Here is a 286,470-nt window from a genome sequence, read left to right as displayed (position 1 = left end):
TTTCCCTCAAAGCCCCAGTAGATAGTTATATGTCATAGTTGCACATCCTTCTAGTTGCTGTATGTGGGACAAGACCTCAGCATGGCTGAAGAAGTGCTGCGTTGGTGAGCGCCAGGGATCCGAACCCGGGCTGCCAGTAGCGGAGCGCACACACTTAACCGCTAAGCTACCGGACCTGCCCTGGTATTTTTTTTTTTTAAGGTGTGATTTTTCTTTGCATTTTTTTTCAGTTAATTGAGGTTTCCAAGCTGAGTGTAGTTTCATCAGATGGTTAAGCTTCTGGACACTTGTTGCGTTATTTGGGAAACAAAAGCTGGTCCATTATCATTCTGCAAGGTGTTAGGCAGACCAAACCTACAGGTGATTTTTTTTAGCAACATGGGAGTGACTTCTGATGTTTTCTCAGTCCTAGTGGGAAAGGCTTTTACCCACCCAGTGAAGGTGTCCACAAACACTAACAAAAACCTGAAATTCCCTGTTGCCCATGCATCTGGGTAAAGTGTATTTGCCAGTCTTTAGTAGGCCAGTTTGCGTTATGCTGAGTGCCCAGATGTGGGGGAGTGGAAGTGGTCTTGGGGTTGTTCTTTGCACAGGTTATTGCAATTTTTAGTCACCTGTTGCATAGTCGTTCAGAGGTGTGGCCCTATGATGTATTTCTGGACCCAATAGACTCTCCCTCTGGTGTCCGGGGCAATGCACGGTAGCTCCCTGGGCAGGCGCATTAACAGCACCAAGCAGTTTTAAGACTTTTAGCGGCATGTCTGATTTCCCTTTTTGCCGCTGTTAAGAGTCCCCTTTCCTTCCTGATTGTCCCATGAACATGAACTACAGCAAACGCATACCAGGAATCTGTGTATGTATTTTTTTCCCTTGAGCTAGATGTAGACCCTGAGTGAGAGCGATGATTTCCGCCTTTTGAGCCAACGTTCCTGGGGGTAGGGTGTTAGCCTCTAAAGTCTCTCGTGAAGTTATGACCTCATACCCATGCATCTCTTACCTTGATCCCTGAAGCTGTGGTCGTCTGTGAAGAGTTCCAAGTCCAGTTCTTCCAGTGGACGGTCCAACAAATCAGGTCGGCTAGAAGACACTGTCTCCATAACTTGTAAGCAGTCATGATCTAAGGCTTCTGATGTCTCATCAGGGAGTAAGGTGGCTGAGTTTAGGGAGGACGATACTTGCATCCATACATTTGGATTTTCCAAAAGGATGGCCTGGTGTTTCTCCATCCCTCCTGAAGTGAGCCAGCATCCCCCTTTTTACTCCAATAATGTGCATAATTCATGTGGCACATATACCATGGTGAGTTGGCCTAGGGTGAATTTTTCAGCTTCCTGCTGGATGTTGCTGGTGGCAGCCACTGCCCTAAGTCACTGGGCTAGTCTTTGATCATCTGATCTAGTTGCTTGGAAAAATAAGCCATTGGCTCAGGCGTCATGCCCAGTTTTTGAGTTAAAACTCCCAAGCTTATTCTCTGCCTTTCATGTACAGATAGGCTGAAGGGCTTGTTCAAGATAGGAAATCCCAAAGCTGGGGCTGACATTAACTTTGCCTTGATTGTATCAAAGTCTACCTGACACACCTTTGTCCATTCAGATGGCTCCCACTCTAGCCCTTTTAGAATATCATAGAGGGGTTTTCAGAAACCAGCCATGCCCAAGAATCCTCGTCGCTGTTGCAGGGTGGTGGGAGGGTCAGGCATGCTCTAGCCCTTTTTTTGGCCTGGCAGCAGTTCCCTCTGGCCTTCTGATAATGTAAACTCTACGTATGTAAATTTTGTTTGCAGATCTGTGCTTTCTTTTGTGAGACCTTGTACCCACATTCAGCTAAATGATTTAAGGTCTTTCTTGTGTTGGCCAGACACTGCTCGTAAGTGGGGCTCACTATCAGCAAGTCATCCACGTTCTGGAATAGCAATTCTTTTTGTGATTCTAAGTGGCTCAAGTCTTTAGTTAGGGCCTCCCCAAATAGCGTAGGGGAGTTTTTGAAGCCCTGGGGGAGCACTGTCCAACAATATTTTTGAGTGGCCTGAGTGTCTGTGTCATGCCATTCAAAGGCAAAGAGTTGTTGTGATTCTTCTTTGAGCCGTATGCAGAAGAAGGCATCCTTCAAGTCCAAAACTGAAAGCCAGACACATTCACTCAGAATGTTGGTAGCAAGGTGTAAGGACTGGGCACCACAGGGTACAGGTCCTGAACCACTTTATTTATGGTGTTAAGGTCCTGAAAAAATGGATATTTCTCTGAATTGTTTTTTTCCCCTGGGGGAATTGGAGTATTATATTGTGACTGGGCAGGTCAGATTAATTTTGCCGCCAGAAATTTCTGCAGCACTGGCTGAATGCCCTTTTAAGCTCCCTGTTTTAGCAGCTATTTTTTCAGGCTATAAGTATTGGCTGGACATTCTTTGCTTTCCCAGGCTTCCCTTTTGCCCACATGTCCTGTCTGACCTCCTTGAGAATCTCTGGTGGGAGTGGGTCTGGCAGTGGTGTTTGAACACTTGGCAGGGCCATCTGGAACTGTAAGGATGATTGTTTTGGGGGCACCTGCACCTCTAGCTTGCCTGGAGCAAAAGTCACTTGAGCATTGAGTTTACACAGAAGGTTTCATCCCAGAAGCAGAACAGGGCATTCGGGCATATACAATTTTTCCTATTAAAAAGATCCGGGGTAGAGAAAGGAGAGCGCATCCAAATGAAGCCAGCCAGTTGCCCTTGTCTATTTATGCCTGTGGGATATTGTTGTAGTGGAAATTGCCCTGCTCTGGAAGTGCCCCCTGACCGAATTGTGTCCCTTGCTGGGTTTGAGAGGGAGAGTCCCTCTCTTAGACGTGGCAATCCTTCATGCATTTTCCGCGAGGCGAGTCGCAGGCCTGGGAAAATGGGGAGGAGGAGGAGAAGGTGGGGCACTCCTCTGTGCATTGTCCCCCCTTCCTTGATCTACATACAGCAGCAAAAAGCCTTAAATATAGGGAATTTTATTTTCCTTTCATTCCTTCTTGTAGAACAATTCTAGCCACAAGATCATATTATAATTGAATGACCTGATTGGGGGCCACTTTTTTCCGGAGCCCAGTGTATACTGGGGCCAGGCCACATTACAGTAAAAGATCGTCCTTTTCTTTGTCATGCACTCATAACTGAAATCAGCCCAAGGGGCCAGCACACATCTTAGTGGGCCCTTTTTTGGAACAGACGGAGTGGTGCCCATGGCGATAAAGTTTGTTCTTGACAATTAATGGACCAGGGAAAGGGTGCAGGGCTTGACTCTGGGTGTCCAGATAACTATGTCCAAGCATATGTCCAATCCCACTCTGTCCAAACATACTGTTCTCACACCAGTGCTAAACAAGCCAAAGAGGCAAGAGGTAAGATCTAATTTCCCAGTGCCGGTGTAGGCGGTCTGGTGCCTGGCTGAAAGTTTCTATTTTGCAGGTAGTCCAAGTCCAGCTTACTCTAAGTCCAAACCTAACTTCCAACAATGACAGCAAAGAAGGTGCCGGATGAGACAGACGAAGAGGGGGAAGTGATGGCCAGGCCATGCTCTCACGGCTTCCACTGAACGGTTAATATACAAACAGCAGTGCCCGCATCGAGGTGTACAATTTTGGCTTGAAACTTGACAGAATAGGTCTCAAACTTCAGGTCCCCACAGATGACGTAAGAAGCAATGGAAGTGTGCCTAGGGATTCTGACACAGAGAGAAACTGGCACACAGACTAGTGGAGCAACACACACCCTCAACAGGAGAACAGACCATACAGGCGTGTGCACCACAGAAAAACCAGAGGCCAGTATTCCAGATAATATACTAGGCAGTCTGTATTTTCCTTTATACCTAAACAACTGTGCCTGAACCAGATGGACCTTGGCCTGCCCAAGGCCCCCAGACAAGAAAAAGGAATACAGTACCCAGGAGGTGCACTCTGGACGACTCAACTAGCTGCAGACACAAGCTTGTCAGCTTATGGTCAGTCAATCGTTTCCCAATCACTGAAGTGGTAGAGGCAGTCAGCAAGTGAGGAAGCCACAAGGGGAATTCCCCGGGCGGAAAAAAAGAAAAAGAAAAAGCCGCCTGGCAGCTGCCAGGAAAAACCGCAAAACAGCTTCCTCCATGTCGACTAGCCACGGGCAGAGGCTATGGTCCCATCTGGGTCACCAGTATTTGATACTGAGCAATGGGCTCGCTCTGCTCGCCGATGTCTCAGCCAGTTAATCACGAGTTACAGATCGAGAAACGAAGTTTAGTCAGATTAGCAGAAAATCAGAAGACGGGTGACTAATGTCTCAAGGACCCATCTTCAAAGATTACAGAATCCTGATGCAGTTATTTAGGGAAAATGGGAACAAGGAGGGGGTCCAAGGATCTTGGTCTCCAGGCATGATGGGCTCCAGGCATCACATTGATCCATTCTTCTGTCAGCTGTGATGGATAACTGGTACGTGTGTTTCCCGCCTGTGGTCAGCCTGTTCCTGGAGAGAAACTCATAGAACAAAGTTTTAATTTATCAAGCTACTGGGGAGTACATACGTAAGTGAAAGCCATAAATCAGGAGAGCATGTGAACTTTTCAGAGTATGTGCAGAGCAGCAAGTAATCACACAGAGGAGGGGCTGGGGACATTTAGTGTAACAAGATGGCCTCACTTATGCTCACTTACAAGGGTATTAACAGTGCCTCAGAGATTGCTGTGATTTGGTGTCCATTCTTGACTGGGGTTCTGGCTGCTGTCATAAATCCTCTCTGTTTCCATAACATACCCACATCGCGTATGACCCCAAAGCCATAGAGGCTGTCACTGTAGATGTTCACCTTCATTCCTTCTGCTCTTATGTGAACTGGAGTGAAAGCGAATTATTCCACCATTTGAGCTCATTTATCATACAGCAGGGCTTAATATTCCAAAGGGTGTGTTGAGTTGTCATGGCACGTCCAGCCTGGAAGGTCCCATCCTCCCTCCAGAGGTAGTGATACTGGCCTGAAGCAAGGTTGACATAAGGTAAGCCGTGTTGCAACTTAGAATAACCTCTGACTAACTCACCCAGGCTGTAGATATTTTACCTTGCACATAGCCTAGGAGATAAGCAGCTACCCTCGGAAATAATCCTAGCTGACACATCTACCTCTGAATACTGCTGGATGATGATTTTGTTCTTTTGAGTTTCTTAGGAACATGGTGACCTCCTCAGAGAAGAGCATCTGTGTTGGCATCCTTCGTCAATGAAAACTCAAAGACCTGGTGTGGCGTCTCCAGTCACCAATGCCAGATGGTCAACATTCTTGAGCCCATCCTTCATATCCCACTAGTCCCTATGTAAGTGCCTCAAGTTTGTGTGCTTGTTGAAGACAGTCTTTGGGATGTGATTCTGCCATCTTCCAATTTTGCTGGTTAATTCAATAAATCCTTTTCTTGACAACTGACTTGTTTGCAGTTGATTGGCTTGAGGGATGTGGTGAGCAGAACGAGCCCTTGTCAGTTACAGCAGGAGCCTTGGACATAAAGAGTAACTGGACACAAAGAGTCTTGGACATCAAGCCTTGGACGTAAAGCCATAAAGCATTCACTTGGGGAAGTCTAGTCTAGGACGAGATGATGGTCTGACACAATCCTGGGGTGTCCCATCAGTAGGTCAGAAGCAGGCAGCAGGGTTAAGGTTTTGTCAGAAGGGTGTGGTGACGTGAGGGGGGACAGTAGTAGAATTTCATGTGAGGTGAGTGGAGATACAGAGAAGTGCTGTGTGTTCTCATGAAGCAGTCGGTTTGTACAGCATCAGAAGCATGTCTATCCAGCGATGACACAACACCAAGGCCGAGGTGGCTTGGAAAAGTTTGGCAGTTGCAGCCATAACTTCCATGTAAGAAGGAGATGCCTGAGTTCCAGGGTGCGGGGTTATCCTAAACACCCTACGTGTCCCTAGTGTTTGGGGGATAGTCTTCCAAGGGCATGACCTTCAGGTTCATGCACAAAGAGAAAGGTAGGAAGGAATTGGGAAGTCTGTGTGTGGGCAGCTAAAGTAGAGAGCCCTGAAGGTTCTGGAAAGCATCTTTGGGTGGGGGATTCCAGACTCCTGGGTCTGTAAATGACTCTCTAGTCCTGGTATAAAGGAATGAAGCAATCCTGGAGACATTAGGTATCCACATCCTACAATACCCCACAGGACCCCGAACCTATCAACTGTCATATTGTCTCCAGGACAGAAAAGTGCTGGATGGTGGTAGGTTGTCTGTGGAGACAGTTTCTCCTGCAGCCAGGTCATCCTTACCCAGATATGGGTCACACAAAAAGAGCGGTTGACCTTTGTCTTTAGCCACCTTGTGGCCCTTTTTGGTGCTGCCTCCAGAATGTCCTGAGTGTCTAGAAGGGAGCTGGCCCAACTGTCAGGACTTCAGAGGGGATGATCCCCAGATTGGATTAAGGTGGAATTTCCAGGGAGTTTTGAGTTTCTCAAACGTGCATTTAGGGTGAGCCAGAAGTGGGCAGGGCCTTCAGTGAATGCTCGGGGCATGAAGTCCAGAGATATTGCTGATTGTCCCAGGTGGAGGCAGACAGGGACTGGGAAAGAGGCCTTACCCTTCTTCAAGATTCCATTTCAAAGGAATGGCTCTCAGGTCCTTGACAGAGATGCTTCTGAGTTGCATACGACACATATTCACCATGACAAGCCCCCTTTCAAAAATGCTCTCAGATAGGAGGTCAGAAGCCCCTCATCAGGTATTGGCTACAACAAAGAGTCAATGATCCCGCCAGCGTGGAGCTTTGTCAGGCAGGCATTTGAATGGAGGAGGGGGGCTGGGGTCATCCAGGGACACAACCTTCTGCTCTAGAAGGCAGGCTAGAGTTTGGTCAAGTCTCCTGGTGGGGTGGGATGGAGTGGTGACGTCCCTGTGTCACTGCTACACTGATACCCTTGCTTCCTGATTGTCAACCACTCCAGAAAGAAGACAGTTGTTTATGTCACTCTTTTCTCCCTTTCACACTGCCTCTCCTGCTCTCAGTGTCTCCCACAACTTCAAATCATCTGTCCACTGTCATGGGTCCTCCCCATGTCACTCTGCCCTCCCCCTGCCTTGGCCTCTCTGATGTCCTCCATCACTGCTCTGCGCCTCTGCCTGAGGCCAAGTTCTTTTCTCCCTTTTCCCAGAGAAGGGGCTACAGGCTGAGCTCTTTATGCGCCCCTCTCTGTGTCAGGCCCTTTCCCTGTTCTCCATCTTTCCTCTGTGTTGCATCTTCCCTCCCACTCTCCAGTCTTTTTTTTTCTTTTTCTTTTTAATTTACTGTGGTAAGAACACATCATATCTTCCCTTCTAACAAATTTTTTTCTTTATTGTGAAATTTTTGCTCTGCATTATTGTTTGTTAGTCACCATATAAATGCATTCCTTCTCCCCTTGTGCCCACCCCGCAGCCCCCTTGCCCCTGGTAACCACCAAACAGTTCTCTTTTCCGTGTGTTGGTTTATCTTCCACATATGAGTGAAATCATGTGGTGTTTGTCTTTCTCTTTCTGGCTTATTTCGCTTAACATAATATCCTCCAAGTCCATCCATATTGTTGCAAATGGGACAATTTCATCTTTTTTATGGCTGAGTAGTATTCCAGTGTGTGTATATATTACATCTTCTTTATCCACTCATCAGTCAAGGGACACTTGGGTTGCTTCCATGTCTTGGCTATAGTGAATAATGCTGCAATGAACAGAGGGGTGCAGAAGCCTCTTTGGATTGTTGAAGTCAGGCTCATTGGGTAGATACCAAGCAATGGGATAGCTGGATCATAAGGTATTTCTATTTTTAATTTTTTGAGGAATCTCCATATCATTTTCCATAGAGGCTGCAACAGTTTGCATTCCCACCAGCAGTGAATTAGGGTTCCTGTTTCTCCAGAGCATCTCCAGCATTTGTTGTTTTTTGTGTTGGTGATTATAGCCATTGTAATGTGTGTAAGATGATATGTTAGTGTGGTTTCCATTTGCATTTCCCTGATGATTAGTGATGTTGAGCATCTTTTCATGTGCCTCTTGGCCATCTGTATATCTTCTTTGGAGAATGGTCTGTTCATTTCCTCTGCCCAATTTTTATTTGTTTGCTTGTTTTCTTGTTGTTCAGTTGTGTGAGTTCTTTATATATTGTGGAGATTAGTCCCTTGTCTGATACATGGTTTGAAAATCTTTTTTCCCAGCTGAGGGGTTGCCTTTTCATTTTGATCCTGGTTTCATTTGCCTTGTAGAAACTCTTTAATCTGATGAAGTCCCACTTGTTCATTTTTTCTTTTGTTTCCCTTGTCTGAGTAGACATGGAATTTGAAAAGATCCCTTGATGACTGATGATGAATAGTGTACTGCCTATATTTTCTTCCAGGAGTTTTATAGTTTCAGGTCTCACCTTAAGGTGTTTGATCCATTTTGAGTTAACTTTTGTGTATAGGGAAAGGAACTAGTCTACTTTCATTCTTTTGCAACTGGCTGTCCAGTTTTCTTAGCACCATTTATTGAAGAGATTTTCCTTTCTCCATTGTATATTCTTAGCTCCTTTGTCAAAGACTGGCTGCCCGCAGATGTGAGGTTTAATCTCTGGGCTTTCAATTCTGTTCCGTTGATCTGTGTGTCTGTTTTTGTACCAGTACCATGCTGTTTTGATTACTGTGGCTTTGTAGTATGTTTTGAAGTCAGGGATTATGATGCCTCCAGCTTTGTCATTTTTTCTCAGGATTGCTTTAGCTATTCAGGGTCTTTTGTTGCCCCATATGAATTTTAGTATTCTTTGTTCTATTTCTGTGAAGAATGTCCTTGGGATTCTGACTGGGATTGCATTGAATCTGCAGATTGCTTTAGGTAGTATGGACATTTTAACTATGTTTATTCTTCCAATCCAACTACGTGGAATATTTTTACATTTCTTTATGTCATCATTGATTTCACTGAATAATGTCTTATAGTTTTCATAGTATAGGTCTTTCACTTCCTTGGTTAAATTTATTCCTAGATATTTTATTCTTTTTGTTGCAATTGTAAATGGAATTGTCTTCTTGAGATCTCTTTCTGTTAGTTCATTGTTGGTATATAGAAATGCAACTCTAAGTTGAGTTTGTACCCTGCAACTTTGCTGTCCTTGCTGATTATTTCTAGTAGTTTTCTAATGAATGTTTTAGGGTTTTCCATATATAATATCATGTCATCTGCAAACAGGGAGAGTTTCACTTCTTTCTTACCTATTTGTATTCCTTTTATTTCTTTTTCTTGCCTAATTGCTCTGGCCAGAACCTCCAGTACTCTGTTGAATAAGAGTGGTGAGAGTGGGCACCCTTGTCTTGTTCCTGTTTTCAGAGGGATGGCTTTCAGTTTTTCCCCATTGAGTATGATGTTGGCTGTGGGTTTGTCATATATGGCCTTTATTATGTTAAGGTACTTTCCTTCTCTACCCATTTTTTGAGAGTTTTTATTATAATTGGATGTTGTATCTTGTCAAATGCCTTCTCTGCATCTACTGAGATGATCATATGGTTTTTATTTCTCATTTTGCTAATATGGTGTATTACATTGATGGATTTGCAGATGTTGAACCATCCCTGTGTCCCTAGTATAAATCCCACTTGATCATGGTGTATGATCTTTTTAATGTGTTGCTGTATTCGATTTGCCAATATTTTATTGAGGATTTTTGCATCTATGTTCATCAGGAATATAGGTCTGTAGTTTTCCTTCTTAGTATTCTCTTTGTGTGGTTTTGGTATCAGGTTGATGTTGGCCTCTCAGAATGTGTTGGGAAGTGTTCCATCTTCCTCTATTTTTTGGAAGAGTTTGAGAAGGATAGGTATTAAATCGTCTTTGAATGTTTGGTAAAATTCTCCAGAGAAGCCATCTCGTCCTGGACTTGTATATTTTGGGAGGTTTTTGATTACTGTTTCAATCTCTTCATTTGTGATTGGTTTATTCAGATTCTCTATTTCTTCTTGATTCTGTTTTGGGAGGTTTTATGAGTCTAAGAATTTATCTATTTCTTCTAGATTGTCCAATTTGTTGGCGTATATTTTTTCATAGTATTTTTTTTGTATTTCTGTGGTATCCATTGTAATTTCTCCTTTTTCATTTCTAATTTTATTTATTTGAGCCTTCTCTCTTTATTTCTTGGTGAGTCTGGCTAAGGGTTTGCCAATTGTGTTTATCTTCTCAAAGAACCAGCTTTTTGTTTCATTGATCCTTTCTACTGAGCTGAGGCTGCAGGGCGGCTGTGCTGAAGCACGGGGTGGGCGGGGGGTGGGGCAGGGGCGCTTACTTTCACCTCCCCCATCCCAGGGGTTCCTCGCTTCACTGACATTCTCTGTTTTCATGAACCGCTCTTCCGCTCGTCGTGGACAGTACCCTCCCGGCAGTTCTGCTTCCTCTGTAGGGGGATTCCCCACAGACTGTGAGTGATCTTGGAGAGCGCTGGTTTTCCCCAAGGAGGCCTGCCCCTCCGCTCTCTATCCAAGAGCCGTGTGGTCTCAGTCTCAAGGTCACAGTCCTTGGAGACGGCTGGGAGGTCCTTTTACCTCCTTCCACTTCCTCTGGGGATTCCAGCACCTCAGCCCTCAGGTGTACCGATGGATGGGTGCCTCAGGCGTCCCTGTGTTGTGTGAATAGCTTCTGTTGGAATATAGATCTCCTTTTTGTTGTGTCTTAGAGGGGGAGACTAATCGAGGGAAGCTCACTCTGCCATGATGCTCCCCTGGTAAAAAATTTTTAAGCTTCCAATACAGTCTTCTTAACTCTAGCTACAGGGCTGTACAGCCGATCTCCAGAAGTTAACACGCTTCTTGATGAACTTTATGTCCCTTGATTAGGAACACCCGATTTCTCCCACCCCTCAGCCCCTGGCCACCACCGTTCCATCCTTTGAGTCCCTCAACTGGACTCTTTTAGATACCTCATCTGGGTGGAATCATCCTGTATTTGTCCTTCTATGATGGGCTGACTTCACTTTGCATAGTGTCCCTGAGGTTCATCGATTTGGTTGCACCATGCAGAATTCCCTCCTTTTTTAAACTGAATAGTATCCCACTGTGTGTCTATATCACATTGTCAGTATCCATTCATCTCTCCATGGACAAATCGGTTGTGTCCAAATCTTCAATCTTGTGAATGGTGTGTAGAGGACCAGAGTGAGGGGCTGTTGTCGTTGTTAACAGGAACGTGTGTGTACGCGGTTGTAGGAAATCGTTTGGACTGTAGGTCTCAACACGTTCAAGTACTTTGAAGTTGTGGAAACAGATGATTTTTTCCACATTTCCTTATGTTCATATTTGTACTTTTGTCCATTCGATGAGTTTTACATGAAAAGTTTTCAATAAACACTTAAAACATTCTCCACAAAATATTGAAAACACTTTGCGTTAGAAGTGTTCTGTCAAATACTGATCAGAGTCTCTATGAGCACTGATTTACAATGTATTGGTTTTCTCCTGCTGTCGTAGGATTACTCCCTTTTTTCGTTGAGTAGGAGATTTTTCCAAATTTTGGCCCACAGAGATTGTTTATTTTCTTTTGTAATCTTATTTAATGTTTTATATTTAATCTTTGTAGTTTTTATTCTTTCACATTCTTTTTATCTGTCGTAGCTGAGGTTTTCCATTATTTCACAAAAGTGAAAGTGCTCTTTGTACATCTAAATAGCATAGAAATTAAGCCAATGAAAAGCAAAGCTCCTCTCCCATCCTTAGCCCTTCTCTGCCTCCCCTCAGCAAATCCACTCTAATGTCTGGTGACCTTCCAGAAGTTTCCGTGTGTATGAAAGCATGTCTGTGTGGACATGATGGAGGCGGGAGGTGCAGGGGAGCAGGCCCTCTGCAGCTGAGGTGCCCGGATGAGACCCTGACCTTGCCACTCACCGTGTGACCTCTGGTGAGGGATGCCCTCCGTGCCTCGGTTTCCTCATTTGTAAAACGGGGACGAAAACCAGACCAGATGAATCTTTATTTTTAAAGGATTGTGAACAACGCCTGAAAATGCTGAACTTTCTGTAAGTACTTGTTACAAAATGAACTTTTGCTGTTTGTTTTTACGTACACATGTAAAGACCTCATTCTTTTCCTGTTTTATAGAAGAATTTGAAATATTTTTGTATGAGGGAGTATTATTGCGGTACCTGGATTTACCAAGATGTATTTAGCCAACATCTTTTTACTCAGAGATTTCAAAGATATTTTAATGACATGAAAAGTGTTCACAATACAATGTTAAGGAAAACAAAGTAGGATACAAAACTGTACACACACCGTGAACCAAGTTTTTAAAAATGGCCACATTCTCATGTTGGTTCAGTTTTTTGTTAAGGCTGCTGAACTGTGACCAGCTCATCTTTCTCCAAGAAACTTGGGTGACAGAGCCATTTAACTCATACATCTGGAGCTGGTTTTTCTTTTTTCATAGCTCAGATTTTTTTTTTTTTGCTGAAGAAGATCGGCCCTGGGCTAACATCCGTGTCCACCTTCCTCTGCTTTATATGGGATGCTGCCACAGCATGGCTTGACAAGCGGTTCATCGTTGCACCTGCGGGATCCCAACCTGCGAACCCCAGGCCACGGAAGAGGAGCGGGGGAACTTAACTGCTATGCCAGTTGCTATGGCCGGCCCGCCACAGCTCAGAATTTTTCATTTTAGTTTTTCTCCCAAACAGCACCCAAAAGGACGCCCAGCTCACAGCAGGTGCTCAATCAATAGTTTCAGAATGATTGAGTGAATATCCCGTCCACCCCCAAGTCAAGTTGCTGTTCCCTCCTAAATATCATACCAGTGAGATCAGTCCTGTCCGTTTCCACTCTCTGCATCCTGGTCCACTCACGATCTCCTCGCACCTGGATGTTGAACCCACGCCCGCCGTCACCTTCTAATGTACAGGCCAAAGCTCAGGTGAAATATGAATCACATATTTCTGTGGCTTCTGAAGACTCTCAGGATGAGTCACAAACTCCTCCCCGTGGTCACCCGCACAGGCTGCTGCCACCCCAGCCTCCCCTCCCTCACTCCTGAGACCCTCTTCCTTTTCCCCAGCCACCTCGCCCTTCTTGCTGCCCTTGAAGATGCTTTGACTACTCCGACCCCAGGGGACTTTGTACACACTGGGTGCTGTTTTAAATAGAGGAACCTGAAGAAATTCACGAACTTTGTACCTTCCCTTGAAGATTACAAAACACTCAGCCAGCCTACAGTAAAAAGACAGGAATTACACATCAGATCCCTTAACGATATTAAGAATCTACTCGTCTATTGTAAATAATGCTGCAATGAACATAAGGGTGCATGTATCTTTATGCATTGGTGTTTTCAAGTTCTTTGGATAAATACCCAGCAGTGGAATAGCTGGATCATATGGTAGTTCTATCCTTGATTTTTTTGAGGAATCCCCATACTGTTTTCCATAGACTTGGAAGCACCCTAAGTGCCCATCAAGGGACGAATGGATAAGGAAGATGTGGTATATATACACAATGGTATACTACTCAGCCATAAGAAACGATGAAATCCAGCCATTTGTGACAACATGGATGGACATTGAGGGTATTATGCAAAGTGAAATAAGTCAGAAGGAGAAGGTCAAACACCATATGATTTCCTTCATTAAGTAGTAGATAATAACAACAATAAACAAACACATAGAGACAGAGATTGGATTGGTGGTTACCAGAGGGGAAGGGGGGAGGGAGGAGGGTGAAAGGGATAATTCGGCACATGTGTGTGGATTGGGTTGTAATTAGTATTTGGGTGGTGAACATGATGTAATCTATGCAGAAATAGAAGTATAATGATGTACACCTGAAATTTATACAATGTTATAAACCAATGTTATTGCAGTAAGCAAAAAATTAAAAAAAAAAAAAAGAATCTACTCGTTAGCCACGTGGGGTGAGGTCTTCCCTTGATAGAATTTTATTTATTCTGTATCTTGTCAGCTTAATGTGGAGATGTGCCCTTGTGAGCATTTCCTGCCACTTCAGTCTGTAATTGTCGTATTGCCTTTAGTCCTGAGACTGTATTACTTGTGTCGTTTTTGGACAGCAGGAAGTTAGGTTTGCTCCCTGTATGTTTTAGGAAGTTGAATTTTTAATGATTTAACTCAAGAGCTCCCTTAAACAAAGCTCTCGATATAATTAATTCAGCCAGTATAAAGAGTCCTCAGATTTTCTTGCCATTAGCAGAAAACACTTGTTTTCTTTGTTGTATTAACAATGATAGAAGTCAGATTAATGGTGATCATAGCGAGGACAAGTTTAAAACACAATGCAGAATGTTGATGTTTTTCCTTGACGTTCCCAAACCTGGAATGCTCACCTCCCTCACTCGCCCCATCCTAACTGTCACTTACTTCAGTGTCACCTTCTCAGAGTGACACCTCATTCTGATATCTCAGACTAGGACAAATCTCACTATTTGCTTTCCCCGCACCATTTCCTCTCCTTCATTGTATTTATCACAACCATGGTTATGAACTTACCAGTGCAATTCTTTGATTAATTTCTGTCTCTCCTACTATACATTGAAGTCTATACATAGGGTCATCATGTTGTTTATTGTCCAAACCACAATCCTTGAGAGTGAAAGACGGGGCTATTGATAATTATGCTGGGTCATTAGGTGTAGAGGGGACTGTCCTAAATATTCCAGGATGTATAATTGCCCTGTTTAAAGATAAAGAAAGGGCTATCGGGCCAAGCCCCGTTGCCGAGTGGTTAAATTTCCACGCGCTCCACTTTGGTGGCCCAGGTTCGCAGGTTTGGATCCCAGGTGGGGACCTACTCCACTCACCAGTCATGCTGTGGAGCTGAACATATGAAAAAATAGAGGAGGATTGGTGACAGATGTTAGCTCAGGGAGAATCTTCCTCAGCAAAAAAAAAAAAACAAAGGGCTATCAGTTTTTCCCTCTTGTTCACCATTATATCGCCTGTATAGCACATAGTTGGTGATAAATACATCTGAATATCACATATTGGGCCACCCTCAGTTTTTCCACCTGTGACATGGACTTAAGGACCATCCTTCCCTCATAGGGCTCTTGTAGGCAGGAGGGCTGCCCCTCATTTGCATCTTCCTGGACAAGAGTACAGACGGAGGCCTAGATACACTATCGCTAAATATTTAAAACTTATACATCAAAGTAAGAGCTTCTAAACAAAATGTGATTTACCCTCTTCGTAAGAACTCCTTCAAAAGACAAAATAGAAAGATGTGTGCAAAGAAACACTCCACACCAATTGACTGTGGAATATGCCATTTCAAGTGGGTTTCCTTTTCTGCAGAGACCATGGTGCACCCTGGGCAGTTGGGGTGTGAGGAGGAGAGAGTGAAGCTTTCTCCCACTTTTGCTGAATCCGTCCCTCTTTCAGTGATTTGGGAAACTCAGGTGATAAATACTCATTTTTCCTTCCTCTTTATTGGGGGAGGGGACTGCTCTCCCACTGCTCCTCCCCCATCCCCCTCCAGAACGTCCTATAGGGGTTTCCTCTCTCACCTGGGTTAACTCAGGCAACCTCCGTTCACAAGATGCTCCCAGCCCCCATCCTGCCACCAAGACCCTCTTAAGTTCCTCAGGGGAACCAGAGGCTGGAAGACCCTGTTGGAATTTAGAATTCTCAGACACCTTGGAATTCTGCCCAGGAACATGCAGGCTTCCGGAGAGCAGGGCCCAGGCTCCCATCTCGCAGCCCACCTCTCTGCTTTTGTAAGTCCCCTTCCCTCATCCCACCACGGGGCCTCCTGTGCACCCCACTTGCTTGGCCCAGCTCTACCTACAGCCTCGGAGACAGGGTCCCCCTCTGGTTTAGGGGTGCACGCCTAACCCCTTGCATCACTGACTCATGGAAGAGGCCCATCAAGGTTCTTGAAGGAGGCTAGGGCTGCCTGATCAGAGAATTCTGGGGTCTTGAAGTCCGGGCGCATGTCCAGAAGTGGGGACACATCTGGCTCCTGGGGATTCCTTGTCCTATGGGGAGAAGCTCCGGCCAGAGTCTAAGGGCAGCTATTTCCATCCCATATAATTTATGGAGCACCTACTCTGTGTCCCACCTACCTGTTGTAGGTGCTGGGGATTCAGCCCCGAACAAAACAGAAGTTCCTGCACCCACATTCTAGTAGGGAAGACAGGCAGAAAATAAAGAAACTAATGACTATTTTAAAAAACAGATATAGTACATGTCACGGGGGTGACGCGATTAGTGTGGTGCCTGGCAGGTACCAGGTGCCCAGGGAGCATCATCGTCGCTCTGACCTTGGGGTTGGTCTTGGCGCTGGGAAAAGATGCGCCACCCTTCTCCGCGGTTCCCTCCGTCCGCCGCCAGAGGGCGCGCCGTCCCCGCTGTCCTCACCACTCTCCGCGGGCTTTTCCCTGAATGTTAGAGTCACGGGGCGGCCTCAGCCTCGCTGGGGTCATGTTCTGTGATTTTCCTGGGGGCCTGCCTCTCCCGGGGAGTGGTTTGCTCCTAATAACGGTAATAGAAACCATAATATGAAGAACGAAGAGCCAAGGGTTCCTGAGTTTATGTCGATGACGAAGATCACACAGCACTTTATCCCTCTGATCTGAGTCAATAGGCACAAGTAGCCAGAGAGACAGAAGCTGTCACTGCAGAGGGACCTGCGCGAGCAAAGGCGTGGAGAAGAGAAGAGGCAGGAGAATGCTGTGGAACTACAACTAAGGTTGACGTTGCTGGGGTGCAAAAAACCAGGGCGTGTGTGGGGCCAGGTCGGCAGACGCAGAGCATGCCGGGACTCGTCAGGCACAGTGAGGGTCTGACTTCACGCTGTGGGCACTGGGGAGCTACAGAAGAGCATAGAAGGATGGGGAGGGCTGTGAGCCACTTTGTATTTTAGAGATCATCCTCAGACCAGAGAGAAAGAGGGAGTAGGAAATAGCCGACACTCCTAGAGGGCGCCTATAACCATGGAAGCTTCTGGAAGCCAGTTTTCAACCATGAGGGAAGCCACAATTAGTGTGGTCAACACTCCAGAAGAGAGAGAAGATGTAGAAAGAAACTTAGTCCGTGGTAACATTGCTGAGCCACTGGAACCAGCCTCGCGGAAGACCAGCCCTCTTACCAAGTTATTCCGCCCTTTGACACTCTGTAAATGAGATTGTTTTTTACTATTTTCCTATTTTGACCTCCCAATTCAGTACGAATGTTCATGTATCTTTGAAAGGCTGTATAATATAATTCTTGTGATTGGTTGAAAAATGGTTGCCCCAAAGATATCCACATCCTAATCCTTGGAACCTGTGCATGTTAGTTCGGATGGCAACACAGCAGCTCCAGAAAGGGGCTTTGCAGATGTGATTACATGAAGGACCTTGAGATGGGGAGATGATCCTGGATCACCCACGTCGGCCCTAAGTACAATCGCATGTATCCTTCTGAGGGAAGCAGAGGGATATTGACTACAGGCAGGAGAGAAGGTGATGTGAAGACAGAGGCAGAGACTGGAGTGAGGCAGCCACAAGCCAAGGACACCAGCAGCCACCAGAAGCTGGAAGAGGCAGGAACAAACTCTCCCCGAGAGCCTCCAGGGAAAGTGTGGTCCTGCCAGAACCTTGATTTTAGACTTCTGGCCTCCAAAACTGTGAGGGAGTAAATTTCTGTTGTTTTAAGTCATTAATTTTGTGGTAATTAAGTTAACTAAGTACTTCAAGCTTAAGACTAAGAATGTCCGACTAGGTTGAGGAGAAAATAAGTCCAACTAGATGTTGTTTACAAGAGACGTAATTTAAATATTAGCACCTGGAAACATCAGAAGTGATGGGATGGAAGAATACATACCACACACACCCTAACCGAATCAAGCCGGTGTAGTTATATTCGTATTAGAGCAGAATTTAAGGCAAAAAGAATGACCCGGAATTAACGGAGATTTTCATTATGGACGAAAGAGTCAATCTGACAGGAAGATGTCACAATCCTAAATCTGTACACCCAACAGCGTAGTTTTAAAATACCTAAAGCAATAAAATGAGAGAATTTGAGGGAGAAACAGATAAATCTACTGTCATAGTGGGAGACTTTCCCTCTCAATAGCCGAGAGAAAAGCCACACTAATTAGAAAGGATATTGAAGATATAAACAACATAATTAAAAAATGACCTCATTGATGTATCTAGAACAGTGCACCACCAGTGACAAAATTCTTTTCAAATACATGTGGAATTCTTACCAAAATCAACCTTACGTTAGGCCAGAAAGAAGTCCTTAAAAGCTTCGAAAGATTAAAGTCACTTATAGTCCTATGTTCTCTGACCATAACAGAATTAAGATATAAATCAATAACAAAAAGAAATCGGGAAAATCCACAATTGCATGGAAATTAAATAATACATTACTAAAGAATCCATAGATCTGAAATCTAGAAAATGTTTTGAACTGAGTGAAAAGGACCATATGACGCATAAAAACATGTGGGATACGCCTAAAGCAGTGCTTAGGGGAAATTTAATAGCTTTAAATGCACGTATTAGAAAGGCAAAAATTGATTATTTATGCTCCCATCTTAAGAAGGTCGAAAAAGAGGACCAAATTAAACCTAAGGGTCTTAGTTATCCATTGCTGGATGACAATTAGAGGCTTAAGACAACACACATTTATTATCTGCAGTTTCCTTGTGCCAGGAATCTGGGTACAAATTCCCGGGGTCCCTGACTCAGAGTCTCTCGCGAGACTGCAGTCGAGGTCCGAGAGAGAAATACCTTCCGTGAGCCCAGCTTGGGATGCGAGTGTTTCTCAGACCTTCCTATGGATGTGCTTGCTTCACACTTCTTGTTCTCTCTTGGGGAGTAATCTTAAGATTGCATGCCTTCTCTGGATCCTGCAAAGCCAGGCTGGGTGCTGGCAGCCCCCCTTCTGCTCCCCAGGGCGGTGCTGTGTGCTGAAGTTCCCGTCTTTTCTCCAGGATCCTGCGGAGCTGGGTTGGCGTTCTGCGCATGCTCACTAGCCTTCTGCAAAGGCTCGCTCTCCCGCCCTTGGGGGCGTGCACAGGGGGCCAGCCTGGGGGTGGGCTTGTGTGTGGGAGGTGCGCGAATGTCGGGGGTGCTGTGGGCCAGTTGGGGCGCCGCAGGTTAGGTGTCCTCAGTGGCTCAAGGGTAGCCTTCTGATGGCGTCTGCAGACGGTCGGTAGGATCCGCCTCCTTTTAATCCATTCTGTGCGGAGCCCTGGCTGCTGTTCTCGCAGCGCCCATCGCCCCCACTTGTGCAGATCCTGACTCCGTAGACTAGATGAGGTGGGAGAGAAACGGGCCTCCTCGGCAGCGTCCCGCTCAGCTGGGGAGCCGGGCGCTCCCCGCACACTCACTTTCCCCGGGAGAGATCACGGGCCTGGAAGGTCTCTCTCGCGCTGAGCTGCGCGCCTTAGGGGAGGGGCGACTCCGTAAAGTGAAATGTTCCTCCTAACCTCGTCAGTGCTTCCAATCTCAGATTTGTTTTTTGCTCCAATGGAGTCCTGGAACTTCTCTGCTTCGACTGGAACTTCGACTCCCACGAAGCCCCCTCATCCACAAGTGATTGTCATGTCAACCTACAAAAACAGAAACTGGTTTGAGAGAGAAAGCATTTATTTCGGACCAAAGAATTGCAATCCAAGAACCACAGATTCAGGGAGAAACCCAAATAGCGTCCCAATTACAGGAGAGGGGTCAGGGTTTTTATGGGAAAAAGAGAGGAAGAGGAGGTGGGTTGTATTAAGGAGGAGTTCGTCGGTGCTGGATGAGGTGAGGCTAGACTTGTCCTTCATTGATTGGGTAGCAATCTGGTCATCAGCAAAATCCTGTTCCACCAGTCCCTACAGACAGGATATTCTTGTCCTCACTGACTTCTTGGAATAATGGCCGTTTGGTCCAGTTTGGAAGATAAAGGAAACAAGAGGTGCAGGCAGTTCCTCTGAAATGGCGGCTCCAGCTCTATTTTAATATGGCTCCACTCATGTCAGCTTTCATAGTCAAAGTCGGTGTCTTTGGGGGTAGACGGTAGAAAATTCTTATGCCGCCATGTTGATAACCTTGTTACTCCTTATCTTTCCCCAAATTTCCCCTTTTCATGAGGATAAGAGTCATATTGGATCACAGCCCACACAAATGACCTCATCTTTTTTTACAAAAACACTTTTACTTAGGTATAATTGATATACAAAACTAATGACCTCATCTTAACTTGATCATTAGCAAAGACCTTGTTTCCAAATAAGGTCACATTCACAGGTATTGGGGGTCAGGACTTCAACATTTTTAGGAAGGACACAATTCAACCCATGACAATGCCTCCCCACTCGTGACACGTTTTCAGGTGACAGTGTTGCTGTTCCAGTCTGATCTGCTGACTTTGCCCACCACATGGTGGCTTTTGAAACTGTTTTCAGTCTGAAAATGAAGCACTTTTGATTGCAAAAATCACTCAACAATGGACTGATAATCAAGCTCGACCTTCAACATTCCCCTTGCTCCACAGGCGTGTGGTATTGTTCAGTGCTGAAACAGCCTTCCAAAATCATGGCTAGAAGATTTCCAACTCACCTCCTCCTATTCTCTACACCTGAGTGAGACAGTTTGGTCACTGAATGCAGCAGTCCCCAGAAAGGGGTCATGTCCCCTTGACCACTTCCTGGACAATGATCAAGATGAAGGTGGAGGGGGATTATGGGCTGTAGAGTTTGGGTGTCTCCAAGACCTCCTCAGGCTGGATAGTTTGCCACAAGGACTCACAGAATTCACTGAAAGCTGTCATACTCATGGTTACAGTTTATTACAGAGAAAGGTAACAGATTAAAATCAGCCAAGGGGAGAGGCATGTGGGGCAGAGTCCAGGAGAGACCAAGCGGGAGCCTCCAGTTGTCTCTCCCTGTGGAGCCGTGGACAGTGCTAATTCTTCCAGCAAGGATGTGTGACAACATTCATGGAGTATTTTCAACCAGCTCACCTGAGCCTTGGTGTCCAGAGTGTTTACTGAGGCCTGGTCACACAGACATGATTGACAGCCTGTGTGGCTGACCTCAGCCTTCAGACCCTCTGGAGGTGGAGCAGATACCACTTGGCCCAGAGCCACCACCTCATCATTGTTCACATAGACTGTCTGTCCTGGCCCAAGGCCCCCAGGTAAACAAAGACACTCTTATCAGGCAGGGCACTCCAAAGGCTTCAAGATTATTACAGAAAAAGAAAAATCACAGACCAATGTCCCTCATGAATATAGATGCAAAAGCTCCTAACAAAGTGTGAACAAATAGACTCCAACAGTGTTACCAGGACCAAATAAGGGTTAACCCAGCAGCACAGGTGTGCTTAACCTTCAAAAATGAAAGAGTGCAGCCAAGTGTCCATGCCTTGCGTCTGAGAACAGCCCGCAGCTCGCAGGGGGAGGAGCAGGTTTTCATTTCCACCATGGCTGTCAGTTCCAGTTGCTTAAAGATCATACCTGCCCAGCAATGAAACCGAGCAGGAAGAGGGTAAAAATCTTCCCTGGGCTAGAAGAAGAGAGCAAAAACTTTGAGATGAGCTTTGCTAACTGCAGCTGCGCGTATTCAGCATAATCAACTCTTGTGTAAAACTAACCTGGTCTTTCTGTCCCTCCCTAGTATACGAGTGAACTGTCTTTCCCAGGAAATCAAGGTCCAGACGTCAAGATTCAGCCTCACAAGGCCAAACGCAGGCTGAAGATGACAACTAACCAGAAAAGTCCAGACAGTCAAGGGAAGAGAAATTCAGTCTTCAAGGCCAAGGCAGGCTGGTGGGAAGGTGCCGACCACCACCGCCACATGCTCTCCCTCCCCTATCTAAAACCCGAGCACATGCTCTCCCTCCAAACCTTTAAAACCCCTTGCCTCTCATCTTTCGAGGAGATGGGACAAATTTCAGAGCTCTTGTCTCCTGGGTGACATCACCCAAAATAAAACCTCTTTCCTTGCCATAAGCCTGGCGTTGCAGATTTATGCGGCCCCTCTTGTGTGGCGGGTAAAGAACGTGGGTGTGTATCCGGTAACAGCAACAGTATCCTCATTCCTAAAGGGATTAATGTGCAGCTCTGACAGAAGATGGAAATTAAGTGGAGATCAAATAACTTGCCAACTACAGTTGATTGTTCATAGTTCCTGAGCAGACAGATGTTGAAGAGTGGACTTCCCTGGACGAAGATGCACCCACAGTGTAGAGATTGAAGGAGGGAATGGCAATGTGGCCACACAATAAAAACATAACAAAATACACAACTGGAACCTGACAATTTTAAGGACATGAGAACAACTAGAAGGAAAACTCAGGAAATCAGTATTGAGAAGTATGAACTACCAAATTTTCACTAGTAAATTGGTAGCCCTGATTTCTCTAGTAAATGAGCAGCTACACAAGATATGCTTTTTATTCATCAGTCTCGAGAATTAGGTGACAGAGATACCTGGCAGGGACCTACAGATGCTGGGGAGAAGGTGTGGCCTGGCAAGCAGAAGTTCTGAAGCAGCAGAAAAGAGCAGACAGAGAACAGAGAGCAGCAGAGAACAAAGGAAGAAAATGGGAAAGGAAGCACATTAGGAAGGAAGAAGGAACAATCAGTATCGACGCGAAACTTGCATAACAAATGTTCTTCCAACGTCATAGCGTCAGTAGGAGAGAGCTGAGCCCCACAACCCAAACATCCGTACGTATTTAAGAGTGTGCTTAGAATGCACAACTTGATTTTAATACATTCATCAGGCCATCCAGGATCCCCCAAAGTACCTTGAACTCTTAGGGATCGAGACTCAGAAGAACAAAAGACAAATGAGACAATATTTCTTCAACATGCTGTAAATATAAGACAATTGTTTGGGGAAGTGAAATTATTATAAGTGTAATATGCCGGTATCTCTTCAAGCTAGTGTTTCCAGCTAAATAAATGGCTTTAAATACTTGTATGGAGGAAAAAAATACTGCCATCTATTATGCTTTCCGCCCATGTGCATAATGAGCAAATAGATCATTTAAAATACTTCTTGTTTCCGTGATTATGGAGGGGGCTAAGGGGCTGCGTGGGACATAGGGAAGGACTGGGATGCGCAGTTGGAATCGGTGGGCGGGGTCTGTGGGGAGATGGGCGGGGCTTGAGGCGGCATCAGGAGCTGGGCCTGGAGATGGGGACCAGAAAGGGGCGGGGCCTGAGGGTCTAGTTGAGCGAGAGGGCGGGGCCGGCAGGTGGGTGATCCGGTTGATGTCAGCTGGCATTTATGGGGGTGGGTGGCGAAAACTTGCCAAGGGTTTCAGGGAGCTGGCGGAGACCTCAGGAAGAAGGGTCCGGGGAAGGGGGTGTGTTAGGATGTGGGGAGGTGACTGACGGGTTCCTTTGGGGGCTCTGTGGGGCTCCGAGAGGGGCGGAGCCTGGGAGAAGGTGTCTGTGAGGTTGGAGCGCCAGGGCGTGAATGTCTGGGAGTTGATGGGGGATGGACCTGAAGGTTCGGGGATGGTTGGATCCGGGAAGAGGCTTGGGATAGGAGCCGTCCTGGCCGGCGGGAAACCGGCAGCGGGTCCTGGGCTCCAGGAGACGGACTCCGCCGGTGGTGTCGCCCGCGGCCCGGGAGGATCGGGCCTCGTCGTCCCGGGAGCGCTCCACGTCGCGTGGCCGCGGCGCCGCCCGCTCCTCCTCCCGGGACAGCGGCCGCGGAGGCCGGGGTCGAGGCCGCGCTGCCCGCCCCTCGCCCTCGCCCACAGGTGTGTGCCGGCCCCCCCGCCCGTGCGAGGAGGGGGCGCGGACTAGGACTGTGGGGGCGTGATCCTGTGACCCCGCCTCCTCCTCTCTCCACCCCCGCCCCGCCCTAGGTGGTCGCGTGCCCGGTTTCGACCCCACAGCCTTTGTGAAAGCGAAGGAGAAGCAGCAGAGAGAGATCAAGATGAAGGGAGCGCCCACTTCCCCTTGTCCTGCCCACATCCCCGCCCCATTACCTGGCCCCCTGACCTGTGCCCTGGTCTATCCCCGTTTCCCACCTGTGTCCATCGCCTGTCACCTGCTCCATCTCTCCCCTTCCCCCTACCTGCTCCCGCTTCTCACCTGACCTTCGCCTCCTCTCCTGACACCCCCCCAGCTTGGTCTGTGACTCCGAATGCTTTTCCCTACTTAGGCCGTGTGACCTCAGGCGGGTCACCGGCCCTGGCTGGGACCCCCAAGGGCGCAGCATCGCCCTTCCCCACATTAGCTGGGCGCACAGGCGGGCGTCTCCCTCCCGCTCCCCAGGCAGCAGCAGCAGCTGAACCGACTGGGCAGCGGAGGAAGCGGGGACGGTCCATCCATCTCCTGGTCTCGCCAGACCCGGCCCCTCGCTGCCGTGACCGGCCGAGGGGACACGGCCAACCGCTGCCGGAACCGCAGCTCCTCGGGTAGCTGGGCTGGAGCGCGGGGGGCGAGTGGGCGAGCTGGCGAGGGCGGGAGGCTCACCCCGTCCCTCTCCCCCTAGTGGACAGTTTCCGCAGCCGCTGCTCGTCAGCCAGCTCCTGCAGCGAGTTGGAGGATGTCTGGGAATCCCTCCCGAGAGGGTAGAGCTTGGGCTGGGGGATAGACCGCCTCCAAACGGGTGTCTGGGGAGACTGGAAACAGTCTTTTGCAGGGAAAGTGGGTTCTGGAGGCTGGAGGCTTGAAACCACGGAGGAGGGCGAGATGGGAAGTGCCCAAGACCCCCACTGGGCCTTGATTCCTCCCTCCCCCAGCGCTGGCCACCGCGGGAAGCCTCCCAGCCCCGCCACCTGGAGCGGGTCCAACAGGGTGAGCGTCCTTCCTCAGGCCTTGGAGGAGGTGGGGCAGCGTAAAACCACCAGAGGCCGCTGTCCCTCTCTCCCATGGGTCCATTCTGGGGGTCAGGGTACAGAGGCGGTGCTGAAATGCCTCTGGACTCAGAGTGTTTGAGATCCTTGGAGGGGAGGGCGTATGATGGTGGCAGGGCCAGAGGACGCTGGGCAGAGCACCTGCTCCCGCCTCTAATTGCCACGTCTTAAAACCTGGCTCCCTTGGGCCGGCCAGTGGCTTAGCGGTTAAGTGCGTGTGCTCCGCTGCTGGTGGCCCGGGTTCGGATCCCGGGCGCGCACCGACGCACCGCTTCTCCGGCCATGCTGAGGCCACGTCCCACATACAGCAACTAGAAGGATGTGCAGCTATGACCTACAACTATCTACTGGGGCTTTGGGGGGAAAAATAAATAAATAAATAAATCTTTAAAAAAAAAAAAAAAACCTGGCTCCCCTTCCTGTCATCTGTGTGACTCAAGGTGGTTACTTAGCCTCTCTGGACCTCGGTTTCTTTATCAGATAAATGGGGATGGTTACAGTAGTCGCCTCAGAGGGTTCTGCTGAAGACGCAAGGAGGATATTTTGCATAGAATAAGTGCCCCTTAGGTGTCAGCCTTTGTTTTTTCTGGGGTCCTTCGGTTCAGAATTTCTGGTAGGATTTAGGGGGCAGGAATAGAGGGAGGGTGCCTGACCCCCTTCCTGCCTCCCCCAGCAGCAGAAGTCCAGCCCCGTGGAACGCGGCCGCAATCAGAGACACCTGGCCAGTTTGGAGGGCTGGGTCCCCATCAAAGGTGAGCCTGGGACTCCTCATCTCCCCCTCACCTGCCCCAGAGCTGGCTGGGATGGCACCCAGCGCAGCTGGTTGGGCCCTTGCGCTCCCCGCGGCTCCAGGCCCCTCCCAGCCCCCCACACCCGTCCTGCTCCCACAAAGGACAGCTCCGACCACCAGGCGGCCGACGTGGCGGAAATAGACGCCCGCCTCAAGGCCCTGCAGGAGTACATGAACCGCCTGGACACGCGGTCGTGACCCCAGAGAGGGAAACCGTCCCTCCGTCCCCCGTCCCCCGGGATTCTGCGTGGGGGGCGGGGCCTGTGCGACCTTTTGTCCCCCGGGATTCTGCGTGGGGGGCGGGGCCGGTGCGTCCTTCCAGCATGTTCCTTACTGGGAGGTTGGGGTCTTGTGGGAGGTGGGGCGAGAGGGGAGGCTGCTGGTAGGACACAGGGTCACAGTGAGCGCACCTTTATTGGAGGGGAGGAAGTGGGGTTTCCGACTGGGTGGGGGAGATGCCCAGGGCCTCAGTCCCTGTACTGTGGCCAAGTCTGGATGATTCTGTAGAGCTGGTCACCTGGAGAGAGCGTCTGTTGCACATCCCGGTGTCCTTTGACCTCGTAGTCGTGCCTCAGGGCTGCCCGGGCCATGCCACAGGCCAGCAGACTCTGGGATGCCCTGAGGGCTCACTGTGGGGGTGCTTGCTCTGGGGGAGGCAGAGGCAGGAGTGAGGCTGGGGCACCCTGGAGGGCAGAGGTCGTGTGGGGCAGGGGTTCCCATGGTGCCCTCCCAGCTGGCCTGCTGGGGCCCAGAACTGGCTCTGCCACTCCCCAGCAGTGACTCCACCTCTCTGTGCCTCAGTTTCCTCACTGTGAAAGGAGAGACTCATGGCACCTGCCCACAGGGCTGTAGGATGATAAAATGAGTTCCTTTCAGCCAACGTCAGCTGTCAAGATTCTCACTGATTCCCTTTCACCTGCCCCCAGCCCTCTTGTTCCTACCTGCTGCCATTTATCCAGCAATTCATAGGTGCCATGGACTCGCTTAAGACCTTGCTACAGAAGAACTAGTCCTCACCAGAACTGTGTGGTTGAAAATGGTTATTGTCCAAAGGAGGAAATGAGGCTCAGAAAAGCAGAGTCACTGCCCGAGGTCACAGAGCTTGTAGGTGGCAGAGCCTCTGAATCACCACACACCACACCCTGCAGTCCCCCAGGCCCCATGTCGCCCCTGTCCCAACAACTGGACACTCACTTACCCGTGTAGTTACCCATGAAGCTGATGCCGATGGAGATGGGGTTCCAGGTGGGACCTGAGTGGGCACCGTGGGTGTTCCAGCCCCGGCCCTCATACACAAGCCCGTCTTCTCCAATCAGGAAGCTGTGGAGGGTGGGGGGTTGATGAGTGAGGGAGGGCTTCCTGGAGGAGGACCTCTCTTCTTCCTCCACTCACCCTGCCTCTGTTCCTGCCACTCACACACAATCCCCCGACACCCTCCCTCTTCTTCCCCGATCTTCCACAATAATAGCAATGACAGTGGCCCCTGCCATGTGCCAAGCACAGCTCTACATGCACATTTTTCCATCTTCACAGCAACCCTGTGAGTCACTACTGCCTCCATTCCGTAAATGATCAGAGAGGAGCAGACACCTGCCCTGGATCACACAGTGGGTCAGAGACAGAGCCAGGATTTTCACCCAGGTCCCTGTGACTCCCACAAACATGGTCTGATTTCTTGTTCTCTCCTGCCTCCCTGGAGGATCTGTCCCACTCTTGATTTGATGGGTCTCCCATGCAGTCCTCTGAGGGAGCACTGTTATCATCTCCGCTTTAAGCTGAGGAAACAGAGACTTAGAAAGAGAGATGATTCGCCCAAGGTCATGCCCCGGGGACCCCTGCCTCTCAGACTCTCCACCAAGAAGCTCTTCTGCCCTCACCCCAGCCTGCTTCCTGCTTCCTGCTCTGTGCTGGGTACCCTGAGTGACAGGATGGGGACTCAAGGGCTGGCACCACAACCAGACCAGGCCCTGGAGCCCCAGCATCTGCCAATCTTGGCAGCAGATACTTAAGACTCCCTCATCAGCACGTCTTATTGAGCGAGTCTGACTTTGCACATTGAATTAACCAGGGGATCAGCTTCTGGAGCTGCAGTGTCTGCCTCCTCAGCCCTCTGGCTCACAGCTCACCAATGACGCACAGAACGTTGGGACTTTCCAACCTTGGGTCCTGAATCTGCCACTTAGGAAGTCAGACGCTCAGAATCTGGCTCTGAAGAGACTAGAAATAGTATAGTGATGCCGGCCCCAGGACTGGGTGGTTATGGCCGGGCCGCAGCCCCAGCCCCTGGAAGGCAAGTGGTGCTCCCTGTGCATTTGTCACACCGAGGCATCTGACTGAAACCTCAGCTACCACCAGGGGGGTACAGTCAGGAGTCCATTGTACAGGGGAAGAAACTGAGGCTCAGAGAGAGAAGGCGCCGCGACAAGGAAGGGGGATTCAGAACGTTTGAATCACACTCTGAATCCTAAAATCTGAGAGGCCAACTTCTCTGCTTCTGTAAGAGGATTCAGGCCAGAGGCTGGGGACCAGTCTCTGGTCTTCTGACTTCATGGAAACTCTTTGATGGAGCACCCAAGCCACCTCTTGGAGACAAAATCTGAAAGTTGGAGCCTTTGAATTGTAAGATCTTGAGCCTGAAGAGCTGGGGACACCCTTGGAGGCATCTAGATTTCTCTCAGTGAGGTCCTCTGATTCCCCGGCCTCCCCCAGCCCCCCTGAAGCAGTCTTTAAGAGAGGGACCTGGGGACCTGCATCTCCAGGAAGGCGATGCTGGTGCTTCCCGAGCTCTGAGAACCTGTGGGGTTCAAACCCTCTCTTGCTGTGGAAACCCGTGTGCTGGAGCCCAGCCTGTTACCATGGGCAGGGCTCTGGTGGGCGTGGGCCCCAGAGGCAGATCTGAGTGTCCCTGTCCCTGTTTCTGCCCTCGCCCCCTCGAGTCTGTCCTCCCCACAGCAGCCAGAGGGAGCTCCTTACACTAAGCAGGCTCCCATCCTTCCCGTGGCTCCCGTCCTCCTCGGAGCAGAGCCACCGTCCTCACCGGGGCCCACAGGCCCTGTGCCCTCCGTCCCCTCCTCCTCATTTCCTCATTCCTCCCAGGCGCCTCCAGCCACCCCGACCTCTGTCCTTCAGGGTGACCCGCTCACTCAGCCTCAGAGCCTTTACCCCGCTCTACCCCCAGCTCACTCACTCTTCCTCAGCTCCCCTGTCCCAGAGCCACCTCAGCCACTCTTCCTTTTTGTTGTGACCTCTGTCACCGTGTGAATTCATCTGGGTGACTTTGCTTGTTTCTCCCTGCTGGTCTTTAAATCCCCCTGGGCTACACTCCGTCAGTTCAAGGCTGTGTCCCTATCCCAGCGTCCGGCACACAGCCTGACACATAGCAGGTGCCTAATGGCCATAGTCCCCGCATTTTGGGGCTCTGACTACGTGCCAGGCAGTGTCCTAAGAGCCTGGCCTGTATTGGCTGGTTAGTGACCAAGTGACCACAATCCCATTGACTATGCAGAGGAGGAAGAAGAGACTGAAGCTGAGAGGGTGAGTGACCTGCCCCGGGTCTCGGCCACCGGGAGCAGAGCTGGGACAGGAGCCCCGCCCCGTGCTTCCCCAGCCTGTGTCTGCCTCCTAACAAAGCACAGACTTTCTGAGGGGACCCCAGGGTTGAGGACACCGTGGTGCGTGTTGGCAAAGTCTGTCCCTTCCCCAGGGCGCAGAGCTTGGACGTCAGCCCTTTCCCCTCGTCCTGACATCTTTGTGCTGCCAGCACAAGTCCAGCCCTCCGTGGTGACCTTGGAGATACCAAGATGCCCAGGGTGTCAGCCAGGCGGCTCAGAACCGGGTCCCACTGCCCCCCAGGCCTGCACACCTTTCCCTCCTCCAGCCCCAGCTCCACCTGTGCCCCCTCCGCACTCACTTGTAGCCCACGTCGCACCAGCCCAGGTTCCGCACGTGGTAACTCTGCACGTTCTGGACCTGCCTCTCGCACGAGGCGGGGGTGTCGCAGGGGCTGCCCGCCGTGTGTGACACCACCACGTAGCGCGCGGGCAGGTTCAGGCGCCGTTTGCACGTGGATGCCAGGGCCCCCCACTCTCTCCGTGGCACGATGGGGCCGCATGAGGTCAAGTCTTCTTGAGCCGCTCCGAGCCCGAGGAGGGTGAGGAGGGTCCAGGCGAGCAGCGTGCAGGGGCGGGACATGGCGGGCATGGGGCACAGGGACGTCTAGGAGCTCGTGGCTGGCTGGGCCGCCTTTATATGCTGGGGCGGAGCGGCTGGGACGGCCTTGCTTCATGAAGGCAGGAGGTCCCGGGCAGCTTACAGGGATCCCGGACTCTGCTTCCTTCCCTGGCAGGGCTGCAACAGGATGCGGTGTGGTGGATCCGGGTGAGGTGGGTGGGGGGAGACCCTGACTAAGCCAGAGGGATGCAGAAGGGCACACAGGCCCCTGGGCGCTTCACCCTGTGGTTCCTGGAAGACCCAGGGCCTGGATCCCTGCCCCGCTTTGTCTCTCAGTGCAGCGTTGGGCAACTCGACAGGAACTTAACACCAGAGAAGCGCCCGGGGCCTCATCTCCCTCCTCCCAGAGGAATGGAGGTAACAAAGACTCTCACTTTTTAAACACTGCTCCCAGGTCCACACGCGATGTCCTTAACCCTTTCAGCAAACTGAAGAGGGGAGTACTGGAAGCCCATCTCACAGTTGAGGTGACTGAGGCCTGGAGAGGGGATGTCACGTTGCTGAGACACAGAAGATAGCAGAGTCTGGTGCTCCAGAGCCCAGATCAGAGCCAGGCTGCCTGAGATTTATTTCTGGCCACACTCTTGTGTTGAGCTCAGGCAGGTGACATACTCTTTCTGTACCTGTTTTCTCCACTGCAAAATGAGGGGGGATGGTAATGCAAAGTCTCTAACTCCTAGGGTGGACGTGGGATTAAATGGGTTGACAAGGGTGGAGCCCTTAGATGTCTGGCTCCTACGGCCCCACAAGCACCCTGGGACTGGAGCTCACATCTGTCCTTGGTAGTAAGCCACGTGTTTACATGGGGCCACTGGCAGCTCCACTGTGCACAGGAGGGAACCTGACCTCCACAGAGGAGCAGCCATTTGCCCAGGGCCACTCAGTGGCTGGGGATCAGCTGTTGGGGAAGAAGGCTTTCCTGGGGCCTCTGCCCTGCCTAGGCCCCCGTTCCCACTCCCTCCCAGAGTGCCTGGTGAGTTCAGGGCCGACTGCCTGGGCTGTTCTTCCTCCTTTCCTTCTACTTTAGTGGATTTAAAAAATTACAGAAGTAACACATGCCAGCTGTTAAGTAGTTGAATTGATAGGAATGTTACTCACCTGTGTCCCTCCAGCTCCGCCCACCCGAGGTCCCCAGTGAGACCAGTGTGAGGTGTTTCTCCCATCATATTCCCCATGCTCAGGTAGACCATGCTTACACTCATGACGTCGTCGAATAGTGCACCAGGCAGCTCTAAGCCCTTTCCATGAATTATCTCGTCACGTGCTCCCAACAGGTTTGTGAGGTGGATGTTATTAATCTCCTTTCATAGTAGAGGAAACTGAGGCCTGGAGGAGTTACCACATTCAGGTAGAAGGTGGTGATGTTGGGGTTTAGCCACAGGCTTCCTGGTTCCAGAGATGAAGTTCTAAACCATATTCTGCTTCCTATAATCATACATAAAGGCATATTTTTTAAAAATAATAAAATGAAATGCATGCACATTAGTTTGCTTTTTGTCACCTAATATTTCATGTGCCTCTCTCCAGGTCAATACATCGAATTCTTATTTATTCTTCATAATAGTTGCATAATATTTCATGGTATAGGTTCACCATTTTGACATAATCTTTTCTTTTTTGAAGGTTTCCAGTCCCCCCCTCAATGCTGCACAAAATATTATCAAACATACAGCTCTACACAGTGGAGAATTTATAAATTATAAATGTGGACTTTTCAGGTCAAAAAGCATACACACTTAATAGATAGTACCAGATTGTTTTCCCCAAAAGGCTGTTAACAATTGACACTTCCGCCAGTAATGTATTGGAGCTTCACTCACCTCCGAAGTGGATGTTCTCACTTCTTAAATGGATGGATATAAAGTGACATCTCTTTGTAACTTTAATTGGCATTTTTATGACCACTCAGGAGATTGAGTATTTTTCTAAGTTTGCTGCAATTTGGATTTGTCTTCTTCATCTCCATTGCCTATTTTTAAAATAAACTGTGTTGTTTGCCTTTTTGTTATCAATTTGCAAAACTAAGAAAAGATTTCCATAACTGGGATTGTCGACGTGTTGGGTATGTAAATTTTGTGTCTAAGTTCTTTTTTAAAGCATGAGAAGAAGAACAGACGTATAGAAACATAGAAATGTACTTTTTATATCGTTAATAGAATAGAATTTGTAGTTAATAGAATTAATACACTGCAGGGCTCTATGAATTTTAACACTGTGAATACACCATGAATCCAGCACCCAGATCAGGAAACAGAGCTAGATTTTAAATTTTAGTAGATATTGCCAAATACTATTCCAGAAAAGTGTTAGTATTTCTTTTCCCCAGCAATGTGATCAGTTTTAAAATGCTTTACCAATCTTAGGAATGGTCCCTCATTATTGTTCTATTAGTATTTCCTTGAACATCAGACCAGTGATTGTCTTTTTACATATTTATGGCTGTTTGCACTCTTCTTCTATGAACAGTCTGTTCATCTATTAATCATTTTCCTGTTGGGTTGTTGTATATGGCGGATATTAACCCTATGTCTGTCAAATGTGCTGCAAATGTTTTCCTCTAGTCCACTAAAATTTTTTTTAATGGTTTCTATGTTTCCTGTCTTGCCTTAAGAAGTCTTTCCACAACATGACTATAAAACTTTTTCTATTAAAAAAATGTTACCTTGTGTTTTACTTTCAGTCCTTTACCTCTGTGGGAATTTATAATAGCTATGGTGTGAGGTAGGGGTATAACTTTGTCTCCAAATGGCTCACCATTTGTCCCAGCCCCATTTACTAAATAGTTAGACCTGGTTTTAAATTGCAGCCCTGCCACTTATTAGCTGGATGACCTTGGGCATTTGGAAAGCATTTGACACAGTTGATCAATTCCTTCTTCTCGAAATGCTCACTTCCTTTAGGTTCTGTTTCATGAGACTGTCTTGATTTTCCTTCTGCTCTTCTGGCTGGTTTTTTGTTTTCCCTTTCAGATCATTCTTCCCTCCTTGACCATTATGCTACACTTTTTCTGCGAGGTGATCTTATCCAGAACATGGCTTCAGCCACCACTGAAATGTGAGTGATTTCCAGATTTTTCTGTCCATCCCAGAGCTCTCAGCTGAATTCTGGATCTGCGTATCCACCTGTCAACCTGAAATCTCCAAATTGATCTCCCACAAGCCCCTCAAATGCAAGATTTCCAAAACGGCTCATGCTTTGCTCCTCCAAAATCCGCCCCCTTCCAGGACCCCTGTGTCAGGGAACGATATGATCGTCTTCCAGTTACAGAAGCCAGACATCTGAGCACCATCCTTGACCCACCCCACTCTCTCCCCAAAATGGCACCAAAACCACGCCCAGCTCATAGCAGGTGCTCAATCTTTACTTAATGATTGAATGAACATCCAACCCACCCCCAAGTCAGGTTGCTGTTCCCATCTAAACATCTTATGACTGAGACCACTCCTCTCTATTTCTGCTCTCTGCACTCTGGTCCAGTCACCATCTCCTCGCACCTGGATGTTGCTCCCACCTCCTCAGTGACCTCTCAGCATGCATCCTGGTCTCTGAGATGCCAAAGCTCAGATCTCATCAGGTCTTTCCTGAAGTTCACCCTACATCGTGAGTCATGATTTTCCACGGCTTCTCAAGACTCTTAGGATGAGTCCAAGCTCCCCACCATGGCCGCCAGCACGGGCTGCCTCCACCTCAGCCTCACCTGGCTCACTCCTGAGACCCTCTTCCTGAGTCCCCAGCCACCCCGCCCCTCTTGCTGCCCTTGAAGACGCTTTGACTTCCGTGACCCCAGGGGACTTTGGATACACTCTGTAAGGTTTTCAGTAGAGGTACATAAAGAATTTCAGAAACTTTGTACCTTCTCTTGAAGATTACAAAACAGTCAGCTAGCCTTTTGCAAAAAGACAGAGATATTTACACATCAGATTCCTCAATGATACTAAGAATATAATCATTAGCCAGGTGTGGTGAGGTCTTCCCTTGTTATAATTTTATTTATTATGTATCTCGCCAGCCTAATATGGAGACGTGCCGTCGTGAGAATTTCCTGCAACTTCAATCTGTAATTGTCATATTGCCTTTAATCCTGAGACTGTATTACTTGTGTACTTTTTGGATAGGAGGAAATTAGATTTACTCCCTGTATGTTTTGGGAAGTTGAATTTTTAACTCCCTTTATTTGCTCTTGTTATAATTAATTCAGCCAGTATTAAAAAAAAAAAAACCCAGATTCTCTTGCAATTAGAAAAAAAACACCTGTTTTCTTTGTTATATCAACAATGATACATGTCAGACTAATGGTGATTGTAGCAAGGACAAGTTTAAAACACAATGCAGAATCTTGATTTTTTTTTCCTTGACGTTCCAAAATCTGGAATGCTCATCCTCCTCACTGACCCCATCCTAATTATCACTTACTATTCCTTCAGTGTCACCTTCTCAGAGTGACATCTCATTCTGATATCTCCGATTAGGACAAATCCCACTATTTTCTTTCCCCACACCATTTCCTCTCCTTCTTCGTATTTATCACAACTGCGATTATGAACTTACCTGTGTTATTCTTTGATGAATTTCTGTCTCTCCTACTATACATTGAGGTCTATAAGTAGGCTCATTGTATAATTTATTGTCCAAGCCATAACCCCTGAGACTGAAACACAGGGCTATTAATAGTTATGTTGGGTCAATAGGCATACGTAGGACTGACCCAAATAATCCAGATTGTATAAGTGCCCTGTTTGAACATAGGGAAGGGGCTATCTTAGCACATAGCTGGTGATAAATCCACGTGACTATCACATATTGACTCACCTTCAGTTTCTCCATCTGTGAAATGGACTTGAGGACAGTCCCTCCCACATCAGGCTGTTGTAAGCATGTAAGGTTACCCCCCCCCCCCCAAATACTGCACTCTTGGAACCAACTCATTATTTGCAGCCCAAATTAGGGGAGTGGGGAGTTATGCTCCTGTTCCTTGAAGGTGCTGTACCTACATAAATTTTTTGGAATTCTTCTGCGTTGGAGATTTGTCTCTTCTTCCCCAATTATTTATTCATACCACTATGGACTCAGGGATACTTATTTTAATCTTTGGCGTATAATCCAATACTACTTTATTTTTGGTCAAGTTGTTCCCCCCTTGGCCACTGGGGGTCTTCTAGTTGGCTCCTGTGTCCCTCTGACATATCGTGATCATGTGGGGTTTGTATTATTATTGTAATGATCATTTTTAGCACGTCCTTATTCTCTGGCACTGTGAGATGCTCCAGGGGCATCCTGTGTATTTACAGGCCCAGACCTAGAAGCTGCCGTTGTTCCAAGGAGCCTGCAGCTTTCTTCTTTTACACCTGTTTTCCTTTTCAATTTATTCTGTGGTGCTAGTTCTCCCTTGGTCTGAAGAAAAGTTAGGTCAAATCTCATGGACTTTTCTGGTCACTTTTACTTAATAAATATCCTTGTGTGGCCAATTTACAATGTTCAGAAAGATGTAAAAGTGAAAACAACAATCTTGATTTAAAGTTACATTTCCATTGTCTTCCCTGAAGACAGGATAAGGGGCGCCGTTATTGGCCCACCCAGCACTTCTGTCTACGCATCTTCCCGAGTCCGCTGACCTCCTGTCTGTGCTTGGCGCACAGAGAGGGAGGACAGAGGGCAGTCGAGTTCTTCTCTGACTCGTAACGTCACAGTGCTCTACCACGGACACCATGCACATTACAAATACTAAAGCTGATTCCCCCAAGGGTGCCTTTGGCTTCTCCAGAGACACAGACGCTGGGGAGCTCTCATTTGAGCGTCTCTTGATGAGGCAGCTGTATCTCAGCTCCCGTCTGGGTATTTACATTCTCATCCTCTATGAAGGGTTCCAGCCAAAGGCCAGCTGCAGCTGAGCAGGCGGGAGGCGCAGCCGCAGCAGACGGGCCGCGGCCGTTCACGGAGGGGCGGGGTCTGCAAAGTGCGCCCCGGGGCCTGGAGACCCCGGGCCTGGCTGGGACCCACGTGTGTGACTTGGGATCTCGGTCTGGCCGAGGGGGTGCACGCTGGCGCCAACCCACGAAGAGAAAGCACCTGAGTGACCTGCCCGGGGGCAAAACCAGGGGCGCTGCGGGGGCGCGACTCTCCGGGCTCCGCTTTCCAGACGCGGGACTTGGAGGCTGGACGCCCGAGGAGGCGGCGGCGGCGACTTGACGTAGCTCCGGGGCCGCCGACAGAAACCATTAGAGGACCCCAGTCCCATGAAAGGGGCCGCCTCAGCAGCGTCCCAAGTGTCCAGGGCGCCCAGTAGTGGCAACAGACACTGAAGAGTGACACCAGCAAAGTGACAGCGATAGAAACTCGGCAGCTCACGCCGCCGCAGCTGTGCGCACGCGCGAGTTCTGCTGGAGGCGCCTGCGGAGTCTGAGCCTCCCTCCAGTCTCTGAGTTGTCGCCTACTGCCACCTAGTGTTGACTTCTGGGAGGTCTACCAAAACCGGGGAGGCTGGTGGAAAACGTTTTGAGAGAAGGTGTAAAAGTGATACAGTGCTACGCTGGGTGCACTCCAAATGCGCCCTGGATACCACAACTAAATGATATTATAACTACTATAATATTACTGTCACACGGCCACTGGGTAGAGCCCAAGTCTATCTCCAGAGTCATTGTGTACAGTCTACACAACATGGCTCATCACCGGAAGAACAAAATGTGGGCTAGATCTGACCTATGATGGTTTGGACCTTTAAGCTTTTATCCGAACGGAGGAGTTCCCACTTGCTTCCTCTTTCAGAAACATAAACTTGGGAAAACTGCAAAGGTGAGGCAAGGAAGGGAAGCAGTGGCCCTTGGGCCTTTCCTTCACTGGCAAATAGACTTAATCTAATTACCGAAGGCACAAGTCTGCCAACACGTGCTAACTCTCACATGTGTGTTTTCTAAATGGTTAGAGGCCTTCCCCTGCCGAAATGCCTCAGCAACCTCAGTTGCCAAGGATTTCCTAGAACAAATCTTCCCCATGTGGGGAATCCCCCCACCACTTCTAGTGATGGAGGATCACATTTCACTGGCCAATTATACAGGGAATCGAAAGGGCAACACGCATTAGTCAAAGACTTCACTGCACTTGCCATCCTCAACCATCAGGCACTGTGGAAAGGGTCAAGGGGATCCTCACGTCCAAGCTGGCTACACTGTCTGAAGAATTGGACTTCCCGTGGCCACAGGTGCTGCCCATCGTTGTATAACTCTGAGATCCTCTCCCCTACCTCCTCATAGACTGTCTACCTTTGAAATCACTACAGGAGGACTTATGAGAATGCCCCACTCATCCTAGCTAACAGAGGATTCCAATTTAACCCAGTGTGACATCCTAAGATACTGTCAGGGATTAATTAAATACACACAGTCCTATAATGGACAAGGCCACCGCTTTTCTTTTCCCCTCCAGTTCCCTGATGAGCCTTTACAGAACTAGCAAGTAGGAGATCAGGTATTTTGGAAACACCATCATTGCAAAATCAACCTCGAACCCAGCTGGAAAGGATCTTGTACTGTTTTGCTCATTGCTAACACTGACGTCAAATTACAGGGTGTTCAACCTTGGGTCCATGTCTCACAGCTAAAAAAGACAAGCACAATTAAGACTGGAAGAACATTCCAATTGGAGATCTCCAACTGAGGTCCCATCAAGAGCCTCCAGGGGCCAGCTCTGTGGCGTAGTGGTTAAGTACGCACGCTCTGCTGCTGGTGGCCTGGGTTCGGATCCCAGGCGCGCACCAAGGCACCGCTTGTCAGGCCACGCTGTGGCGGCATCCCATATAAAGGGGAGGAAGATGGGCACGGATGTTAGCCCAGGGCCAGTCTTCCTCAGCAAAAAAGTGGAGGATTGGCATGGATGTTAGCTCAGGGCTGATCTTCCTCACAAACACACACAAAAGAGCCTTCAGAAGCAGAAAGATCTCAAATAAACAAGCTAACTTTACACCTCAAGGAATCAGAGAAAAGAAACTAACTAAGCCCAACATAAGCAGAAGGAAGAAAATAATAAATGAAACAAATGAAAAAGAGACCAGAAAACAACATAAAAGCTCAAAGTTTCTTAAAAGATAAACAAGATTGGCAAACATCTAGCCAGAAAAACTTAGAAAAAAAGAGATAAAACTCATCAATAAAATCAGAAATGAAAGAGTAGACATTACAACCGATACCACAGAAGTACAAAGGACCATAAGAGACTACCATGAACAATTATACACCAACGAATTGGATAACCTAGAAGAAATGGATAAATTTCTAGAAACATACAACCTACCAAGACTGAATCAGGAAGAAACAGAAATGCTAAACAGACCAATAATGAGTGAGGAGATTGAATTGGTAATCAAAACCTCCCAACAAAGAAAAGCCCAGGACCAGGTGGTTTCACTGGTGAATTCTACAAAACATTTAAAGAATTAACTGGGCATCTACCCAACGAACCTGAAATCAACAATCCAAAGAGGCTTATGCACCTCTATGTTCATCGCGGCATAATTTGCTATAGCCAAGACATGGAAGCAACCCAAGTGTCCCTCGACTGATGAGTGGATAAAGAAGATGTGGTATATACACACAACGGACTACTACTCAGCCATAAAAAAGACAAAACTGATATCAAAGCCAGATGAGGACACTACAAGAAAAGAAAACTACAGACCAATATCTCTGGTGAATATAGATGCAAAAATTCTCCACAAAATACCTAAAAACTGAATTCAACAGCACATTAAAAGTGTCATACTTCATGACCAAGTGGGATTTATCCCTAGGATGCAAGGATGGTTCAAATCCAGCCACACCTGAATCAGATCCCCTCCAGGGAGGGAAATTCTGGGGAGGAACGGCTTGAGTGGGATCAAATCCACTCAATCCACCTCCCCAGCCCTGAACTGAGCCTCCCTCCCCGTGTTTGCCCTTCCCTGGTCCTGCCCAACTGTGTCTGGGTGCAGGGCTCTGTGGTGTCTGCGCATAGTGCACTTTTAAATTCGTGAGAGCAATGAAGACTGTTTTCTCCCAGTTAATTTTATTTTAAACCAATTTCATGTCAAATTTGGAAAGGAAAGTGAGATGTCTCTGGGATCCCTAGAATTGGGTCTTTCTGGACAAGCCTCAGAAAAATGAGCCTCTTCCTCTCCCACATTCTGTTCCAGCTCACTGGAAATGCTGGTGTGCGGGAATGGTGCAAAATGAGCGACCCAAACTGAAATGGTCCTTGCTTGAAGGCTCAACTATCCCCAGTGTTCTTAGGCGCCCCCTTCCCCAGTGCTAACTTCAAGGGGGCCTGGATAGTCATTCCCTTCTTCTGAAGGGGAAGGTCAGAGTCTCATGGATTGACCTCTCTGACATTTTTTCTCCCCTTTGTGGTGCTAAATCCAGAAACAATGCTTTTCTAGAATCCCCTAAGCCTTTCTCTTCTCCTCAAAATCAAATCTCCTTTGGAGACAAATAATCCCTGCATCATGAGAATCCCAAACCCTCCCTTCCACCCCCAAACACCACTATGTATTGGATGGTGGGGCCAAATGGTCTTGAGAGGGGATGGGGCACTCTGAACAGAGTCTCACTTGTTTGGGATCTGGTGTTGTAGAAATGGAGAGAGGCATGTTGCAAGTCTGCTCGGATTGCAGGAGAGGGTGTGGGGAATCAGCAGGGAGCGTGGTCATTGTCGTGAGCCTCGGCACTAGAGGGCTGGGAATAGTCTGTGATAGGCTGACCACAGATACGGTTCTGATTATTCCCTTCCTATTCACAGCAATTGCAATGTGCGTTTTCATCTCCTCCCACCAAGATTTGCTGTCCATCACCCCGCCTCCTTGACTTTTGTGGTCCAGAGAACACACTGGAGTGTCATGTGCCAGTTTCAATTGTAGACTTCACTCAAGGGACCTTGGTGCTTCCATTTTCTCCATCAGGAAACTGAAATAATGTGGACACTCTCTGGCCAGCCTGTTGGAGGGTGAGAGACCACATGGAGTAGAACCTTATTCTCCCAGCTGAGGACATCCCAAAAAAGCCTGTTGCCATGCAACTGAGGATGCTTGAATGAGTTCTTCATAGATGAGCCAGCACCCAGCCCACCCACCAGCCAAGTGCAGACATGTAGGTGACCCCTTCCAAGGGCAACTGAGCCTGGCCCAGATCAGCAGAACCACCCTCATGACCTGTAGACCAGCATTCGTAAAGTGCTTGTTTCATGCTGGTGATAATGGGGGTAGTTAATTCTGCAACACCAGCAAACACACTACATGAGTTTAATGATGGGTAATAGACGTTGAGTCCCTGGCAGAACTCTCTGATTTTGGCCCAATCAGGGCTTATTCAGATTCTCACTCAGACTCTACTCTGACAACCCAGGACATGTTCTTTAGACATTTCCCGGGGGCTCTGTACCTTAGTAGGGAGACTTCTCAGTTGCCTCCATCCTCACACAATGAGATGCCACCTGCCCCAGGATGAACGGGGCTCTGTCCATGGTCCTGACCATGTGTCTCCATCCATGTGCTGGAGACAAGAGACATGTAAGGTCAAGAGACTGTGGAGGTCAGAAGACATGCAAGGAGTGAGGTGCTTCTCACCAGTCAACACTGTCCACTATTGGCTTCCCTTTTAGGTGATCAGTGTTTGGATGACAAAGGTGCTTGTCGATCCATATTGCCAGAGCCATTGTACAAAGGGACTTTCACAGCCTCAGGTTCACACAGGACAGAAATTCAAACTCAGGTCCTGTGTAGACTCTTTGCTGGGTCAGCTGTGATCCTCTGCCTCCAAACTTCAGTCTTAAACTAGGAAGTCGCTCTGCATTCATTCACTTCTTTATTGATTCTCCTTGAGGTCTTGTGAATGCTTAGTTTTCATGACTAAATTCTAAATATAGTTTCACTTTTTTATAGAAAATGGTATATGATTTTTTGAGCTACTTTCTGTTTGATAATAGTGAGATGAAGGAGAGCTACACAAATTCACCACGGAAAGACTGATTCTTATTGACCTATAATTTGTAGTTCTGGGTAGCAGGAGGAAAGATTGTTCTTACATGACTTTTTAGAAGAAAATTGTGACGTTTTAGAGAAAAATTGTGACATCACCTAAAATGGTTTTTAGGTGATTAATAAGATGATGGGTGATTCTGTACTTAGGGGGTGTTTGTTAAAAGAGACTGGGTGCTAGAAATTCTCTGGCCTGGGCTTGAGAAAAGGGGGAAAACTTTGAGGATGCCTGTGGAGGGTTCTGAGGACGTGGACCAGTTGTAAGTCTGGTACCACCTAGATGTCCATGTCAGGGACCTGCCCCACTGTTGTCATGGTGCCAGGCACTGATCACAGAAGAGTGCAGGAGTCAAGTTCTGACTCTGGTCCCACACACATCCTGGGTTCAAATCCCAGCTCTGCCAGGGACTTACAGGGTGATCTGGGTAAATTTGTGCTACTTTACTGTGCATGCCTCAGTTTCCCTAGTTGTCAAGAAGGGATCCTAATAGTCTCAGACTCATGGGATTTTAGAAAAGATGAAATAGATGGATGTATATAAAGTGCTGAGAACAGGGCCAGGCATCAGCAAGTGCTCCAAGGTACTGTTATTATCCTTCCAGGCCCTCAGCCCTGAGAGATTGAGCCCTCTGGCTCCACACATCTGTTGACTCTCCCCACCTCACCCCACTCTCTCAGTGCCTCTCTCTGTCCCACCGTGTGATCATCTGCTCTCTGCCTCTGGGCCTTCGCACCTGCTGTTCCACTTGCCTGAAATTCTCTCCGCACCGTTTCACACCAAGGATGCTTCTGGTGGGCTCTGTATCAATGTCCCCTTCTCCACAGGACCTTCTTGGACACACCATCCACCTACACCCAATGGTCAGTTTTTATATCTGCACTTAAAAAAACCCAAATTTCTAGTACTTTACACAAATATGGATTGATTGTGATGGTTCTATCTCCCAATCCTGATTGCGAAACCCACGATGATAGGAGTCGGGTATGCGTTACTCACAGCTGGGCGGTCGCGTCTCAATATTCTCACCTGTAAAATAGAGTGAACACTGCATCCACCTCCCAAGGTTTTGGAAAGTAAAAGATGACGTATTCAAGTCGTTAGTGCCGCGTCCGGCAAATATCACGCTCTGGAGACATGCTCTTGCTTGTTAATGGTCTTAACGTTTATTACCTGGACCAAGCACTGGCGACTTTTCTGTCCCCAGCGCGGGCGACTCCTCCCTGGTCCACGCTGAGCAGCCCCGCCCCGTCCCGCCCTGCGCCTAATGCCCGCCAGGGGGCGCGCCATCCCCACCTCCTTCCTCTGGGCGGACCCAGGTTGGGCTCAGGCTGAGCGCTGAAGCCCCGCCCTCCCCGCTGTGGTGTGGCTCTCCCTCCCTGTCCTCCACCCTGGCCGATTTGATGGGAGAACTTGAGCCCGCTGATGGTGACGGGATTTTTATTTAGTGAACCCTGAGATCCTGAGTGTTCATCCTGATACTCGTGGCCATGGAACAAGTGGGTGTGTCTTACAGCCTCTGGATGTCAGAGAAGAGGCCCAAATCCACCCTTTATGACTGTTCCCAAACTGCAAGCCCCCATCATTACTGCAAATACGACGTGCAACGTGAAGAGCTGTCCCGTGCTTTCCCTCCCGACTGAGAGAAGGGCCTGAGGAGATGCAGTATCTCAGAGAAGGGTCCACACAGCCAGCCTGGGAATTGCGCCTGCTTGATATTGTTCAGAGGGGTCATCATGAAGGGTCAGGGGCCCAGGGCAGCCCTCATCTGCCTAGAGCCCCTCAGACTGTTCAGAATCAAGGAAAGGGGACCGATCCCCCTACTCAGGGCACATCCTGGCTGAGTGTTCAAGAGGAGACAGAATGAGGAGGGGGACTGAGTCTGTCTCTCCTGTCCCCAAACACCCAGCCCATGTCCAGATCTAGATCAGCCCCAGGTCCCTCTCTCTAGGCTCCTCCGGGATGCAGCTTCCAGCATCATCTGGTCGTCTGATCCTCCATCAGCTGACACTGAAGCAGGAGACACCCAGAGAGAATGGGAAAACAGAGATGGCCAAATGTAGAGGGGAAGACAGCCACATGGGCAGAAAGGGGCCTGGAAACCTCCTGGGATTCTCGAGAGCCTGGGGACGAGGCTGCCAGTTTGGCGCATTTAGCAGCCAGTTTATTTTCCTGAGCCTCCTCAGTTTTTTATATCGCATCCCTTCGTTTTAGCGGTAGAAATTTTGGGGGGTATTAACAGTGCCCTGGAACTTCCTGTAAGATGGTGTCCTTTCTTGACTGGAGTTGAGGCTGCTGTCATAAATCCTCTCTCTTTCCATAACATACCCACGTCTTATACTACCTCACAGGCATAGAGGCTGTCAGTACAGATGTTCACATTCATTCCTTCTGCTCTTATGCAAGCCAGAGTGAGAGGGATTAATTCAACCACCTGAGCCCATTTAACACATGGCAGGGCTTAATATTCCAGAGGTGTGTTGAGCGGTGATGGCGTGTCCATCCTGGAAGATTCCATCCTCCTTCTGGAGATAGGAGCCTTGGATATAAAGAGTAACTTGGACACAAAGAGTCTTGGACACGCATCCTTGGACATAAAGCTATACAGTGTCCGCTTGGGGAAGTCTGATCTAGAATGAGGTGATGATCTGACACCATCCTGAGGTGTCCCATCAGTGGGTCAGTGAATCAGGCAGCAGGGTTAAGATTGTCAGTGGGGTGTGGTGATGTGAGGGGGGAGAGTGGTAGAATTTCCTGTGAGGTGAGTGGAGACACAGAGAGGTGCTGTGTGTTCTCATGAAACAGTCGGTCTGTCCACCATGAGGAGCATGCCTATCCAGCGATGACCCAACACCAAGTCGGGGGCCGGGGGGGAGGAGGGCTAGGAAAAGTTTGGCATTTGCAGCCATGGCTCCCATGTAAGGAGGATATACCTGAGCTCCTGGGTGCAGGGCCAACCTATAACACCCTAGGGGTCTCTGGTGTGTGTTATATTTTGGGGATAATTCATGACCCTCTCGTTCATGCACAAGACCCTCTCGTTCACGCACAAACAAGGAAAAAGTTCGGGAGGAATTCGGAAGTCCACGTGTCGGGGGTAAAAGTAGAGAGGCCTGAAGGTTCTGGAAAGCATCTTTGGAAGGGGGATTCCAGACTCCTGAGTTGGAAATGACTCCCTAGTCATGGTATAAAGGGGTGAAGCAATCCTAGAGAAACTAGGTATCCACAGCCTACAACACCCCACAGGACTCCAAACCTCTCAACTGTCATATTGTTTCCAGGAGAGGAAAGTGCTGGGTGGTGGAAGGTCATCTGTGGACACAGTTTCTACTGCAGCCGGGTCATCATGACCCAGATATAGGTCACACCAAAAGAGTGGTTGACCTTTGTCTTTAGTCACCTTGTGGCCCTTTTTGGTGCTGCCTCCAGAATGTCCTGAGTCTCCAGAAGGGAGCTGGCCTGTCAGAACTTCAGGGGTTATGAGCCCCAGATTGGATTAGGGTGGAATTTCCTGTTTCTCATATTTTCATTTAGGTTGAGCCAGAAGTGGGCAGGGCCCTCAGTGAATCCTTGGAGCATGAAGTCCAGGGATATTGCTGATTTTCCCGGGAGAAGGCAGACTGGGACTGAGAAAGAGGCCTTACCCTTCTTCATGATTCCATTTCAAAGGAATGGTTCTCAGGTCCTTGACAGAGATGCTTCTGAGTTGCAGACGACACATATTCACCATGACAAGCCCTTTTCAGAAATGCTCTCAGGAGGGAGGTCAGAAGCCCCTCATCACGTATTGGCTACAACAAAGAGTCAATGGTCCTGGCAAAGTGGAGCTTTGTCAGGCAGGCATTTGAATGGAGGAGGGGGGTTGGGGTCATCCTAGGACACAGCCTTCTGCTCTAGAAGCCGGGCTAGAGTTTGGTCTAGTCTCCTGGTGCAGGGGGTGGGTTGGAGCGGTGATGTCCTTGTGTCACTGCTGCACTGATATCCTTGGTTCCTGATTGTCAACCACTCCAGAAAGAAGACAGTTGTTTATGTCACCCTATTTCTCCCTTTCACACTCCCTGTCCTCCTCTCAGTGTCTCCCACAACTTCAAACCATCTGTCCTCTGTCATGGGGCCTCCCCATGTCACTCTGCCCTCCCCCTGCCCTGGCCTCTCTCTGATGTCCTCCATCACTGCTCTGCGCCTCTGCCTGAGGCCAGGTTCTTCTCTCCCTTTTCCCAGGGAAGGGGCTACAGGCTGAGCTCTTTATGTGCCCCTCTCTGTGTCAGTCCCTTTCCCTGTTCTCTATCTTTCTCTCTGTGTTGCATCTTCCCTCCCACTCTCCAGTCTGTTTTTTTTTTCAATTTTAATTTATTGTGGTAAGAACACTTATCATGAGATCTTCACATGTAACAAATTTGTTTTCTTTATTGTGAAATTTTTGTTGTACATTATTGTTTGACAGTCACCATATAAATGCATCCTTTCTCCCTTTGTGCCCACCCCCCAAGCCCCCTTGCCCCTGGTAAAAACCAAACAGTTCTCTTTTCTGTGTGTTTGTTTGTCTTCCACTTATGAGTGAAATCATGTGGTGTTTGTCTTTCTCTTTCTGGCTTATTTCGCTAAACATATTACCATCCATGTCCATCCATGTTGTTGCAAATGGGACCATTTTGTCATTTTTTATGGCTGAGTAGTATTCCACTGTGTGTATATACCACATCTTCTTTATCCACTCATCAGTCAAGGGACACTTGGGTTGCTTCCATGTCTTGTCTATAGTGAATAATGCTACGATGAACACAGGGGTGCAGAAGCCTCTCTGGATTGTTGATTTCAGGTTCGTTGGGTAGATACCCAGTAGAGGGAAAGCTGGATCATAAGGTACTTCTATTTTTAATTTTTTGAGGAATCTCTATACTGTTTTCCGTAGAGGCTGTGCCCTTTTGCATTCCCACCAACAGTGGATTAGGGTTCCCATTTCTCCACAGCCTCTCCAGCATTTGTTGTTTTTGTCTTGGTTATTATAACCACTCTAACTGGTGTAAGATGATACCTTAGCATTGTTTTGATTTGCATTTCCCTGATGATTAGTGATATTGAACATCTTCATGTGCCTATTGGCCATCTGTATATCTTCTTTGGAGAAGTGTCTGTTCATTTGCTCTGCCCATTTTTTGATCGGGTTGTTGGTTTTCTTGTTGTTCAGTTGTGTAAATTCTTTATATATTGTGGAGATTAGTCCCCTGTCAGATATATGCTTTGAAAATATTTTCTCCCAGCTGATGGGTTGTCTTTTCATTCTGATTCTGGTTTCATTTGCCTTGTAGAAGCTCTTTAATCTGATGAAGGCCCACTTGTTCATTCTTTCTTTTGTTTCCCTGATCTCAGTAGACATGGAATTCGAAAAGATCCCTTTATGACTGATGATGAATAGTGTACTGCCTATATTTTCTTGCAGCAGTTTTATAGTTTCAGGTCTCACCTTCAGGTCTTTGATCCATTTTGAGTTAATTTTTGCATATGGTGAAAGGAACTGGTCTAGTTTTATTCTTTTGCATGTGGCTGTCCAGTTTTCCCAGCACGATTTATTGAAGAGACTTTCCTTTCTCCATTGTATGTTCTTAGCTCCTTAGTCCAAGATTAGCTGCCTGTAGATGTGAGGTTTTATCTCTAGGCTTTCAATTCTGTTCCATTGATCTGTGTGTCTGTTTTTGTACCAGTACCATGCTGTTTTGATTACTATTGCTTTATAGTATATTTTGAAGTCAGGCATTATGATGCCTCCAGATTTGTTCTTTTTTCTCAGGATTGCTTATCTATTTGGGGTCTTTTGTTGCACCATATGAATGTCAGTATTTTTTGTTCTATTTCTGTGAAGAATGTCCTTGGGATTCTGATTGGGATTGCATTGAATCTGTAGATTGCTTTAGATAGTATGGACATTTAACTATGTTTATTCTTCCACTGCAGGTGCAGGGAATATTATTTCCATTTCTTTATGTCATCATTGATTTCACTGAATAATGTCTTATAGTTTTCATTGTATAGGTCTTTCACTTCCTTGGTTAAATTTATTCCTAGATATTTTATTCTTTTTGTTGCAATTGTAAATGGGATTGTCTTCTTTTTTTTTTCTGAGGAAGATCAGCCCTATGCTAATATCTGCCAATCGTCCTCTTTTTTTGCTGAGGAAGACTGGCCCTGGGCTAACATCCGTGCTCATCTTCCTCCACTTTATATGGGACACCGCCACAGCATGGCTTACCAAGCGGTGTGTCGGTGTGCGCCTGGGATCCGAACTGGCGAACCCCGGGCCGCCACAGCGGAGAGCATGCACTTAACCGCTTGCGCCACCGGGCTGGCCCGGGATTGTCTTCTTGAGATCTCTTTTTGTTAGTTCGTTGTTGGTATATAGAAATGCAACTGATTTCCTTAAGTTGATTTTGTGCCCTGCAACTTGGTTGTAATTGTTGATTATTTCTAATAGTTTTCCAATGGATTCTTTAGGGTTTTCTATATATAATATCATGTCATCTGCAAACAGGGAGAGTTTCACTTCTTCGTTGCCTATTTGTATTCCTTTTATTCATTTTTCTTGCCTAATTGCTCTGGCCCAGTGCTATATTGAATAAGAGTCGTGAGAGTGGGCACCTTTGTCTTGTTCCTGTTCTCAGAAGGATGGCTTTCAGTTTTTACCCATTGAGTATGATGTTGGCTGTGGGTTTGTCATATATGGCCTTTATTATGTTGAAATACTTTCCTTCTCTACCCAGTTTTTTGAGAGTTTTTATTATAATTGGATGTTGGATCTTGTCAAATGCCTTCTCTGCATCTATTGAGATGATCATGTGGTTTTTATTCCTCATTTTGCTAATATGGTGTATCACATTGATGGATTTGCAGATGTTGAACCATCCCTGTGTCCCTGGTATAAATCCCACTTGATCACGGTATATGATATTTTTAATGTGTTGCTGTATTCGATTTGCCAATATTTTGTTGTGGATTTTTGCATTTATGTTCATCAGGGATATTGGTCTGTAGTTTTCCTTCTTAGTATTGTCTTTGTCTGTTTTTGGTATCAGGGTGATGTTGGCCTCATAGACTGTGTTGGGAAGTGTTCCATCTTCCTCCAATTTTTTAGAAGAATTTGAGAAGGATAGATATTAAATCATCTTTGAATGTTTAGTAAAATTCTCCAGAGAAGCCATCTGGTCCTGGACTTTTATTTTATTTTATTTTATTTTTTGTGAGGAAGATCAGCCCTGAGGTAACATCCATGCCAATCCTCCTCTTTTTGCTGAGGAAGACTGGCCCTGAGCTAACATCTTTTGCCAATTATCCTCCTTTTCTTCACCCTTTTTCTCCCCAAAGCCTCAGTAGATTGTTGTATGTCATAGTTGCACATCCTTCTAGTTGCTGTATGTGGGATGCCGCCTCAGCGTGGCTGGACAAGCGCTGTGTTGGTGCGCGCCGGGGATCCGAACCTGGGCCACCAGTAGCCGAGAGCGTGCAGTTAACCGTTAAGCCATGGGCCGGCACCTCTGGTCTTTTATTTTTGGGGAGGTTTTTGATTACCATTTTAATCTCTTTACCTGTGATGGGTCCATTCAGGTTCTCTATTTCTTCTTGATTCAGTTTTGGGAGGTTGTATGAGTCTAAGAATTTATCTATTTCTTCTAGGTTGTCCAATTTGTGGGCATATTGTTTTTCATAGTATTTCTTTTGTATTTCTGTGTTATCCGCTGTAATTTCTCCTTTTTCATTTCTAATTTTATTTATTTGAACCTTCTCTCTTTATTCCTTGGTGAGTCTGGCTAAGGGTTTGTCAATTTTGTTTATCTTCTCAAAGAACCAGCTCTTTGTTTCATTGATCCTTTCTATTGAGCTGAGGCTGCAGGGCCTCTGTGCTGAAGCACGGGGTGGGCGGGGGTGGGGGAAGGGCTCTTGCTTTCGCCTCGCCTCCCTCATCCCAGGGGTTTCTCGCTTTGCTGACACTCTGCTCTCATGATGGGCTAGCTCCTGGAAAGTACACCAGTAGCAGTTCCCCTTCCTCTGTGGGGGGATTCCCTCTGGCTGTGCGTTATCTGGGAAAGGGTTGGTTTTACCGGCAGAGGGCCGCACCTCCCCCCTACCCAAAAGCCGCGTGGTCTCAGTCTCAGGGTCACAGTCCTTGGGGAGAGGAGAGGAGGGGAGGGAGCTCCTCTTACCTCCTTCCACTGTCTCTGGGCATTCCAGCACCTCAGCCCTCAGGTGTACGGCTGCCTGGTTGCCTCAGACGTCCCCTGTGTTGTGTGAATAGCTTCTGTTGGAATATGGATCTCCTTTTTGTTTGTCTTAGAGGGGGAGACTAATTGAGGGAAGCTCAGTCTGCCATGATGCTCCCCTGGTAACAAATTTTTAAGCTTCCGATACAGTCTTGTTACCTCTAGCTCCAGGGTTGTGCAGCAGATCTCCAGAAGTTAGCACGCTTCTTGATAAACTAAAACTTTATGCCCCTTGATTAGGAACACCCGATTTCTCCTGCCCCTCAGCCCCTGGCCACCACCGTTCCATCCTTTGATTCTCTGAAGTGGACTCTTTTAGATACCTCATCTGGGTGGAATCATGTTGTATTTGTCCTTCTGTGATGGGCTGATTTCACTCAGCGCAGTGTCCCCGAGGTTCATCCATTTGGTTGCACCATGCAGAATTCCCTTCTTTTTTAAACTGAATAATATTCCACTGTCTGTCTATATCACATTGTCGGCTTTCGTCAGGCGTTCCCGTATCGCATCATCTGCAGTAGTCCAAGGATAAGGCAGGTCTTCCAGCCAGAGAAGGCAACTTGCCAGACAGTGTGGCTCCTGGCGACTACGCCAAAACTGTCAGAGGAAGAGGGAGAATCTCCCTCTGCCCTTTTCCTTAAGGTTCTTCTGGCTGGCCAAATAATCAACAAGACAGGTTAGCAGGAGAAAATAATACCAAGTTTAATAACATGTATACATGGGAGAAAGCAGGGACACTGCGTTTCTCAACACAATAGCAGAAATTCTCGTCTTAAATACCACGTTCAACCAAAGACAAGGAGGATGTTGGGGGTGGGGGGAGTCAGTTATAGGAGATTATCACTAAAGCACTGTAAACAAGAGTAAGGTTATTATGCAGATTTAAGGCCTCACCTTCCACATTGATAAGCCTCTAGGAATGAGGCCATCCCCCCCTCTTCCCAAAACAGAGAGGGAGATACCTTTACAAATGGAGAGTTCCCTTATAAATGTAAATGTTTGTCAGACAACTCCTTGCAGGGCCATCCAGAGCATGTGGCCAGAGAGACAGAACTTCCAATAAGATGGGCTTGTTGGTGCCTTTCCTGTTGTAACATTTATCCTACATTATCTTTACAGCCATCATGATAGATGATCTGTTCCAGGAAGGAGCCACCATGTCAAATTCTTTAGGCAGTTAGTGGGGGAGGTCAAATGTCCCTCAGAGAAAACAATCAAGGTAAAGAGATATATTTTAGGATGGCCAAATCTTGATCTCCCACAGCACCAACAAGCCCATCTTATCGGAAGTTCTGTCTCTCTGGCCACATGTTCTGGATGGCCCTGCAAGGAGTTACCAGACAATCATTTACAAGGGAAGTCTCCATTTGTAAAGGTATCTCCCTCTCTGTATTGGGAAGAGGGGGGATGACCTCATTTCTAGAGACTTATCAATGTGGAAAGTGAGGCCTTAAAACTGCATAATAAACCTTACTCTTGTTTACAGTGCTTTAGTGATAATCTCCTGTAACTGACACCCCCACCCCCAACATCCTCTTTGTCTTTGGTTGAACATGGCATTTAAGACGAGAATTCTGCTACTGTGTTGAGAAACGCAGTGTACCTCCTTTCTCCCATGTATACATGTTATTAAACTTAGTATTGTTTTCTCCTGCTAATCTGTCTTGTTAATTATTTGGCCAGCCATAAGAACCTTAAGGGAAGGGCAGAGGGAGATTCTCCCTCCCCCCCCACACACACTTCCCTGGAGGAAAAGCCTCAGCCCTGTTTGTTGATCTCTTGAGGGGGCTGAGACCCTCCCACTTCCTTTCCTTAGGGAAGAAAGGGGAGGAGGCGGGGCTTAGTCGGAGGGGAGGGGTGGAGGGGTAGGGAGATTCAAGTTCCACAACTCAGCTTGTGGTGAAGGGACTTCTGAGCTCCACACACAGCAGACCCCACCCTGTTGTGGGATGGGGTCTCTCCTCAGCAGGGACAGACAGCTGGGCAGACACAGGGCTGGACTCACACGGGCCGGTGGGGAGGACAGCGACCCCGAACACCCGGGACCAGACACACCATTCACAAGATTGAAGATTTGGACACAACTGATTTGTCCATGGAGAGATGAATGGATACTGACAATGTGATGTAGACAGACAGTGGAATACTATTCAGTTTAAAAAAGGAGGGAATTCCGCATGATGCAACCAAATGGATGAACCTCGGGGACACTATGCAAAGTGAAATCAGCCCGTCACAGAAGGACAAATATGGCATGATTCCACCCAGATGAGGTATCTAAAAGAGTCCAGTTCAGAGAATCAAAGGATGGAACGGTGGTGGCCAGGGGCTGAGGGGTGGGAGAAATCGGGAGTTCCTAATCAAGGGGTATAAAGTTCATCAAGAAGCGTGCTAACTTCTGGAAATCTGCTGTACAGCCCTGTAGCTAGAGGTAACAAGACTGCATTGGAAGCTTAAAAATTTGTTACCAGGGGAGATCATGGCAGACTGAGCTTCCCTCAATTACTCTCCCTCTCTAAGACACAAGCAAAAGGAGATCCATATTCCAACGGAAGCTATTCACACAACACGAGGGACGTCTGAGGCACCCACTCAGCCGTACACCCGAGGGCTGGGGTGCTGGAATCCCCAGAGGAAGTGGAAGGAGGTAAGAGGAGCTCCCTCCCCTCCCCGAGGACTGCTACCCTGAGACTGACACCACGTGGCTCTTGGATAGAGAGCAGAGGGGCAGGCCTCGGTGGGGAAAACCAGCGCCCTCCAAGATCACTCACAGTCCATGGGGAATCCCCCTACAGAGGGAGCAGAACTGCCTGGAGGGTACTTTCCACCACGAGCTGAAGAGCCATTCATGAGAACAGAGAATGTCAGTGAAGCAAGGAACCCCTGGGATGGGGGAGGTGAAAGTAAGCGCCCCTGTCCCCCCCCCCCCACCCACCCCGTGCTTCAGCACAGCGGCCCTGCAGCCTCAGCTCAGTAGAAAGGATCAATGAAACAAAAAGCTGGTTCTTTGAGAAGATAAACAAAATGGGCAAACCCTTAGCCAGACTCACCAAGAAATAAAGAGAGAAGGCTCAAATAAATAAAATTAGAAATGAAAAAGGAGAAATTACAATGGATATCACAGAAATACAAAAGAAATACTATGAAAAAATATATGCCCACAAATTGGACAATCTAGAAGAAATAGATAAATTCTTAGAGTCATAAAACCTCCCAAAACAGAATCAAGAAGAAATAGAGAATCTGAATAAACCAATCACAAATGAAGAGATTGAAACAGTAATCAAAAACCTCCCAAAATATACAAGTCCAGGACCAGATGGCTTCTCTGGAGAATTTTACCAAACATTCAAAGACGATTTAATACCTATCCTTCTCAAACACTTCCGAAAAATAGAGGAAGATGGAAAACTTCCCAACACATTCTGAGAGGCCAAGATCACCCTGATACCAAAACCACACAAAGAGAACACTAAGAAGGAAAACTACAGACCTGTATCCCTGATGAACATAGATGCAAAAATCCTCAACAAAATGTTGGCAAATCGAATACAGCAACACATTAAAAAGATCATACACCATGATCAAGTCGGATTTATACCAGGGACACAGGGATGGTTCAACATCTGCAAACCCATCAATGTGATACACCATATTAACAAAATGAGAAGTAAAAACCATATGATCATCTCAATAGATGCAGAAAAGGCATTTGACAAGATCCAACATCCAATTATAATAAAAACTCTCAAAAAATGGGTAGAGAAGGAAAGTACCTTGACATAATAAAGGCCATATATGACAAACCCACAGCCAACATCACACTCAATGGGGAAAAACTGAAAGCCACTCCTCTGAAAACAGGAACAAGACAAGGGTGCCCACTCTCAGCACTCTTATTCAACACAGTACTGGAGGTTCTGACCAGAGCAATTAGGCAAGAAAAACGAATAAAAGGAATACAAATAGCCAACGAAGAAGGGAAACTCTCCCTGTTTGAGGATGACATGATCTTATCTGTAGAAAACCTTTAAGAATCCATTGGAAAACTATTAGAAATAATCAACAACTACAGCAAAGTTGCAGGGCACAAAATCAACTTACAGTTACATTTCCATATGCCAACAATGAACTAACAGAAAGAGATCTCAAGACGACAATCCCATTTACAATTGCGACAAAAAGAATAAAATATCTAGGAGTAAATTTAACCAAGGAAGTGAAAGACCTATACTATGAAAGCTATAAGACATTATTCAGTGAAATCAATGATGACATAAAGAAATGGAAATAATATTCCCTGCACCTGCAGTGGAAGAATAAACATAGTTAAAATGTCCATACTACCTAAAGCAATCTGCAGATTCAATGCAATCCCAATCAGAATCCCAAGGACATTCTTCACAGAAATAGAACGAAAAATACTAACATTCATATGGGGCAACAAAAGACCCCGAATAGCTAAAGCAATCCTGAGAAAAAAGAACAAAGCTGGAGGCATCATTATCCCTCCAAACATACTTCAAACAAACTTCAAAACATACAACAAAGCAATAGTAATGAAAACAGCCTGATACCGGTACAAGAGACATGCAGATCAATGGAACAGAATTGAAAGCCCAGAGATAAAACCTCACATCTACGGGCAGCTAATCTTTGACAAAGGAGCTAAGAACATACAATGAAGAAAGGAAAGTCTCTTCAATAAATGGTGCTGGGAAAACTGGACAGCCACTTGCAAAAGAATGAAAGTAGACCATCTTATTTCGCCATACACAAAAATTAACTCAAAATGGATCAAAGAGCTGAAGGTGAGACATGAAACTATAAAACTCATGGAAGAAAATATGGGCAATACACTATTCATCATCGGTCATAAAGGGATCTTTTCAAATGCCATGTCTACTCAGACAAGGGAAACAAGCAAACAAAAAAATGAACAAGTAGGACTACTTCAGATTAAGAGCTTCTACAAGGCAAATGAAACCAGGATCAGAATGAACAGGCAACACACCAGCTGGGAGAAAATACTTTCAAAGCATACATCCAACAAGGGACTAATCTCCACAATATATAAAGAACTCACATAACTGAACAACAAGAAAACAACAACCCGATCCAAAAATGGGCAGAGGAAATGAACAGACACTTCTCCAAAGAAGACATACAGATGGCCAATAGGGAAATGCCAATCAAAACCATGCTAAGATATCGTCTTACACCCATTAGAATGGTTATAATAACCAAGACAAAAAACAACAAATGCTGGAGAGGCTGTGGAGAAACAGGTACCCTAAGTCACTACTGGTGAGAATTAAAACTGGCACAGCATCTATGGAAATCAGTACGGAGATTCCTCAAAAAATTAAAAATAGAAATACCTTATGACCCAGCTATCCCACTATTGGGCATCTACCCAATGAACCTGAAATCAACAATCCAAAGAGGCTTCTGCACCCCTATGTTCATCACAGCATTATTCACTATAGCCAAGATATGGAAGCAACCCAAGTGTCCCTCGACTGATGAGTGGATAAAGAAGATGTGGTATATACACACAATGGAATACTACTCAGCCGTAAAAAAAAGACAAAATAGTCCCATTTGAAACAACATGGATGGACCTGGAGGGTATTACATTAAGTGAAATAAGCCAGAAAGAGAAAGACAAACACCACATGATTTCACTCGTAAGTGGAAGATAAACCAACATATGAAAAAGAGAACTGTTTGGTGGTTACCAGGGGCAAGGGGGGTGGGGTGTGGGCACAAGGGGTGGAGAGATGCACTTACATGGTGACTGACAAACAATAATGTACAACAAAAATTTCACAATAAAGAAAAAGAATTGTTAGGAGGGAAGATCTCATGATAAGTGTTCTTACCACAGTAAATTAAAATTGAAAAAGAAAAAAAAAACACTGGAGAGTGGGAGGGAAGATGCAACACAGGGGGAAAGATGGAGAACAGAGAAAGGGATGGACACAGAGAGGGGCACATAAAGAGCTCAGCCTGTAGCCCCTTCCCTGGGAAAAGGGAGAGAAGAACCTGGCCTCAGGCAGAGGCACAGAGCAGTGATGGAGGACATCAGAGAAGCCAAGGCAGGGGGAGGGCAGAGTGACATGGGGAGGCCCCATGACAGAGGACAGATGGTTTGAAGTTGTGGGAGACACTGAGAGGAGGACAGAGAGTGTGAAAGGGAGAAATAGGGTGACATAAACAACTGTCTTCTTTCTGGAGTGGTTGACAATCAGGAACCAAGGGTATCAGTGCAGCAGTGACACAGGGACATGATCACTCCATCCCACCCCCTGCACCAGGAGACTTGACCAAACTCTAGCCTGGCTTCTAGAGCAGAAGGCTGTGTCCCTGGATGACCCCAAGCCCCCTCCTCCATCCAAATGTCTGCCTGACAAAGCTCCATGCTGCCAGGACCATTGACTCTTTGTTGTAGCCCATACCCGATGAGGGGCTTCTGACCTCCCTTCTGAGAGCATTTCTGAAAAGGGCTTGTCATGGTGAATATGTGTCGTCTGCAACTCAGAAGCATCTCTGTCAAGGACCTGAGAGCCATTCCTTTGAAATGGAATCATGAAGAAGCGTAAGGCCTCTTTCTCAGTCCCTGTCTGCCTTGTCCTGGGACAATCAGCAATATCCCTGGACTTCATGCCCTGAGCATTCACTGAGGGCCCTGCCCACTTATGGCTCACCCTAAATGCACATTTGAGAAACTAGAAACTCCCAGGAAATTTCACCTTAATCCAATCTGGGCATCATTCCCTCTGAAGTACTGACAGTTGGGCCAGCTCCCTTCTGGACACTCAGGACATTCTGGAGACAGCACCAAAAAGGGCCACAAGGTGGCTAAAGACCAACCTCAACCACTCTTTTGGTGTGACCCATATCTGGGTCATGATGACCCGGTTGCAGGAAAAACTGTGTCCACAGATGACCTTCCACCATCCAGCACTTTCCTCTCCTGGAAACGGTATGACAATTGAGAGGTATGGGGTCCTGTGGGGTATTGTAGGATGTGGATACCTAGTTTCTCTAGGATTGCTTCACCCCTTTACACCACGACTAGGAAGTAGTTTCCAGAACCAGGAGTCTAGAATCCCCCATCCAAAGATGCTTTCCAGAACTTTCAGGGCTCTCTGCTTTTGCACCCCCACCCACATGGACTTCCCAATTCCTTCCTACCTTTCTCTTTGTTTGTGCATGAACCTGAAGGTCATGCCCTTGGAAGACTATCTCCCAAACACCAGAGACCTGTAGGATGTTGAGGATAACCCTGCACCCTGGAACTCGGGCATGTGCCTTTTACATGGGAGCCGTGGCTGCAACTGCCAGACTTTTCCAAGCCCCCCTGACTTGGTGTTGGGTCATCGCTTGATAGACATGCTCCCCACGCTGGACAGACCGACTGCTTCATGAGAACACACAGCACTTCTCTGTGTCTCCACTCACCTCACAGGAAACTCTACTACTGTCCCCCCTCACGTCACCACACCCTGCTGACAAAACCTTAACCCTGCTGCCTGCTTCACTGACCTGCAGCTGGGACACCCCAGGATGGTGTCAGACCATCATCTCATCCTAGACTAGACTTCCCCAAGTGGATGCTCTATGGCTTTACGTCCAAGCTTGATGTCCAAGACTCTTTGTGTTCAGTTACTCTTTATGTCCAAGGCTCCTGCTGTAACTGACAAGGGCTCATTCTGCTCACCACATCCCTCAAGCCAATCAATTGCAAACAAATTGGTTGTCAAGAAAAGGATTTATTGGATTAGCCAGCAAAATTGGAAGATGGTGGACTCACATCCCAAAGACCAACTTCGACAAGCACAGAATCCTGAGGCAGTTGCATAGGGATTAGTGGGATATGAAGGAGGCGCTCAAGAATGTTAACCATCTGGCATCAGTGCCTGGAAAGGCCACCCCAGGTCTGTCAGTTGTCATTGATGAAGGATGCCAGCATAATGTTCTTCTCTGAGGAGGTCGCCATGTTCCTAAGAAACTCAAAAGAACAAAGTCATCATCCATCACTATTCAGAGGTAGAGGTGTCATCTAGGATTATTTCCCAGAGAGTAGCTTTATCTCCTACGCTACATGCAAGGTAAAATACACAGCCTTGGTGAGTTAGTCAGAGGTTATTCTAAGTTACAACATGGCTTCCCTCATGTCAACATTGCTTCAGGCCAGTATCACTACCTCTGGAGGGAGGATGGGAACTTCCAGGCTGGATGTGCCGTGACTACTCAACACACCCTCTGGAATATTAAGCCCTGCTGTATGATGAATGAGCTTAAATGGTTGAGTAATTTGCTCTCACTTTGGCTTCATAAGAGCAGACAGAATGAAAATGAACATCTACAGTGACAGCCTCTATAGCTTTGGGGTCATACAGGATGTGGGTGTGTTATGGAAACAGAGAGGGTTTATGACCGCAGCCAGAACCCCCATCAAGAATGGACACCAAATAACAGCAATTTCTGAGGCACTGTTAATATCCCTGTAAGTGAGCATAAGTGAGGCCACCTTGTTACCATCAAACTGCCCCAGCCCCTCCTCTGTGTGACTGCTCACTGCTCTGCAAGTACCGCAAAAAATTCACATGCTCTCCTGATTTATGGCCTCCGCTTACCTATGTACTCCCCAATAGCTTGATAAATTAAAAACTTTGTTCTATGAGTTTCTCTCCAGGAACAGGCAGACCACTGGTGGGAAACACCCCTACAAGGTATCCATTACAGCTGACAAAAGAATGGAACAATGTGATCCTGGAGCGCATCACACCTGAAGACCAACATCCCTGGACCCCCTCCTTCCTGCCTATTTTCCTATATAACTGCCTCAAAATTCTGTAATCTTTGAAGATGGGCCTTTCAGACATTAGTCACCTGTCTTCCAATTTGCCAGCTAACCTAATTAAACTTCATTTCACCATCCCAAACTCGTTGTTATTAATTGGCTCAGATCACGGCGAGCAGAGCAAGCCCATTGCTCCATGTCAAATGCTGGCACCCCAGGTAGGATGAGCCTCTGCCCGTGCCTAGTGGACTTGGAGGAAGGTGTTTTGGGATTTTTTTCCCCTGCAGCTACCAGGCGGCCTTTTCTTTTCAATTTTCCTGCCTGGGTAATTCCCTTTGTGGCTTCCTCACTTGCTGACTGCCTCTAAAGCTTCAGTGATCGAGAAATCAAGGACTGGATCGTACGCTGACGATCTTGTGTCTGCAGCTAGGTGAGGCGTCCGGAATGCGCCTCCCAGGTACTGTATTCCTTTTTTCTGTGTCTGGGGGTCTTGGGCAGGCCAAGGTCCATCTGGTTTAGGAGCCATTGTTTAGAGATAAGGGAAAGTACAGACTGCCTAGTATATTATCTGGAATACTGGTCTCTGGTTTTTCTGTGGTGCACATGCCTGTATGGTCTGTTCTCCTGTTGAGGGTGTGTGTTGCTCCACTAGTCTGTGTGCCAGTTTCTCTCTGTGTCAGAATCCCTCAGCACACTTCCAGTGCGTCTTACGTCATCTGTGGGGACGTGAAGTTTGAGACCTTTACTGTCGAGTGTCAAGCCAGAATTACACACCTCAATGTGGGCTCTGCTGTTTGTGTGTTAACACTTGGGTGGAAACCATGAGAGCGTGGCCCCACCATCTTTTCGCCCTCTTTGTCTGTCTTGTCTGGCACCTTCTTTGCTGTCACTGTGGGGAAGTTAGGTTTGGGTTTAAAGTAAGCTGGACTCGGACTTCCTGCAAAATAGAGACTTTCTGCCAGGCACCTGACCTCCCACACTGGTGTTGGGAAATTAGACCTTACCTCTTGCCTCTTTGGCTTGTTTACCTCTGGTATGAGAACTGTATGCTTGGGCAATGTGGGATTTGGATGAGTCCCATAGTTATCTGGACACCCGGAGTCAATCTTTGCACCCTTTTCCTGGTCCATTAATTGTCAGCACAAACTCTATCGCCATGGGCACCACTCCGTCCATTCCAAAAAAAGGGCCCACTAGGGTACATGCTGGCTAATTGGGCTGATTTCAGTTATGAGCCAATGACAAAGAAAAGGATGATCTTTTACTGTAATGTAGCCTGGCCCCAATATACACTGGGCTCAGGAGAAAAATGGCCCCCAATTGGGTCACTCAATTATGATACCATCTTGCAGCTAAAATGATTGTGCAAGGTGAAAAGAAAGACAAAATCCCCTATGTTTAAGCCTTTATGCTGCTATGTCTAGATCAGGGAAGAGGGCACAATGGACTGAGGAGTCCCCCGCTCCTCCTCCTCCTCCCCTTTGCCAGGCCCACGGCTTGTCCAGGGGAAAACGCCTGAAAGATTGCCAGCTCTAAGAGATGGACTCTCCTTCTCCAACCGGCAAGGGACACAATTCAGTCAGGCGGCCCTTCCCGGAGCAGGGAAATTTCCACTGCGAAAATAGCCCATAGGTATAAATGGACAAAGGCAACTTGCTGGCTTCATTTGGATGCACTCTCCTTTCTCTACCTAGGGTCTTTTTAATTGGAAAAGTTTTATATGCCTGAATGCCCTGTTCTCCTCTTGGGACCAAACCTTCTGTGTAAACTCAATGCTCAAGTGACTTTTGCTCCAGGCCAGCTAGAGGTTCAGGTGCCGCCAGAACAATCATCCTTTTGGTTCCAGATGGCCCCGCCAGGTGTTCAAACACCTCCTCCTGGCCTGCTGCCACTGGAAATCTTCAAGGACGTAAGACAGGACCTATGGGCAAAAGGGAAGCCTGAGAAAACAAAGAATGTCCAGCCAATACATATAGCCTGAAACAATATCTGCTAAAACAGGAGGCTTAAAAGGGCATTCAGCCAGTGCTGCAGAAATTCCTGGTGGCAAAATTAATCAGACCTGCTCATTCACCATATAATACTCCTATTCTCCCGCTCAGAAAAAAAAAAAAAAAAAACCAACCAATTCAGCGAAATATCCATTTGTTCAGGACCTTAGTGTCATGAATAAGTTCAGAACCTGCACCCTGTGGTGCCCAGCCCTTACTCCTTGCTAACCAACATTCCAGCTGAATACGGCTGGCTTTCAGTATGGACATAAAGAATGCATTCTTCTGCATACGGCTCAAAGAAGAATCACAAGTATTTGCTTTTGAATGGCGCGACCCAGACACTCAGGCGACTCAAAAATATTGCTGGACAGTGCTCCCCCAGGGCTTCAAAAACTCCCGTACACTATCTGGGGAGGCCCTAGCTAAAGACTTGAGCCACTTACAGTCACAACAAGAATTGCTGTTACAGGACATGGATGACTTGCTGATAGTGAGCCCCACTTACGAGCAGTGTCTGGCCAACACAAGAAAGACCTTATCATTTGGCTGAATGTGGGTACAAGGTCTCACAAAAGAAAGCACAGATATGCAAACAAAATCTAGATTCTTAGGGTTTACGTTATCAGAAGGCCAGAGGGAACTGCTGCCAGACCAATAAAGGGCTAGAGCACGCCTGACCCTCCCACCACCCTGCAACAGCGACGAGGATTCTTGGGCATGGCTGGTGTCTGAAAACCCCTCTATGAGGTTCTAAAGAGGCTGGACTGGGAGCCACCAGAATGGACAAAGGAGTGTCAGGTAGACTTCGATACCATCAAGGCAAAGTTCATTTCAGCCCCAGCTTTGGGACTTCCCAACTTGGACAAGCCCTTCAGCCTCTATGTACATGAAAGGCAGGGAATAAACTTGGGGGCTTTAATTCAAAAGCTGGGCAGGACCTCCCGGCAAATCTCTTATTTTTCCAAACAATTAGATCAGACTGTCAAAGACTAGGTCCCTGCCTCAGGGCAGTGGCTGCTCCCTGTGACATCCAGCAGGAAGCTGAAAATTTCACCCTGGGCCAACTCACCATGGTATATGTGCCACATCAAGTACTCACATTATTGGAGTAAAAAGGGGGATACTGGCTCACTTCGGGAGGGATGGGGAAATACCAGGCCATCCTTTTGGAAAATCCAAATGTACAGATGCAAGTATCGTCCTCCCTAAACCCAGACACCTTACTCCCTGATGAGACATCAGAAGCCTTAGAACATGACTGCTTACAAGTTATGGAGACAGTGTCTTCTGGCCGACCTGATTTGTTGGACTGTCTGTTGGAAGAACTGGACTTGGAACTCTTCACAGACGACAACAGCTTCATGCGTTAAGGTAAGAGATGTGTGGGATACGTGCTCATAACTTTACAAAAGACTTTAGAGGGTAAAGTCCTACCCCCAGGAACATTGGCTCAAAAGGCAGAAATCATCGCCCTCACTTGAGCTCTACATCTAGCTCAAGGGAGAAAAGTAAATGTATACACAGATTCCTGGTGTGCCTTTGCTGTAGTTCATGCTCATGGGACAATCAGGAAGGAAAGGGGACTCTTAACAGCAGAAAAAAAGGAAATCAGACATGGCCCTAAAAGTCTTAAAACTGCTTTTAATGAGCTATTAATGAGCTATTAATTAATGAGCTATTAATGAGCCTGCCCAGGGAGCTACCATGCATTGCCCTGCCCCCCAGAGGGAGAACCTGTTGAATCCAGAAAGACATCATAGGGCCCCACCTCCAAAACACTATAAAACAGGTGACTAAAAATTGCATAACCTGTGCAAAGAGCAACCCCAAGACCACTTCCATTTCCCCACATCTGGGCACTCCGCATAAATCAAATTGGCCTGCTAAAGACTGGCAAATAGACTTTACCCAGATGCCCTGGACAACTGGGAATTTCAAGTTTTTCTTAGTGTTTGTGGACACCTCCACCAGGTGGGTAGAAAGAAGCCTTTCCCACTAGGACTTAGACATCATCAGAAGTCACTCTCATGTTGCTAAAAAAATCACCCCTAGGTTTCTTCTGCCTAATACCTGACAGAATGATAATGGACCAGCTTTTGTCTCCCAAATAACCCAACAAGTGTCCAGAAGCTTAGACATCTGATGAATACTACACTCAGCTTGGAAACCTCAATCAACTGAAAAAAATGGAAAAAACAATCACACCTTCAAAGAAAATAACCGTTAGCAAAATCAATAAGGAAACACAACTAACTTGGGATGAAGTACTGGCCCTTGCTTGACGTGCTAAGAGTTATAGTAGCTCCCCGAAGTGGACTTAAGTTTAGCCCTTTTAAAATGCTCTATGGGAGAGTCCTTCAGGCATCTTCCCCTGGGATTCTATCTCTGGACGCTTTAAGGAACGTTATGATACTAATTATGTTAAATCATTAAGCTCTGTAGTAACTTCTGTCCATGAGTTTGCTCCTCATAGGTCTGCATATCCACCTGATGTCCCTCCACACGCCTTCTGACCTGGTGATCATGCTTTACTGAAAACTTGGAAAGACCAGGGACCCGAAAACCAGTTGTCATCCAAGTGGATGGGCCCCTTTAAGTGGTGAGAAGAAGATTTGGGTGAATTCTTCTCTTCTCTTGAGATTCCCCAAAATATCCTGAGGTTCTTTGCAACTGCCAGGGAAGTGACCCTCTTTATTCACCTGGTAAGGTTGCAGGGAACCCTGTAAACAAGGTACCAGGCCAATATTTCCAAGTGGCTTCATTTCATAAAATCAATCTTTCTCCCTTAGCCATTTGGTCATATCTGAGTCTATGCATGTTTCTCTCAAATGTGACATTCCAGTCTAAGCTTTGGTAATATCACCAATGTTTCCAACTGTATCCTGTTATAAGAACAACAGATTCTTGTTGAACAAAGATAAAATCTGACTCCCGACAAATGCAAAACCAAAAGCAGACTCAAGTATAATGCGTTTCTCCACTCCAAGCAAGCATTTCGCTGAGGGTGCCTGACACCAGCGGGAAGGAGGGAGCAGCAGGGGAAGGCCCCTGGGCAAAGAAGCCCGCACAGCTGCTGGGGACCACTGATCACTCGAACCCTCACCAGGGTCATTCAGGCACGGGCACAAGAATCTGGGCTGGCTCACCAAAACTGATACCAAACCTCTTAATCTTAATTTGTGTGCCTGATGTGCAGTAAGCCAATCACTGAGACATTAGTGTTTGGAGATGGAGAAAGCTTTATTCAAATTGGCCAAAATGAGAAAGTGGGAGGATAGGTTCCCTCAAATCTGCCTTAACAAGAGAAGAAAGCAGCAGGGGGTTTTATGGAGCTAAGGGGCTTGGCAGGAGATCCAGAGAAACAAAGGGGTCACTCCCGATGAATCCCTGAGCAATCTGACTTCTGGACATCAAGGGCAGCTCGGGGGCTGGTTATCTGGTGGTGGTAACTTCCTTGACAGCATTCTCCTTCTTCTGTAAAACAGCTCATAAATCCTTGTGACCCTTGAGTCACCCCTCAGATTAAACAGGAAAACAGCAAATTGACAAGATTCACTTCTTTTCATAACAAGGTGGAAAGCTAATCATATTGAATATTTACAGTAACCCGCAGGTTACTCGGCTTCATATCAATTCCCTCTCCATCTTTTTTGTTTGTGTGTTTCCTGACAGTTTATTTGATGAAGGAACAAGGTGGTATGTCCTGTAGTTTTCCACAAAGACTGTGCCTTTGCCGAAGACCAGTCCACCATGTGGTTGAACTTAGAATGGAGTCTCTGTTTCCAGTAAACTGCCTCCTGTTTCCAGTAATCAACGCAGCGCCATCAGGCGTAGTGCTCTGTGCTTCCACCAGGAAGCGCACAAGATCCTGCTGTCTCCCCAGTGGCCACGTTGGGGGCCCTTGATGGTTACTGCTGAGATCCATTCATTCACTAGACTCACAAAGTGGTAATAATGTAATTCTGCCTTTGCTTTTCTATCTTTATTATTCATACTACTTCTATAAAAAAAAAAAAAAAAAACAGGGCCAGCCCCATGGCTTAGCGGTTAAGTGCACGCACTCCGCTGCTGGTGGCCCGGGTTGGGATCCCGGGCGCGCACCAACGCACCGCTTCTCCGGCCACGCTGGGGCGGCATCCCACATACAGCAACTAGAAGGATGTGCAGCTATGACATACACCTATCTACTGGGGCTTTGGGGGAAAAATAAATAAATAAATAAAAATTTGAAAAAAGAAAAAGAAAAAACACCTCTCTTTCTCAACTAAGTGAATAACCTGAGGTCCAGCTCTTATGTGAATTTGAAAGGCAGGATAAAGGGTTGATTGAGTCTTTACCTTCTGTTTTTCTTTTAAGCCAGTTTTCATATTACACACCTGGTCCCCTCATTCTGTAAGCAAGAAGACGGCTTGTCAGTGGTGTCTGGAGGCATAGCGGTTAAGTTCGCGCACCCCGCTTTGGAGGCTTGGAGTGCGCCGGTTTGGATCCCGGGCACACACCAATGCACTGCTTGTCAAGCCGTGCTGTGGCAGGCATCCCACATAAAGTGCAGGAAGATGGGCACAGATGTTAGCCCAGGGCCAATCTTCCTCAGCAAAAAGAGGAGGATTGGCACAAATGTTGGCTCACAGCTAATCTTCCTCAGCAAAAAAAAAAAAAAGAAGAAGACAGCTTGTCTGTTCTTCTGCTGTTCCTGGAGGAAGGAAATGTTAAACAACAAAATCCAACTGAGTAAATTTTAAGATCTTACTGGCTTCACTCAGTGATTCATGAACTGGGCAGTACCCTGTCTAGCAGACAGAAAAGAGCTCTGAAGAGTTCTCCAAGGCAAGAGATTTTTAGGCAGAAGGGAGCAGGAACAGGGAAGTTATGTTAGATCAAAAGGCAGCTTGGTTATTGCAAGGTCACCTTCCTTTGGGGGATGGCTGGGGTCTATCAGGCAGATGACCTGACTAGTGCTGAGCAGATTCCTGGTTGATGGGTTTAAGATTCCATTTCTGGGAGAGCTGAAACTGTCACTGAGTGAAATCTTGCTTTGGTGATGACGTGGGACTTAGCATAAGGGACTCTGTTTGTGGCCTGTTGCCTTGTTATTAACAGAAGAGAGCGGTCTCCACTCACGACCCAGAGAAGAATCAGATCTGTCCTCCTCTCTGTCCTGTGTGCTTCTCCCCTGGGCTCACACATCCTCTGTGTGCTTCCTCATCTAGGCTTCGACCACCACCAAACACAGCACAGCAGCGACAGTGGACACAGCGAGAGGAGCCGCAGCAGGAGCAGCCGCACAGGAAGCGCTCTGACCTTGAGTTCCTGGAGGTCACCATGAAATGGGGTTCGATTATTCGATTATACCCAGTGGGCCCTTTTTCATACGAGGATCCCACACCAACTCTGCCTCCAGCTCCCTGGACCCCGAGGGCTCCCCTGCTTCCTCACCAGAGACTGCAGGGACCGTGGTGTTCAGCCCGCAGTGTCCCACGTGGCAGGTGAACCTCTGCTCCTCTCCAGGGAGGATCCGAGTGTCCACCCAGGTCTGGTAGGTCCCGTCCCCACTGGGCAGGTTGGTCCCAGGCCCAAAGGTGCCCTGGTGCATGGGCTCCCCATCCCGAAGCCAGGTCAGGATGGCACCCCGGGGATAGAAGCTAAAAGCCCAGCACCTCAGGATGACCTTGCCCAGCAGGTTCTTACTGCGGGTCACAGTCACTGATGGGGGATCTGGGGGGAGACAGAGCAGAGTTCAGTGAGGCCAAGGACGCTCCCTCCTTCCACTGCAGGGAAACCAAGAGCAGGAACCAGCCAGCCCTTAGAAGTGACCCGTGCACATTCGCCCCCAGCCACCCCTCCAGAGTGGCTACGTCCCCAGTGGAGAGAGGACTGTGGGAGGTCCCTACGCTGCTCCAACAGCCCCAGGACCCTCCGAGGGTGTCCGGCCCTCGCCCACCTGGAGAGCCTGAGAGAAGACCAACTCCCTGCTCTCAGAGGCCATCGGATCCACCTGAGGATGCTCAGCACATGGTTCTGAAGAATTTGTAGGCACTGATGGGACAGAGGGACTGCTCTGGTCCACAGGGAGTGAGCATCCGTCCTCAGTGATGTACCTCCTTCCTCCCCAACAGAATCAGCTCCACGTGCTCCAGGGGGCGATGGAGGGACTGTCCACAAGGATGGCCAGCTGGCCCCGCTGCCCGATTCTTTTGTCCTGGGCCTTACATTCCTCTGGGGACCTCTGGCTGATTATAGGGGTTTTCATTGCCCACTCTACCCACCCCCACACCGCACACCAGTATCCACTCTTTCGTTTTATTTTCTGTCACAAGACTTAGACAAGGAGGAAACTTTAAACTGGACTTTTCTAAAAGAAGAAGCAGAACAAAAGTGGCATGAACCTGGTAATGACTCTGGATGATTTGCAGTTGAATATGTGACCCTTGCTCCAGAGCTGGAATATTCTGTTCTATCTTGGCTCCCAGCCAAGTTGGCCCCATCTTAGGGCCAAGGAGTTCAAACCAAGATGTGCCCCCCACTCAAAGTCAACATCACAGAGAATGAGGGTCTTGGAGAGAAAAGGTTTCCCTCTCCTGACTGCCTGGGGCCTGAGGTTTTGAGATCCAGGCCCACATCCTGGGACTTCTCCCGCTGATGGACCAGCAATGGGTCCAGAGAGGATCACTCACCCACCCACATGGGTGTGCCTCTCCGACAATTCAGTCAGAACTCATCACTTAACCTAAGGCCAGGGCAGGACAGCCACTCAGAGGACAGCAGGGAAGTTCTCTTCCTTGTAGGAACCAGGGGCAGACCCAGTGGGTGGACCTTCCCGTCCAGGTCAGTACCTGTATTCTCCAGGAGGCCCCTCCAGGAGGCCAGGTATCTCCAGAGTTGGGCAGGACAAGTCACACGCAGGAAAGTCTTAACCAGATCAGCCCTGGGGCCTTGGGTCTCCCAGAGCTTCTTGATGTGCTGGGCTGAGGGCAGGGCCAAAGTCCAAGTGAGGGTCGGTGAGTCGAAGGTGAGGAAGTCCTGCCCTTTGTAGCCCAAACGCCAGAAGCCTCTGGTGCTGTTTCCCTGGAGCTCACAGCCCAATGTGGCCTGGAGGGAGTGAAGGCCTGGCCCGCCCCAGGCAGTGACCTGTCACCTCACTGTCCCAGAACCTCTACATCCAACAGGACTCCCGCCCAGAGGGGTATGTCGTCTCCTCCACCCAAATGTGAGGAACCTGGTGCAGTCTCAGGGGGGCCTCACGTCTCTGTGCAATTCCAGCCTTGCTGTGCCCTCCCCTCCCCCAGCTGCAGGATAAACAGGGCAGGGACCAGACTCGGACCCACGTGCCCCTGACCCTACCCCCACTCACCCGGGCCCTGGCCCTGCTGGCCCATGGTCTCTGTCAGCAACTGTGTGAGCTGCCGCTCCTTCTTCTTCAGGTCCTCAGTCTCTCTCTCCCAGGTCTCAGCTCCCAGGTCCATCTTGATCCCTAGACTCCGGGGCTCTGCTCTCTGGCTCTCGCCATCATAGCACAAGAAGAGCTCATCATCAAAGTATCCCAGGGCCAGGAACTGGGGCTTCTCAGGCCTGTCCAGGGGCAGCATCATGAGGTCATAGCGGAGAGTGTGGGTTCCTGAGGGAGGAGGACACGTGGGTGATTCGCCCTGCCAAGGTAAAGGTTTCTAACAGCTGCCTCTGTCTTGAGTTATTTAAATCAGGCTATTCTGTCCTGACGCATCCCAGAAGGGAGTGCAAGGAACCAAGCAGAGCATTTTGTGATGGACAGAACGAGAGGAAGAGAGGATCAGGCAAAAACATTAGGGTGGAAAGAGATAAGAGAGGCGTTAAGACGTGGAAGAGAAAGCAGGAGTATATTTGGGCAGAGAGAGAAGCAGACACGACTGAGATCACAACTGCACAGGGCGGGAGACTGGGGCCCTCTAAAAGGCAGAACGGAAATCTCCCACGTTCTTTCGGGACTGAGAAGAGAGGAACTGCCAGGCTCTCGGCTGAAACCTGTGAAGGTCACAGTGCCGATTACGGAATCCTACTAGAACCCTGACCCTGTGCTGACCCAGGTCAATCCTGATTGAACTGAGGTGATAAGGCCCTTGTATTGACTGCTGAACCAAGGAAAAGAATAAACCCTTTCTGGGTGGCAAATAACATCAACTAAAGCCAGGGCGGGCGTATGGTAGGTAGCGGCCAGGATTCAACGTGAATTTGTTGATGTCCATAGAGGCAGGAATAGAAGACTGGTAATCAGGAAATGGAGCAGATCCCAGAGAACTGGAGCCAACATGAAACGATTTCGATGTTGGTATTAGCAGAAAAAAATTGTAATAGTAATGTTCAAGAAAATAGAAAAAAATGGGCAATGGTGGCGCAAGCGGTTAAGTGCGCGTGCTCCGCTGCGGCGGCCTGGGGTTCGCCGGTTCCGACCCCCGCCGTGCACCGAGGCACCACTTGGCAACCATGCTGTGGCAGCGTCCCATATAAAGTGGAGGAAGATAGGCACGGATGTTAGCCCAGGGCCAGTCTTCCTCAGCAAAAAAAGAGGAGGATTGGCAGATGTTAGCACAGGGCTGATCTGCCTCACAGAAAAAAGAAAGAAAAAGAAAGAAAGAAATGGGCAAAATATTTGAAAGGAACGAGGATTTCACCAGAGAACTGAAATGTATAAAAATAAAATGAGAATTCTAGAAATGAAATACTCAATATCTGAAGGTTTGAACTCCCTGGATGGGATCTGCAGCAGATGAGACAGAGAAAAACCGCATTAGTGAGCTGGAGGATGGGAAAATGGAATATACAAAAACAGAAGCTTAGAGAAATATGAATGGAGAAAAAGGAAAGCTAAGCATAAGTGACATGGGCCACCCTCTCGTCTATACACTGGAGTTTAGGTAGAGAAGAGAGAAAATGCAACACTGGCATTATTCGAAGAATTAATAGCCAAGAATAGTCCAGAACAGATGAAAAACATCAACACCAGGTTCAGGAAGCTCTCAGCTTTAAGCAGGACAAACAGAAACAAAGTCCCCTGAGAACATCATGGCCAAAATATTGAACAGCCAAGACAGAGAGAAACATTGCAAATAAAAACACCCAGAGAAAATAAGACATATTACTTTTAGGGAGCATTTTATAAGACCATCAGAGCTGACTTCTCAACAGAAATGATGGAAAGCAGAACACAATGAAATGACATCTTCCAAGTGATGAAATAAAATCATTGCCCCCTTACAAATCTATAGCCAGGAAAAATAGTATACTGGGAGGAAGTCAAAATAAAGATGGTTTAAGAAAAAAAAATGTTCACAGTCACTGCTATCAGGTCTGCACTAAATGAAAAGCCAACGGGAGCTCTTCAGGCAGAGGAGATGTTATCCCAGAATGAAAGAAGCAAACGCAGGCCGGAAGCCCAAAGACCAACTGTGTGAGTAGATCCGAGGAATACTGAAGGAACAGAACCATCATTTTCATGTTCTGTGGAATTTAAAGTACATGTACAACTAAAGTTTATGACAACAATAATGTGAGAGTTTGGGGGGCTGGGAAATGGAGTTTAAAGGTCTAGCAATATCTGGGAATTGTTAAAAGTCATAATTAGTATTTGACAACAATACTAATACAGATTATAATCTCTAAAATGACCGCTGTGAGAAGAGTAAGAGATGTACAATTAACAAATTAATAGAAAAAAGAAACGGAGTATTGAAAATGCTAGATATCCAAAAGAAGGAAGGAAAAGGAGAAAAAAAGGAACAAATAGATTGGCTAAATAGAAGATATAGAGCGAGATGGTAGATATAAACCTAAATATAACAGTAATTACATTAATGTGAGTGGACTAAAAACCCCATGTCAAAGAATAAGGCTATCAGATTAAAAGGTTAAAAGAAAAAATCACAAAATCAAATTATGTAGCTTATGAGAGTCACACAAAGACATCAGAAGACTGAAATGGAAAGGATGGAAAAACGATATAAATGTCATCTCTAACCAGAAGAAGGCTGGCATCGCTCTACTAACATCCGATCAGGTTTTAAGACAAAAAGCTTTATTGGAGTAAAGAGAGGCCCATGCAATGGGAGATTTCACCATATAAATCTGTATGTTACCAGTTACACAGCCTTAGTGTACATAAAGCAAAATTAGCAAAACTAAAAAGACAGATCCAAAACACTTCGAGAGATGTTAACACCTCTCCCACAATAACCAGAGTACAAGCAGATATAAAATCCAGAAGGTACACAGTCTGAACCACAGAATTAACCTGACACAGTTGACCCACATGGAAAAGACAGCATTTCTATGCCCAGAGGGGACGTTTTCCAAAAGCAGCCAGACACTGAGACATGAAGAGTGATTCCACAATTGTCAGAGGATTGAAACATTCAGAATCTGAATGGTAGGGCCAGCCCCGTGGCTTAGCGGTTAAGTGCGCGCACTTCACTGCTGGCGGCCGGGGTTCGATCCGGGGTGCGCACCGACGCACCGCTTCTCCGGCCACGCTGAGGCCGCGTCCCACATACAGCAACTAGAAGGATGTGCAGCTATGACCTACAACTATCCGCTGGGGCTTTGGGGGAAAAAATAAATAAATAAAATTATAAAAAAAAAAAAAAAGAATCTGAATGGTTATCTGACCACTGTGGTAATAAGCTAGAAGTCAATTTTCAAAACACATATCTAGAAAACCCCCAATTGCTTGAAAATTAAACAGCATGCTTGATACAGTCTATGAGTCAAAGAAGAAATCATAAGGGAAAGTACAAAATATTTTGAACTGAATGAGATTGAAAACAACACATATCTCACTTTGGGAGTGCTACTGAAGTAATGACTGGAGGGCAAAACAGCCTTAAATGCAGATATTAGAGAAAAAGAGACTAAATATTGAACTTTCTCAGCTTCGAGATCAAGACATTAGAAAAAGAACATAAAATACATGACAAAAGTCAGACACAATAAAGATAAAAGGAGAAATCAGTGCAATAGAAAACTACATACAATAACAATGGACAAATTTCTCAAAAAAAAATTCATTTTACCAAAGTTGATATAGGAAGAAAAAGTCAATAGTCCCTTATATGTTAAGAAATTAAGGCCATGATTAAATATTTCCCAGCAAGAAAACTTCAGGCCCAGATGGATTCATTGGTTAATGCTAACAAACGTTTAAGATTAAAACAATGTTATACAAACGGTCGCGGAAGATGGAACATGCGACAGCACCCCAGATATGTTTCATAAGGCAAGCACAAATCTGGTGCCCCACAAAACCATCACCTGCCTCCCTGCCGGTCCACCTTCCCAGACCTTTACCACCCCCATCCTGCAGCCCCTCAGACACCCGCCCCCTTCCGAGGACGCCAGATACTCACCACCCCCACCAGTGCTCCCAAATACCAGCTTCCCTGCTGATCTCCTTCCCCCTTCACGAGGACTCCCCCCCACACACACACACTCTCACCATCCCCCTCCGTAGCCGCCCACATGCTCCTTGCTACTTCCCTCGCTCACTGCTGTTTTCAACGTAGCCCCTCCCCACAATTCCCGCCCCCACACTGCCTCTTCCAGACCCTCAGCTGCCTCCCTGCTATCGCCAGAGACCCTCACCGTCCCCCACCACGGGCCCCAGGCACTCACCTGGCTCCCTGCGGACACCCCATCCAGACATCGCCCCCCACGGAGTGCCTGGGACACTCACCGCCCCCCTCTCCAAGTGTCTCCGGGGAACCCTCACCGTCGTCCCTGCCCGCGCCTCCCAGCCCCCCAGACCCTCACCTGCCTCCTGCGGACCCTCCGTCCCAGGAAACACGGCGCCCACACCACCACCCTGAGGACCCGCCAGACGCTCCCCACATCCAGTCTCCCCGCGCCGAGCCCCTCAAACACTCCTGCCCCCTTCGGTCGAGCCCCCTGCAAGCGCGCCCTCCGCAAGTCCTAACGTCCCCTTTCCTCCCGCCAGCCCCACACGAAGCCGGGTCCCCCATCCGCACCCAGACTCCCCCCATCCCCCACCGCCGCCCAGGCGCTCACCAGGGGGCAACCCCCGCGACTCCTCCAGCAGCAGCAACAGGAGCAGCAGGCGGCTCAGGGGTCTGGGGACCCCGGGGGACACTAACCCCATTCCTGTCCAGAGGTCCTGATACCAAACCAAGTGGGCTCGCCTCCTGGTGAGTTAAATAAGACTCTACACCAGTGGAAGTTGTCTACAAAGTAAAGTGTATTTGCAGCAAATAGGAGGCCACGAGGAATCATAGCCTAAAGGAGGCAGGAACTTTTATGGGTTGGGTAATGAATGTTAAAAAGAGAGAGGCGGGTATTCACTTGCGCGGGCTCAGCTGGAAAACGCGCTTCTGCACACAGCGCAGATTCCCCTAACGACAGCTTCATCTCCCCCTGAAGGGATCTTCCTATGAAAATTAAGGCAAGGTCATGGGCGGAGCTCTTGTAGGGAGGCTCGAATAGCTTCAGGGTGGTTGCTGGTTGTGTCTCCTTAACATAAAACAGTTAAAGGCTTCCAAACCCATCCTCGAGTCCCTCAGGGCACAGTGGGTCACAGTCTGCGTGGGCGATTTGAAAGCCTGTGGTTTCCTGCATCCCCTTTCATTGTCCATCTTGTAGCCTAAGGCCCAGCCCACCTTACTCTGCGTGTATGGCGAGCCCCAGAGCCTCCCAAGGACCCACCCTCACCATCAGCTCACCCCAGGACCCCAAGCATGTGCTTCAAGGGTCCCAGATTCCCTCTGGCTGAGGAGGTGGAGGGGCTGACGTCTGTCTGGTCCTGGGTGCTCAAGGTCTCTGTCCCCACAGGCCCGTCTGAGTCCCTGCCCTGTGTCTGCCCAGCTGTGGCTGCCCCTGCTGAGGAGAGACCCCGTCCCACAACAGGGTGGGGTCTGCTGTGTGTGGAGCTCAGAAGCCCCTTCCCCACAAGCTGAGTTGTGGAACTCGAGTCTCCCTACCCCTCCACTCTTCCCCTCAGACTAAGCCTCTCCTCCTCTTTCTTCCCTAGGTAAAGGAAGTGGGAGGGTCCCAGCCCCCTAAGGAGATCAACAAACAGGGCTGAGGCTTTTCCTCCAGGGAAGTGAGCCTGGCAGGCAGAGTGTGAGCAGAGGAGGGACTTGCAGTCTCGCCCAGGACAAGATCCTACTGCTGTGGGGGAGGGTCTCACCATCACCAGGTCCAGCTGGGGGGCCCTGGGAAAGGGTCTTTGGGACAAGATCCTGCTGTGAGGGAGGGTCTGGGGCCTGGTGGAGGCCAGGGGGTCAGGGAGGAGGCTGCAGAGGGAATGTGGCAGAGATGCTGTTGCTTGGTGAGTGTGTTTGTGTGTGGGGGGCCCCAGGGGAGGGGATTCTGGGGGGTCTGAAAGAGCTCCAGTAGGGGGCGCTGTGCAGGTGAGAAGGGAAGGCGTCTGGGGCCTGCAAGCCCAGGGAAGCCGACAGTGAGCCTCGAGGGGCCTCCACAGCCCTCAGGCCTCAAGACCAACGTGACAGGAGCAAGTGGACGCCCCTGAGGGCAGACCCCTCCAGGCCCAGAAACCCCCCAAGTCCCTCAGGGCCACATTCATGGTGATGGGGTGGGGAGGAGAGAGACGCATCTCATGTCAGAAGGGGAGGCTGGGACCCTTCCCCAGCAGGGGGGCCCCACGGGGCACAGCTGTGCAGAAACATCACGTGAGGAGGACACAGGGGTGGGGGAGACAACTGCAAGGGAAAGAGGTTTGCAAAGAACTTCAGGCAGCAATTCTGGGAAGATGCAAACATTCAGTCAGACACACGTGGAAAACAGTGCTTTCATCCATCATCCATCCATCCATCCATCCATCCATCCGTCCATCCGTCCATCTGTTGGATTCCCAAGGGGAAGGGGAGGGAAATCCCAACTCACCAGGTCTCGGGATGACGCGGGCCCACAGACACAGAAGACCGAACTTGATGCAAACGCAAGAGGTTTATTGAGCGGAGCTCCGGGTCGACTCGTGTCCCTCGCAGGAGACAGAGGGGTCGACCCCGAGCCTTAGGGGGCAAGTTCTTTTATAGGATTTGGGAGCATAAAGCGGGAAAAGGTTGGCGCGGTTTTACATGATTGGTTAATTCAAAACATTCAGACAGTTACATTTTATGGCGCGAATTGCTACGGCGCGAAACAGCTATCAAGGTGCACACACATGTCCCCACTTGGCCCCCCTCCACCCCGACCCTCCCAAACTTATCCCTCTGTAGCACTCCCTTGTTCTCAATTTTCTCTGAACAGTTTAGGGTGAGTCTTCCGCGAACAGAGTCAGTTGGGATCGATAGACTCTATTCATAGAAGACTCGCCCCAACTGCCCCTTAAGGTGTTAACATATTAAATTTTTAACATAATTTACATCCTTCACATCCATCCATGCATCCATCCATGCATCCATCCATCCATCCATCCGTCCATCCGTCCATCCATCCATGCATCCATCCATGCATCCGTCCATCCATGCATCCATCCATGCATCCATGCATCCATCCATCCACGTGTCGGAGAAGAGGGAGAATCCCCCTCCCCCTTTCCCTTAAGGTTCTTATGGCTCGCCAAATAATTAAAAGACAGGTTAGCAGGAGAAAATACTACCAAGTTTAATAAGACGTATACGTGGGAGAAACCAGGGAAACTGAGTTTCTCAACAAGTGGTGGAGATTTTCATCTTAAATGCTATCTTCAGCTAAAGGCAAAGGAGGATGTTACCGGTGGGTCGGGGGGGGGGGGATTTCAGAGGAGAAGAAGAGAATTCACATGGAGATGGAAATATAAATGTCTGTCAGACAGTTCTTTGCAGGGCCACCTATAGAGAATGTGGCTGAAGAGACAGAAATTATAGTAATCAAGAGTATGTAGATTTAAGTCCTCTTCTTTCGTACTGATAAGAGTTTCCACAGATAAGGTCATCCCCCCTCTTCCCAGTACACAGAGGGAGATACCTTTACAAATGTAAATATTTGGTAAACAGAACTTTGGTAAGAATGGGCTTAGCAAAGACCCTGCCAGTCTGTCCATCCCCAGAGTTAAATTCCTTTAGGCAGTTAGTGGGGGAGGTCAAACGTCCGTCAGAGAAAATAATCAAGGTAAAGAGACATACTTCAAGGTGGCCAATTTTGATCTCCCACACACGCATCCATCCTTCCATACATCCATTTATTCATTCAGTATTCCCTGAGCATCTGCTTTGTGCTCAGCCCTGAGCTAGATGATGCTGGGGACACATGGTGACTTAGGCCCAGGCCCTGTCTTTCTGAGTCTTACTGTCCAGTGGAGGCCGCCCCAGACGCTGATGACCTAGAGTGAGTGGGGCTGACAGGATACACAGGGGGTCAGGGGTGTTTAGCTGGAGAAGGGGACTTGTGAGATGAGATTTTAAGAAAGGGAGAGAACTGTGACTATTTCAGAGAGGCTGAGCACTGGGAGGGCAGAGGGCGGGCACGGAGAGGGGCAGCAGGGGTGGTTGCCTTGTGGGCCTCCCTGAGGACTGTGGATTTTATCCTCAGTGCACTGGGAGCCCCGGATGGGTCAGAAGCAGGAGATGGAAGTGGTCGGATTTGTGGAACGTCCTCTTGTCTGTCTGCTGTGAGGAGGGTTGACGGGAGGGTGGACACAGGAGACAGGGGACCAGGCAGGAGGCTGCTGTAGCAGAAATAATTGTGCAATTGACAGACTCCTGAATGTCTGAGTTCTCTCCATGGTGAGTGGGGCAGCACACGCCCCGCCCAGCCCCATCTCTCTCTGCTCTTTTAGCCTCCTGTCCCTACAGCTGCAGGTAGAGCAGTGGTTTCCAGACCTCTATTAGGTTGTAAAAAAATTGAATAGTTCATAGCTGTTAGGTTTTCATAATTTGAAAGAAAAATCAGATTAGAAAATAGAAGAGTGTGCACTAGAGAGAAGCTTATCAATTATTGTTTCAGGAAACTTTCTTTTGGACTTGTGTGCCCCACATAATGCTGTGACATCAGTTCTTCCTGGGTGGAGGCCAAACAGTTAGCAAGCAGAGGGATGGAGACGCCTCCAGCCACGGGCTCACCTCCTCCTTTCCCAAAGCCGCTGCCTTAAACTACCCGTGATGTCATCCAGGAAGGGGTCCAGCTGTCATTTCCTGGGTTCCGGTTGTTTACTGGGGAGGCTGCAGGCGGGCCTGGCACCCAGCCTGGTTGTCTGTGCCGTGAAGAGGGTGAGGTGGAGCCTGGCGCCAGGGTGAGAGAGAGGAGCACGTTGCCCAGGGCTGGGCTGGAGTTGGCATCTCTGGGGAAGTAGGAGCCCAGCTGCAGTCTGGAGCCTGGTCTCAGGGTGGCTGAGTCAGGCTCTGAGGCAGGAATGTGGAGGGAGACAGGACAGGGCAGGGGCTCAGAGGCTGTGCTGGAGGGAGGGCAGTGGCTGGTCCTGAGATGTGTGGACACTGAGATCGCTAACTCAACAGCATTAAGGCTTTGGGGCCAGACAAATCCTTTTGGGTTTGCATCCTGCTTCTGCCCCTTCTCAAGATGTCACGAAAGCCTTTGCACACAGTCCCGTCTAATCCCACCACCAGCTCCCTCAGAGACCCCCACCGTGTTGTGTCCACAGGGAGACCTCACTGTCTGGGGACAGCTCTGCCTTCTATGTGAGAGCCTGGATCTGTGAGGCAGGACCTGTCCTGTTCTGGTTGAAGCCATCATTCGGTGTTGGGACTCTGCTTCTCCTGATGGCTAAAGAAGGTTCTGGCTCTCTTGGCAGTCAGTGTAGGATCCCCAACAGCCATTTGTTTTATTCTCTCCTCTTGTTCCCTGGATCCAAGCAGGACACTGACCCAACGTTCTCCTGCGGGTCAGTGACACAGGCTGGAACAGAGCCCAGGACTCCTGAATCCCAGTCCAGGGGCGTCCAAACCCCTGCCCAGCCCCTCCAGGAAGGACAGGCAGGCTCTGCTCTCAGACTCCCCTGCACAAGACCCAGCTCGACGTTCCCACGGCTCCTGGTCGGGACTGGCAGAGCTGGGCTCCTGGATGGGAAACCCCAGAGGACGCTGGCATTTCCTGCTCTTACTAGATTCTCCACTGGCTTCTCCTTTTCCCCAGGAAAAAATTGGCTGAATATCCCTCCTGTCAGCATCTGGGTGTTATTTCCATCTGGCCTCAGGGAGCCCCTCCCAGGGAACAGGCAGGAATGTAGTGGACTTTCAGGTGTACAGAGAGAATGTCAGGTATGCAGGAGGAGGGGCTGGGGCTCCCCAGAGCCAGAAGGTCCTCCTCCGCTAGCTGAGGAGGAGGCACCCTTCTGCTCCAATCACATTATCAGAGTTTCAGGAACTGACCCCTGCTCCCTGTAAAGGGACTTCTGGTGACCAAAGGATGGATGGTCTGGCCTGATCCCAGCTCTGATTGGATCCCCCAAGTAAAACAGTGAGTTTGTTACCCAGCCCACCAACCCCATAAGCCAGTAACCGCAGCCCTGCTCAGAACACGCCTGACATGTTCTTGTTAGTTTACAGGAAAGCACAATGAGAGAAAGGAGGAGATGACTGAGACACATAGTCTAAACCAGTTAACACCAGTTGAAGGCAACATGGCCGTCTGACTTCACCTGACATAGACCCTGCAGGTCATTATATGCTCATTGTAATGCATTACCGTACTACATCACACACCCACCAGCGCAATGACAGTTTACAATTGCCATGGCAATGGCGGAATACGACCAAACAAGGAAATAAAAGAGGTGGCACCCTTGATCCCCAGAAAAGCCTGCCCATTTCTCTGAAACCTATGAATTTTCCTCCCCTTCGTTACCTGGACCCCTTATAACAGCTGCTTACACGCCCCATGAGCTGAGAAGTTGATTTGTGACCCTAGTTGCTACTTCTCCATTCTTTGGCTATTGAATAAAAGCTTGTGCCATTGACCGCTCAGCTTTGATTTCATTTCAAATGCACGACTCTGAACAGAATAGAACCCTAAGGGAGGGGACAGATTGTGGGTATGAGGCCCACCTGTTGGTTCCTTCTTGGAGCTCCTCTGAATGTGCATTGGAGTCCCACCGGAGTGAGGTCAATTTGGCAATAAGTTAAGAGCCAACTTGTCAGAGGAGGCGCTGGAGGAGCAGGCTCTAGACTTGGCCTCCAGGGATGATGCCCAGACAGCACTGCTGTGTGACTCAGGGATCTGAACATCACTTCTGCAACCCAAGCAGCCTCTTGGCACCTCAAAGCTATTGCCTCGACACGTGGTTTCTGCTGGAGAAACACCTGGTGACTCCATGGCTGTGCTGCTCAGAGCTTCAAAGGCCTCCGGAACCCCAGCTGCAAGGCCTTCTGGGAAAGGCCGTCTGACGCTGCCCAGCCTCTACACACAGGGAGGCCCTGAGTGGGTGGGATGGATGCCAAGTGTCCTGTATACCCTTCGTGGCTCCCCATCACCCTCGACTTATTGCAACTCCTTATTACAACCCAAGATGTCTCCCATGGCTCAACCCCCATGTCCCCCAGCTGCAGGCCCACACTCTCCCCACTTTCTGCACCTCAACTTCAGGGTCTGTGGTCCCCCCACAGCCACATGTTCCAGGGTTCATGCATGACGGTTCTTGTCTGACTCTCTCCCCACTCTCTTCACGTGCATTCTATTCACTCTCCAGCTTTCAGTTTAAATGTCACACTCTCTGGAATGTCTCTGACTCCCAAGGCTGAGGTCACTCACCGCTTTTCATCCTGACCACACCTTAGACGTCTTCTGCTGAGCACAAGTGTCAAGAAAGACACTTGAGAATAAGGTTCAGTGTGGTTTTTGATGATCAATGAGAAGGGAACAGGTTTTTTCGGGACTGAATAGATCAAGGGTTTTAGATTTACTTGAACCAGACCAGCCTCCACTCTGCACAAGCAGATGGGAATCAGAATCCCACTATAAAGTGAAGATACTCAGGGAAAGTGTCATTCCGGCAACAGAAGTAATGAAACACACCGAATGGGTCAGCACCAGTGGTGTGGACAGTTCCTTCTGCTCTCTGGACACCATCACCCCCCATTCAGATGTTTTTACTTTTCTTTTATATGTTTGTGGTTAAATACACATAACATAAAATTTATCATTTTAGCCATTGTAAATTGTAAGGTTCAGTGGCGTTTAGTACATTCAAGATGTTGTATAACTATCACGAGAATATTTTCATTACCCCTAAAGAAAACCTCATACTCATTAAGCAATCCCTGCCCATTCCACCCTCCTCCCTGCCCCTGGAAACCACTAATCTGCTTTCTGTCTCAATGTATTCACCAATTTTGGGTATTTCATATGAATAGAATCATGTGATATGTGGTTCTTTGTGTCTGGCTTCTTTCGCTTATCACAATGTTCTCAGTATTCATCTATGTTGTGGCATGTATCTGTACTTCATTTCACTAAGAAATAGTGTTTCATTGTATGGATATACCACATTTAGTTCATCCATGAATCAATGGATGGACTTTTGTGATGTCTCCACCTTTTGAATCTTGAGAATAATGCTACAATAAACGTTTATATACAAGTGATTGAACAACTCTTTCAATTCTTTTGAGAATATACCAGGAGTAGAATTGCTTGTGCACATGGTAATCTTATGTTTCACTTAGTGAGGAAGAGATGAACAGTTTTCCACAGTGGTTGCACCGTTTTACGTTCCACTAGCAAAGTGTGAGGGTTGCAGTTTCCCCCACATCCTCGCCAGCAGTATTTTTTTCCATTAAAAAAAATTATCACCACTCTAGTGGATGTGACGTGGTCATTCTTAGTAGTTTGGATTTGAATTTCCCTTAAAAAATGACTTTGAGCAGCTTTTCATGTGCTCGTTGGACATTTGGATATCTTCTCAGGAGAAATATCTATTCAAATCCTTTGCTTTAAATTGTGTTGTTTGCCTTTTTGTTATTCAGTTGTAAGAATTCTTTACATATCCTGGACACTAGAATCTAGATCATTGTTAGATATATGATTTGCAAATATTTTCTCCCATTCCCAATGGTGGGTTGTATTTTCACTCTCTTGATAGTGTTCTTTGATACACAAAAGTTATAAATTTTGATTAATTCCAATTTATCCTTTATTTCTTCTTTTTTGTCTGTGCTTTTGGTGTCATATCTAAGGAAACATTTTCAAATCCAAGGTCCTAAAGAATTACTCCTATGTTTTCTTCTAAGACTTTTATAGCTTGACCTCCTACATTTAGGCCTTTCATCCACTTGAGTTAGTTTTTGTATATGGTGTGAGGCAGAGGTCCTGCTTCATTCTTCTGCCTGTGGAGATCCATTCGACCCAGTGCCACATGCAGAAAACTTCTTTCCACATTGAATGCTCTTGGCATCCTCATCAAAAAATCAATTGGCTATAAATGTGTGGGCTTATTTCTGGAACCTCAATTTCATCACGTTGATCTATATGTCCATCCTTATGCCAGTACCATACTGTTTTAATTACTGTAGCTTTGTAGTAAGTTTAAAATCAGGAAGTGTGGTGGGCCGGCCTGGTGGCATAGCAGGTAAGGGCATGTGCTCCAATGCTGGTGGCCCAGGATTTAGATCCCAGGTGCACACTGATGCACCACTTGTCAAGCCATGCCATGGTGGCGTCCCATATAAAGTAGAGGAAGATGGGCACGGATGTTAGCCCAGGGCCAATCTTCTGCAGCAAAAAAGAGGAGTATTGGCATCGGATGTTAGCTCAGGGCTGATCTCCCTACACACAAAAACAATAAAATAAAAAAAATAAAATCAGGAAGTGTGAGTCTTCCACCTTTGTCCTTCTTTTTCAAGATTCTTTTCACTATTCAGAGTCCCTTGCAATTCCATATGAATTTGAGACTGAAGTTTTACATTTCTGGAAGAAGAATGAAAAAAAGGCCATTGAGTTTTTTCTAGGGGTTGCATTGAACCTGCAGATTGCTTTGGGAAGTAATCATCTTAACAATGTAAATGGAACTGATCTGGGGATGTGGTTGGGACATTGCTATGGAAGGAGAGGAGGGCGGGAGAGGAAAGGGATGGGATGGAGGCTGAGGTTCCCTTGTGGGTGGGGCTGCAGCTTGACTGGAGATGGGGTTCCGTCCTCCTTTCTCCAGAGGTCACAGCGGCGATCATGTCTCTGGAGTTGGCTTTGGTTCAGTCGATGGGAAAGCAGCAGATTCCGAGGTCTTCTTACCTCTAGAGAGGAGCGGGGGATGTCAGAGGATCTCCAGTCCTCTTCCCTGGTCTCTGGGGAGTTACTTGGTCCTGGAGCTGGGGAGGCATCACACAGAGTATCTGTCACCTTGGAACCTCATGTCAGATCCTTTAAGAGCCAGGAGAGGACGGATGCTCCATCCCCCTTCCTTCCCTCACATGCATCCCACTCATCCTCCAGTAACAAGGCCACTTTCGCAAAAAGGAAGGCATAGGATATACCTTAGAGCCGTCCCCACTGTCTCAAATTGAAACAGCCAATAATATCTGATCCATGTGACCCTACAAGTCTTCTACTTTCCCCATGTTCTTTTCTACATTTCGAGCCCTCCTTAGGGGGCTTGTCAACACCCTGACCTCACACCAGAGCCTAGTACCCACTCACCTAACCAAGGCTGGTGTCATTCAGGTGATAGCGACTGTGATGGGCAGTGACCTTTTATTTATGAAATTGGAAACTCTAATTAGAATAAGTAGGCAAAATGGGAGATTTGCCAGGTTTCTGGGGTCACTCTTGGAAAAAGACAGGAACTCCAACGTCACAAGGACACGTGTCTATTTCTGTTTCTTCTTTATAGTTGTGACTTACTCAAGGACGCACAACTTGCATATCCCAGGCACTGTTGCAGGTTCTGAGAGTCAGTGCTCAGGCTGCTCTGCAAAAGCCACTGTTTTCATTTGGTTCAAGGAGGAAGAGAGGAGAGGAGAGGAGAGGGGAGGAGAGGAGAGGGGAGGAGAGGAGAGGGGAGGGGAGGAGAGGAGGGGAGGGGAGGAGAGGAGGGGAGGGGAGAGGAGAGGGGATTATGAATGAGAGAATGCAGCAGCTGTGCCTGGTGCTGGGTAAACAACTGATGATCTTAGAGGTGATTGATGTGGCCCATGTCATTATGACACTTATTTGTTTCATTGTTGTTCTGGGCGAAAATGTCCGCAACCGTCTTGAGACCCTCAAGTAGACCATGACCCCATCAGAGTTAAGACGACAGGACCATGAAAGGTTTTCACTTGTCTCCTTCACAGGAATTAATCCTCCTTGGGCTTGAATGCGCTCACTCTGAGGGAGAGGGGGCAGTTTCTCCTTTGAGAGAAGCCACTTGGGGTCAGAAGGTGAAGGAGCCGCTCCCCTGAGGGCGGCTGACAGTGCACTTACTGCCTGTTTGTCTTTGCACTTTCTTTTGAGGCTGTGTGTAAGTGCACAGTGATGTAACATCTATGTTTCCCAGTACAGGCAGCCAAGGGATTAGTAAAATCAGGAACAGAGCAGGCTCTGAGCCCTGGCCCAACTTACTCACTCCTGGCAGCGCCCGGATGCTGTTGTAGCCTGGTTTCCAGCCCCCGACACAGGGTTGGGCCTTATGTGTGAGGGGTGGAGAGCAGGGGAGAGGTGGCTAGAAGGAGGTTCTTAGGCCTTCCCCAGGGCATGGCACCCCACAGGGTCCAGCTGAGCAACAGCATGACGGGGAGAATGGGGGGCTGCTGGAGAGGGAGAGGTCTGAACTGAGGCACCAATTCTCAGAAAGTCACTATATCAGGACAGTCATGTTGACTAGATACACCCTGAGCACAGTGCTTTCATTCATTCATCCACCCATGCAGTCATTCATTGACTCCTTTATTCATTCATTCAACATTCCCTGAGCACCCGCTCTGTCACCAATCCTGTGCTAATGGATGCTCGGGACACAATGCTGACTTAGTCCGAGCCTCTGTCCTTCTTGTTCTCATCTCCAGTGAGGGACGCTGACCATCCCAGACAATCATGACTCAGAGTGAGTAGGGCTGGGAAGGAGGGCCAAGGGCCTCAGGGATGGCTTCCTGGAGGAGGGGCATCTGAGCTGTGATTTTAAGAATGAGCAAGAACTGTGAGTATTTCAGCGGAGTTCAGTCCTGGGAGGGCAGAGGGCAGAGGGCAGAGGGCAGGGCAGGGCAGGACCAGTCACCCTGGGGGCCTAGGGGAGGATTCTGGACTCACCTGAGTGCCCTGTGAGCCATGGATGGCTCCTAAGCAGGGGATGGAAGTGGGGAGATGTGAGCCTCTGGAAGATCCCAGCGTCTGTCTGCTGTGAGGTGGACCAGAGGGTTGAGACGGGAGGCGGGACACCAGGAAGGAAGATTCTGGTTCAGAAATAATCATGGGATCACCAGGGTCCTGACTGTCTGCTCTCTCCCAAGGGGGTGGAGGATGCACACTCCCTCCCAGAACCATCCCTCCCCTGCTCCTCAGGCCTCCCCTCTCCTCAGCTGCAGGGTACAGGAATGTTCTCCAAATTCTGGATCAGTACTCTTTAAGGTTGTGAAACCAACAAGTTTGTATAACGGATACTTTAAAATTCAAAGAGAATTGATTGAAAACAGAACAGTGTGCACAACATAGACCCTCCACCATTCCCGGGTAATTAAACTTTGTTTTGGACTGTGTGTAAGCCCCATGATGGTGTCATATCTATTTTTCCTAGTGAGTCACATACAAATGGTTAATAAGAAGGCGACTGGAAAGGCTCCAGGCACAGGCTCCCCTTCTCCTCTCCTAAGAGCCGCTGACTTAGCTGCCCTGTCACGTCCTCCAAAAAACGGGTTCAGCTCTCACATCCTCTGTCCCAGGTGCTTCCTGGAGGCTGAAGGTGGGCTCAGCCCTCAGCCCAGCATCCCTGTCAAAAGGAGGATGAGGTTGGCCTGGACACCAGCTAGTTCCAGAGAAAAGCACATTTCCCCTGGGGGCAGTGTTGGGGTTGGCGTCTCTGAGGAGGGAGGGGCCCAGCCCACCATCCTGGGCCTGGAGCCTGGTCTCTCCAGGGGCTGAGTCAGGACCCAGGTGGAAAGGTGGAGGGAGATCAGGGCAGGGGGTCTCAGAGGCTGCGCTGGTGGGAGGGCATTGAAGGCCAGGCCAGGGCTCCATGGACACTGAGAGCCTCTGACCCGACAATGATGAGGATTTGGGGTCCAACAGCCCTGGGTTCAAATCTTTATACTTTCTCAAAACCCAAATAGGCCATTTACAGGTAACACCATTCACCTCTCTGTATAAGAGGAAGATCTGATTTTTCATGTTTGACTCTGACAGCTTTTAAGCCCCAACTCACTCACTTCCACTGCACATCTGGACAGATTGCACACTCCCTCCCTTGGCAGCAAAAGGAGGTTCAAATCCTCCACCCCAGCCCACATGCAGGAACCTCACCCTGGTCCCAGCTCCTAAACAAAAAAACGATAGCCAAGTCAACGTTCCCACTTCAATCTGTAAGTGAGCATAAGTGATGCCATTGTAGGGGGAAGAGGGAGAATCTCCCTCTGCCCTTTCCCTTAAGGTTCTTCTGGCTGGCCAAATAATCAACAAGACAGGTTAGCAGGAGAAAATAATACCAAGTTTAATAACATGTATACATGGGAGAAACTCAGAAATGAGCAACTTGTCCCTCTGTCTAAGCTGCTTGCTTAAGTATTGCAGCTAAAGGCGATTAGCGTGTTGGGGGTGGGTAGTGGCCTGGGACTTCAGAGGGCAGGAGGGCAATTCTTTTCGGGGTCATCTATAGATAATGTGGTCAGGGAGAGACAGAGTTTTTGATAAAAGGGGCTTGGTGCCCCTCCCATTGTAACATCTATTTTACATTATCTTTACAGCCATCATGATAGAAGATCTGTTCCAGGAAGGAGCCATCATGTCAAATTCTTTAGGCAGTTAGTGGGGGAGGTCAAATGTCCTTCAGAGAAAACAATCAAGGTAAAGAGATACATTTCAGGGTGGCCAAATTTTGATCTCCCACACCATCTTGTTACCCCAAATGGCCCAACCCATCATCTCTGTGATTACTCACTGTTCTGCACATACTCCAGAAAATTTCACATGCTCTCCTGATTTATGGCCTCCGCTTATGTATGTACTCCCCAATAGCTTGATCAATTAAAACTTTGTTCTGTGAGTTTCTATCCAGGAACAGACTGACACAGGCAGGGAACACACCTACGAGGTATCCATCACAGCTGACAGAAGAATGGAACAATGTGATGCCTGGAGCCCAACATCCCCGGACCCCTCCTTCCTGCCCATCTTCCCTATATCACTGCCTCAAGATTGTGGAATCTTTGAAGATGAGTCTTTGTGACATTAGTCACCTGTCTTCCGATTTGCTGGCTAATCTAAGTAAACTTCATTTGTTGATCTCTCACTCGTTGTGATTAATTGGCTCAGATCACAGAGAGCAGAGTGAGCCCATTGCTCAGTATCAATACTTGCTTCACACGGGACTGAACCTGAGCCCTTCTCCTTGGGGGAGTCCTCTTGCTGTTTCCTGGGTGAAAGACAAGCATTAGTTCATATACAGAGGTGTTGAGTGTCATTCTGTGATCCGTCACAATTCCTGGGGGCATCTGCACAGTAGGCAGCAGAGGGCCCTGAAGGCCCATATGAACAGTCCCCAGACAAGCTGCCTCTCCGTCCCCCATCCTGTGCTGACCATTCTGGGTTGTCTCTGTCTGCGGTGAGTCTGGCCTCTCTACTGGACCTAGAGCTCCATGAGGACAGGGGCCAGGGCTGCCTTGGTCACCACCATGTTCCTGGTTGTTCAGGATTCTGTCTCCCACTGCAAAGGATGCTCAGGGTCCGTTGGTAAAAAGAGTGTACTGGGAGCCCCACGGTTGGATTCTGTGTGCCGAGTTCCCTGGATGAAGGAAGACTCTGGCACAGGCCCCTCTGCAGGTCACAGACACAGACTAGACTGGACCCACACTCCCCAGATCCCAGCCAGGGAGCCTCCATCAATCCCAGGCCCAGGCCCTCTGGAAAGGGCTTGTAGGTCCTGATTTCAGGCCCCTGAACAAACCCCAAGTGAGACATTCCCACAGCTTCCAGAGGGGAGGCCTGTGCTTCTGGAACGTGAAGCAGACAAACCCCGCTAGTGTGTAGTGTCGCAGGCTTCCCCTGTGCACCAGCTGCTAAAGAGGCTGAGCCTCCTCCGGGTTCATGGGACGTTACTTCCCTCTGGCCTCAGGGAGCCCCTCCCAGGAAACAGCCAGGAATTTGGTGGAACTCCCCGTTTTCAGGAAGAATGTCAGGTATGTGGCCTGTCCCTGAGGAGGAGGGGCTGGGCCTCTCCAGTGCCAGAGGCCCATCCTCCAATGTCTGAGTGGGTGGGGTGGGCTCTTTGCTCCACCCGTGGATTTCATGCTTGCAGGCTGGTTCCTGCTCCAAGCAACAGGCCAGTGCATGCCAACCCCTGGATGGTCAGGACAAATCCCCTCCTGCTTCAAATGCTCTGCAGCAGCAGCAGCAAGAGCTTCAGAAAAAGGAAAGCATACAAACTACTATAAATAAAAGGAAATTTAGTACAGTGACTGGGGTCTGACCAACTCTGTGCCAGGGCTGCATTGATGAATCCATGCCAGGACCCCTGAAAAGACCCGTAACAATACCTCTGAACTGGAAACTTTAAATTTTTTAGTAAAAAATACAAGTGGAAACTCTCCAGCACACACAATAGAGAAGCAACCCAAACATAAGTGTAATCCCGCCTCCAAATGTGAATGGAGAATTTCCAATCAGATACTAGACTGGGGTAGAGGATCCGCCATGTGTGGGTGCTGGGATGACTGATGTCCCTTTTCTCAGAGACATGGCTCTGCAGTGGCCACATTGTGCACAGGTCCAGATGACCTCCACTCTCACCGTCACCTGGTCTGTGCAAAGAAAGTTTCCAAATCCCTCTCCCAGAGGGACATAGAAATACAACGAGCAGTGAACTGTAGTGCTGAGGAACACAGGCAGATGATGACCTAGAATCTTTCACCAAAAATCCTCTTGAGTCGTTAGGTAATCTTGGCTCTTTGCTAACCTAAGTCCCTCTACTGGAATTTCAGTGCATTCCACTGGCAACCCCAGGGACATAGTATATTTTGTGAGACAGAACACTACTAATACAGAAGCTCAGTAATTTTTAAAGGGCAGACATCTTGGGAAGTTACACCCATGGAGGTGGCCCCTGGCCTGAAAATGACCAGCAGGAACAGTGTGGTCCCTGTCCCCGCAGGAAGGGAGGCTCTGGGGGAAATGAGGATGCAGGAGACGCAGAGCAAGAGAAGCAGAGGCCAGGGCTGGTGGTCAAGAGACTCAGCACCCGCTGAGACACGGCTGACCCGGCAGCCTGGATGCCAATAAACTGGGACTAAACAAACCCATTAGAGGGAGAATTCGTGCAACCTGGGCAAGAAGAGGACAAAGAAGGGCCACGTTTCTAGAACTCGACCTAACAGCTGGATCCAGGATTATCACTGGGAGACAGATGGGGGATCGTGGAGAACTTCATGCCCTTAGAGTGAACATTCAGGTCAAGAAGAGATTGTTGCTCACCAAAGAAAGAATAACACAAATATCTTCGACAAAATATTCATTACTAATTTGTGTCCCCAATGGGTTAGATAACTATACCTTTCTGGCCATAACAGTTAAATAGAAACTTGAATATTTTGTTCTTATAAGACAAAAGACCAACATTGTATGATTCTACTCACTGGTGATTTCCAGAAAAGACAAATCGACAGAGAGGGAGAGTAGATTAGTGCTTGCCAGAGGATTGTCGATGGGGAGAATTTGTAGTGACTGCTAACAGTTATGGGATTTCTTTTTGTGGTGATGGAAATTTTCTGAAATTAGATAGTGGTGATGGTTCCACAACATTCTAAATATGCTAAAAAAAAAAAAAAAACCCAAAGCATTGAGTTGTACATGTTAAAAAGATTTAAGGGGTAGATTGTACGTTATGTGAATGTTATAGCAACAAAAGTAATAATTAAAAAATCTGATCCATGAAAATAAAAATGTTTCTCAGAGTGAGGCAAGCTAGTTACACTTTAATGGTCCCAAAGGAAAACTGAACCAACTTGAGCACACCTGCACATTTTTCAAAACTTGGTTCACAGTGTATATACACTTCTGTATCTAGTTTGTTTTCCTAAATGTTATATTATGAACATTTTTCCTTTCATTAAATTATCTTTGAAATCTATAAAAAAAATAAAAATAAGGACATTGGCTAAATAAATCTTGGTATGTCCAGATCCTGCAATAATACTCTGCCATCAGAAAGTTCGAGATGATTCTATGGGTTTTCACACAAAAATATTTCAAATTATTATGTGAAAAAAAGGAAAAGAATGAGGTATTTATATGTGAATGTTAAAACAAACAGCAAAAAGTTCATTTTGCAGCAAGTACTTACCTAATGTTCAATATATTTCTGGCATTGTTCATAATCTTTTAATAATAAAGATTGACTTGATGTGGTTTTCATCTCCATTTTACAAATGAGGAAACTGAGGCACAGAGGGCATCCCTCACCCACGGTCACGCAGTGAGCGGCAAGGTCAGGGTCTCTACCGGGCACCTCAGCTGCAGACAGCCTGCTCCCCTGCACCTCTGCCTCCATTGTGGCCATGCAGATATGCTTTCACAAACACAGAAAGTTCTGGAAGGTCATTTCAGAGGTTAAAGTGTACTTGCTGAGGGCAGGAAAAGGAAGGCTAAGACTGGGAGAGGAGCTTTGCTTTCCATTGGATTTCTTTCTATGATATTTAGATTTACAAAGAGCACTTTGCAACATATGTAAAACAACAGAAAACCTCAGCTATGCCAAGATAAAAAGAATCTAAGAATAAAAAATACAAAAACTAAATATAAAACATGAAATCAGATTACAAAATAAAAATAAAGACTTTGGATGAAAATATGGAAAAATCCCCAATTTTATGAAAAAAAGGAGTTATCCAATGACAGCAGGCAAAAACTTGACATCACAGAGTCACACAGTTTCCAGTCAGTATTTTTTTTTTTTAAGATTTTATTTATTTATTTTTCCCCCAACGCCCCAGTAGATAGTTGTCTGTCATAGCTGCACATCCTTCTAGTTGCTGTATGTGGGACGCGAAGCGGCGCGTCGTGCGATCCCGGGATCCGAACCCGGGCCGCCAGCAGCGGAGCGCGCGCACTTAACCGCTAAGCCACGGGGCCGGCCTGTCCACTCAGTATTTGATATCACATTTCTAACGTGAAATGTATTCAACGAATGTTTTGTGGAAATTTTTTAAGTGTTTATTGAAAAGTTTTAATGCAAAACTCGTCTAATGGACAAAAGTATGAATGTGAACATGGGACCATGATCCTTGAGGACCTTCAAGGGTCTCAGGCTCCCCTGACTCCCACTGGGGACTGAGACATAAGGGAAAAATTACTGGCAGCCATCCCTTAAGTCTATCCCACAAAAATTAATTGGTCTTATTTTTAAAATTGTAAACAGCAGGGGGATGAAACCGTGGCTAACTACGGCCATGGACGGAGACGACATGGAAGGAGCACTCAGGGCAAGAACTGACTCCCCCAACAGCCTCTGCTTGGCCACAAGTTTTGGAAATGGTTTCAGATCAGAGCTTCATGACCCATTACCAAAAAAATAACATGAACTCGCAAAATACAGACAAGTCTGAGCTCCAGACACGCTCTGACATGATGAAGACAGTATTTCCAATAAATTAGAAAATATACAATGCATGCTTATGGCACTGTGACTAAAACAATGAGAAAACACTGAAAAATTTAATGCACCACAAGCTCCCCACTCCTGGGCTCCTGTGGGTCTGGACATTTGCCCACGTTGTGAGGAGAAAGGGCCCTGGGCCGTGACTGCCCCACCCTCAGAGGAGGGAAGAAACCCAAGCCCCCCCAACCTCAGGGGAAAATCATTGACTCTCCTCCCAGGAAGTGAATGTCCAAGGACCTCAACTGCCCCCAAACTGACAAGGGGACTTAACCCTACAAGGTGAAGGGCACCCACCATGTTTCTTACTAATCATTGGGCAACACTTTCTCCCTGAACACCACCTTGTTTCCTGCACCCTTCCTTGGCATCATCAGATGTTACCAGTGCTGGGTTTTGATCATTTCCCTCATGATTTGCCCCTTTCTCAACTACAGCATGTCTTTCAGTTGTCATTGGTGATGGATGCCAGAATAGATGTTCTTCTCTGAGGAGGTCACTGTATTCCTAAGAAATTCAAAAGAACAAAGTCATCATCTATCACTATTCAGAGGTAGATGTGTCAGCTAAGATTATTTCCCAGAGGGTAGCTATTTATCTCCTAGGCTAAGTGCAAGGTAAAACATACAGCCTGGGTCAGTTAGTCAGAGGTTATTCTAAGTTACAACATGGCTTCCCTCACGTCAACTTGGCTTCAGACCGGTATCACTACCTCTGGAGAGAGGATGGGACCTTCCAGGCTGGACGTGCCATGACTACTCAACACACCCTTTGGAATATTAAGCCCTGCCATATGATAAATGAGGTCAAATGAGTCAAATTGAGTAATTCACTCTCACTCTGGCTTGCGTAAGAGCAGAAGGAATGAAGGTGAACATCTACAGTGACAGCCTCTATGGCTTTGGGGTCGTACACGATGTGGGTATATTATGGAAACAGAGAGGATTTATGACAGCAGCCAGAATCCCAGTGAAGAATGGACACCCAACTGCAGCAATTTCTGAGGCACTGTTAATACCCCTGTAAGTGAGGCCATCTTGTTACACTAAATGGCCCCAGCCCCTCCTCTGTGTGACTACTCACTGTTCTGCACATACTCTAAAGAGTTCACATGCTCTCCTGATTTATGGCATCCACTTCAGCATGTACTCCCCAATAGCTTGATAAATTAAAATTTTGTTCTATGAGTGTCTCTCCAGGAACAGGCTGGCCACTGGTGGGCAACACACCTACAAGGTATCACAGAAGAATGGAACAATGTGATGCCTGGAGCCTGTCGTGCCTGGAGACCAACATCCCTGGACCCCCTCCTTCCTTCCCATTTTCTCTATATAACTGCCTGAAGATTCTGTAATCTTTGAAGATGGGTCTCTGAGACATTAGTCACCTGTCTTCTGATTTGCAGGCTAATCTAATTAAACTTCATTTCTTGATCTCTAACTTGTAATTAATTGGCTCAGATCATGGTGAACAGAGCAGGTCCATTGCTCAGTATCAAATTCTGGCACCCCGGGTGGGACGAGCCTCTGCCCGTGGTTAGTTGATTTGGAGGAAGCTGTTTTGGGATTTTTCCCTGCAGCTGCCAGGCGGCTTTTTTTCCTTTTTTGTTTTCTCACCAGGGGAATTCCCTTTGTGGCTTCCTCACTTGCCGACTGCCTCTAAAGCTTCAGTGATCTGGAAATGAAGGACTGGATCCTAAGCTGACGAACTTGCATCTGCAGCTAGGTGAGTCGTCCAGCGTGCACCTCCTGGGTACTGTCTTCCTTTTTCCGTGTCTGGGGGCCTTCGGCAGGCCAAGGTCCGTCTGGTTTAGGTGTCGTTGTTTAGGAATCAAGGAAGGTACAGACTGCCTAGTATATTATCTGGAATACTGGTCTCTGGTTTATCTGTGGTGCACATGCCTGTATGGTCTGTTCTCCTGTTGAAGGTGCGTGTTGTTCCACTAGTCTGTGTGCCAGTTTCTCTCTGTGTCAGAATCCCTCAGCACACTTCCAGTGCTTCTTACGTCATCTGTGGGGACGTGAATTTTGCACCCTTTTCTGTCAAGTGTCGAGCCAGAATTCCACCCCTCAGTGTAGGCTCTGCTGTTTGTATGTTAACAAAAGCCAAGAGAGCACAGCCTGACCATCTTTTCCCCCTCTTTGTGTGTCTTGTCTGGCACCTTCTTTGCTGTCATTGTGGGGAAGTTAGGTTTGGACTTAGAGTAAGCTGGACTTGGACTTGCTGCAAAATAGAGACTTTCCACCAGGCACCTGATGTCCTACACTGGCGTGGGGAACTTAGACCTTACCTCTTGCCTCTTTGGCTTGTTTACCAGTGGTGTGAGAACTGTACGCTTGGGTGGAATGGGATTTGGATAAGTCCCATAGTTATCTGGACACTCGGAGTCAAGCCCTGCACCCTTCTCTGGGTCCATTAATTGTCTGACACAAACTTTATCGCCATGGGCACCACTCCGTCTGTTCCAAAAAAATGGCCCGTCACAGTGCATGCTGGCTAATTGAGCTGATTTCAGTTATGAGCCCATGACAAAGAAAAGGATGATCTGGGGCCGGCCTCAGGGCGTAACGGTTAAGTGCGCGTGCTCCGATGCTGGCGGCCTGGGTTCAGATCCCAGGCATGCACCAACGCACCACTTGTCAGGCCATGCTGTGGTGGCGCCCCATATAAACTGGAGGAAGATGGGCATGGGTGTTTTCTCAGGGCCAGTCTTCCTCAGCAAAAAGAGGAGGATTGGCGTGGATGCTAGCTCAGGGCTGATCTTCCTCACAAAAAAAAAAAGAAAGAAAAGGATGATCTTTTACTATAATGTAGCCTGGCCCCAGTATACACTGGGCTCAGGAGAAAAGTGGCTCCCAAATGGGTCACTCAATTATGATGCCATCTTGCAGCTAACATTGTTGTGCAAGAAGGAAAGAAAGAAAGACAAAATCTCTTATGTTTAAGCCTTTATGCTGCTATGTCTAGATCAGGGAAGAGGGCACAATGGACCAAGCAGTCCCCAGCCTCCTCCTCCTCCTCCGCTTTGCCAGGCCCTTGGCTTGTCTGGGGGGAAATGCCTGAAGGATTGCCAGGTCTCAGAGACGGAATCTGCTTTTCGAACCCAGCAAGGGACACAATTCAGTCAGGGGGCCCTTCCCGGAGCGGGGCAATTTCCACTGTGACAATATCCCATAGGCATAAATTGATAAGGGCAACTGGCTGGCTTCATTTGGATGCAGTCTCCTTTCTCTACCCTGGTTCTTTTTAACTGGAAAATTTGTATATGCCTGAATGCCCTGTTCTCCTCCTGGGACCAAACCTTCTGTGTAAACTCAATGCTCAAGTGATTTTTGCTCCAGGCCAGCTAGACGTTCAGATGCCCCTGGAACAATCATCCTTATGGTTCCAGATGGCTCTGCCAAGTGTTCAGACACCACTGCCAGACCCGCTGTCACCCGAAAACTTCAAGGAGGTAAGACAGGACCTATGGGCAAAAGGGAAGCCTGGGAGAGCAAAGAATGTCCAGCCAATACATATAGCCTGAAACAATATCTGTTAAAACAGGAGGCTTAAAAGGGCATTCAACCAGTGCTGCAGAAATTCCTGGTGGCAAAATTAATCAGACCTGCCCAGTCACCACATAATACTCCTATTCTCCGGGTCAAAAAAAAAAAAAAAACATTCAGAGAAATATCCATTTGTTTAGGACCTTCGTGTCATAAATAAGGTGGTTCAGGGCCTGCACCCTGTGGCGCCCAGCCCTTACTCCTTGCTAACCAACATTCCAGGTGAATACGGCTGGTTTTCAGTTTTGGATGTAAAGAATGCATTCTTCTGCATACTGCTCAAAGAATCACAACAACTCTTAGCCTTTGAATGGCGTGACCCAGACACTCAGGCCACTCAAAAATATTGTTGGACAGTGCTCCTCCAGGGCTTCAAAACCTCCCCTACGCTATTTGGGGAGGCCCTAGTTAAAGACTAGAGCCACTTACAATCACAAGAAGGATTGCTGGTACAGTACGTGGATGACTTGCTGATAGTGAGCCCCACTTATGAGCAGTGTCTGGACAACACAAGAAAGACCTTCAATCATTTGGATGAATGTGGGTACCAGGTCTCAAAAAAAAAAAAAAAAAGCACAGATCTGCAAACAAAATTTACGTACGCAGGTTTGACATTATCAGAAGGCCAGAGGGAACTGCTTCCAGACCAATAAAGGGCTAGAGCATGCGTGACCCTCCCACCACCCTGCAACAGCGACGAGGATTCTTGGGTATGGCTGGTTTCTGAAAACCCCTCTATAGGGTTCTAAAAAGGCTAGACTGGCAGCCACCAGAATGGACAAAGGAGTCTCAGGTAGACTTTGATACAATCAGGGCAAAGTTAGTTTCAGCCCCAGCTTTGAGACTTCCCAACTTGGACAAGCCCTTCAGTCTATATGTACATGAAAGGCAGGGAATAAACTTGGGGGCTTTAGTTCAAAAACTGGGCAGGACCCCCTGGCCAATGGCTTATTTTTCCAAGTAATTAGATCAGACTGTCAAAGACTAGCCCCCTGCCTCAGGGCAGTGGCTGCCACCTGCAACATAGAGCAGGAAGCTGAAAATTTCACCCTGGGCCAACTCACCACGGTATATGTGCCACATCAAGTACTCACATTATTGGAGTAAAAAGGGGGATGCTGGCTCACTTCAGGAGGGATGGAGAAATACCAGGCCATCCTTTTGGAAAATCCAAATGTATAGATGCAAGTATCATCCTCCCTAAACCCAGCCACCTTACTCCCTGATGAGACATCAGAAGCCTTAGAACATGACTGCTTGCAAGTTATGGGGACAGTGTCCTCTAGGTGACCTGATTTGTTGGACTGTCTGCTGGAGGAACTGGACTTGGAACTCTCCACAGACCACAACAGCCTCACGGATCAAGGTAAGAGATACAGGGGATATGAGGTCATAACTTCACAAGAGCCTTTGGAGGCTAAACCCTACCCCCAGGAAGCTTGGCTCAAAAGGCAGAAATCATCGCCCTCAGTCAAGCTCTACGTCTAGCTCAAGGGAAAAAAGTAAATATATACAAAGTTTCCTGTTATGCCTTTGCTGTAGTGCATGCTCATGGGACACTCTGGAAGGAAAGGGGACTCTTAACAGGAGCAAAAAAGGAAATGAGACACGGCCCTAAAAGTCTTAAAACTGCTTGGTGCTGTTGATGCGCCTGCCCAGGGAGCTACCGTGCATTGCCCCGGACACCAGAGGGAGAGTCTACTGGGTCCAGAAATGCATCATAGGGCCACACCTCTAAACGACTATGCAACAGGTGACTAAAAATTGTGCCACCTGTGCAAAGAACAACCCCAAGACCACTTCCACTCCCCCGCATCTGGGCACTCAGCATAAAGCGAAATGGCCTACTAAAGACTGGCAAATACACTTTACCCAGATGCATGGGCAACACGGAATTTCAGGTTTTTGTTAGTGTTTGTGGACACCTTCACTGGGTGGGTAAAAGCCTTTCCTACTAGGACTGAGAAAACATCAGAAGTCACTACCATGTTGCTAAAAAAAAATCTCCCGTAGGTTTGGTCTGCCTAATACCTTACAGAATGATAGTGGACCAGTGTTTGTCTCCCAAATAACCCAACAAGTGTCCAGAAGCTTAGACATCTGATGAATACTACACTCAGCTTGGGCACTTCAGTCAACTGAAAAAAAAATGCAAAGAAAAATCACACCTTAAAAAAAAATAACCAAAATCGGTCAGGAACACAACTTCCTTGGGGTAAGGTGCTGGCTCTTGCCCTGCTAAGGGTTAGAGTAGCTCCCTGAAGTGGACTTAAGTTGAGTCCTTTTAAAATTCTATATGGGAGACTCCTTCAGGCATGTTCCCTGGGATTGAATCTCTGGACGTTTTAAGGAACGTTATGATTACGAATTATGATAAATCATTAAGCTCTGTATTAACTTCTGTCCATGAGTTTGCTCCTCGTAGGTCTGCATATCCACCTGATGTCCCTCCACATGGCTTCTGATCTGGTGATCATGTTTTACTGAAAACTTGGAAAGACCAGGGACCCGAAAACCAGTTGTCATCCAAGTGTATGGGCCCCTTTAAGTGGTGAGAAGAAGATTTGGGTGAATTCTTCTATTCTTCTGAGATTCCCCAAAATACCCTGAGGTTCTTTGCACTTGTCAGGGAAGTGACCTTCTTTACTCACCTGGCAGGGCTTCTGGGAACCCTGTAAACAAGGTACCAGGCCAATATTTTCAAGGGGCTTTATTTCATTAAGTGAATCTTTCTCCCTTAGTGATCTGGTCATATCTGAGTCTATGCATGTTTCTCTCAAATGTAACATTGCAGTCAAAGCTCTGGTAACATCATCAGTGTTTCCAATTGTGTCCCATTATAAGGAGAACAGATTCTTATTGATCTTATGCAAATAACTATATTGCCATGAGTATAAGAATAGTCACTCACTAAGAGTTCCTAATTTCTGGAGGCATCAGGTAGGGAGAAAAAGATAAATGTTTCAATTCTGCTCACAAAGATGTAATTTGCAAACTGCTATAAGCCATAGTTAGCTTAAGAGAAAAGAGGAAAAGGTTTTCTTAAATCTGAAAAACAAAACATTAAAAAATCAGCAATGTTTTAAATAAAAAAGTCATAAAAATTATAATCCTCCTCATCAGATCATTTAGTCCCATAACTCTTTATCTTTTGTTAGTGCTTTCATGAAGTCATCAGTTTCTCTGTTAGAGTTCTATAATTTCCCACTTAGTTCAGTTTTATGATCCAAAAGTTCATCAGAAATCAGTATTCTAGAGTAAGTGTCAGAGTCATTTCCATGAATCTCTCTGAAAATGAGGACATGCCTATTCCAATCAAACCAACAAACTTAAACAAGCTTTCATTTACCAAAGATCATTTACTTTAAACCAGTTAAATAGAGTTCTTAGTTTAGGCCATACCATCTGGAGGTAGAAAAATATCTCACACTGTATGGGCTCAGGCAACCCTATTGACTTCCTTTAGTACGCTTAATTAACATTATCTGAAGGGCAGATTTATATGCTGTTTTACCCTATCAATACTGGGGGAATGTTTCCCCCGGTGAGACACCATGTCTATCCCCACAATACAATTTCTAACACAATCATGCAAAAGAGCTGTAGTCACTTAATTCCATCAACTCTTCTACATCCAATCATAGCTTTCATTAGCACTTCATCGAAACGTGTTGGGCTTATAATATTGGGTCGGAGGAGCATTCCCACCAGCACATAATGTCCATTTTCATAACACACTCAGGCAAAGTTGATATACTCTCTTTATAAAAAATTAGCTCAAACATTCCAACCTTTATACTCTTATCAACACTTATACTTTTACATTTTTTTCAATTTAATTGTAGCCTGAGTCAGAGTCTTAAGGCTAGTCATTATTTTTTTGTATTTCCTTTTTAGTTTGGTCTTTTCATAGGTACCAATAAAAGAATTATGACGAGAGCTCTCTAAAGATTTTTCCAATTTAGAAGTTTTTCCAATTTAAGGCTCCATCATCTGGCAGTGTTCTCTGGAGTCTAAAGGATATTGTGGCCATGTGATGTTATAAAAGAATATCACCATTTTCCTTTTTCATGGGCTCATAGCTAAAAGTCACCCAATTTTGGAGAATGTAACCCGTGGGGCTAGAGGTGGGGATCGATTTAGTGTTCCCCATAGCTGACTACACACAAGATAAATGCACTCACACAAAGATAGAATCTGACTCTTGACAAACGCAAAACCAAAAGTAGACCCAAGTCCAGTGCGTTTCTCCACTGCAAGCAAGCATATTGCTGAGGGTGCCCGACACCAGCGGGAAGGAGGGAGCAGCAGGGGAAGGCCCCGGGGCAAACAAGCCCGGGAAGTTGCTGGGGGGCTACTGATCACTGAAACCCTAACCAAAGCCATCCAGCCACGGGCACAAGACTCTGGGCCGTCTCACCAAAATTGATACTGAACCTCTTAATCGCCAGTTTGTGTGCCTGGTGTGCAGTAAGCCAATCACTGAGACATCAGTGCTCGGAGATGGACAAAGCTTTATTCGAATTGGCCAAAACAAGAAGGTGGGAGGATAGGTTCTCTCAAATCTGCCTTAACAAGAGAAGAAAGCAGCAGGGGGGTTTAAGGAGCTAAGGAGCTTGGCAGGAGGAGTTTCAGAGAAATGAAGGGGTCACTCCCAATGAACCCCTGGACTATCTAACTTCTGGACATCAAGGGCAGCTGGGGGTTGGGTATCTGGTGGTGGTAACTTCCTTGAAGGTGTTCTCCTTCTCCTGTAAAACAAGCTCATGAATCCTTGTGACCTTTGAGTCACCCCTCAGGTTAAACAAGAAAACAGCAAATTGACAAGATGAACTTCTTTTCATAAGAAGGTGGAAAGGTAAATCATATTGAATATTTACAGTAACCCGCAGGTACCCGGCTTCATATTGATTCCCTCTCCATCTTTATTATTTGTGTGTTTTCTGGCAGTTTATTTGGTGAAGAAACAAAGTGGTGAGGCCTGTAGTTTTCCAGAAAGACTGTGCCTTTGCTGAGGACCTGTCCACCATGTGGTTGAATATGATTCTTTGTTCCCAGTCAATTGCTTTCTCTTTACAGTAAATTGATGATGGAGGGACATCAGGGGTAGTACTCTGTACTTCCACCAGGAGGCGCACTACATCCAGCTGTCTCCCCAGTGGCCATGCAGTGGCCCTTGATGGTTACTGCTGAGATCCATTCATTCATTAGGGTCACAAAGCGGTGATAATGTAATTCTGCCTTTATTTTTCTATCTTTATTATTTGGACTACTTCTGTACAAAAAACACCTCTCTTTCTCAACTAAGTGAATATCATGAGGTCCGGGTCTTATGTGAATTTGAAAGGCAGGATAAATGGTTGAGTCTTTCTGTTTTTTTCTTTTTTTTAGCCAAATTTCATAATACACATCTGGTATGCTCATCCTGCAAACAAGAAGACGGCTTGTCAGTGGCGGCCTGGAGGCGTAGAGGTCAAGTTCGAGTGCCCCAGTTCGGAGGCCTGGAGTTCACAGTTTCAGGTCCCAATGGGGACCTACATACTGCTCATCAAGCCATGCTGTGGCAGGCGTCCCACATGCAAAGTAGAGGAAGATGAGCACGGATGTTAGCCCAGGGCCAATCTTCCTGAGTAAAAAGAGGAGGACTGGCACAGGTGTTAGCTCAGGGCTAATCTTCCTCACACACACACAAATAAAACATTCAGCTTGTCTATTCTTCTCCTGTTCCTGGAGGAAGGAAATGTTAAAGAACAAAATCCAAGTGAGTAAATTTTAAAGATCTTACCGGCTTCATTCAACAACTCATGAACTGGGCAGCAACCAGTCTAGCAGATAGAAAGGAGCTCTGAAGAGCTCTCCAAGGCAAGGGATTTTTAGGCAGAAGGGAGCAGGAACAGGGAAGTTATGTTAGGCAAAAAGGCAGCTTGGTTATTGCAAGGTCACCTTCCTTTGGGGGATGGCAGGGGTCTATCAGGCAGATGACCTGACTAGTGCTGAACAGATTCCTGGTTGAGGGGTTTAAAATCCATTTCTGGGAGAGCTGAAACGGTCACTGAATGAAATTTTGCATTGGTGATGACGTGGGGCTTAGCATAAGGAACTCTGGAGCCTGTTGGCTTTTTTTTTTTTTTAATTTTATTTTATTTTATTTTTCTCCCAAAGCCACAGTAGATAGTTGTATGTTATAGTTGCACATCCTTCTAGTTGCTGTATGTGGGACGCGGCCTCAGCATGGCCAGAGAAGCAGTGCCTCAGTGCACGCCCGGGATCCGAACCCGGGCCACCAGCAGCAAAGTGCGTCAACTTCTCCACTAAGCCATGGGACCGGCCCCAAAATAGTTTGGAAATTTCTTTTTTTTTTTTTTGTGAGGAAGAGCGGCCCTGAGCTAACATCTGCCAATCCTCCTCTTTTTGCTGAGGAAGACTGGCCCTGGGCTAACATCCATGCCCATCTTCCCCCACTTTATATGGGACACCTCCACAGCATGGCTTCACAAGCGGTGCATCGGTGCGTGCCCAGGATCCGAACCTGTGAACCCCGGGCCGCCAAAGCGGAGCACGCGCACTTAACCACTGCGCCACCTGGCCAGCCCGCATTGCCTTGTTTTTAACAGGAGAGATCTGTCTCCACTCACCACCCAGAGAAAAACCAGACCCATTCTCCTCCATTTCCCATGTGTTTCTCACCTGGGCTCTCACATCCTCTGTGTGCTTCCTCATCTAGGCTTCGACCACCACCAAATACAGCACAGCAGCGACAGTGGACACAGCGAGAGGAGCCGCAGCAGGAGCAGCCGCACAGGAAGCCCTCTGACCTTCAGGCCCTGGAGGTCACCATGAAATGGGCTTCGATTATACCCAGTGGGCCTTCTTCATATGATGCTCCTGCACCAACACTGCCTCCAGCTCCCTGGACCCCGAGGGCTCCCCTGGTTCCTCACCAGAGACTGCAGGGACCGTGGTGTTCAGCCCGCAGTGTCCCACGTGGCAGGCAAACCTCTGCTCCTCTCCAGGGGGAATCCAAGTGGCCACCCAGGTCTGGTAGGTCCCGTCCCCACTGGGCAGGTTGGCCCCAAGCCCAAAGCTGCCCTGGTGCATGGGCTCCCCATCCCGAAGCCAGGTCAGGGTGACACCCCGAGGATAGAAGCTAAAAGCCCAGCACCTCAGGAGGACCTGGCCCACCAGGTTCTTACTGTGGGTCACAGTCACCGACGGGGGATCTGGGGGGAGACAAAGCACAGTTCAGTGAGGCCAAGGACGCTCCCTCCTTACACTGCAGGGAAACCAAGAGCAGGAACCAGCCAGCCCTTAGAAATGACCCATGCACATTTGCCCCCAGCCACCACTCCAAGGGGGCTACGTCCCCAGTGGAGAGAGGACTGTGGGAGGACCCCACGCTGCTCCAATAGCCCCAGGACCCTCCAAGGATGTCAGGCCCTCACCCACCTGGAGAGCCTGAAAGGAGACAAACTCCCTGCTCTCAGGGGCCATCGCATCCACCTGAGGATGCTCAGCACATGGTTTGGAAGAATTTTCAGGCGCTGATGGGACAAAGGGGCTGCTCTGCTCTACAGGGAGTGAGAATCAGACCTCAGTGATGTACCTCCTTCCTCCCCAACAGAATCAGCTCCACATGCTCCAGGGGGCGATGGAGGGACTGTCCACAAGGATGGCCAGCTGGCCCTGCAGCCCGATTCTTTCATCCTGGGCCTTACATTCCAGGATGTAAGGAGACCTCTGGATGATTATAGATATTTTCATACCCACCCCACAAAACACAGACACATACCAGTATTTACTCTTTCTTTTCATTTTCTGTCACAGACGTAGATGAGGAGGAAACTGTAAACTAGACTTTTCTGAAAGTAAAAGCCGAATAAAAGTGGGATGACCCTGGTAATATGATTCTGGGTGGTTTGGATGTGAATATGTGACCCTTGCTCCAGAGCTGGAATTTTCTTTTCTATCTTGGCTCCCAGCCAGACTGGCCTCATCTTAGGGCCTCCACCAAGGACTTGAAACCTAGATGTCTCCCCACTCAAAGTTCACATCCCAGAGAATGAGGAGAAAAAAGGAAAGAAAAGGTTTCCTTTTCCTGCCTGCCTGGGGCCTGAGGTCTGAGATCTGGGCCCACATCCTGGGACTCTCCAATTCTCCAGCTGATTGACCAGCAATGCGTCCAGAGGAGACCCCTCACCCACCCACATGGGTTTGCCTCTCAGACAATTTAGTCAGAACTCAGCACCTAACCTAAGGCCAGGGCAGGACAGCCACTCAGAGAACAGCAGGAAAGTTCTCTTCCTTGTAGGAACCAGGGGCAGACTCAGTGCGTTGACCCTCCCAACCAGGTCAGTACCTCTATTCTCCAGGAGGCCCCTCCAGGAGCCCAGGTATCTCCAGAGTTGGGCAGGACAAGTCACACGCAGGAAAGTCTTAACCAGATCAGCCCTGGGGCCTTGGGTCTCCCAGAGCTTCTTGATGCCCAGGGCTGAGGGTGTGGCCACCATCCATGGGAGGGTCTCTGAGTCGAAGGTGAGGAAGTCCTGGTCTTGCCCGTTGTAGCCCAAGCGCCAGAAGCCTCTAACAGTGAGGTCTCCCTGGAGCTCACAGCCCAATGTGGCCTGGAGGGAGTGAAGGCCTGGCCCACCCCAGGCAGTGACCCATCACCTCACTGTCCCAGAACCTCTCCACCCAACAGGACTGCAGCCCAGAGGGGTATGTCGTCTCCTCCACCCACATCTGAGGAACTTGGTGCAGTCTCAGGGGGCCCTCACCTCTCTGTGCAATTCCAGCCTTGCTGTGCCCTCCCCTTCCCCAGCTGCAGGATAAACAGGGCAGGGACCAGACTCGGACCCACGTGCCCCTGGCCCTGCCCTCACTCACCTGGGCCCTGGCCCTGCTGACCTATGATCTCTGTCAGTATCTGTCTGAGCTGCCGCTCCTTCTCCTTCAGGTCCTTGGTCTCTCTCTCCCAGGTCTCAGTTCCCAGGTCCATCTTGATCCCTAGACCCCGGGGCTCTGCCCTCTGGCTCTCGCCATCATAGCGCAGGAAGAGCTCATCATCAAAGTACCCCAGGGCCAGGAACTGGGGCTTCCCAGGCCTGTCCAGGGACAGGGCCATGAGGTCGTAGCGGAGAGTGTGGGTTCCTGAGGGAGGAGGACACATGGGTGATTCGCAGACCAATTCAAGGTTTCTAACAGCTGCCTCTGTCTTGAGTTATTTAAATCAGGCTGCTCTGTCCTGACCCATCCCAGAGGGGAGTGCAAGGAACCAAGCAGAGTGCTTTGTGGTGGACAGGATGAGAGGAAGAGAGGGTCAGGCAAAAAGACTAGGGTGGAAAGAGATTAGAGAGGCGTTAAGGCGTGGAAGAGAAAGCAGAAGTATATTTGGGCAGAGACAGAAGCAGACACGACTGAGCGATCATAGCTGCACAGGGCAGGAAACTCCGAGCCTCCGACAGGCAGAACGGAAATTTCCCACAGTCTTCTACACCCAGAAGAGAAGAATTGCCAGGCTCTCAGCTGAAACCTCTGAAGGCCACAGCGCCAGTTTCGGAATCCTACTAGAACTGTGACCCTGTGCTGACCCAGGTCGATCCTGATTCAATTGAGGGGATAAGGCCCTTGTATATTCTACTGAACCAAGGAAAAGAATAAACTTTTCCTGGGCAGAAAATGACATCAACTGAAGCCAAGACGGGTGTATTGTATGTAACGTCCAGGATTCAACGTGAATTTGTTGACCTCCAAAGATGAGGGGATACAAGACTGGTAATCAAGAAATGGAGAAGATCCCAGAGAATTGGAGCTGACTTTCAAATGATCCCAATGTTGGTATTAGCAGAAAAAATTTTAATATTAATATGTTTAAGAAAATGGGCAAAGTATTTGAAAGGAAAGAGGATTTCACCAGAGAACTGAAATGTATAAAAATAAAATGGGAATTCTAGGAATGAAATACACAATATCTGAAGTTTTGAACTCACTGGATGTGATCTGCAGCAGATTACACAGAGAAAAACAGGATTAGTGAGCTGGAGGACAGGAAACTGGAATATACAAAACAGAAGCTTAGAGAAATACAAATGGAGAAAAAGGGAAAGCTAAGCATAAGTGCCATGTGTGACCCTCTCATCTGTATCACTGGAGTTTCGGGAGAGAAGAGAGAAAATGCAACACTGGCATTATTCAAGGACATAATAGCCAAGAATTGTCCAGAACAGATGAAAGACATCAAAACGAGGTTCAGGAAGCTCTCAGCTTTAAGCATGATAAACAGAAACAAAGCCACCTGAGGACATCATGGCCAAAATATTGAACAGTCCAGACAGAGAGAAACATTGCAAATAAAAACACCCAGAGAAAATAAGACATATTACTTTTAGGGAGCATTTTATAAGGCCGTCAGAGCTGACTTCTCAACAGAAATGATGGAAAGCAGAACACAGTGAAACGACATCTTCCAAGTGCTGAAATAAAATCATTACCAACTTACAAATCTATAGCCAGAAAAAATACTATAGTGGAAGGAAGTCAGAACAAAGATGGTTTAAGAAAAAAAATGTGCACAGTCGCTGCTATCAGGTCTGCACTAAAGGAAAAGCCAATGGGAGCTCTTCAAGCAGAGCAGATGTTATCCCAGAATGAAAGAAGCAAACGCAGGCAGGAAGTCCAAAGGCCAACTGTGTGAGTAGATCCGAGGAATACTGAAGGAACAGAACCATCATTTTCATGTTCTGTGGAATTGAAAGTATATGTACAACTAAAATTTATGAAAACAATAATGTGAGAGTTTAGGGGTTGGGAAATGGAGTTTAAAGGTCTAGCAATATCTGGGAATTGTTAAAAGTCATAATTAGTACTTGACTAAAATACTAATACATATTATAATCTTTAAAACGACCACTGTGAGAAGAGTTAGAGATGTACAATTAACAAATTAATAGAAGAAAGGAATGGAGTATTGAGAAAGCTAGATATCCAAAAGAAGGAAAGAAAAGGAGAAAAAAAGGAACAAGTAGATTGGCTGAAGAGAAGATATAGAGCAGGATGGTAGATATAAACCCAAACATAACAGTAATTACATTAATGTGAGTGTACCAAAAACCCCATGTCAAAGAATAAGGTTATCAGACTAAAAGGTTAAAAGAGAAAATCACAGGGGGCTGGCCTGGTGGCGCAAGTGGTTAAGTGCGCGCACTCCGCTGCGGGTTCGCCAGTTTGGATCCCGGGCATGCACCGACGCACCGCTTGGCAAGCCATGCTGTGGCGGCGTCCCATATAAAGTAGAGGAAGATGGGCATGGATGTTAGCCCAGGGCCAGTCTTCCTCAGCAAAAAGAGGAGGACTGGCAGATGTTAGCTTAGGGCCGATCTTCCTCACACACACAAAAAAATCACAAAATCAAATTATCTTGCTTATAAGAGTCACACAAAGACATCAGAAGACTGAAATGGAAAAGATAGACAAGTGACATAAATGTCAGCTGTAACCAGAAGAAGGCTGGCATTGCTCTACTAACATCAGATCAGGTTTTAAGACAAAAAGCGTTATTGGAGTAAGGAGAGGCCCCTGCAATGGGAGATTTCACCGTCATAAATCTGTATGTTTCCAATTACACAGCTTTAGAGTGCATAAAGCAAAATTAGTGAAACTAAAAAGACAGATCCGAAACACTTCGAGAGACGTTAACACCTCTCCCACAATAACCAGAGTACAAGCAGACATAAAATCCCTACAGTACACAGTCTGAACCACAGAATTAACTTGACACAGTTAACCCACACGGCACAGATGGCATTTCTATGTGCACAAGGAATGTTTGTCAAAATCAGCCACACCCTGAAACATGAAGAAAGATTCAACAAGTGTCAGAGGATTGAAACCATTCAGAATATGCTATCTGACCACTGGGGTAATAAGCTAGAAATCAATTTTAAAAAAAGATATCCAGAAAACCCCCAATTGCTGGGAAATTAAACAGCACACTTGATATAATCCATGGGTCAAAGAAGAAATCACAAGGGAAATTACAAAATATTTTGAACTGAATGAGGATGAAAACAATGCGTATCGCACCTTAGGAGTGCAGCTGAAGTAGTGACTGGAGAGCAAGTAACAGCCTTAAATGCAGATATTAGAGAAAAAGAGACTAAATAGTGAACCTCTCAGCTTCAAGCTCAAGACATCAGAAAAAGAACATAAAACACATAAAAGTCAAAAGACATAATAAAGATAAAAGGAGAAATCAGTGAAATAGAAAATTACACACAATAACAATGGACAAATTTCTCAAAAAAAAAATTCATCTTACCACAGCTGATATAAGAAAAAGTCAATAATCTCTTAAATATTAAGAAATTAAGGCCATGATTAAATATTTCCCAGCAAGAAATCTCTAGGTCCAGATGGCGTCACCGGTTAATTCTAACAAACGTTTAAGATTAAAAGAATAGTCTTATACAAACCGTAGCGGAAGATGGAACATGAGAGAGTGTCACTGACTAGGCGCCTCTAGAAACTCAAAGGTGGGTTTGGGAGCAATTAACTGTTTTTCCAAGTTGTTTCTTTTCCTTTTTTTTTTTTTTTTGTGAGGAAGACTGGCCTTGGGCTAACATCCGTGCCCACCTTCCTCTACTTCACATGGGACGCCTCCACAGGACGGCTTGACAGGCTGTGGGTCAGTCCAGGCCCCTGGATCTGAACCTGCGAACACCGGGCCGCTGAAGTGGAGCTGACGCACTTAAACGCTGGTGGACATGTAACCACCAACCATCCTGAAACTGAGGAATCCTCACCACAGAGCTACATACATGATCTTTGCCTTATTTTTAATGCAAAGATCTCTCCAGGAAGAGCTTATGCCTCATTATGAGGAAGCACGTTTTCCAATTGAGCCTGCACAAGCAAATACCCACCTCTCTCTTTTGAATGTTCATTTCCCAACTGAAATAAAAGTTCCTGCTTTTAGTTTTAAAAAGTTCCTGCTTTTACCCCTTTGTTCAGGGATACCATGACTTTGGAAATGATTCCTCATGGCCTCCTATTTGCTGCAAATACACTGTACTTTGTGAAACAACTTCCACTGGTGTCGAGTCTTATTTAACTCACCAGGAGGTGAGCCCACTTGGTTAGGTAACAAGAGCACCCCAGATATGTTTCATAAAGCCGGCACAAACCTGATGACCCCCAAGACCCTCACCTGCCTCCCTGCTAGCCTGCCTCCCCAGACCGTTACCATCCCCATACTGCAGCCCCTCAGACACCGGCCCCCTTTCAAGGACTCCAGATACTCACCATCCTCGCCCACGGCTTCCAATACCAGCTTCCCTGCTGATCTCCTTCCGCCTTCAAAAGGACCACGCGCGCGCGCACATACACACATACACACACACACACACACACACACAATCGCCATTCCCTTCCTTGGCCGCCCACATGCTCCTGGCTACTTCCCTTACTCACTGCTAGTTTGCTCGCAGCCCCCCTCCCACACTTTCCGCCCCCACGCTGCCTCCTGCAGACCCTCACCTGTCTCCCTGCCATCCCCAGAGACCCTCACCGTCCACCACCACGGCCCTCAGGTAGTCCTCTGCCTGCCTGCGGACACCCCATCCAGACATAGCCCCCCACGGAGTGCCTGGGACACTAGGACCGCCCCCCTCTCCACGTGTCTCCGGGGAACCCTCACCGCCCTCCCTGCCCGCGCCTCCCAGGCCCCCAGACACTCACGTGCCCCCTGCGGACCCTCCGTCCCAGGAAACACTGAGCCCACACCACCACCCTGAGGACACCCACATCCCCCTCTCCCTGCTGCCGTGCCCCTCAAACGCTCCTGCCCACTTGGGTAGAGCCCCCTGCAAGCGCGCCCTCTGCAAGTCCTAACATCCCCTCTCCTCCCGCCAGCCCCACACAATGCATAGTCCCCCATCCGTAGCGCAGACTCGCCCCCGTTCGCCCATAGCCGCTCAGACACTCACCAGTGGCGGACTCCAGGGACTCCTCCTGTAGTAGCAGCAACAGGAGCAGCAGGTGGTTCAGGGCTCTGGGGTCCCCGGGGGACCCTATCCCCATCTCTGTTCAGAGGTCTTGATACCAAACCAAGTGGGCTCGCTCCACTCTACACCAATAGAAGTTGTCTCACAAAGTAAAGTGTATTTGCAACAAGTAGAGGGCAGTGAGGAATCTTTTCCAAAGGAAGCAGGAACTTTTATGTTGGTTGGGAAACGAATATTCAAAAAAGAAAGGCGGGTATTTGCTTGCGCAGGCTCAGTTGGAAAAGGTGCTTCCACATACACTGCAGATCACCCTAATGAGGCTTAATGTCCTCCTGAAGAGATCTTGCTAGGAAAATTAAGGCAAGATCATGGATGGAGCTGGTGTAGGGAGGCTTGGTTAGCTTCAGCGTGTTTGCTGGTTGTGTCTAATTAACATAAAAACAGTTAAATGCTTCCAAACCCACCTTAGAGCCCCTCGGGGCCTGGTCTGTCACAGTCTGGATGCACAATTTGCATGCTTGTCATTTCCAGCGTCTACTTTCATTTTGCGTATTGAAGCCTAAGGCCCAACCCACCTTACTCTGTGGGTCTGGCAGGCCCCAGAGCCTCCCAAGGACCCAAACTCGCCATCAGCTCTGCCCAGGACCCCAAGTATGTTCCTTCCATCCATCCATCCATCCATCCATTCATTTATTCATTCAGTATTCCCTGAGCACCTGCTCTGTGCCTAGCCCTGATCTAGATGATGCTGGGGTCACATGGTGACTTAGGCCCAGAACCTGTCCTTTTGAGTCTTACCGTACAGTGGAGAGCACAGGCCACCACAGACACTGATGACCTAGAGTGAACAGGGCTGCATGGAATGCACAGGGGTCAGGGGTGTCTAGCTGGAGGAGGGGACTTGTGAGATGAGATTTTAAGAATGGGAGAGAACTGTGACTATTTCAGAGAGGTTGAGCACTGGGAGGGCAGAGGGCAGGCAGGGAGAGGGGGCGGTAGGGGTGGTCACCTTGTGGGCCTCCGTGAGGACTGTGGATTTCATCCTCAGTGCACTGGGAGCCACGGATGTATCATAAGCAGGAGATGGAAGTGGTCGGATCTGTGGAACATCCCCGTGTCTGTCTGCTGTGAGGAGGGTGGACAGGGAGTTGAGACAGGAGACAGGAGACCAGGCAGGAGGCTGCTGCAGCGGAAATAACTGTGCAATTGCCAGAGTTCTAAACGTCTGAGTTCTCTCCATGGGGAGTGGGGGCAGCACAGGCCCCGCCCAGCCCCATCTCTCTCTGCTCCTTTAGCCTCCAGTCCCTACAGCTGCAGGTAGAGCAGTGGTTTCCAAACATCTAATGGGTTGTAAAAAAATTGGGTAGTTCATAACTGTCATGTTTTTAAAATTTGAAAGGAAAAAATATTAGAAAATAGAAGAGTGTGCACTACAGAGAATCTTATCAATTATTGTTTCAAGAAACTTTCTTTCGGACTGTGTGCAAGCCACAGAATGCTGTGACATCAGTTCTTCCTGGGGAGTGGAGGCCAAACAATTAGTAAGCAGAGGGACAGAGACGGCTCCAGCCACGGGCTCACCTCCTCCTTTACCAAGAGCCCCTGCCTTGAACTACCCAGCATGTCATCCAGGAAGGGGTCCAGCTGTCATTTCCTGGGTTCCAGGTGTTTCCTGGGGAGGCTGCAGGCGGGCCTGGCACCCAGCCTGGTTGTCTGTGCCGTGAGGAGGGTGAGGTGGAGCCTGGCGCCAGGGCGAGAGAGAGGAGCTGGGTGCCCAGGGCAGGGTTGGGGTTGGTGTCTCTGGGGAGGGAGGAGCCCAGCTGGAGCCTGGAGCCTGGTCTCTCAGGGTGGCTGAGTCAGGCTCTGAGGCAGGAATGTGGAGGGAGAGGGGACAGGGCAGAGGGGTCAGAGGCTGTGCTGGAGGGCAGTGGCTGGTCCTGAGATGTGTGCACACTGAGAGCCACTACTCAACAGCATTGAGGCCTTGGGGTCAGGCAGCCCTGGGTTCGAATCCTGCCTCTACCCCTCCTCAAAGTGTCAAAAACGCCCTTTACAGATAGCTCTGTACAACTCTCTGTAACCAAGAGGGAGGCGCCCTTCTGGATGTTTGTCTCTGACAGCTTTCAAGCCCCAAGCTCTCCCTTCAGCCTCTCTCTCCGGCCAGCTCTGAGAGTGCAGGTTCCCTCCTTTCACCCCTACAGGAAGTTCAAACAATGAAAAACAGGACCTGCCCCACTCCTAGCCAAAAGAAAAACCAAAGCTAATGACCTCGCTTCTCTCCGGATGAAAGCTGAGCCTTCTCCTTGGGGAATCCTACTGCTGTCTCCTGTGTGTGTAATAAACTTTATTTCATGTACATTAGTGCCCCTATGTCATTCCTCCTGATCACCATATACATTCCTGCTCGAGGGGCTGTTCTGCATCCAGCGGGGATTGCTAGGCCCCGCAAACCACCACCACCAGCAGCAAAAATCCTAAAGTCAGCTGCCTCTGCACTGCCCAGTCTCGTTGTCACTGTCTGGGGACCAGTCTGCTGCCTCTAGTGGACTTAAAACTCTGTGACGCCAGGGACTAACCCTGCCATGGCCACAGCCATGTGCCCAGCTGTTGGAGATTCTGTCTCCTCCAGAGACCAGAGGACACTCAGGTTCTCATAGGAAATCAGAGACACAGAAACCCCATTGGTTGAATTCCCTCTGCCCAGTTTCCTCTGTGTAGGGAAGATCCTGGCATGAGGCCCTTCTGCGGGTTCCAGACACAGGACTCAGACACCAAGCACCCAGCCAGGGGCCTCCATCAGTCCTGGAACCAGCCCTCTGGAAAGGGCGAGCAGGCCCTGGTGTCAGGCACCCCAAGTAAGAAATTCCCACAGCTCCTGAGCGGTGCTGGGAGATCTGTGCTTCTGGAATGTGAAAGACAGAAGGAAATTGGTGTTTCCACCCTCACAGGTTTTCCCACAGGCTGCCCCTTTGCCCTGGGAGCTCAATAGGCTGAAATCCCCTCCTGGCAGCACTGGGGTGTTATTTCCATCTTCCTCAGGGAGCCCCTCCAAGGGACAGGCAGGGACATGGAGGAATTTCAGCTGTGCAGGGAGGAGGTCAACTATGCAGGACGGGGACTGCCCGGTGCCACAGGCCCTGTCTCGTGCTTGCTGATGGGGTGAGGGCAGGGTGCTTTTCGCTCCTCCTGTGTTCTTTGGTTTCAGGCCTGATTCGTGTTTCCTGCAACAGGGCTTTCCGTGGCCACCACCTGGACGCTCACACCAGATCCTTCCCTGCTTAACATGCTCAACAACAGCGCTCGCAGCGAACAGACACCACACAACCCAACAGAAGTGGGAGGGGCTGTAGAACAGAGAATGAGAGGCTGAGAAATTCCCGGGTAGGGCCAGACACGCTCCTCGCTGGGACTCCAGACGCGCCCCATACAGCACTGTCGGACCAGAAAACTTTAATATTTGTGATTTAAAAAACTGGAATCTACCCAGCAAAAACACAGAGCAGTTTCCACGTACATGAGTCATCCCACCTTCCTGTGTGAATGGGGCAACCACAATTAGATCCCATATAATGACATGGGGGAGCTGGGGTGACTGGGTGTCCTGTCCTTGGGCACATGTCTTGCAAGGGGCCACATTATGCACATGTTCAGATGACCTCCACCATCTCTACAACCTGAGCTCAGCCCCAGGTCTGTGCAAAGAGAGACTCCAGCTCCCTCCTCCCAGAGGAGCATAAGGAGATACAGTCAGGAGGCAACAGTGATGCAGGAAAACACAGGCAGATGGTGACCCTGGAGATTTCGCCCAAAATCCTCTCAAGCCTGTAGGTAAGCTTGGAACTCACCATCTTAAGTTCCATGAGTGGACTTCCAGCACATTCCCTCGCCATCCAAGGGTGTATTATGTTTATGAAAGAGTATATACTAATGCAGGTTGTTGGCAGGTCTCCAATAATTTTAGAGGGAAAATTTATACCCAAAAAAGTTGCTTCAGTCCAGAAAATGACTGGCAGGAGTAGTGTGGTCCTTGTCCCCTCAGAAGAGGAGGAACCAGCAGGGGGTGGGGAGGCTGGGGAGGGGAGGGCAGGGAGCGCTGTAGACACACCAGACACAGAGCAAGAGAAATGGAGACAAGGGCTGATGGTCAGAAGACTCACCACCAGTGGGATCTATAGGGACTTGACAGCCTGGGAATCAGTAAAGCAAGACTAATGCCAGTAGAGTGAAGTCGTGCCAACTGGACAAGAAAGAGGAGCCAAAGGGCAGTCAAGCATCTGGGACTCAACCTAACAGCTGGATTGCAGGGTTACTCCCTGGGGGAGAGAGGAGGTCATCACAGAGAACTTCCTGCCCTTGGAGTGAAGATCATGAGACTACAGAGCATGTTGAAGACTGAAGTTCAGGCGAGAGGACAGACGTGGACAAGTTAATCATGACTGTTTATATCAGCAATGGATTACATATCAATACTTTCTTGGCCAGAAGAGGAAAATATAAGAGAATATTTTATTTTATTCTTACAGCTTGAAAAGCTATTTGGACAATATCACGTGACTTTTTTTATGAAAGAAAGCTATTCTTCCAGAAAAACTAAATAAATGGGAAGACCTCCACTAGTTATGGATTAGAAAATTTATTATTCTTTAGATGGTGATACTCTCCAAAATGGATCTAAAGATTCAACATAATCCTTTTTGACAGAAATTGACAACCAGAAACTAAAGTTCGAGACAGGCTAGGGGCCGGGAATAGCAAACACAATCTTGACAAAGAAGAAAATACTTGGAGGACTCACACCTCCTGGTTTCCAAACTCATGACTAAGCTACAATAATCAGGAGAGTGTGGTCCTGGCAGAAGGATAGACATATGTTTCAATGGAATATAATTGAGACGTCAAGAACAAGCTCTTACTTTTATGGTCAATTGATAGTCAAAGGTGCCAAGACAATTCAATACAGGAAAGAATAGTGTTTTCTACAACTGGATATCCACATGCAAAACAATGATGTGCTCTTGTATCTCACATCATATTAAAAATTAACTGAAAATAGATCAAAGAAGTAAATGTAAGAGATCAAACGGTAAAACTCATAGAAGAAACACAGGATTACATCTTCATTACCTGGAGATAGGCAATGGTTCCTTAGAAGACACGAAAACCAGAGAGAAATAGATAAATTGGATTTCATTAAAACTGAAAACTTAGTACCTCAAAAAAATCATCAAGAGAGTGCAAAGTCATCAAAGTGAAACAAAATATTTGCAAATCATATACCTAATGAGGCAATTGTGTCCAGAATATAATTAGCACTCTTACTGGTCAACAATGCAAAGCCAAAAAACTAATTAAAAAGTGGACAAAGGATTTAAAGACGTTTCCCAAAACATGACATACACAGAGCCATAAACCCATGACAAGATAATTAACATGTTTAGACGTTAGGGACCTGCATATAAAATCCACAATGAAATACCTCTCCACACCCAATTGTACAGGCATATTCATAGATGAAGTATTCATAATAGCTCCAAATTGGAAATAACCCAAATACCTATCAACTGATGAACGGGTGTTGTGTGGGTCTCAGCCTATTGATAGTGTTGCCGCGGGGCAGGAATGCCGGAGACACTCGTCTTGGTCCATATTGCTTGTGGTGAGTCCCACAGACATTTCCCCAACCAGAGCCAATGCTGTGGCTGGACCGGCCTTTGTGGTTCTTATTACAATCACAGGACGCACCTCAGCAACAATCATCAGAGAATTTTGAAGAACAAGATTTATGACTCACAGATCCTAGAGGGTACCAGTCACCATGAGTGTTAAAGGGCAGTGCCAGGCTGAGAGTTAACGAGGAGAAAGAATGAGAAGGGAGGATTGAGTCTGAGTGTCTCCTGTCCCCAAATACCCACTCCACATCCCAGATCTAAGTCCACACCAGGCCCATCTCCCCAGGCTCCTCCAGGAAGCAGAATCCAGCAGTCATCTGGTCATCGGGGTCCTCTGTCAGCCGACACTGAAGAGAGAGACAGAGAGAGAGAGTGAGCAAGAGAGAGGTGGACAGAGATGGAGGGACGGACAGAACATGGCAGAGGAGTGGAAAAGAGAGACACAGAAGCCCAGCAAAGAGGCGAGAGAAATAAACACAAAGGGAGAGAGAAACCAGGAGAGAAAAGGGAGAGGTAGATGGAGTGGAGCAGGTGACAGGGCCAGGGGGCGGCATTAGGGACAGAACAGGCATCCAGACCCTCCCGTTCCCCTGCAGCCCCCAATCCCATGGAGGAGACAGGACCTCAGCTGCGACAAACCCTGTCATCCGGGGATGGGGCCCAGGAACAACTCTGGCCTTTCAGCTTCACCAGGAAGGACTCCTGGCGTCTGAGTGACCGGGAGCAGCACTGCTCAAAGCAGACCCTGCATGTGCAGTTGCCACACTTCCGGGTCCTGCCCAAGGGCACCACAGCGTCGTCACAGCAACAGTGCTGCAGGGGTCGTGGAACTTGTCCCCACAGGTCATGTGTGGCTGGCACAGCAACAGGTGAGCTCCGTGGGGCACACTGGCAGAGACGGAGCTGGTGTGACCAGGCAGCAGGGCAGGGGGTCCCAGCCTGAGGCCCTCTGGGAGCCACACCCCACCTCTGAGTGTCCCTCCTGGGCTCACCTGGGGCTCCATGTGAGCAGAGGATGCAGAGAGCCGCCCATACAGCTGTGGGAGAGCAGAGGGATGAGGTGGGGCTGACGGGGCAGCCAGGGGTCCACCTCCGGGAGCCCAGCGTGGGGCAGGGGATGGTCTGAGGGGGTGTCTGTCCTGTATGAGGCACTGGAAAAGGCTAGGAGCAGTCCAGGGTGGGATCCAGTCACCTGTGTCCAGGTGTCTTATGATTATGGGCCTGTGAAAGGTGAGGGGAATTGAGGTTGGATCCTTCTTACCCAGGATGCAGCATCGGGGAGCCATGGCTCTGGAGCGGCTGCAGTGGAGTGGAGAGGGGATCAGCAGATCTCAGCAGGTGCTTTTACTCCACCTGAAAAGCTGGTGATGTCATCAGATCCCCTGCCTGGCCTGCAGAGACACACTGGGCCCTGGGCCAGGAGCAGGTGCCCCACCACCAACCTCTCCCGCAAATGCCTCCCTCTCACGCCCAGCACAACGGCCTCATTCCCACTCTCCTGGTATCCTAACCCCTCACATCCTCACGGGGGGCCTGTCAGCTGCCTGACTACACACCCCCAGCCCAGGGCTCACTAAACCACAGCTCACGGCATTGAAGTGAAAGAGATTAGGTTTTTTTGTTTTGTGTGTGTGTGTGTGTGTGTGAGGATGATCAGCCCTGAGCTAACATCCATGCCAATCCTCCTCTTTTTGCTGAGGAAGACCGGCCCTGAGCTAACATCTATTGCAAATCTTCCTCCTTTTTTTCTTTTCCCCCTTTTCCTCCCCAAAGCCCCAGTATATCATTGTTGCACATCCTGCTAGTTGCTGTATGTGGGACACCGCCTCAGCATGGCCGGACAAGCGGTGCATTGGTGCTCGCCCGGGATCCCAACCCAAGCCACCAGTAGCGAAACGCATGCACTTAACTACTAAGCCACAGGGCCGGCCCCGAGACTAGTTTTTACACAATGGAAAATTCCAGGTTGAACGAGATTGGGGAACAGGGGAATGTGTGGGGAGGACGCTGAGGTGGCTCATGAATGAACATGAAAAAGGCCCTGGAGGAGCCCTGGGACCCACAGCCCCCAGGGCGCTCTCCCCACCTCCTTCTCTGTCTCTCCACTAATGGTCATTTCCTCAGGAGCACCTGTCCACTTAGCACCTCGTGTGCCCCAGGCTTTGTTTCAGAGACGAGGGAGGGGTGGGGAGCAGGGCATTCAGAAGTCACAATTTTCACTGAATTCATGAGAGTGAGAGAGAGAATGGTAAGATAATCCATTTGAGTTTGGTTGTTGTGGTCAATATCGTTGTCAATATTACTCGTCTGTGAAGTTCTGTAGGAGAAATTCCATCAGTAGATTCTCAAAGGCTTTGCTCCTTAAGGTGCCTGTTCAGTGGGAGATGGATGGAATGTCCCCTGAGAAGAACCATCTTGAGGTCAGGATGTGAAGATAGCGAGTAAAGCATCCCCTTCCCTGAGGGACACTGTGGGGTCAATACTGTGGGTCCAGATCACCCCCTGCAGTGAGGATGGGGAGGACCGTCCCCCAGCTCCTGCAGGACTCCATCCCTCAGGGGCACAGAGACCACCCCAGCATGGACAAGTTTCTCTCCAGGGCCTGGGAAGGGTGACCTGTCCCTCATGTGGGCAGCCGTGTTTCTCTACCCGCCTCCCTGTGTTTGGAAAGATCTTGCCTTCTGTGTCTCTGCTCCCCTGCGGGAACCTCCACACTCGCTCCCCAGACTCCCCTCCTCCTGGAGCCCAGGCCCAGACTCGGCTTCTCCATGACATGCACCCGTTCCAGACAGAAACCCGGGTGAGGACCCAGTGAAAGAAGAACGGAGTGTGTCCTGCACTGTGAGGGGGAAACCGCATCAGTGTCCAGACCCAGCAGTAGTGGGAAATCCAGGGAAACGTCCAGCTCAGCTCCAGGGATGTGTTCGGTGCAAGCTCTGGAGTCTCCTGGTTGGGGACAGATGTGTTATCACAGCCCAGCTCTGGCGGTGGTGTGGGGGTGGGCACTGGTGCCCACACGCCGGTTCCCAGAGCGAAACTGTGGAGGTGACTTTGCTTCTCTAAGCCTCAGTTTACTTGCCTGTAAAATGGAGACAACCTGGCCCAGCTGACCCATTGTCTTTGGTCTAACAGAGATGACACAAGGAAGGGCCTGGCAATAAATAGTAGCTGAAAATGAGCTGTGTGTCCAGCCCTGTGCCAGGTGACCCCGAGGACACAGTGATGACCCAGTAGGAGCTCCTGTCCCAGTGTTGAGGGTCACAGACTGTCCTCAGACCATGATGGCTCAGAGACGTCAGGTTTGGGTTCAGAAAACCCAGCAATTATCAAGGGGTCCTCATGTTCATGCACTGAATAAGGTTTGGGATGACATATCCAACCTCTAGAAAGATTACTTGTCTTTGCCAACATCTGAGAAATTCTAATAATCCAATTGTCTTTCCAGGCTCGGAAGTCAAAGTCAACAAGGAAGCATAATAGCCAGTTACAGATAGAAAACGAAAACCTCCAAGACAAGTTACAGAAGTAGAATCTAATATCCACAAGTGTGTATTATAGTGTCTACTGAAAAAAATTTGTTTCTCTTTAAAATGACCCTCTTTTTTATTTTTGTTTTTACCAAAGACAGCCAAATTAAGACTAATTGGTTGGCTTGGCCCAATTATTTACATAAGTAGAGCAAGAATAGCAATTGATCATATAGATTCTTTTAAATCTACCTTGCCTGAACTTTTTATAAGGAATCTCAGATCGAACTTTAAAGGCCTCAAGGCCAGGAAAGCCAAGTCAAAGACTTGTTATCAGACTCCCTCTGCAAAACCTATAGATTTGAGTGATTTCCTCTCTTCTCCTGAGATGCCCCAAAATAGCCTGAAGTTCTTTGCACCTGCCAGGGAAGTGACCTTCTTTACTCACTTGGTAAGGTTGCTGGGAACCCTGTAAGTAATGTACCAGGCCAATATTTCCAAGTGGCTTTATTTCATGAGGTGAATATTTCTCCCTTAGCCATCCAGTCATATCAGAGTCTATGCACATTTCTCTCAAATGTCACATTCCAGTCAAAGCTTGGTAATATTACCAATGTTTCCAATTGTGTCCCATTACAAGGAGAACAGATTCTTATTGACCTTATGCAAATAACTATATTGCCATGCGAATAAGAATATTTACTCACTAAGAGTTGCTAAAGTCTGGAGGCATCAGGTGGGGAGAAAAAAATAAAGTTTCAATTCTGCTTACAAAGATATAATTTACAGGGCTGACCCCGTGGCTTAGCGGTTAAGTGCACACGCTCCGCTGCTAGTGGCCTGGGTTCGGATCCCAGGCGCGCACCAACGCACCGCTTCTCCGACCATGCTGAGGTGGCATCCCACATATAGCAACTAGAAAGATATGCAACTATGACATACACTATCTACTGGGGCTTTGGGGACAAAAAAGGAGGAGCATTGGCAATAGATGTTAGCTCAGAGTCGGTCTTCCTCAGCAAAAAGAGGAGGATTAGCATGGATGTTAACTCAGGGCTGATCTTCCTCACACACACACAAAAAGATATAATTTACAAACTGCTACAAGCCAGAGTTAGCTTAAGAGAAAAGAAAAAAATAGTTTTCTTACATCTGAGAAAACAAAACATTAAAAAATCAGCAACGTTTAAAATGAAAAAGTCATAAAAATTATAATCATCCTCATCGTTCATTTAGTTCCATAACTCTTTATCTTTTGTTAGCAGTTTCATGAAGTCACCAGTTTCTCCCTTAGAGTTCTGTAATTTCCCTTCTAGTTCAGTTTTATGATGCAAAAGTTCATCAGAAACTGGTATTCTAGAGTGTCAGAGTCCTTTCCGTGAATCTCTCTGAAAATGAAGACATGCCTATTTCAATCAAACCAACAAACTTAAACAAGTTTTCATTAACCAAAGATCACTTTCTTTAAACCAATTAAATAGAGCTCTTAATTTTGGCCATACCATCTGGAGGTAGAACAATATCTCACACTATTCGGGCTCAGGCAACCCTATTGACTTCCTTGAGTACATTTAATTAACATTGTCTGAAGGGCAGATTTATATACTGTTTGACAGTGTCAATACTGGGGGAATGTTCCCCCCAGTGAGACACAATGTCCATCCCCAGTATACAATTTACTGGGGATAGAGATGTAATGCAAAAGAGCTGTAATCACTTAATTACATCAATTCTGATACCTCCAATCATAGCTTTCATTAGGACTACATCAACAAGCCTCTGTCTGATAATATTAAGCAGGAGAGGCATTCCCACCCAGACATAATGTCCATTTTCATAACACACTCAGGCAAAGTTGATACCACCTCCTTATATAAAATTAGCTCAAACATTCCAACCTTTATAATCTCATCAACACTTATACTTTTACATTTTTTCAATTTAATTGTAGCTTGAGTCAGAGTCTTAAGGCTAGTCACTATTTTTTTTGTATTTTCCTTTTAATTTGGTCTTTTCATAAGTACCAAGAAAACAATTATGACGAGATCTCTCTAAAAATTTTTCCACTTTAGAAGTTTTTCCAATTTAAGGATCCATCGTCTGGCAGTTTTCTCTGGAGTCTAATGAATATTGTGGCCATGTGATGTTATAAGAGAATATCATCGAGGGAGAAGTCAAGATGGCGGTGTAAGCAGACTCGGAACTCACCTCCTCCCATGGACACAGCTAATTTACAACTACTTGTGGAAAAATTACCCCTGAGACAGAACTGAAAACTGGATAAGAGGAACTCCTACAACAAAGGACAATCATAATTGAGGTGGAAGAGGGAGATACTCCCTTCTGAAGAGAAAAAATGCCACCTTCACAAGCCGCCAGCTTCACGGCCGCCCGGAAGCAGCCCACAGGTCCACAGCCCTCCCGGGAGGAGCAGGGCCCTGAGCCGGGGAGCGCCCCCGCTGTGGGCATTTTGTGGACCCAGCACAATCTAGACGAGTGGCATAATATTTGACTTTGCCTGCTACTAAAACATTGGGGAGTACCCCCAGAAAACCTGGGTCACAAAGAAATTAAAACCGGCTCTTAAAGGGCCCACATGCAAACTCACCCGTTTCAGAAAGCAACCTAAAATCACCAGAAAGAAAAGTGCACAGTGCTTTGGTGAAAAAAGAGACTCACCTGATAGGCTCTGAGTGCATCGCAGTGAGAGGTGAGACCTCTCCAGGGACTGGGACATTGGCAGCGGCCGTTGTTGTGGCCTGGTGTGGGTGTGCTGACACAGACACCATCCGAGTTTTCCCTGGGGCCTGCTAGCCCAGGGTCTACCCCACCCACTAGAGCACAAATTTATTCCAGCTCAGCCAGGGCAGGCAGGCTGCCTTAGGGACTGGCCCCACCCAACAACAAGCCCTCAGGCAACTTGTGGGCCTGCATAGATTGGTGACTGGAGTCTCTGCAGCCTGGCAACTGAGCCCACTTCAGTGGGGCAGGGCGTGCACAAGGAGTGGGTGGAGAGTGTGGGGCAGTCGTGGAGTGTGTAGGATTCCCACAGTTTAGAGACTGGGTCCACTTCAGGAGGTCGGGGCACGCACACGGGGCAGGACTGTGTTGACTGTGTGTGTGGACCTGTGGGCGGCAGGGCTTGTCAGATGCAGAAGACTTGTGCTTCTCAAAGACCCACATAGGGGGTTTGCCCAACCTTCCAAAGCCTTAAACAATTGGGTGCTCCCATGCCTGAGGCCAGCCCCACCCAGCTGCAATCCTCAGAGAGCTGACAAGAGACCTAAAGGCTGGAGGCTTATAGCAATTGTAAGGCCCCGAGCCTAACAGCCTGCCATCCTGGGGGCCTACTCACTTAAAAGAAATACTGAAACACAAAGGTGGTATTAGAACTTGCAACCAACTGTGCTGGGGCTGCCCACACCTGATAAAGAGACTGAAGGGCCCACAACAACTACAAGCAGCTGAGCATTATAACAGCTGGCCAGGAGCATAACTCAGCCTCCCTGGGCGCCTACAGGGAGAGCAAACAGGCCACAACACAAGGACACACGTAGCCCACATAGGGGTCACTCCTGGAACACAGAGAACTGAGGGAAGCACACTGCAGACCTCCTAAGGCATCACTTCTATAAGGTCACCTATCCAAGAGCAGGAGACGTAGCTGAGCTACCTAATACATAGACACAGGGAAAGAGGCAAAACGATGAGGCAAAGGAATACATTTGTCTTGACATGAGTACAGCCATGTTTGGCCGCTCCATTGACCTACAGCCACCAGCACAAAAAAGAAATACAAAGCTGCTTTCTGTGTGGTGGAAACTGGCCTTTTCCCAGGAACTGGCCTTTCTCTCACAGAGAGAGTTGCAAGTTGTAACATTTCAAGGCTCTTGGAGCGTCGTAGCACGGGATGGACTGGCCATCTGTGCCGGGCTGAGACGATAACCAAAGAGAACAATGCACGTACACAACTACTGGGCTGGAACGTTAGCCAGGGGGCTCAGTGCACGTACGCCACTGATAACCATTTGTGCATGGGAACACTGGATGCTTGCTCTGCAAACTCTGTAACTGCTTACTCTGAAAATTACTGACGGTATAAAAACTGCTGGAAACTGAGCCCCGGTGAGAGTTCCACCTGTGGAAGGGACGCCTTGCCCAGGACGTGTGATCCTTGCCCAGCCGCGTCTATTGACAGGACTCTCCCAGCAGTGGGGCGTGGATGTTGTGAGTAATTGATTTGATGTGAAGTAATTGATTTGATATGAAGTAATTGATTTGATGTGTTCTCTTTTCGGTCAACCTGGTGTTTCTCTTTCCGGTTGATTTGTGTCATTTCTCTTCAGCCGATGTGGGTGTTTTCCCTTTCCAGTCTGGCTGATGTTTTTTCCCTCTTAATATTTGACCTATTTGGATCTGTTTGCAGACTATCGCCTTTACTATCCTCTATATAATAAAATATATCTTCAGTCCATTTGTTTGGAGTGGAAAGTGTCTTTTACGTCTCCGATCGAATCCCCGAACCTCTCATAACAGTGACCTGCCCCGGGTCTCGGCCACCGTGAGCAGAGCTGGGACAGGAGCCCCGCCCCGTGCTTCACCAGCCTGTGTCCGCCTCCTAACAAAGCACAGACTTTCTGAGGGGACCCCAGGGTTGAGGACGCCGTGGTGCGTGTTGGCAAAGTCTGTCCCTTCCCCAGGGTGCAGAGCTTAGACGTCAGCCCTTTCCCCTCGTCCTGACATCTTTGTGCTGCCAGCACACGCCCAGCCCTCCGTGGTGACATTGGAGATACCAAGATGCCCAGGGTGTCAGCCAGGCGGCTCAGAACCGGGTCCCACTGCCCCCCAGGCCTGCGCACCTTTCCCTCCTCCAGCCCCGGCTCCACATGTGCCCCCTCCGCACTCACTTGTAGCCCACGTCGCACCAGCCCAGGTTCCGCACATGGTAACTCTGCACGTTCTGGACCTGCCTCACGCATGAGGCGGGGGTGTCACAGGGCTGCCCGCCGTGTGTGACACCACCACGTAGCGTGCGGGCAGGTTCAGGCGCCGTTCGCACGTGGATGCCAGGGACCCCCACTCTCTCCGCGGCAGGATGGGGCCGCATGAGGTCAAGTCTTCCTGAGCCGCTCCAAGCCCGAGGAGGGTGAGGATGGTCCAGGTGAGCAGCGCGCAGCAGGGGGACATGGCGGGCATGGGGCACAGGGACGTCTAGAAGCTCATGGCTGGCTGGGCCGCCTTTATATGCTGGGGCAGAACGGCTGGGAAGGCCTTGCTTCATGAAGGCAGGACGTCCCGGGCAGCTTACAGGGATCCCGGACTCTGCTTCCTTCCCTGGCAGGGCCAAAACAGGATGCGCTGTGGTGGATCCGGGTGAGGTGGGTGGGGGGAGCCCCTGACAAAGCCAGAGGGACGCAGAAGGGCACACAGGCCCCTGGGCGCTTCACCCTGTGGCTCCTGGAAGACCCAGGGCCTGGATCCCTGCCCCGCTTTGTCTCTCAGTGCAGTGTTGGGCAACTCAACAGGAACTTAACACCAGAGAAGCTCCCAGGGCCTCATCTCCCTCCTCCCAGAGGAATGGAGGTAACAAAGACTCTCATTTTTTAAACACTGCTCCCAGGTCTACACGCGATGTCCTTAACCCTTTCAGCAAACTGAAGAGGGGAGTACTGGGAAGCCCATCTCACAGTTGAGGTGATTGACGCCTGGAGAGGATGTCACGTTGCTGAGACACAGGAGATAGCAGAGTCTGGTGCTCCAGAGCCCAGATCAGAGCCAGGCTGCCTGAGATTTATTTCTGGCCACACTCTCGTGTTGAGCTCAGGCAGGTGACCTAACCATTCTGTGCCTTTTTTCCTCCACTGCAAAATGGGGCGATAATGTAAAGTCCCTAATTCCTAGGGTGGACGTGGGATAAAATGGGTTGACAAGGGTAGAACCCTTAGATGTCTGGCTCCTACGGCCCCAGAAGCGCCACTGGGACTGGAGCTCACATCTGCCCTTGGTAGTAAGCTGCGTGCTTACGTGGGGCCACTGGCAGCTCCACTGTGCACAGGAAGGAATCTGAGGTCCAGAGAGGAGCAGCCATTTGCCCAGGGCCACCCAGTGGCTGGGGATCAGCTGTTGGGGAAGAAGGCTTTCCTGGGGCCTCTGCCTTGCCCAGGCCCCAGTTCCCACTCCCTCCCAGAGCGCCTGGTGAGTTCAGGGCCGACTGCCTGGGTGGTTGTTCTTCCTCCTTTCCTTCTACTTTAGTGGATTTAAAAAAATTACAGAAGAAACACATGCCAGCTGTAAGTAGTTGAACTGATAGGAATGTCAATCACCTGTGTCCCTCCAGCTCCGCCCACCCGAGGTCCCCAGTGAGACCAGCGTGGGGTGTTTCTCCCACCATATTCCACATGCTCAGGTAGATCATGCTTACACTCATGATGTCATCGAATAGTGCACCAGGCATCTCTAAGCCCTTTCCATTTATTATCTCGTCACCTGCTCCCAACAGGTTTGTGAGGTGGATGTTATTATTAACCTCCTTTCGCAGTCGCAGAAACTGAGGCCCGGAGGTGTTACCACATCCAGGGAGAAGATGGTAATGTCAGAGTTTAGCCACAGGCTTCCTGGCTCCAGAGGTGAAGTTCTAAACCATATTCTGCTTCCTATAATCATACATAAAGGCATATTTTTTAAAAACAATAAAATGAAAACCATGCACATTAGTTTGCTTTTTGTCACCTAATATTTCATGTGCATCTCTCCTGTGCATCTCTCCAGGTCAATACATAGAATTCTAATTTATTCTTCATAATAGTTGCATAATATTTCATGGTATAGGTTCACCATTTTGACAGAATCTTTTCTTTTTTGAAGGTTTCCAGTCCCCCCTCTCAATGCTGCACAAAATTATTATCGAACATACAGCCCTACACACTGGAGCATTTATAAATTATAAATATGGACTTTCCAGGTCAAAGAGCATACACACTTAATAGATAGTACCAGATTGTTTTCCCCAAAAGGCTGTTAACAATTGACACTTCCGCCAGTAATGTATTGGAGCTTCACTCACCCCAGAAGTGGGTGTTCTCACTTCTTAAATGGATGGATATAAAGTGACATCTCTTTGTAATGTTAATTGGCCTTTTTATGACCACTCAGGAGATTGAGTATTTTTCTAAGTTTGCTGCGATTTGGATTTGTCGTCTTCATCTCCATTGCCTATTTTTAAAATAAATTGTGTTGTTTGCCTTTTTGTTATCAATTTGCAAAACTAAGAAAAGATTTCCATAACTGGGAGTGTTGAATTGTTGGGTATGTACATTTTGTGTCTAAGTTCTTTTTTAAAGCATGAGAAGAAGAACAGATGTGTAGAAACATAGAAATGTACTTTTTATATCGTTAATAGAATAGAATTTATAGTTAAGAGAATTAATAGAGTGGAGGGCTCTATGAATTTTAACACTGTGAATACACCATGAATCCAGCACCCAGATCAGGAAACAGAGCTACATTTTAAATTTCAGTAGATATTGCCAAATACCATTCCAGAAAAGTGTTAGTATTTCTTTTCCCCAGCAATGTGATCAGTTTTAAAATGCTTTACCAATCTTAGGAATGGTCCCTCATTATTGTTCTATTAGTATTTCCTTGAACATCAGACCAGTGATCGTCTTTTTACATATTTATGGCTGTTTGCACTCTTCTTCTATGAACAGTCTGTTCATCTTTTAATCATTTTCCCATTGGGTTGTTGTATATGGGAGATATTAACCCTATGTCTGTCAAATGTGCTGCAAATGTTTTCCTCTAGTCCATTAAAATTTTTTTAATGGTTTCTATGTTTCCTGTCTTGCCTTAAGAAGTCTTTCCACAACATGATTATAAAACTTTTTCTATTAAAAAAATGTTAACTTGTGTTTTACTTTCAGTCCTTTACCTCTGTGTGAATTTATAATAGCTATGGTGTTTGGTAGGGGTCTAACTTTGTCTCCAAATGGCTCACCATTTGTCCCAGCCCCATTTACTAAATAGTTAGACCTGGTTTTAAATTGCAGCCCTGCCACTTATTAGCTGGATGACCTTGGGCATTTGGGCAGCGTTTGACACGGTTGATCAATTCCTTCTTCTCGAAATGCTCACTTCCTTTAGGTTCTGTTTCATAAGACTGTCTTGATTTTCCTTCTGCTTCTCTGGCTGGTTTCTTGTTTTCCCTTTCAGATCATTCTTCCCTCCTTGACCATTACGCTACACTTTTTCTGCAAGGTGATCTTATCCAGAACATGGCTTCAGCCACCACTGAAATGTGAGTGATTTCCAGATTTTTCTGTCCATCCCGGAGCTCTCAGCTGAATTCTGGATCTGCGTATCCACCTGTCAACCTGAAATCTCCAAATCGATGTCCCACAAGCCACTCAAATGCAAGATTTCCAAAATGTCTCATGCTTTGCTCCTCCAAAATCCGCCCCCTTCCAGGACCCGAGTCAGCGAACGATATGATCGTCTTCCAGTTACAGAAACCAGACATCCGAGCACCATCTTTGACCCACCCCACTCTCTCCCCAAAATGGCACCAAAACCACGCCCAGCTCATAGCAGGTGCTCAGTCTTTACTTAATGATTGAATGAACATCCAACCCACCCCCAAGTCAGGTTGCTGTTCCCATCTAAACATCTTATGACTGAGACCACTCCTCTCTATTTCTGCTCTCTGCACTCTGGTCCAGTCACCATCTCCTCGCACCTGGATGTTGCTCCCACCTCCTCAGTGACCTCTCAGCATGCATCCTGGCCTCTGAGATGCCAAAGCTCAGATCTCATCAGGTCTTTCCTGAAGTTCACCCTACATCGTGAGTCACGTTTTTCCACGGCTTCTCACGATTCTTAGGATGAGTCCAAGCTCCTCACCATGGCCGCCAGCACGGGCTGCCTCCACCTCAGCCGCACCTGGCTCACTCCTGAGACCCTCTTCCTGAGTCCCCAGCCACCCCGCCCCTCTTGCTGCCCTTGAAGACGCTTTGACTTCCGTGACCCCAGGGGACTTTGGATACACTCTGTAAGGTTTTCAGTAGAGATACATAAAGAAATTCAGAAACTTTGTACCTTCTCTTGAAGATTACAAAACAGTCAGCTAGCCTTTTGTAAAAAGATAGAGATATTTACACATCAGATTCCTCAATGATACTAAGAATATAATCATTAGCCAGGTATGGTGAGGTCTTCCCTTGTTATAATTTTATTTATTATGTATCTTGCCAGCCTAATATGGAGACGTGCCGTTGTGAGAATTTCCTGCAACTTCAATCTGTAATTGTCATATTGCCTTTAATCCTGAGACTGTATTTTTGTACTTTTTTGGTAGGAGGAAATTAGATTTACTCCCTGTATGTTTTGGGAAGTTGAATTTTTAACTCCCTTTATTTGGTCTTGTTATAATTAATTCAGCCAGTATTAAAAAAAAAAAACCAGATTCTCTTGCAATTAGAAAAAAAACACCTGTTTTCTTTGTCATATCAACAATGATACATGTCAGACTAATGGTGATTGTAGCAAGGACAAGTTTAAAACACAATGCAGAATCTTGATTTTTTTTCCTTGACGTTCCCAAATCTGGAATGCTCATCCTCCTCACTGACCCCATCCTAATTGTCACTTACTATTCCTTCAGTGTCACCTTCTCAGAGTGACATCTCATTCTGATATCTCCGATTAGGACAAATCCCACTATTTTCTTTCCCCACACCATTTCCTCTCCTTCTTCGTACTTATCACAACTGCGATTATGAACTTACCTGTGTAATTCTTTGATGAATTTCTGTCTCTCCTACTATACATTGAGGTCTATAAGTAGGCTCATTGTATAATTTATTGTCCAAGCCATAACCCCTGAGACTGAAACACAGGGCTATTAATCGTTATGTTGGGTCAATAGGCATACATAGGACTGACCCAAATAATCCAGATTGTATAAGTGCCCTGTTTGAACATAGGGAAGGGGCTATCTTAGCACATAGCTGGTGATAAATCCACGTGACTATCACATATTGACTCACCTTCAGTTTCTCCATCTGTGAAATCGACTTGAGGACAGTCCCTCCCACATCAGGCTGTTGTAAGCATGTAAGGTTACCCCCCCCCCATACTGCACTCTTGGAACCAACTCATTATTTGCAGCCCAAATTAGGGGAGTGGGGAGTTATGCTCCTGTTCCTTGAAGGTGCTGTACCTACATAAATTTTTTGGAATTCTTCTGCGTTGGAGATTTGTCTCTTCTTCCCCAATTATTTATTCATACCACTATGGACTCAGGGATACTTATTTTAATCTTTGGCGTATAATCCAATACTACTTTATTTTTGGTCAAGTTGTTCCCCCCTTGGCCACTGGGGGTCTTCTAGTTGGCTCCTGTGTCCCTCTGACATATCATGATCATGTGGGGTTTGTATTATTATTGTAATGATCATTTTTAGCACTCCTTATTTTCTGGCACTGTGAGATGCTCCAGGGGCATCCTGTGTATTTACAGGCCCAGACCTAGAATCTGCCGTTTTTCCAAGGAGCCTGCAGCTTTCTTCTTTTACTCCTGTTTTCCTTTTCAATTTATTCTGTGGTGCTAGTTCTCCCTTGGTCTGAAGAAAAGTTAGGTCAAATCTCATGGACTTTTCTGGTCACTTTTACTTAATAAATATCCTTGTGTGGCCAATTTACAATGTTCAGAAAGACGTAAAAGTGAAAACAACAATCTTGATTTAAAGTTACATTTCCATTGTCTTCCCTGAAGACAGGATAAGGGGCGCCGTTATTGGCCCACCCAGCACTTCTGTCTACGCATCTTCCCGAGTCCGCTGACCTCCTGTCTGTGCTTGGCGCACAGGGAGGGAGGACAGAGGGCAGTCGAGTTCTTCTCTGACTCGTAACGTCACAGTGCTCTACCACGGACACCACGCACATTACAAGTACTAAAGCTGATTCCCCCAAGGGTGCCTTTGGCTTCTCCAGAGACACAGACGCTGGGGATCTCTCACTTGAGCGTCTCTTGATGAGGCAGCTGTATCTCAGCTCCCGTCTGGGTATTTACATTCTCATCCTCTATGAAGGGTTCCAGCCAAAGGCCAGCTGCAGCTGAGCAGGCGGGAGGCGCAGGCGCAGCAGACGGGCCGCGGCCGTTCACGGAGGGGCGGGGTCTGCAAAGTGCGCCCCGGGGCCTGGAGACCCCGGGCCTGGCTGGGACCCACGTGTGTGACTTGGGATCTCGGTCTGGCCGAGGGGGTGCACGCTGGCGCCAACCCACGAGGATAAAGCACCTGAGTGACCTGCCCGGGGGCAAAACCAGGGGCGCTGCGGGGGCGCGACTCTCCGGGCTCCGCTTTCCAGACGCGGGACTTGGAGGCTGGACGCCCGAGGAGGCGGCGGCGGCGACTTGACGTAGCTCCGGGGCCGCCGACAGAACCATGAAAGAGGACCCCAGTCCCATGAAAGGGGCCGCCTCAGCAGCGTCCCAAGTGTCCAGGGCGCCCAGTAGTGGCAACAGACACTGAAGAGTGACACCAGCAAGGTGACAGAGATAGAAAAACGGCAGCTTACGCCGCCGCAGCTGTGCGCACGCGCGAGTTCTGCTGGAGGCGCCTGCGCACTGCGAGTCTGAGCCTCCCTCCAGTCTCTGAGTTGTCGCCTCCTGCCACCTAGTGTTGACTTCTGGGATGTCTACCCACACCGGGGAGGCTGGTGGAAAACGTTTTGAGAGAAGGTGTCCAAGTGATACCGTGCTACGCTGGGTGCACTCCAAATGCACCTTTGATACCACGATTAAATGATATTATAATTCTATATTATTATTGTCGCACGGCCACTGGGTAGAGCCCAAGTCTATCTCCAGAGTCATTGTGCACAGTCTACACAACATGGCTCACTATGCGAAGAACAAAATGTGGGATAGATCTGACCAACGATGGTTTGGACCTTTAAGCTTTTATCTGAACGCAGGAGTTCCCACTTGCCTCCTCTTTCAGAAACATAAACTTGGGAAAACTGTAAAGGTGGGACAACGAAGGGAAGCAGTGGCCCTTGGACCTTTCTCTCACCCGCTAATAGACTTCATCTAATCACCAAGGGCACCAGTCTGCCAACACGTGCTCACTCTCACATGCATGATTGCTAAACGATTAGAGGCCTTCCCCTGCTGAAATGCCTCAGCAACCTCAGTTGCCAAGGATTTCCTAGGACAAATCTTCCCCACGTGGGGAATCCGCCCTACCATTTCTAGTGATGGAGGATCACATTTCACTGGCAAAATTATACAGGGAATCGAAATTATACACATTAGTCGAAGACTTCACTGCCCTTGCCATCCTCAACCATCAGGCACTGTGGAAAGAGCCAACGGGATCCTCCAGTCCAAGCTGGCTACACTGTCTGAAGCGTTGGACTTCCCATGGCCACGGGTGTTGCCCATCTCTCTATGACTCTGAAATCCTCTCCCCTACCTCCTCATAGACTGTCTGCCTTTGAAATGACTACAGCAGGACCTATGAGAATGCCCTACTCATCCTGGCTAACAGAGGACTCCAATTTAACACAGTCTGATCCTCAGATATTGTCAGGGGTTAATTAAATACACACAGTCCTATAATCAGCAAGTCCACCGTCTTCCCCCTCCAGCTCCCTGATCAGCCTTTACAGAATTAGCAAGTAGGAGATCAGGTATTTTGGAAACACCGTCCTTTCAAAACTGACCTTGAACCCAGATGGAAAGGACCTTGTACTGTTTTGCTCATTGCTAACACTGTCGTCAAATTATAGGGTGTTCAGTCTTGGGTCCAGATCTCACAGCTGAAACAATGCAAGCACTATTCTGACTAGAAGAACGCTCCAACTGGAGAACTCAAACTGAGGTCCTATGGAGATCCTTCAGAAGCAGAAAGATCTCAAATAAATAAACTAACTTTACATCTCAAGGAAACGTAAAAAGAAGAACAAACTAAGCCCAACATCAGCAGAAGGAAGAAAATAACAAAGATAAGAGCAGAAATAAATGAAATAGAGACCAGAAAACACTAGAAAAGCTCAATGAAACTAATATCTGTTTTTCTTGAAAGATAAACAACTTTGACAAATCTTTAGCTAGACTAACTTAGAAAAAAATGAGAGAAGACTCATAAATGAAATCCGAAATGAAAGAGGAGACATTACAACTGATACCACAAAAATACAGAGGACCATAAGAGACTACCATGAACAATTATACACCAACAAATTGGATAACCTAGAAGAAAGGGATAAATTTCTAGAAACATACAACCTACCAAGACTGAATCAGGACGATATAGAAATACTGAACAGAACAATAACAAGTGAGGAGATTGAATCAGTAATCAAAACCTCCCAACAAAGAAAAGCCCAGGACCAGATGGCTTCACTGGTGAATTCTACCAAACATGTAAAGAAGAATTAATGCCAACCCTTCTCTAACTCTTCCAGAAAATTGAAGAGGAGGGAACACTCCCAAACTCACTTTACAAGGCCAGCATTACCCTGAGAGCAAAGCCACATGAGGACACTACAAGAAAAGAAAACTACAGGCCAATCTCTCTGATGAAGGTTGATGAAAAAATTCTCCACGAAATACCTGCAAACTGAATTCACAGCACGTTGAAAGTGTCATACACCATGATCAAGTGGGATTTATCGCTAGGATGCAAGGATGGTTCAAATCCAGCCAAACCTGATTCAAATCCCCTCTTGGGAGGGAAATTCTGGGGAGGAATGGCTTGAAGTGGGATCCACATCCACCTCCCCAGCCCTGAACTGAGCCTCCCTCCCCCCTGTGTTTGCCCTTCCCTGGTCCTGCCCAACTGTGTCTGGGTGCAGGGCTCTGTGGTTTCTGCACGTAGTGCACTTTCAAAATTGTGAGAGCAATGAAGACTGTTTTCTCCAGTTAATTTTATTTCAAAACTAATTTTATGTCAAATTTGGAAAGGAAAGTGAGATGTCTCTGGGATTCCTAGAATTGGGTCTTTCGGGGCAAGCCTCAGAAAAATGAGCCTTCCCTCTCCCACGTTCTGTTCCAGCTCACTGGAAATGCTGGAGGTGCGGGAATGGTGCAAAATGAGCGACCCAAACTGAAATGGTCCTTGCTTGAAGGCTCAACTATCCCCAATGTGCTTAGGTAACCACTTCTCCCGGAGGTAACTCCAGATGGGCCCTGGAGAGTCACCCCCTTCTTCTGAGGGAAAGTCAGAGTCTCGTGGATTGTCCTCTGACATTTTATCTCTGCTTTGTGGTACTAAATCCAGAAACCATGATTTTCCAGAATCCCCTAAGCCTTATGCCTTTCAGGTCTCCTCAAAGTCAAACTTCCTTTGGAGACAAATAATTCCTGCATCATGAGAGTCCCAAACCCTCCCCTCCACCCCCAACCACCACTATGATTGGATAGTGGGGCCAAGTGGTCTTGAGAGGGAGAAGGAAACTCTGTACCTTAGTGGGGAGACTTCTCAGTTGCCTCCTTCCTCACACAATGAGGTGTCACCTGCCCCAGGATGAACCGGGCTCTGTCCATGGTCCTGACCATGCATCTCTGTCCATGAGCTGGGATGCAGATGAGATTTCATGCAAGGTCAAGAGACTGTGGAGGTCAGAAGGCATGCAAGGAGTGAGGTGCTTTTCACCAGTCAAGACTGTCCACTATTGGCTCCCCTTTTAGGTGGTCAGTGTTTGGATGACAAAAGTGCTTGTCCATCCACATTGCCAGAGCCATCGTACAAAGAGTCTTTCACAGCCTCAGGTTCACACAGGACAGAAATTCAAACTCAGACCCTGTGTAGACTCTTTGCTGGGTCAGCTGTGATCCTCTGCCTCCAAAATTCAGTCTTAACCTAGGAAGTCACTCTGTATTCATTCACTTCTTTATTGATTCTCCTTGAGGTCTTTCGAATGCTTGATTTTTCATGACTAAAGGCTAAATACAGCTTCACTTTGTGTAACAAGTGGTATATGATTCTCTGAGCTACTTTCTATTGGATAATAGCGAGAAGAAGGAGAGCTACACGAATTGTCCTGGAAAGATTGATTCTCACTGACCTAGAGTTTGCAGTTCTGAGAGCAGGAGGAAAGATGGCTCTTCCAGGACTTTTAGAAGAAAACTGTGACATTTGAGGTGATGAATAAGATGACACGTAGCTCTGTACTCAGAGGGTGTTTGTTAGAAGGGACTGGGTGCCAGAAAATCTCTGGCCTGGGCTTGAGGAAAGGGGAAAAGCTTTGAGAATGCCTGTGGAGGGTTCTGAGGATATGGAACAGTTGGAAGTCTTGGTACCACCTAGATGTCCACGCCAGGGACCAGCCCCACTGTTGCCGTGGTGACAGACACTGATCACAGAAGAGTGCAGGAGTCAAGTTCTCACTCTGGCCGCACACACATCCTGGCTTCAAATCCCAGCTCTGCCAGGGACTAACAGGGTTATCTGGGTGAATTTGTGTCACTTCTTTTACTGTGCATTCCTCAGTTTCCCTAGTTGTCAAGAGGGAATCCTAATAGTCTAAGACTCACATGATTTTAGAAAAGATGAAATGGATGGAGGTATATAAAGTGCTGAGAAGAGGGCCAGGCACCAGCACGTGCTCAGAGGTATTGTTATTGTCCTTCCAGGTCCTCAGCCCTGAGTGATTGAGCCCTCTAACTCCACACGTCTCTTGACTCTCGTCACCTCACCCCAGTCTCAGTGCGTCTTTCTGTCCCACTGTGTGATCATCTGCTCTCTGCCCCTAGGCCATGCACCTGCTGTCCACTTGCCTGAAATTCTCTCCCCACTGGGTCACACCAAGGATGCTTCTGTTGGGCTCTGTATCAATGTCCCCTTCTCCAGGGGGCCTTCCTGGACACAGCATCCACCGACATCCAACCGTCAATTTCTATTTCCACACCAAAAAAAAAAAAAAACTTCTAGTACTTTACACAAATGTAGATTGATTGTGATGGTTCTGTCTCCGAATCCGGATTGCGAAACCCGTGAGGCTAGGAGTCGGGTATGTGTAGCTCACAGCTGGGATGCGACGCCTCAATGTTCTCGTGTAAAATAGAGTGAACACTGGGTCCACCTCCCAAGGTTTTGGAAAGTGAAAGATGTATTCAAGTCGTTAGCGCCGCATCTGGCAAACATCACGCTCTGGAGACTTGCTCTTGCTTGTTAATGGTCTTAACGTTTATTACCTGGACCAAGCACTGGCGACTTCTCTGTCCCCAGCGCGGGCGACTCCTCCCTGGTCCACACTGAGCAGCCCCGCCCCGTCCCGCCCTGCGCCTAATGCCCGCCAGGGGGCGCTCCGGCCCCACCTCCTTCCCCTGGGCGGACCCAGGTTGGGCTCAGGCTGAGCGCTGAGGGCTCTCCCTCCCTGTCCTCCATCCTGGCGAATTTGATGGGAGAACTTGAGCCCACTGTTGGTGATAGGATTGTTATTTAGTGAACTCTGAGATCCTGAGTGTTCCTCTTGAAACTCGTGTCTACGGAACAAGTGGGTGTGTCTGGATGACAGAGAAGGGTCCCAAATCCACCCTTTATGACTCTTCCCAAACTCCAAGCTAGGATCATTACAGCAAATGCGACGTGCAACGTGAACAGGTGTTTTGTGCTCTCCCTCCCGACTGAGAGAAGTGCCTGAGGAGATGAAATATCTCAGAGAAGGGTCCACACAGCAAGCCTGGGAATTGTGCCTGCTTGATGTTGGCCAGAGGGGACATCATGAAGGGTCAGGGGCCCAGGGCACCCCTCATCTGTCTAAAGCCCCTCAGATCTGTTCAGAATCATGGAAAGGGGACCGGTCCCCCTACTCAGGGCACATCCTGGCTGAATGTTCAAGAGGACACAGAATGAGGAGGGGGACTGAGTCTGTCTCTCCTGTCCCCAAACACCCACTCCATATACCAGATCTCCATCAGGCCCAGGGCCCTCTCTCCAGGCTCATCCAGGATGCAGTTTCTGGCATCATCAGGTCATCTGATCCTCCGTCAGCTGCCACTGAAGCAGGAGACACCCAGAGAGAATGGGAAATACAGAGACTGACAGATGTAGAGGAGAAGACAGGAACATGGGCAGAAAGGGGCCTGGAAACCTCCTGGGTTTCTCGAGTGGTTGGGGATGAGGCTGGCAGTTTGGCATGTTTATCAGCCAGTTTATTTCCCTGTGCCTCCTCAGTTTTTTATATCACATCCCTCAGTTTTAATAGTAGCAATTTTCTGGGGTATTAACAGTGCCTCAGAAATTCCTGTGACTTGGTGTCCATCCTTGACTGGGGTTCTGGCTGCTGTCATAAACCCTCTGTTTCCATAACACACCCACATCCTGTACGACCCCAAAAACATAGAGGCTGTCAGAGTGCATGTTCACCTTCATTCCTTCTGCTCTTGTGCAAGCCGGAGTGAGAGTGAATTATTCAACCATTTGAGCTCATTTATCATATGGCAGGGCTTCATATTCCAAAGGGTGTGTTGAGTAGTCATGGCACATCCAGCATCATCACCAGAGGTGGTGATACTGGCCTGAAGCGAGGTTGACATGAGGGAAGCCATGTTGTAACTTAGAATAACCTCTGACTAACTCACCCAGGCTGTATATATTTTACCTTGCATATAGCCCGGGAGGTAAATAGCTACCCTGTAGGAAATAATCCTGGTTGACACATCTACCTCTGAATAGTGATAGATGATGACTTTGTTCTTTTGAGTTTCTTAGGAACATGGCGACCTCCTCAGAGATGAACATTATGCTGGCATCCATCAGCAAGGACAACCCAAGGACCTGGTGTGGCCTCTCCAGTCACCAATGCAGGAGGTCAACATTCCTGAGCCCCTTCCTTCACATCCTGCTAGTCCCTATGTAACTGCCTCAAGATTATGTGCTTATTTAAGATGGCCTTTCAGCTGTGAGTCTGCCATCTTCCGATTTTGCTGGCTAATTGAATAAATCCTTTTCTCAATCACTGACTCATTTGCAATTGATTGGCTTCAGGATTGCAGCGAGCAGAATGAGCCTTTGCTCAGTTATGGTAGGAGCCTTGGACATAAAGAGGAACTTGGACAAACAGAGTCTTGAACATCAAGCCTTACACATAAAGCCATAAAGCATCCACTTGGGGAAGTCTAATCTAGAATGAGATGATGATCTGACACCACCCTGAGGTGTCCCAGCTGTGTTTCAGTGAAGCAGACAGCTGGGGTAAGATTGTCAGTGGGGTGTGGTGGCGTGAGGGGGAAAGTGGTAGAATTTCCTGTGAGGTGAGTGGAGACACAGAGAGGTGCTGTATGTTCTCATGAAGCAGTAGGTCTGTCCAGCATGAGGAGCGTGTCTATCCAGTCATGACTCAACACCGAGGCAGGGGTGGTTTGGAAAAGTTTGACAGTTGCAGCCATGTCTCCCATGTAAGGGGGATATGCCTGAGTTCCTGAGTCCAGGGGTCTCTGGTGCGTGTTATATTTTGCGATAACACTCCAAGGGCATGACCCTCTGGTTCATGCACAAACAAGGGAAAAGGTAGGGAGGAATTGGAAAGTCCATGTGTGTGGGGTGAAAGTAGGGATCCCTGAAGGTTCTGGAAAGCATGTTTGGATGGGGGATTCCAGACTCCTGGGTCTGGGAATGACTCCCTAGTTATAGTATAAACGAATGAAGCAATCCTAGAGAAACTAGCTATCTACATCCTACAACACCCCAGAGGCCTTCAAAAACCTGTCAACTGTCACTTTGTTTCCAGGAGAGGAAAGTGCTGGATGGTGGCAGGTGGTCTGTGGAGATAGTTTTTCCTGCAGCCAGGTCATCCTGACCCAGACATGGGTCACCCCAAAAGAGTGGTTGACCTTTGTCTTCAGCCACCTTGTGGCCCTTTTTTGTGATGCCTCCAGAATGTCCTGAGTGTCCAGGAGGGAGCTGGCCCAACTGTCAGGACTTCAAGGGGGATTACCCCCAGATTGGATTAAGGTGGGATTTCCAGTTTCTCAAAGGTACATTGAGGGTGAGCCATAAGTGGGCAGGGCCCTCAGTGAATCCTCAGGGCACGAAGTCCAGAGATATTGCTGATTTTCCCAGCAGAAGGCGCACAGTGACTGGGAATCTGTGTGAAGGGGAATACTAAAACACGCTGGACACAAATCGATGACCTGAACTACTAGGTGTTGGAAGGGATCAGGCGCAGGGCAGGGTTAGTGTTGGCCCCCAGGGGAAAGCTGTGTTTGACAATTTGTGGATAGAGCTCAGACCTTGGACTAGCCGATATCCTTTTCCTTTGGCTTTTTGGTGACCAGAGTAGAAGTGTTGCACAAAGTGGAAGTGAGGATTAGAAGTTTGTTGTCTAATAAACCTTGGGTTACTGGGCAGAGCCCCTCAAGTCCCTCCAGTGTCAAATGATATTGGGGAATCTTGATGAGGGGTATGGAAGGATGCTATTCCACCTGAAGGAGCCCTGTCACCCATATACATCCAACATCTGTGGAGTTTGTTGCCCACAAATGAGGAGGATTATTGTCTAACAGTGTCTTTAAATTCTTAGGCCAACGGGTGCAAGGTTGAAGGGGGCACAGGACCTCAGGGAAGTCAGACAAGGAGCTTAGGGGACATAGATGGGGGTGTAGGAGTGGAGCACTTTTAGAAGGAGTCTCCTGAGGACACAGAGAATTGAGATCCCCCCATTCTTGAGAAGACCCCTTCCTAACAGGTTTACCAGGAGGTAGAACTGAGAGGGAAGTTGTGTTGAGCTTCAAGAGGTCCCACAGGAATGCAAAGAGGTTGAGAGAGGGAAAATTGTGAGGGAAATGATCAACACCCAACACAGGTAACATCTCGTGACGCCAAGGAAGGGGGCAGGAAGCGAGGTGGTGCTGGGGGAGAATGTGTTGTCCCAGGATTGATAAGAAATGTGGTGGGTGCCCTTCACCTTGTAGGGTTAAGTCCCCTTGCCAGTTTGGGGACAGTTGAGGTCCTTGGACATTCATTTCCCTGGAGGGGAGTCAATGATTTTGCACTGGGGTTGGGGGGTCTTGGGTTTCTTCCATCCTCTGAGGCTGGGGCAGTCACCGCCCAGGGCCCTTTCTCCTCACAACGGGGGCAAGTGTCCAGACCCACAGGAGCCCAGGAGTGGGGAGATTGCCGTGCATTAAATTTCTCAGTGTTTTCTCGTTGTTTTAGTCACAGTGCCATAAGCATGCATTGTATATTTTCTAATTTATTGGAAATACTGTCTTCATCATGTCAGAGCATGTCTGGAGCTCAGACTTGTCTGCATTTTGCAAGTTCATGTTATTTTTTTGGTAATGGATCATGAAGCTCTGATCTGAAACCATTTCCAAACTTGTGGCCAAGCAGAGGCTGTTGGGGGAGTCAGTTCTTGTCCTGAGAGCTCCTTCCACATCGTCTCTGTCCATGGCCGTAGTTAGCCACGGTTTCATCTCCCTACTGTTTACAATTTTGAAAATATGACCAATTAATTTTTGTGGGATAGACTTAAGGGATGGCTGCCAGTAATTTTTCTCTTATCTCTCGGTCCCCAATGGGAGTCGGGGGAGCATGAGACCCTTGAAGGTCCTCAAGGATCATAGTCCCATGTTCACATTCGTACTTTTGTCCGTTAGATGAGTTTTACATTAAAACTTTTCAATAAACATTTAAAAAATTTCCAAAAATGTTCGTTGAAAACATTTCACGTTGGAAATGTGATATCAAATACTGACTGGAAACTCTGTGACCTCTGCGATTTCAAATAGATCGGTTTTCGCCCACTGTCATTGGATTACTCTTTCTTTTCGTAAAATAGGGGATTTCTCCATATTTTGATCTAAACTCTGTTTATTTTTCTTTTGTAATCTGATTTCATATTTAATCTTTGAATTTTTAAATTTTAGATTCTTTTTATCTTGGCATAGCTGAGGTTTTCCATTATTTTACATTTGTGAAAAGTGCTCTTTGTAAATCTAAGTAGCATAGAAAGAAATCCAGTGAAAAGCAAGCTCCCCACTTATTCTTAGCCCTTCTCTTCCTCCCTTCAGCGAATCCACTCTAATGTCTGGTATGACCCTCCAGAAGTTTCCGTGTTTATGAAAGCATGTCTGCGTGGACACGATGGAGGCGGGAGGTGCAGGGGAGCAGGCCCTCTGCAGCTGAGGTGCCCGGATGAGACCCTGACCTTGCCACTGACTGTGTGACCTCGGGTGAGGGGAGCCCTCTGTGCCTTGGTTTCCTCATTTGTAAAATGGGATGAAAATCAGACCAAATGAACCCTTATTTACAACAAGTTTTTCAAAACTCACTCTAAAACATTGAGTTGTAAATTTTTTAATGGATTATGAATGACACCTGAAATAAATTGAATATTTTGTAAGTACTTGTTGCAAAATGAACTTTTTGCTGTTTGTTCTAATGTATACATATGAAGACCTCATTCTTTTCCATTTTTTTAATGTAATAATTTGAAATATTTTTCTACGAGAGAGTATTATTGCGGTATCTGGGTGTACCAAGATATATTTAGCCAAAGTCCTTATTTTTTTAATAGATTTCAAAGATATTTTCATGATACGAAAAATGTTCACAACATAAAGTTAAGGAAGACAAACCAGGATACAAGAATGTACACACACCATGAACCAGGTTTTCAAAAATGTGCTTGTGTTTTCATGTTGGTTCAGTTTTCCTTTAGGGCCACTGAGGTGTGACCGGCCTATCTCACTCCACGAAACTTGGGTGACAGCATCATTTAACTCCTACATCTAGGGCTTTGGGTTTTTTTTCATAGCTCAACTTTCTTAATTTTTATTTTTCTATTGCTATAACATTCACAAAGCATACAATCCACACTTTCAATCTTTTTGGCATTTGCAACTCAGTGTTTTAGGGTGGGTCTTTTTTAGCATATTTACAATGCTGTACAATCATCACCACTATCTAATTCCAGAATATTTCCATCGTCCCAAAAAGAAATCCCATGACTGTTAGCAGTCACTACAAATTCTCCCCATCAACGATCCTCTCGCAACCGTGAATCTACTTTCTGTCTCCGTGGATTTGTCTTTTCTGGAAATTACCTGTGACTAGAGTCATACAATATTGGTCTTTTGTTTTATAAGAATAAAATATTCTGGTTTGTATTTAACTGTTATGCTCAGAAAGGTATTGTTATCTAACCCATTGGAGACATAAATTAGTAATGAAAATCTTGTCAAAGATAGTTGAGTCATTCTTTCCTTGGTGATCAACAATCTCTTCTTGACCTGAATATTCACTCTAAGGGTGAGAAGTTCTCCATGATGACCCCATCTGCCTCCAAGTGATAATCCTGGATCCAGCTGTTAGGTCGAGTTCTAGAAACTTGGCATTCTTTGTTTCTCTTCTTGTCCAGGTTGCACGACTTCTCCCTCTAACGGGTTTGTTTATTCCCAGTTTATTGACATCCAGGCTGCCAGGTCAGCTGTGTCTCACCGGGTGCTGAGTCTCTTGACCACCAGCCCTGGCCTGTTTCTCTTGCTCCGCGTCTACTGCATCTTCCTTTGCCCCAGAGCCTCCCCTCCTGCGGGGACAGGGACCACACTGTTCCTGCTGGTCATTTTCAGGCCAAGTGCAACTTCCATGGGTGTAACTTCCTGAATTTTATGCCCTTTAAAAATTACTGAGGTTCTGTATTAGTATTGTTCTGTCTCACAAAACATACTATGTCTGTGGTGTTGTGAGTGGAATGCACTGAAATTCCACTAGTAGGACTTAGGTTAACAAAGAGCCAAGATTACCTCATGACTCAAGAGGATTTTTGGTGCAATCTTCTAGGTCATCGTCTGCCTGTGTTCCTTAACATTACTGTTCACTCCTAATTGTGTTTCTGTGTCCCCAGGGAAGGGACACTCAGTCATCCCAGCACCCACACGTGGTGGATCTTCTACCTGAGTCTAGTATCTGATTGGAAATTCTCCATTCGCATTGGGAATGTTGTCTATGCTGGAGAGTTCCCACTTGTATTTTCTTGTTGTGAGGAAGATCGGCCCTGAGCTAACATCTGCCAATCCTCCTCTTTTTGCTGAGGAAGACTGGCCCTGGGCTAACATGCCTGCCCATCTTCCTCCACTTTATATGGGACGCCGCCACAGCATGGCTTGACAAGTGGTGCGTCGATGTGCGCCCAGGATCCGAACCGGCGAACCCCAGGTCGCCACAGCGGAGTGCATGGACTTAACCGCTTGTGCCACCGGGCTGGCCCCTCCACTTGTATTTTTTACTAAAATACATTTTTAAGTTCCCAGTCCAGAGGTGTTGTTGAAGGACATTTCTGGGGTCCTGGCATGGATTCAGCCATGCAGCACGGCCACGGAGCTGGTCAGACCCCATTCCCTGTATGAAAGCACCTTCTGTTTATGATAGTTTGAGTGCATTCTTTTTTCTGCAGTTCCTGCTGCTGCAGCAGAGCATTTGAAGCAGGAAGGGATTTGTCCTGACCATCCAGGGGTTTGCATGCACTGGTCTGTTGCATGGAGCAGGGACCAGCCTGCAAACTTGAAGTACACAGGTGGAGCAAAGAGCCCTACCCCACCCACTCAGACATTGGAGGAAGGCCCTCTGGCACTGGAGAGGCCCAGCCCTCCTCCTCAGGAATACCCCATATAGCTGACATTCTTCCTGAAAATGGGGAGTTCCACCAAATTCCTGCCTGTTCCCTGGGAGGGGCTCCCTGAGGCCAGAGGGAAGTAACGTCCCATAAACCAGGAGGAGGATCAGCCTCTTTACCACCTGGTGCTAAGGGGAAGAATGTGACGTTACAAACTAGTAGTGCTTGTCTGTTTCTCATTCCGGAAGCACAGATCTCCCAGCACCACCTGGAAGCTGTGAGAATGTCTTACTTGGGGTTTGTTTGGGGGCCTGAAACCAGGGCCTACTTTCCCTTTCCAGAGGGACTGGGCCTGGGATTGATGGAGGTTCCCTGGCTGGGATTTGGGGTGTGTGGGTCCAGTCTAGACTGTCTGTGACCTGCAAAGGGGCCTGTGCCAGGGTCTTCCTTCATGCAGGGAACTGGGTGCAGAGAATCCAACCAGCGGGGCTCCCAGTACACTCTAATTTACCAAGGGACCCTGAGCATCCTTTCAGTGGGAAAAGACAGAGTCCTGAACAACCAGAAACATGGTGGTGACTAAGGCAGCCCTGGTCCCTGTCCTCATGGAGCCCTAAGTCCAGTAGAGATGCCAGACTCACCTCAGATGGAGACAACCCAGAATGGGCAGTGCAGGGATGGGGGACGCAGAGGCAGCTTGTCTGGGGACTGTATATATGGGCTTTCAGGGCCCTCTGCTGCCTACTGTGCAGATGGCCCCAGGAATTGTGACGGGTGACAGAATGACACTCAGGAAGCCCTGTATGTGAACTAATGCTTGTCTTTCAGCCAGGAAACAGCAACAGGACTCTCCCAAAGAAGAGAGCTCAGGTTCAGTGCCGTGTGAATCAAGTATGAAGTGGGAATGTTGACTTGGGCTTTCTTTGTTTGTCTATGTCCTGGGGTCAGGGTGAGGTTCCTGCGTGTGGGCCTGGGTGGAGGATTTGATCTTCATTCTGCTGCCAAGAAAGGGAGCACACAGTCTGCCCAGATGTGCAGTGGAAGTGAGTGAGGTGGGGCTCAAAGGCTGTCAGAGTCAAACACGAAAAATCCAGTCTTCCTCTTATACGGGGAGGTGGATGGACGGTGTTACCTGTAAGCGGCCTATTAGGCCCTTTGAGAAAGAGTGAAGATTTGAACACAGGGCTCTCGGACCCCAAACTCTCATCACTGTCTAGTTAGACGCTCTCAGGGTCCACGGAGCCCTGGCCTGGCCCTCAATGCCTTCCCACCAGCACAGCCTCCTAGAACCCCCTGCCCTGATCTCCCTCCACATTTCCACCCACGTCCTGACTCAGCCCCTGGAGAGACCAGGTTCCAGGCCCAGAGATGCCAACCCCGACCCTGCTCCCCGGGGGAATTTGCTTTTCTGGGGACCTGGCTGGTGTCCAGGCCAATCTCATCCTCCTTTGGCAGGGATGCCAGGCTGTGTGCTAAGCCCACCTTCAGCTTCCTAGAAGCACCTGGGACAGAGGATGTGAGAGCTGAACCCATTTTTTGGAGGACCTGACAGGGCGGCTAAGTCAGTGGCTCTTAGGAGAGGAGAAGGCGAGCCTGTGCCTGGAGCCTTTCCAGTCCCCTGCTTATTAACAATTTGTATGTGGCTCACTAGGAAAAACAGAGATGACACCATCATGGGGATTACACACGGTCCAAAAGAAAGTTTAATTACTCAGGAATGGTGGAGATTCTATGCAGTGCACACAGTTCTGTTTTGAATCAATTCTATTTTAATTTTATTTAATTTTATTTTTTTTGTGAGGAGATCAGCCCTGTGCTAACATCTGCCACTCCTCCTCTTTTTTTTGTTGAGGAAGACTGGCCCTGGGCTAACATCCATGTCCATCTTCCTCCACTTTATATGGGATGCCTCCACAGCATGGTTGCCAAGCAGTGCGTTGGTGTGCGTCCGGTATCCGAACTGGCGAACTCCGGGCCGCTGCAGCAGACCTCGTGCAATTAATCACCTGCCCCACTGGGCAGGCCCCTCTATTTGAATTTTAAAAGTACACATTATGACAAAATCGTTGGTTTTACAACCTGAAACAGTGTCAGATGCACAGTTTTGAGATCTGTACTCCACCCTACAGCTGAGGAGAGGGGAGGCCTGAGGAGCAGGGGAGGGATGGTTCTGGGAGGGAGCGTGCATCCTCCACCTCCTTCGGAGAGAGCAGACAGTCAGGACCCCGGTGATCCCACGGTTATTTCTGCATCAGAGACCTCCTCCCTGGTCTCCTGCCTCCTGTGCAGCTCACAGCAGACAGACGCTGGGGTCTCCCACAGGCTCACATCTCCCCACTTCCATCCCCTGCTTAGGACCCGTCCGTGGCTCCCAGGGCGCTCAGGTGAGTCCAGAATCCTCCCCGAGGCCCCCAGGGTGACTGGCCCTGCCCTGTCCTCTGCCCTCTGCCCTCCCAGAACTGAGCTCCACTGACATACTCACAGTTCTTGTTCATTCTTAAAATCACAGCTCAGATACCCCGCCACCAGGAAGCCATCCCTGACACCCTTGGCCCTCCTTCCCAGCCCTACTCACTCTGAGTCACGATTGTCTGAGGTGGTCTGTGCCCCCAGTGGATGTGAGAACTAGAAGGACAGGGCTGGGACTTCCAGTCAGTGCTGTGTCCCCAGCAACGACCAGCACAGATCTGGGGACAGAGCAGGTGCTCTGGGAATACTGAATGAGTGAATGAATAAAGGAGTCAATGAATGACTGCGTGGTGGATGAATGAATGAAAGCACTGTGCTCAGGGTGTATCTAGTCAACATGACTGTCCTGACATAGTGACTTTCTGAGAATTGTTGTCTGAAGTTCAGACCTCTCCGTCTCCAGGCAGCCCCCCATCCTCCCTGTCATGCTGTTGCTCAGCTGGACCCTGTGGGGTGCCATGCCCTGGGGAAGGCCTAAGAACCTCCTTCTGGCCACCTCTCCCCCGCTCTCCACCCCACACACATAGGACCCAACCCTGTGTCGGGGGCTGGAAACCAGGCTACAACAGCATCCGGGCCCTGCCAGGACTGAGCAAGTTGGCCCAGGGCTCAGAGCCTGCTCTGTTCCTGATTTTACTAATCCCTTTGCTGAGTCTACTAGGAAACATGGATATTACATCATTGTGGACTTACACACAGTCTCAAAAGAAAGTGCAAAGACAAACAGGCAGTAAGTGCTCTGTCGGCCTCCCTCAGGGGAGCGGCTCCTTCTCCTTCTGACCCCAAGTGGCTTCTCTCAGAGGAGAAACTGCCCCCTCTCCCTCAGAGCGAGCGTATTCAAGCCCAAGGAGGATTAACTCCTATGAAGGAGACAGGTGAAAACCTTTCATGGTCCTGTTGTCTTAACTCTGATGGGGTCATGGTCCACTTGAGGGTCTGGTGATGGCTGTGGACTTTTGCCCAGAATGTCAATGAAACAAATGAGTGTGATAAAGACATTGGTCACATCAGTCACCTCTAAGATCATCAATTGTTTACCCAGAGCCAGGCACAGGTGCTGCATTCTCTCATTCGTAATCTTCTCTCCTCACCCCTCTCTTCTCCCCTTCTCTCTCCATGAACCAAATGAAAACAGTGGCTTTTGCAGAGCAGCCACAGCACTGACTCTCAAAGCCTGCAACAGTGCCTGGGATATGCAAGTCGTGAGTCCTTGAGTAAGTGACAACTATAAAGAAGAAACAGAAATAGACCCGTGTCCTTGTGACATTGGAGTTCCTGTCTTGGTTCCATGAGTGACCCCAGAAGCCTGGCAAATCTCCCATTTTGCCTACTTATTATAATTAGAGTTTCCAAATCCGTAAATAAAAGGTCACTGCCCATCACAGTGGCTGCCACCTGAATGACATCAACCTTGGTTCGGTAAGTGGGTACTAGGCTCTGGTGTGAGGTCAGGGTGTTGAGGAGCCCCCTAAGGAGGGCTCGAAATGTAGAAAGAACACGGGGAAAGTAGAAGACTTGTAGGGTCACATGGATCAGACATTACTAGCTGTTTCAATTTGGGACAGTGGGGACAGCTCCAAGGTGTATCCTATGCCTTGATTTTTGCTAAAGTGGCCTTATTACTGGAGGATGAGAGGGATGCATGTGAGGGAAGGAAGGGGGACGGAGCATCCATCCTCTCCTGGCTCTTAAAGGATCTGACGTGAGGTTCCAAGGTGACGGATACCCTGTGTGATGCCTGCCCCAGCTCCAGGACCAAGCAATGCCCCTGAGGCGAGAAGAGGACTGGAGCTCCTCTGACGTCCCCTGCTCCTCTCTACAGACAAAAAGACCTCGGAATCTGCCGCTTTCCCATCCACTGAACCAAAGCCAACCCCAGACACGTGATCCCCAATGCAGCCTCCAGGTAAGGAGAGCAGAACCCCACCTTCTGTCACAGCTGCAGCCCCACCCCCAAGGGAACCTCTGCCTCCATCCCATCTCTTTCCTCTCCCGCCCTCCTCTCCTTCCATAGCAATGTCCCAACCACATCCCCACATCAGTTCCATTTATATTGTTAAGATAATTATTTCCCAAAGCAATCTGCAGATTCAATGCAATCCCTAGCAAAACCCCAATGGTCTTTTTTTATTTCTTCTTCTTCCAGAAATGTCAAAGCTCAGTCTCGATTCATATGGAATTGCAAGGGACTCTGGATACCGAAAAGAGTCTTAAAAAAGGAGACCAAAGGTGGAAGACTCACACTTCCTAATTTTAAACTTGCTATAAGGCTACAGTAATCAAAACAGTATGGTACTGGCATAATGGTAGACATAGAGATCAATGGGATGGAATTGAGGTTCCAGAAATAATCCCATAGATTTATGGCCAATTGAGTTTTTGATGAGGCTGCCGAGAGCATTCAACGTGGAAAGAAGTTTTCAGCATGTGGCACTGAGTCAAATGGATCTCCACAGGCAAAAGAATGAAGCTGGATCTCTACCTCACACCATATACAACATATATAACTCAAAGTGGATGAAAGGCCTAAATGTAGGAGGTGAAGCCATAAAAGTCTTAGAAGAACACATAGGAGTAATTCTTCATGACTTTGGATTTGAAAATGTTTTCTTAGGTATGACAGCAAAAGCACAGACACAAAAGAAGAAATAAAGGATAAACTAGAATTAAGCAAAATTTAAAAGTTTTGTGTGTCAAGGAACACTACCAAGATAGTGAAAATACAACCCACTGTTGGGAATTGGAGAGAATATTTGCAAATGGTATATCTAACAGTGATCTAGATTATAGTATCCAGAATATATAAAGAGTTCTTACAACTGAATAACAAAAAGACAAACAACACAATTTAAAGCAAAGGATTTGAATAGATATTTCTCCAGACAAGATATCCAAATGTCCAACAAGCACATGAAAAGATGCTCAAAGTCATTTTTTAAGGGAAACTCAAATCAAATTACTAAGAATTACCACTTCACACCCACTAGAATTGTGATAATTTTTTAAAATGGAAAAAAATAGTGTTAGCGAGGGTGTGGGGGAAACTGCAACCCTCACTCTTTGCTAGTGGGAAGGTGAAATGGTGCAGCCACTGTGGGAACCTGTTCATCTCTTCCTCACTAAGTGAATCATAAAATTACCATGTGAACAAACAATTCTACTCCTGGTGTAGTCTCAAAAGAATTGAAAGAGTTGTTCAATCACTTGTATATAAAAGTTCATTTTAGAGTTATTCACAAGAGTCAAAAGGTGGAAACATCACAGAAGTCCATCTATTGATTAATGGATAAACTAAATGTGGTATATCCACATAATGAAATACTATTTCTTATGAGAAATGAAGTACAGATACATTACAACACGGATGAATGTTGAAAGCATTGATAAGCGAAAGAAACCAGACACAAAAAAACCATACATTGTATGATTCTATTCATATGAAAAACCCAAAATCGGTAAATACATTGAGACAGAAATCAGATTAGTGGTCTCTAGGGGCTGGGAGGAGGGTGGAATGGGCAGGGATTGCTTAATGAGTATGGGGGTTTCTTTAGGGGTGATGAGAATATTCTGGTGATAGTTACACAACACCTTGAATGTACTAAATGCCACTGAACTGTACAATTTACAACGGTTAAAACGATAAATTTTACTTTATGTGTATTTTACCACACACGTAAAAATGAAGAGTAAAAACATTTGAATGGGGGACAGCACGGGGGGGGGTGGTGTCCGGAGAGCAAAAGGAACTGTTCACACCACTGGTGCTGACCCACTCAGTCTGTTTCATCACTTCTGTTGCTGGAATGAGACTTTCCCTGAGCGTCTTCACTTTATAGTGGGATTCTGACTCCCATCTGCTTGTGCAGAGTGGAGGCTGGTCTGGTTCAAGTAAATCTAAAACCCCTGATCTATTCGGTCCCTGAAATAACTCGTTCCTTTCTCATTGATGATCAAAAAGCACACTGAACTGATTCCCAAGTGTCTTTCTTGACAGCAAAGCCCCAAAGAGCTGTGATAAGTGCTCAACAGAAGATGTCCAAGGTGCTATCTGGATGTAATGGGGTGACTGACCTCAGCCTCAGGGTCCAGAGACATTTCGGGGAGGGTGACATTTACACTGAAAGCTGGAGAGTGAATAGAATGCACGTGAAGAGAGTGGGGAGAGAGTCAGACAAGAACCGTCATGCATGAACCCTGGAACACGTGGATGTGGGGGGACCACAGATCCTGAAGTTGAGGTGCAGACAGTGAGGGGAGTGTGGGCCTGCAGCTGGGGACATGGGGGTTGAGCCATGGGAGACATCTTGGGTTGTAATAAGGAGTTGCAATAAGTCGAGGGTGATGGGGAGCCACGAAGGGTATACTGGACACTTGGCATCCATCCCACCCACTCAGGGCCTCCCTGTCCTCAGAGGCTGGGCAGCTTCAGACGGCCTTTCCCAGAAGGCCTTGCAGCTGGGGTTCTGGATGCGTCTGAAGCTCTGAGCAGCACAGCCATGGAGTCACCAGGTGTTTCCCCAACAGCAACCACATGTCGAGGCAATAGCTTCGAGGTGCCAAGAGGCTGCTGGGGCTGCAGCAGTGATGTTCAGATCCCTGAGTCACACAGCAGTGCTGTCTGGGCATCATTCGTGGAAGCCAAGCCTAGAGCCTGCTCCTCCAGCGCCTCCTCTGACCAGTAGGCTCTTAACTTGTTGCCAAATTGACCTCACTCTGGTGGGACTCCAACCCACATGCAGAGGAGCTCTGAGGAGGAACCCACAGGTGGGCCTCATACCCACAATCCGTCCCTTCCCTGGTGGGTCTATTTTTTTCTGAGTCGCGGATTTGAAACGAAATGGAAACAGCACAAGATTTCATTCAATGGCCAAAGAATGGAGAAGTGGGAACTAGGTTCACAAATTAACTTCTCAGCTCATGGGGCGCATAAGCAGCTGTTATAAGGGGTCCAGGTTATGAAGGGGAGGAAAATTCATAGTTTTCAGAGAAATGGGCAGGCTTTTCTGGGGATCAAGCGTGCCATCTCTTTTCTTTCCTTATTTGGTCCTATCCTGCCATTGCCATGGCAACTCTAAACTGTCATGGCGCTGGTGGGTGTGTGATGTAGCATGGTAATGCATTACAATGAGCATATAATGAGCTGCGGGGTCTATGTTAGGTCAAGGCAGCTGCCATGCTGCCTTCAACGGGTGTTACCTGGTTTCTACTATGTGTCTCAGCCTCCTCCTCCTTCCTCTCATTGTGGTTTCCTGTAAGCTAAAGAGAACATGTCCGGGGTGTTCTGAGCAGGGCTGTGGTTACTGGCTTATGGGTTGGCGGGCTGGGTAACAAACTCACTGTTTTACTTGAAGAATCCAATCAGAGCTGGGATCAGGCCAGACCATCCATTCTTTGGTCACCAGAAGTCCCTTTGCAGGGAGTAGGGATCAGTTCCTGAAATCTTGATAATGTGATTGGAGCAGAAGGGTGACACATCCTCATCCTCAGCTAGCGGAGGAGGACCCTCTGGCTCTGGGGAGCCCCAGTCCCTCCTCCTGCATACCTGACATTCTCTCTGTACAACTGAAAGTCCACTACATTCCTGCCTGTCCCCTGGCAGGGGCTCCCTGAGGCCAGATGGAAATAACATCCAGATACTGACAGGAGGGATATTCAGCCAATTTATTCCCGGGGAAAAGGAGAAGCCAGTGGGGAATCTGGTAAGAGCAGGAAATGCCAGCTCCGGGGTTTCCCATCCAGGAGCCCAGCTCTGCCAGCCCCGACCAGGAGCCGTGGGAACGTCGACCTGGGTCTTGTGCAGGGAAGTCTGAGAGCACAGCCTGCCTGCCCTTCCTGGAGGGGCTGGGCAGGGGGTTGGAGGCCCCGGACTGGGATTCAGGAGTCCTGGGCTCTGTTCCAGCCTGTGTCACTGACCCGCAGGAGGGCCTTGGGTCAGTGTCCTGCTTGGATCCAGAGAATAAAACAAATGGCTGTTGGGGACCTTACACTGACTGCCAAGAGAGCCAGAACCGTCTTTAGCCATCAGGAGAAGCAGAGTCCCAACGCCTAATGACGGCTTCAACCAGAACAGGCCGGGTCCTACCTCACGATCCAGGATCTCACACAGAAGACAGAGCTGTCCTCAGACAGTGGGGTCCCACAGTGTCTCTCAGTGGCTGGACCCTCCACTGGTCAGGACCCAGTGAGTTAGTGGCTCTGTGTCCACACATCTCAGGAGCAGCCACTGCCCTCCCATCAGCACAGAGCCCCCTTCCCTGTCCTGATCTTCCTCTACCTGCCTGCCCTTTGCTCACTCAGTTCCCTTGAGAGACGTGGCTGCAACCCTGCCCTGGGGAATGTGCTTTCTCCCTCACCCTGGCTGGTGTCCAGGCGTCTACTGCCCCACAGATTTTGGCAGAGGCAACCAGGCCTGTGTCCTTGCCTACCTGGAGCCATCCCAGAAAATGAACAGAATCAAGGTCATGAGAGATGATCCCTGAACTGGAAAACATGATGAGGCAGCTAAGTCTGTGGCAGTCAGCAAAGAGGGGACCAGCCCTTCCCTGGAGGGCCCCCATTCATGAGTTTACTGAGCAATGGACAAGTAGTACATCATTACGTGGCTTCCAACATTCTGGAATGGAAGCTTCCATAAGCAACCTTTGACAAGATTCTGCACAGCATACACTAATCCATTTCCTAATCTATATTTTTCAATTAAAAAAATAACATAGTTTATGACCAACTCAATTGACTCTATAACCTGCTAAAATGGTGCAATCCACAGTCTATGAAACACCGCTCTACTGTGAAGCTGCAAGAGAAGGGAAACCAGAACACAGGGGAGACGTGGGGCTGGAAGGGGAGCTGCTGTACCCCTGCCCCATGGGAAAGAGGACATTTGGGACTCCAGCAATTGCACAAGGATTTCTGCTATGGCAGGATCTTCTCTGGTCTGCTACTCCAGGCTCAACCCTCCTCTCCACCCTCCTCACAGCTCACAGATGCAGGGATGTTCACAGACACAAATCTGAACTCTCATCCACTGGTCAGGACCCAACCATGGTGCCCAGTGCACTGAGGATAAAGTCCTGAGTCCTCCCAGAGGCTCACAAGGGACTGACCCTGCCACCCACCTCCAGTCCCCTCTCTCTGCCCTGCCCTCCACTCTGTCTGGGCTCAGTCTTAAAATCTTAGCTCAGACATCCCCTCCTCCAAGAAGCTCTCCCTGATCTCCCAAGATGAGTGATGACCCCTGTCCCAGGCTCCCACAATTCCTGGGTTTTCTGAACCCAAACCTGACCTTTCTGAGCCATCATGGACTTAGGAGAGTCTGTGATCCCCAACGATGGGAAAGGACCTGCTACTGAGTCATCACTGTGTCCTCAGGGTCACCTGGCACAGGGCTGGACACACTGCTCGTCCTCAGCTACTATTTATTGTCAGGCCCTTGCTTGTGTCATCTCTGTTAGACCAAAAGACAACGGATCAGCTGGGCCAGGTTGTCTCCATTTTCCGGGGAAGGAAACTGAGGCTCAGAGAGGCAAAGTCCCTCCCCAGGTTCGTTCTGGGAAACCCGACATGTGGGCACCAATGCCAATCCCACACCACCACCAGAGCTGGGCTGTGACGACATCTCCGTCCCCAACCAGGAGAGACCAGAGCTTGCACCGAGGACACGCGCAGAGCTGACCTGGATGTTTCCCTGAATCCCCCACTTCTGCTGGATCAGGACACTGATGCGGTTCTCCACTCACAGTGAAGGATACGCTCTGTTCCTCTTTCACTGGGTCCTTGCCCTGGTTTCTGTCTGGAACGGGTGCATGTCGTGGAGGAGCTGAGTCTGGGCCTGGGCTCCAGGTGGAGGGGAGTCTATGGAGTGAGTGTGGAGGCTCCCTCAGGGGAGCAGAGATGCAGAAGGCAGGATGTTTCCAAACACAGGGAGGCAGGTAGAGGGACACAGCTGCCCACATGAGGAACAGGTCACCCTTCCCAGGCCCTGGGGAGAAACTTGTCCATGCAGGGGTAGGCTCTGTGTCCCCGAGGGAGGGAGTCCTGCAGGAGCTGGGGGAGGGGCCTCCCCATCCTCACTGTACAAGGTGACCCTGGTCCCACAGAACTGACCCCACAGTGTCCCTCAGGGAAGGGGATCCTTCACCTTCTATCTTCACATCCTGACTCCAAGACTGCTCTTCTCAGGGGACATTCAATCCATCTCCCTCTGAACAGCCATGTTAAGGAGTAAAGACTTCGAGAATCTACTGATGGTGTTGGAATTTCTCCTACAGAACTTCACAGATGAGTAATATTGACAATGACCTTGACCACAGCAACCAAACTCAAATGGATTATCTTACCATTCTCTCTCTCTCTCTCATGAACTCAGTGAAAATTGTGACTTCTGAATGTCCTGCTCCCCACCCCTCCCCCGTGTCTGACACAAAGCCTGGGGCACACGAGGTGCTAAGTGGACAGGTGCTCCTGAGGAAATGACCATTAGTGGAGAGACAGAGAAAGAGGTGGGGAGAGCACCCTGGGGGGCTGTGGGTCCCAGGGGTCCTCCAGGGCCTTTTTCCTGTTCATTCAGGAGCCACCTCAGTGTCCTCCCCACACATTCCCCTGTTCCCCAATCTCGTTCAACCTGGAATTTTCAAATGTGTAAAAACTAGTCTCTCACCTGGAGGCTGTGAGCTGCCATTTATTGAGCCCTGGGCTGGGGATGTGAGGTCAGGGAGCTGACAGGCTCCCCGGGAGGATGTGAAGGGTTAGAATTCCAGGAGAGTGGGAATGAGGCCATCGTGCTGGGCATGAGAGGGAGGCATTTGGGGGAGAGGTTGATGTCGGGGCACCTGCTCCTGCCCCAGGGCCCAGCGTGTCTCTGCAGGCCAGGCAGGGGATCCGATGACATCACCAACTTTACAGTAGGAGTAAAAGCACCTGCTGAGATCAGCTGATCCCCTCTCCACTCCACTGCAGCCGCCCCAGAGCCATAGCTCCCCGATGCTGCATCCTGGGTAAGGAGGATCCAGGCCCAATTCCCCTCACCTTCCACAGGCCCATAATCCCAAGACACCCAAACTCAGGTGACTAGATTCCACCCTGGACTGCTACTAGCCTTTCCCTGTGCCTCATACAGGACAGACACCCCCTCAGACCTTCCCCTGCCCCAAGCTGGGCTCTCCGAGGTGGACCCCTGGCTGCCTGCTCATCCCCACCTCATCCCTCTGCTCTCCCACAGCTGTATGGGCGGCTCTCTGCATCCTCTGTTCACACGGAGCCCCAGGTGAGTCCGGGAGGGACACTCAGAGGTGGGGTGTGTCTCCCAGAGGGCCTCAGGCTGGGAGCCCCTGCCCTGCTGCCTGGTCACACCAGCTCCGTCTCTGCCAGTGTCCCCCACGGGCGCTCACCTGATGCTGTGCCAGCCACACATGACCTGTGGGGACAAGTTCTACCACCCCCTGCAGCACTGTTGCTATGACGACGCTGTGGTGCCCTTGGGCAGGACCCGGAAGTGTGGCAACTGCACCTTCAGGGTCTGCTTCGAGCAGTGCTGCCCCCGGTCACTCAGACCCCAGGAGTCCTTCGTGGTGAAGCTGAAAGGCCGAGTTGTTCCTTGACCCCGCCCCGGATGACAGGGTTTGTCGCAGGTGAGGTCCTGTCCCCTCCATGGGATTGGGGGCTGCAGGGGAGCGGGAGTCTCAGGATGGCTACTCTGTTCCCAATGCCGCCCCCTGGCCCTGCCACCTGCTCCCTTCAATCTACCTCTCCCTTTGTCTCTCCTGGTTTCTCTCTCCCTTTGTGTTTATTTCTCTCAGCCTCTTTGCTGCCCTTCTGTGTCTCTCTTTTCCACTCCTCTGCCATGTTCTGTGCATCCCTCCATCTCTGTCCACCTCTCTCTTGCTCACTCTCTCTCTCTGTCTCTCTCTTCAGTGTCGGCTGACAGAGGACCCGATGACCAGATGACTGCTGGATTCTCCTTCCTGGAGGAGCCTGAGGAGAGGGGCCTGGTGTGGACTTAGATCTGGGACGTGGAGTGGGTATTTGGGGACAGGAGACACTCAGACTCAATCGTCCTGTCTTGTTATTTCTCCTCTTTAACACTCAGCCTGAATCTGCCCTTTAATACTCAGGGTGACTAATACTCAGGTGAGTAATAATTCCTGTTCTTCAAAATTCTCTGATGGTTGCTGCTGAGGTGCATCCTGTGATCATAATAAGAACCACAAGGGCCGGTCCAGCCACAGCACTGGCTCTGGTTGGGGAAATGTCTGTGGACTCACCACAAGTAATACGGACCCAGGCGAGCGTCTGAGGCACTCCTGCCCCGTGGCATCACTATCAATAGTCTGAGACGCACAGAACACCCATTCATCAGTTGATAGACATTGGGTTGTTTCCATTGTGGGGCTATTATGAATAATTATGCTGAATATTCTAGCACAAATGAGTGTGGAGAGGTGTTTCATTGTGGATTTGAGTTGCATTTCCCTAACGTCTAAACATGTTGATTATCTTGTCATGGGTTTATTGGTTCTGTGTATGCCACGTTTGGGGAAATGTCTTTAAATCCTTTGTCCATTTTTTAATTGTATTTTTGGCTTTTTATACTTGACCAGCAAGAGTTTTTATTATATGCTGGACACAATTCCCTCATCAGGTATATGATTTGCAAATATTTTCTTTCACTTTGATGACTTTTCACTCTCTTGATGGTGTTCTTTGAAGTACAAAGTTTTCAATTTTAATGACGTCCAATTTATCTATTGCTCTATCGTTTTGGTGTCTTCTAAGGAACCATTGCCTATCTCCAGTTCGTGAAGACTTAATCCTATGTTTCTTCTATGAGTTTTATAGTTTTAGCTCTTACATTTATTTCTTTGATCCATTTTGAGTTAATTTTTAAAATGATGTGAGGTACAAGTCCACTTCATTGTTTGCATGTGGATATCCACTTGTAGAAAACACTGTTCTTTCCTCTGTTGAATTGTCTTGGCACCCTTGAATCAATTAACCATAAGAGTAAGAGTTTATTTTTGGAGTCTCAATTATATTCCATGGAAATATAGGTACATCCTTCTGCCAGTTCCCCACTGTCCTGATTATTGTAGCTTAGCCTTAAGTTTGGAAACCAGGATGTGTGAGTCCTCCAAGTATTTCCTTCTTTGTCAAGATTGTGTTGGCTATTCCGAGCCCCTAGTCTATCACAAATTTTAGGTTTTGGTTGTCAATTTCTGCAAAAATAGTGTTTGGGTTTTTATAAAGATTATGTGAATCTTTAGATCAATTTGGGAGAGTATTGCCATCTAAAGAATAATACGTTTTCTAATCCATCACCAAGGAAGGTCTTCTCGTTTATTTAGTTCTTCTGGAAGAATATCTTTGGTTCATAAAAAAGTTACTTGACATTGTCCAAATAGTGCTATCTTTGTGCTATCAGGACAAAATAAGATATTCTGTCTTCTATTTTCCTGTTATGGCCAATAAAGTACTGATACGTAACGCATTGGTGATGTAAACAGTCATGATTAACTTGTCCAGGTCTGTCCTCTCGCCTGAACTTCAGTACTCAACATGCTCTGTAGTCTCCTGGTCTTTACTCCAAGGGCAGGAAGTTCTCTGTGATGACCTCCTCTCTTCCCCAGGGAGTAACCCTGCAATCCAGCTGTTAGGCTGTGCACCAGATGCTTGACTGTTCTTTGGTTCCTCTTGCCCAGTTGGCACTACTTCCCTCTAGTGGCATTAGTCCTGGTTTACTGATTCCCAGGTTGTCCAGTCCCTATAGATCCCACTGGTGGTGAGTCTTTTGACCATCAGCCCTTGTCTCCATTTCTCTTGCTCTGTATCTGGTGTGTCTACAGTGTTCCCTGCCCTCCCCTCCCCAGCCTCCCCACCCCCTGCTCGTTCCCCCTCCTCCAAGGGGACAAGGACCACACTACTCCTGCCAGTCATTTCTGGGCTGATGCAATTTTTATAGGTATAAATTTTCTCTCCCTTAATATTATTGGGCACCTGCCAACAAACTGCATTAGTATATATTCTTTCATAAAACATAATATGCCCTTGGATTGTGAGGGAATGTGCTGGAAGTCCACTCATGGCACTTAGGATGGTGAGTCCCAAGCTTACCTACAGGCTCGGGAGGATTTGGGGTGAAATCTCCAAGGTCACCATGTGCTTGTGTTTCCCTGCATCACTGTTGCCTCCTGACTGTATCTCCTTATGCTCCTCTGGGAGGAGGGAGCTGGAGTCTCTCTTTGCACAGACCTGGGGCTGAGCTCAGGTTACAGAGATGGTGGAGATCATCTGAACTTGTGCATAATGTCGCCCCTTCCTAGACATGTGCCCAAGGACGGGACACCCAGTCACCCCAGCGCCCCACGTGGTGCATCCTCCTCTCATATGGGATCTAATTTGGTTGCTCCGTCCACACAGGAAGGTGGGCTGACTCATGTACGTGGAAACTGCTCTGTGTTTTTGCTGGGTAGATTCCAGTTTTTTTGTCACAAATATTAAAGTTTTCCAGTCAGACAGTGTTGTATGGGGCACATCTGGAGTCCCAATGTCGAGCGTGTCAGGCCCTGCCAGGGAATTTATCAGCCTCTCATTCTCTGTTCTAAAGCAGCTCCTACTTCTATTGGGTTGCGTGGTGTCTGTTTGCTGCGAGCGCTGATGCCGAGCATGTTAAGCAGGGAAAGGATCTCGTGTGAACGTCCAGGTGGTGGCCACGGAAAGCCCTGTTGCAGGAAACAGGAATCAGGCCTGAAACCAAAGAACACAGGAGGAGCGAAAAGCAACCTGCCCTCACCCCATCAGCAAGCAGGAGACAGGGCCTGAGGCACCGGGCAGTCCCAGTCCTGCATAGTTGACCTCATCCCTGCACAGCTGAAATTCCTCCATGTCCCTGCCTGTCCCCTGGAGGGGCTCCCTCAGGAAGATGGAAATAATACCCCAGTGCTGCCAGGAGGAGGTTTCAGCCTATTTAGCCCCCAGGGCAAAGGGTCAGCCAATGAGAAAGGCTGTGACTGGAGGAAACACAATTTCCTTCTGTCTTTCACATTCCAGAAGCGCAGATCTCCCAGCACCACCCAGGAGCTGTGGGAACGTCTTTCTTGGGGTTTGATAGGGTGCCTGACACCAGGGCCTGCTTGCCCTTTCCAGAGGGCTGGTTCTAGGACTGATGGAGGCCACTGGCTGGGTGCTTGGTGTCTGAGTCCAGTCCAGACTGTGTCTGTCATCCACAGAGGGGCCTCCTATCAGGATCTTCCCTACACAGAGGAAACTGAGCAGAGGGAATTCAACCAATGAGGTTTCTACATCTCTTATTTCCCATGAGAACGTGAGTGTCCTCTGGTGTCTGGAGGAGACAGAGTCTCCAACACCTGGGCACATGGCTGTGGCCCTGGCAGGGCTAGTCTTTGGTGTCACAGAGTTTTAAGTGCAGTAGAGGCAGCTGACTGGTCCCTCAACAGTGACAACGAGACTGGGCAGAGCAGAGGCAGCTGGCTGTAGGATTTTTGCTGGTGGTGGTGGTGGTTTGTGGTGACTAGTGATCCCTGCTGGATGCAGAACAGCCCCTCAAGCAGGAATGTATATGGTGATCAGGAGGAATGACATAGGAGCACTAATGTACATGAAATAAAGTTTATTACACACACAGAAGACAACAATAGGATTCCCCAAGGAGAAGGCTCAGGTTTCATCCGGAGGAAAGTGGGATCATTAGCTTTGGCTTTTATTTTTGGCTAGGAGTGGGTCAGGTCTTGTTTCTTATGGTTTGAACTTCCTGTAGGGGTGAAGGGAGGGAGCCTGCAGACTTTCAGAGCTGGCCAGGAAGTGAGGCTGAAGGGAGCGCCTGTGGCTTGAAAGCTATCAGAGAGAAACATCCAGAAGGTGTCTCCCTCTTGGTTACAGAAAGTTGAACAAGGCTATCTGTAAGGGCGTCTTCGACACTTTGAGGAGGGGCAGAGGTAGGATTTGAAACCAGGGCTGCCTGACTCCAAGGCCTCAGTGCTGTTGAGTTAGCGATCTCAGTGTCCACACATCTCAGGACCAGCCACTGCCCTCCAGCACGGCCTCTGAGCCCCTTGCCCTGTCCTGTCTCCCTCCACATTCCTGCCTCAGAGCCTGACTCAGCCACCCTGAGACACCAGGCTCCAGCTGGGCTCCTCCTGCCCCAGAGACGCCAACCCCAGCCCTGCCCTGGGCACCGGGCTCCTCTCTCTGACCCTGGCTCCAGGATCAACCTCACTCTCTTCACAGCACAGACAACCAGGCTGGGTTCCAAGCCAGCCTGCAGCCTATTCAGGAAACGCCTAGAACCAAGAAAATGACAGCTGGATCCCTTCCTGGATGACATGATGGGTAGTTTAAGTCAGTGGCTCTTAGGAAAGGAGGTGAGCCCGGGGCTGGAGCCGTCTCCATCCCTCTGCTTACTAACTGTTTGACTTCCACTCCCCAGGAAGAACTGATATCACAGCATCATGCGGCTTGCACACAGTCCAAAAGAAAGTTTCTTTAAACAACAATCGATAAGATTCTCTGTAGTGCACACTCTTGTATTTTCTAATCTGTTTTTTTCTTTCAAATTTTGAAACCATAACAGGTAGGAACTACTCAACTTTTTTTACAACCTAATAGAGGTTTGGAAACCACTGCTCTATCTGCAGCTGTAGAGACAGGAGGCTAAAAGAGCAGGGAGAGATGGGGCTGGGCGGGGCGTGTGCTGCCCCTGCTCCCCATGGAGAGAACTCAGACGTTTAGGACTCTGGCAACTGCACAATTGTTTCTGCTACAGCAGCCTCCTGCCTGGTCTCCTGTCTCCTGTCTCAACTCCGTGTCCACCCTCCTCACAGCAGACAGACATGGGGACGTGCCACAAATCTGACTGTAACTCGACTGGAGAGTCAGGTTGCCCAGGTTCTTGGTCAGCAGCGTAAGACGGGAATTCAGACACCGACACACTGGCAACAGCAAGCAAGCAAAGATTTACTAGAAGAAAGGTCAGATACACTCCAAGTGAGGAGCTGGCACTGCCAGAGAGCGCATCAGCCCCGAGTCTTGGGTTAGTTTTATTTTTATTTGGGCTGTTTAGAAGGGAATTAGCATTATGTGGTTATCTGCCAATAATGGCTTTTCCCCCACCCACACATTGGGAGGGGGAGTTCTTGATGTTCAAGGGCATTCTCAGGAACTGTCATGGCAGTCATCCCCCTCAGAAGGGGAGCTAATGCACGTGGAATTTGTATGTAAATTAAAGTCAGTGTCCTCTAGAGGTGTACAGCAGAAGGCTTTATGTGTGCTGTTTGCGCACCCATTATTTTTATCGTCACAGTTGATGGCCTCAGACTCACTGGTGGTGTCAGGCAGGTCTCAGTTCCCCTTTATCTGCATCTTGTGGGATGCCAGCAAGACGCTTCACTGATGCAGCAAGGTCTCCAGCCACAATCCTCTGCTCATGTCTACCTACCTACCTATCTGACGACCACTTCCATTTCCTGCTTATGACGCATCCGTGGCTCCCGGTGCACTAGGATAAAATCCACAGTCCTCATGGAGCCCCACAAGGTGACCTCCCCTGCTGGCCTCTCTCCCTGCCTGCCCTCTGCCCTCCCAGTGTTCAGCCTCTCTGAAATAGTCACAGTTCTCTCCCATTCTTAAAATCTCATCTCACAAGTCCCCTCCTGCAGCTAGACACCTCTGATCTCCTCCCATCCAGCCTGTGTTCTCCACTGGACGGAAAGACTCAGAAGGACAGGGCCTGGGCCTAAGTCACCATGTGTCCCCAGCATCATCTAGCTCAGGGCTGAGCACAAAGCAGATGCTCATGGAATAGTGAATGAATAAATGGATGGATGGAAGGATGGATGGATGGATGGATGGATGGATGGATGGATGATGGATGGATGGATGGATGGATGGATGATGGATGAAAGCACTGTTTTCCACGTGTGTCTGACTGGATGTTTGCATCTTCACATAGTAACTTTCCAGAATTGCTGCCTGAAGTTCTTTGCAAACCTCTTTCCCTTCCAACTGTCTCCCCCACCCCTGTGTCCTCCTCATGTGAAGTTTCTGCACAGCAGTGCCCCGTGGGGCCCCCCTGCTGGGGAAGGGTCTCAGCCTCCCCTTCTGACATGAGATGCATCTCTCCTCCCCACCCCATCACCATGAATGTGGCCCTGAGGGAGTTGGGTGGTTTCTGGGCCTGGAGGGGTCTGCCCTCAGGGGCGTCCACTTGCTCCTGTCACGTTGGTCTTGAGGCCTGAGGCCTGTGGAGGCCCCTCGAGGCTCACTGTCGGCTTCCCTGGGCTTGCAGGCCCCAGACGCCTTCCCTTCTCACCTGCACAGCGCCCCCTACTGGAGCTCTTTCAGACCCCCCCAGAATCCCCTCCCCTGGGGCCCCCCACACACCAACACACTCACCAAGCAACAGCATCTCTGCCACTTTCCTTCTGCAGCCTCCTCCCTGACCCCCTGGCCTCCACCAGGCCCCAGACCCTCCCTCACAGCAGGATCTTGTCCCAAAGACCCTCTCCCAGGGCCCCCCAGCTGGACCTGGTGATGGTGAGACCCTCCCCACAGCAGTAGGATCTTGTCCTGGGAGAGACTGCAAGTCCCTCCTCTGCTCACAGCCTGCCTGCCAGGCTCACTTCCCTGGAGGAAAAGCCTCAGCCCTGACTGTTGACCTCCTTAGGGGGCTGAGACCCTCCCACTTCCTTTACCTAGGGGAGAAAGGAGAGGAGGAGGGGCTTAGTCTGAGGGGACGGGTCGGGGGTAGGGAGACTTGAGTTCCGTAACTCAGCTTGTGGGGAAGGAGCTTCTGAGCTCCACACACAGCAGACCCCACCCTGTTGTGGGATGCGGTCTGTCCTCGGCAGGGGCAGCCACAGCTGGGCAGACACAGGGCTGGACTCAGACGGGCCGTGGGTGGGGGGCACAGAGACCCTGAACACCCAAGACCAGACAGACTTCAGTCCCTCCGCCTTCAGCCAGAGGTAATCTGGGACCCTTGAGGCACAGACTTGGGGTCCTGGGCAGAGCTGATGTCGAGGTGGGGTCCTGGGGGCCTCTGGGGCTCTCCATACACCCAATCAGAGTAGGGTGGGGTGGGCCGTTAGTCTTTCACAAGATCGAAAACGAAACCGCATGCTGAAAACAATTGCTTTCAAATTATTCACCCAGACCTCTACAGGAATGGGGATGGTTTTCCCCGGGGACCCCAGAGCCCTGAGCCACCTGCTGCTCCTGTTGCTGCTGCTGGAGGAGTCGCGGGGGTTCCCCCCTGGTGAGCGCCTGGGCGGCGGTGGGGGATGGGGGGAGTCTGAGTGCGGATGGGGGACCGGGCTCTGTGTGGGGCTGGCGGGAGGAGAGGGGACGTTAGGACTTGCGGAGGGCGGGCTTGCAGGGGGCTCTACCGAAGGGGGCAGGAGTGTTTGAGGGGCGCGGCGGCGGGGAGAGGGGATGTGGGGAGGGTCTGGCGGGTCCCCAGGGTGGTGGTGTGGGCGCCGTGTGTCCTGGGACTGAGGGTCCGCAGGGGGCACGTGAGTGTCTCTGGGCCTGGGAGGAGGCGGGCAGGGAGGACGGTGAGGGTTCCCCGAGACACGTGGAGAGGGGGGCGGTGAGTCCCCGAGGCACTCCGCGGGGGGGCGATGTCTGGATGGGGTGTCCGCAGGGAGCCAGGTGAGTGCCTGGGGTCCATGGTGGGGGACGGTGAGGGTCTCTGGGGAAGGCAGGGAGGCAGGTGAGGGTCTGGAGGAGGCAGTGTGGAGACAGGAAGTGTGGGGGGTGCTGCGATGAAACTAGAAGTGAGTGAGGGAAGTAGCAAGGAGCAGGTGGGCGACCATGGAGGGGGATGGCACGTGAGTGAGTGTGTGTGTGTGTGTGTGTGTGTGTGTGTGTGTGGTCCTCGTGAAGGGGGAAGGAGATCAGCAGGGAAGCTGGTATTTGGGAGCCATGGGCGACGATGGTGAGTATCTGGGGTCCTCAGAAGGGGGCAGGTGTCTGAGGAGCTGCAGTATGGGGTGGTAAAGGTCTGGGGAGGTGGACAGGCAGGGAGGCAGATGAGGGTCTTGGGAGGCATCAGATTTGTGCTGGCCTTATGAAACATATCTCGGGTGCTCTTGTTGACACTGGCTCAAGACAAGGTTGACATAAGGGAAGCCATTGTAGAAGAGAAACCCTATCGTAGCTTTGAATGACCTCTGACAAACTAACCAAGCTGAATCTGCACCCTCCAGGAGGTCTAACTGGACTGGTTATGACCCCTGCTTGTGCATGCACCTCCCAGCTGTGATAAGATGATAACTTTGTTTTTTTTGAGTTCCTTAGGAATGTGATGACCCCCCAACAGAGAGTGTATGCTGATAGCCATCATCAGTGAAAACTGAAAGATCTGGTGTGGCTCCCAGTCTGTAACACCAGAAGGTCAACATTCCTAACTCCCTCCCCAATAACCCGATGGCCTATATAACTGCTGTAAGATTTTGTGCCCCCTTGAGATGGTTCTTTTGAACATGAGTTGGCCATCTTCCCTCTTGCTAGCAAGCTGTAATAAAAAGTCCATTTTCTCCTACCACCTTGCCTCTTGACTATCGGCCTGTCTTACAGGGAGCAGAGGCCCCATGTTGGGAGGTAACATTGTTACCTAACCAAGTGGGCTCGCCTCCTGGTGAGTTAAATAAGACTCTACACCAGTGGAAGTTGTCTCACAAAGTAAAGTGTGTTTGTAGCAAATGGGAAGCCATGAGGAATCATTTCCTAAGTCATGGCGTCCCTGAACAAAGGGAAGCAGGAACTTTTATTTCTGTTGGGGAATGAACTTTCAAAAGGGAGAGGCAGGTATTCACTTGCACAGGCTCAGCTGGAGAACATCCTTCCACGTAATGAGGCCTAGCTCTTCCTGGAGAGATCTTTGCATTAAAAATAAGGCTAAGGTCATGTGTATAGCTCTGTGGTGAAGCTTCGTCAGTTACAGGATGGTTGGTGGTTACATTGGGGTTGGTGTAGTGGTTAAGTTTGCGCTCCGCTTCAGTGGCCCGGGGTTCACAGGTTCAGATCAGAGCACAGACTGTTGCTCCGCTTGTCAAGCCATGCTGTGGCGGCGTCCCATATAAAGTAGAGGAAGAAGGGCACAGATGTTAGCCCAGGGCCAATCTTCCTCAGCAAAAAGTGGAGGATTGGCAACGGATGTTAGCTCAGGGCTTATCTTCCTTGCAAAAAAAAAAAAAAGACAGAGAGAAGGAAAAGAAACAACTTGGAAAAACAGTTAATTGCTTCCAGACCCACCTTTGAGTTTCTAGAGGGGCCTAGTCAGTGACACTCTCACATGTTCCATGTTCTGCTACAGTTCGTATAAGACTATTGTTTTAATCTTAAACATTTATTAGAATTAACCATGAAGCCATCTGATCTTGCAGTTTTCTTGCCTGGGAAATATTTAATCATAGCCTTAATTTCTTAATGGTTAAGGGACTATTGACTTTTTCTTCTTATATCAGCTTTGGTAAGGTGAATTTTTATCTCAGAAATTTGTCCATTTTTATTGTACGTAATTTTCTACTTCACTAATTTCTCCTTTTATCTTTATTACATCTTTTGACTTTTGTTATGTGTTTTATGTTCTTTTTCTAATTTCTTGAGATTGAAGCTGAGAGGGTTCACTATTTAGTTTTACTTTTTTTCTAATATATGCATTTAAGGCTGTTAATTGTTCTCCAGTCACTACTTTAGCTGCACTCCCAAGGTGCAATATGGATTGTTTTCATTCTCATTCAGTTCAAAATATTTTGTAATTTCCGTTATGATTTCTTCTTTGATCCATCGATAATATCAAGTGTGCTGTTTAATTTCCAAGCAATTGGGAGTTTTCTAGATGTCTTTTTCTAAAATTGATTTCTAGCTTATTACCACAATGGTCAGATAACATATTCTGAATGGTTTCAATCCTCTGACACTTATTGAATCACTCTTCATGTTTCAGGCTGATTTTACCAAATGTTCCATGTGCGCATATAGACTGCCGTCAAACCCGTGTGAGTCAACTGTGTCAGGTTAATTCTGTGGCTCAGATTGTGTACCTTAGGGATTTTATGTCTGCTTGTTCTCTGGTTATTGTAAGGGAGGTGTTAACATCTCTCGAAGTGTTTTGGATCTGTCTCTCCTTTTAGTTTTGCTAATTTTGCTTTATGTATTCTAAAGCTGCATAATTGGAAACATACAGGTTTATGATGGTGAAATCTCCCGTTGCATGGGCCTCTCTTAAATACTGCTTTTTGTCTTAAAACCTGCTCTGATGTTAGTGCAGCGATGCCAGCCTTCTTCTGGGTAGAGCTTACGTTTATATCGTTTTTCCATCCTTTCCATTTCAGTCTTCTGATGTCTTTGTGTGACTCTTATAAGCCACATAATTTGATTTTGTGATTTTTTCTTTTAACCTTTTAATCCGATAACCTTATTCTTTTACGTGGGGTTTTTAGTCCACTCACATTAATGTAATTACTGTTATGTTTGGGTTTATAGCCACCATCTCGCTCTATATCTTCTCTTCAGCCCATCTATTTGTTCCCTTTTTTCTCCTTTTCTTTCCTTCTTTTGGATATCTAGATTTTTCATTACTCCATTTCTTTCTTCTATTAATTGTTAATTGTACATCTCTTACTTTTCTCACAGTGGTCATTTTAGAGATTATAATCTGTATTAGTATTGTAGTCAAGTACTAGTTATGACTTATAACAATTCCCAGATATTGCTAGACCTTTAAACTCCATTTCTCACCCCCCAAATTCTCACATTATTGTTGTCATAAACTTTAGTTGTACATATACTTTAAATTCCACAGAACAGGAAAATGGTGGTTCTGTTCCTTCAATATTCCTCGGATCTACTCACACAGTTGGTCTTTGGGCTTCCTACCTGGATTTGCTTCTTTCATTCTGGGATAACATTTCCTCTGCCTGAAGAGCTCCCATTGGTTTGTCCTTCAGTGCAGACCTGATAGCAGCGACTATGCACATTTTTTTTCTTAAACCACCTTTGTTTTGACTTCCTTCCAGTATAGTATTTTTCCTGGCTTTAGATTTGTAAGTTGGCGATGATTTTATCTCAGCACTTGGAAGATGTCGTTTCTTTGTGTTCTGCTTCCCATCATTTCTGTTGAGAAGTCAGCTCTGATGGTTTTATAAAATGCCCCCTAAAAGTAATGTGTTTTATTTTCTCTGGGCGTTTTTATTTGCAATGTTTCTCTCTGTCTCAGCTGTTCAATATTTTGGCCGTGATGTTCTCAGGTGGCTTTGTTTCTGTTTATCCTGCTTAAAGCTGAGAGCTTCCTGAACCTGGTGTTGATGTCTTTCATCTGTCCTGGACAATTCTTGGCTATTATGTCCTTGAATAATGCCAGTGTTGCATTTTCTCTCTTCTCTCCTGAAACTCCAGTGTATAGATGAGAGGGTCGCACATGTCACTTATGCTTAGCTTTCCCTTTTTCTCCATTCATATTTCTCTAAGCTTCTGTTTTTGTGTATGCCATTTTCCCATCCTCCAGCTCATTAATCCTGTTTTTCTCTGTCTAGTCTGCTGCAGATCCCACCCAGTGAATTCAAAACTTCAGATATTGTGTATTTCATTTCTAGAATCCCCATGTTATTTTTATACCCTTCAGCTCTCTGGTGAAATCCTCTTTCCTTTCAAATATTTTGCCCATTTTCTTCTATTTTCTTAAACATACTAATAGTAAAATTTTTTTCTGCTAATACCAACATCGGGATCGTTTGCAGGTCGGCACCAATTCTCTGGCATCCCCTCAATATCTTGATTACGAGTCTTGTGTTCCTGCCTCTTTGGAGGTCAACAAATTCACGTTGAATCCTGGACTTTACATACAATACACCTTCTTGGCTTCAGTTGATGCTACTTGCTGCCCAGGAAAGGTTTATTCTTTTCCTCGCTTCAGCAGTTAATACAAGGGCCTTATGGCCTCAATTCACTTGGGATCTACCTGGGTCAGCACAAGGTCACAGTTCTAGAAGGATTCCGTAATCGGCACTGTGGCCTTTAGAGGTTTCCCCCGAGAGGCTGACAGTTCTTCTCTTCTGGGTCTAGAAGACCATGGGAAATTTCTGTTCTGCCTCTCGGAGGCTTCCAGTCTCCTGCCCTGTGCAGCTGTGATCTCTCAGTGATTTCTGCTTCTGTCTCTGTCCAAATATAATTTTGCTTTCTCTTTCCTCTCCTAATGCCTCTCTAATCTCTTTCCACCCTAATCTTTTTGCCTGACCCACTCTTCCTCTCGTCCTGTCCATCACAAAACACTCTGCTTGGTTCCTTGCATTCACCTCTGGGATGTGTCAGGACAGAACAGCCTCATTTAAATGACTCAAGACAGAGGCAGCTGTTAGAAACCTTGAACTTGGCAGGGCGAATCACCCACATGTTCTCCTCCCGCAGAAACCCACACTCTCCGCTACGACCTCATGGCCCTGTCCCTGGACAGGCCTGGGAAGCCCCAGTTCCTGGCCCTGGGGTACTTTGATTATGAGCTCTTCCTGCGCTATGATGGCCAGAGCCACAGGGCAGCGCCCCAGGGTCTAGGGATCTAGATGGACCTGGGAACTGAGACCTGGGAGAGAGAAACCAAGGACCTGAAGGAGAAGGAGCAGCATCTCAGACAGTTGCTGACAGAGATCATGGGCCAGCAGGGCCAGGGCTCAGGTGAGTGGGGGCAGAGCCAGGGGCACGTGGGTCTGAGTCTGGTCCCTGCCCTGTTTATCCTGCAGCAGGGGGAGGGGAGGGCACAGCAAGGCTGGAATTGCACAGAGAGGTGAGGTCCCCCTGAGACTGCACCAGGTTCCTCAGATGTGGGTGGAGGAGACGACATACCCCTGTAGGCTGGAGTCCTGTTGGGTGGAGAGGTTCTGCGACAGTGAGGTGACGGGTCACTGCCTGGGGTGTGCCAGGCCTTCACTCCCTCCAGGCCACATTGGGCTGTGAGCTCCAGGGAGACAGCACTAGAGGCTTCTGGCGCTTGGGCTACAAAGGGCAGGACTTCCTCACCTTCAACTCACAGACCCTCACTTGGACGTTGGCCTCGCCCTCAGCCCAGCACATCAAGAAGCTCTGGGAGACCCAAGGTCCCAGGGCTGATCTGGTTAAGGATTTCCTGCGTGTGACTTGTCCTGCCCAACTCTGGAGATACCTGGCCTCCCGGAGGGGCCTCCTGGAGAATACAGGTACTGACCCTGGTGGAAAGGGTCCACCCACTGTGTCTTCCCCTGGTTCCTACAAGGAAGAGAACTTCCCTGCTGTTCTCTGAGTGGCTGTCCTGCCCTGGCCTTAGGTTAAGTGATGAGTTCTGACTGAATTGTCGGAGAGGCACACCCATGTTGGTGGCTGAGGGGTCTCCTCTGGACCCATTGCTGGTCCATCAGATGGAGAAGTGGAGAGTCCCAGGATGTGGGCCTGGATCTCAGACCTCAGGCCCTAGGCAGGCAGGAGAAGGAAACCTTTTCTCTCCAAGACCCTCATTCTCTGTGATGTTGACTTTGAGTGGGGGTGACATCTTGGTTTGAACTCCTTGGTAAAGGCCCTAAGATGGGGTCAACTTGGCTGGGAGCCAAGATAGAACAGAATATTCCAGCTGTGCAGCAAGGGTCACATATTCAAATGCAAATCATCCAGAGTCATTACCAGGTTCATGCCACTTTTGTTCTGCTTCTGCTTTTAGAAAAGTCCAGTTTCAAGTTTCCTCCTTGTCTAAGTCTTGTGACAGAAAATAAAACGAAAGAGTGGATACTGGTGTGCGGGGTGGGGGTGGGTAGAGTGGGCAATGAAAACCCCTATAATCAGCCAGAGGTCCCCAGAGGAATGTAAGGCCCAGGACAAAAGAATCGGGCCGTGGGGCCAGCTGGCCATCCTTGTGGACAGTCCGTCCATCGCCCCCTGGAGCATGTGGAGCTGATTCTGTTGGGGAGGAAGGAGGTGCATCACCGAGGATGGATGCTCACTCCCTGTAGAGCAGAGCAGCGCCTCTGCCCCATCCGTGCCTACAAATTCTTCAAAACCGTGTGCTAAGCATCTTCAGGTGGATCCACTGGCCCCTGAGAGCAGGGAGTTCCTCTCCTCTCAGGCTCTCCATGTGGGCGAGGGCCGGACCCCCTCAGAGGGTCCTGGAGCTGTTGGAGCAGCGTGGGGGCCTCCCACAGTCCTCTCTCCACTGGGGACGTAGCCCCCCTGGAGGGGTGGCTGGGGGTGAATGTGCACGGGTCATTTCTAAGGGCTGGCTGGTTCCTGCTCTTGGTTTCCCTGCAGTGGAAGGAGGGAGCGTCCTTGGCCTCACTGAACTCTGCTTTGTCTCCCCCCAGATCACCCGTCAGTGACTGTGACCCGCAGTAAGAACCTGCTGGGCAAGGTCATCCTGAGGTGCTGGGCTTTTAGCTTCTATCCTCGGGGTGCCACCCTGACCTGGCTTCGGTATGGGGAGCCCACGCACCAGGACACCTTTGGGCCTGCGGTCAGCCTGCCCAGTGGGGACGGGACCTACCAGACCTGGGTGGACACTCGGAGCCTCCCTGGAGAGGAGCAGAGGTTTGCCTGCCACGTGGGACACTGCGGGCTGAACACCACGGTCCCTGCAGTCTCTGGTGAGGAACTGGGGGAGCCCTCGGGGTCCAGGGAGCTAGAGCAGAGTCAGTGTAGGATCCTCGTATGAAGAAGGCCCACTGGGTATAATCGAAGCCCATTTCATGGTGACCTCCAGGAACTCAAGGTCAGAGCGCTTCCTGTGCGGCTGCTCCTGCTGCGGCTCCTCTCGCTGTGTCCACTGTCGCTGCTGTGCTGTGTTTGGTGGTGGTCGAAGCCTAGACGAGGAAGCACACAGAGGATGTGAGAGCCCAGGTGAGAAGCACGTGGGACAGTGAGGAGGATGGATCTGATTCTTCTCTGGGTGGTGTGTGGAGACAGCTCTCTTCTGTTAAAAACAAGGCCACATGCCCCAAACAGAGTCCCTTATGCTAAGTCCCACATCATCACCAAAGCAAGATTTCACTCAGTGACAGTTTCAGCTCTCCCAGAAATGGAATCCTAAACCTATCAACCAGGAATCTGCTCAGCACTAGTCAGGTCATCTGCCTGGTAGGCCCCTCCCATCCTCTAATGGAAGGTGACCTTGCAATAACCAAGCTGCCTTCTTGCCTAACATAACTCCCCTGTTCCTGCTCCCTTCTCCTAAAATCTCTTGCCTTGTACAGCTCTTCAGTGGTCCTTTCTTTCTGCTAGACTGGATTCTTCCCAGTCCATGAATCGTTGAATGAAGCCAGTAAGATCTTTAAAATTTGCTCAGTTGGATTTTATTTTTTAACATTTGTTACCCAGGAACAGGAAAAGAATACACAAACCAGTGTGTATTATGAAATCTGGCTAAAAAAAAAATGATAAAGACTCAACAATTTATCCTTCCTTCAAATTCACATAAGAACTAGACCTCAGGTTATTCACTTAGTTGAGACAGACAGGTGTTTTTTTTGTATAGAAGTAGTCCAAATAATAAAGATAGAAAAACAGAGGACGAATTACATTATTACCGGGGCCGGCCGGGTGGCACAAGCAGTTAAGTGCGCACGCTCCGCTGTGGCGGCCTGGGGTTCGCGGGTTCGGATCCCGGGTGCACACTGATGCACCGCTTGTCAAACCATGCTGTGGTGGCGTCTCATATAAAGTAGAGGAAGATGGGCATGGATGTTAGCCCAGGGCCAGTCTTCCTCAGCAAAAACAGAGGAGGATTGGCAGATGTTAGCTCAGGGACGATCTTCCTCACACAAAAAACCAAAAAAAACCCCAAAAAATCCAGAATTACATTATTACCACTTTTTGAGCCAAATGAATGAATGGATCTCACCCATAACCATCAAGGGCCACCAACATGGCCACTGGGAAGACAGCTGGGCGTTGTGTGCTTCCTGGTGGAAAGACCCTTGATGTCACTCTTTCATCGATTTACTGTAAACAGGAAGCAATTGACTGGAAACAGAGAATCAGGTTCAGCCACATGGTGGACACGTCTTTGGCAAAGGCACAGTCTTTGTGGAATATTACAGGACAAACTACCTTATTCTTTCACCAAATAAACTGTCAGGAAACAAAAAAAAAAGATAGAGAGTACCCGAGGGTTATTGTAAATATTCAATATGATTACCTTTCCACCTTGTTATGAAAAGAAGTTGATCTTGTCAATTTGCTGTTTTCTTGTTTAACCTGAGGAGTGACTCAAGGGTCACAAGGATTTATGAGCTTGTTTTACAGAAGAAGGAGAATGCCTTCCAGGAAGTTACCATCGCCAGATAACCAGCACCCAACTGCCATTGATGTCCAAAAGTCAGATTGCCCAGGGGCTTATCAGGAGTGACCCCTTTGTTTCTCTGAAACTTCACCTCCAGAGCCCCTTAGCTCTATAAAACCCCCTGCTTTCTTCTCTTGTTAAGGCAGATTTGAGAGAACCTATTCTTCCATCTTCTCACTTTGGCCAATTGGAATAAACGATTCTCCACCTCCAAGCACTGATGTCTCAGTGATTGGCCTACTGCACATCAGGCACACAAACTTGAGATTAAGAGGGTCACTATTAATTTTGGGGAACCACCAGGAGTCGCATGCCTGTGGCTGGTTGGCCTCGGTTAGGGGTTGAGTGATCAGTGGCCCCCAGCAGCTGCCTGGGCTTCTTTGCCCAGGGGCCCTGCCCTGCTGCTCCCTCCTTCCCGCTGGTGTCAGGCACCCTCAGAGAAATGCTTGCTTGGAGTGGAGAAACACATTGGACTTGGGTCTACTTTTGGTTTTGCATTTGTCAGGAGTCAGATTCTATCTTTGTGTGGGTGCATTTGTCCTGGGTGCAAGTCAGCTGTGGGGAACACTAAATTGACCCCCCACCTCTAGCCTCCTGTTACATTCTCCAAAATTGGGTAACTTTTAGCTACAAGCCTATGAAAAGGTAAAAGGTGATATTCTTTTACAATATCACATGGCCACAATATTCTTAAGACTGGAGAAAATGGCCCGATGATGGATCCTTAAATTGGAAAAACTTCTAAATTGGAAAAATTTTTAGAGAGCTCTCATCATAATTGTTTTATTGGTACCTATGAAAAGACCAAATTAAAAAGGAAATACAAGAAAATAATGACTAGCCTTCAGACTCTGACTCAGGCTACAATTAAATTGAAAAAAATCTAAAAGTATAAATGTTGATAAGAGTATAAAGGTTGGAATGTTTGAGCTAATTATATATAAAGAGTTTATATCAACTTTGCATGAGTGTGTTGTGAAAATGGACATTATGTCTGGGTGGGAATGCCTCATCTACCCAATATTATAAGACTTGTGGGTGATTTCCTAATGAAAGCTATGCCTGGAGGTCTAAGCATTGATGGAAGTAAGTGACTACAGCTCTTTTGCATGATTGTGTTATAAATTGTATTGTGGGGATAGACATTGTGTCTCACTGGGGGAAACATTCCCCCAGTATTGATATTGTAAAACAGCATATAAATCTGCCCTTCAGACAATATTCGTTAAATGTACTAAAGGAAGTCGATGGGGTTGCCTGAGCCCATACAGTGTGAGATATTTTTCTACCTCCGGATGGTATAGCCAAAATTAAGAGCTCTATTTAACTGTTTAAAGTAAGTGATCTTTGGCAAATGAAAGCTTGTTTAAGTTTGTTGGTGTGATTGAAATAGGCATGTCCTCATTTTCAGAGAGATTCATGGAAAGGACTCTGACACTTACTCTGGAATACAAGTTTCTGATGAACTTTCAGATCATAAAACTGAACTGGATGAGAAATTACAGAACTCTGATGGAGAAACTGATGACTTCATGAAACTGCTAACAAAAGATAAAAGAGTTATGGGACTAACTGAACTGATGAAGATGATTATAATTTTTATGACTTTTTCATTTGAAATATTGCTGATTTTTAATGTTTCGTTTTTTCAGATTTAAGAAAACCATTTTGTCTTTTCTCTTAAGCTAACTATGGCTTATAGCAGTTTGTAAATTATATCTTTGTAAGCAGAATTGAAACATTTATCTTTTTCTCCCTACCTTATCCTTCCCGAATTTAGAAATTCTTAGTGAATGAAAATACTTATTCTCGTGGCAATATAGTTATTTGCATAAGTTCAATAAGAATCTGTTCTCCTTGTAATGGGACACAATTGGAAACACTGGTAATATTACCAAGCTTTGACTGGAATGTCACATTTGAGAGAAACATGCATAGACTCAGATATGACCAAATGGCTGAGGGAGAAAGGTGGACTTTATGAAATAAAGCCACTTGGAAATACTGGCCTGGTATCTTGCTTCCAGGGTTCCCAGCAACCTTACCAGGTGAGTAAAGAAGGTCACTTCCCTGGCAGGTGCAGAGAACTTCAGGATATTTTGGAGAATCTCAAGAGAAGAGAGGAAATCACTCAAATCTATGGGTTTTGCAGAGGGAGTCTGATAACAAGTCTTTGGATTGGCTTTCTTGGCCTTGAGAGGCCTTTAAAGTTCTTTCTGCGAGTCCTTATAAAAAGTTGCAGCAAAGTAGATTCAAAAGAACCTATATGATGAATTGCTATTCTTGCTGTACTTATGTAAATAATTGGGCCAAGCCAACCAATTAGTCTCAATTTGGCTATCTTTGGTAAAAAAATAAAAATAAAAAAGAGGGTGATTTTAAAGAGAAAAATTATGTTTCAGTAGAAACTGTAATACACACTTGTGGATATTCGATTCTAGTTCTGTAAATTGTATTTGAGGTTTTTGTTTTCTATATGTAACTGGCTATTATGCTTTCTCATTGACTTTGACTCCCAAGCCTGGAAAGACAGTTGGATTATTAGAATTTCTCAGATGTTGGCAAAGGCAAGTAATCTTTCTAGAAGTTGGATATGTCATCCCAAACGTTATTCAGTGCATGACCATGAGGACCCCTTGATAATTCTGGTTTATAATGTCTAGACTGGTTTTCAAGACTGTTCTCTTGGATTCCACAAGGGATTAAATGTATTCTTCAGGGACTATTAAAATTTGAGTTGTGTACACTTCTTACCCTTCTGACTGGATATTTGATGATAAAATGTGCTTTTCGATGTTGTACTAAAACTGTTAAACAAGGTGCAAACATTCTAATAATGCAAAATATAATCCAATGCCCAAGTATTTTCAACCTAAGGTTGAAAATTTTTATTCCTCAGTTTCCCATCTTCACCTCCCTTCAGCAGGAAGTAGCCAGAACGATTGACACCCCCCTTCCTACAAGAATGAGGAAAGGAAAAAAGACAGTGGGGATTGAAGCCAGGTACCTGAGGGTTACTGTAAATATTCAGTAAGATTACCTTACCACTTCGTTATGACAAGAAGTTAATCTTGTCAATTTTCTGTTTTCTTATTTAACCTGAGGGGTGACTCAAGGGTCACAAGGATTTATGAGCTTGTTTTACAGAAGAAAGAGAATGCCTTCAAGGAAGTTATGCTCACCGGATAACCAGCCCCCAGATTCCCAGAAGTCGCATTGTCCACGGGCTTATTGGGAGTGAAACATGGATTTCCCCTTTGTTTCTCTGAAACTCCTCCTGCCAAGCCCCTTAGCTCTACAAAAGCCCCTGCTTTCTTTTCTTGTTAAGGTGAATTTGAGAGAACCTGTCCTCCTTGCCTTCTCGTTTTGGCCAATTCGAATGAACCTTTCTCCATCTCCAAGCACCAGTGTCTCAGTGATTGGCTTACTGCACATCGGGCACATGAACATGAGCTTAAGAAGCTTGGTATCAGATACACTAAAAGGTGTTCAATAGACATGTCAACCGATTGACTGTCTGGACTTAATTTAGGTTTTTCGTTTGTTTTTTCTTTTTTTGCTTTTATTGAGACATAATTGACCTACTGCATTGCATAAGTTTAAGGTATACAGCTTAATGATTCTACTTAACATGTGTCATGAAATGATTACCACAATAATCTTGGTTAACGTCCATCATCTCATATAGATACCAAAAAGAGAAAAACATTTTTTTCCTTATGATGAGAACTCTTAGGATCTACTTATTCTCTTACCAACCTTCAGATACCCCATCCAGCATGTTCCCTATAGTCATCCTGTTGTGTGTTACATCCCCAGGACTTATCTATCTTATAACTGGAATTGACCACCTCCATCCAATTCCCTCACCCGCCTGTCTGGACCTAATTTGGATTTCGATTCCACAGAAAACAGTGCCAAGGAGAGAGGCTTTAGGAAAAATCAGCCCTGCTGGTACTCAATTTGGACTTGCAGCCTCCAGAACTGTGAGGAAATAAGTTTCCCTTATTTAAGCCGCCCAGCCTGTGGTATTGTGTTATGGCTGCCCTAGCAAACGAATACAAATGGGAAAATGGAAAAGAGAGAGAGGAACCACGAACAGGGGTGGGGGCAGGAGGCCAGGCCCAGCACCGCGGGCTGAGGGAGAGGACAGTGTCTCATGCACGATGGGGCTGGCTTGAGACTCACCAAAATACCACAGGACATGGAGTCCTTCAGCCCCCAGGAGACCTGTGGGACGCCCCTGAGGGCGGGGTCCTGGGAAGAGCAGGCTCTGCAGAGAGGCCTCTCATCTGGATCCCAGAGGAGTGAGTGACCTCCTCATGCCTCAGTTTCCTCCTCTATAAAACAGGGATCACGGGGCCAGCTCGGTGGCATGATGGTTGAGTTCACACACTCTGCTTCGGTGGCCTGGGGTTCACTGGTTTGGATTCCCCAGTGCAGACCTACACGCCACTCATCAAGCCATGCTGTGGTGGCGTCCCAGATACAAAATAGTCACGTGGTACCTACCTCACAGGGCTGATGTGAGAATTAAAAGATTCAAGGTGAACAGGCTTTGAACGGCACTTGGTACATAATTGCTCCCTAAATGTGTGTGACTCATGTCTCAACTCCCTTGAGAGGGTGGAGGATGACAGGCAGCTCAGGATTTAGGAAGACCACCACCCGAAAACTGACCAGAGACAAGACCCTCCCACAACTGTCAGGCACAAGGGCACTGTCATGGTTGGAAGCCACATTGACAATGACCACAATGGAGCCCCTGGTGTATGCCAGGCCTTGGGGCCAGCCTGGGGAAGGAGCAGTGGGCTGAAGAGACGTTGATAATAACACCTGGAAGGTGTCTCACTTACCTCCTACTGCATAACAATCCACCCCACACTTAGTGCTAACAAACAACCACTTTGTTGTTTCCCAGTGAGTCACAGACAAATGGTTAGTGAACTCGGGAACAGAGAAGGCTTTTGGACAGGGCTCATGGGCTCGTTAGCTAAGAGCCACTGACTTACAGTCAAATCTTCCCAAGAAAATAGTTCAGCTCTTACAACCTCCAACTCAGGCATTTCCTGGGGAGGCTGCAGGTGGGCTGGGCCCCAGGGGTGATTGTCTCTGCCAAAAAGTGGTGTGAGGTCAGGGTGCGAGAGGTAAGCATGTTCCCCAGGGCAGGGTTGGGGTTGGCAGCTCTGAGGTGGGAGGAGCCTGGTCTCTCAGGGCAGCTAAGTCCGGTGCTGGGGCAGGAAAGAGGAGGGAGATCAGGACAGGATGGGCGTCTAGGAGGCTGTGCTGGTGGGAGAGGGGCGGGGGCCAGGCCAGTCTCCATGGGTGATGAGAGCCACGAATCTGATATCAATGAAGCTTTGGAGTCAACAGTCCTGGGTTCGAATCTTGTCCCTGCACGTTCCTTGAGGCTCCAAGAAGCCATTTGCAGGGCCGGCCCCATGGCTTAGCGGTTAAGTGCGCGCGCTCCACTACTGGCGGCCCGGGTTCGGATCCCGGGCACGCACCGACGCACCGCTTGTCCAGCCATGCTGAGGCCGCGTCTCACATACAGCAACTAGAAGGCTGTGCAACTATGATGTACAACTATCTACTGGGGGGCTTTGGGGGAAAAAAAGGAGGAGGATTGGCAATAGATGTTAGCTCAGAGCCGGTCTTGCTCAGCAAAAAGAGGAGGATTAGCACGGATGTTAGCTCAAGGCTGATCTTCATCACAAAAATAATAATAAATAAATAAATAAAAAGTAAAAAAAAAAGAAGCCTTTTGCAGGTACTACCTTCCATCTCCGTGTAATAAAGAGGAAGACTCCATTTTTGATGCTAGACACTGATGGCTTCAGTCCCTCACCTCCCACTTCTGCTCGACATGGGCAGACCTGTAAGAGAGCCCACACGCTCCCTCCCTTAGAAAATTTGTTCTTCTTTAGATGGCAATGCTTTCCCAAATGGATCTAAAGATTCAACATTATCCTTATAACAACCCAACCACTCTTTTGGAAGAAATTGACAAACAGAACCTAAAATTCATGATAGGCTAGGGGCCCGGAACAGCCAACACAATTTTGACAAAGAAGGAAATACTCAGAGGACTCACACCTCCTGGTTTCCAAACTCATGACTAAACTACTGTGGGAGATCAAAACTGGCCACCCTGAAATATGTCTCTTTACCTTGATTATTTTCTCTGATGGACATTTGACCTCCCCCACTAACTGCCTAAAGGAATTTAACTCTGAGCATGGACAGACTGGCAGGGTCCTCACTAAGACCACTATTGTTAAAGTTCTGTTTACCAAACATTTACATTTGTAAAGATATCTCCCACTCTGTACTGGGAAGAGCGGAGATGACCTTATCTCTGGAAACTCTTATCAGTACGGAAGATGAGGCCTTAAATCTGCATACCCTTGATTGCTGTGCTTTCCAGTAATCCCCCCTAGCTGCCTCCCCCCCCCCCGGCCCCGACATCCTCCTTTGTCTTTAGCTGAAGATACTATTTAAGATGAGAATCTCTGCCATTTGTTGAGAAACACAGTTTCCCTGATTTCTCCCATGTATACATGTTATTAAACTTTGTATTATTTTCCTCTGCTAACCTATCTTTTAATCATTTGGCCAGCCATAAGATCCTGAAGGGAAAGGGCGGAGGGGGATTTTCCCTCTTCCCAACACTACAATAATCAGGACAGTGTGGCACTGGCATAAGGATAGACATACATTTCCATGGAATATAATTGAGACTCCAAGAATAAACGCTTACTTTTATGGTTAATTGATTCCAGGGAGCCATGACAATTCAATAGAGGAAAGAATAGTGTTTTCTACAACTGGATATCCACATGCAAAACAACAAGGTGGACTTTTACCTCACATGATGTTAAAAATTAAGCCAAAATGGATCAAAGAAATAAATGTAAGAGCTAAAACTATAAAACTCATAGAAGAACCATGGGATTAAATCTTCATGACCTGGAGATAGGCAATGGTACCTTAGAAGACACCAAAGCCATAGAGCAACAGATAAATTGGACTTCATTAAAATTAAAAAGTTTGTACTTCAAAGAACACCATCAAGAGAGTGAAAAGTCATCAAAGTGAAAGAAAATATTTGCAAATCCTACACTTGATGAAGGAACTGTATCTAGAATATAATAAAAACTCTTACTGGGACCAGCCTCGTGGCCAAGTGGATAAAGTTCTGTGCACTTCACTTCAGTGGCCCAGGTTCGCATGTTCAGATCCCAGACACGGACCTACTCCACTCATCAGCCATGCTGTGGTGGCGTCCCACATATAAAACAGAGGAAGACTGGCACGGATGTTAGCTCAACGTGAATCTTCTTCATCAAAAACAAAACAAAAACTCTTACCAGTCAACGATAAAAAGCCAAATAACCAATTAAAAAATGGATAAGGGATTTAAAGACATTTCTCCAAAGATAATGTACACATAGCCAAAAAACCCATGACAAGATAATCAACATTTAGTCATTAGGGAAATGCAAATCAAATCTATAATGAAAGACCTCTCGACACCCACATGTACAAGAATACTCGTGGCAGAATTATTCATAGTAGCTGCAAATGGGAAACAACCCAAATGCCTATCAACTGATGAATGAGTGTTGTGTGAGTCTCAGCCTATTGATAGTGATGCCACAGGCGGGAGTGCCTGAGAAACTCCCCTGGGTCCATATTACTTGTGGTGAGTCCCACAGACATTTCCCCAACCAAAGCCAATGCTGTGACAGGACCAACCCTTGTGGTTCTTATAATGATCACAGGATGCACTTCAGCAACAACCATCAGGGAACTTTGAGGAACAAGATTTATTATTCAGAGATCCTAGAGGGTACCAGTCACCCTACTTAGGACAGATTCAGGCTGAGTGTAAAAGAGGAGAAAGAATGAGAAGGGAGGATTGAGTCTGAGTGTCTCCTGTCCCCAAATACCCACTCCACGTCCCAGATCTAAGTCCACACCAGGCCCATCTCCCCAGGCTCCTCCAGGAAGCAGAATCCAGCAGTCATCTGGTCATCAGGTCCTCTGTCAGCCGACACTGAAGAGAGAGACAGAGAGAGAGAGTGAGCAAGAGAGAGGTGGACAGAGATGGAGGGATGCACAGAACATGGCAGAGGAGTGGAAAAGAGAGACACAGAAGGGCAGCAAAGAGGCTGAGAGAAATAAACCCAAAGGGAGAGAGAAACCAGGAGAGAAAAGGGAGAGGTAGATGGAGTGGAGCGGGTGACAGGGCCAGGGGGCGGCATTAGGGACAGAACAGGCATCCAGACCCTCCCGCTCCCCTGCAGACCCCAATCCCCTTTGGGGGACAGGACCTCACCTGTGACAAGCCCTGTCATCCGGGGACGGGGCCCAGGAACAACTCTGGCCTTTCAGCTTCACCACGAAGGACTCCTGGGGTCTGAGTGACCGGGGGCAGCACTGCTCGAAGCAGACCCTGAAGGTGCAGTTGCCACACTTATGGGTCCTGCCCAAGGGCACCACAGCGTCGTCACAGCAACAGTGCTGCAGGGGGTCGTGGAACTTGTCCCCACAGGTCACGTGCAGCTGGCACAGCATCAAGTAGCACCCACGGGGGACAATGGAAGGGACGGAGGTGGTGTGACCAGGCAGCAGAGCAGGGGCTCCCAGCCTGGGGGCCTCTGGGAGCCACACCCCACCCCTGATTGTTCCTCCTGGGCTCACCTGGGGCTCCGTGTGAGCAGAGGATGCAGAGATCGGCCGAGACAGCTGTAGGACGGCAGAGGGATGAGGTGGGGCTGCCGGGGCAGCCGGGGGTCCACCTTGGGGAGCCCCGCCTGGCGTAGGGGAAGGTCTGAGGGGGTGTCTGTCCTGTAGGAGGCACAGGGAAAGGCTAGGAGCAGTCCAGGGTGGGATCCAGTCACCTGTGTCCAGGTGTCTTGAGATTATGGGCCTGTGGAAGGTGAGGGGATACAGACAGGACTCTTGGAAGAAAGGGGTTTAGGGTTCTGGAAAGTGTGAATATTTCCTGAGTGGGAGGAGTTCTGAGCAGGAGGCTCAGATACAGTCAGGCCATAGCGGAGCTGAGCTGACACTGGTGTTGTCTTACATATCTGACCGACACTAAAATGTAGAAGATTACGAGGCAACCCTGATGGCCTAGCAGTTAAAGTTCAGCGTGCTCTGCTTCGGTGGCCTGGGTTCAGTTCCTGGGCGCAGAACCACACCACTCCTCTGTCAGTAGCCATGCTGTGGAGGCTGCTCACATAGAAGAGCTAGAAGGACTTACACCTAGAATATACAACTGTGTACTGGGGCTTTGGGGAGGAGAAAAATGAGAGAGAGGGAGATTGACAACAAAGGTTACCTCATGGTGAATCTTTCCCAGCAAGAAAAGAAAACAAGAGAGATTAAAAAGTAATTTAGAAGATTAGATTTGGAGTGGGAATCCAGGACATGTATGGTATTGAGTGTGAGTTTGGAAACTGAATCAGGGATGTGGATGGGGCTGATCTTGGGATATGGAATGGGTATGGCTCTGATGGAGTGATTTGTAGGGCATGGGGCCAGGGAGGAAGATTAGGTTGAGGTAAGGATGGGGTGGTGGCTGAGACTGGAGATGGGCTTGGTGGGAATTGGGGTGGGTCCTCCTTACCCAGGATGCAGCATCGGGGAGCCTTGGCTCTGGGGCGGCTACAGTGGAGTGGAGAGAGGATCAGCAGATCTCAGCAGGTGCTTTTATTCCTACTGAAAAGCTGGTGATGTCATCAGATCCCCTGCCTGGCCTGCAGAGACACTCTGGGCTCTGGGGCAGGAGCAGGTGCCCCACAGACATACTCACCCCCAAATGTCTCCCTCTCATGCCCAGCACGATGGCCTCATTCCCACTCTCCTGGAATCCTAACCCCTCACATCCTCCCCGGGGGCCTGTCAGCTCCCTACCTCACAGCCCCAGCCCAGGGCTCACTAAATGACAGCTCACAGCATTCTGGTGAGAGACTAGGTTTTACACATCTGAAAATTCCAGGTTGAACAAGATTGGGGAACAGGGGAATGTGTGGGGAGGACGCTGAGGTGGCTCCTGAATGAACATGAAAAAGCCCCTGGAGGAACCCCAGGACACACAGCCCCCAGGGCGCTCTCCCCACCTCCTTCTCTGCCTCTCCACTAATGGTCATTTCCTCAGGAGCACCCGTCCACTTAGCACCTCGTGTGCCCCAGGCTTTGTGTCAAACATGGGGGAGCGGTGGGGAGCAGGATACTCAGAAGTCACAATTTTCACAGAGTTCATGAGAAAGAGAGAGAATGGTAAGATAATCCATTAGAGTTTGGTTGTTGTGGTCAATGTCATTGTCAATATTACTTGCCTGTGAAGTTCTGTAGGACAAATTCTACCACCATCAGTAGATTCCAAAGGCTTTACTCCTTATCGTGGGTGTTCAGAGGGAGATGGATGGAATTGCCCCTGAGAAGAGGCGTCTTGGGGTCAGGATGTGAAGACAGAAGGTGAAGGATCCCCTTCCCTGAGGGACACTGTGGGGTCAGTTCTGTGGGTCCGGGTCACCCCGTTCCATCAGGACTGGGAGGCCCCTCGCCCAGCTCCTGCAGGACTTCATCCCTAGGGTCACAGAGACCACCCCAGCATGGACAAGTTTCTCCACAGGGCCTGGAAAGGGCGACCTCTCCCTCATGTCAGCAGCTGTGTCCCTCTACCCCCTCCCTGTTTGGAAAGATCCTGCCTTCTGCATCTCTGCTCCCCTGCGGGAGCCTCTGCACTCGCTCCCCAGACTCCCCTCCACCTGGAGCCCAGGCCCAGACTCAGCTCCTCTGTGACATGCACCCGCTCCAGACAGAAACCAGGGTGAGGACCCAGTGAAAGAGGAACGGAGCGTGTCCTTCACTGTGAGGGGGGAACCGCATCAGTGTCCAGACCCAGCAGAAGTGGGGGATTCAGGGAAACATCCAGGTCAGCTCGGGGGTGTCCTCGGTGCAGGCGCTGGTCTCTCCCAGTTGGGGACAGAGGTGTCATCACATCCCAACTCTTGGCTTATGTTGCGCTTGGCACCGGTGCCCGCATGCTGGGTTTCCCAGAGTGAAACTGGGGAAGTGAGTTTGCCTCTCCAAGCCTCAGTTTCCTTCCCTTTAAAATGGCGACAACGAGGCCCACCTGACCCACGGTCTTTTGGTCTAACAGAGATGACACAGTGAAGGGCCTGGTTGCCTCTTTGCTGACTGCTACAGACTCAGCTGCCTCATCATGTTTTCCAGTTCAGGGCTCATCTCTCATGAACTTGATTCTGTTCATTTTCTGGGATGGCTCCAGGCAGGCCAGGACACAGTCCTAGTTGCCTCTACCAAAATCTGTGGGGCAGTAGATGCCTGGACACCAGCTAGGGTGAGGGAGAAAGCATATGCCCCAGGGCAGGGTTGCAGCCATGTCTCTCAAGGGAGCCGAGTGAGCAAAGGGCAGGCAGGTAGAGCAAGATCAGGACAGGACAAGGGGGTCTGTGCTGATGGGAGGGCAGTGGCTGCTCCTGAGATGTGTGGACACAGAGTCACTAACTCACTGGGTCCTGACCAGTGGAGGGTCTAGCCACTGAGAGACACTGTGAGACCTCAGTCTCTGGGGACAGCTCTGTCTCCTGTGTGAGAGCCTGGATCGTGAGGCAGGACCTGGCCTGTTCTGGTTGAAGCCGTCATTTGGTGTTGGGACTCTGCTTCTCCTTATGGGTAAAGAAGGTTCTGGCTCTCTTGGCAGTAAGTGTAAGATCCCCAACAACCATTTGTTTTATTCTCTCATCCTGTTCCCTGGATCCAATCAAGACATTGATCCAAAGTTCTACTGTCAGTCAGCGACATAGGCTGGAGCAGAGCCCAAGACTCCTGAATCCCAGTCCAGGGGCCTCCGAAGCCCCCTGGTCTAACGCCTCCAGGAAGGACAGCAGGCTGTGCTCTCAGACTCCCCTCGGGGCTAGCAGAGCTGGGCTAGTGTGGTTTTTGATCTTCAAGGAGAAGGGACCGAATAGATCAAGGGTTTTATATTTACTTGAACCAGACCAGCCTCCACTGTGCACAAGCAGATGGGAGTCAGAATCCCACTATAAAGTGAAGACACTCAGGGAAGGTCTCATTCCAGCAACAGAAGTAATGAAACAGCCTGAGTGGGTCAGCACCAGTGGTGTGGACAGTTCCTTCTGCTCTCTGGACAACCCCCCGCCCCCCGCCATTCAAATGTTCAGACTCTTTTTTATGTGTGTGGTAAAATACACATAACGTAAAATTTATCATTTTAACCATTTCAAACGGTACAGTTCAGTGGCATTTATTACATTCAAGATGCTGTCACCATCACCAGAATATTCTCATCACCCCTAAAGAAAACTCCATACTCATTAAGCAATCCCTGCCCATTCCACCCTCCTCCCAGCCACTAGAGACCACTAATCTGCTTTCTGTCTCAATGTATTTACCTATTTTGTATTTTTCATATACATAGAATGATACAATATGTGGTTCTTTGTGTCTGGCTTCTTTCACTTATCACAATATTTTCAAGATTCGTCCATGTTGTAATGTATCTGTACTTCATTTCTTATGAGAAATAGCATTTCATCATATGGCTATATCACGTTTAACTTCTCCCTTCATCGACGGGTGGACATTTCTGGTGGTTCTACTTTTTGACTGTTGTGAATAATGCTCCTATGAACATTTGTGTACAGTGATGGTTTGAACAACTGTTTCAATTACTTTGGGTATCTGCTCAGGAGTAGAATTGCTTGTTCACATGGTAATTTTATGTTTCACTCACTGAGGAACAGACGAACAGTTTTCCCCAGTGGTTGCACCATTTTACACTCCTACTAGCAAACTGTGAGGGTGGCAATTTCTCCACATCCTTGCTAACACATGTTTTTCCATTTTAAAAAATTATCACTATTCTAGTGGCTGTGAAGTGTTAATTTTTTGTAGTTTTGATCTGAATTTCCCTTAAAAAGTGACTTCGAGCAGCCTTTCACATGCTTGCTGGACATACCTTCTTTAGATCAACATCTATTCAACTCCTTTGCTGATGTTTAAATTGTGTTGTTTGTCTTTTTGTTATTAAGTTGGAAGTGTTCTTTATATATTCTGGATACTATATTCTAGATCATTGTTACATACGTGCTTTGCAAATATTTACTCCTGCTCTGTGGGTTGTATTTTCATTTTCTTGATAGTGTTCTTTGATACACAAGAATTTTAATTTTTTATAAAGTCTAATTCATGTTTTTTTTTCTTGTGTCCATACTTTTGGTGTCATATCTAAGAAACCATTTTCTAATGCAAAGTCATGAAGAATTACACTTATGTTTTCTTCTAAGACTTTTTTGTTGTTGTTGTTCTGAGGAAGATCAGCCCTGAGCTAACATCCATGCTAATCCTCCTCTTTTTGCTGAGGAAGACCGGCTCTGAGCTAACATCTATTGCCAATCCCCCTCCTTTCTTTCCCCAAAGCCCCAGTGGATAGTTGTATGTCATAGTTGCACATCCTTCTAGTTGCTGTATGTGGGACGCAGCCTCAGCATGGCCAGACAAGCGGTACGTCGGAGCACACCCGGGATCCGAACCCGGGCTACCAGTAGTGGAGCACGCCCATTTAACTGCTAAGCCATGGGGTCGGCCCCTCTTGTAAAACTTTTATAGCTTTACCTTCTACATTTAGGCCTTTCATCCACTTGAGTTAGTTTTTGTATATGGTGTGGGGCAGAGGTCCCGCTTCATTCTTCTGCCTGTGGATGTCCATTTGACTCAGTGCCACATGCAGAAAACTTCTTTCCACATTGAATGCTCTCGGCATCCTCATCAAAAAATCCGTTGGCCATAAATCTATGGGCTTATTTCAGGAACCTCAATTCCATCCCATTGATCTATATGTCTGTCCTTATGCCAGTACCATACTGCTTTGATTGCTGTAGCTTTATAGTAAGTTTAAAATGGGGACATGTGAGTCTTCCAACTTGGGTCTTCTTTTTCAAGATTCTTTTTGCTATTCAGAGTCCCTTGCAATTCCATATCAATTTGAGAATGAGCTTTTACATTTCTAGAAGAAGAGAAAAGGGCCAGTGGGGTTTCTCTAGGCACTGCATTGAATCTGCAGATTGGTTTGGGAAGTAATCATCTCAACGATATAAATGGAAGTGATTTGGGAATGTGATTGGGACATTGCTATGGAAGGAGATGAGAGCAGGAGAGGAAAGGGACGGGATGGAGGCTGAGGTTCCCTTGGGGATGGGGCTACAGCTATGTTTGGAGATGGGGTTCTGCCCTCCTTACCTGGAGGCCACATCGAGGATCACGTCTCTGGGGTTGGCTTTGGTTTACTCGATGGGAAAGTGGCAGATTGGGCAGGTCCTTTCACCTCTAGAGAGGAGCCGGGGACGTCAGAGGATCTCCAGTCCTCTTCCCTGGCCTCAGGGGCATTCCTTTGTACTGGCGCCTTGGCCGGCATCACGCAGGGTATCTGTCACCTGGGAACCTGGTGTCAGATCCTTGAAAAGCCAGAAGAGAACTGATGCCCCCTTCACCTTCCTTCCCCCAGATGCATCCCTCTCATTCCCCAGTAACAAGGCCACTTTAGCCAAAAGGAAGGCATAGGATACACCTTGGAGCCGTCCCCACTCTCCCAAATTGAAACAGCTAATAATGTCTGATCCATGTGACCCTACAAGTCTCCTACTTTCTGCTGATTCTATTGTACATTTTGAAACCTCCTGAGGGGGCTTGTCAACACCCTGACCTCACACTCTCAGCCCAAGGACCAGAGCCTAGTACCCACTCACCCAACCACAGCTGATGCTATTCAGCTGAAAGCCACTGTGATGGGCAGTGACCTTTTATTTACGGATTTGGAAATTCTTTTTTTTTTTTTTTTGTGAGGAAGATCAGCCCTGAGCTAACGTCTACGCCAATCCTCCTCTTCTTGCTGAGGAAGATTGACCCTGGGCTAACATCTCTGCCCATCTTCCTCCACTTTATATGGGACGCCCCCATAGCATGGTCTGACAAGCGGTGCATTGGTGCGCACCCAGCATCCGAACCAGCGAACCCTCGGGCCACCCAACTGGCACGGGCGCACTTAACCGCTATGCGATGCGGCCGGCCACCGGATTTGAAAATTCTAATTTGAACAAGTTGCTGAAAGGGAAATTCACCAGGTTTCTGGGGTCACTCATGAAACCAAAACAGGAACTCCAGTGTCACAAGGACACGTGTCTGTTTCTGTTTCTTCTTTTTAGTCATCACTTACTCAAGGACACACAACTTGCACATCCCAGGCATGTTGCAGGCTCTGAGAGTCAGTGCTGAGGCTGCCCCGCGAAAGCCACCATTTTCATTAGGCTCATGGACAGGGAAGAGGAGAGATGAGAGGGGAGGTGAGAAGGGGAGGGAAGAGGAGAGGAGAGGAGCTTATGAATGAGAGAATGGGAGAAGCTCTGCTAGGCCCTGGGTAAACAATCGATGAACCTAGAGGTGACTGATGGGACCAACGTCATTATCACACTTATTTGTTTCATTGACGTTCTGGGCGAAAAAGTCCAGAACAATCACCAGATCCTCAAGTGGGTCATGACCCCATCAGAGTTAAGACAACAGGACCATGAAAGGTTTTCACTTGTCTCCTTCACAGGAATTAATCCTCCTTGGGCTTGAATACGCTTGCTCTGAGGGAGAGGGGACAGTTTCTCCTCTGAGAGAAGCCACTTGGGGTCAGAAGGAGAAGGAGCCGCTCCCCTGAGGGAGGCTGACAGTGCACTTACTGCCTGTTTGTCTTTGCACTTTCTTTTGAGGCTGTGTGTAAGTGCACAATGATGTAACATCTATGTTTCCCAGTACAGGCAGCCAAGGGATTAGTAAAATCAGCAACAGAGCAGGCTCTGAGCCTCGGCCCAACTTGCTCACTCCTGGCAGGCCCGGATGCTGTTGTAGCCTGGTTTCCAGCCCCCGACACAGGGTTGGGTCCTATGTGTGTGGGGTGGAGAGCAGCGGGGAGGTGGCTGGAGGGAGGTTCTTAGGCCTTCCCCAAGGTACAGAATCCCACAGGGCCCAGCTGAGCAACAGCATGACAGGGAGGACGGGGGGCGGCCTAGAGAAGGAGAGGTCTGAACTTCAGGCACCAATTTTCAGAAAGTCGATCTGTCAGGACAGTCATGTTGACTAGATATACCCTGAGCACAGTGCTGTCATTCATTCATCCGCCCACACGGTCACCCATTGACTATTTTATTCATTGGCTCATTCAATATTCCCTGAGCACCTGCTCTGTCAGCAGGCCTCTGCTAGTCGATGCTGGGGACACAGTGCTGGCCAGAAGTCCTAGCCCTGTGCTTCTAGTTCTCACATCCATTGGAGGCATAGACCACCCCAGACAGTCATGACTCAGAGTGAGTAGGGCTGGGAAGAAGGGCCAAGGGTGTCAGGGATGGCTTCCTGGAGGAGGAGCATCTGAGCTGTGATTTTAAGAATGAGCAAGAACTGTGATTGTGTCAGTGGAGCTCAGTCCTGGGAGGGCAGAGGGCAGAGGACAGGGCAGGGCCAGTCACCCTAGGGGCCTCGGGGAGGATTATGGACTCACCTGAGTGCCCTGGGAGCCCTGATGGGTCCTAAGCAGGGGATGGAAGTGGGGAGATGTGAGCCTGTGGGAGACCCAAGCGTCTGTCTGCTGTGAGGTGGACAGGAGGGTTGAGAGGAGACAGGAGACCAGGGAGGAGGCTTCTGATGCAGAAATAATCATGAGATTATCAGGGTCCTGACTGTTTACTCTCTCCCGAGGGGGTGGAGGATGCACGCTCCCTCCCAGAACCATGCCTCCCCTGCTCCTCAGGCCTCCCCTCTCCTCAGCTGCAGGGTAGAGGAATGTTCTCCAAACTCTGGATCAGTGCTCTTTCAGGTTGTAAAACCTGAGTTTGTAAAATGGGTACTTTAAAATTCAAATAGAAATGATTGAAAATAGAGCAGTGTGCACAGCATAGACTCTCCACCATTCCTGGGTAATTAAACTTTGTTTTGGACCGTGTGGAAGCCCCATGATGGTGTCATATCTATTTTTCCTAGTAAGTCACATACAAACGGTTAATAAGCAGGGGACTGTAAAGGCTCCAGGCACAGGCTCGCCTTCTCCTCTCCTAAGAGCCACTGACTTAGCCGCCCTGTCACGTCCTCCAAAAAATGGATTCAGGTCTCACATCCTCTGTCCCAGGTGCTTCCAGGAGGCTGAAGGTGGGCTCAGCGCCCAGCCCAGCATCCCTGCCAAAAGGAGGATGAGGTTGGCCTGGACACCAGCCAGTTCCAGAGAAAAGCACATTCCCCCTGGGGGCAGGGTTGGGGTTGGCGTCTCTGAGGAGGGAGGCGCCCAGCCCACCATCCTGGGCCTGGAGCCTGGTCTCTCCAGGGGCTGAGTCAGGACCCGGGTGGAAAGGTGGAGGGAGATCAGGGCAGGGGGTCTCAGAGGCTGCGCTGGTGGGAGGGCATTGAAGGCCAGGCCAAGGCTCCGTGGACACTGAGAGCCTCTGACTAGACAGTGATGAGGGTTTGGGGTCCAACAGCCCTGGGTTCAAAGCTTTATACTTTCTCAAAAAGTCAAATATGCCGTTTACAGGCAACACTGTTTACCTCTCTGCATAAGAGGAAGATTCAATTTTTCATGTTTGACTCTGACAGCTTTTGAGCCCCACCTCACTCACTTCCACTGCACATTTGGGCAGACCTCACACTCCCTCCCTTGGCAGCAGAAGGAAGTTCAAATCCTCCACCCCAGCCCACATGCAGGCACCTCACCCTGGTCCCAGGTCCTAGACAAAAAGAGAAAGCCAAAGTCAGCATTCCCACTTCATACAGTAAGTGAACATAAGTGAGGCCATCTTGTTACACTAAATGGCCCCAGCCCTTCCTCTGTGTGACTACTCACTGTTCTGCACATACTCTAAAAAATTCACATGCTCTCCTGATTTATGGCGTCCACTTCAGCATGTACTCCCCAATAGCTTGATAAATTAAAATTTTGTTCTATGAGTGTCTCTCCAGGAACAGGCTGGCCACTGGCAGGCAACACACCTACAAGGTATCACAGAAGAATGGAACAATGTGATGCCTGGAGCCTGTCGTGCCTGGAGACCAACATCCCTGGACCCCCTCCTTCCTTCCCATTTTCCCTATATAACTGCCTGAAGATTCTGTAATCTTTGAAGATGGGTCTCTGAGACATTAGTCACCTGTCTTCTGATTTGCAGGCTAATCTAATTAAACTTCATTTCTTGATCTCTAACTTGTAATTAATTGGCTCAGATCATGGTGAGCAGAGCAGGCCCATTGCTCAGTATCAAATTCTGGCACCCCGGGTGGGACGAGCCTCTGCCCGTGGCTAGTTGATTTGGAGGAAGCTGTTTTGGGATTTTTCCCTGCAGCTGCCAGGCGGCTTTTTTTCCTTTTCTGTTTTCCCCCCCGGGGAATTCCCTTTGTGGCTTCCTCACTTGCCGACTGCCTCTAAAGCTTCAGTGATCAGGAAATGAAGGACTGGATCCTAAGCTGACGAGCTTGCATCTGCAGCTAGGTGAGTCGTCCAGCGTGCACCTCCGGGGTACTGTCTTCCTTTTTCCGTGTCTGGGGGCCTTCGGCAGGCCAAGGTCCGTCTGGTTTAGGTGTCGTTGTTTAGAGATCAAGGAAGGTACAGACTGCCTAGTATATTATCTGGAATACTGGTCTCTGGTTTTTCTGTGGTGCACATGCCTGTGTGGTCTGTTCTCCTGTTGAGGGTGTGTGTTGTTCCACTAGTCTGTGTGCCAGTTTCTCTCTGTGTCAGAATCCCTCAGCACACTTCCAGTGCTTCTTACGTCATCTGTGGGGACGTGAAGTTTGAGACTTTTTCTGTCAAGTGTCAAGCCAGAATTGCACCCCTCAGTGTAGGCTCTGCTGTTTGTATGTTAACAAAAGCCAAGAGAGCACGGCCTGACCATCTTTTCCCCCTCTTTGTGTGTCTTGTCTGGCACCTTCTTTGCTCTCATTGTGTGGAAGTTAGGTTTGGAATTAGAGTAAGCTGGACTTGGACTTGCTGCAAAATAGAGACTTTCCGACAGACACCTGACCTCCTACACTGGCGTGGGGAAATTAGACCTTACCTCTTGCCTCTTTGGCTTGTTTACCAGTGGTGTGAGAACTGTACGTTTGGGTGGAATGGGATTTGGATAAGTCCCATAGTTATCTGGACACTCGGAGTCAAGCCCTGCACCCTTCTCTGGGTCCATTAATTGTCTGACACAAACTTTATCGCCATGGGCACCACTCCGTCTGTTCCAAAAAAATGGCCCGTCACACTGCATGCTGGCTAATTGAGCTGATTTCAGTTATGAGCCCATGACAAAGAAAAGGATGATCTGGGGCCGGCTTCAGGGCGTAGCGGTTAAGTGCGCGTGCTCCGATGCTAGTGGCCTGGGTTCGGATCCTAGGCATGCACCAACGCACCACTTGTCAGGCCATGCTGTGGTGGCGCCCCACGTAAAGTGGAGGAGGATGGGCATGCGTGTTTTCTCAGGGTCAGTCTTCCTCAGTAAAAAGAGGAGGATTGGCATAGGTGCTAGCTCAGGGCTGATCTTCTTCACAAAAAAAAAAGAAAGAAAGAAAGAAAAGGATGATCTTTTACTGTAATGTAGCCTGGCCCCAGTATACACTGGGCTCAGGAGAAAAGTGGCCCCCAAATGGGTCACTCAATTATGATGCCATCTTGCAGCTAACATTGTTGTGCAAGAAGGAAAGAAAGAAAGACAAAATCTGTTATGTTTAAGCCTTTATGCTGCTATGTCTAGATCAGGGAAGAGGGCACAATGGACCAAGCAGTCCCCAGCCTCCTCCTCCTCCCCCCGCTTTGCCAGGCCCTTGGCTTGTCTGGGGGGAAACGCCTCAAGGATTGCCAGGTCTCAGAGAGGGACTCTGCTTCTCGAACCCAGCAAGGGACGCAATTCGGTCTGGGGCCCCTTCCCGGAGCGGGGCAATTTCCACTGTGACAATATCCCATAGGCATAAATGGACAAGGGCAACTGGCTGGCTTCATTTGGATGCAGTCTCCTTTCTCTACCCTGGTTCTTTTTAATTGGAAACATTGTATATGCCTGAATGCCCTGTTCTCCTCCTGGGACCAAACCTTCTGTGTAAACTCAATGCTCAAGTGATTTTTGCTCCAGGCCAGCTAGAGGTTCAGGTGCCCCTGGAACAATCATCCTTGTGGTTCCAGATGGCCCTGTCAAGTGTTCAGACACCACTGCCAGACCCGCTGTCACCCGAAAACTTCAAGGAGGTAAGACAGGACCTATGGGCAAAAGGGAAGCCTGGGAAAGCAAAGGATGTCCAGCCAATACATATAGCCTGAAACAATATCTGCTAAAACAGGAGGCTTAAAAGGGCATTCAACCAGTGCTGCAGAAATTCCTGGTGGCAAAATTAATCAGACCTGCCCAGTCACCACATAATACTCCTATTCTCTGGGTCAAAAAAAATAAAAACATTCAGAGAAATATCCATTTGTTCAGGACCTTCGTGCCATAAATAAGGTGGTTCAGGGCCTGCACCCTGTGGTGCCCAGCCCTTACACCTTGCTAACCAACATTCCAGGTGAATATGGCTGGTTTTCAGTTTTGGATGTAAAGAATGCATTCTTCTGCATACTGCTCAAAGAATCACAACAACTCTTTGCCTTTGAATGGCGTGACCCAGACACTTGGGCCACTCAAAAATATTGTTGGACAGTGCTCCTCCAGGGCTTCAAAACCTCCCCTACGCTATTTGGGGAGGCCCTAGTTAAAGACTAGAGCCACTTACAATCACAAGAAGGATTGCTGGTACAGTACGTGGATGACTTGCTGATAGTGAGCCCCACTTATGAGCAGTGTCTGGACAACACAAGAAAGACCTTAAATCATTTGGATGAATGTGGGTACAAGGTCTCAAAAAAAAAAAAAAACGCACCGATCTGCAAACAAAATTTACATACGTAGGGTTGACATTCTCAGAAGGCCAGAGGGAACTGCTGCCAGACCAATAAAGGGCTAGAGCATGCATGACCCTCCCACCACCCTGCAACAGCCACGAGGATTCTTGGGCATGGCTGGTGTCTGAAAACCCCTCTATGAGGTTCTAAAAAGGCTGGACTGGGAGCCACCAGAATGGACAAAGGAGTGTCAGATAGACTTTGATACAATCAGGGCAAACTTAGTTTCAGCCCCAGCTTTGAGACTTCCCAACTTGGACAAGCCCTTCAGCCTCTATGTACATGAAACGCAGGGAATAAACTTGGGGGCTTTAGTTCAAAAACTGGGCAGGACCCCCTGGCCAATGGCTTATTTTTCCAAGTAATTAGATCAGACTGTCAAAGACTAGGTCCCTGCCTCAGGGCAGTGGCTGCTCCCTGTGACACCCAGCAGGAAGCTGAAAATTTCACCCTGGGCCAACTCACCACGGTATATGTGCCACATCAAGTACTCACATTATTGGAGCAAAAAGGGGGATGCTGGCTCACTTCAGGAGGGATGGACAAATACCAGGCCATCCTTTTGGAAAATCCAAATGTACAGATGCAAGTATCGTCCTCCCTAAACCCAGCCACCTTACTCCCTGATGAGACATCAGAAGCCTTAGAACATGACTGCTTACAAGTTATGGGGACAGTGTCTTCTAGGTGACCTGATTTGTTGGACTGTCCGCTGGAAGAACTGGACTTGGAACTCTTCACAGATGACAACAGCCTCACGGATCAAGGTAAGAGATACAGGGGATATGAGGTCATAACTTCACAAGAGCCTTTGGAGGCTAACACCCTACCCCCAGGAAGCTTGGCTCAAAAGGCAGAAATCATCACGCTCACTCGAGCTCTACGTCTAGCTCAAGGGAAAAAAGTAAATATATACAAAGTTTCCTGGTATGCCTTTGCTGTAGTTCATGCTCATGGGACAATCTGGAAGGAAAGGGGACTCTTAACAGGAGCAAAAAAGGAAATGAGACACGGCCCTAAAAGTCTTAAAACTGCTTGGTGCTGTTGATGAGCCTGCCCAGGGAGCTACCGTGCATTGCCCCGGACACCAGAGGGAGAATCTATTGGGTCCAGAAATGCATCATAGGGCCCCACCTCTAAACGACTATGCAACAGGTGACTAAAAATTGTGCCACCTGTGCAAAGAACAACCCCAAGACCACTTCCACTCCCCCACATCTGGGCACTCAGCATAAAGCGAAATGGCCTACTAAAGACTGGCAAATACACTTTACCCAGATGCATGGGCAACACGGAATTTCAGGTTTTTGTTAGTGTTTGTGGACACCTTCACTGGGTGGGTAAAAGCCTTTCCCACTAGGACTGAGAAAACATCAGAAGTCACTCCCATGCTGCTAAAAAAATCACCCGTAGGTCTGGTCTGCCTATTACTTTACAGAATGATAGTGGACCAGCGTTTGTCTCCCAAATAACCCAACAAGTGTCCAGAAGCTTAACCATCTGATGAATACTATACTCAGCTTGGAAAGCTCAATTAACTGAAAAAAAATGCAAAGAAAAATCACACCTTAAAAAAAAAAATAACCAAAATCAGTCAGGAACACAACTCCCTTGGGATAAGGTGCTGGCCCTTGCCCTGTTAAGGGTCAGAGAAGCTCCCTGAAGTAGACTAAAGTTGAATTCTTTTAAAATTCTATATGGGAGACTCCTTCAGGCATGTTCCCTGGGATTGAATCTCTGGACGTTTTCAGGAACGTTATGATTACGAATTATGATAAATCATTAAGCTCTGTATTAACTTCTGTCCATGAGTTTGCTCCTCGTAGGTCTGCATATCCACCTGATGTCCCTCCACATGGCTTCTGATCTGGTGATCATGTTTTACTGAAAACTTGGAAAGACCAGGGACCCGAAAAGCAGTTGTCATCCAAGTGGATGGGCCCTTTTAAGTGGTGAGAAGAAGATTTGGGTGAATTCTTCTATTCTCTTGAGATTCCCCAAAATATCCTGAGGTTCTTTGCACTTGTCAGGGAAGTGACCTTCTTTACTCACCTGGCAGGGCTTCTGGGAACCCTGTAAACAAGGTACCAGGCCAATATTTTCAAGGGGCTTTATTTCATAAAGTGAGTCTTTCTCCCTTAGTGATCTGGTCATATCTGAGTCTATGCATGTTTCTCTCAAATGTAACAATGCAGTCAAAGCTCTGGTAACATCACCAGAGTTTCCAATTGTGTCTCATTATAAGGAGAACAGATTCTTATTGATCTTATGCAAATAACTATATTGCCATGAGTATAAGAATAGTCACTCACTAAGAGTTCCTAATTTCTGGAGGCATCAGGTAGAGAGAAAAAGGTAAATGGTTCAATTCTGCTCACAAAGATGTAATTTGCAAACTGCTATAAGCCATAGTTAGCTTAAGAGAAAAGAGGAAAAGGTTTTCTTAAATCTGAAAAACAAAACATTAAAAAATCAGCAATGTTTCAAATAAAAAAGTCATAAAAATTATAATCATCCTCATCAGTTCATTTAGTCCCATAACTCTTTATCTTTTGTTAGTGGTTTCATGAAGTCATCAGTTTCTCTGTTAGAGTTCTATAATTTCCCACTTAGTTCAGTTTTACGATCCAAAAGTTCATCAGAAATCAGTATTCTAGAGTAAGTGTCAGAGTCATTTCCATGAATCTCTCTGAAAATGAGGACATGCCTATTTCAATCAAACCAACAAACTTAAACAAGCTTTCATTTACTAAAGATCATTTACTTTAAACCAGTTAAATAGAGTTCTTAATTTAGGCCATACCATCTGGAGGTAGAAAAATATCTCACACTGTATGGGCTCAGGCAACTCTATTGACTTCCTTTAGTACGCTTAATTAACATTATCTGAAGGGCAGATTTATATGCTGTTTTACCCTATCAATACCGGGGGAATGTTTCCCCCAGTGAGACACCATGTCTATCCCCACAATACAATTTATAATACAATCATGCAAAAGAGCTGTAATCACTTAATTCCACCAACTCTTGTACCTCCAATCATAGCTTTCATTAGGACTTCATCCACAAGTCTTATAATATTAGGTAGGGGAGGCATTCCCATCCAGATACAATGTCAATTTTGAAAGCACACTCAAGCAAAGTTGATATAATCTCTTTATATAAAATTATCTCAAACATTCCAACCTTTATAATCTTATCAATACTTATATGTTTACATTTTTTCAATTTAATTGCAGCCTGAGTCAGAAACTTAAGGCTAGTCATTATTGTTTTTTTGTATTTCCTTTTTAATTTGGTCTTTTCATAGGTACCAATAAAACAATTATGATGAGAGCTCTCTAAAAATTTATCCAATTTAGAGATTTTCCAATTTAAGGATCCATGATCCGGCAGTTTTCTCCAGAGTCTTAAGAACATTGTGGCCATGTGATGTTATAACAGAATATGACCTTTTTCCTTTTCATTGGCTTGTAGCTAAAAGTCTCCAAATTTTGGAAAATGTAACCCAGGGGGGTAGAGGTAGGGGTCAATTTAGTGTTCTTCATAGCTGACTTGCACACAAGATCAATGCACCCACGCAAAGATAAAATCCGACACCTGACAAATGCAAAATCAAAAGTAGACTCAAGTCCAATGCATTTCTCCACTCCACGTAAGCATTTTGCTGAGGCTGGCTGACACCAGCAGGAAGAATGGAGCAGCAGGGGAAGGCCCCTGGGCAAAGAAGCCCGGGCAGCTGCTGGGGGCCACTGATCACTCGAACCTTCACCAGGAGGCCAGCCAGCCACAGGCATGCGACTCCTGGTGGCTCACCAAAATTAATACCGAACCTCTTAATCTCAAGTTTGTGTGCCTGATGTGCAGTAAGCCAATCACTGAGACACTGAGACATCAGTGCTTGGAGGTGGGGAAAGGTTTATTCGAATTGGCCAAAACAAGAAGGTGGGAGAATAAGTTCTCTCAAATCTACCTTAAGAAGAGAAGAGAGCAGGGGGTTTTATGGAGCTAAGGGGCTTGGGAGGTGGAGTTTCAGAGAAACAAAGGGGTCACTCCTGATGAGCCCCTGGGAAATCTGACTTTTGGACAGCAACGGCAGCTGGGGGCTGGTTATCTGGTGATGGTAACTTCCTTGAAGGCATTTTCCTTCTGCAAAACAAGCTCATAAATCCTTGCGACCCTTGAGTCCCCCCTCAGGTTAAACAGGAAAACAGCAAATTGACAAGATTCACTTCTTCTCATAACAAGGTGGAAAGGTAATCATATTAAATACATACAGTAACCCTCAGGTACCCTCTCCATGTTTTTTTTGTTTGTTTGTTTCCTGACAGTTTATTTGGTGAAGGAATAAGGTAGTTTGTACTGTAATTTTCCACAAAGACTGTGCCTTTACCAAGGACCTGTCCACCATGTGGTTGAACTTGATTCTCTGTTTCCAGTCAATTGCCTCCTGTTTCCAGTAAATCGATGATGGAGTGACATCAAGGGTCTTTCCACCAGGAAGTGCACATCAAGCTGTCTCTCAAGTGGCCAGGCTGGCAGCCGTGGATGGTTACGGCTGAGATCCATTCATTCATTAGGCTCACAAAGTGGTAATAATGTCACTCTGCCTTTGCTTTTCTATCTTTATTATTTGGACTACTTCTATACAAAAAACAACCTCCCTTTCTCAACTAAGTGAATCTCTTGAGGTCCAGTTCTTATGTGAATTGGAAAGGCAGGATAAATGGTTGGGTCTTTATCTTTTTTGTCTTTTAGCCAGTTTTCGTAATACACACCTCGTCTCCCTCATCCTGTAAACAGGAAGATGGCTTGTCTATTCTTTTCCTGTTCCTGGGTAAGAAATGTTAAAAAACAAAATCCAACTGAGTAAATTTTAAAGATCTTACAGGCTTCCTTCAAAGATTCATGAACCGGGCAGTATCCTGTCTAGCATATAGAAAGGATCTCCGAAGAGCTGTCCAAGGCAAGAGATTTTTAGGCATAAGGGAGCAGGAACAGGGAAGTTATGTTAGGCAAAAAGGCAGCTTGGTTATTGCAAGCTCCCCTTCCTTTAGGTGATGGCTGGGGTCTATCAGGCAGATGACCTGATTAGTGATGAGCAGATTCCTGGTTGAGGGGTTTAAGATTCCATGTCTGGGAGAGCTGAAACTGTCACTGAGTGAAATCTTGCTTTGGTGATGACATGAGACTTAGCATAAGTGACTCCATTTAGGGCCTGTTGCCTTGTTTTTAGCAGGAAGAGAGCTGTCTCCACTCACCACCCAGAGAAGAATCAGATCCGTCCTCCTCACTGTCCTGTGTGCTTCTCTCCTGGGCTCTCACATCCTCTGTGTGCTTCCTCGTCTAGGCTTCGACCACCACCAAACACAGCACAGCAGCGACAGTGGACACAGCGAGAGGAGCCGCAGCAGGAGCAGCCGCACAGGAAGCGCTCTGACCTTGAGTTCCTGGAGGTCACCATGAAATGAGCTTCGATTATACCCAGTGGGCTCTTCTTCACACGAGGATCCTACACCAACTCTGCCTCCAGCTCCCTGGACCCCGAGGGCTCCCCCAGCTCCTCACCAGAGACTGCAGGGACCGTGGTGTTCAGCCCGCAGTGTCCCACGTGGCAGGCGAACCTCTGCTCCTCTCCACGGAGGACCCGAGTGTCCACCCAGGTCTGGTAGGTCCCATCCCCACTGGGCAAGCTGACCCCAGGCCCAAAGGTGCCTTGGTGCATGGGCTCCCCATCCCGAAGCCAGGTCAGGATGGCACCCCGAGGATAGAAGCTAAAAGCCCAGCACCTCAGGAGGACCTTGCCCAGCATGTTCTTACTGCGGGTCACAGTCACTAACGGGGCATCTGGGGGGAGACAAAGCAGAGTTCAGTGAGGCCAAGGAGGCTCCCTCCTTCCACTGCAGGGAAACCAAGAGCAGGAACCAGCCAACCCTTATAAATGACCCATGCACATTCACCCCAGCCACCCCTCCAGGGGGGTTACGTCCCCAGTGGAGAGAGAACTGTGGGAGGCCCCCACGTTGCTCCAACAGTCCCCGGCCCTCGCCCACCTGGAAAGCCTGAGAGAAGATGAACTCCCTGCTCTCAGGGGCCATCGGATCCACCTGAGGATGCTCAGCACACAGTTTTGAAGAATTTATAGGTACTGATGGGACAAAGGGGCTGCTCTGGTCTACAGGGAGTGAGAATCCTGCCTCGGTGATGTACCTCCTTCCTTCCCAACAGAATCGGTTCCACATGCTCCGGGGGGATGGAGGGACTGTCCACAAGGATGGCCAGCTGGCCCTGCAGCCCGATTTTTTCGTGCTGGGCCTCACTTTCCTCTGGAGACCTCTGGTTGATTATAGGTATTTTCATCCACCACCACCCCCGCCCACACACACACAGTATCTACCCTTTCGTTTTATTTTATGTCATAAGACTTAGATGAAGAGGAAACTTAAAAGTGGACTTTTCTAAAAGTGAAAGTAGAACAGAAGTGGAATGACCCTGGTAATATGATTCTGGATGGTTTGCCTTTGAACATGTGACCCTTGCTCCAGAGCTGGAATATTTTGTTCTATCTTGGCTTCCAACCAGGTTGGCTTCATCCTAGGGCCTCCGCCAAGGAGTTCAAACCTAGATGTCTCTCCCCGTCAAGTCAACATCCCAGAGAATGAGGGTCTTGGAGAGAAAAGGTTTCCCTCTCCTGCCTGCCTGGGGCTTGAGGTCTGAGATGTGGGCTCACATTTGAGGGCACTCCGCTTCTCCAGCTGATTGAGCAGCAATGTGTCCAGAGGAGACCCCTCACCCACCCACATGAGTGTGCTTCTCCGACAATTCAGTCAGAACTCAGCACCTAGTCCAAGGCCAGTGCAGGACAGCCACTCAGAGAACAAGAGGAAAGTTCTCTTCCTTGTAGGAACCAGGGGTAGACTCAGTGGGTGGACCCTCCCGCCCAGGTGAGTACCTGTATTCTCCAGGAGGCCACTCCAGGAGGCCAAATATCTCCAGAGTTGTTCAGGACAAGTCACACGCAGGAAAGTCTCAACCAGATCAGCCCTGGGGCCTTGGGTCTCCCAGAGCTTCTTGATGTGCTGGGCTGAGGGCGTGGCCAACGTCCAAGTGAGGGTCTGTGAGTCGAAGGTGAGGAAGTCCTGCCCTTTGTAGCCCAAGCGCCAGAAGCCTCTAGTGCTGAGGTCTCCTTGTAGCTCACAGCCCAATGTGGCCTGGAGGGAGTGAAGGCCTGGCCCATCCCAGGCAGTGACCTGTCACCTCACTGTCCCAGAACCTCTACACCCAACAGGACTCCCGCCCAGAGGGGTATGTCGTCTCCTCCACCCAAATGTGAGGAACCTGGTATAGTCTCAGGGGGGCCTCACCTCTCTGTGCAATTCCAGCCTTGCTGGGCCCTCCCCTCCCCCAGCTGCAGGATAAACAGGGCAGGGACCAGACTCAGACCCACGTGCCCCTGGCTCTGCCCCCACTCACCCCGGCCCTGCCCCTGCTGGCCCATGACCTCTGTCAGCATCTGCCTGAGTTGCCGCTCCTTCTCCTTCAGGTCCTTGGTCTCTGTCTCCCAGGTCTCAGCTCCCAAGTCCGTTTCGATCCCTAGACCCTGGGGCTCTGCCTTGTGGCTCTCGCCATCATAGCGCAAGAAAAGCTCATCATCAAAGTACCCCAGGGCCAGGAACTGGGGCTTCCCAGGTCTGTCCAGAGACAGGGCCATGAGGTCGTAGCGGAGAGTGTGGGTTCCTGAGGGAGGAGGACACGTGGGTGATTCACATGGCCAAGTTCCATGTTTCTAACACTGCCTCTGTCTTGAGTTACTTAAATCGGGCTATTGTGTCCTGACGCATCCCAGAGGGGAGTGCAAGGAACCAAGCAGAGTGTTTTGTGATGGACAGGATGAGAGGAATAGATGGTCCGGCAAAAAGACTAGGGTGGAAAGAGATTAGAGAGGAGTTAAGACGTGGAAGAGAAAGCCGAAGTATATTTGGGCAGAGAGACGGAAGCAGAAATGACTGAGATCACAGCTGCACAGGGCAGGAGACTGGGAGCCTCAGAAAGGCAGAACGGAAATTTCCCACGGTCTTCTACACCCAGAAAAGAAGAACTGCCAGGCTCTCAGCTGAAACCTCTGAAGACCACAGCGCCAGTTGTGGAATCCTCCTAGAACTGTGACCTTGTGCCGACCCAGGTGGATCCTGATTGAATTGAGGTGATAAGGCCCTTGTATCTGCTGAAGTGAGGGAAAGAATCAACCTTTCCTGGGCGGCAAATAACATCAACTGAAGCCAAGACGGGTGTAATGTAGGTAACGGACAGGATTCAACGTGAATTTGTTGACCTCTAAAGAGTCAGGAATACAAGACTGGTAATCAAGAAATAGAGAAGATCCCAGAGAACTGGAGCTGACCTGCAAATGATTCCAATGTTGGTATTAGCAGAAAAAAATTTTAATATTAACATGTTTAAGAAACTGGAAGAATAGGGCCGGCCCCGTGGCTTAGTGGTTAAGTGAGCGCGCTCCACTGCTGGCGACCCGGGTTCGGATCCCGGGCTCGCACTGACGCGCTGCTTCTCCTGCCATGCTGAGGCCGCGTCCCACATACAGCAACTAGAAGGATGTGCAGCTATGACACACAACTATCTACTGGGGCTTTGGGGGGAAAAATAAATAAATAAAATCTTTAAAAAAAAAAAAGAAACTGGAAGAAAATGGGCAAAATATTTGGAAGTAAAGAGTATTTCAACAGAGAACTGAAATATACAAAAATAAAATGGGAATTCTAGAAATGAAATACACAATATCTGAAGTTGTGAACTCATTGGATGGGACATGCAGCAGATTAGACAGAGAAAAACAGAACTAGTGAGATGGACCATGGGAAAATGGAATATACAAAAACAGAAGAAAAGAGAAATATGAATGGAGAAAAGGGGAAAGCTAAGTATAAGTGACATGTGCGACCCTCTCATCTATACACTGGAGTTTCAGAAGAGAAGAGAGAAAATGCAACACTGCTATTATTCAAAGAGATAATAGCCAAGAATTTCCCAGGACAGATGAAAGGTAAACACCAGGTTCAGGAAGCTCTCAGCTTTAAGCGGGATAAACAGAAACAAAGCCACCGGAGAACATCATGGCCAAAATATTGACCATCCAAGACAGGCAGAAACATTGAAAAGAAAAACACCCAGAGAAAAGAAGACATTACTTTTAGGGAGCAATTTATAAGACCGTCAGAGCTGACTTCTCAACAGAATTTATGGAAAGCAGAACACAATGAAACGACATCTTCCAAGTGCTGAAATAAACTCATCGCCACCTTACAAATCTATAGCCAGGAAAAATACTATACTGGAAGGAAGTCAAAATAAAGATGATTTAAGAAAAAAAATGTGCATAGTCGCTGCTATCAGATCTGCACTAAAGGAAAAGCCAATGGGAGCTCTTCAGGCAGAGGAGATGTTATCCCAGAATGAAAGAAGCAAACGCAGGCAGGAAGTCCAAAGGCCAACTGTGTGAGTAGATCCGAGGAATACTGAAGGAACAGAACAATCATTTTCATGTTCTGTGGAATTGAAAGTATATGTACAACTAAAGTTTATGACAACAATTTTGTGAGAGTTTGGGGCGGCGGGAAATGAGTTTAAAGGTCTAGCAATAGCTAGGAATTGTTAAAAGTCATAATTAGTACTTGACTACAATACTAATACATATTACAATCCCTAGAATGACCACTGTGAGAAGAGTAAGAGATGTACATTTAACAAATTAATAGAAGAAAAACATGGAGTATTGAAAAAGCTAGATACGCAAAAGAAGGAAAGAAAAAGAGATAAAAAGGAACAAATAGATTGGCTAAATAGAAGATATAGAGCGAGACGGTGGATATAAATCCAAACATAACAGTAATTACATTAATGTGAGTGGACTAAAAAACCCAGGCAAAACAATAAGGTTATCATATTAAAAGGTTAAAAGAAAAAGTTACAAAATCAAATTATGTTGCCTATAAGAGTCACACACAGACATCGGAAGACTGGAAGGGAAATAATGGAAAAATGATATAAATGTCAGCTCTAACCAGAAGAAGGCAGGAATCGCTCTACTAACATCAGAGGAGGTTTTAACACAAAAAGCACTATTTGAGTAAAGAGAGGCCCATGCAATGGGAGATTTCACCATCATAAATCTGTATGTTTCCAATTACAAAGCTTTAGAGTACATACAGCAAAATTAGCAAAACTAAAAGGAGACACAGATCCAAACCACTTCGAGAGATGTTAACAACTCTCTCACAATAACCAGAGAACAGGCAGACATAAAATCCGTAAGGTACACAGTCTGAACCACAGAATTAACCTGACACGGTTGACCCACAGGGAACAGACGGTATTTCTATGTGCACAGGGAACATTTGCCAAAATCAGCCACACCCTGAAACATGAAGAAAGATTCACCAAGTGTCAGAGGATTGAGACCATTCGGAATATGTCATCTGACCACTGTGGTAATAAGCTAGAAATCAATTTTTAAAAAAGATATCTAGAAAACCCCCAATTGCTTGGAAATTAAACAGCACACTTGATATAGTCCATGGGTCAAAGAAAAAACCGTAAGGGAAATTACAAAATATTTAGAACTGAATGAGAATGAAAACAATACATATCGCACCTTGGAGTGCAGTTGAAGTAGTGACTGGAGAACAAGTAACAGCCTTAAATGCATATTTTAGAAAAAAAGAAAGACTAAATAGTGAACCCTTTCAGCTTCAATCTCAAGAAATTAGAAAAGGAACATAAAATACATAACAAAAGTCAAAAGATATAATAAAAATAAAAGGAGAAATCAGTGAAGTAGAAAATTATATACAATAAAAATGGACAAATTTCTCAGAAAAAAAAATTCATCTTACCAAAGCTGATATAAGAAGAAAAAGTCAATAGTCCCTTAAATATTAAGAAATTAAGGCCATGATTAAATATTTCCCAGCAAGAAAACTGCAGGCTCAGATGGCTTCATTGGTTAATGCTAACAAACGTGTAAGATTAAAACGGTATTATACAAACTGTACTAGAAGATGGAACACGAGAGAGCACCCCAGAGACGTTTCATAAGGCCAGCACAAATCTGATGCCCCCTGCGGGTCCACCTCCCCAGACCTTTACCACCCCCATACTGCAGCCCCTCAGACACTCGCCCCCTTCCGAGGACCCCAGATACTCACCATCCCCCACCATGGCTCCCAAATACCAGCTTCCCTGCTGATCACCTTCCCCCTTCACGAGGACCACACACACACAGACACACAACACACACACACACACACACACACACACACACACACACTTACCATCCCTCTCAGTAGCCACCTACATGCTCCTTGCTACTTCCCTCACTCACTGCTCCTTTCATCGCAGCCCCCCACCCCACTTCCCGCCACCACACTGCCTCCTTCAGACCCTCACCTGCCTCCCAGCCATCCCCAGAGACCCTCACCGTCCCCCACCTCGGGCCCCAGGCACTCACCTGGCTCCCTGCGGACACCCCATCCAGACATCGCCCCCCCCCCCCCCCGCGGAGTTCCTGGGACACTAGGACCACCCCCCTCTCCACGTGTCTTCGGGAACCCTCACCGTCCTCCCTGCCCGCGCCTCCGGGTCCTACAAACACTCACCGCCTCCTCCCAGGTCCCCACTCACGGGCCCCTGCGGACCCTCAGTCCCAGGAAACACGGCGCCGAGACCACCACCCTGCAGACACCCACCGGACCCTCCCCACATCCCCTCTCTCCGCCGCCGGGCGACTCAAACGCTCCTGCCCCCTTCGGTAGAGCCCCCTGCAAGCGCGCCCTCCACAAGTCCTAACGTCCCCCTCTCCTCCCGCCAGCCCCACACGAAGCCCGGTCCCCCATCCGCACCCAGACTCCCCCCATCCCCCACCGCCACCCAGGCGCTCACCAGGGGGGAACCCCCGCGACTCCTCCAGCAGCAGCAACAGGAGCAGCAGGTGGCTCAGGGCTCTGGGGTCCCCGGGGAAAATCATCCCCATTCCTGTGAGAGTTCTGGGTGAGCAATTTGAAAGCAATTCGTTTTCAGCATCCGCTTTCGTTTTCGATCTTGTTAAAGACTGACAGCCAAGGGGCGGGCCCCGTGGCTTAGCGGTTAAGTGCACGCGCTCTGCTGCTGGAGGCGGATCCCAGGCGCGCACCCACGCCCCGCTTCTCTGGCCATGCTGAGGCCGTGTCCCACATACAGCAACTAGAAGGATGTGCAGCTATGACATACAACTATCTACTGGGGCTTTGGGGGAAAAATAAATAAAATAAAATTATTTAAAAAAAAAAAAAAGAAAAAGACTGACGGCCCAGTCCACCCTACTCTGATTGGGTGTATGGAGAGCCCCAGAGGCCCCCAAGACCCCACCTCGACATCAGCTCTGCCCAGGACCCCAAGTCTGTGCCTCAAGGGTCTCAGATTCCCCCTGGCTGAGGAGGCGGAGGGGCTGAAGTCTGTCTGGTCCCGGGTGTTCGGGGTCTCCGTACCCCCACCCACGGGCCCGTCTGAGTCCCTGCCCTGTGTCTGCCCAGCTGTGGCTGCCCCTGCCGAGGACAGACCGCATCCCACAACAGGGTGGGGTCTGCTGTGTGTGGAGCTCAGAAGCCCCTTCCCCACAGGCTGAGTTATGTAACTCCAGTCTCCCTACCCCTGCACCCCTTCCCTCAGACTAAGCCCCTCCTCCTCTCCTTTCTTCCCTAGGTAAAGGAAGTGGGAGGGTCTCAGCCCCCTAGGGAGGTCACCAGTCAGGGCTGAGGCTTTTCCTCCATGTAAGTGAGCCTGGCAGGCAGACTGTGAGCAGAGGGACTTGCAGTCTCGCCCAGGACAAGATCCTACTGCTGTGGGGAGGGTCTCACCATCACCAGGTCCAGCTGGGGGGCCCTGGGAAAGGGTCTTTGGGACAAGATCCTGCTGTGAGGGAGGGTCTGGGGCCTGGTGGAGGCCAGGGTGTCAGGGAGGAGGCTGCAGAAGGAACGTGGCAGAGATGCTGTTGCTTGGTGAGTGTGTTTGTGTGGGGGTGCCCCAGGGGAGGGGATTCTGGGGGGGTGTGAAAGAGCTCCAGTAGGGGGCGCTGTGCAGGTGAGAAGGGAAGGCGTCTGGGGCCTGCAAGCCCAGGGAAGCCGACAGTGAGCCTCGAGGGGCCTCCACAGCCCTCAGGCCTCAAGACCAACGTGACAGGAGCAAGTGGACGCCCCTGAGGGCAGACCCCTCCAGGCCCAGAAACCCCCCAAGTCCCTCAGGGCCACATTCATGGTGATGGGGTGGGGAGGAGAGAGATGCATCTCATGTCAGAAGGGGAGGCTGGGACCCTTCCCCAGCAGGGGGGCCCCACGGGGCACAGCTGTGCAGAAACGTCACATGAGGAGGACACAGGGGTGGGGGAGACAGTTGGAAGGGAAAGAGGTTTGCAAAGAACTTCAGGCAGCAATTCTGGAAAGTTACTATGTGAAGATGCAAACATCCAGTCAGATACACGTGGAAAACAGTGCTTTCATCCATCATCCATCCATCCATCCATCCATTTATTCATTCACTATTCCCTGAGCATCTGCCCTGAGCTAGATGATGCTGGGGACACATGGTGACTTAGGCCCAGGCCCTGTCCTTCTGAGTCTTTCCGTCCAGTGGAGAACACAGGCTGGATGGGAGGAGATCAGAGGTGTCTAGCTGCAGGAGGGGACTTGTGAGATGAGATTTTAAGAATGGGAGAGAACTGTGACTATTTCAGAGAGGCTGAACACTGGGAGGGCAGAGGGCAGGCAGGGAGAGAGGCCAGCAGGGGCGGTCACCTTGTGGGGCTCCATGAGGACTATGGATTTTATCCTAGTGCACCGGGAGCCACGGATGCGTCATAAGCAGGAAATGGAAGTGGTGGTGAGATAGGTAGGTAGGTAGACATGAGCAGAGGATCGTGGCTGGAGACCTTGCTGCATCAGTGAAGCGTCTTGCTGGCATCCCACAAGATGCAGATAAAGGGGAACTGAGACCTGCCTGACACCACCAGTGAGTCTGAGGCCATCAACTGTGACGATAAAAATAATGGGTGCGCAAACAGCACACATAAAGCCTTCTGCTGTACACCTCTAGAGGACACTGACTTTTCTTTAATTTACATACAAATTCCACGTGCATTAGCTCCCCTTCTGAGGGGGATGACTGCCATGACAGTTCCTGAGAATTCCCTTGAACATCAAGAACTCCCCCTCCCAATGTGTGGGTGGGGGAAAAGCCATTATTGGCAGATAACCACATAATGCTAATTCCCTTCTAAACAGCCCAAATAAAAATAAAACTAACCCAAGACTCGGGGCTGATGTGCTCTCTGGCAGTGCCAGCTCCTCACTTGGAGTGTATCTGACCTTTCTTCTAGTAAATCTTTGCTTGCTTGCTGTTGCCAGTGTGTCGGTGTCTGAATTCCCGTCTTACGCTGCTGACCAAGAACCTGGGCAACCTGACTCTCCAGTCGAGTTACAGTCAGATTTGTGGCACGTCCCCATGTCTGTCTGCTGTGAGGAGGGTGGACACGGAGTTGAGACAGGAGACAGGAGACCAGGCAGGAGGCTGCTGTAGCAGAAACAATTGTGCAATTGCCAGAGTCCTAAACGTCTGAGTTCTCTCCATGGGGAGTAGGGGCAGCACACGCCCCACCCAGCCCCATCTCTCCCTGCTCTTTTAGCCTCCTGTCCCTACAGCTGCAGATAGAGCAGTGGTTTCCAAACCTCTATTAGGTTGTAAAAAAAGTTGAGTAGTTCCTAGCTGTTATGGTTTCAAAATTTGAAAGAAAAAAACAGATTAGAAAATAGAAGAGTGTGCACTACAGAGAATCTTATCGATTGTTGTTTAAAGAAACTTTCTTTTGGACTGTGTGCAAGCCGCATGATGCTGTGATATCAGTTCTTCCTGGGGAGTGGAAGTCAAACAGTTAGTAAGCAGAGGGATGGAGATGGCTCCAGCCCCGGGCTCACCTCCTTTCCTAAGAGCCACTGACTTAAACTACCCATCATGTCATCCAGGAAGGGATCCAGCTGTCATTTTCTTGGTTCTAGGCGTTTCCTGAATAGGCTGCAGGCTGGCTTGGAACCCAGCCTGGTTGTCTGTGCTGTGAAGAGAGTGAGGTTGATCCTGGAGCCAGGGTCAGAGAGAGGAGCTGGGTGCCCAGGGCAGGGCTGGAGTTGGCGTCTCTGGGGCAGGAGGAGCCCAGCTGGAGCCTGGAGCCTGGTCTCTCAGGGTGGTTGAGTCAGGCTCTGAGGCAGGAATGTGGAGGGAGACAGGACAGGGCAAGGGGCTCAGAGGCCGTGCTGGAGGGCAGTGGCTGGTCCTGAGATGTGTGGACACTGAGATCGCTAACTCAACAGCACTGAGGCCTTGGAGTCAGGCAGCCCTGGTTTCAAATCCTACCTCTGCCCCTCCTCAAAGTGTCGAAGACGCCCTTACAGATAGCCTTGTTCAACTTTCTGTAACCAAGAGGGAGACACCTTCTGGATGTTTCTCTCTGATAGCTTTCAAGCCACAGGCGCTCCCTTCAGCCTCACTTCCTGGCCAGCTCTGAAAGTCTGCAGGCTCCCTCCCTTCACCCCTACAGGAAGTTCAAACCATAAGAAACAAGACCTGACCCACTCCTAGCCAAAAATAAAAGCCAACGCTAATGATCCCACTTTCCTCCGGATGAAACCTGAGCCTTCTCCTTGGGGAATCCTATTGTTGTCTTCTGTGTGTGTAATCAACTTTATTTCATGTACATTAGTGCTCCTATGTCATTCCTCCTGATCACCATATACATTTCTGCTTGAAGGGCTGTTCTGCATCCCGCAGGGATCACTAGGCACCACAAACCACCACCACCACCAGCAAAAATCCTACAGCCAGCTGCCTCTGCTCTACCCAGTCTCGTTGTCACTGTCGAGGGACCAGTCAGCTGCCTCTACTGCACTTAAAACTCTGTGACACCAAAGACTAGCCCTGCCAGGGCCACAGCCATGTGCCCAGGTGTTGGAGACTCTGTCTCCTCCAGACACCAGAGGACACTCACGTTCTCATGGGAAATAAGAGATGTAGAAACCCCATTGGTTGAATTCCCTCTGCTCAGTTTCCTCTGTGTAGGGAAGATCCTGATAGGAGGCCCCTCTGTGGATGACAGACACAGTCTGGACTGGACTCAGACACCAAGCACCCAGCCAGTGGCCTCCATCAGTCCTAGAACCAGCCCTCTGGAAAGGGCGAGCAGGCCCTGGTGTCAGGCACCCTATCAAACCCCAAGAAAGACGTTCCCACAGCTCCTGGGTGGTGCTGGGAGATCTGCGCTTCTGGAATGTGAAAGACAGAAGGAAATTGTGTTTCCTCCAGTCACAGCCTTTCTCATTGGCTGACCCTTTGCCCCGGGGGCTAAATAGGCTGAAACCTCCTCCTGGCAGCACTGGGGTATTATTTCCATCTTCCTGAGGGAGCCCCTCCAGGGGACAGGCAGGGACATGGAGGAATTTCGGCTGTGCAGGGAAGAGGTCAACTATGCAGGACTGGGACTGCCCGGTGCCTCAGGCCCTGTCTCCTGCTTGCTGATGGGGTGAGGGCAGGTTGCTTTTTGCTCCTCCTGTGTTCTTTGGTTTCAGGCCTGATTCCTTTTTCCTGCAACAGGAATGGCCTGTTGCCATTCCTGGCCACCACCTGGACGTTCACACGACATCCTTTCCCTGCTTAACATGCTCGGCATCAGCGCTAGCAGCAAACAGACACCACGCAACCCAATAGAAGTAGGAGCTGCTTTAGAACAGAGAATGAGAGGCTGATAAATTCCCTGGCAGGGCCAGACACGCTCGACACTGGGACTCCAGATGTGCCCCATACAACACTGTCTGACTGGAAAACTTTAATATTTGTGACAAAAAAACTGGAATCTACCCAGCAAAAACAGAGAGCAGTTTCCACGTACATGAGTCAGCCCACCTTCCTGTGTGGACGGAGCAACCAAATTAGATCCCATATGAGAGGAGGATGCACCACGTGGGGCGCTGGGGTGACTGGGTGTCCCGTCCTTGGGCACATGTCTAGGAAGGGGCCACATTATGCACAAGTTCAGATGATCTCCACCATCTCTGTAACCTGAGCTCAGCCCCAGGTCTGTGCAAAGAGAGACTCCAGCTCCCTCCTCCCAGAGGAGCATAAGGAGATACAGTCAGGAGGCAACAGTGATGCAGGGAAACACAAGCACATGGTGACCTTGGAGATTTCACCCCAAATCCTCCCGAGCCTGTAGGTAAGCTTGGGACTCACTATCCTAAGTGCCATGAGTGGACTTCCAGCACATTCCCTCACAATCCAAGGGCATATTATGTTTTATGAAAGAATATATACTAATGCAGGTTGTTGGCAGGTGCCCAATAATATTAAGGGAGAGAAAATTTATACCTATAAAAATTGCATCAGCCCAGAAATGACTGGCAGGAGTAGTGTGGTCCTTGTCCCCTTGGAAGAGGGGGAACCAGCAGCGGGTGGGGAGGCTGGGGAGGGGAGGGCAGGGAGCACTGTAGACACACCAGATACAGAGCAAGAGAAATGGAGACAAGGGCTGATGGTCAAAAGACTCACCACCAGTGGGATCTATAGGGACTGGACAACCTGGGAATCAGTAAACCAGGACTAATGCCACTAGAGAGAAGTAGTGCCAACCGGGCAAGAGGAACCAAAGAACAGTCAAGCATCTGGTGCACAGCCTAACAGCTGGATTGCAGGGTTACTCCCTGGGGAAGAGAGGAGGTCATCACAGAGAACTTCCTGCCCTTGGAGTAAAGACCAGGAGACTACAGAGCATGTTGAGTACTGAAGTTCAGGCGAGAGGACAGACCTGGACAAGTTAATCATGACTGTTTACATCACCAATGGGTTACGTATCAGTACTTTATTGGCCATAACAGGAAAATAGAAGACAGAATATCTTATTTTGTCCTGATAGCACAAAGATAGCACTATTTGGACAATGTCAAGTAACTTTTTTATGAACCAAAGATATTCTTCCAGAAGAACTAAACAAACGAGAAGACCTTCCTTGGTGATGGATTAGAAAACGTATTATTCTTTAGATGGCAATACTCTCCCAAATTGATCTAAAGATTCACATAATCTTTATAAAAACCCAAACACTATTTTTGCAGAAATTGACCACCAAAACCTAAAATTTGTGATAGACTAGGGGCTCGGAATAGCCAACACAATCTTGACAAAGAAGGAAATACTTGGAGGACTCACACATCCTGGTTTCCAAACTTAAGGCTAAGCTACAATAATCAGGACTGTGGGGAACTGGCAGAAGGATAGACATACATTTCCACGGAATATAATTGAGACTCCAAAAATAAACTCTTACTCTTATGGTTAATTGATTCAAGGGTGCCAAGACAATTCAACAGAGGAAAGAACAGTGTTTTCTACAAGTGGATATCCACATGCAAACAATGAAGTGGACTTGTACCTCACATCATTTTAAAAATTAACTCAAAATGGATCAAAGAAATAAATGTAAGAGCTAAAACTATAAAACTCATAGAAGAAACATAGGATTAAGTCTTCACGAACTGGAGATAGGCAATGGTTCCTTAGAAGACACCAAAACGATAGAGCAATAGATAAATTGGACGTCATTAAAATTGAGAACTTTGTACTTCAAAGAACACCATCAAGAGAGTGAAAAGTCATCAAAGTGAAACAAAACATTTGCAAATCATATACCTGATGAGGGAATTGTGTCCAGCATATAATAAAAACTCTTGCTGGTCAAGTATAAAAAGCCAAAAATACAATTAAAAAATGGACAAAGGATTTAAAGACATTTCCCCAAATGTGACATACACAGAACCAATAAACCCATGACAAGACAATCAACATGTTTAGACGTTAGGGAAATGCAACTCAAATCCACAATGAAATACCTCTCCACACTCATTTGTGCTAGAATATTCAGCATAATTATTCATAGTAGCCCCACAATGGAAACAACCCAATGTCTATCAACTGATGAATAGGTGTTCTGTGCGTCTCAGACTATTGATAGTGATGCCACAGGGCAGGAGTGCCTCAGACGCTCGCCTGGGTCCGTATTACTTGTGGTGAGTCCACAGACATTTCCCCAACCAGAGCCAATGCTGTGGCTGGACCGGCCCTTGTGGTTCTTATTATGATCACAGGATGCACCTCAGCAACAACCATCAGAGAATTTTGAAGAACAGGAATTATTACTCACCTGAGTATTAGTCACTCTGAGTATTAAAGGGCAGATTCAGGCTGAGTGTTAAAGAGGAGAAATAACAAGACAGGACGATTGAGTCTGAGTGTCTCCTGTCTCCAAATACCCACTCCACGTCCCAGATCTAAGTCCACACCAGGCCCCTCTCCCCAGGCTCCTCCAGGAAGGAGAATCCAGCAGTCATCTGGTCATCGGGTCCTCTGTCAGCCGACACTGAAGAGACAGAGAGAGAGAGTGAGCAAGAGAGAGGTGGACAGAGATGGAGGGATGCACAGAACATGGCAGAGGAGTGGAAAAGAGAGACACAGAAGGGCAGCAAAGAGGCTGAGAGAAATAAACACAAAGGGAGAGAGAAACCAGGAGAGACAAAGGGAGAGGTAGATTGAAGGGAGCAGGTGGCAGGGCCAGGGGGCGGCATTGGGAACAGAGTAGCCATCCTGAGACTCCCGCTCCCCTGCAGCCCCCAATCCCATGGAGGGGACAGGACCTCACCTGCGACAAACCCTGTCATCCGGGGCGGGGTCAAGGAACAACTCGGCCTTTCAGCTTCACCACGAAGGACTCCTGGGGTCTGAGTGACCGGGGGCAGCACTGCTCGAAGCAGACCCTGAAGGTGCAGTTGCCACACTTCCGGGTCCTGCCCAAGGGCACCACAGCGTCGTCATAGCAACAGTGCTGCAGGGGGTGGTAGAACTTGTCCCCACAGGTCATGTGTGGCTGGCACAGCATCAGGTGAGCGCCCGTGGGGGACATTGGCAGAGACGGAGCTGGTGTGACCAGGCAGCAGGGCAGGGGCTCCCAGCCTGAGGCCCTCTGGGAGACACACCCCACCTCTGAGTGTCCCTTCCGGACTCACCTGGGGCTCCGTGTGAACAGAGGATGCAGAGATCGGCCGAGAGAGCCGTGGGAGAGCAGAGGGATGAGGTGGGGATGAGCAGGCAGCCAGGGGTCCACCTCGGAGAGCCCAGCTTGGAGCAGGGGAAGGTCTGAGGGGGTGTCTGTCCTGTATGAGGCACAGGGAAAGGCTAGTAGCAGTCCAGGGTGGAATCTAGTCACCTGAGTTTGGGTGTCTTGGGATTATGGGCCTGTGGAAGGTGAGGGGAATTGGGCTTGGATCCTCCTTACCCAGGATGCAGCATCGGGGAGCTATGGCTCTGGGGCGGCTGCAGTGGAGTGGAGAGGGGATCAGCCGATCTCAGCAGGTGCTTTTACTCCTACTGTAAAGCTGGTGATGTCATCGGATCCCCTGCCTGGCCTGCAGAGACACGCTGGGCCCTGGGGCAGGAGCAGGTGCCCCGACATCAACCTCTCCCCCAAATGCCTCCCTCTCATGCCCAGCACGATGGCCTCATTCCCACTCTCCTGGAATTCTAACCCCTCACATCCTCCCGGGGAGCCTGTCAGCTCCCTGACCTCACAGCCCCAGCCCAGGGCTCACTAAATGGCAGCTCACAGCATCCAGGTGAGAGACTAGTTTTTACACATTTGAAAATTCCAGGTTGAACGAGATTGGGGAACAGGGGAATGTGTGGGGAGGACACTGAGGTGGCTCCTGAATGAACAGGAAAAAGGCCCTGGAGGACCCCTGGGACCCACAGCCCCCCAGGGTGCTCTCCCCACCTCTTTCTCTGTCTCTCCACTAATGGTCATTTCCTCAGGAGCACCTGTCCACTTAGCACCTCGTGTGCCCCAGGCTTTGTGTCAGACATGGGGGAGGGGTGGGGAGCAGGACATTCAGAACTCACAATTTTCACTGAGTTCATGAGAGAGAGAGAGAATGGTAAGATAATCCATTTGAGTTTGGTTGCTGTGGTCAAGGTCATTGTCAATATTACTCATCTGTGAAGTTCTGTAGGAGAAATTCCAACACCATCAGTAGATTCTCGAAGTCTTTACTCCTTAACATGGCTGTTCAGAGGGAGATGGATTGAATGTCCCCTGAGAAGAGCAGTCTTGGAGTCAGGATGTGAAGATAGAAGGTGAAGGATCCCCTTCCCTGAGGGACACTGTGGGGTCAGTTCTGTGGGACCAGGGTCACCTTGTACAGTGAGGATGGGGAGGCCCCTCCCCCAGCTCCTGCAGGACTCCCTCCCTCGGGGGCACAGAGCCCACCCCTGCATGGACAAGTTTCTCCCCAGGGCCTGGGAAGGGTGACCTGTTCCTCACGTGGGCAGCTGTGTCCCTCTACCTGCCTCCCTGTGTTTGGAAACATCCTGCCTTCTGCGTCTCTGCTCCCCTGAGGGAGCCTCCACACTCACTCCAGAGACTCCCCTCCACCTGGAGCCCAGGCCCAGACTCAGCTCCTCCACGACATGCACCCGTTCCAGACAGAAACCAGGGCAAGGACCCAGTGAAAGAGGAACAGAGCGTATCCTTCACTGTGAGTGGAGAACCGCATCAGTGTCCTGATCCAGCAGAAGTGGGGGATTCAGGGAAACATCCAGGTCAGCTCTGTGCGTGTCCTCGGTGCAAGCTCTGGTCTCTCCTGGTTGGGGACGGAGATGTCGTCACAGCCCAGCTCTGGTGGTGGTGTGGGATTGGCATTGGTGCCCACATGTCGGGTTTCCCAGAACGAACCTGGGGAGGGACTTTGCCTCTCTGAGCCTCAGTTTCCTTCCCCGGAAAATGGAGACAACCTGGCCCAGCTGATCCGTTGTCTTTTGGTCTAACAGAGATGACACAAGCAAGGGCCTGACAATAAATAGTAGCTGAGGATGAGCAGTGTGCCCAGCCCTGTGGCAGGTGACCCTGAGGACACAGTGATGACTCAGTAGCAGGTCCTTTCCCATCGTTGGGGATCACAGACTCTCCTCAGTCCATGATGGCTCAGAAAGGTCAGGTTTGGGTTCAGAAAACCCAGGAATTGTGGGAGCCTGGGACAGGGGTCATCACTCATCTTGGGAGATCAGGGAGAGCTTCTTGGAGGAGGGGATGTCTGAGCTAAGATTTTAAGGCTGAGCCCAGACACAGTGGAGGGCAGGGCACAGAGAGGGGACTGGAGGTGGGTGGCAGGGTCAGTCCCTTGTGAGCCTCTGGGAGGACTCAGGACTTTATCCTCAGTGCACTGGGCACCATGGTTGGGTCCTGACCAGTGGATGAGAGTTCAGATTTGTGTCTGTGAACATCCCTGCATCTGTGAGCTGTGAGGAGGGTGGAGAGGAGGGTTGAGCCTGGAGTAGCAGACCAGAGAAGATCCTGCCATAGCAGAAATCCTTGTGCAATTGCTGGAGTCCCAAATGTCCTCTTTCCCATGGGGCAGGGGGACAGCAGCTCCCCTTCCAGCCCCACGTCTCCCCTGTGTTCTGGTTTCCCTTCTCTTGCAGCTTCACAGTAGAGCGGTGTTTCATAGACTGTGGATTGCACCATTTTAGCAGGTTATAGAGTCAATTGAGTTGGTCATAAACTATGTTATTTTTTTAATTGAAAAATATAGATTAGGAAATGGATTAGTGTATGCTGTGCAGAATCTTGTCAAAGGTTGCTTATGGAAGCTTCCATTCCAGAATGTTGGAAGCCACGTAATGATGTACTACTTGTCCATTGCTCAGTAAACTCATGAATGGGGGCGCTCCAGGGAAGGGCTGGTCCCCTCTTTGCTGACTGCCACAGACTTAGCTGCCTTATCATGTTTTCCAGTTCAGGGATCATCTCTCATGACCTTGATTCTGTTCATTTTCTGGGATGGCTCCAGGTAGGCAAGGACACAGGCCTGGTTGCCTCTGCCAAAATCTGTGGGGCAGTAGACGCCTGGACACCAGCCAGGGTGAGGGAGAAAGCACATTCCCCAGGGCAGGGTTGCAGCCACGTCTCTCAAGGGAACTGAGTGAGCAACGGGCAGGCACGTAGAGGAAGATCAGGACAGGGAAGGGGGCTCTGTGCTGATGGGAGGGCAGTGGCTGCTCCTGAGATGTGTGGACACAGAGCCACTAACTCACTGGGTCCTGACCAGTGGAGGGTCCAGCCACTGAGAGACACTGTGGGACCCCACTGTCTGAGGACAGCTCTGTCTTCTGTGTGAGATCCTGGATCGTGAGGTAGGACCTGGCCTGTTCTGGTTGAAGCCATCATTAGGTGTTGTGACTCTGCTTCTCCTGATGGCTAAAGAAGGTTCTGGCTCTCTTGGCTGTCAGTGTAAGTTTCCCAACAGCCATTTGTTTTATTCTCTGGATCCAAGCAAGACATTGACCCAAGGCCCTCCTGCAGGTCAGTGACACAGGCTGGAACAGAGCCCAGGACTCCTGAATCCCAGTCCGGGGCCTCCAACCCCCTGCCCAGCCCCTCCAGGAAGGGTGGGCAGGCTGTGCTCTCAGACTCCCCTGCACAAGACCCAGGTCGACGTTCCCATGGCTCCTGGTCGGGGCTGGCAGAGCTGGGCTCCTGGATGGGAAACCCCGGAGCTGGCATTTCCTGCTCTTACCAGATTCCCCACTGGCTTCTCCTTTTCCCCGGGAATAAATTGGCTGAATATCCCTCCTGTCAGCATCTGGATGTTATTTCCATCTGGCCTCAGGGAGCCCCTCCCAGGGGACAGGCAGGAATGCAGTGGACTTTCAGGTGTACAGAGAGAATGTCAGGTATGCAGGAGGAGGGGCTGGGGCTCCCCAGAGCCAGAAGGTCCTCCTCTGCTGGCTGAGGAGGAGGATGTGTCACACTTCTGCTCCAATCACATTATCAAGATTTCAGGAACTGATCCCTACTCCCTGCAAAGGGACTTCTGGTGACCAAAGAATGGATGGTCTGGCCTGATCTCAGCTCTGATTGGATTCTTCAAGTAAAACAGTGAGTTTGTTACCCAGCCCGCCAACCCATAAGCCAGTAACCACAGCCCTGCTCAGAACACCCCGGACATGTTCTCTTTAGCTTACAGGAAACCACAATGAGAGGAAGGAGGAGGAGGCTGAGACACATAGTAGAAACCAGGTAACACCAGTTGAAGGCAGCATGACAGCTGCCTTGACCTAACATAGACCCCGCAGCTCATTATATGCTCATTGTAATGCATTACCACGCTACATCACACACCCACCAGCGCCATGACAGTTTAGAGTTGCCATGGCAATGGCAGGATAGGACCAAATAAGGAAAGAAAAGAGATGGCACGCTTGATCCCCAGAAAAGCCTGCCCATTTCCCTGAAAACTATGAATTTTCCTCCCCTTCATAACCTGGACCCCTTATAACAGCTGCTTATGTGCCCCATGAGCTGAGAAGTTGATTTGTGAACCTAGTTCCCACTTCTCCATTCTTTGGCCATTGAATGAAATCTTGTGCTGTTTCCATTTCGTTTCAAATCCGCGACTCAGAACAAAATAGACCCACCAGGGAAGGGACGGATTGTGGGTATGAGGCCCACCTGTGTGTTCCTCCTCAGAGCTCCTCTGCATGTGGGTTGGAGTCCCACCAGAGTGAGGTCAATTTGGCAACAAGTTAAGAGCCAACTTGTCAGAGGAGGCGCTGGAGGAGCAGGCTCTAGGCTTGGCCTCCAGGGATGATACCCAGACCAGCACCGCTGTGTGACTCAGGGATCTGAACATCACTGCTGCAGCCCCAGCAGCCTCTTGGCACCTCGAAGCTATTGCCTCGACATGTGGTTGCTGCTGGGGAAACACCTGGTGACTCCATGGCTGTGCTGCTCAGAGCTTCAGACGCATCCAGAACCCCAGCTGCAAGGCCTTCTGGGAAAGGCCGTCTGAAGCTGCCCAGCCTCTGAGGACAGGGAGGCCCTGAGTGGGTGGGATGGATGCCAAGTGTCCTATATACCCTTCATCACCCTCCTATCATGCTCGACTTATTGCAACTCTTTATTACAACCCAAAATGTCTCCCATGGCTCAACCCCCATGTCCCCAGCTGCAGGCCCCACACTCCCCTCACTGTCTGCACCTCAACTTCAGGGTCTGTGGTCCCCCCACATCCACATGTTCCAGGGTTCATGCATGACGGTTCTGGTCTGACTCTCTCCCCACTCTCTTCACGTGCATTCTATTCACTCTCCGGCTTTCAGTTTAAATGTCACCCTCCCCAAAATGTCTCTGGACCCTGAGGCTGAGGTCAATCTTCCCATTACATCCAGACAGCACCTTGGACATCTTCTGCTGAGCACTTACCACAGCTCTTTGGGGCTTTGCTGTCAAGAAAGACACTTGGGAATCAATTCAGTGTGGTTTTTGATCATCAATGAGAAAGGAACGAGTTATTTCAGGGACCGAATAGATCAAGGGTTTTAGATTTACTTGCACCAGACCAGCCTCCACTCTGCACAAGCAGATGGGAGTCAGAATCCCACTGTAAAGTGAAGACGCTCAGGGAAAGTCTCATTCCAGCAACAGAAGTGATGAAACAGACCGAGTGGGTCAGCACCAGTGGTGTGAACAGTTCCTTCTGCTCTCCGGACACCACCCCCGCCCCCCCGTGCTGTCCCCCATTCAAATGTTTTTACTCTTCATTTTTACGTGTGTGGTAAAATACACATAAAGTAAAATTTATCGTTTTAACCGTTGTAAATTGTACAGTTCAGTGGCATTTAGTACATTCAAGATGTTGTGTAACTATCACCAGAATATTCTCATCACCCCTAAAGAAACCCCCATACTCATTAAGCAATCCCTGCCCATTCCACCCTCCTCCCAGCCCCTAGAGACCACTAATCTGATTTCTGTCTCAATGTATTTACCGATTTTGAGTTTTTCATATGAATAGAATCATACAATATATAGTTCTTTGTGTCTGGTTTCTTTCGCTTATCACAATGCTTTCAACATTCATCCATGTTGTAATGTATCTGTACTTCATTTCTCACAAGAACTAGTATTTCATTATGTGGATATACCACCTTTAGTTTATCCATTAATCAATAGATGGACTTCTGTGATGTTTCCACCTTTTGACTCTTGTGAATAACTCTAAAATGAACTTTTATATACAAGTGATTGAACAACTCTTTCAATTCTTTTGAGACTACACCAGGAGTAGAATTGTTTGTTCACATGGTAATTTTATGATTCACTTAGTGAGGAAGAGACGAACAGGTTCCCACAGTGGTTGCACCATTTCACCTTCCCACTAGCAAAGAGTGAGGGTTGCAGTTTCCCCCACACCCTCGCTAACACTATTTTTTTCCATTTTAAAAAATTATCACAATTCTAGTGGGTGTGAAGTGGTAATTCTTAGTAATTTGATTTGAGTTTCCCTTAAAAAATGACTTTGAGCATCTTTTCATGTGCTTGTTGGACATTTGGATATCTTGTCTGGAGAAATATCTATTCAAATCCTTTGCTTTAAATTGTGTTGTTTGTCTTTTTGTTATTCAGTTGTAAGAACTCTTTATATATTCTGGATACTATAATCTAGATCACTGTTAGATATACCATTTGCAAATATTCTCTCCCATTCCCAACAGTGGGTTGTATTTTCACTATCTTGGTAGTGTTCCTTGACACACAAAACTTTTAAATTTTGATTAATTCCAATTTATCCTTTTTCCTCTTTTGTATCTGTGCTTTTGCTGTCATATCTAAGAAAACATTTTCAAATCCAAAGTCATGAAGAATTACTCCTACGTGTTCTTCTAAGACTTTTATGGCTTCACCTCCTACATTTAGGCCTTTCATCCACTTTGAGTTATATATGTTGTATATGGTGTGAGGTAGAGATCCAGCTTCATTCTTCTGCCTGTGGAGATCCATTTGACTCAGTGCCACATGCTGAAAACTTCTTTCCACGTTGAATGCTCTCGGCAGCCTCATCAAAAACTCAATTGGCCATAAATCTATGGGATTATTTCTGGAACCTCAATTCCATCCCATTGATCTCTATGTCTACCGTTATGCCAGTACCATACTGTTTTGATTACTATAGCCTTATAGCAAGTTTAAAATTAGGAAGTGTGAGTCTTCCACCTTTGGTCTCCTTTTTTAAGACTCTTTTCGGTATCCAGAGTCCCTTGCAATTCCATATGAATCGAGACTGAGCTTTGACATTTCTGGAAGAAGAAGAAATAAAAAAAGGCCATTGGGGTTTTGCTAGGGATTGCATTGAATCTGCAGATTGCTTTGGGAAATAATCATCTTAACAATATAAATGGAACTGATGTGGGGATGTGGTTGGGACATTGCTATGGAAGGAGAGGAGGGCGGGAGAGGAAAGAGATGGGATGGAGGCAGAGGTTCCCTTGGGGGTGGGGCTGCAGCTGTGACAGAAGGTGGGGTTCTGCTCTCCTTACCTGGAGGCTGCATTGGGGATCACGTGTCTGGGGTTGGCTTTGGTTCAGTGGATGGGAAAGCGGCAGATTCCGAGGTCTTTTTGTCTGTAGAGAGGAGCAGGGGACGTCAGAGGAGCTCCAGTCCTCTTCTCGCCTCAGGGGCATTGCTTGGTCCTGGAGCTGGGGCAGGCATCACACAGGGTATCCGTCACCTTGGAACCTCACGTCAGATCCCTTAAGAGCCAGGAGAGGATGGATGCTCCATCCCCCTTCCTTCCCTCACATGCATCCCTCTCATCCTCCAGTAATAAGGCCACTTTAGCAAAAATCAAGGCATAGGATACACCTTGGAGCTGTCCCCACTGTCCCAAATTGAAACAGCTAGTAATGTCTGATCCATGTGACCCTACAAGTCTTCTACTTTCCCCGTGTTCTTTCTACATTTCGAGCCCTCCTTAGGGGGCTCCTCAACACCCTGACCTCACACCAGAGCCTAGTACCCACTTACCGAACCAAGGTTGATGTCATTCAGGTGGCAGCCACTGTGATGGGCAGTGACCTTTTATTTACGGATTTGGAAACTCTAATTAGAATAAGTAGGCAAAATGGGAGATTTGCCAGGCTTCTGGGGTCACTCATGGAACCAAGACAGGAACTCCAATGTCACAAGGACACGGGTCTATTTCTGTTTCTTCTTTATAGTTGTCACTTACTCAAGGACTCACGACTTGCATATCCCAGGCACTGTTGCAGGCTTTGAGAGTCAGTGCTGTGGCTGCTCTGCAAAAGCCACTGTTTTCATTTGGTTCATGGAGAGAGAAGGGGAGAAGAGAGGGGTGAGGAGAGAAGATTACGAATGAGAGAATGCAGCACCTGTGCCTGGCTCTGGGTAAACAATTGATGATCTTAGAGGTGACTGATGTGACCAATGTCTTTATCACACTCATTTGTTTCATTGACATTCTGGGCAAAAGTCCACAGCCATCACCAGACCCTCAAGTGGACCATGACCCCATCAGAGTTAAGACAACAGGACCATGAAAGGTTTTCACCTGTCTCCTTCATAGGAGTTAATCCTCCTTGGGCTTGAATACGCTCGCTCTGAGGGAGAGGGGGCAGTTTCTCCTCTGAGAGAAGCCACTTGGGGTCAGAAGGAGAAGGAGCCGCTCCCCTGAGGGAGGCCGACAGAGCACTTACTGCCTGTTTGTCTTTGCACTTTCTTTTGAGACTGTGTGTAAGTCCACAATGATGTAATATCCATGTTTCCTAGTAGACTCAGCAAAGGGATTAGTAAAATCAGGAACAGAGCAGGCTCTGAGCCCTGGGCCAACTTGCTCAGTCCTGGCAGGGCCCGGATGCTGTTGTAGCCTGGTTTCCAGCCCCCGACACAGGGTTGGGTCCTATGTGTGTGGGGTGGAGAGCGGGGGAGAGGTGGCCAGAAGGAGGTTCTTAGGCCTTCCCCAGGGCATGGCACCCCACAGGGTCCAGCTGAGCAACAGCATGACAGGGAGGATGGGGGGCTGCCTGGAGACGGAGAGGTCTGAACTTCAGACAACAATTCTCAGAAAGTCACTATGTCAGGACAGTCATGTTGACTAGATACACCCTGAGCACAGTGCTTTCATTCATTCACCCACCACGCAGTCATTCATTGACTCCTTTATTCATTCACTCATTCAGTATTCCCAGAGCACCTGCTCTGTCCCCAGGTCTGTGCTGGTCGTTGCTGGGGACACAGCACTGACTGGAAGTCCCAGCCCTGTCCTTCTAGTTCTCACATCCACTGGGGGCACAGACCACCTCAGACAATCGTGACTCAGAGTGAGTAGGGCTGGGAAGGAGGGCCAAGGGCGTCAGGGATGGCTTCCTGGTGGCGGGGTATCTGAGCTGTGATTTTAAGAATGAACAAGAACTGTGAGTATGTCAGTGGAGCTCAGTTCTGGGAGGGCAGAGGGCAGAGGACAGGGCAGGGCCAGTCACCCTGGGGGCCTCGGGGAGGATTCTGGACTCACCTGAGCGCCCTGGGAGCCACGGACGGGTCCTAAGCAGGGGATGGAAGTGGGGAGATGTGAGCCTGTGGGAGACCCCAGCGTCTGTCTGCTGTGAGCTGCACAGGAGGCAGGAGACCAAGGAGGAGGTCTCTGATGCAGAAATAACCGTGGGATCACCGGGGTCCTGACTGTCTGCTCTCTCCGAAGGAGGTGGAGGATGCACGCTCCCTCCGAGAACCATCCCTCCCCTGCTCCTCAGGCCTCCCCTCTCCTCAGCTGTAGGGTGGAGTACAGATCTCAAAACTGTGCATCTGACACTGTTTCAGGTTGTAAAACCAACGATTTTGTCATAATGTATACTTTTAAAATTCAAATAGAGGAGCCTGCCCAGTGGGGCAAGTGATTAATTGCACGAGCTCTGCTGCAGCGGCCCGGAGTTTGCCAGTTCGGATCCCGGACGCACACCAACGCACTGCTTGGCAACCATGCTGTGGAGGCATCCCATATAAAGTGGAGGAAGATGGACATGGATGTTAGCCCAGGGCCAGTTTTCCTCAACAAAAAAAAAGAGGAGGATTGGCAGATGTTAGCACAGGGCTGATCTCCTCACAAAAAAAATAAAATTAAATAAAATTAAAATAGAATTGATTCAAAACAGAACTGTGTGCACTGCATAGAATCTCCACCATTCCTGAGTAATTAAACTTTCTTTTGGACCGTGTGTCAGCCCCATGATGGTGTCATCTCTGTTTTTCCTAGTGAGCCACATACAAATTGTTAATAAGCAGGGGACTGTAAAGGCTCCAGGCACAGGCTCGCCTTCTCCTCTCCTAAGAGCCGCTGACTTAGCCGCCCTGTCAGGTCCTCCAAAAAATGGGTTCAGCTCTCACATCCTCTGTCCCAGGTGCTTCTAGGAAGCTGAAGGTGGGCTTAGCACACAGCCTGGCATCCCTGCCAAAGGAGGATGAGATTGGCCTGGACACCAGCCAGGTCCCCAGAAAAGCAAATTCCCCCGGGGAGCAGGGTCGGGGTTGGCATCTCTGGGCCTGGAACCTGGTCTCTCCAGGGGCTGAGTCAGGACGTGGGTGGAAATGTGGAGGGAGATCAGGGCAGGGGGTTCTAGGAGGCTGTGCTGGTGGGAAGGCATTGAGGGCCAGGCCAGGGCTCCGTGGACCCTGAGAGCGTCTAACTAGACAGTGATAAGAGTTTGGGGTCCGAGAGCCCTGTGTTCAAATCTTCACTCTTTCTCAAAGGGCCTAATAGGCCACTTACAGGTAACACCGTCCATCCACCTCCCCGTATAAGAGGAAGACTGGATTTTTCGTGTTTGACTCTGACAGCCTTTGAGCCCCACCTCACTCACTTCCACTGCGCATCTGGGCAGACTGTGTGCTCCCTTTCTTGGCAGCAGAATGAAGATCAAATCCTCCACCCCAGCCCACATGCAGGAACCTCACCCTGACCCCAGGACATAGACAAACCAAGAAAGCCCAAGTCAACATTCCCACTTCATACTTGATTCACACGGCACTGAACCTGAGCTCTCTTCTTTGGGAGAGTCCTGTTGCTGTTTCCTGGCTGAAAGACAAGCATTAGTTCACATACAGGGCTTCCTGAGTGTCATTCTGTCACCCGTCACAATTCCTGGGGCCATCTGCACAGTAGGCAGTAGAGGGCCCTGAAAGCCCATATATACAGTCCCCAGACAAGCTGCCTCTGTGTCCCCCATCCCTGCACTGCCCATTCTGGGTTGTCTCCATCTGAGGTGAGTCTGGCATCTCTACTGGACTTAGGGCTCCATGAGGACAGGGACCAGGGCTGCCTTAGTCACCACCATGTTTCTGGTTGTTCAGGACTCTGTCTTTTCCCACTGAAAGGATGCTCAGGGTCCCTTGGTAAATTAGAGTGTACTGGGAGCCCCGCTGGTTGGATTCTCTGCACCCAGTTCCCTGCATGAAGGAAGACCCTGGCACAGGCCCCTTTGCAGGTCACAGACAATCTAGACTGGACCCACACACCCCAAATCCCAGCCAGGGAACCTCCATCAATCCCAGGCCCAGTCCCTCTGGAAAGGGCAAGTAGGCCCTGGTTTCAGGCCCCCAAACAAACCCCAAGTAAGACATTCTCACAGCTTCCAGGTGGTGCTGGGAGATCTGTGCTTCCGGAATGAGAAACAGACAAGCACTACTAGTTTGTAATGTCACATTCTTCCCCTTAGCACCAGGTGGTAAAGAGGCTGATCCTCCTCCTGGTTTATGGGACGTTACTTCCCTCTGGTCTCAGGGAGCCCCTCCCAGGGAACAGGCAGGAATTTGGTGGAACTCCCCATTTTCAGGAAGAATGTCAGCTATATGGGGTATTCCTGAGGAGGAGGGCTGGGCCTCTCCAGTGCCAGAGGGCCTTCCTCCAATGTCTGAGTGGGTGGGGTAGGGCTCTTTGCTACACCTGTGTACTTCAAGCTTGCAGGCTGGTCCCTGCTCCATGCAACAGACCAGTGCATGCAAACCCCTGGATGGTCAGGACAAATCCCTTCCTGCTTCAAACGCTCTGCTGCAGCAGCAGGAACTGCAGAAAAAAGAATGCACTCAAACTATCATAAACAGAAGGTGTTTTCGTACAGGGAATGGGGTCTGACCAGCTCCGTGGCCGTGCTGCATGGCTGAATCCATGCCAGGACCCCAGAAATGTCCTGCAACACCACCTCTGGACTGGGAACTTAAATTTTTTTTTTAGTAAAAAATACAAGTGGAGGGGCCAGCCCAGTGGCGCAAGCCGTTAAGTCCACGCGCTCCGCTGTGGCGACCTGGGGTTCGCCGGTTCGGATCCTGGGCGCACATCGATGCACCACTTGTCAAGCCATGCTGTGGCGGCGTCCCATATAAAGTGGAGGAAGATGGGCATGGATGTTAGCCCAGGGCCAGTCTTCCTCAGCAAAAAGAGGAGGATTGGCAGATGTTAGCTCAGGGCCGATCTTCCTCACAACAAAAAAATACAAGTGGGAACTCTCCAGCATAGACAACATTCCCAATGCGAATGGAGAATTTCCAATCAGATACTAGACTCAGGTAGAAGATCCACCACGTGTGGGTGCTGGGATGACTGAGTGTCCCTTCCTGGGGACACAGAAACACAATTAGGAGTGAACAGTAATGTTAAGGAACACAGGCAGACGATGACCTAGAAGATTTCACCAAAAATCCTCTTGAGTCATGAGGTAATCTTGGCTCTTTGTTAACCTAAGTCCTACTAGTGGAATTTCAGTGCATTCCATTCACAACACCACAGACATAGTATGTTTTGTGAGACAGAACAATACTAATACAGAACCTCAGTAATTTTTAAAGGGCATAAAATTCAGGAAGTTACACCCATGGAAGTTGCACTTGGCCTGAAAATGACGAGCAGGAACAGTGTGGTCCCTGTCTCCGCAGGAGGGGAGGCTCTGGGGCAAATGAGGATGCAGTAGATGCAGAGCAAGAGAAGCAGAGGCCAGGGCTGGTGGTCAAGGGACTCAGCACCCAGTGAGACATGGCTGACCTGGCAGCCTGGATGTCAATAAACTGGGACTAAACAAACCCATTAGAGGGAGAAGTCGTGCAACCTGGAAAAGAAGAGAAACAAAGAATGGCCAAGTTTCTAGAACTCGACCTAACAGCTGGATCCAGGATTATCACTTGGAGACAGATGGGGGCATCGTGGAGAACTTCAAACCCTTAGAGTGAATATTCAGGTCAAGAAGAGATTGTTGATCACCAAAGAAAGAATGATTCAACTATCTTGGACAAGATTTTCATTACTAATTTATGTCTCCGATGGGTTAGATAACAACACCTTTCTGAGTATAACAGTTAAATACAAACCAGAATATTTTATTCTTATAAAACAAAAGACCAATATTGTATGACTCTAGTCACAGGTAATTTCCAGAAAAGACAAATCCACGGAGACAGAAAGTAGATTCACGGTTGCCAGAGGATCGTTGATGGGGAGAATTTGTAGTGACTGCTAACAGTCATGGGATTTCTTTTTGGGATGATGGAAATATTCTGGAATTAGATAGTGGTGATGGCTGTACAGCATTGTAAATATACTAAAAAAGACCCACTCTAAAACACTGAGTTGCAAATGCCAAAAAGATTGAAAGAGTGGATTGTATGTTATGTGAATGTTATAGCAATAGAAAAATAAAAATTAATAAAGCTGAGCTATGAAAAAAAACCCAACCAGCCCTAGATGTAGGAGTTAAATGATGCTGTCACCCAAGTTTCGTGGAGTGAGACAGGCCGGTCACACCTCAGTGGCCCTAAAGGAAAACTGAACCAACATGAACACACAAGCACATTTTTGAAAACCTGGTTCATGGTGTGTGTACATTCTTGTATCCTGGTTTGTCTTCCTTAACGTTATGTTGTGAACATTTTTCGTATTATGAAAATATCTTTGAAAGCTATTAAGAAAATAAGGACTTTGGCTAAATATATCTTGGTACACCCAGGTACCGCAATAACACTCTCTCATAGAAAAATATTTCAAATTATTACATTAAAAAAAGGAAAAGAATGAGGTCTTCATATGTATACATTAGAACAAACAGCAAAAAGTTCATTTTGCAACAAGTACTTACAAAATATTCAATTTATTCCAGGTCTTGTTCATAATCCTTTAAAAAATTTACAAGTCATGTTTTAGAGTGAGTTTTGAAAAACTTGTTGTAAATAAGGATTCATTTGGTCTAATTTTCATCCCATTTTACAAATGAGGAAACCAAGGCACAGAGGGCTCCCCTCACCCGAGGTCACACAGTCAGCGGCAAGGTCAGGGTCTCATCCGGGCACCTCAGCTGCAGAGAGCCTGCTCCCCTGCACCTCCCGCCTCCATCGTGTCCACGCAGACATGCTTTCATAAACATGGAAACTTCTGGAGGGTCATACCAGACATTAGAGTGGATTCGCTGAAGGGAGGAAGAGAAGGGCTGAGAATAAGCGGGGAGCTTGCTTTTCACTGGATTTCTTTCTATGCTACTTAGATTTACAAAGAGCACTTTTCACAAATGTAAAATAATGGAAAACCTCAGCTATGCCAAGATAAAAAGAATCTAAAATTTAAAAATACAAAGATTAAATATAAAATATGAAATCAGATTACAAAAGAAAAATAAACAGTCTTTAGACCAAAATATGGAAAAATCCCCTATTTTACGAAAAGAAAGAGTAATCCAATGACAGTGGGCGAAAACCGATCTATTTGAAATCGCAGAGGTCACAGAGTTTCCAGTCAGTATTTGATATCACATTTCTAACGTGAAATGTTTTCAACGAACATTTTTGGAAATTTTTTAAGTGTTTATTGAAAAGTTTTAATGTAAAACTTATCTAACGGACAAAAGTACGAATGTGAACATGGGACCATGATCCTTGAGGACCTTCAAGGGTCTCATGCTCCCCCGACTCCCATTGGGGACCGAGAGATAAGAGAAAAATTACTGGTAGCCATCCCTTAAGTCTATCCCACAAAAATTAATTGGTCATATTTTCAAAATTGTAAAGGGCAGCGGGATGAAACCGTGGCTAACTATGGCCATGGACAGAGACGATGTGGAAGGAGCTCTCAGGGCAAGAACTGACTCCCCCAACAGCCTCTGCTTGGCCACAAGTTTGGAAATGGTTTCAGATCAGAGCTTCATGATCCATTACCAAAAAAATAACATGAACTTGCAAAATGCAGACAAGTATGAGCTCCAGACATGCTCTGACATGATGAAGACAGCATTTCCAATAAATTAGAAAATATACAATGCATGCTTATGGCACTGTGACTAAAACAACGAGAAAACACTGAGAAGTTTAATGCACCGCAAGCTCCCCACTCCTGGGCTCCTGTGGGTCTGGACACTTGCCCCTGTTGTGAGGAGAAAGGGCCCTGGGCGGTGACTGCCCCAGCCTCAGAGGATGGAAGAAACCCAAGACCCCCCAACCCCAGTGCAAAATCATTGACTCCCCTCCAGGGAAATGAATGTCCAAGGACCTCAACTGTCCCCAAACTGGCAAGGGGACTTAACCCTACAAGGTGAAGGGCACCCACCACGTTTCTTATCAATCCTGGAACAACACATTCTCCCCCAGCACCACCTCGCTTCCTGCCCCCTTCCTTGGCGTCACGAGATGTTACCTGTGTTGGGTGTTGATCATTTCCCTCACAATTTGTCCCTCTCTCAACCTCTTTGCATTCCTGTGGGACCTCTTGAAGCTCAACACAACTTCCCTCTCAGTTCTACCTCCTGGTAAACCTGTTAGGAAGGGGTCTTCTCAAGAATAGGGGGATCTCAATTCTCTGTGTCCTCAGGAGACTCCTTCTAAAAGTGCTCCACTCCTACACCCCCATCTATGTCCCCTAAGCTCCTTGTCTGACTTCCCTGAGGTCCTGTGCCCCCTTCAACCTTGCACCCGTTGGCCTAAGAATTTAAAGACACTGTTAGACAATAATCCTCCTCATTTGTGGGCAACAAACTCCACAGATGTTGGATGTATATGGGTGACAGGGCTCCTTCAGGTGGAATAGCATCCTTCCATACCCCTCATCAAGATTCCCCAATATCATTTGACACTGGAGGGACTTGAGGGGCTCTGCCCAGTAACCCAAGGTTTATTAGACAACAAACTTCTAATCCTCACTTCCACTTTGTGCAACACTTCTACTCTGGTCACCAAAAAGCCAAAGGAAAAGGATATCGGCTAGTCCAAGGTCTGAGCTCTATCCACAAATTGTCAAACACAGCTTTCCCCTGGGGGCCAACACTAACCCTGCCCTGCGCCTGATCCCTTCCAACACCTAGTAGTTCAGGTCATCGATTTGTGTCCAGCGTGTTTTAGTATTCCCCTTCACACAGATTCCCAGTCACTGTGCGCCTTCTGCTGGGAAAATCAGCAATATCTCTGGACTTCGTGCCCTGAGGATTCACTGAGGGCCCTGCCCACTTATGGCTCACCCTCAATGCCCCTTTGAGAAACTGGAAATCCCACCTTAATCCAATCTGGGGGTAATCCCCCTTGAAGTCCTGACAGTTGGGCCAGCTCCGTCCTGGACACTCAGGACATTCTGGAGGCATCACAAAAAAGGGCCACAAGGTGGCTGAAGACAAAGGTCAACCACTCTTTTGGGGTGACCCATGTCTGGGTCAGGATGACCCGGCTGCAGGAAAAACTATCTCCACGGATCACCTGCCACCATCCAGCACTTTCCTCTCCTGGAAACAAAGTGACAGTTGACAGGTTTTTGCAGGCCTGTGGGGTGTTGTAGGATGTGGATTGCTAGTTTCTCTAGGATTGCTTCATCCTTTTATACTATAACTAGGGAGTCATTTCCAGATCCAGGAATCCAGATCTGGAATCCCCCATCCAAACATGCTTTCCAGAACCTTCAGGGATCCCTACTTTCACCCCACACACATGGACTTCCCAGTTCCTCCCTACCTTTTTCCTTGTTTGTGCAGGAACCAGAGGGTCATGCCCTTGGAGTGTTATCGCAAAATATAACACACACCAGAGACTCCTGGACTCAGGAACTCAGGCATATGCCCTTTTCATGGGAGACATGGCTGCAACTGCCAAACTTTTCCAAACCACCCCTGCCTTGGTGTTGAGTCATGACTGGATAGATACGCTCTTCATGCTGGACAGACCTACTGCTTCATGAGAACACACAGCACCTCTCTGTGTCTCCACTCACCTCACAGGAAATTCTACCACTCTCCCCCTCACGCCACCACATCCCACTGACAATCTTACCCCATCTGTTTGCTTCACTGACCCACAGCTGGGACACCTCAGGATGGTGTCAGATCATCATCTCATTCTAGATTAGACTTCCCCAAGTGGATGCTTTATGGCTTTATGTGTAAGGCTTGATGTTCAAGACTCTGTTGGTCCAAGTTCCTCTTTATGTCCAAGGCTCCTACTGTAACTGAGCAAAGGCTCATTCTGCTCACTGCAATCCTGAAGCCAATCAATCGCAAATGAGTCAGTGATTGAGAAAGGGATTTATTCAATTAGCCAGCAAAATTGGAAGATGGAAGACTAACAGCAGAAAGACCGTCTTAAACAAGCACATAATCTTGAGGCAGTTACATAGGGAATAGTGGGATATGAAGGAAGGGGCTCCGGAATGTTGACCTCCTGCATTGGTGACTGGAGAGGCCACACCAGGTCCTTGGGTTGTCCTTGCTGATGGATGCCAGCATAGATGTTCTTCTCTGAGGAGGTCGCCATGTTCCTAAGAAACTCAAAAGAACAAAGTCATCATCCATCACTATTGGGAGGTGCATGTGTCAGCCAGAATTATTTCCCAGAGGGTAGCTATTTATCTCCAGGGCTACATGCAAGGCAAAACATATACAGCCTGGGTGAGTTAGTCAGACGTTATTCTAAGTTACATCATGGCTTCCCTCATGTCAAACTCGCTTCAGGCCAGTATCACCACCTCTGGTGATGATGCTGGATGTGCCGTGACTACTCAACACATCCTTTGGAATATGAAGCCCTGCCATATGATAAATGAGCTCAAATGGTTGATTAATTCACTCTCACACTGGCTTGCATAAGAGCAGAAGGAATGAAGGTGAACATCCACACTGACAGCCTCTATGCCTTTGGGGTCATACAGGATGTGGGTGTGTTATGGAAACAGAAGGTTTATGACAGCAGCCAGAACCTCAGTCAAGGATGGACACCAAGTCACAGGAATTTCTGAGGCACCCAGACAATTGCTACTATTAAAACTGAGGGATGCCATATAAAAAACTGAGGAGGCACAGGGAAATAAACTGGCTGATAAACAAGCCAAACTGGCAGCCTCATCCCCAAACACTCGAGAAACCCAGGAGGTTTCCAGGCCCCTTTCTGCCCATGTGCCTGTCTTCCCCTCTACATCTGTCAGTCTCTGTATTTCCCATTCTCTCTGGGTGTCTCCTGCTTCAGTGGCAGCTGATGGAGGATCAGACACCCAGATGATGCCAGAAACTGCATCCTGGATGAGCCTGGAGAGAGGGCCCTGGGGCTGATGGAGATCTGGTATATGGAGTGGGTGTTTGGGGACAGGAGAGACAGACTCAGTCCCCCTCCTCATTCTGTCTCCTCTTGAACATTCAGCCAGGATGTGCCCTGAGTAGGGGGACCGGTCCCCTTTCCATGATTCTGAACAGATCTGAGGGGCTTTAGACAGATGAGGGGTGCCCTGGGCCCCTGACCCTTCATGATGACCCCTATGGCCAATATCAAGCAGGCGCAATTCCAAGGATGGCTGTGCCGGCCCTTCTCTGAGATATTTCATCTCCTCAGGCGCTTCTCTCAGTCGGAAGGGAAAGCACAAAACACCTGTTCACGTTGCACGTCGTATTTGCTGTAATGATCCTAGCCTGGAGTTTGGGAAGAGTCATAAAGGGTGGATTTGGGACCCTTCTCTGTCATCCAGACACACCCACTTGTTCCGTAGACACGAGTTTCAAGATGAACACTCAGGACCTCAGGGTTCACTAAATAACAATCCTATCACCAACAGCGGGCTCAAGTTCTCCCATCAAATTCGCCAGGGTGGAGGACAGGGAGGGAGAGCCCTCAGCGCTCAGCCTGAGCCCAACCTGGGTCCGCCCAGGGGAAGGAGGTGGGGCCGGAGCGCCCCCTGGCGGGCGTTAGGCGCAGGGCGGGACGGGGCGGGGCTGCTCAGTGTGGACCAGGGAGGAGTCGCCCGCTCTGGGGACAGAGAAGTCGCCAGTGCTTGGTCCAGGTAATAAACGTGAAGACCACTAACAACCAAGAGCAGGTCTCCAGAGCGTGATATTTGCCAGACGTGTCACTAACGACTTGAATACGTCATCTTTCAGTTTCCAAAACCTTGGGAGGTGGACGCAGTGTTCGCTCTATTTTACACATGAGAACATTGAGGCGTCGCATCCCAGCTGTGAGCTACACATACCCGACTCCTAGCCTCACGGGTTTCGCAATCCGGATTTGGAGACAGAACCATCACAATCAATCTACATTTGTGTAAAGTACTAGAAGTTTTTTTTTTTTTTTTTTGATGTGGAAATAGAACTTGACAGTTGGATGTCGGTGGATGCTGTGTCCAGGAAGGCCCCCTGGAGAAGGGGACATTGATACAGAGCCCGTCAGAAGCATCCTTGGTGTGACCCAGTGGGGAGAGAATTTCAGGCAAGAGGACAGCAGGTGCAAAGGCCCAGAGGCAGAGAGCAGATGATCACACAGTGGGACAGAGAGAGGCACTGAGACTGGAGTGAGGTGACAAGAGTCAACAGATGTGTGGAGTTACGGGGCTCAATCACTCAGGGCTGAGGACCTGGAAGGACAATAATAATACCTCTGAGCACCTGCTGGTGCCTGGCTCTGTTCTCAGCACTTTATATACATCCATCCATTTCATCTTTTCTAAAATCCCGTGAGTCTGAGACTATTAGGATTCCTTCTTGACAACTAGGGAAACTGAGGAACACACAGTAAAAGAAGTGACACAAATTCACCCAGATCACCCTGTTAGTCCCTGGCAGAGCTGGGATTTGAAGCCAGGATGTGTGTGCAGCCAGAGTGAGAACTTGACTCCTGCACTCTTCTGTGATCAGTGTCTGTCACCACGGCAACAGTGGGGCTGGTCCCTGGCGTGGACATCTAGGTGCTACCGAGACTTCCAACTGTTCCATATCCTCGGAACCCTCCACAGGCATTCTCAAAGTTTTTTCCCTTTGCTCAAGCCCAGGCCAGAGAATTTCTAGCACCCAGTGCCTTCTAACAAACACCCCCTAAGTACAGAGCCACGTGTCATCTTATTCATCACCTCAAATGTCACAATTTTCTTCTAAAAAGTCCTGGAAGAGCCATCTTTCCTCCTGCTCCCAGAACCACAAACTCTAGCTCAGTGAGAATCAGTCTTTTCAGGCCAATTCGTGTAGCTCTCCTTCTTCTCGCTGTTATCCAATAGAAAATAGCTCAGAGAATCATATACCACTTGTTATACAAAGTGAAACTGCATTTAGCCTTTAGTCATGAAAAACTAAGCATTCACAAGACCTCAAGGAGAATCAATAAAGAAGTGAATGAATGCAGAGCGACTTCCTAGGTTAAGACTGAAGTTTGGAGGCAGAGGATCACAGCTGACCCAGCAAAGAGTCTACACGGGGTCTGAGTTTGAATTTCTGTCCTGTGTGAACCTGAGGCTGTGAAAGACTCTTTGTACGATGGCTCTGGCAATGTGGATGGACAAGCAACTTTGTCATGCAAACAGTGACCACCTAAAAGGGGAGCCAATAGTGGACAGTCTTGACTGGTGAGAAGCACTTCACTCCTTGCATGTCTTCTGACCTCCACAGTCTCTTGACCTTGCATGAAATCTCATCTGCTTCCCAGCTCAGGGACAGAGACACGTGGTCAGGACCATGGACAGAGCCCCGTTCATCTTGGGGCAGGTGACTCCTCATTGTATGAGAATGGAGGAAACTGAGAAGTCTCCCCACTAAGGTACAGAGCCCCCGGGAGATGTCTAAATAACATGTCCTGGGTTGTCAGAGTAAGATCTGAGTGAGAATCTGAATAAGCGCTGATTAGGCCGAAATCAGGGAGATCTGCTGGGACCCCAAGGTCTATTACCCCTCATTAAACTCATGTAATGTGTTTGCGGGTGCTGCACAATTAACTACCCACATTGTCACCAGCATGAAACAACCACTATACGAATGCTGGTCTACAGGTCATGTGGGTGGTTTGCTGATCTGGGCCAGGCTCAGTTGCCCTTGGAAGGGGTCACCTACACGTCTGCACTTAGCTGGTGGGTGGGCTGGGTGCTGGCTCACCTATGAAGAACTCATTCACGTGTCCTCAGTTGCATGGCAACAGGCTTTTTTGGGATGTCCTCAGCTGGGAGACTAGGGCTCTCCTCCATGTGGTCTCTCACACTCCAACAGGCTGGCCAGAGAGCGTCCACGTTATTTTACTTTCCTGATAGGGAAAGTGGAAGCACCAACGTCCCTTGAGTGAACTGGCACGTGACACTCCAGTGTGTTCTCTGGGCCACAAAAGTCAAGGAGGCGGGGTGATGGACAGCAAATCTTGATGGGAGGAGATGCAAACGCACATTGCAATTGCTGTGAATAAGGAAGGAAACAATCAGAACTATATCTGCAATCAGCCTATCACAGAACATTCCTAGCCGTCTAGTGCCAATTCTCATGACATTGACCACACTCCCTGCTAATTCCCCACACCCTCTTCCGCAATCCAAGCAGCCTTACGACATGCCTCTCCCCACTTCTGCCACACCAGATACCAAACAAGGGAAACTTCAGAGTTTCCCTCTCCCTCTCAAGACCACTTGGCCCCACTATCCAATCACAGTGGTGTTTGGGGTGAAGGGGAGGGTTTGGGACTCTCATGAAGCAGGAATTATTTACCTCCAAGGGAGGTTTGACTTTAAATGTTTGGTACAATTCACCAGTGAAACCATCTGGTCCTGGGCTTTTCTGTGTTGGGAGGCTTTTGATTACTGATTCAATCTCCTCACTTGTTATTGGTCTGTTCAGTATTTCTATTTCATCCTGATTCAGTCTTGGTAGGTGGTATGTTTCTAGAAATTTATCCATTTCTTCTAGGTTATCCAATTTGTTGGTGTATAATTGTTCATGGTAGTCTCTTATGGTCCTCTGTATTTCTGTGATATCAGTTGTAATGTCTCCTCTTTCATTTCTGATTTCATTTATGAGTCTTCTCTCGTTTTTTCGAAGTTAGTCTAGCTAAAGATTTGTCAATGTTGTTCATCTTTTAAGAAAAACAGGTATTAGTTTCATTGAGTTTTTCTATTGTTTTCTGGTCTCTATTTCATTTATTTCTGCTCTGATCTTTATTATTTTCTTCCTTCTGCTGATGTTGGGCTTAGTTTGGTCTTCTTTTTACGTTTCCTTGAGATGTAAAGTTAGCTTATTTATTTGAGATCTTTCTGCTTCTGAAGGCTCTCCATAGGACCTCAGTTTGAGTTCTCCAGTTGGAGCTTTCTTCTAGCCTGAATAGTGCTTGTATTGTTTCAGCTGTGAGATATGGACCCAAGACTGAAGACCGTATAATTTGACAACAGTGTTAGCAATGAGCAAAACAGTACAAGGTCCTTTCCATCTGGGTTCAAGGTCAGTTTTGAAAGGACGGTGTTTCCAAAATACCTGATCTCCTACTTGCTAATTCTGTAAAGGCTGATCAGGAAGCTGGAGGGGGAAGACGGTGGACTTGTCGATTATAGGACTGTGTGTATTTAATTAACCCCTGACAGTATCTAGGGATCAGACTGGGTTAAATTGGAGTCCTCTGTTAGCCAGGATGAGTAGGGCATTCTCATAGGTCCTGCTGTAGTCATTTCAAAGGCAGACAGTCTATGAGGAGGTAGGGGAGAGGATTTCAGAGTCATAGAGCGATGGGCAACACCTGTGGCCATGGGAAGTCCAACGCTTCAGACAGTGTGGCCAGCTTGGACTGGAGGATCCCGTTGGCTCTTTCCACAGTGCCTGATGGTTGAGGATGGCAAGGGCAGTGAAGTCTTTGACTAATGCGTATCATTTCGATTCCCTATATAATTTTGCCAGTGAAATGTGATCCTCCATCACTAGAAATGGTAGGGCGGATTCCCCACGTGGGGAAGATTTGTTCTAGGAAATCCTTGGCAACTGAGGTTGCTGAGGCATTTCAGCAGGGGAAGGCCTCTAATCGTTTAGCAATCACGCGTGTGAGAGTGAGCACGTGTTGGCAGACTTGTGCCCTCGGTGATTAGATGAAGTCTATTAGCAGGTGAAGGAAAGGCCCAAGGGCCACTGCTTCCCTTCCTTGCCCCACCTTTACAGTTTTCCCAAGTTTATGTTTCTGAAAGAGGAGGCAAGTGGGAACTCCTCCGTTCAGATAAAAGCTTAAAGGTCCAAACCATCGTTGGTCAGATCTATCCCACATTTTGTTCTTCCCGTGATGAGCCATGTTGTGCAGACAGTACACAATGACTCTGGAGATAGACTTGGGCTCTACCCAGTGGCCGTGTGACAATAATATTATAGTAGTTATAATATCATTTAGTTGTGGTATCCAGGGCGCGTTTGGAGTGCACCCAGCGTAGCACTGTATCACTTTGACACCTCTCAAAACGTTTTCCATCATCCTCCCCGGTGTGGGTAGACATCCCAGAAGTCAACACTAGGTGGCAGGAGGCGACAACTCAGAGACTGGAGGGAGGCTCAGACTCCGCAGTGCGCAGGCGCCTCCAGCAGAACTCGCGCGTGCGCACAGCTGCGGCGGCGTAAGCTGCCGTGTTTCTATCGCTGTCACCTTGCTGGTGTCACTCTTCAGTGTCTGTTGCCAGTACTGGGCGCCCTGGACACTTGGGACGCTGCTGAGGCGGCCCCTTTCATGGGACTGGGGTCCTCTTTCATGGTTTCTGTCGGCGGCCCCGGAGCTACGTCAAGTCGCCGCCGCCGCCTCCTCGGGCGTCCAGCCTCCAAGTCCCGCGTCTGGAAAGCGGAGCCCGGAGAGTCGCGCCCCCGCAGCGCCCCTGGTTTTGCCCCCGGGCAGGTCACTCAGGTGCTTTCTCCTCGTGGGTTGGCGCCAGCGTGCACCCCCTCGGCCAGACCGAGATCCCAAGTCACACTCGTGGGTCCCAGCCAGGCCCGGGGTCTCCAGGCCCCGGGGCGCACTTTGCAGACCCCGCCCCTCCGTGAACGGCCGCGGCCCGTCTGCTGCGGCTGCGCCTCCCGCCTGCTCAGCTGCAGCTGGCCTTTGGCCGGAACCCTTCACAGAGGATGAGAATGTGAATACCCAGACGGGAGCTGAGATACAGCTGCCTCATCAAGAGACGCTCAAGTGAGAGCTCCCCAGCGTCTGTGTCTCTGGAGAAGCCAAAGGCACCCTTGGGGGAATCAGCTTTAGTATTTGTAATGTGCGTGGTGTCCGTGGTAGAGCACTGTGACGTTACGAGTCAGAGGAGAACTCGACTGCCCTCTGTCCTCCCTCCCTGTGCGCCAAGCACAGACAGGAGGTCAGCGGACTCGGGAAGATGCGTCGACAGAAGTGCTGGGTGGGCCAATAACGGCGCCCCTTATCCTGTCTTCAGGGAAGACAATGGAAATGTAACTTTAAATCAAGATTGTTGTTTTCACTTTTACATCTTTCTGAACGTTGTAAATTGGCCACACAAGGATATTTATCAAGTAAAAGTGACCAGAAAAGTCCATGAGATTTGCCCTAACTTTTCTTCAGACCAAGGGAGAACTAGCACCACAGAATAAATGTAAAAGGAAAACAGGTGTAAAAGAAGAAAGCTGCAGGCTCCTCGGAAAAACGGCAGCTTCTAGGTCTGGGCCTGTAAATACACAGGATGCCCCTGGAGCATCTCACAGTGCCAGAAAATAAGGACGTGCTAAAAATGATCATTACAATAATAATACAAACCCCACATGATCATGATATGTCGGAGGGACACAGGAGCCAACTAGAAGATTCCCAGTGGCCAAGGGGGGAACAACTTGACCAAAAATAAAGTAGTATTGGATTATACGCCAAAGCTTAAAATAAGTATCCGTGAGTCCACAGTGGTATGAATAAGTAATTGGGGAAGAAGAGACAAATCTCCAATGCAGAAGAATTCCAAAAAATTTATGTAGGTACAGCACCTTCAAGGAAGGGGAGCATAACTCCCCAGTCCCCTAATTTGGGCTGCAAATAATGAGTTGGTTTCAAGAGTGCAGTATGCGGGGGGTAACCTTACATGCTCACAACAGCCTGATCGGGGAGGGACTGTCCTCAAGTCCATTTCACAGATGGAGAAACTGAAGGTGAGTCAATATGTGATAGTCACGTGGATTTATCACCAGCTATGTGCTAAGATAGCCCCTTCCCTATGTTCAAACAGGGCACTTATACAATCTGGATTATCTGGGCCAGTCCTCTGTATGCCTATTGACCCAACATAACTATTAATAGCCCCGTCTTTCAGTCTCAGGGGTCATGGCTTGGCCAATAAATTATAAAATGAGCCTACTTATAGACCTCAATGTATAGTAGGAGAGACAGAAATTCATCAAAGAATAACACAGGTAAGTTCATAATCGCAGTTGTGATAAATACGAAGGAGAGGAAATGGTGTGGGGAAAGAAAATAGTGGGATTTGTCCTAATCGGAGATATCAGAATGAGATGTCACTCTGAGAAGGTGACACTGAAGGAATAGTAAGTGACAATTAGGATGGGGTCAGTGAGGAGGATGAGCATTCCAGATTTGGGAACGTCAAGGGAAAAAAATCAAGATTCTGTATTGTGTTTTAAACTTGTCCTTGCTACAGTCACCATTAGTCTGACATGTATTATTGTTGATATAACAAAGAAAACACGTGTTTTTTTCCTAATTGCAAGAGAATCTGGGTTTTCTTTTTTAATACTGGCTGAATTAATTATAACAAGACCAAATAAAGGGAGTCAAAAATTCAACTTCCCAAAACATACAGGGAGCAAATCTAATTTCCTCCTATCCAAAAAGTACACAAGTAATACAGTCTCAGGATTAAAGGCAATATGACAATTACAGATTGAAGTTGCAGGAAATTCTCACGAGGGCACGTCTCCATATTAGGCTGGCAAGATACATAATAAATAATATTGTAACAAGGGAAGACCTCACCACACCTGGCTAATGATTATATTCTTAGTATCATTGAGGAATCTGATGTGTAAATATCTCTGTCTTTTTACAAAAGGCTAGCTGACTGTTTTGTAATCTTCAAGAGAAGGTACAAAGTTTCTGAATTTCTTTATGTACCTCTACTGAAAACCTTACAGAGTGTATCCAAAGTCCCCTGGGGTCAGGTAAGCCAAAGCGTCTTCAAGGGCAGCAAGAGGGACGGGGTGGCTGGGGACTCAGGAAGAGGGTCTCAGGAGTGAGCCAGGCGAGGCTGGGGTGGAGGCAGCCCGTGCTGGCGGCCATGGTGAGGAGCTTGGACTCATCCTAAGAGTCTTGAGAAGCCGTGGAAAAACGTGACTCACGATGTAGTGTGAACTTCAGGAAAGACCTGATGAGATCTGAGCTTTGGCATCTCAGAGACCAGGATGCATGCTGAAAGGTCACTGAAGAGGTGGGAGCAACATCCAGGTGCGAGGAGATGGTGACTGGACCAGAGTGCAGAGAGCAGAAATAGAGAGGAGTGGTCTCAGTCATAAGATGTTTAGATGGTAACAGCAACCTGACTTGGGGGTGGGTTGGATGTTCATTCAATCATTAAGTAAAGATTGAGCACCTGCTATGAGCTGGGCGTGGTTTGGGTGCCATTTTGGGGAGAGAGTGGGGTGGGTCAAGGATGGCACTCAGATGTCTGGCTTCTGTAACTGGAAGACGATCATATCGTTCCCTGACACGGGTCCTGGAAGGGGGCGGATTTTGGAGGAGCAAAGCATGAGCCGTTTTGGAAATCTTGCATTTGAGGGGCTTGTGGGACATCGACTTGGAGATTTCAGGTTGACAGGTGGATACGCAGATCCAGAATTCAGCTCCGGGATGGACAGAAAAATCTGGAAATCACTCACATTTCAGTGGTGGCTGAAGCCATGTTCTGGATAAGATCACCTCGCAGAAAAAGTGTAGCATAATGGTCAAGGAGGGAAGAATGATCTGAAAGGGAAAACAGAAAACCAGCCAGAGAAGCAGAAGGAAAATCAAGACAGTCTTATGAAACAGAACCTAAAGGAAGTGAGCATTTCGAGAAGAAGGAATTGATCAACTGTGTCAAACACTGCCCAAATGCCCAAGGTCATCCAGCTAATAAGTGGCAGGGCTGCAATTTAAAACCAGGTCTAACTATTTAGTAAATGGGGCTGGGACAAATGGTGAGCCATTTGGAGACAAAGTTAGACCCCTACCTCACACCATAGCTATTATAAATTCCCACAGAGGTAAAGGACTGAAAGTAAAACACAAGGTAACATTTTTTTAATAGAAAAACTTTTATAATCGTGTTGTGGAAAGACTTCTTAAGGCAAGACAGGAAACACAGAAACAATTAAAAAATGTTTAATGGACTAGAGGAAAACATTTGCAGCACATTTGACAGACATAGGGTTAATATCTCCCATATACAACAACCCAATGAGAAAATGATTAAAAGATGAACAGACGGTTCACAGAAGAAGAGTGCAAACAGCCATAAATATGTAAAACGACGATCACTGGTCTGATGTTCAAGGAAATACTAATAGAACAATAATGAGGGACCATTCCTAAGATTGGTAAAGCATTTTAAAACTGATCACATTGCTGGGGAAAAGAAATACTAACACTTTTCTGGAATAGTATTTGGCAATATCTACTAAAATTTAAGATGTAGCTCTGTTTCCTGATCTGGGTGCTGGATTCATGGTGTATTCACAGTGTTAAAATTCATAGAGCCCTCCACTCTATTAATTCTCTTAACTATAAATTCTATTCTATTAACAATATAAAAAGTACATTTCTATGTTTCTACACATCTGTTCTTCTTCTCATGCTTTAAAACAGAACTTAGACACAAAATGTACATACCCAACAAGTCAACAATCCCACTTATGGAAATCTTTTCTTAGTTTCGCCAACTGATAACAAAATGGCAAACAACACAATTTATTTTAAAAATAGGCAATGGAGATGAAGACGACAAATCCAAATCGCAGCAAACTTAGAAAAATACTCAATCTCCTGAGTGGTCATAAAAATGCCAATTAACATTACAAAGAGATGTCACTTTATATCCATCCATTTGAGAAGTGAGAACACCCACTTCTGGGGTGAGTGAAGCTCCAATACATTACTGGCGGAAGTGTCAATTGTTAACAGCCTTTTGGGGAAAACAATCTGGTACTATCTATTAAGTGTGTATGCTCTTTGACCTGGAAAGTCCATATTTATAATTTATAAATGCTCCAGTGTGTAGGGCTGTGTGTTCGATAATAATTTTGTGCAGCATTGAGAGGGGGGACTGGAAACCTTCAAAAAAGAAAAGATTCTGTCAAAATGGTGAACCTATACCATGAAATATTACGCAACTATTATGAAGAATAAATTAGAATTCGATGTATTGACCTGGAGAGATACACAGGAGAGATGCACATGAAATATTAGGTGACAAAAAGCAAACTAATGTGCATGGTTTTCATTTTATTGTTTTTAAAAAATATGCCTTTATGTATGATTATAGGAAGCAGAATATGGTTTAGAACTTCACCTCTGGAGCCAGGAAGCCTGTGGCTAAACCCCAACATCACCATCTTCCCGCTGGGTGTGATAACACCTCTGGGCCTCAGTTTCCTCGACTGTGAAAGGAGGTTAATTATAACATCCACCTCACAAACCTGTTGGGAGCACGTGACGAGATAATTCATGGAAAGGGCTTAGAGCTGCCTGGTGCGCTATTCGATGACGTCATGAGTATAAGCATGATCTACCTGAGCATGGGGAATATGGTGGGAGAAACATCCCACACTGGTCTCACTGGGGACCTCGGGTGGGCGGAGTTGGAGGGACACAGGTGATTAACATTCCTATCAATTCCACTACTTACAGCTGGCATGTGTTACTTCTGTAATTTTTTAAATTCACTAAAGTAGAAGGAAAGGAGGAAGAACAACCCAGGCAGTCAGCCCTGAACTCACCAGGCGCTCTGGGAGGGAGTGGGAATGGGGGCCTGGCCAGGGCAGAGGCCCTAGGAAAGCCTTCTTCCCCAACAGCGGATCCCCAGCCACCCGGTGGCCCTGGGCAAATGGCTGCTCCTCTCTGGAGGTCAGGTTCCCTCCCATGCACAATGGAGCTGCCAGTGGCCCCACGTAAGCACACGGCTTACTACCAAGGGCAGATGTGAGCTCGAGTCCCAGTGGCACTTGTGGGGCCGTAGGAGCCAGACATCTAAGGACTCCACCCTTGTCAACCCATTTAATCCCATATCCACCCTAGGAGTTAGGGACTTTACATTATTCCCCCATCTTGCAGTGGAGACAACAGGCACAGAATGGTTAGGTCACCTGCCTGAGCTCAACACGAGAGTGTGGCCAGAAATAAATCCCAGGCAGCCTGGCTCTGATCTGGGCTCCGGACCACCAGACTCTACTATCTCCTGTGTCTCAGCAACGTGACATCCCCTCTCCAGCCCTCAGTCACCTCAACTGTGAGATGGGCTTCCCAGTACTCCCCTCTTCAGTTTGCTGAAAGGGTTAAGGACATCGCATGTAGACCTGGGAGCAGTGTTTAAAAAGTGAGAGTCTTTGTTACCTGCATTCCTCTGGGAGGAGGGAGATGAGGCCCCGGGCGCTTCTCTGGTGTTAAGTTCCTGTTGAGTTGCCCAACGCTGCACTGACAGACAAAGCGAGGCAGGGATCCAGGCCCTGGGTCTTCCAGGAACCACAGGGTGAAGCGCCCAGGGGCCTGTGTGCCCTTCTGCGTCCCTCTGGCTTTGTCAGGGGCTCCCCCCATCCACCTCACCCGGATCCAGCACACTGCATCCTGTTGCAGCCCTGCCAGGGAAGGAAGCAGAGTCCGGGATCCCTGTAAGCTGCCCGGGATGTCCTGCCTTCATGAAGCAAGGCCTTCCCAGCCGCTCCGCCCCAGCATATACAGGCGGCCCAGCCAGCCACGAGCTCCTAGACGTCCCTGTGCCCCATGCCCACCATGTCCCGCCCCTGCGCGCTGCTCGCCTGGACCCTCCTCACTCTCCTCGGGCTCGGAGCGGCTCAAGAAGACTTGACCTCATGTGACCCCATCGTGCCCCAGAGAGAGTGGAGGGCCCTGGCATCCACGTGCGAACGGCGCCTGAACCTGCCCGCGCGCTATGTGGTGGTGTCACACACGGCGGGAAGCCCCTGCGACACCCCGGCCACGTGCCTGAAGCAGGTCCAGAACGTTCAGAGCTACCACGTGTGGAACCTGGGCTGGTGCGACGTGGGCTACAAGTGAGTGCGGAGGGGGCACAGGTGGAGCCGGGGCTGGAGGAGGGAAAGGTGCGCAGGCCTGGGGGGCAGTGGGACCCGGTTCTGAGCCGCCTGGGTGACACCCTGGGCGTCTTGGTATCTCCAAGGTCACCACGGAGGGCTGGGCGTGTGCTGGCAGCACAAAGATGCCAGGACGAGGGGAAAGGGCTGACGTCCAAGCTCTGCGCCAGGGGGAAGGGACAGACTTTGCCAACACGCACCACGGTGTCCTCAACCCTGGGGTCCCCTCAGAAAGTCTGTGCTTTGTTAGGAGGCGGACACAGGCTGGGGAAGCTCAGGGCGGGGCTCCTGTCCCCGCTCTGCTCACGGTGGCCGAGACCCGGGGCAGGTCACTCACCCTCTCAGCTTCAGTCTCTTCTTCCTCCTCTGCACAGTCAACGGGATTGTGGTCACTTGGTCACTAACCAGCCAGTACAGGCCAGGCTCTTAGGACACTGCCCGGCACGTAGTCAGAGCCCCAAAATGCAGGGACTATGGCCATTAGGCACCTGCAATGTGTCAGGCCGTGTGCCGGATGCTGGGATGGGGACGCAGCCTTGAACTGACGGAGTGTAGCCCAGGGGGATTTAAAGACCAGCAGGGAGAAACAAGCAAAGTCACCCAGATGAATTCACACGGTGACAGAAGTGACAATAAAAAGGAAGAGTGGCTGAGGTGGCTCTGGGACGGGGGAGCTGAGGGAAGAGTGAGTGAGCTTGGGGAAGAGCGGGGTAAAGGCTCTGAGGCCGAGTGAGCGGGTCACCCTGAAGGACAGAGGTCGGGGTGGCTGGAGGTGGCTGGGAGGAAAGAGGAAATGAGGAGGAGGGGATGGAGGGCACAGGGCCTATGGGCCCCAGTGAGGACGGTGGCTCTGCTCTGAGGAGGACGGGAGCCTGCTTAGTGTAAGGAGCTCCCTCTGGCTGCTGTGAGGCGGACAGACTCGAGAGGGCAAGGGCAGAAACAGGGTCGGGGACACTCAGATCTGCCTCTGGGGCCCACGCCCACCAGCGCCCTGGCCATGGTAACAGGCTGGGCTCCAGCACACGGGTTTCCACAGCGAGAGAGCATTTGAACCCCACAGGTTCTCAGAGCTCAGGAAGCACCAGCATCACCTTCCTGGAGATGCAGGTCCCCAGGTCCCTCCCTTAGAGACTGCTTCAGGGGGTCTGGGGGAGGCCGGGGAATCTGAGGACCTCACTGAGAGAAATCTAGATGCCTCCAAGGGTGTCCCCAGCTCTTCAGGCTCAAGATCTTACAATTCAAAGGCTCCAACTTCCAGATTTTGTTTCCAAGAGTTGGGTGCTCCATCTAAGAGTTTCCATGAAGTCAGAAGACCAGAGCCTGGTCCGCAGCCTCTGGCCTGAATCCTCTTACAGAAGCAGAGAAGTCGGCTTCTCAGATTTTAGGATTCAGAGTGTGATTCAAACGTTCTGAATCCCCCTTCCTTGTCACGGTGCCTTCTCTCTCTGAGCCTCAGTTTCTTCCCCTGTACAATGGGCTCCTGACTGTACGCCTCTGGTGGTGGTGGCTGAGGTTTCAGTCAGATGCCTCCGTGTGACAAATGCACAGGGAGCACCACTCGCCTTCCAGGGGCTGGGGCTGCGGCCGGGCCATAACCACCCAGTCCTGGGGCCAGCACCACTATGGTATTTCTAGTCTCTTCAGAGCCAGATTCTGAGCGTCTGGCTTCCTAAGTGGCAGATTCAGGACCCAAGGTTGGAAAGTCCCAACGTTCTGTGCGTCATTGGTGAGCTGTGAGCCAGAGGGCTGAGGAGGCAGACACTGCAGCTCCAGAAGCTGACCCCCTGGTTAATTCAATGTGCCAAGTCAGACTCGCTCCATCTTGATGTGTTGGATGAGGGAGTCTTAAGGATCTGCTGCCAAGATTGGCAAATGCTGGGGCTCCAGGGTCTGGTCTGCTTGTGGTGCCAGCCCATGAGTCCCCATCCTGTCACTCAGGGTACCCAGCACAGAGCAGGAAGCAGGAAGCAGGCTGCGGTGAGAGCAGAAGAGCTTCTTGGTGGAGAGTCTGAGAGGCAGGGGTCCCCGGGGCATGACCTTGGGTGAATCACGTCTCTTTCTAAGTCTCTGCTTCCTCAGCTTAAAGTGGAGATGATAGCAGTGCTCCCTCAGAGGACTGCATGCGAGGACCCATCAAATCAAGCGTGGGACAGATCCTCCAGGGAGGCAGGAGAGAGCAAGATCAGACCATGTGGGTGGGAGTCACAGGGACCTGGGTGAAAATCTTGACTCTGCCTCTGACCCACTGTGTGACCCTGGGCAGGTGTCTCCACCTCTCTGATCATCTACGGAATGGAGGCAGTAGTGACTCACAGGGTTGCTGTGAAGAGGGAAAAATGTGCATGTAGAGCTGTGCTTGGCACATGGCAGGGGCCACTGTCATTGTTATTATTGTGGAAGATCGGGGAAGAAGAGGGCGGGTGTTGGGAGGATTGTGTGTGAGTGGCAGGAACAGGGGCAGGCTGAGTGGAGGAGGGAGAGGGAGCCTCCCCCAGGAAGCCCTCCCTCACTCATCAACCCCCCACCCTCCACAGCTTCCTGATTGGAGAAGACAGGCTTGTGTATGAGGGCCGGGGCTGGAACACCCACGGCGCCCACTCAGGTCCCACCTGGAACCCCATCTCCATCGGCATCAGCTTCATGGGTAACTACATGGGTAAGTGAGTGTCCAGCTGTCGGGACAGGGGCGACATGGGGCCTGGGAGACTGCAGGGTGTGGTGTGTGGTGATTCAGAGGCTCTGCCACCTACAAGCTCTGTGACCTTGGGCAGTGACTCTGCTTTTCTGAGCCTCATTGCCTCCTTTGGACAATGACCATTTTGAAGCACACAGTTCTGGTGAGGACTAGTTCTTCTGTATCAAGTTCTTAGGCGAGTCCATGGCACCTATGAATTGCTGGATAAATGGCAGCGGGTAGGAACAGGAGGTCTGGGGGCAGGTGAAGGGGAATCAGTGAGAACCTTGACAGCCGACATTGGCTGAAAGGAACTCATTTTATCATCCCACAGCCCTGTGGGCAGGTGCCATGAGTCTCTCCTTTCACAGTGAGGAAACTGAGGCACAGAGAGGTGGAGTCACTGCCAGGGAGTGGCAGAGCCGGTTCTGGGCCCCAGCAGGCCAGCTGGGAGGGCACCATGGGAACCCCTGCCCCACACGACCTCTGCCCTCCAGGGTGCCCCAGCCTCACTCCTGCCTCTGCCTCCCCCAGAGCGAGCGCCCCCGCAGCGAGCCCTCAGGGCGGCCCAAAGTCTGCTGGCCTGTGGCGTGGCCCGGGGAGCCTTGAGCCGTGACTACGAGGTCAAAGGACACCGGGATGTGCAACAGACGCTCTCTCCAGGTGACCAGCTCTACAGAATCATCCAGACTTGGCCACACTACAGGGACTGAGGCCCTGGTATCTCCCCCACCCAGTCGGAAACCCCACTGCCTCCCCTCCAATAAAGGTGCACTCACTGTGATCCCGTGTCCTGCCAGCATCCTCCCCTCCCTCCCCGCCTCCCACAAGAGCCCAACATCCCAGAAAGGGACGTGCTGGAAGGACGAACCGACCCCGCCCCCCACGCAGAATCCCGGGGGACAGGGGACGGAGGGGCAGTCTCCCTCTCCGGGGTCAGGACCGCGTGTCCAGGCGATTCATGTACTCCTGCAGGGCCTTCAGAAGGGCCTCTATTTCCGCCATGTAGGCCGCCTGGTGGTTGGAGCTGTCCTCTGTGGGAGCAGGGTGGGTGTGGGGGGCTGGGAGGGGCCTGGAGCCGCGGGGAGCACAGGGGCCCAACCAACTGCGCTAGGTGACATCCCAGCCAGCTCTGGGGCAGGTGGGGGGAGATGAGGAGTCCCAGGCTCACCTTTGATGGGGACCCAGCACCCCGAACTGGCCAGGCATCTCTGATGGTGGTCGCGTTGCACGTGGCTAGACTTCTGCTACTGGGGGAGGCAGGAAGGGGGCCAGGCACCCTCCCTCTATTCCTGCCCCCTAAATCCTACTGGCAATTCTGAACCTAAGGACCCCAGAAATAACAAAGGCTGACACCTAAGGGGCACTTATTCTATGCAAAATATCCTCCTTGCGTCTTCAGTAGAACCCTCTGAGGCCACTACTGTAACCATCCCCATTTAACTGATAAAGAAACCGAGGTCCAGAGAGGCTAAGTAACCACCTTGAATCACACAGGTGACAGGAAGGGGAGCCAGGTTTTAAGACCTGGCAATTTGAGGCGGGAGCAGGTGCTCTGCCCAGCGTCCTCTGGCCCTGCCACCATCATACCCCCTCCCCTCCAAGGATCTCAAACACTCTGAGTCCAGAGGCATTTCAGCGCTGCCTCTGTACCTGACCCCCAGAATGGACTCATGGGAGAGAGGGACAGCGGCCTCTGGACGTTTCACGGTGCCCCATCTCCTCCACGGCCTGAGGAAGGTCGCTCACCCTGTTGGACCCACTCCAGCTGGGGGGGCTGGGAGGCTTCCCGCAGCGGCCAGCGCTGGGGGAGGGAGGAATCAAGGCCCACTGGGGGTCTTGGGCACCTCCCATCTCGCCCTCCTCCGTAGTTTCAAGACTTCCCTGCAAAAGACTGTTAACAGTCTCCCCAGACACCCGTTTGGAGGCGGGCCATCCCCCAGTCCAAGCTCTACCCTCTCGGGAGGGATTCCCAGGTATCCTCCAACTCGCTGCAGGAGCTGGCGGACGAGCAGCGGCTGCGGAAACTGTCCACTAGGCGGAGAGGGACGGGGTGAGCCTCCCGCCCTCGCCGGCCCGCCTGCTCCCCTCCGCGCTCCAGCCCAGCTACCCGAGGAGCTGCGATTCCGGCAGCGGTTGGCCGTGTTCCCTCGGCCGGTCACAGCAGTGAGGGGCCGGGTCTGGCGAGACCAGGAGATGGACGGACCGTCCCCGCTTCCTCCGCTGCCCAGTCGGTTCCGCTGCTGCTGCGGCCTGGGGAGCGGGAGGGAGACACCCGCCTGTGCGCCCAACTAATGTGGGGAAGGGTGATGCTGCGCCCCTGGGGGTCCCAGCCAGGGCTGGTGACCCGCCTGAGGTCACACGGCCTAAGTAGGGAAAAGCACGGGGAGTCATAGACCAAGCTGGGGGGGTGTCAGGAGAGGAGGCGAAGGTCAGGTGAGAAGCGGGAGCAGGTAGGGGGAAGGGGGGAGATGGAGCAGGTGACAGGTGATGGACACAGGTGGGAAGAGAAGGATAGATGAGGGCACAGGTCAGGGGGCCAGGTGAAGAGGCGGGGATGTGGGCAGGTGTCTTGACACGAGTACAGCCATGTTTGGCCGCTCCTTTGACCTACAGCCACCAGCATAAAAAGAAATATAAAAGCTGCTTTCTGTGTGGTGGGAACTGGCCTTTTCCCGGGAACTGGCCTTTCTCCCACGGAGGGAGTTGCAAGTTGTAACAGTTCAAGGCTCTTGGAGAGTCGTAGCACGGGATGGACTGGCCATCTGTGCCGGGCTAAGACGATAACCAAAGAAAACAATGCACGTACACAACTACTGGGCTGGGACGTTAGCCAAGGGGCTCAGTGCACGTGCGCCACTGATAACCATTTGTGCATGGGAACACTGGATGCTTGCTCTGTAAACTCTGTAACTGCTTATATAAACTGCTGGAGACTGAGACCTGGTGAGAGTTCCACCTGTGGAAGGGACGCCTTGCCCAGGACGTGTGATCCTTGCCCAGCCGTGTCGATTGACAGGACTCTCCCGGCAGTGGGGCGTGGATGTTGTGAGTAATTGATTTACTGTGAAGTAACTGATTTGATGTGTTCTCTTTCCGGTCAACCTGGTGTTTCTCTTTCCGGTTGATTTGTGTCATTTCCCTTCAGTCGATCTGGTGTTCCCTTTCCGATCGATCTGATGTTTTTCCCTCATTATATGACCTATTCGGATCTGCTGCTATCTCAGCCGATGTGGATGTTTTCCCTTTCCAGTCGAGCTGGTGTTTTTTCCCTCTTATTATTTGACCTATTCGGATCTGTTTGCGGACTATCGCCTTTACTATCCTCTATATAATAAAATATACCTTCAGTCCATTTGTTTGGAGTGGAAAGTGTCTTTTACATCTCTGATCGAATCCCCGAACCTCTCATAACAGCAGGACAGGGGGAAGTGGGCGCTCACTTCATCTTGATCTCTCTCTGCTGCTTCTCCTTCGCTTTCACAAAGGCTGTGGGGTCGAAACCGGGCACGCGACCACCTAGGGCGGGGCGGGGGTGGAGAGAAGAGGAGGCGGGGTCACAGGATCACGCCCCCACAGTCCTAGTCCGCGCCCCCTCCTCCCACGGGCGGGGGGTCGGCACACACCTGTGGGCGAGGGCGAGGGGCGGGCAGCGCGGCCTCGACCCCGGCCTCCGCGGCCGCTGTCCCGGGAGGAGGAGCGGGCGGCGCCGCGGCCACGCGACCTGGAGCGCTCCCGGGACGCCGAGGCCCGATCCTCCCGCGCCGCGGGCGGCACCACCGGCGGAGTCCGTCTCCTGGAGCCCAGGACCCACTGTCGGTTTCCCGCCGGCCAGGACGGCTCCTATCCCAAGCCTCTTCCCGGATCCAACCATCCCCGAACCTTCAGGTCCATCCCCCATCAACTCCTAGACATTCACGCCCTGGCGCTCCACCCTCACAGACACCTTCTCCCAGGCCCCGCCCCTCTCGGAGCCCCACAGAGACCCCAAAAGAACCCGTCAGCCACCTCCCCACATCCTAACACCCCCCCTTCCCCGGACCCTTCTTCCTGAGGTCTCCGCCAGCTCCCTGAAACCCTTCCCAAGTTTCCGCCACCCACCCCCATAAATGCCAGCTGACATCAACCGGATCTCCCACCTGCCGGCCCCGCCCTCTCGCTCAACTAGGCCCTCAGGCCCTGCCCCTTTCTCGTCCCCATCTCCAGGCCCAGCTCCTGATGCCGCCTCAAGCCCCGCCCATCTCCCCACAGACCCCGCCCACCGATTCCAACTGCGCATCCCAGTCCTTCCCTATGTCCCACGCAGCCCCTTAGGCCCCTCCATAATCACGGAAACAAGAAGTATTTTAAATGATTTATTTGCTCATTATGCACATGGACGGAAAGCATAATAGATGACAGTATTTTTCCCCTCCATACAAGTATTTAAAGCCATTTATTTAGCTGGAAACACTAGCTTGAAGAGGTACCGGCATATTACACTTATAATAATTTCACTTCCCCAAACAATTGTCTTATGTTTACAGCATGTTGAAGAAAATATTGTCTCATTCGTCCTTTGTTCTTCTGAGTCTCGATCCCTAAGAGTTCAAGGTACTTTGGGGGATCCTGGATGGCCTGATGAATGTATTAAAGTCAAGTTGTGCATTCTAAACACACTCTTAATACGTTCGGATGTTTGGGTTGTGAGGCTCAGCTCTCTCCTACTGACCCTATGACGTTGGAAGAACATTTGTTAATGAAAAGTTTCGCGTGGATATCGATTGTTCCTTCTTCCTTCCTAATGCGCTTCCTTTCCCATTTTCTTCCTTTGTTCTCTGCTGCTCTCTGTTCTCTGTCTGCTCTTTTCTGCTGCTTCAGAACTTCTGCTTGCCAGGCCACACCTTCTTCCCAGCATCTGTAGGTCCCTGCCAGGTATCTCTGTCACCTAATTCTGGAGACTGATGAATAAAAGGCATATCTTGTGTAGCTGCTAATTTACTAGAGAAATCAGGGCTACCAATTTACTAGTGAAAATTTGATGGTTCACTCTTCTCAAATCTGATTTCCTGAGTTTTCCTTCTGGTTGTTCTCATGTCCTTAAAATTGTCAGGTTCCAGTTGTGTATTTTGTTATGTTTTTATTGTGTGGCCACATTGCCATTCCCTCCTTCAATCTCTACACTGGGGGTGCATCTTCCTCCCAGGAAGTCCGCTCTTCAACATCTGTCTGCTCAGGAACTATGAACAATCAACTGTAGTTGGCAAAGTTGTTTGATCTCCACTTAATCTCCATCCTCTGCCAGAGCTACATATTAATCCCTGTAGGAATGAGAATACTGTTGCTAGGCAGGTACAGACTTTAAGTAGCTGAAACTGACAGCCACCGCGGGAATTACAACCTGCCCCTCCCCCTCAGAGCTGCCACGGGCTGTTCTCAGACACAAGGCAGTGGAACTTGGCCAGGTTGATTGATTTTTTATTTTTCCCTGAAGAAGATTCGCTCTGAGCTAACATCTGTGCCAATCTTCCTCTATTTTGTGTGTGGCCACAGCATGGCCACTGACGAGTGGTGTACCTCTGTGCCTGGGAACCTAACTGGGGCCACTGAAATGGGGCATACCAAACTTAACCACTAGACCCCAGGCTGGTGGACATTGATTTTTGAAGGTTAAGCTGACCCTGTGATGCTGGGTTAGACCTTATTGGGTCATGGTAACACTGTTGGAGTCTATTTGTTCACACTTTGTTAGGAGTTTTTGCATCTATTTTCATGAGGGACGTTGGTCTATGATTTTTCTTTTTTTCTGGTTCTGGTATCTGGATTATGCTGGCATCATAAAATAAGTTGGGAAGTATTCCCTACCTCTATTCTCTGAAAGAGTTTGTATGAGATTGTTGTTTCTTCTTTGAATGGTTGATAGAATTCACCAGTAGAACTGTCCGGGTCTGGGAATTTACTGCTTTTACAAGCCAACAAATTCTCCTGTAACAGTTGCATAAATGTTGGCAGAAGACACAAAACACCTGGGTCAGAGACAAAGGACTTTGGTACTCACAGCACATCAAAGGTATGAGCATTAGCATGTTTGTTTTGGTTCCTCTTTTCCCCCCAAGTACCGTGGGGCTGACACAGATGGAGCCAGATTCCACCATGCACGTGCATTAGGGCCATTTCCCACCTGAAGACACCGAGCTTGGGGAATCCTCCACTTTTACAGAAGCAGTAAGCGAGCCTATTCTACCTGGGGGGAAATGTTACCTCACCTTTCAAGGTATCTTGTTGTAAACATAACCCTAAGAAATGGCCTGGATCAAGAGCAGTCAGGAGAAAGATTCCCGTCATGCCCGGCCAGAATATGCAGGGAGGCTAATTCCTACTGTCGATTGACTCTCTCAATAATGAACCCCTCAGCCTGACACATTTTTGGACAAATTTGAATTTTCACATGGGCATGCCACTCCCTTGTTCACTCTGATTAATCTGACTGATAGATGCTGGGACCAAATCTCTTCAATTTGTCCCATACAGTATGTAATGGAGACTACCATTAACAGGACTCCAGGAAGCAACATGAAGCCTACCTGCGGTATTGACCTCAGTCCTGCTCCTCATGGTCCAGTATCAGACAACTGTAAGTGCGTCCCAGGGGGGAACAGTGGGTCTTATTTGTACAGCCAGGATGTGGTCTACAACCCAAGCAAGGGACTTTAGACCACCTGCTGATCTTTGGTCTCATTGCCAGTAATTACAGGGAGCAATGGATGTGCCAAAAAGCAACTCCAAGCCCCAGTGGATAGACATTTTGCGGCCCATTTTCACCCACATACAAATGTGTAACCTGAAAGGACACAGGGCCCCCCAGCTCAGGATTTGTTGTTAAACCCGACTTGGATCACCATCTCGCTGGTTTGGTTGAGCCACATGGGCAGCGTCACCGAGTGAGTGCAGCCTCAATTGCCCTGCTTAGCACAGCTCCAGGATGACCAGGTACAGGAGAAGCACATGAACTCATGTCAGTCAGACTGAATCAAAGTTTCGTCAGTACGTGTGTTTGTGCATGTGCGAGGGAGATGCTGTTGATGGCACATCCACATGGGTTTTTCTGTTTTCATAGCATATGATGAGGATAACAGCCCAGCAGCAGAGCCGAATGTCAGCAGCAGCTGTTTCTGGACTCAGGCTGCAGTGTTGCATCTGGGGGACGAACAGAGCATTCATCGTTTCCCGGTGAGCACCGTGCTCAGGGCCTGTGGTGTTCTCTGCCCACATGCCAGGGGTGTTGTTGCCCCTGCATGGCCACAAAATCAGTGTGTCCCCTCCCAGTAGCTATAACTTCACCTTTTTTCCATTTACCCCCTATTGGAACCCAGACACTTCATCCAGAAGAGTCAGGTGTGAGTGGAAAAGGGGATTTTTACAATATTTATAGAAATCCATTATATTCCCTACCTTGGTCCATGTGACAAAGGGGTAACTCAGCCATCGGCATGCTCAACCAAGTAGTCATCATCTTTATGATCTAGGACCACATCAACCCCACAAGAGAAGCCAGGAGGCTGAACCAGAATTAAGTTGGATCTCCTAGGCCCCCTATGGGTGATGCCAGAGGATGTACCAACCAGACTGGCCTGGAATCGTTAGTACAGGAAAGGAAGAAGCATCACACCCAGGAATGGTCAAGGTGGAATTCTGAATTTTCAAAATAGGTCTGTATGACCCACTGCATGTAGTAAAGAATTGAGTTTACTCAGAGAGAGGTCTGGCCCTTTCCTGGCTCCTGGGAGGTGATCTTTAAGACTTTAGAATGTCCTGCCCGATAAGAGTGTCTTTGTTTACCTGGGGGATTTGGGCCAGGACATATAGTCTCCGCAAACAGTGATTTAGGTGGTGGCTCTAGGCCAAGGGGTATCTGCACCACCTCCAGAGGGTCTGAAGGCTGAGGTCAGCCACACAGGCTGTCAATCATGTCTGTGTGACCAGGCCTCGGTAAAAACTCGGGACACCAAAGTCAGGTGAGCTGGTTGGAAATACTCCATGAATGTTGTCACACACCCTCACTGGAAGAATTAGCGCTGTCCACTACTCCACGGGGAGAGACAACTGGAGGCTCCTGCCTGGTCTCTCTGGGACTCTGCCCCATGTGCCTCTTCCCTTGGCTGATTTTAATCAGTCTCCTTTCTCTGTAATAAACCATAACCACGAATATAACTGCTTTCAGTGAGTCCTTCTGGCAAAGCATCCAACGTGAGGGTTTTCTTGAGGACCCTCAAACTTTACAGCCCATAACCCCCCACCATTTTCATCCTGATCATTATCCAGGAAGTGATCAAGGGGAGATGGCCCCTTTCTGGGGACTGCTGCGTTCAGTGACCAAACTGTCTCCCTCAGGTGTAGAGACTAGGAGGAGGTGAGGGAGGTGAGTCAGAAATCTTTTAGAGCTGATTTTGGACGTCTGTTTCAGCACTTAACGATACCATACGCCTGTGGATCATAGGGAATATGGAAGGTCTACCTTGATTATCAGTCCATTGTTGAGTGATTTTTGCAATAAAATGTTCGTCTGACTGAAAATAGCTTCAGCGCATGCGCCCAAGGGAGGGGACAGCCAGCCTTTGCAGAAGGCTAGTGAGCATGCGCAGAAAGCCAACCCCCCCCCCCCCCCCCCCCCACTCCTCAAGATTGCGGAGAGAGACAGCAACTTCAGCCCGTGGCTCCGCCCTAAGGAAAGTAGAAGGGAGGCTGCCAGCGCCCAGCCTGGCTTTGCAGGATCCAGAGAAGACATGCAATCTTAAGATTACTTCCCAAGAGAGAACAAGAAGTGTGAAGCAAGCACTTCCACAGGAAACGTCTGAGAAACACTCAGATCCCAAGCTGGGCTGACGGAAGGTATTTCTCTCTCGTACCTCGACTGCAGTCTCGCGAGAGACTCTGAGTCAGGGACCCCGGGAATTTGTGACCGGATTCCTAGTACGATGAAACTGCAGATAATAAATGTGTGTTGTTTTAAGCCACTAATTGTCATCCAGCAATGGATAACTAAGCCCCTTAGGTTTAATTTGGTCCTCTTTTTCAACCTTCTTGAGATGGGAGCATAAATAATCAATTTTTGCCTTTCTAATACGTGCATTTAAAGCTATAAAATTTCCCCTAAGCACTGTTTTAGGCGTATCCCACATGTTTTTATGTCATATAGTCCTTTTCACTCAGTTCAAAACATTTTCTAGATTTCAGACCTATGGATTCTTTAGAAATGTATTATTTAATTTCCAGGCTATTATAGATTTTCCTATTTTCTTTTTGTTACTGATTTATAGCTTAATTCTAGTATGGTTAGAGGACATCTTATAAATGACTTTAATCTTTTGAAGCTTTTGAGGACTTCTTTGTGGCCTAACATAAGGCTGATTTTGGTAAGAATTCCACGTGTATTTGAAAAGAATTTTGTCCCTGGTGGTGCACTGTTCTAGATACATGAATGCGGTCATTTTCTAATTATGTTGTTTATATCTTCAATATCCTTTCTGATTACTGCTGCTTTTCTCTCGGCTGTTGAGAGAGAAAGTCTCCCACTATGACAGCAGATTTATCTGTTTCTCCCTCGAATTCTGTCATTTTATTGCTTTAGGTATTTTAAAGCTATGCTACCATGCGTACAGATTTAGGATTGTGACATCTTCCTGTTGGATTGACTCTTCTGTCCATAATGAAATTCCTCCTTTAATTCCTGGTCACTCTTCTTGCCTTAAATTCTACTCTGATACGAATGTAACTACACCGGCTTTATTCGGTTAGGGTGTGTGTGGTATGTATTCTTCCATACCATCACTTCTGATGTTTCCAGGTGCTAATATTTAAATTACGTCTCTTGTAAAGAACATCTAGTTGGACTTATTTTCTCTTCAACTCAGTCTGACATTTTTAGTCTTAAGCTTGCAGTATTTAGTTTAATTACTACAAACATAATGACTTAAAACAACAGAAATTGACTCGCTCACAGTTCTGGAGGCCAGAAGTCTACAATCAAGGTTCTGGCAGGACCACACTTTCCCTGGAGGCTCTCGGGGAGAGTTTGTTCCTGCCTCTTCCAGCTTCTGGTGACTGCTGGTGTCTTTGGCTTGTGGCTGCCTCAGTCCAGTCTCTGCCTCTGTCTTCACATCACCTTCTCTCCTCTCTGTAGTCAATATCCCTCTGCTTCCCTAAGAAGGATACATGTGATTGTACTTAGGGCCGACCTGGGTGATCCAGGATCATCTCCCCATCTCAGGGTCCTTCATATAATCAGATCTACAAAGTCCCTTTATGGGGTTGTTGTTTTACCATCTAAAGTAGCATGCACAGGTTCCAAGGATTAGGATGTGGATATTTTTGCGGGACCATTTTTCAGCCAATCGCAATTATATTAAGATACACAAAACACAACAGTCCTCATGAATTTGGAGGCCAAACAAGAAAATAGTAAAAATCAGTCTCATTTACAGAGTGCCAGAAGAATTTGGTAAGAGGGCTGGTCTTCTGTGAGGCTAGTTCCAGTGGCTTAGCAACATTATCACAGACTTAGTTTCTTCCTACATCTTCTCTGTCTTCTGGAGTGTTGACCACACTAATTGCGGCTTCCCTCATGGTTGAAAACTGGCTTCCAGTAGCTTCCATGGTTATAGGCGCCCTCTAGAGGTGTCGGCTACTTCCTACTCCCCCTTTCTCTCTGCTTTCAGGATGACCTATCAAAAATACAAAGTGGCTCACAGCCCTCCCCTCCTTCTGTGCTCTTCTGTGGCTCCCCAGAGCCCACAGCATGAAGTCAGACTCTCACTGTGCCTGACAAGTCCCAGCATGCTCTGGTTCTGCCAACCTGGCCCTCCACACACCCTGGTTTTTACACCCTGGCAACATCAACCTTTGTCATGTTACCAAATGCAAACACAGGTTCATTTACCCACCACGTAGTAGGGCCAATAAAGAAAATAACTGAAACACCAGGGTTATGGCAAAGAAAGAGGTTTACTATTGAAAGGTAGCCAGATGAGGAGATGGGAGTTAGAACTCAGATCCACCTCCTCAAAGGGAAAAAGGTAGGGGTTTTTATCTGGGGCTTTAAGTAGGGGATGGAGAGCATGTGCTGGGGTTTTAGGTAGGGGAGGGGGAGCATGTGGCCATGCTGGTTGGCACCTTCCCATCAGCCTACATTTGGTCTTGAAGACTGAAATCCTTTTCCCTTGACTGTCTGGACTTTTCTGGTTAGTTTTCGTCTTCAGCCTGCATTTGGCCTTATGAGGCTGCATCTTGACGTTTGAATCTTGACTTCCTGGGAAAGACAGCTCACTCGTATACTAAGGAGGGACAGAGAGACCTGATTAGTTTTAAACAACAGTTGATTATGCTGAATATGCACGGCTGCAGTTAGCAAAGCTTATCTCAAAGTTTTTCGCTCTAGGGAAGATTTTTTTTAACTTCTTTGTGCTCAGTTTCAATCCCCACTGTCTTATGATCATTCCTCAATCTTAGGGAATGGGAGCTAAGACTGCTCTAGCTACTTCCTGCTGTGAAAGGGTGAAGATCAGGATCAGAGGAGTGAAACTGTTTTACCTTTATTTTAAAATATATTTGGGTACCAGGTGGGGAGAGCGAGATATGCTTTGCATGATTAATGTTTTAGTACTCTGATCAATGGCTTTGGAACAACATTTAAGTCTACATTTTATAATTAAATAGATGACCACATAGATTAGCAAATAGCCCAAATTTTAGTATTCCCTCCATAATGGACCTCAATCCTTGGGGAATCTAGGAGAAGAGGCCTGTAAATTAATCAAGGTTAGTGCCTAGAACCTCGGGTGAAATCTGATGTAGCCAAGTAGACTGCTTCTAATAGTCCAACAACTAAGGTAAGAACCTGGGAGTTACTTATTCCTTATCTTTAGGAGAACATTTTCTGAACAGCAACTTGCAGTCTGTCAGGGGTTCATTTGACCATTCAGAGAAGTCAGTGTCTAGATTATGAAGGCAGCCAATGTTTGGGAGATCCCAGTTGTGATGTACTTCTATGGCATGGCTCCTGTTCCCTGTGGTGTTTCTCATATGGTCCCATCTATCAGGGATGAAGTCCAGGATTTCAATAGAACCCAGTCGCTATGACAAAGATGATGCAAAGAAACATCTGACAGTGCCTAGTTCCTTAGTTCAAGTTCCCTCCAGGTCTTTTGGATGATCTCTAGAACATAGGAAGGGTCTCCCAAAGCTAGGCCTATATTGTGTAAGCAAGTAACCAGATATTTAATAAGAAGTATTTCTAGAGGAACAAAAAGAAAACAAAGTTAATAGTTGGAGAAAATTATAAGCCAATATCTGAGCCCAGGGGACAGTCAGTCAAGAAGATCTCTAGATGTCAGGGTTGAAGCATCCCCTGCAGTTACAAATGTCTCTGATGATGTCATCAGGCATTCAGGTAAACCTTTTGAGTGACTTACACAGCAACAGGTATGAAGATAGTCCAAACATGGGCTATCATGGTGCTATCTCTTAGGTTTATATCAAGTTGTCCACCTTCAGTTTGCAGGGCTTCAGGAAAAACGATGGTTTTAGTTCTCAATTCTTCCAAATGAAAAGGACAGAAAAAAAATTGAAAACATTACTTTGGAGATCTGTACCAGATACTTGAGGAAACTAGAAGAATTTAGCATCCAGGCCAGTTTACAGATGGAAAACAAAAACCTCAAAGACAATCAACAGAACCAGAATTTAACATCCACAAATGTGTATTATAGTTTTTATTGAAACATAATTTTTCTCTAAAATCACTCTCATTTTTACTAAAGATAGCCAAATTAAGACTCATTGGTTTGTAAAATAAGTTTAGTTTTAATAAACTTGGCCCAATTATTTACATAAGTACAGGAAGAATAGCAGTTGATCATATAGGCTCTTTTAAATCTGCTTTGTTGAAACTTTTTGTAAGGAATCTCAGATTGAACTTTAAAGGCCCCTCAAGGCCAGGAAAACCAAGCCAAGGACTTGTCATCAGACTCCACCTACAACACCTACAGATTTTGGTGAATTCCTCTTTTCTTGAGAGTCCCCAAAATATCGTGAGGTTCTTACAGCTGCCAGGAAGTGACCTTCTTTACTCACCTGGTAAGGTTGCTGGGAACCCTGTAAGCAAGGTACCAGGCCAATATTTCCAGGTGGCATTATTCCATAAAGTCCAATCTTTGTTTCTCAAAAGCTGTCTGGTCATACCTGAGTCTGCATGTTTTTCTCAAATATGACATTCCAGTCAAAGCCTTGGTAATATAACCAATGTTTCCAATTCTGTCCTGTTATAAGGAGAACAGATTCTTATTGAAGGTATGCAAATAACTATATTGCCATGGAAATAAGAATACTTAGTCATCAAGAGTTTTTAAATTCTGGAGGGATCATATAGCGAGAAAAAGATAAATACTTCAATTTTGCTTACAAATTGCTATAAGTCATAGTTCCTTAAGAGAAAAGAGAAAAAAGTTTCCCCAAATCTAGAAAAACAAAACATTAAAAAGTCAACAATATTTCAAACAAGAAGTCATAAAAATTATAATCATCCTTATCAGTTCATTCACTCCCATGATATCAACTTTTGATCTTCTGTTAGCAGTTTCATGCGACCATCAGTTTCTCCATTACAGTTCTGCAATTTTTTTTACGCAGCTCAGTTTCATAATCTGAAACTTTATCAGAAACTCGTATTTTAGAGCAAGTGTCAGAATCCTTTCCATGAATCTCTCTGAAGATGAAACGTATTTGCAAAAACATCAGAGTAAAACAACAACTGTCTGCAAATGACAAAACATTAAAAAATGGCAATTGACAAAGACACTTGGCTATTTCTGTGACATACAACACTTTGAGATAATAACTAGAATTATGACTGACAACAAGGACAGATCAGAATTTTTGGAATGTTATATAATTTTTTTAAAAAAACACTTATATTAATAACATTTACCCATACAATATAACCTAGGAAGGCTTATTATCATTAATTTAACAATGCTTCCCATGTAATTTAACATACCAAATAAGTTTAAATAATTTAACATGTTCCTCTTTATATAAAGAGAGAACAAATTCTTTGAGAAGTCTCAAGGCTGGTTGGAATTTTTCAAAGTTCCTTTTTTAAGTTAAAAGAAAGACTTTAATTTGGGGGGAAGTTCATCAAAAATATCAAAAGGTTTTAAAATTCTTGGTCAAATAGGAAACAGTGCTTAGTTATCCATGCAATCACAGTGACAAAAGAAGATGTCAAAGGCAAACAGAGAGTTAAAACAGTCAAAAAGAAGCTTAATAGAGAGACCTCAGTCTTTCTGAACATAGGAAATTGTTTTAACAAAATATAGATTTTTCTCTCTTTTAGGTAGACTCACTCAAAGGCAAAGAGAAACCCTCTATAATCTCTTTATCAAGAGCAGACCAAAATTTCCTTTTAAGAGAGGAACGCCAAACTCTAATTTTGCACCAGCTTACTTTTGATATTAAAACTTATTTACTGAATTAAATTTATTTCAATCTCAGCCAACTTGACCATGCACAAAACTCCTCAGGGTTTTACTTCGACAAACCTTCTGTGACTTGATTGTGAGGTTTTTTTTTTTTTTTTGGTGAGGAAGATTAGCCCTGAGCTAACATCTGTTGCCAACCCTCCTCTTTTTGCTGAGGAAGACTGGCCCTGGGCTAACATCCATGCCCATCTTCCTCTACTTTATATAGGAGATGCCTGCCACAGCATGGCTTGATAAGCAGTGTGTAGGTCTGCGCCCAGGATCCGAACCAGCAAACCCAAGGCCACCCAAGCCTAGCCCACGAACTTAACCACTACACCATCGGGCCAGCCCCTGTCACTTGTTTTTTACATTCAGAATTTGCCCCATGCTTTCTTTCCTTTTTCCTTTCCTAGTACTTTAGGACAAATTTATCTTTTTTAACAAAACAAACAAAAATGACTCTATTCTTTGTACCTTCTTTACTGAAAACACAGATTTTACTTTCCTTGTATACAGACTTTCTAGAAATATGTACTTTCTCTTAGAAAATTCCTCAGCATGTACAAAACATGTTTATCAATAAATCAAGCATCTTTCAGTCTCTTTGAGAGAAGAAACCAAAGGCAGACAAATCTATGCTTAGTAATCATTTCTAATATTTTATCTTATATGGAAATGGCATAGACACTCAACAAATTTTTATCATTTAACTTAATTTAGCAAAACTCTAAATTTTTAAGTTACCAAAAAGATTTTGGAAGCTATTTATCAAGTGTATATACCATAAAATATAATTATCGTACCCAAAAATTCTCACTCATTTTTATCTATCTAAATTATTTGTTCCCAGCAATTATGTTTAGATTACTCTCAAAAACTTCATGTGACACTAAAGCAGTTAGCTATAATCTTGAGTTGTTTTAAGTACATACACCATAACACATAATTATTGTTTAAAAGTTCCTCCAAAAATCTTTTATCATTTTCATATCTATTTAGTTTACTTGTTCCCAATAATTATATTTACATTGCCTACAAAACCCTCATGAGACATCAGACAAAATCAGCTATTATTCTAAGTTATTGTTTTTTGCTGACAAATTTTGTAACAGCGATAACGTGCTTGCACCATATCCAATGTTGAGAACCCTGAAAACATATTTATTTCAATTAAACCAACAAACTTCAACAAGCTTTCATTTACCAAAGATCATTTTATATCACGTTAGCTTGAAAGATGTTTGGGTTAGTTTCTATTATATTTAGAAATAATTTATATAAGCACTTACTTCAAGCCAATTAAATGGAGATCCTTCAGAAATTATATCATCTGGAGGCAGATAAATAGAGAGAGAGAGACTCACAAACTGATAAACACAAACAGAGATTTCCATCCTGCTGAGATGAGTCCTGTGACTCTTCCCTTTTTGATTCCTCTTTGTTTTCCTCCCTCTTAATATTTGTGTTATTTACCCCACTGTCTTATTTACCTTATTTTAAAAGAAACCTGTAAAAAATTTCCACCTTGTTGACAAGAGTCGTTTTATTTTTTTCTCTCAGCTTCTTTTTATTCTTTTTTTTTAACTTGTTTTCATAAGCATCTGTGAGACCGTGAGACCCGAGATTTGATTAAGTTTCCTCTTTTTCTTTTTCATAGGCTTATAACTGAAAACATCCCAAGTTTGTAATACATGACCCAGAGGGCTGCCACTGGGAATCGAATCCAAGCTCCCCAGTATGGCACTGCCCACACACACACCATACACACTCACACATTTCCACACAAGTATCAACACAGTTGGAGCCAACAGTTAGTCCTTTCAACAAACTGCCCCCCCCCAAACAAACTCCAGTAACCTGGAACAAAATCCCTGAACAGAGGCAAACAAACTACACATTCTCATACACACGCGCATGTGCACACACACATACACACACACAAGTATCAAAACAAATAGAGCTCAGAGTTCCTCTCTGAGTGAGATCTCTAGCCCTTTCAACAAACTGGGGGTCCCCATCCCCAAAAAAACTCCAGTACCTGGAACAAATCCTCTGAAACAGAGGCAAACAAAGAGAGGGAAAATAGGACTCGGTCAGTTTTAATAAGGAAACTCACCAAAAGGACATCTGGTCCAAACCAGAAGCCAAAACAGACAAACAAATCCAGAGCCTGTTTCCTTGCCACAAGAAAAATGCACCTAGGGGCTGCAGTGCCGGGTCAGACATAAAGTACTGGGGACAGTCCCTAGGACACATCACCTAGGCAGCTGCCGGACTGCTGCCCAGGAAATCCCAGTTGGCCCAGGCCTGCAGAGCCACAGGCAAAGAGCCCCCTGCCTGGCTCACCAAATTGTTACCAAACCCAAACACAGTTCGTTTACCCACACATAGTAGGGCCAATAAAGAAAAAAAGTGAAACACCAGGCTTGTGGCAAAGAAAGAGGTTTACTATCAAAAGGCAGCCAGACGAGGAGTTGGGAGTTAGAACTCAGATCCACCTTCTCAAACGGAAAAAGGTAGGAGTTTTAATCTGGGGTTTTAGATAGGGGAGGGAGAGCATGTGCTGGGGTTTTAGGTAGGGGAGGGGGAGTGTGTGGCTGTGCTGGTTGGCACCTTCCCACCAGCCTGCCTTTGGCCTTGAAGACTGAATTTCTCTTCCCTTGACTGTCTGGACTTTTCTGGTTAGTTGTCATTTTCAGCCTGCGTTTGGCCTTGTGAGGCTGAATCTTGACATCTGGACCTTGACTTCATGGGAAAGACAGCTCACTCATGTACTTAGGAGAGACAGAAAGACCTGGTTAGTTTTAAACAACAGTCGGTTATGCTGAATATGCAAAGCTGCAGATAGCAAAGCTCATCTCAAAGTTTTTTTGCTCTAGGGAAGACTTTTTTAACTTCTTGGTGCTTGCCATCATAGTTCCACAACATTCCTCTGCCTCTTCTCTTCTCCACGCCTTTGCTCACTCTGGTCTCTCTGCAGCGACAGCCTCTCTCTCTCTGCACCCTGATTAATTGTGCCTATAGACCCAGATCAGAGGGATAAAGTGCTGTGTGATCTTCGACATCAACATAAACTCAGGAACCCTTGGGTCTTCGTTCCCATATTACGGTTGCTATTAATGTTATTAGGAGCAAACCACTCCCCGGGAGAGGCAGGTCCCCAGGAAAATCACAGAACAGGACCCCGCGAGGCTGAGGTCGCCCTCTGGCTGTAAGATCAGGGAGAAAGCGGCTAGGAGCGGTGAGGACAAAGGGGGACGGCGCGCCCTCTGGCGGCGGAAGAGGGAAGCGCGGAGAAGGGTGGCGCATCTTTTCCCAGCGCCAAGACTAACCCCAAGGTCAGAGCGACGATGATGCTCCCTGGGCACCTGGTACCTGTTCGGGCACCACACTAATCGCGTCACCCACGTGAAATATAGTATAGCCGGTTTTAAAAATAGTGGTTAGTTTATTTTCTGCCTGTCTTCCCCACCAGAACCTGGGTGCAGGAACTTCTGCTTCGTTCAGGGATGAATCCCCAGCACCCAAAACAGGTAGGTGGGGCACACAGTAGGTGCTCCATAAATTATATGGGAAGGAAATAGCACCAGTGCTGCCCTTAGCCTCAGGCCAGAGTCTCTCCCCACAGGGCAAGGGATCCCCATGAGCAAGATGGATCCCCACTTCTGGACATGCTCTCGGACCTCAAGACTCCAGAATTCCCTGATCAGGCAGCGCTAGCCTCCTTCCAGAACCCTCATGGGCCTCGTCCATGAGTCAATGATGCAAGGAGTCAGGCGTGCACACCTAAACCCGAGGGGCCCCTGTCTCTGAGGCTGTTGTTAGAGCCAGGCCAAGCTAGTGGGGTGCACAGGAGGCCCCGTGGTGGGATGGGGAAGGGGACTTACAAAAGCAGGGAGTGGGCTGCGAGTTGGGGGCCCTGCTCTCTGGAAGCCTCCATGTCCCTGGGCAGAATTCCAAGGTGTCCGAGAATCCTAAATTCCAACAGGGTCTTCCATCCTCGGGTTCCTCTGAGGAACTTTAAAGGTTCTTGGCTGCAGGATAGGGGGTGGGAGCACCTTGTGAACGCAGGTTGCCTGAGTTAACCCACTTGAGGGAGGAGACCCCTATAGGACGTCCTGGAGGGGGATGGGGGAGGAGCAGTGGGAGAGCAGTCCCCTCCCCCAATAAAAAGGAAGGAAAAATGAGTATTTATCACCTGAGTTTCCCAAATCACTGAAAGAGGGACGGATTCAACAAATGTGGAAGAAAGCTGCCCTCTCCCTACTCACACCACAACTCCCCAGAGTGAACCATGGTCTCTGCAGAAAAGGAAACCCACTTGAAATGGCACAATCCACACTCACTTGGTATAGACTGTTTCTTTGCACATATCTTTCTATTTTGTCTTTTCAAGGTGTTCTTGTGAAGAGGGTAAATCATACTTTGTCTAGCAGCTTTTAGCTTGATGTATAGGTTTTAAATATTCAGCAATAGTGTATGTAGGCCTCCGTCTGTACTGTTGTTGAGGAACACATATCTCTGAAGAGCAGCCCTGATGCTTACAACAGCCCTATGAGGGAGGGACGGTCCTTAAGTCTATGTCACAGGTGGAAAAAGTGACAGTGGCTTAATAGGTGATACTGAGATATATTTTTCGCCAACTATGTGCTAGGAACAGGGGATATAATGGTGACTGAGAAGGAAAAAATGATAGCCCTTTCTCTATCTTTAAATGAGACAACTATACTGCAGCTGGATTATTTGGGACAGGCCCATCTACACCTATTGACCCAGCATAATTATCAATAGCTCCCTCTTTCACTCTCAAGTATTGTGGTTTGGACAATAAGTTATACAATGACCCTACTTATAGACCTCAATGTATAGTAAGAAAGATAGAAATTAATCAAAGAATTACACAGGTAAGTTCACAACTACAGTTGTGATAAATACGAAGAAGGAGAGGACATGGTGTGAGGAAAGCAAATAGCAGGGTTTGTCCTAATCTGAGATATGAGAATGAGATGTCACCCTGAGAAGGTGACACTGAAGGAATAGTAAGGGACAATTAGGATGCGGTCAGTAGGGAGGTGAACATTCCAGGTTTGGGAACATCAAGGAAAAACATCAGGATTCTACATTGTGTTTTAAACTGGTCCTTGCTATGATCACCGTTAGTCTGACTTCTATCATTGTTGATACAACAAAGAAAACAAGTGTTTTTTGCTAATTGCAAGACAATCTGAAGACTTTTTATACTGGCTGAATTAATTTTAACAAGACCAAATGAGGGAGTTGGTGAGTTAAATCATTAAAAATTCAACTTCCTAAAACATACAGGGAGCAAATCTAACTTCCTCCTCTCCAAAAAGGACATAAGTAATACAGTCTCAGGATTAAAGGCAACAATTACAGATTGCAGTTGCAGGAAGTGTTCACAAGGGCCTGTCTCCACATTAAGCTGACAAGATAAAGAATTAATAAAATTCTAACAAGAGAAGACTTCACGCCACCTGGCTAATGATTATATTCTTAGTATCATTAAGGAATCCGATGTGTAAATATTCCTGTCTTTTTACAAAAGGCTAGCTGAGTGTTTTGTAATCTTCCAGTGAAGGTGCAAAGTTCCTGAATTTCTTAAGATTCCTCTATTAAAACCTGTACACAGTTTGTCCAAAGTCCCCTGGGGTCAGGGAAGTCAGATCATCTTCAAGGGCAGCAAGAAGGGCAGGGTGGCTGGGGACTCAGGAAGAGGGTCTCAGGAGTGAGCGAGGGGAGGCTGGGGTGGAGGGAGGCCGTGCTGGCGGCCACGGTGAGGAGCTTGGACTCTTCCTAAGAGTCATGAGAAGCCACAGATAAATGTGACTCACTTTTGATCTGAGCTTTGGCCTCATGGGGACCAGGGTGCATGCTGAGAGGTCACTGAGGAGGTGGGAGCAACATCAGGTGTGAGGAGAAGATGGTTGGACCAGCATGCAGAGAGCAGAAATCGACAAGAGTGGTCACAGTCATTAGATGTTTAGGAGGGAACAGCAACATGACTTGGGGGCAGGTTGGATATTCCTTCAATCATTCAGTAACTATTGAGCACCTGATATGGGCTCAGCATGGTTTCGGGTGCCGTTTGGGGGAGAGAGTAGGGTGCACCAAGGATGGTGCTCAGATGTCTGGCTTCTGTAACTGGAAGATGATCATATCGTTCCCTGACACAGGGGTCCTGGAAGGGGGCTGATTTTGGAGGAGCAAAGCATGAGCCGTTTGGAAATCTTGCATTTGAGGGGCTTGTGGGACATCCTAGTGCAGATGTCAAGGAGACATGTGGATACACAGATCCAGAATTCAGCTGAGAGCACTGAGTTGGACAGAAAAATCTGGAAATCACCTGCACTTTGGTGGTGGCTGAAGCCATGTTCTGGATAAGATCACCTGGCAGAAAAAGTGTAGCATAATGATCAAGGAGGGAAGAATGATCTGAAAGGGAGAACAAAAGCCCATCCAGAGAAGCAGAAGGAAAATCAAGACAGTCTTATGAAACAGAACCTAAAGGAAGTGAGCATTTCAAGAAGAAGGAATTGATCAACTGTGTCAACTGCTGCCCAGTTGCCCAAGGTCATGCAGCTAATAAGTGGCAGGGCTACAATTTAAAACCAAGTCTAACTATTTAACAAATGGGGCTGGGATCAATGGTGAGCATTTGGAAACAAATTTAGACCCCTACCTCACACCATAGCTATCATAAATTCCAGTACAGGTAAAGGACTGAAAATAGAACACAAGATAACATTTTTTTAATAGAAAATGTCTTATAATCTTGTTGTGGAAAGACTTCTTAAGGCAAGACAGGAAACACAGAAACTATAAAATAAAAAACAATACATTTTTTTGATCGACTGGAGGAAAACATTTGCAGCCCATTTGACAGACACAGGGTTAATATCCACATATACAACAACCCAACAGGAAAATGATTAAGAGAGATGAACAGACTGCTCACAGAAGAAGGGTGCAAACAGCCATAAATATGTAAAAAGACAATCACTGCTCCGATGTTCAAGGAAATACAAATACAACAATAATGAGACACCATTCCTTGGATTGGTATAGCATTTAAAAACTGATCCCATTAAGGGGGAAAAGAAATACTAAAACTCTTTTGGAATAGTATTTGGCAATATCTACTACAATTTTATGTGTAGCTCTATTTCCTGATCTGGGTGCTGGATACACACTGTATTCATGGTGTGAAAATTAATAGAGCTCTCCACTCTATTCTATTAATTCTACATATTGTATTTTATGAATTCTAGTAACTCTATCAAGTGCGTTTGTACCTCTTTCTATATGTATGTTATTCTTTCATGCCTTTAAAAGGAACTGAGAGACACAAAATGTACATACCGAACAACTCAACAATCTCAGTTACGGGATTCTTTTTGTCATTTTGAAATTGATAACAAGAAGACAAACAACCCATTTATTTTTAAATGGGCAACAGAGATGAACAGGCAGCTGACAGAAAACAAATCCAAGTGACAAATCCAAATGGGCAGCAAACATAGAAAAATACTCAATCTCCTGAGTGGTCATAAAAATGTCAATTAAAGTTACAGAGAGATATCTCTTTATACCCATACATTTGAGAAGTAGAACACCCACTTCTGGAGTGAGTGAAGCTCCAAAACGTTACTGGTGGAAGTGTGACTTGTTAACAGACTTTTGGGGAAAACTATTTGGTGATATTTATTTATTATGTATGTGCTTTGACCTAGGGAGTGTGTATGTATAATTTATAAGTGCTCCAGTGTGTTGGGCTATATGTTTGACAATATTTTGTGCAACACTGGGGGAAAGAACAGGAAACTTCCAGGAAAGAAAGGATTATATCAAAATGGTGAACGTATACAATGAAATATTATGCAACTACTATGAAGAATAAATTAGAATTCAATGCATTGACCTGGAGAGATGTACATGAAATATTAGGTGACAAAAGACAAATTGATGTGCATGGTTTGGATGTTAATTTTTCAAAAATATGCCCTTACATATGTTTGTAGGAAGCAGAATATCGTTTAGAACTTCATCTCTGGAGCCAGGAAGCCTGTGGCTAAACCCCGACATCACCATCTTCTCCCTGGACGTGGTGACCCCTCCAGGCCTCAGTTTCCGCGACTGCGAAAGGTTAATAATAACATCCACCTCACAAACTGTTGGGAGCACGTGATGAGATAATTCATGGAAAGGGCTTAGAGCTGCCTGGTGCGCTATCCGATGACGTCATGAGTGTAAGCATGATCCACCTGAGCATGGGGAATATGGTGGGAGAAACACCCAACACTGGTCTCGCTGGGGACCTCGGGTGGGCGGAGCTGGAGGGACACAAGTGATTAACCTTCCTATCAATTCAACTAGTTACAGCTGGCATGCGTTACTTTTGTAATTTTTTTTAGTCCACTAAAGTAGGAGGAAAGGAGGAAGAACAACCCAGGCAGTCGGCCCTGAACTCACCAGGCGCTCTGGGAGGGAGTGGGAACGGGGGCCTGGGCAGGGCAGAGCCCCCAGGAAAGCCTTCCTCCCCAACAGTGGATCCCCAGCCACCGGGTGGCCCTGGGCAAATGGCTGTTCCTCTCTGGAGGTCAGGTTCCCTCCTGTGCACAGTGGAGCTGCCAGTGGCCCCACGTAAGCACGCTGCTTACTACCAAGGGCAGATGTGAGCTCCAGTCCCAGTGGCGCTTCTGGGGCCTTAGGAGCCAGACATCTAAGGGCTCCACCCTTGTCAACATTTAATCCCACGTCCACCCTAGGAGTTAGGGACTTTACATTATCCCCCCATTTTGCAGTGGAGAAAACAGGCACAGAACGGTTAGGTCACCTGCCTGAGCTCAACACGAGAGTGTGGCCAGAAATAAATCTCAGGCAGCCTGGCTCTGATCTGGGCTCTGGACCACCAGGCTCCACTATCTCCTGTGTCTCAGCAACGTGACATCCCCTCCAGGCCTCAGTCTCCTCCACTGTGAAATGGGCCTCCCAGTACTCACCTCTTCAGTTTGCTGAAAGGGTTAAGGACATCGCATGTGGACCTGGGAGCAAAAACGAGAGTCTTTGTTACCTCCATTCTTCTGGGAGGAGGGAGATGAGGCCCCGGGCGCTTCTCTGGTGTTAAGTTCCTGTTGAATTGCCCAACGCTGCACTGAGAGACAAAGCGGGGCAGGGATCCAGGCCCTGGGTCTTCCAGGAACCACAGGGTGAAGCGCCCAGGGGTCTGTGCACCCCTCCCCACCCCGGCTCTTGGCTGGATGAGGGGCCCCATGGTTTTGTCAGGGGCTCTTAGCTCCCGACCTCACTAGGGCTGACCACACCGCATCCTGTTGCAGCCCTGCCAGGGAAGGAAGCAGAGTCCGGGATCCCTGTAAGCTGCCCGGGATGTCCTGCCTTCATGAAGCAAGGCCGTCCCAGCCGTTCTGCCCCAGCATATAAAGACGGCCCAGCCAGCCACGAGCTCCTAGACGTCCCTGTGCCCCATGCCTGCCATGTCCCACCCCTGCGCGCTGCTCGCCTGGACCCTCCTCACCCTCCTCGGGCTCGGAGTGGCTCAAGAAGATTTGATCTCATGCGGCCCCATTGTGCCCCGGAGAGAGTGGGGGGCCCTGGCATCCACGTGCGAACAGCGCCTGAACCTGCCTGTGCGCTACGTGGTGGTGGCGCACACGGCGAGCAGCCCCTGCGACACCCCGGCCTCGTGCGTGAGGCAGGTCCGGAACGTGCAGAGCTACCATGTGCAGAAACTGGGCTGGTGCGACGTGAGCTACAAGTGAGTGCGGAGGGACACAGGTGGAGCCGGGGCTGGAGGAGGGAAAGGTGCGCAGGCCTGGGGGGCAGTGGGACCCGGTTCTGAGCCGCCTGGCTGACACCCTGGGCATGTCCATTTCTCCAGTGTCGCCACGGAGGGCTGGGCGTGCACAGGCAGCACAAAGATACCAGGACAAGGGGAAACAGGCTGATATCCAAGCTCTGCTGCTCCAGGGAAGGGACAGACTTTGCCAACACGCACCACGGTGTCCTCAACCCTGGGGTCCCCTCAGAAAGTCCGTGCTTTGTTAGGAGGCGGACACAGGCTGGTGAAGCACGGGGCGGGGCTCCTGTCCCAGCTCTGCTCACGGTGGCCGAGACCCGGGGCAGGTCACTCACCCTCTCAGCTTCAGTCTCTTCTTCCTCCTCTGCACAGTCAACGGGATTGTGCCCACTTGGTCACTAACCAGCCAATACAGGCCAGGCTCTTAGGACACTGCCTGGCACGTAGTCAGAGCCCCAAAATGCACGGACTATGGCCATTAGGCACCTGCTATGTGTCAGGCCGTGTGCCGGATGCTGGGATGGGGACACAGCCTTGAACTGATGGAGTGTAGCCCAGGAGGATTTAAAGATTAGCAGGGAGAAACAAGCAAAGTCACCCAGATGAATTCACACAGTGACAGAAGTGACAATAAAAAGGAAGAGTGGCTGAGGTGACTCTGGGACGGGGGAGCTGAGGGAAGAGTGAGTGAGCTGGGGGAAGAGCGGGGTAAAGGCTCTGAGGCCGAGCGAGCGGGTCACCCTGAAGGACAGAGGTCGGGGTGGCTGGAGGTGGCTGGGAGGAAAGAGGAAATGAGGAGGAGGGGACGGAGGGCACAGGGCCTGTGGGCCCCGCGCCCGGTGAGGACGGTGGCTCTGCTCTGAGGAGGACGGGAGCCTGCTTAGTGTAAGGAGCTCCCTCTGGCTGCTGTGGGGAGGACAGACTCGAGGGGGCAAGGGCAGAAACAGGGTCGGGGACACTCAGATCTGTCTCTGGGGCCCACGCCCACCAGCGCCCTGCCCAGGGTAACAGGCTGGGCTCCAGCACACAGGTTTCCACAGCGAGAGAGGGTTTGAACCCCACAGGTTCTCAGAGCTCGGGAAGCACCAGCATCGCCTTCCTAGAGATGCAGGTCCCCAGGTCCCTCCCTTAGAGACTGCTTCAGTGGGGCTGCGGGAGGCCGGGGAATCTGAGGACCTCACTGAGAGAAATCTAGATGCCTCCAAGGGTGTCCCCAGCTCTTCAGGCTCAAGATCTTACAATTCAAAGGCTCCAACTTCCAGATTTTGTTTCCAAGAGGTGGGCGCTCCATCTAGGTGTTTCCATGAAGTCAGAAGACCAGAGCCTGGTCCGCACCCTCTGGCTTGAATCCTCTTACAGAAGCAGAGAAGTCGGCTTCTCAGATTTTAGGATTCAGAGTGTGCTTCAAACGTTCTGAATCCCCCTTCCTTGTCACGTCGCCTTCTCTCTCTGAGCCTCAGTTTCTTCCCTGGTACAATGGGCTCCTGACTGTACCCCGCTGGTGGTGGTGGCTGAGGTTTCAGTCAGATGCCTCCGTGTGACAAATGCACAGGGAGCACCACTTGCCTTCCAGGGGCTGGGGCTGCGGCCGGGCCATAACCACCCAGTCCTGGGGCCAGCACCACTATAGTATTTCTAGTCTCTTCAGAGCCGGATTCTGAGCGTGTGGTTTCCTAAGTGGCAGATTCAGGACCCAAGGTTGGAAAGTCCCAACGTTCTGTGCGTCATTGGTGAGCTGTGAGCCAGAGGGCTGAGGAGGCAGACACTGCAGTTCCAGAAGCTGACCCCCTGGTCAATTCAATGTGCCAAGTCAGACTCGCTCAATAAGACGTGCTGATGAGGGAGTCTTAAGTATCTGCTGCCAAGATTGGCAGATGCTGGGGCTCCAGGGCCTGGTCTGGTTGTGGTGCCAGCCCTTGAGTCCCCATCCTGTCACTCAGGGTACCCAGCACAGAGCAGGAAGCAGGAAGCAGGCTGGGGTGAGGGCAGAAGAGCTTCTTGGTGGAGAGTCTGAGAGGCAAGGGTCCCCAGGGCATGACCTTGGGTGAATCATCTCTCTTTCTAAGTCTCTGCTTCCTCAGCTTAAAGCGGAGATGATAGCAGTGCTCCCTCAGAGGACTGCATGCGAGGACCCATCAAATCAAGAGTGGGACAGATCCTCCAGGGAGGCAGGAGAGAGCAAGAAATCAGACCATGTGGGTGGGAGTCACAGAGACCTGGGTGAAAATCCTGGCTCTGCCTCTGACCCACTGTGTGACCCTGGGCAGGTGTTTCCACCTCTCTGATCATATACGGAATGGAGGCAGTAGTGACTCACAGGGTTGCTGTGAAGATGGAAAAACATACATATAGAGCTGTGCTTGGCACATGGCAGGGGCCACTGTCATTGCTATTATTGTGGAAGATTGGGGAGGAAGAGGGAGGGTGTCGGGGGATTGTGTGTGAGTGGCAGGAACAGGGGCAGGGTGAGTGGAGGAGGAAGAGAGGTCCTCCCCCAGGAAGCCCTCCCTCACTCATCTACCCCCCACCCCCCACAGCTTCCTGATTGGAGAAGACGGGCTTGTGTATGAGGGCCGGGGCTGGAACACCCAGGGCGCCCACTCTGGTCCCACCTGGAACGCCAAGTCAATCGGCATCAGCTTCATTGGTAACTACATGGGTAAGTGAGTGTCCAGCCATCGGGACAGGGGCGACATGGGGCCAGGAGGATGGCAGGTGTGGTGTGTGGTGGTTCAGAGGCTTTGCCACCTACAAGCTCTGTGACCTTGGGCAGTGACTCTGCTTTTCTGAGCCTCATTGCCTCCTTTGGACAGCGACCACTTTCAACCACACGGTTCTGGTGAGGACTAGGTCACCTATATAAGGTTCTTAGGCCAGTCCCCGGCACCGAAGAAGTGCTGGATAAATGGCAGCTATGGCTGTGGGTAGGAACCGGAGGTCTGTGGGCAGAGGAAGGAGAATCAGCAAGAATCTTGCCAGCCGGCATTGGCTGAGGGCTTCCTCTGTGCAGAAAGTAACTCATGTTATCATCCCACAGCCCTATGGGCAGCTGCCATGAGTCTCTCCTTTCACAGTGAGGAAACTGAGGCACAGAGAGGTGGAGTCACTGCCAGGGAGTGGCAGAGCCAGTTCTGGTCCCCAGTGGGCCAGCTGGGAGGGCACCATGGGAACCCCTGCCACACACGACCTCTGCCCTCCAGGGGGCCCCAACCTAACTCCTGCCTCTGCCTCCCGCAGAGCGGGCGCCCCCGCAACGAGCCCTCAGGGCGGCCCAGAGTCTGCTGGCCTGTGGCGTGGCCCGGGGAGCCCTGAGGCCCGACTATGAGGTCAAAGGACACCGGGATGTGCGGGACACGCTCTCTCCAGGCGACCAGCTGTACAGCATCATCCAGACTTGGCCACACTACCAAGGCTGAGGTCCTGTGTATCTCCACTCACCCCGCTGTCAGTCAGAAACCCCACTGCTTCCCCTCGGATAAAGATGCACTCACTGTGACTCTTTGTCGAAGGGGGTCTGGCACCCTTCCTCTATTCCTGCCCCCTAAATGCTACCGGAAATTCGGAACCCTAAGGACCCCAGAAAAAATAAAGGCTGACACCTAAGGGGCACTTATTCTATGCAAAATAAGCGCCTTGCACCTCCACCAGACCCCTCTAAGGTGACCACTATAACCATCCCCACTTAACTGATAAAGAAACTGAGGTCCAGAGAGGCTAACTGCCTTGAGTCACAGGTGACAGGAAGGGGAGCCAGGTTTTAAGACCTGGCAGTTTGAGGCCAGAGCAGGTGCTCTGCCCAGCGTCCTCTGCCCCCAGCCCACCCTCATACCCCCTCCCATCCAAGGATCTCAAAACACTCTGAGTCCAGAGACTTTTCGTAGCTGCCTCTGTATCCTGACTCCCCAGAATGGACTCATGGGAGAGAGGGACAGCGGCCTCTGGTGGTTTCACGCTGCCCCACCTCCTCCATAGCCTGAGGAAGGACACTCACCCTGTTGGACCCGCTCCACGTGGGGGGGCTGGGAGGCTTCCCGCGGCGGCCAGCGCTGGGGGAGGGAGGAATCAAGGCCCAGTGGGGGTCTTGGGCACCTCCCATCTCGCCCTCCTCCGTGGGTTCAAGCCTCCAGCCTCCAGCACCCACTTTCCCAGCAGAAGACTGTTAACAGTCTCCCCAGACACCCGTTTGGAGGCGGTCCATCCCCCAGTCCAAGCTCTCCCCTCTCTGAAGGGATTCCGAGAGATCCTCCAACTCGCTGCAGGAGCTGGCAGACGAGCAGCGGCTGCGGAAACTGTCCACTAGGGGGAGAGGGACAGGGTGAGCCTCCCGGCCTCGCCGGCCCGCCCGCCCCCCGCGCTCCAGCCCAGCTACCCGAGGAGTTGCGGTTCCGGCAGCGGTTGGCCGCGTCCCCTCGGCCGGTCACAGCAGCGCGGGGCCGGGTCTGGCGAGACCAGGAGATGGACGGACCGTCCCCGCTTCCTCCGCTGCCCAGTCGGTTCCGCTGCTGCTGCGGCCTGGGGAGCGGGAGGGAGACGCCCGCCTGTGCGCCCAGCTAATGTGGGGAAGGGGCGATGCTGCGCCCCTGGGGGTCCCAGCCAGGGCCGGTGACCCGCCTGAGGTCACACGGCCTAAGTAGGGAAAAGCACGGGGAGTCACAGACCAAGCTGGGGGGTTGTCAGGAGAGGAGGCGAAGGTCAGGTGAGAAGCGGGAGCAGGTAGGGGGAAGGGGAGAGATGGAGCAGGTGACAGGCGATGGACACAGGTGGGAAACGGGGATAGACCAGGGCACAGGTCAGGGGGCCAGGTGAAGGGGCGGGGATGTGGGCAGGACAGGGGGAAGTGGGCGCTCACTTCATCTTGATCTCTCTCTGCTGCTTCTCCTTCGCTTTCACAAAGGCTGTGGGGTCGAAACGGGGCACGCGACCACCTAGGGCGGGGCGGGGGTGGAGAGCAGAGGAGGCGGGGTCACAGGGTCACGCCCCCACAGTCCTAGTCCGCGCCCCCTCCTCCCACGGGTAGGGGGGTCGGCACACACCTGTGGGCGAGGGCGAGGGGCGGGCAGCGCGGCCTCGACCCCGGCCTCCGCGGCCGCCGTCCCGGGAGGAGGAGCGGGCGGCGCCGCGGCCACGCGACCTGGAGCGCTCCCGGGACGCCGAGGCCCGATCCTCCCGCGCCGCGGGCGGCACCACCGGCGGAGTCCGTCTCCTGGAGCCCAGGACCCACTGTCGGTTTCCCGCCGGCAGGACGGCTCCTATCCCAAGCCTCTTCCCGGATCCAACCATCCCCGAACCTTCAGGTCCATCCCCCATCAACTCCTAGACATTCACGCCCTGGCGCTCGACCCTCACAGACACCTTCTCCCAGGCTCCGCCCCTCTCGGAGCCCCACAGAGCCCCCAAAAGAACCCGTCAGTCACCTCCCCACATCCTAACACCCCCCTTCCCCGGACCCTTCTTCCTGAGGTCTCCGCCAGCTCCCTGAAACCCTTCCCAAGTTTCCTCCACCCACCCCCATAAATGCCAGCTGATATCAACCGGATCTCCCACCTGCCGGCCCCGCCCTCTCGCTCAACTAGACCCTCAGGCCCCGCCCCTTTCTGGTCCCCATCTCCAGGCCCGGCTCCTGATGCCGCCTCAAGCCCCGCCCATCTCCCCACAGACCCCGCCCACCGATTCCAACTGCGCATCCCAGTCCTTCCCTATGTCCCACGCAGTCTCACAGGCCTCTCCATAATCACGGAAACAAAAAGTATTTTAAATTATTTATTTTATCATTACAAACACTGATGGAAAGCATAATAGACAGCAGTGAGTTTTTCCACCATAAAATTGTTTAAACCCATTTATTTAGCTAGAAAGTAACTTGAAGAGGCACTGGCATATTCCCCTTATGATCATTTCTCTTCCGCAAACAATTGTCTTATATCGGCAGCAAGTTGAATAAAATATTGTCTCATTCGTCTTTTGTTCTTCGGAGTCTCGATCCCTAAGAGTTCAAGGTACTTTGGGGGATCCTGGATGGCCTGATGAATGTATTAAAATCAAGTTTTGCATTCTAAACACACTCAAATACATACAAATGTTTGGATTGTGGAGCTCAGACTTCTGCTACTGGCGCTACGACATTTGAAGAACATTCGCTATGGAAGTTTCAAGTCGATTTCAATCGTTCCTTCCCTATTTCTCACTGTGCTTCCTTTCCCATTTTCTTCCTTTGTTCTCTGCTGCTCTCTGTTCTCTGTCTGCTCTTTTCTGCTGCTTCAGAACTTCTGCTTGCCAGGCCACACCTTCTTCCCAGCATCTGTAGGTCCCTGCCAGGTATCTCTGTCACCTAATTCTGGAGACTGATGAATAAAAAGCATATCTTGTGTAGCTGCTCATTTACTAGAGAAATCAGGGCTACCAATTTACTAGTGAAAATCTGATGGTTCACTCTTCTCAATACTCATTTTCTGGGGGTTCCTTCTAGTTGTTCTCATGTCCTTAATTTGCCAGGTTCCAGTTGTGTATTTCGTTGTGTGGCCACATTGCCATTCCCTCCTTCAGTCTCTACACTGTGGGTGCATCTTCCTCCCAGGAAGTCCACTCTTCAACATCTATCTCCTCAGGAACTATGAACAATCAACTGTAGTTGGCAAAGTTATTTGATCTCCACTTAATTTCCATCCTCTGCCAGAGCAGCACATTAATCCCTTTAAGAATGAGGATACTCTTGCTAGGCCAGTATGATCTTTAATTAACTGGAACTGACAGTCACGGTGGGAATTACAACCTGTCCCTCCCCCTCAGAGCTGCCCAGAGCTGTTCTCGGGCACAGGGACAGATGCTTGGGTCCACGGATTGATTTTTGAAGGTTAAGCACACCTGTGCTGCTGGGTTAACCCTTGGGTCATGGTAACACTGCTGGATTCTGTTTTTCCACAATTTGTTAGGAGTTTTTGCATCTATTTTCATGAGGGACATTGGTCTGTGATTTTTCTTTTTCTGTAATAATCTTTTTTTTGTGGTTTTGGTATCTGGATTATGCTGGCCTCATAAAATAAGTTGGGAAGTATTCCCTACCTCTGTTCTCAGAAAGAGTTTGTATGAGGTTGTTGTTTCTTCTTTGAATGGTTGATAGAATTCACCAATAGAACTGTCAGGGTCTGGGAATTTACTCCACTTACAAGCCAACAAATTCTTCTGTAACTGTTTCATAAATGTTGGCAGAAGACACAAAACATCTGGGTCAGAGACAAAGGACTTTGGTACTCACAGCACATCAAAGGTATGAGCATTAGCATGTATGTTTTGGTTCCTGTTTTCCCCCCAAGTACCATGGGGCTGACGCAGAGGGAGCCAGAGTCCACCATGCACGTGCATTAGGGCCATTTCCCACCTGAAGACACCGAGCTTGGGGAATCCTCCACTTTTACAGAAGCAGTGAGTGAGCCTGCTCTACCTGGGGGAAATGTTCCCTCACCCTTCAAGGCGGCTTGTTGTCAACATAACCCTAAGAAATGGCAGATCAAGAGCAGTCAGGATGAAGATTCCCGTCATGCCTGGCCAGACGGCCTAGCCTCCTGCAGGGAGGCTAGGTTCCTGCTGTGGATACTCCACAAGTAACACGGTTGGAGCCCGGAGTTAGTCCTTTCGACAATTGGGGCCCTCCCTGAACAAACTCCAGTAACCTGGAACAAATCCCCTGAAACAGAGGCAAACAAAGCAAGAGAAAATAGGACTCGGTCACTTTTAACAAGGAAACTCACCACAAGGACATCTGGTCCAAACCAGAAGCAAAGACAGACAAACAAATCTAGAGCCTGTTTCCTTACCACAAGAAAAATGGCCCAAGGGCCAGCAGTGCCTGGTCAGATGGAAAGTACTGGGGACAGTCCCCAGGACAAATCACCTAGGCAGCTGCTGGACTGCTGCCCAGGAAATCCCAGTTGGCCCAGGCCTGCAGAGCCACGGGCAAAGAGTCCCCTGCCTGGCTCACCAAATTGTTACCAAACCCAAACACAGTTCGTTTACCCACACATAGTAGGGCCAATAAAGAAAAAAGTGAAACACCAGTCTTGTTGCAAGGAAAGAGGTTTACTATCAAAAGGCAGCCAGACGAGGAGATGGGAGTTAGAACTCAGATCCACCTTCTCAAACGGAAAAAGGTAGGGATTTTAATATGGGGTTTTAGGTAGGGGAGGGAGAGCATGTGCTGGGGTTTTAGGTAGGGGAGGGGGAGTGTGTGGCTGTGCTGGTTGGCACCTTCCCACCAGCCTGCCTTTGGCCTTGAAGACTGAATTTCTTTTCCCTTGACTGTCTGGACTTTTCTGGTTAGTTGTCATTTTCAGCCTGCGTTTGGCCTTGTGAGGCTGAATCTTGACATCTGGACCTTGACTTCATGGGAAAGACAGCTCACTCATGTACTTAGGAGAGACAGAAAGACCTGGTTAGTTTTAAACAACAGTCGGTTGTGCTGAATATGCAAAGCTGCAGATAGCAAAGCTCATCTCAAAGTTTTTTGCTCTAGGGAAGACTTTTTTAACTTCTTGGTGCTTGCCATCATAGTTCCACAACATTCCTCTGCCTCTTCTCTTCTCCACGCCTTTGCTCACTGTGGTCTCTCTGCAGCGACAGCCTCTCTCTCTCTCTGCACCCTGATTACTTGTGCCTATAGACCCAGATCAGAGGGATAAAGTGCTGTGTGATCTTCGACATCAACATAAACTCAGGAACCCTTGGGTCTTCGTTCCCATATTACGGTTGCTATTAATGTTATTAGGAGCAAACCACTCCCCGGGAGAGGCAGGTCCCCAGGAAAATCACAGAACAGGACCCCGCGAGGCTGAGGTCGCCCTCTGGCTATAAGATCAGGGAGAAAGCGGCTAGGAGCGGTGAGGACAAAGGGGGACGGCGCGCCCTCTGGCGGCGGACGGAGGGAACCGCGGAGAAGGGTGGCGCATCTTTTCCCAGCGCCAAGACCAACCCCAAGGTCAGAGCGACGATGATGCTCCCTGGGCACCTGGTACCTGTTCGGGCACCACACTAATCGCGTCACCCACGTGAAATATAGTATAGCTGGTTTTAAAAATAGTGGTTAGTTTATTTACTGCCTGTCTTCCCCACCAGAACTTGAGTGCAGGAACTTCTGCTTCGTTCAGGGATGAATCCCCAGCACCCAAAACAGGTAGGTGGGGCACACAGTAGGTGCTCCATAAATTATATGGGAAGGAAATAGCACCAGTGCTGCCCTTAGCCTCAGGCCAGAGTCTCTCCCCACAGGGCAAGGGATCCCCATGAGCAAGATGGATCCCCACTTCTGGACATGCTCTCGGACCTCAAGACTCCAGAATTCCCTGATCAGGCAGCGCTAGCCTCCTTCCAGAACCCTCATGGGCCTCGTCCATGAGTCAATGATGCAAGGAGTCAGGCGTGCACACCTAAACCCGAGGGGCCCCTGTCTCCGAGGCTGTTGTTAGAGCCAGGCCAAGCTAGTGGGGTGCACAGGAGGCCCCGTGGTGGGATGCGGAAGGGGACTTACAAAAGCAGGGGGTGGGCTGCGAGTTGGGGGCCCTGCTCTCTGGAAGCCTCCATGTCCCTGGGCAGAATTCCAAGGTGTCCGAGAATCCTAAATTCCAACAGGGTCTTCCATCCTCGGGTTCCTCTGAGGAACTTTAAAGGTTCTTGGCTGCAGGATAGGGGGTGGGAGCACCTTGTGAACGGAGGTTGCCTGAGTTAACCCACTTGAGGGAGGAGACCCCTATAGGACGTCCTGGAGGGGGATGGGGGAGGAGCAGTGGGAGAGCAGTCCCCTCCCCCAATAAAAAGGAAGGAAAAATGAGTATTTATCACCTGAGTTTCCCAAATCACTGAAAGAGGGACGGATTCAACAAATGTGGAAGAAAGCTGCCCTCTCCCTACTCACACCACAACTCCCCAGAGTGAACCATGGTCTCTGCAGAAAAGGAAACCCACTTGAAATGGCACAATCCACACTCACTTGGTATAGACTGTTTCTTTGCACATATCTTTCTATTTTGTCTTTTCAAGGTGTTCTTGTGAAGAGGGTAAATCATACTTTGTCTAGCAGCTTTTAGCTTGATGTATAGGTTTTAAATATTCAGCAATAGTGTATGTAGGCCTCCGTCTGTACTGTTGTTGAGGAACACATATCTCTGAAGAGCAGCCCTGATGCTTAGAACAGCCCTATGAGGGAGGGACGGTCCTTAAGTCTATGTCACAGGTGGAAAAAGTGACAGTGGCTTAATAGGTGATACTGAGATATATTTTTCGCCAACTATGTGCTAGGAACAGGGGATATAATGGTGACTGAGAAGGAAAAAATGATAGCCCTTTCTCTATCTTTAAATGAGACAACTATACTGCAGCTGGATTATTTGGGACAGGCCCATCTACACCTATTGACCCAGCATAATTATCAATAGCTCCCTCTTTCACTCTCAAGTATTGTGGTTTGGACAATAAGTTATACAATGACCCTACTTATAGACCTCAATGTATAGTAAGAAAGATAGAAATTAATCAAAGAATTACACAGGTAAGTTCACAACTACAGTTGTGATAAATACGAAGAAGGAGAGGACATGGTGTGAGGAAAGCAAATAGCAGGGTTTGTCCTAATCTGAGATATGAGAATGAGATGTCACCCTGAGAAGGTGACACTGAAGGAATAGTAAGGGACAATTAGGATGCGGTCAGTAGGGAGGTGAACATTCCAGGTTTGGGAACATCAAGGAAAAACATCAGGATTCTACATTGTGTTTTAAACTGGTCCTTGCTATGATCACCGTTAGTCTGACTTCTATCATTGTTGATACAACAAAGAAAACAAGTGTTTTTTGCTAATTGCAAGACAATCTGAAGACTTTTTATACTGGCTGAATTAATTTTAACAAGACCAAATGAGGGAGTTGGTGAGTTAAATCATTAAAAATTCAACTTCCTAAAACATACAGGGAGCAAATCTAACTTCCTCCTCTCCAAAAAGGACATAAGTAATACAGTCTCAGGATTAAAGGCAACAATTACAGATTGCAGTTGCAGGAAGTGTTCACAAGGGCCTGTCTCCACATTAAGCTGACAAGATAAAGAATTAATAAAATTCTAACAAGAGAAGACTTCACGCCACCTGGCTAATGATTATATTCTTAGTATCATTAAGGAATCCGATGTGTAAATATTCCTGTCTTTTTACAAAAGGCTAGCTGAGTGTTTTGTAATCTTCCAGTGAAGGTGCAAAGTTCCTGAATTTCTTAAGATTCCTCTATTAAAACCTGTACACAGTTTGTCCAAAGTCCCCTGGGGTCAGGGAAGTCAGATCATCTTCAAGGGCAGCAAGAAGGGCAGGGTGGCTGGGGACTCAGGAAGAGGGTCTCAGGAGTGAGCGAGGGGAGGCTGGGGTGGAGGGAGGCCGTGCTGGCGGCCACGGTGAGGAGCTTGGACTCTTCCTAAGAGTCATGAGAAGCCACAGATAAATGTGACTCACTTTTGATCTGAGCTTTGGCCTCATGGGGACCAGGGTGCATGCTGAGAGGTCACTGAGGAGGTGGGAGCAACATCAGGTGTGAGGAGAAGATGGTTGGACCAGCATGCAGAGAGCAGAAATCGACAAGAGTGGTCACAGTCATTAGATGTTTAGGAGGGAACAGCAACATGACTTGGGGGCAGGTTGGATATTCCTTCAATCATTCAGTAACTATTGAACACCTGATATGGGCTCAGCATGGTTTCGGGTGCCGTTTGGGGGAGAGAGTAGGGTGCACCAAGGATGGTGCTCAGATGTCTGGCTTCTGTAACTGGAAGATGATCATATCGTTCCCTGACACAGGGGTCCTGGAAGGGGGCTGATTTTGGAGGAGCAAAGCATGAGCCGTTTGGAAATCTTGCATTTGAGGGGCTTGTGGGACATCCTAGTGCAGATGTCAAGGAGACATGTGGATACACAGATCCAGAATTCAGCTGAGAGCACTGAGTTGGACAGAAAAATCTGGAAATCACCTGCACTTTGGTGGTGGCTGAAGCCATGTTCTGGATAAGATCACCTGGCAGAAAAAGTGTAGCATAATGATCAAGGAGGGAAGAATGATCTGAAAGGGAGAACAAAAGCCCATCCAGAGAAGCAGAAGGAAAATCAAGACAGTCTTATGAAACAGAACCTAAAGGAAGTGAGCATTTCAAGAAGAAGGAATTGATCAACTGTGTCAACTGCTGCCCAGTTGCCCAAGGTCATGCAGCTAATAAGTGGCAGGGCTACAATTTAAAACCAAGTCTAACTATTTAACAAATGGGGCTGGGATCAATGGTGAGCATTTGGAAACAAATTTAGACCCCTACCTCACACCATAGCTATCATAAATTCCAGTACAGGTAAAGGACTGAAAATAGAACACAAGATAACATTTTTTTAATAGAAAATGTCTTATAATCTTGTTGTGGAAAGACTTCTTAAGGCAAGACAGGAAACACAGAAACTATAAAATAAAAAACAATACATTTTTTTGATCGACTGGAGGAAAACATTTGCAGCCCATTTGACAGACACAGGGTTAATATCCACATATACAACAACCCAAAAGGAAAATGATTAAGAGAGATGAACAGACTGCTCACAGAAGAAGGGTGCAAACAGCCATAAATATGTAAAAAGACAATCACTGCTCCGATGTTCAAGGAAATACAAATACAACAATAATGAGACACCATTCCTTGGATTGGTATAGCATTTAAAAACTGATCCCATTAAGGGGGAAAAGAAATACTAAAACTCTTTTGGAATAGTATTTGGCAATATCTACTACAATTTTATGTGTAGCTCTATTTCCTGATCTGGGTGCTGGATACACACTGTATTCATGGTGTGAAAATTAATAGAGCTCTCCACTCTATTCTATTAATTCTACATATTGTATTTTATGAATTCTAGTAACTCTATCAAGTGCATTTGTACCTCTTTCTATATGTATGTTATTCTTTCATGCCTTTAAAAGGAACTGAGAGACACAAAATGTACATACCGAACAACTCAACAATCTCAGTTACGGGATTCTTTTTGTCATTTTGAAATTGATAACAAGAAGACAAACAACCCATTTATTTTTAAATGGGCAACAGAGATGAACAGGCAGCTGACAGAAAACAAATCCAAGTGACAAATCCAAATGGGCAGCAAACATAGAAAAATACTCAATCTCCTGAGTGGTCATAAAAATGTCAATTAAAGTTACAGAGAGATATCTCTTTATACCCATACATTTGAGAAGTAGAACACCCACTTCTGGAGTGAGTGAAGCTCCAAAACGTTACTGGTGGAAGTGTGACTTGTTAACAGACTTTTGGGGAAAACTATTTGGTGATATTTATTTATTATTTATGTGCTTTGACCTAGGGAGTGTATATGTATAATTTATAAGTGCTCCAGTGTGTTGGGCTATATGTTTGACAATATTTTGTGCAACACTGGGGGAAAGAACAGGAAACTTCCAGGAAAGAAAGGATTATATCAAAATGGTGAACGTATACAATGAAATATTATGCAACTACTATGAAGAATAAATTAGAATTCAATGCATTGACCTGGAGAGATGTACATGAAATATTAGGTGACAAAAGACAAATTGATGTGCATGGTTTGGATGTTAATTTTTCAAAAATATGCCCTTACATATGTTTGTAGGAAGCAGAATATCGTTTAGAACTTCATCTCTGGAGCCAGGAAGCCTGTGGCTAAACCCCGACATCACCATCTTCTCTCTGGACGTGGTGACCCCTCCAGGCTTCAGTTTCCGCGACTGCGAAAGGTTAATAATAACATCCACCTCACAAACTGTTGGGAGCACGTGATGAGATAATTCATGGAAAGGGCTTAGAGCTGCCTGGTGCGCTATCCGATGACGTCATGAGTGTAAGCATGATCCACCTGAGCATGGGGAATATGGTGGGAGAAACACCCAACACTGGTCTCGCTGGGGACCTCGGGTGGGCGGAGCTGGAGGGACACAAGTGATTAACCTTCCTATCAATTCAACTAGTTACAGCTGGCATGCGTTACTTTTGTAATTTTTTTTAGTCCACTAAAGTAGGAGGAAAGGAGGAAGAACAACCCAGGCAGTCGGCCCTGAACTCACCAGGCGCTCTGGGAGGGAGTGGGAACGGGGGCCTGGGCAGGGCAGAGCCCCCAGGAAAGCCTTCCTCCCCAACAGTGGATCCCCAGCCACCGGGTGGCCCTGGGCAAATGGCTGTTCCTCTCTGGAGGTCAGGTTCCCTCCTGTGCACAGTGGAGCTGCCAGTGGCCCCACGTAAGCACGCTGCTTACTACCAAGGGCAGATGTGAGCTCCAGTCCCAGTGGCGCTTCTGGGGCCTTAGGAGCCAGACATCTAAGGGCTCCACCCTTGTCAACATTTAATCCCACGTCCACCCTAGGAGTTAGGGACTTTACATTATCCCCCCATTTTGCAGTGGAGAAAACAGGCACAGAACGGTTAGGTCACCTGCCTGAGCTCAACACGAGAGTGTGGCCAGAAATAAATCTCAGGCAGCCTGGCTCTGATCTGGGCTCTGGACCACCAGGCTCCACTATCTCCTGTGTCTCAGCAACGTGACATCCCCTCCAGGCCTCAGTCTCCTCCACTGTGAAATGGGCCTCCCAGTACTCACCTCTTCAGTTTGCTGAAAGGGTTAAGGACATCGCATGTGGACCTGGGAGCAAAAACGAGAGTCTTTGTTACCTCCATTCTTCTGGGAGGAGGGAGATGAGGCCCCGGGCGCTTCTCTGGTGTTAAGTTCCTGTTGAGTTGCCCAACGCTGCACTGAGAGACAAAGCGGGGCAGGGATCCAGGCCCTGGGTCTTCCAGGAACCACAGGGTGAAGCGCCCAGGGGTCTGTGCACCCCTCCCCACCCCGGCTCTTGGCTGGATGAGGGGCCCCATGGTTTTGTCAGGGGCTCTTAGCTCCCGACCTCACTAGGGCTGACCACACCGCATCCTGTTGCAGCCCTGCCAGGGAAGGAAGCAGAGTCCGGGATCCCTGTAAGCTGCCCGGGATGTCCTGCCTTCATGAAGCAAGGCCGTCCCAGCCGTTCTGCCCCAGCATATAAAGACGGCCCAGCCAGCCACGAGCTCCTAGACGTCCCTGTGCCCCATGCCTGCCATGTCCCACCCCTGCGCGCTGCTCGCCTGGACCCTCCTCACCTTCCTCGGGCTCGGAGTGGCTCAAGAAGATTTGATCTCATGCGGCCCCATTGTGCCCCGGAGAGAGTGGGGGGCCCTGGCATCCACGTGCGAACAGCGCCTGAACCTGCCTGTGCGCTACGTGGTGGTGGCGCACACGGCGAGCAGCCCCTGCGACACCCCGGCCTCGTGCGTGAGGCAGGTCCGGAACGTGCAGAGCTACCATGTGCAGAAACTGGGCTGGTGCGACGTGAGCTACAAGTGAGTGCGGAGGGACACAGGTGGAGCCGGGGCTGGAGGAGGGAAAGGTGCGCAGGCCTGGGGGGCAGTGGGACCCGGTTCTGAGCCGCCTGGCTGACACCCTGGGCATGTCCATTTCTCCAGTGTCGCCACGGAGGGCTGGGCGTGCACAGGCAGCACAAAGATACCAGGACAAGGGGAAACAGGCTGATATCCAAGCTCTGCTGCTCCAGGGAAGGGACAGACTTTGCCAACACGCACCACGGTGTCCTCAACCCTGGGGTCCCCTCAGAAAGTCCGTGCTTTGTTAGGAGGCGGACACAGGCTGGTGAAGCACGGGGCGGGGCTCCTGTCCCAGCTCTGCTCACGGTGGCCGAGACCCGGGGCAGGTCACTCACCCTCTCAGCTTCAGTCTCTTCTTCCTCCTCTGCACAGTCAACGGGATTGTGCCCACTTGGTCACTAACCAGCCAATACAGGCCAGGCTCTTAGGACACTGCCTGGCACGTAGTCAGAGCCCCAAAATGCACGGACTATGGCCATTAGGCACCTGCTATGTGTCAGGCCGTGTGCCGGATGCTGGGATGGGGACACAGCCTTGAACTGATGGAGTGTAGCCCAGGAGGATTTAAAGATTAGCAGGGAGAAACAAGCAAAGTCACCCAGATGAATTCACACAGTGACAGAAGTGACAATAAAAAGGAAGAGTGGCTGAGGTGGCTCTGGGACGGGGGAGCTGAGGGAAGAGTGAGTGAGCTGGGGGAAGAGCGGGGTAAAGGCTCTGAGGCTGAGCGAGCGGGTCACCCTGAAGGACAGAGGTCGGGGTGGCTGGAGGTGGCTGGGAGGAAAGAGGAAATGAGGAGGAGGGGACGGAGGGCACAGGGCCTGTGGGCCCCGCGCCCGGTGAGGACGGTGGCTCTGCTCTGAGGAGGACGGGAGCCTGCTTAGTGTAAGGAGCTCCCTCTGGCTGCTGTGGGGAGGACAGACTCGAGGGGGCAAGGGCAGAAACAGGGTCGGGGACACTCAGATCTGTCTCTGGGGCCCACGCCCACCAGCGCCCTGCCCAGGGTAACAGGCTGGACTCCAGCACACAGGTTTCCACAGCGAGAGAGGGTTTGAACCCCACAGGTTCTCAGAGCTCGGGAAGCACCAGCATCGCCTTCCTAGAGATGCAGGTCCCCAGGTCCCTCCCTTAGAGACTGCTTCAGTGGGGCTGCGGGAGGCCGGGGAATCTGAGGACCTCACTGAGAGAAATCTAGATGCCTCCAAGGGTGTCCCCAGCTCTTCAGGCTCAAGATCTTACAATTCAAAGGCTCCAACTTCCAGATTTTGTTTCCAAGAGGTGGGCGCTCCATCTAGGTGTTTCCATGAAGTCAGAAGACCAGAGCCTGGTCCGCACCCTCTGGCTTGAATCCTCTTACAGAAGCAGAGAAGTCGGCTTCTCAGATTTTAGGATTCAGAGTGTGCTTCAAACGTTCTGAATCCCCCTTCCTTGTCACGTCGCCTTCTCTCTCTGAGCCTCAGTTTCTTCCCTGGTACAATGGGCTCCTGACTGTACCCCGCTGGTGGTGGTGGCTGAGGTTTCAGTCAGATGCCTCCGTGTGACAAATGCACAGGGAGCACCACTTGCCTTCCAGGGGCTGGGGCTGCGGCCGGGCCATAACCACCCAGTCCTGGGGCCGGCACCACTATAGTATTTCTAGTCTCTTCAGAGCCGGATTCTGAGCGTGTGGCTTCCTAAGTGGCAGATTCAGGACCCAAGGTTGGAAAGTCCCAACGTTCTGTGCGTCATTGGTGAGCTGTGAGCCAGAGGGCTGAGGAGGCAGACACTGCAGCTCCAGAAGCTGATCCCCTGGTTAATTCAATGTGCCAAGTCAGACTCGCTCAATAAGACGTGCTGATGAGGGAGTCTTAAGTATCTGCTGCCAAGATTGGCAGATGCTGGGGCTCCAGGGCCTGGTCTGGTTGTGGTGCCAGCCCTTGAGTCCCCATCCTGTCACTCAGGGTACCCAGCACAGAGCAGGAAGCAGGAAGCAGGCTGGGGTGAGGGCAGAAGAGCTTCTTGGTGGAGAGTCTGAGAGGCAAGGGTCCCCAGGGCATGACCTTGGGTGAATCATCTCTCTTTCTAAGTCTCTGCTTCCTCAGCTTAAAGCGGAGATGATAGCAGTGCTCCCTCAGAGGACTGCATGCGAGGACCCATCAAATCAAGAGTGGGACAGATCCTCCAGGGAGGCAGGAGAGAGCAAGAAATCAGACCATGTGGGTGGGAGTCACAGAGACCTGGGTGAAAATCCTGGCTCTGCCTCTGACCCACTGTGTGACCCTGGGCAGGTGTTTCCACCTCTCTGATCATATACGGAATGGAGGCAGTAGTGACTCACAGGGTTGCTGTGAAGATGGAAAAACATACATATAGAGCTGTGCTTGGCACATGGCAGGGGCCACTGTCATTGCTATTATTGTGGAAGATTGGGGAGGAAGAGGGAGGGTGTCGGGGGATTGTGTGTGAGTGGCAGGAACAGGGGCAGGGTGAGTGGAGGAGGAAGAGAGGTCCTCCCCCAGGAAGCCCTCCCTCACTCATCTACCCCCCACCCCCCACAGCTTCCTGATTGGAGAAGACGGGCTTGTGTATGAGGGCCGGGGCTGGAACACCCAGGGCGCCCACTCTGGTCCCACCTGGAACGCCAAGTCAATCGGCATCAGCTTCATTGGTAACTACATGGGTAAGTGAGTGTCCAGCCATCGGGACAGGGGCGACATGGGGCCAGGAGGATGGCAGGTGTGGTGTGTGGTGGTTCAGAGGCTCTGCCACCTACAAGCTCTGTGACCTCGGGCAGTGACTCTGCTTTTCTGAGCCTCATTGCCTCCTTTGGACAGCGACCACTTTCAACCACACGGTTCTGGTGAGGACTAGGTCACCTATATAAGGTTCTTAGGCCAGTCCCCGGCACCGAAGAAGTGCTGGATAAATGGCAGCTATGGCTGTGGGTAGGAACCGGAGGTCTGTGGGCAGAGGAAGGAGAATCAGCAAGAATCTTGCCAGCCGGCATTGGCTGAGGGCTTCCTCTGTGCAGAAAGTAACTCATGTTATCATCCCACAGCCCTGTGGGCAGCTGCCATGAGTCTCTCCTTTCACAGTGAGGAAACTGAGGCACAGAGAGGTGGAGTCACTGCCAGGGAGTGGCAGAGCCAGTTCTGGTCCCCAGTGGGCCAGCTGGGAGGGCACCATGGGAACCCCTGCCACACACGACCTCTGCCCTCCAGGGGGCCCCAACCTAACTCCTGCCTCTGCCTCCCGCAGAGCGGGCACCCCCGCAACGAGCCCTCAGGGCGGCCCAGAGTCTGCTGGCCTGTGGCGTGGCCCGGGGAGCCCTGAGGCCCGACTATGAGGTCAAAGGACACCGGGATGTGCGGGACACGCTCTCTCCAGGCGACCAGCTGTACAGCATCATCCAGACTTGGCCACACTACCAAGGCTGAGGTCCTGTGTATCTCCACTCACCCCGCTGTCAGTCAGAAACCCCACTGCTTCCCCTCGGATAAAGATGCACTCACTGTGACTCTTTGTCGAAGGGGGTCTGGCACCCTTCCTCTATTCCTGCCCCCTAAATGCTACCGGAAATTCGGAACCCTAAGGACCCCAGAAAAAATAAAGGCTGACACCTAAGGGGCACTTATTCTATGCAAAATAAGCGCCTTGCACCTCCACCAGACCCCTCTAAGGTGACCACTATAACCATCCCCACTTAACTGATAAAGAAACTGAGGTCCAGAGAGGCTAACTGCCTTGAGTCACAGGTGACAGGAAGGGGAGCCAGGTTTTAAGACCTGGCAGTTTGAGGCCAGAGCAGGTGCTCTGCCCAGCGTCCTCTGCCCCCAGCCCACCCTCATACCCCCTCCCATCCAAGGATCTCAAAACACTCTGAGTCCAGAGACTTTTCGTAGCTGCCTCTGTATCCTGACTCCCCAGAATGGACTCATGGGAGAGAGGGACAGCGGCCTCTGGTGGTTTCACGCTG

General features: G+C 48.5%; 6 protein-coding genes, 1 long non-coding RNA gene and 4 pseudogenes across 10 annotated transcripts; 7 read left to right on the top strand and 4 right to left on the bottom strand.

Moving 5' to 3' along the window:
- The first annotated feature begins 20,603 nt into the window (after positions 1-20,603).
- LOC131397599 (receptor-binding cancer antigen expressed on SiSo cells-like) lies at positions 20,604-22,558 on the top strand (annotated as a pseudogene).
- A 628-nt stretch (positions 22,559-23,186) lies between these two features.
- LOC131397598 (centrosomal protein CCDC61-like) lies at positions 23,187-24,195 on the top strand. The gene is made up of 3 exons (XM_058530706.1): positions 23,187-23,251; positions 23,498-23,667; positions 23,776-24,195. The coding sequence occupies exons 1-3, from the start codon at positions 23,187-23,189 to the stop codon at positions 24,006-24,008; spliced, it is 468 nt and encodes a 155-aa protein (XP_058386689.1). The 3' UTR covers positions 24,009-24,195.
- Positions 24,196-25,963: 1,768 nt separating this feature from the next.
- On the bottom strand, positions 25,964-29,929 carry LOC131397040 (peptidoglycan recognition protein 1-like; annotated as a pseudogene).
- A 33,133-nt stretch (positions 29,930-63,062) lies between these two features.
- LOC131397025 (MHC class I-like protein MILL1) lies at positions 63,063-201,669 on the bottom strand. 4 transcript variants are annotated; one of them, XR_009216714.1, is made up of 6 exons: positions 201,509-201,669; positions 197,030-197,293; positions 196,509-196,784; positions 65,280-65,558; positions 64,181-65,153; positions 63,063-63,317 (listed from the first exon to the last, which is right to left on the bottom strand). XR_009216714.1 is itself a non-coding variant. In XM_058529644.1 (5 exons), exons 1-5 carry the CDS (start codon positions 201,597-201,599, stop codon positions 65,050-65,052), a joined length of 1,014 nt encoding a protein of 337 aa, XP_058385627.1. In that variant the 5' UTR covers positions 201,600-201,669; the 3' UTR covers positions 63,063-65,049. The 4 variants fall into 4 exon arrangements, 2 of the variants coding, with proteins under 2 accessions (XP_058385627.1, XP_058385628.1); XR_009216713.1 differs by having other exon boundaries at positions 63,063-64,233; positions 64,965-65,153; XM_058529644.1 differs by having other exon boundaries at positions 63,063-65,153.
- On the bottom strand, positions 97,705-100,288 carry LOC131397049 (uncharacterized). The gene is made up of 3 exons (XR_009216715.1): positions 100,031-100,288; positions 99,777-99,913; positions 97,705-98,816 (listed from the first exon to the last, which is right to left on the bottom strand). It is a non-coding gene; the product is annotated as an uncharacterized LOC131397049 (long non-coding RNA).
- Positions 133,944-151,852, top strand: LOC131397926 (insulin growth factor-like family member 1). Its single transcript, XM_058531033.1, has 4 exons — positions 133,944-134,008; positions 151,212-151,249; positions 151,474-151,518; positions 151,623-151,852. The coding sequence occupies exons 1-4, from the start codon at positions 133,944-133,946 to the stop codon at positions 151,850-151,852; spliced, it is 378 nt and encodes a 125-aa protein (XP_058387016.1).
- Positions 159,398-171,959, top strand: LOC131397029 (MHC class I-like protein MILL1; annotated as a pseudogene).
- Positions 201,670-239,596: 37,927 nt separating the features above from the next.
- LOC131397876 (peptidoglycan recognition protein 1-like) lies at positions 239,597-243,498 on the top strand. Its single transcript, XM_058530991.1, has 3 exons — positions 239,597-240,007; positions 242,581-242,702; positions 243,255-243,498. Exons 1-3 carry the CDS (start codon positions 239,718-239,720, stop codon positions 243,431-243,433), a joined length of 591 nt encoding a protein of 196 aa, XP_058386974.1. The 5' UTR covers positions 239,597-239,717; the 3' UTR covers positions 243,434-243,498.
- Positions 243,499-266,727: 23,229 nt separating this feature from the next.
- On the top strand, positions 266,728-270,466 carry LOC131397597 (peptidoglycan recognition protein 1-like). Its single transcript, XM_058530705.1, has 3 exons — positions 266,728-267,008; positions 269,588-269,709; positions 270,288-270,466. The coding sequence occupies exons 1-3, from the start codon at positions 266,728-266,730 to the stop codon at positions 270,464-270,466; spliced, it is 582 nt and encodes a 193-aa protein (XP_058386688.1).
- A 2,698-nt stretch (positions 270,467-273,164) lies between these two features.
- On the bottom strand, positions 273,165-274,399 carry LOC131397596 (receptor-binding cancer antigen expressed on SiSo cells-like; annotated as a pseudogene).
- A 7,793-nt stretch (positions 274,400-282,192) lies between these two features.
- On the top strand, positions 282,193-285,931 carry LOC131397595 (peptidoglycan recognition protein 1-like). The gene is made up of 3 exons (XM_058530704.1): positions 282,193-282,473; positions 285,053-285,174; positions 285,753-285,931. Exons 1-3 carry the CDS (start codon positions 282,193-282,195, stop codon positions 285,929-285,931), a joined length of 582 nt encoding a protein of 193 aa, XP_058386687.1.
- Positions 285,932-286,470: the final 539 nt, after the last annotated feature.

This window comes from Diceros bicornis, chromosome 34, assembly GCF_020826845.1.
Source record: "Diceros bicornis minor isolate mBicDic1 chromosome 34, mDicBic1.mat.cur, whole genome shotgun sequence".
NCBI lineage: Eukaryota > Metazoa > Chordata > Mammalia > Perissodactyla > Rhinocerotidae > Diceros > Diceros bicornis.
This window is presented reverse-complemented; position numbering and strand designations above follow the sequence as displayed.

Excerpts from the sequence above, each read along its gene's own strand:
- LOC131397926 (XM_058531033.1), top strand. The coding sequence starts at position 133,944 with ATGGCGACCTCCTCAGAGATGAACATTATGCTGGCATCCATCAGCAAG. Across the intron at positions 134,009-151,211 it reads AAGGACAACCCAAGGACCTG|CCGCCCCAGAGCCATAGCTC; the intron begins GTGTGGCCTCTC and ends ACTCCACTGCAG. Across the intron at positions 151,519-151,622 it reads CTGTTCACACGGAGCCCCAG|TGTCCCCCACGGGCGCTCAC; the intron begins GTGAGTCCGGGA and ends CGTCTCTGCCAG.
- LOC131397598 (XM_058530706.1), top strand. The coding sequence starts at position 23,187 with ATGGGGGTGGGTGGCGAAAACTTGCCAAGGGTTTCAGGGAGCTGGCGG. Across the intron at positions 23,252-23,497 it reads CGGAGACCTCAGGAAGAAGG|GAGACGGACTCCGCCGGTGG; the intron begins GTCCGGGGAAGG and ends CCTGGGCTCCAG. Across the intron at positions 23,668-23,775 it reads CCCCTCGCCCTCGCCCACAG|GTGGTCGCGTGCCCGGTTTC; the intron begins GTGTGTGCCGGC and ends GCCCCGCCCTAG.
- LOC131397025 (XM_058529644.1), bottom strand. The coding sequence starts at position 201,599 with ATGGGGATGATTTTCCCCGGGGACCCCAGAGCCCTGAGCCACCTGCTG. Across the intron at positions 197,294-201,508 it reads GTCGCGGGGGTTCCCCCCTG|GAACCCACACTCTCCGCTAC; the intron begins GTGAGCGCCTGG and ends CTCCTCCCTCAG. Across the intron at positions 65,559-196,508 it reads TGGCCTCCTGGAGAATACAG|ATCCCCCATCAGTGACTGTG; the intron begins GTACTCACCTGG and ends GTCTCCCCCCAG.
- LOC131397597 (XM_058530705.1), top strand. The coding sequence starts at position 266,728 with ATGTCCCACCCCTGCGCGCTGCTCGCCTGGACCCTCCTCACCCTCCTC. Across the intron at positions 267,009-269,587 it reads TGGTGCGACGTGAGCTACAA|CTTCCTGATTGGAGAAGACG; the intron begins GTGAGTGCGGAG and ends CACCCCCCACAG. Across the intron at positions 269,710-270,287 it reads CTTCATTGGTAACTACATGG|AGCGGGCGCCCCCGCAACGA; the intron begins GTAAGTGAGTGT and ends TGCCTCCCGCAG.
- LOC131397876 (XM_058530991.1), top strand. The coding sequence starts at position 239,718 with ATGCCCACCATGTCCCGCCCCTGCGCGCTGCTCGCCTGGACCCTCCTC. Across the intron at positions 240,008-242,580 it reads TGGTGCGACGTGGGCTACAA|CTTCCTGATTGGAGAAGACA; the intron begins GTGAGTGCGGAG and ends CACCCTCCACAG. Across the intron at positions 242,703-243,254 it reads CTTCATGGGTAACTACATGG|AGCGAGCGCCCCCGCAGCGA; the intron begins GTAAGTGAGTGT and ends TGCCTCCCCCAG.
- LOC131397595 (XM_058530704.1), top strand. The coding sequence starts at position 282,193 with ATGTCCCACCCCTGCGCGCTGCTCGCCTGGACCCTCCTCACCTTCCTC. Across the intron at positions 282,474-285,052 it reads TGGTGCGACGTGAGCTACAA|CTTCCTGATTGGAGAAGACG; the intron begins GTGAGTGCGGAG and ends CACCCCCCACAG. Across the intron at positions 285,175-285,752 it reads CTTCATTGGTAACTACATGG|AGCGGGCACCCCCGCAACGA; the intron begins GTAAGTGAGTGT and ends TGCCTCCCGCAG.